This window comes from Sturnus vulgaris, chromosome 19, assembly GCF_052056855.1.
Source record: "Sturnus vulgaris isolate bStuVul1 chromosome 19, bStuVul1.hap1, whole genome shotgun sequence".
In the NCBI taxonomy this organism is placed as follows: domain Eukaryota; kingdom Metazoa; phylum Chordata; class Aves; order Passeriformes; family Sturnidae; genus Sturnus; species Sturnus vulgaris.
This window is the reverse complement of record NC_142261.1, coordinates 9,722,032-9,932,334: the sequence shown is the minus strand read 5'-3', so window position 1 is coordinate 9,932,334 and position 210,303 is coordinate 9,722,032. Positions and strand designations below refer to the sequence as shown.

At 50.0% G+C, this 210,303-nt stretch overlaps 13 protein-coding genes and 1 long non-coding RNA gene across 27 annotated transcripts; 9 read left to right on the top strand and 5 right to left on the bottom strand.

Moving 5' to 3' along the window:
• Nucleotides 1-2,289: 2,289 nt before the first annotated feature.
• Nucleotides 2,290-19,373, bottom strand: SUDS3 (SIN3A corepressor complex component SDS3). The gene is made up of 12 exons (XM_014894607.2): nucleotides 19,144-19,373; nucleotides 17,652-17,721; nucleotides 16,663-16,718; nucleotides 16,263-16,334; nucleotides 14,699-14,718; nucleotides 13,996-14,152; nucleotides 11,991-12,086; nucleotides 10,271-10,332; nucleotides 9,372-9,393; nucleotides 8,661-8,766; nucleotides 4,660-4,744; nucleotides 2,290-3,045 (listed from the first exon to the last, which is right to left on the bottom strand). Exons 1-12 carry the CDS (start codon nucleotides 19,301-19,303, stop codon nucleotides 2,947-2,949), a joined length of 1,005 nt encoding a protein of 334 aa, XP_014750093.1. The 5' UTR covers nucleotides 19,304-19,373; the 3' UTR covers nucleotides 2,290-2,946.
• A 3,561-nt stretch (nucleotides 19,374-22,934) lies between these two features.
• On the top strand, nucleotides 22,935-97,449 carry TAOK3 (TAO kinase 3). Of its 4 annotated transcripts, none has more exons than XM_088176311.1 (22): nucleotides 22,935-23,063; nucleotides 23,701-23,763; nucleotides 55,754-55,838; nucleotides 57,019-57,229; nucleotides 59,393-59,464; nucleotides 60,358-60,459; nucleotides 60,723-60,768; nucleotides 61,446-61,542; nucleotides 63,324-63,437; nucleotides 64,545-64,636; nucleotides 66,535-66,628; nucleotides 68,006-68,087; nucleotides 70,486-70,653; nucleotides 73,439-73,645; nucleotides 81,493-81,627; nucleotides 89,575-89,811; nucleotides 90,537-90,665; nucleotides 91,378-91,581; nucleotides 93,832-94,071; nucleotides 95,105-95,317; nucleotides 95,669-95,851; nucleotides 95,929-97,449. In XM_088176311.1, exons 4-22 carry the CDS (start codon nucleotides 57,110-57,112, stop codon nucleotides 96,088-96,090), a joined length of 2,697 nt encoding a protein of 898 aa, XP_088032437.1. In that variant the 5' UTR covers nucleotides 22,935-23,063; nucleotides 23,701-23,763; nucleotides 55,754-55,838; nucleotides 57,019-57,109; the 3' UTR covers nucleotides 96,091-97,449. The 4 variants fall into 4 exon arrangements, with proteins under 4 accessions (XP_088032437.1, XP_088032439.1, XP_014750090.1 ...); XM_088176313.1 differs by having other exon boundaries at nucleotides 57,016-57,229; XM_014894604.2 differs by having other exon boundaries at nucleotides 55,749-55,838.
• Nucleotides 97,450-98,358: 909 nt separating this feature from the next.
• Nucleotides 98,359-100,717, bottom strand: PEBP1 (phosphatidylethanolamine binding protein 1). Its single transcript, XM_014894608.2, has 4 exons — nucleotides 100,498-100,717; nucleotides 100,111-100,220; nucleotides 99,392-99,492; nucleotides 98,359-99,184 (listed from the first exon to the last, which is right to left on the bottom strand). Exons 1-4 carry the CDS (start codon nucleotides 100,630-100,632, stop codon nucleotides 98,967-98,969), a joined length of 564 nt encoding a protein of 187 aa, XP_014750094.1. The 5' UTR covers nucleotides 100,633-100,717; the 3' UTR covers nucleotides 98,359-98,966.
• Nucleotides 100,718-101,459: 742 nt separating this feature from the next.
• On the top strand, nucleotides 101,460-107,508 carry VSIG10 (V-set and immunoglobulin domain containing 10). The gene is made up of 8 exons (XM_014894606.2): nucleotides 101,460-101,571; nucleotides 101,782-102,066; nucleotides 104,775-105,056; nucleotides 105,828-106,121; nucleotides 106,219-106,329; nucleotides 106,574-106,586; nucleotides 106,699-106,859; nucleotides 106,975-107,508. Exons 1-8 carry the CDS (start codon nucleotides 101,487-101,489, stop codon nucleotides 107,040-107,042), a joined length of 1,299 nt encoding a protein of 432 aa, XP_014750092.2. The 5' UTR covers nucleotides 101,460-101,486; the 3' UTR covers nucleotides 107,043-107,508.
• A 532-nt stretch (nucleotides 107,509-108,040) lies between these two features.
• Nucleotides 108,041-110,444, top strand: CFAP73 (cilia and flagella associated protein 73). The gene is made up of 7 exons (XM_088176258.1): nucleotides 108,041-108,116; nucleotides 108,344-108,732; nucleotides 108,845-108,949; nucleotides 109,046-109,237; nucleotides 109,316-109,537; nucleotides 109,777-109,935; nucleotides 110,052-110,444. Exons 1-7 carry the CDS (start codon nucleotides 108,056-108,058, stop codon nucleotides 110,145-110,147), a joined length of 1,224 nt encoding a protein of 407 aa, XP_088032384.1. The 5' UTR covers nucleotides 108,041-108,055; the 3' UTR covers nucleotides 110,148-110,444.
• Nucleotides 110,445-110,500: 56 nt separating this feature from the next.
• Nucleotides 110,501-115,957, bottom strand: DDX54 (DEAD-box helicase 54). Of its 2 annotated transcripts, XM_088176315.1 has the most exons (20): nucleotides 115,893-115,957; nucleotides 115,330-115,465; nucleotides 115,173-115,243; nucleotides 114,905-115,090; nucleotides 114,768-114,817; nucleotides 114,619-114,660; nucleotides 114,300-114,395; nucleotides 114,068-114,189; nucleotides 113,860-113,921; nucleotides 113,609-113,740; nucleotides 113,161-113,371; nucleotides 112,752-112,886; nucleotides 112,291-112,512; nucleotides 112,128-112,201; nucleotides 111,849-112,046; nucleotides 111,554-111,699; nucleotides 111,366-111,479; nucleotides 111,175-111,279; nucleotides 110,884-110,987; nucleotides 110,501-110,796 (listed from the first exon to the last, which is right to left on the bottom strand). In XM_088176315.1, the coding sequence occupies exons 1-20, from the start codon at nucleotides 115,929-115,931 to the stop codon at nucleotides 110,573-110,575; spliced, it is 2,469 nt and encodes an 822-aa protein (XP_088032441.1). In that variant the 5' UTR covers nucleotides 115,932-115,957; the 3' UTR covers nucleotides 110,501-110,572. The 2 variants fall into 2 exon arrangements, with proteins under 2 accessions (XP_088032441.1, XP_088032440.1); XM_088176314.1 differs by having other exon boundaries at nucleotides 110,501-110,987.
• Nucleotides 115,958-116,008: 51 nt separating this feature from the next.
• On the top strand, nucleotides 116,009-119,597 carry RITA1 (RBPJ interacting and tubulin associated 1). 3 transcript variants are annotated; one of them, XM_088175860.1, is made up of 4 exons: nucleotides 116,009-116,247; nucleotides 116,450-117,336; nucleotides 117,755-117,932; nucleotides 118,828-119,597. In XM_088175860.1, the coding sequence occupies exons 1-2, from the start codon at nucleotides 116,015-116,017 to the stop codon at nucleotides 116,982-116,984; spliced, it is 768 nt and encodes a 255-aa protein (XP_088031986.1). In that variant the 5' UTR covers nucleotides 116,009-116,014; the 3' UTR covers nucleotides 116,985-117,336; nucleotides 117,755-117,932; nucleotides 118,828-119,597. The 3 variants fall into 3 exon arrangements, with proteins under 3 accessions (XP_088031986.1, XP_014749919.2, XP_088031985.1); XM_014894433.2 differs by having other exon boundaries at nucleotides 116,450-117,129; nucleotides 117,755-119,597; XM_088175859.1 differs by having other exon boundaries at nucleotides 117,755-119,597.
• A 1,430-nt stretch (nucleotides 119,598-121,027) lies between these two features.
• On the top strand, nucleotides 121,028-160,660 carry TPCN1 (two pore segment channel 1). Of its 3 annotated transcripts, XM_088176063.1 has the most exons (28): nucleotides 121,028-121,227; nucleotides 126,824-126,841; nucleotides 135,279-135,380; nucleotides 137,987-138,111; nucleotides 140,527-140,703; nucleotides 141,568-141,681; nucleotides 141,891-142,021; nucleotides 142,524-142,612; nucleotides 143,189-143,223; nucleotides 143,763-143,821; nucleotides 144,541-144,640; nucleotides 145,544-145,660; nucleotides 146,517-146,641; nucleotides 147,805-147,853; nucleotides 148,041-148,104; nucleotides 148,892-148,936; nucleotides 149,684-149,740; nucleotides 149,830-149,883; nucleotides 150,231-150,303; nucleotides 150,506-150,613; nucleotides 151,804-151,875; nucleotides 152,689-152,778; nucleotides 153,467-153,582; nucleotides 154,262-154,308; nucleotides 154,726-154,879; nucleotides 156,141-156,277; nucleotides 156,989-157,069; nucleotides 158,104-160,653. In XM_088176063.1, exons 1-28 carry the CDS (start codon nucleotides 121,116-121,118, stop codon nucleotides 158,224-158,226), a joined length of 2,574 nt encoding a protein of 857 aa, XP_088032189.1. In that variant the 5' UTR covers nucleotides 121,028-121,115; the 3' UTR covers nucleotides 158,227-160,653. The 3 variants fall into 3 exon arrangements, with proteins under 3 accessions (XP_088032189.1, XP_014750087.1, XP_014750088.1); XM_014894601.2 differs by lacking the exons at nucleotides 126,824-126,841; nucleotides 135,279-135,380 and having other exon boundaries at nucleotides 121,032-121,227; nucleotides 158,104-160,660; XM_014894602.2 differs by lacking the exons at nucleotides 121,028-121,227; nucleotides 126,824-126,841 and having other exon boundaries at nucleotides 135,173-135,380; nucleotides 158,104-160,660.
• A 940-nt stretch (nucleotides 160,661-161,600) lies between these two features.
• Nucleotides 161,601-166,888, bottom strand: SLC8B1 (solute carrier family 8 member B1). Of its 3 annotated transcripts, none has more exons than XM_014894432.2 (15): nucleotides 166,637-166,886; nucleotides 166,027-166,179; nucleotides 165,877-165,929; nucleotides 165,714-165,771; nucleotides 165,376-165,481; nucleotides 165,117-165,284; nucleotides 164,912-165,019; nucleotides 164,773-164,829; nucleotides 164,442-164,572; nucleotides 164,149-164,290; nucleotides 163,648-163,769; nucleotides 163,304-163,457; nucleotides 163,139-163,219; nucleotides 162,583-162,647; nucleotides 161,601-162,501 (listed from the first exon to the last, which is right to left on the bottom strand). In XM_014894432.2, exons 1-15 carry the CDS (start codon nucleotides 166,772-166,774, stop codon nucleotides 162,304-162,306), a joined length of 1,734 nt encoding a protein of 577 aa, XP_014749918.2. In that variant the 5' UTR covers nucleotides 166,775-166,886; the 3' UTR covers nucleotides 161,601-162,303. The 3 variants fall into 3 exon arrangements, with proteins under 3 accessions (XP_014749918.2, XP_088032191.1, XP_088032190.1); XM_088176065.1 differs by having other exon boundaries at nucleotides 161,610-162,501; nucleotides 165,376-165,480; nucleotides 166,633-166,888; XM_088176064.1 differs by lacking the exons at nucleotides 161,601-162,501; nucleotides 162,583-162,647 and having other exon boundaries at nucleotides 162,654-163,219; nucleotides 166,637-166,872.
• Nucleotides 166,889-168,317: 1,429 nt separating this feature from the next.
• PLBD2 (phospholipase B domain containing 2) lies at nucleotides 168,318-172,310 on the top strand. The gene is made up of 12 exons (XM_014894431.2): nucleotides 168,318-168,564; nucleotides 168,701-168,794; nucleotides 168,884-169,042; nucleotides 169,453-169,553; nucleotides 169,967-170,181; nucleotides 170,251-170,345; nucleotides 170,416-170,576; nucleotides 170,679-170,774; nucleotides 171,079-171,150; nucleotides 171,249-171,401; nucleotides 171,495-171,657; nucleotides 171,783-172,310. Exons 1-12 carry the CDS (start codon nucleotides 168,350-168,352, stop codon nucleotides 171,948-171,950), a joined length of 1,692 nt encoding a protein of 563 aa, XP_014749917.2. The 5' UTR covers nucleotides 168,318-168,349; the 3' UTR covers nucleotides 171,951-172,310.
• A 1,564-nt stretch (nucleotides 172,311-173,874) lies between these two features.
• SDSL (serine dehydratase like) lies at nucleotides 173,875-176,872 on the top strand. The gene is made up of 9 exons (XM_014894600.2): nucleotides 173,875-173,946; nucleotides 174,723-174,768; nucleotides 175,052-175,237; nucleotides 175,341-175,380; nucleotides 175,470-175,609; nucleotides 175,859-175,947; nucleotides 176,044-176,271; nucleotides 176,353-176,477; nucleotides 176,584-176,872. The coding sequence occupies exons 3-9, from the start codon at nucleotides 175,070-175,072 to the stop codon at nucleotides 176,775-176,777; spliced, it is 984 nt and encodes a 327-aa protein (XP_014750086.2). The 5' UTR covers nucleotides 173,875-173,946; nucleotides 174,723-174,768; nucleotides 175,052-175,069; the 3' UTR covers nucleotides 176,778-176,872.
• A 3,268-nt stretch (nucleotides 176,873-180,140) lies between these two features.
• Nucleotides 180,141-187,806, bottom strand: LHX5 (LIM homeobox 5). 3 transcript variants are annotated; one of them, XM_088175915.1, is made up of 6 exons: nucleotides 187,055-187,806; nucleotides 185,152-185,375; nucleotides 184,421-184,606; nucleotides 183,658-183,935; nucleotides 182,355-182,520; nucleotides 180,141-181,385 (listed from the first exon to the last, which is right to left on the bottom strand). In XM_088175915.1, exons 1-6 carry the CDS (start codon nucleotides 187,225-187,227, stop codon nucleotides 181,018-181,020), a joined length of 1,395 nt encoding a protein of 464 aa, XP_088032041.1. In that variant the 5' UTR covers nucleotides 187,228-187,806; the 3' UTR covers nucleotides 180,141-181,017. The 3 variants fall into 3 exon arrangements, with proteins under 3 accessions (XP_088032041.1, XP_088032042.1, XP_014749959.1); XM_088175916.1 differs by having other exon boundaries at nucleotides 184,421-184,474; nucleotides 187,055-187,803; XM_014894473.2 differs by lacking the exon at nucleotides 184,421-184,606 and having other exon boundaries at nucleotides 187,055-187,802.
• A 258-nt stretch (nucleotides 187,807-188,064) lies between these two features.
• Nucleotides 188,065-190,665, top strand: LOC148221652 (uncharacterized). Its single transcript, XR_015807661.1, has 2 exons — nucleotides 188,065-189,971; nucleotides 190,443-190,665. It is a non-coding gene; the product is annotated as an uncharacterized LOC148221652 (long non-coding RNA).
• A 1,966-nt stretch (nucleotides 190,666-192,631) lies between these two features.
• Nucleotides 192,632-197,263, top strand: LOC148221651 (uncharacterized). Of its 2 annotated transcripts, none has more exons than XR_015807669.1 (2): nucleotides 192,632-192,729; nucleotides 196,389-197,263. XR_015807669.1 is itself a non-coding variant. In XM_088176056.1 (2 exons), the coding sequence occupies exon 1, from the start codon at nucleotides 193,694-193,696 to the stop codon at nucleotides 194,627-194,629; it is 936 nt and encodes a 311-aa protein (XP_088032182.1). In that variant the 5' UTR covers nucleotides 193,405-193,693; the 3' UTR covers nucleotides 194,630-194,808; nucleotides 196,389-197,263. The 2 variants fall into 2 exon arrangements, 1 of the variants encoding a protein (XP_088032182.1); XM_088176056.1 differs by lacking the exon at nucleotides 192,632-192,729 and adding an exon at nucleotides 193,405-194,808.
• The last annotated feature ends 13,040 nt before the right edge of the window (nucleotides 197,264-210,303 follow it).

The following is a 210,303-nucleotide window of genomic DNA, read 5'->3' as shown; positions in this document are numbered from 1 at the left end:
CTGGAAGTTGGCTCCTTGATCTGGCTTCCTTCCATTGGAACATCTAATGGCTGGGGGGAAAAATGTCTCTTTTATTTTACACATATCAACATCACAGTCCATTTCTCAAGGCAATAAAAAAAATGCTTAATATGACTCAGCCAACTGCAATTTAACCCTCAATAAAAGTCTATTTTTGGCAGAAGGTTCACCTTTCTTTAAAATTACTCTAATGACGAGTTAAAGCCATTTCCTAAATTTACTTTGAATGCTGTTCATAATGAGGATTAAATTGTTTCATACCTGCAGCAAAGCTGTTTCTGTTCAGAGGGTTGGGATCCTTCAAGACTGATGATAAGCAGGCAAAGAGCTGACAGAAAAGCCAATTTTCTCCTAGAATTCAAGCAAGACCTTGTCCATCTCCTTGAGTAACTTGTCTCTATTTTTCCAGCCCATGGCAGGAAATCTTCAATTCTACATCTGATGTCTCCACTCTTGATCTCCACATGCCTCATCCTCACCACAGAACTACTTGTGCATCCTTTTAGGATTAAAAAAAAAAAATTCACTTGCTTCCCTGAGTGCACAGCAAGGCACTGCACTTTATCTCTTCCAGCCTCACAAATGGCTCAGGCCATTACAGAACAGCCTGCCAGGATAAAAAAAAAAACCTGGATACAATATTCATGTACTCTGTGAGACACATCTACTCTTTATGGTGATCGACAGAGGCAAGGCAGACTTCCATTTCATTAAGAAACTGAGGATGAAGTAGCCTATAAACAAAATTCCTTCAGTGTAGCAGTTAAGTTTGAGCCATTTACAGCAGTACAACCCCTACTAAGGGCTGCCAAAAGCAGAAATTAACAGTTCAAAGGCTGACCCAGGGGCGCTGGGGAAAACTGGCAAGGAATTCTGATGGAAGGAAGTTGTACAAAGCTCACACATCCTCCCTGGAGGCAGTGCCTGGATTCACCATGGGTTCATGGAGCCTCTTTCCCTGTCCAACACACACTGACATCCCAGCCACACTCCTATTAACTCCCAAAATTACCCCAGAACAGGGAACACCACAGCAGCAGATGGCTGCTGGCAAAGGATCTCCCCAACACTGAGCACAAGTCGCCAGCTATTCCCACAAATCCACGGATTGATAAAGTGATACAGACAGGAAATAAATCCTGCTGCTTCCTTAGCACTTTTTATTATTAGCACGATGTTCATTTAAAGACTCGGTGACAAATCCTGTCTGGTACATCATCACCTTATCAAAAACCTGTGACATGTGCAGAGAATGTTAAGTTCTATTAAGTAAGCTGTTAACTTGACAGAATCCAGCCTGCTGCGTTCTGCCTGAGCTGCAGCAGGGGTGGCACATTGTCGAGGGCTGGGAAACACCCTCTCCTTCCCTGCCACAGCTCCACATCCACTCCAAATCCAAACACGGCCAAAAGCAAGTCAGGTGTGTCAGTCACATCAGGAACTCAGCCATCACACTCCACTCCAGACCTAGGCATCAGTTTTTGGGGTGTGACTGCCACCCAACTGCAGGAAAGGAATGGGCACAGCCATTGCAACTCCCCTCCCTGGACTCCATTCATCCAGACACCAAAGATAGGCTGGGGGGATGTTAAGAAGGCAGCTCAAAAGCACAACCCGAAGATGCCTCAAAGTGACAGATACTGAGAAAGACAGAATTTACAACTTTTTTGAGTAGTAATCAAAAGGAGCACAAAGTTGTTCTGCACACAGGGCAGAGATATGACAGCACTGCCAGGGCACCATGTGGCTCCTGCCAAGGCAGTCACACATGGCACTGGTGCTTCCAGCCATCAGCAAATGACTGGGAATAATAAAGCAGTGCCAGAGACATCTTTAAACACCTAGGGAGCATCTTAATGTCATTATTTGGACATTTTCACTGGTGCTGCAGGAAGGCAAGTGTAGAAACCCCATGTTACCTCCAGCAACTAAAACAGCCTTCAGGAGGAGCTCTTTGCAGAACATTTCAGGGAACGAAGGTTGCAGCTAACAACATGTCAAGGCCACTTTCTCCTCTGTACCAGGCTCCTTGGGAGGATACCACAGATCGAGGATCTCCTGTCAGCAGGATCCCACCATAACCTGTGATTCTGAGCATCAGTGGAAAAAGTGAAATTGATCTTTTGTCTCTCTACATCTGTGAGTGATTATAGACACACACAGAACTCATACAGCTTTGCTATCTGCAAAATCTAGGTAATTATTCCTTTAATTTAGTCATCCACCTATCCCAGGTAATTATATCAGCAAACAGACATACTCTGCTTGTTCATTGAAGGGTTTTTTAATGTGAAGAGAAATGGAAGCTTCTGACTAACCACACGTGACTCTGAGCTACATTAAAATCACTGTATTTTCAGCAGTTTCTGAGCTGTTCACACCAACCTAAAAAAGTCTCCAGTCTTTCAACAGTCCATCCAATAAAGCTGGTGTTGTGCACCAGGTATTCTGGAGGCATCTCTCAGCTGCAGCTGAAACCTGGCAGGATTCATCTTCTGCCCAAAACCCTGAGCCTTGCAGGAAAAACAAGGCCAGAAAGCACAAAGAACCTCAGGTCTTGACAAGCAAAGCCTCTTCCACTGGTCTGACTCCCAACAGAAACATGATGATGACGTTTTTGACACACGAGTCCCGTCTGTGCACCACAAAACAACAACGAAAAGGAGGATGATGCAAAGTCGTCTCAAACAGTCACCCAAAATACAAAGAGAGCGTACAGAAGCTTGATGCAAAAATCCAGAAATAGTCCAGGGCAGTGCTTGGGCATCACTAAAGGTTTAAGGACTACTGGGGATTATGTGGCCAGCCACAAAGTGTCTCGTCAGAGGTCAGGACTGTTGCCTGCTGCTGGGAGGAGTGAGCAGCCTGTGAGCCCCTGGCAGAGGTTTGGTGATGTGATAAAACCCAGGGCAGGGCTGGGCAGGCTCAGGTGGCCGAGCGCCGGCGGATCACGAACACGCCCCTCTGCAGCTGCCCCAGGTAGATCCTCATCTTGGTGCTGTCGCTGGTTTTCCTCACCCAGATCTGCAGGAGAGGAAAGGTAAAAAGAATGGGGCGGGGAGATGAATTAGGGGAGAAAAAGGGAAAACTCGAAGCAAGCAATAGACACATTAACTCGGTGTCTCAGTGCCGGAGCTGAACTCCTCAGGGGGCACAGATCAATGAGGTTAATCCCCTTTCCCTTCCCACACCAGGCATTGCAACCTGAGTAGAAAATGAAATAAGGTGTCTAACTTCAGCTCCTTAACTTCCTGCTCAAAACAGACCTCAAGAAAAATGACTCTTTCAAGCACCATCAGGAAAGCAGGTTCCTCCTGTGACAGCTCACAACAGCACCGTGGCACTGAGCTTTGTCTAATCAAGACTAAGTCTCTCTAGATCCACAGATCATAAAATTATCTGTCCTGGGATTTGCCCAGACAAGTAACTATTAGTCAAATGAAAAGCTTATTCTGATTCTGTTCCATGAAGCATTTCCCACAATGTAGCACAGAAATTGTGTCTGGAGATAAAAGGGCCTCTCTTTTAAACACTGGCATGGAAGGATTCACACCATGTGTTCCAGAGGACAAATTGCTGCCACCGAGGCAGCCCCTCCAGACAGCTTTTGAAATCACCTTCAAGGTGTTTAGATCTAAAAATCTGTACTTTAAAAATCAAGTCTGAGCAATTTCCTCTGCATTGTATCCTTCTAATACATTTCAATATATTTATATAAATACATTAAGAACTGTCCACTCCTTAATACTGCAATATTTTAGGATGGAAGTCCAGTATTTCCTGCTGTAAAGGATTATAAAGTTATGTTGGCCTGTGATTTACCCTAAACTTTTTCTGTTTAATATATTAGCTACAGGCCTGGTAAGTAAATTGATTTAACTCTATTACTTTAATTATAAATTGACTTTATTAACAGGACCCCTCAATATAAAATAAATTTAGTATTTGTCTGGATTTCTACTTCAATTATTTCTCCAGAGAAATTAAAATCAACATTCATTGATAATCATCTCCCAACTGCAACATTTCCAAGGATTTGGCATGTCTTGCTTGCCAAAAGAACTCAAAAATCCATAAACTTTGAGCAACTGTAGGAAACAAACATGAACAATTTTATATTCTACCACAGTATGAGGGAATGATGCATTAGTTTAGCTAAATTAAAGTAATAACTTTTAACAAATTTTAATGCATCCATGAGCACACTATCACTGCTTTTATCTGAACAACTGAGTGCCACAACTGCCACTGCAGGGGAACAGCTGTGACACAAACACATCCCACATGCAACTCTGGGGAAAATAAAAGTGTTTTCCCTTAGCTGCCACAACAAATTAAAGTTCCTTTATTGGCTGATTGAGGAGAAGTGCACTCCAATCTATTATTTCTCTCCCTGAAGTGTCTGGAATCTGCAAGCAAAGAACAAAGTGCTCCCTTTGCCCAACTGCTGCAGGAGCTTGCAAAACACAAGATTATCCTTCAGAAATAGAGCAAGTCTCTTCCCATCTCAAAAAGAGTTTTCTCAAGCCAGTTTTATCTTGGCTTCAGCTTCTTTACACACCAGACAGGAATCTATTTTTAGCCCTTACTAGACCCATGTCTTTCCCCCCTCTCCAGACAAATAAAAGCAGCCACAACCTCGTTGGCACCCACAGAACTGATCACACAGCTGATCTTCGTGTTCTCTTTAGACTCCAGGTAAATAGCTTGGCTCTTGTGGTACCTGCAAAAAGAAAAAAAAAAGTAAAAATAAAAAGCAAATGTATGAATCCATTATTGATAAAGCTGGACAGAGTAAATTTGAAGTCTGCCTTTCTTTCCACATCACTTTCTCCATCTTTGCAACATAGTGGGTGATCTGATCACACACACACAGTCTGCATTTAAAGATATTCTGAAATGCAGGAGGATCTTCATTCACATTCAACTCTGTACTAAAGGTTACTGAAAACAGATTTCACAACTGCAAGGGGGAGAGGCAGAGCCCCAGCCACAGCCCAGGGGAGGAGTGACTGACAACACACCCAAGCTCCAAGGGTTAATCCAGGCAGCCTCTCCCACTTCAGACACAGGATGGATTTCAGAAGGCAGCTCCTTAATTTGCTTGACAAAACACGACAGAACAAATCACAGATACTCAGGTTATTTCCCAGTACAGAATTACTGAGCACCACCACCACCAAAAGTGAATTACCCTCAATCAGTGCAGTCTGTGCACTGTTTAATGAGACCTCAAATTTCTAATGCTGTCCTATTTTGTGAAAATACCCAAAATGGTAACTAATGGGTAACTGACTGTAATGAGCTGGAAATATCTGCCATAAGGAGGCCATGACTAAACTATCCATTTCATCCTATTTTAGATAATATTTTAAGCTCTATATTGTTCTTAATGCATTGTTTATAAAACAAAGACTTTGAAATTCATAGCTCTGAATTCTTTCATTTTGTGGACCTGCCTCTTTCACAGCTCACATTTCTCCAAGTGCTACAGTGTGCCAGCCCCAAAACTCCACTTTCTGTTCATTCTGCCTCATTCTGTTCCATAGGCAGAACTAATTACACTGGAACACGTGATTTGTAAGTGTATCATCTTAATCAAGCAAGCACCAAAATACTCTACAGCTCTAAAAGCATGTCTGTATTTCCACCTTTCCCCAATCATGATTTTATCTGGGCAATCCAAGCTGCAGAATCCCTGCACAGATATTCCCTCAGTAGCCACCCAGTGCAATCTCCTGCAGCCTGACTGCCATTTGTAAAATACATGGATTTATTTAAACTTTACAGTTATTTCTACAATAACCATACTGTACACGTGGAAGTCTTCCAATGGTTTATTCCAATCAATCTCTTCCTACTGGCTTATGCACTCAGAATTTTCACTGGAATGAGTGTCAGCTCTGAGCCTTCCAAACATCCTCATTACCCATGGGGAAGGTGAGGGAATAAAGAAATCCCCAAATCCTGCAACCTTTAAAACAATGGTTGGGCACAGGTGTCTTTCTCCTTCGTTTTGACAGAAATAATGTCAGTATGTTCCAGCAACAATGATCTGAGCCTAATAAATCTCAGTTTAGCAAGTTCAGGTGTCATTAAATGATAGAGAGGAACTCAATAAGCTACTACCCACTCCAGGCCTCACTAAGATGAGACAAAAATCTCAGTCCAGCAGTGCCCTACCATGCCATGCTGTGAGTACTCAAGCAAGAGTTTTGATCTCGACACAATCAGCAGCAGTGCAGGAGATACCAGTGCAAACAACAGCTCTCAAGTGTTAGCTGTGCCCATACAAACAAGGAAAGATTTTTTTCCCCCTACTTTTAATTTTTGATTCTCAGTGAATTCCAAAGCTGATGACACATGTGTCAGAGGCTTCACTCAGCCCTTGGATTTCACATCATGAATGACTCTCCATCAGTAAATTAATGCTAATTGTGCCAGAACAGGCAAAGAAGCAAGTCAGCAGTGTTCCACTGAAGAGTTGTCTCAGCTGTCTCAGGCTCCACACTCAGAGACAGGGCAGCTGAAGGCACAGCACCCTGGTGCATCAGTTAGCTGGTGATGTCTCATCCTTTTGCCAAGTTTATTTATCCAGAGAGGGACAGGATTGAGGAAATTACCTCAGATGAAAAGTGCAGTGAGGTTTTAAGTTGGCTTTCAAGAAAGCAAAGAGCCAAACAACTCTTGCTGTTGCAGGAGGCAGAAGGCACCAAGTGAGGCAAGCAGAAGTAATTCCATTTCCTGCTATAAAATATTTTACTGAAAGGCCAAGATTTCCAACTGCAACTCCATCAGAAGACTGAAAGAAATCCCTCTGCATTATTGTATGCAGTAAAACTAAGAGCAAAAAGATGGCTGCTTTACAGTGAACTGTGGTTTATGATTTGATGGGGGAGCACAGAGCTCTGAGGATAAAAATCTGAGCCTTAATTCCACATTCACCTGGAACACTCCACTCTGGAGACACCTGTGAAAGGTCTCTGCAAGACTTCAGGGGGTTCATTACTGGCCTTAAACATTCCCTGTTTTCAGGTAATGGTCATGCAGGGCTGCATCAGGAAACACAAAGTCATTCCTGGGCTGTCAGGTTTAGGGGTTCTGTGCATGCCAGCATTCTTTATGCACCTTAGGAAGAATTACCCTCCCACTACCAAGAGTTGCTTCATTATTTTAAAACACCAGCTACTTTGCACAAGTACTATTACTATCAATCAAAAAAATCTAAGCAGGATTATTACAACCAAAAAAATATAAAATACTGATCTTAAAACAGCATAAGAACAAGGCAGCCAGGAAAGACAAGAAGCTGGAATTCCTGACAACAAGACCCCCATGACAAGTGAATTCAGCCAGATGAAAATATCTGTTAAGTGCTTTATACTCCAGCTAGATACCCTTCAGAGAGAGCTGGTGCTTTGGTGGGATTCTGGGCTCACTGAAGCTCTTCCAGGTTTAAATTTAATGTGAAGGTTTGAGCTTTACTGACAGATTACTTCAGATGCCTTTTTTTTTTTCTTTCTTTTTTTACTCATGAATACTTTTCAAGTACTCCATATGCTTCAAAATTCTGAAGAAGAGTTTATTCATCCAACTATATCCTGAGATAGTCACTTTACACACACAAAAAAAACTATGAAAGGAAAAAAAATAAACTTGATGGATCTGTGGAATAAGTAGCCTGTTCAGTTCTTACCTGTTTTACACTTCATAGGTGTTTAAACTGAAGGAGCAGCTTTGATGAGAGCTGTGTACACTAAACTCTCAAACTTCAGTCAGAAGGAAAAAATTGACCAACAGGCCAAGGGGATTGCTGTGTAAAAAACCAGCTTCACACCTACTTCTGTGATAAAATTACAGCCTCATCACTTGTTACTTTGAGCCACCTGAACACTGAAGTAGGCTACAAATAAGCAGATAACTTTTTGAAAGCAAACTGTTTTCTGCTCAAGGAGTTCAAGATTGCCCCCTTGATTATCCAGGTTTGTAAGTCTCATGGATTAAGTTTAAAATCTACTAGGATTCCTCTGCAGAATTTAATATTTTCCTTGTGTTTTGTGAGGCTTGTACAGATGTATGGCCATAAAACTCAACAGAGATAAATCCAATCAACAATTCCAAAGTTGCCTCTCCCATCTGGGTTTGATCTTTAAAGGTTATTTGGATTTATTAGAAGCATTTTTCATCCTGAGCAGCTGCTGGATGACATTTCTTCTGCCACCTTGTGGAATGCTGGGCTTGTGTTGCACAGAGCTGAACCTCAGGAACGGGAGTGCTGCTGACAGCAAATCATGGAGTGTGTGTATCCAAGCTGGGCAGCTTCAATCACATCCACTGTGGCTGCTGCTGCCTCTCCCACCTCATATTAGGTTTGACTTCTTAAGTGCCACAGTGGGACATGGAAAAGATTCCAGTCTCCTTTTATTGGAGCCACCAGTTATCTCTGAAAGCCTACAGAGTGTGAACACTCCATCATCACCCCTGCTTTACTGGACCCTTGATGAGCTTGTGGAGGGAGCAGCAAACCTCTGCCCAAAAGCATTTTGTCCACCAATCCTTTGATCAAAGCCATTTCTCTGCCTCCTCACTACACACCACACCACACAGACTGATGGGAACAGAAACTGCCCAGGCCTCACCATCTCTTGTCATAGTAGAGTTTGCCATCTTCTATCCGAGCTTCAAACCTCTGAGCTGGAGACTCTGCTGGTGTAGCTGGGAGGTGCTCAGGAGAGGAGGGGGAGGCTGGGGACAGGAGACACACTCAGGTTAAAGAGCAGCACACCTGACTGCAGAACTGCAGTTCATAAGGTTTTGTGTGCAGAAGTAACAAGCAGAGAAAGAACTCAAATAGCCATCAGGAAATTATATATTGTGATGAGTAACTCAACCTCTACAGTGAATTAAAAAATTCATTGAAATACAGCATTTATCTGAAAAAACATTCATGGGTAAGTGAGGGACAATATGTCCTTGATTTTGTTTTAGTTATAATCCACAGTTAATTAGTTAAATATGGTTAAAATTACTGAGGCAAGTTAGTCTCACTCTGTCTTGAAATCAACTGTACAAGCACATCTATAGAGCTGGAGGCATAAAAGCACAAGGGGTCAATCCCTCAGTGGAGCTGACAAGCAGACAAGGTGCCCAGATGCACCTGAATAGAATAGAAAACCTCTTTTCCCAGTTGGATTGTCCCTTGCCCAATCGTTTCAGCCACCAAAGATGTTCATGCCCCTCTTCCCATCCCTGACAAACATCAGCACCACACAAAGAACAGCAATCCCACAGCCAAACACCTACAGTACCATCCTCTGTCCAGAACAAGTTCCACTGCATCTGTAACTCACCTGGTCTCTTGGGTGATTTAAGCTACATGGGAAGAGAGCAAAGCAGTGTTAGAGATCTGACAGGAGCCACAGAAGCTGCAGTGATAACTTCAGGTATCTTACTGTCCATGCTCGGAATGTTTCTATTTTAAATGCTCTGTTAAGTGGCATAACACAACCAGAGCAGTGTGCTCTATGCAGCCTAAGGTGCAGATAATCAGTATAATGATCCAAAAGGCCAAAAAAGTGAACCTGAGAGCATTCAGATAACCCACTGCAATGAGTCAAACCCATCTAACATGCTATTTTTGAATGTGAAACATTTCTCAGGATATACAAAATACAGGAGATAAATCAGTAGAGAAACCTCAACAGCTGGCACAAAACCAGTGTTCCATTACCATCCTTAAAATGCCTTAATGAGCAGCTTATATTCTAAGAAATTAGATAAGCCTGCAAGTGTTCAGCAATATGTTAATCAAAACTAGAAAAACTATAAACATGCACACTGCCCCCTATCCAGCTCGCTGAAATCTTGTGACAGCAGGGAGGAAAAAAATTAATAAAAAATCCTACCCCACACTAAGGCCTGAACCAAAGGCAGCCTGTGATCTACCAGAAAAACACACTGACATCTGTTCAGCCATGAGGAAGAAACTCCTTAACATTGCTCATCCCTTGGTTCACACAAAAGGTAACATTTTTAGATGACAGTCATTCAAATTAGGTTAATTAAGCCTCAATAAAAAAGAGGAGATACCATCTTGCTAAATCCTTTATTGTGCTACTTCAGAAAGCCTACGGGGATGAAATAGTCCCACATCTCCAAAATGAACATTAAAGACAGATCTGTTCTCTTCAGGAGAAACCATTTGCCTTCTCTTTAAAATGAAGAAATACAGTCAAGCAACAATCCCTACCTTATTCAGTGTTCTTAGGTCCTCCATTATTTGCTCATCAGTCAACAAATAATTTAGCTGAGGTATCCAGAATTAAGGTTTCCATAAGCTCTTGAGCAGCAAGGCTAAAAATTAAAGGTCAATGACATTTCACTTGAGTAAATGTAAGCCAGAATGTTTCCAGGATTTTAATAAATGTCTTACTTGAGCTTTTTTTTTTTTGTCAGAGGGATTAATACAAGTCTATCCACACCATCTTAGCAGCAGAGTGCAAAATCATTTTAACTTATTCAGACAGAACCATCAATGAAAAACCTTTAGTGCACTGACATTTACTTCATGGAAGGATCAAGCACCAGCATTTTCAGTGTTTCTCATCTTGTATTTCTGTGGAGAAGAATCTATGAGCTGACTCACTTCAGATTTTCTACAATGAAGCTAAATCCCACCTAAACCTAGTTAAATAAAACTTTGTGTGCCTGGGGATAAATAAGAGCCTACAATGCACCTGAAAACAAATTCAAAACCTTTGAAAATAGAAATTAGTGTGTTACAGCCTTATTAGAGCTCTGCAGTACTTTTGTTTCTTCGTAGCAAGTGTTTAGCCAAAAGTATTCAAAGTATTAAACTAAAGATAACAATTGCTGGCTGCATTTCAAGGGTCTTGGGTCTGATGGACTTTAATCCTCTCCCAGTGAACAAAGGCAGAGAGTTTCATGGTGTGGTTGCTGTATCATGCTCAATTAGCAGGTCATGTTCACTATGAAACTCATTTATTTTGGATGAGATGGGGGCACTAATAAATGACTTTTTTTTTTCCTGAAAGAGTGAACAGAATCTCCAACCAGAAAGAGGTTAATTGAAACTGGAGATGCTCATGACCACCCTGCATGAACTCCCAAAGTTCAAGGTTTGATATTGCCTTCAGAAAATGAGAGTCACTCGGATAAGTTTTTTTAATCTAAGAATGCAAGTTTAGAATCTAATAAGAAGCTCCTGCAAAGCAAATATCCTTGCCTTCCTCTCCAGGTGAATTTAATACACAAATAGAAAAAGTGCCTATCACAGAGGAGCTAAAAACATATTTCCAGAAGCCAAGGAACATTTTAATTCTGAGACATGCAGCAAGGCAGATCCTAAGGATTACACAGACATGTTTTTCTGTCTCTTGTGATACATGAAAACAAGATGAATCTTCATCTTTCCTTATTCAAAGAACAAATCTAGCATCCTTGCTTTTGCTATGCATCTCTGGATTAGAGATCTGAAGCTTTTATCAGAAATGGAAAAACTATTTTGATATGACAAATATGATCTTTCTGGTAAATGCTTTGTCACGTCTTGAAATGAGAAAAGCTCTGGCTCATGTAAAAAGCCATTTACTATCTATGGAATCAATTATCTCAGCATATATATATATAATGACGTTCTTGTAAAGTTTTTCTTTTGTGAAATAAATTGCCTGTAGAATTCAAACCATTCTCATTGACCAAAAAAAAAAGTTATCTCATGATACAGTGAGGATTAAGTTAGGATACCAAGAGATCTCCAAACACTGGTTTCTATATATGTGTTATATAACTGATGTATTGCTTTAGCACATACATGACAATTGTGCTTCAGTATTTCCCAAGCTCAAATCTGATCCTGGCATTTAATTTCCTTTTCCTTGCTGTACAAAACAACAAAGGTGTGGGTAGCACAGGGCTGCAAAGCCAGCAGTGATTCCACAAAAGGATATCAGGGGCAGGTTTCCTCCTCTTGTCTGGGATAGGAACTGGATCATTTGGTCTCCGTCTCAGTTTCCTCGTCATAATAGGCTTCACTTCCATGGAATCTGTAGAGTAATGAAGTTGGAGAGCTGATAAGACCAGAGGGAAAGGAGTAAGCAGCAGCAGCTTTCTACACAAGGCACAAGGAAAATAATCTTTCCTCTTTTATACAGCAAATTGGATTTTTTTTTTCTTTTAATTTTTTTTTTTTTTTTGGTGCTAGCTTCCAGCATGGAAGTGCTGCCAGTGAATCCAAGTTCTCTCTCCTGTCAGGTCACTGTTCAGTGCCAGTGCTGCAATGCCATGGTTACAGCTGCTCCAGGTACAGATAAGCAGCACAATGATGCTACAAGGATTCAAGGTAAATTCCTTTCATGCTTATGCTATCTGCTTGGGAACAGATTTCAAAGGCCAAGCTCATAGAGTTCTTTCCCAACCCAATTTGGATCATTAATAGCATGTAAAACATCAGCTACAAATCAATTGCTCTCTCATCTTCAAGGCAGAAAAGCAGCTTTGTCAAAAGATTAGAGAAAATTTCTGCATTGAAGACTGATACAAGTTTGCTGGAGTGATTTCAAACAAACAGTATTTAAATTCAGATTATCTAAGAATGATTAATGAAATGAGCCTAATTAATAACACACAGAGCAGCAGTTGACAGGAAGTAACTGCAGCATATGCACTGGGGAATAAGAAGAAAGACTGTTAAAAACTTAAACACCAGTCTCATCACCAAGTAATTATCTGAACTTGGTTTGTCCAAATGCCTACAAGTAACCTTTACTGAACAACTCCACTGAAACTCTCACAACTCATTCCTGAATTCATGAAGATATGTTGAACTGGCAGCCAAGAGACCACATCACAAATGCCAAGCACATCAGTCCACCTCCCCTGCTCTGTGCTGAGTTATTTGCTCATTTCTAAGCACCCCTGAATCATCCCCTGGGAAGCACTGCAATCTGGGAAGCCCCTCTGGCTTCCCACTAGAAATGAAAACCTTGAGCAGCTCTGCATGTGCAAAATACACCAATTCCCTTCTCATCTCAAGGGTGAACAAGGATGACCATGAGACCAGGCTTCATAAATAAATAAAAGAAGTTACAAGGAAAACAGCCTAACTCAAGATGCTTCCCAATCCACATCAGCCCTAAGAGTTTGTACTAAGCCAAAAGCACCATTTAATACACCAAAACAGGGTTTAATTCTCACTTCTGAGTATAAATTAAGTTATTAGTTTATATAAAACCTGCAGATTATATGCAAGAAATATATGAAGGGTGTAACTCATGGACAGGCCTCAGCAACAAGACCACACTATCAGTCCATGAAGTGTGGGAGCTGCTCTCAGGAAGAACATCAAATCAGACTTCTGGTTCAGCAACAGAATTCTGCAGGAATAATTAACTCCTGACTTAGCTCCCCTGTGTCCATTACCACAGAGCACTGCAAGGCACCAGGGGTAACAACTGTCTGAAAAAAATATGTCCATTTAATCTAAATTTTCTAGAGCCTTGGCACAAACGTAACCCACAATTTTTATTTTTTTACTGGCTTTAAGAAGCAGATTTCAACCTTTATTGTTTGGCTTTCTTCCACTACTTGACCACTCACTCCTACAGGAAGGAAAGGACAGAGCTTTACAATCTGGCATCACTGGTTAGGTCAATACTGTGACATAACTCAATAGTTTTATTGCTAGGTCAGGGAACCAAAGCCTCTTTCCCAGCATATAAGCAAGTCCATCATCCCCTCTGCTGCTCCACTGGCACTGCCTGATCCACCTGTTAAAAATTCAGTGAATTTTGAGCTGCTTTCTCCATTAAAAGACCACCAATTCATGCTCTGCCCCTGCTGGCATTTCCCACCAGTGCTGTGTAAACCAGCCCTGCCATGTTTACAGCTCTTTCCCTAAGCAGGAGCAGAGTGGATAACACAAATACACAAATGACAGGTGCTTATCTTCTTTACCTCCTGTTAATTCCATGGTTAGCTTTTCATTCTCAATCATCTTCTTCTTCTCTTCCAACTCTGCTATCAGATTTTCCTTAAGCTCAATTTTCTTATCTTCGAACTCCTTTGCTGCTGCTTTCTTTTCCTTCACGTAATTTTTCTCCACCTGATCTGTCTAATGCAAACCCAAGGAGCAAGAAGGTTAATTAAGGACTCAAGTTAATGATATCACAACAGCTTTTCAAATGCTTTATTGATCAGCTTTTCAGTTCACAACTGGTCCAATTTCTAAAGATTATCAATACTCACAATCTACAGAAAAGCATCTAAAAATTACTTAGTGCTATTATATTGGCGAAATAATTATTTGCAAAATGACATTTTAATGTTGCATAACAAATGAAGTCTTTAGCAGAGAGCTCTGCTGATTTATAAACAGCACTTATCACCTTAAACATCCTTTTCTGACCAGCCCAATGCACAGCCAGATACACGAGGCCAATTGCAAATATTTAATTCTATTTTAACAACACAGTGCAGAAGTTACTAGAGGCAATACCAGCAGTAAGCTCTACTACATCTCAAGTGTAAAAGCCAGCTAAAGGAAGAAAATTTCTTTTAAGCCTTCTGGGAAAACAAGTCCAAATGCTGATTGATGAAACAAGGTTTATGCCTCTTCTACCTATTTAATGCATATTTTTGATAAATTAAGAGTACTTACTTCCAGCTGCAGGAACAGTTCTGAAACACAAGAAAGACTTAATTTATTACCTTCAAAGTTGCACCAAATTACTTCCTTGCCATTTAAAGCCATTGAATATTGCAGCCAAGACAGGCAGTGAAGCAAATAGTGCATGTACTTATCCAACCTCTACTCAGACTTCACAGCTTTATGCTGAAAATAAAGTGACTATGAAAAAATTCTACAAAAATACACTGTTACTAGAGGATTTTTACAGATTGTCACCTCACTGAAAAGCTTACACTATTCCACACTGTTCAGTTCAGAGAAGGCTGTAGTAGCAACAATGTACTACTCCATTATGTAAAAAAATTTTAAAACCATAATAATATACACAAAATATAAGAAAGCTGCAATAAAAATCAAGCCTTCTATTTGCAAAGCAATCTACAGCATTATGCAGCTAATCAAATGCAGGTAAATCTAAACTGTTGTTTTAATAAAGCTCAGCATGCCAAGGACAAACATAAAAGACCCTTATTCCTGTACTACAAGGCAGCTGGATTTTTTTTAATCATAAAATTCCAAGTGATCTCCACCTGCCCTCCTGTGGAAGAGCTCTGCTGCTGCAGCACTGCTCGTGGCCAGTCAGAAATACCAGTTTGCACTTAGGCTTAATTTTATCAAAACAGCCCAGGCTTGCCAGGATGCAGATCTAGTGCATATGAAAAGTTTTTTTGGAGGTCTTTTCCAACCTCCATCATTAGTGGAATTCATCTCAGGAGACAGGTTCCTGTTAACAAGAAGTTGCTCAAATCACTTCAGTTCCTCAAGCAAATCCTCTACCTTCCCAAGCACTCTGAGAAATAGAGAATTGCTTTCTTTTGCTAAAGGAGGAGCAGCTGTATTCCCCATATCCACATAATGCCTTCTATAAAAGGCCCCTGCTTTAATGCCTAAGGTAAGAAACTACTTGAAAGGGAATAAGAAAGAGGGAGGGCAAGCACCTGGATCTGATTCCCAAGCCATTCCTCTGCAGCAACACAATAAAAACACCCAGAAGGACGAGCCCTGGGAACTTTAAAGATTAACCTGGGACTTTGCTCCTTGAAACAGAGCAGCACACAAAGTCCAGGCAGCCCATTCAATGTCACTGCCATGCAGAACAACAGTTCCAGCAGTAAATCCTCTGTGTTCATTGATCACAAACAGATCTTTGGGAAAGTATGTGTTCCTAAATTTGCCACTCCTACAAACTGAAGGAGACAGGGCACCCAAGGGCCACAAAACAACAAACCAAAGTGGGACACTGTGAGCCAAGATAAAAATGGAATAATCTTTTTAATTGTGCTGCTTCACACAAGTGAAGACTAAAACTGTTTATCAGTCAGCAAACAATCCAGACTGAGAGAAGAAAATAATCAAGGTAGATCCTGTCATGTTTGGTGAACTCTGAAAAAACCCCTACAAGGTACCCAAAGACCCCTTTGCTCCAGCAAGTTTCTTTTCTTTAAAGGACAGAATTACCTCTTTTTGACTTCAGGTGTTATACAAAACACACGTTTAAGTTATTTGCAGTGTCTTAGAGTGAAATTCCACTTGCCTGCATTTCGTATCCTTTCTTTGTACTGCTGGTCCAACTTTTTCAACCTTTTCTGATATTCCTGAAGAGTACCTAGTGGAAATAAATTATAGATTCCCATTGCATTTTTTCCCCCCAATAATTAAATATCCTCAAGGAGTCATACACCACTCAAAGCACATTCCCTGCTTTTGTAAAAAGTGGATTACTCCTTTTAAGAAGTGTTCTAGCAGAGAGGCTTAACTACAAGTGGAGTTAAGATGGAGAAAAGATGGGAAGCAGCTGACATTTTTAACTCTGCAGCACAGCTGAGAGCCAAGAGGCAGTGAAGGATGCTGCTCCCATCTTTCAGAACTCCCATCCTTCTATGACATTTGAAAAGTGCTGAAAATAAAAACCAAAGCTACTCTTCAAAGCTTACCCTCCTGCAATTGCTGTAGCTGCCTCTTCAGAGATGCCAGTTTGTCCTGATACATCCTGCAAACACAGCAGGAAACTTTAAATACCAAGCACAAATAGTTTATTCCACCATCTCTTGAAGTTATATGTTTACACAGAATCAAAAACTTGTCAGAACTTCAGAGAACAAACGAACTACAAACTAAAAGAACTACAAACTCAAAACTACAACTACAGACTAAAAGATTTTTATCCCAGTGAAAGGTTCTCATTGTGTCTTAAGAATTCTGGCACTTCTTTGGTTCTACAATGGGTTTAAAATCTGGGATAAAATAGGATTTTTTTTAATGTTGAAATCTAAAATAACATTTAGATCTACAAACATCAGAAATTTTACAGCAGAATCACTCTTGCACTATGTCAAGTTTTATTAGCTGTGCATTAGCTCCCCACATTATTTTAAAAACCCATAGAAGTCTATTCCTGGTGCTGCTGCAAACCTGCATGTCTTTTACCACATATCTGTGGTTTAACACTGACCAAATCTTCCTGATCTGTATAAAAACAGATCTCTGCCAGTAAGCAAGAACTCAAAATACTGCAAATTTCAAGTCTCCCAAAAGTCTGTGTCTGGTTCAGGACTAGAATTCAATTGTTTAAGGCACGTGGATAGGCATCTTACTTTTCCTTAGCTTATCTAAAGCAGAGTCTTTATTTTACTTGAAGGATCTGTCTTCAGCAGGATCCATTTGCAGCTGCTCCCAGAACTCATAATTATTTATTTGCCCAAAACAGGAGCAGCCCTTAATTCCTTGAATTTATATAGAACAGAGAAAGTAACTGGGGAGAGCAGAAATACAAGTGGATGGACTCATGAGCTATTTCATTCGGGTAAGCACTTAAAACTCCCAATCTTGGCCTAAAACTTTGCCAAGTTTCAGGCAATAAACACCCCTAAATCCACAAATAAATAGAACATCACCTTACTTGTATTTGGAATGGGTTACTTACTGTTCTTTCATTTCTACAAAGTCCTCCTCCTCGTGCTTTGCCAGGTCTGTTTCACTGGCATCCTCAGTGTCTAAACGAGGCAAAAAACCAATTTGTTAAAATTTTTAGAAAACTATAAAAAATCCCAAACTAAGCAGTAAATTATTTAAAAACGTGGAAACAGGCAAACAAAAAAAGAAATCCCCAAACCTCAGGCAATTTAACATCAAAGACAATCTCAGAGATGAATTCAGGAGAGAAATAAAACATCTTCCTGCAATTCTGAGTTTTGCAGTGCAGCTTTACATGAGCAACTTCAACTTCAGAGAGTCTGGGAATTTCTTCCCGTTTAACACAAGGGGCTCTACATTAATACTCACACACAGGTAAGACACAAACAGCCTAAAGACTCTGAAAGGCATTTCACAAACCTGCTGCTGGAATTCTACCCACTCTGTGCTGCTCAGGTTGACCACAAAGGTCTCACCAAAGATAGCAGGCCGGGAACTTCTCAGCTATACTTCATTTAGTCCTTCAACATTCAAATACCAGCACTGCCATAAAGATAACTGCATTTTATAAACAAACAGTATAAACTGTAAATAAAGTAAATTGCTGTGGGATTGCTAGCTTGCTGCTAAGACTTTTCAAGCTTCTATTTATAACCAAGAATCCATTACCTGTCCAAAAAGGGGTAAGTGCCTCCAGGCTTTACAAGGTACAGCTGAGAAACCCAAACCACAGCTAATTCCCTACACATGGAAGGGGGGCCCAGCCCCTTAAATCAAACCTTCCTCAGATTTTTCTTAAACTACAAACATTTTAAACTTAAGATAAAATTTAACGCACCAAAGATAAACCAGTAAGTTTTTTAACTGCAAGAAATGTACTCAAATGTCTGGGCCATCACAAAAGACTTCTATGCTGTTGGGAGAGCCCTGTCACCCTCTGCATCTTTAACATCATCCCATATAACCAGGCCAGAGGGGATGGAGGGCTCTGCTGCCAGCATCAGCCACTCTCCAAGAGTCCTTCCACATCTCCCTTATCTGGTATTTTATGTCCTCTACGCTCCTGGCAACTCCGGGTTTTACTTAATTTCCTCTTCTTCCTGCCCTCTGGTTCTTGTACGGTCACATTCTCCTGCACTGCTACACTTCTGTCCGCACCTTCTCCTCCCTTAACTGGGTCCTTCCCTCTTCACACCATGGAAACAGAACCAAAACACGGGGTTTCTCCACTGTTTTCACTCTGCTGTGCCACTCGGTCCCCCTGCCTCCTGCTCACCGAGAACCACAACTCCGCCTCTCCAGCACCTTTACTATTTTACTCTCCCGCACGGAACCGCTGCACCCCGGCAGGTCCTTGTTTGCTCGGAGCGTCCTCGCCGCTCCGAACCCTTTAAACCAGCAGCGCTATCCCAAACACCGTGCGGAGCGATCCTCCCCGCCCCACACCCCCCCGAGAGCCCCGGCTCCGTCCCCGGGCACCGACCCGCCCCCTTCCCACACACCCTCGTCGGAGTCGCGGGCCCGGGCGCTCCGCTCGCCGTCCTCCTCCTCGGCGCTCTCCAGCTCCTCCTCCTCGTAGTAGTCGGGCGCGGGGGCCATGGCGGGGGCGGGCGGCCCCGGCGGGGCTGCGGGCGGCGCAGACACGAGCCCGGCCGCGCTCATGGCCGCGGGCGGGACGGGACGGAGCGGCCGCCGCTCGGCAACCGCGGCGGGAACCGCGGCCGCGCTTCCGCTTCCGGGCGGAGCCGGGGCCGCCGCGCCCCCGCCCGGCCAGCGCGGGCCCTGCGGCTCGGAAGGTTGAGGGTTCGAGTCCTGGCCCGCCCAGTGCGTGGCACGGGGTTGGCCTGTGCTGGCCGTGGGGTTTAACTCCTCAGCGGGGTGTGGCCACCTGGGCTCCTGTTCATGGACTAGAGGTGCCGAAAGCTTGGATGCCCATTGCTCTTGTCCTCCGAGAGAGGAGGAAGAGCTTCTTCACTGTACAGTGTCTGAGCAGCGGAACAGAGACCAGAGAGGCTGTGGAGCCTCCCTCTCTGGGGATATTCCAGAACTGTCTGGACACAATCCTGTGCCACGTGCTCTGGGATGACCCTGCTGGAGCAGATGATCCCGCTGTGATCCCTTCCAACCCGATCCATTGTGTGATTCTGTGACACAGACACACAGCAGTACCTTGCCTCGGTAGGGACGGACTCATTAGGATACTTGAATTTTATTATATTTTAATAGAGAAATTACTTCCCTGTTCCTCCATACTCTCAGCAGAGCCCCACCACAGCCAGCACTGTGATCTCACCCAGGTGTATCAGGTGCCTCCTGCCAGTGAACAGCAGCTTTTGTAGAACACGTGGCTGACATCTGCCGGGTACTGGTTATTCTCCTGACTAGGCAGTGCTACAAAATTAAGGATCAAGATACACGGCGAGAGTCATATGCAGGACCCCACTCCCCTCTGAAAATGCCTCACAGTGCTATTTCAGACTAAGTATCTCATGTATCTTATTTCTGCAGCTCTAATTCACCTGGGAAGGACTAATTAATCTCATCACCTCCAGCACAGCCACACTAATCGCTCACCTTCAGCTGTGAGGTGCATTCCTCACATGCACAGCTTATTGACTCACTGAGGCACTACAAACACCTCACCGATGGGAAGGAAATGGGTTTGATCTGAAGCACTGACCTCCAAAACCTGCAGCGCTTCTCCAAACCCGCCGAGCCGGGTACTCGGCGCTCAGAGCAGCACCAGGTCACAGCGTGCTCTGAAAGGAGCAGCAATAATGCAGTGCAGCCACTCGGCTTTCCTGGCCATCACCCCAAAGGTCTGTTTGCCCAGACTGACAATTTTTAACTCGGAACACCCACGCCAAGTATGCTCCATGCCTCCTTCCTTAAGTCAATATTGCCTCCAACAGGGGACGAGGCTGAGGCACGGCCAAAAGTCGGCACCCCCCATCCCCCAAGGCAGCTCGCAGAACTTCTGGGAGCGTTTTTATCTCAGGGGAGAGACACCACCAGAGCTGCTCGCCACTTCTCCTTTCCCAAGGAATGCTATGGGTTGTCAGCACTTTGGAAACCCTTCCTTTTCCCTTCTCCCCACTCAGGCAGCGTGGCTGCCACGGCTGCCCGCGGCCCCGGGGTGAACAGGAAAGGGCGTGGTGGCGGCTGCAACATCGCATGAGCTGCCTGGTGCCCACGGGTCTGTCCTCTCCCCACACTCACACCGGGCTTCAGCTCCTCAAGTCACTCTCCAAAGCCATCCGGTCACTGAGCTGAAAATGGAAATGGAACTGCAGGACTCAAGAACTAACCAGAGCCCCCTCGGAGCTTTACAAACACGAATATTTCCCCTTTCTCCCCCATTTCCTGTCTGTATCTGTTCCATCTGTCCACGTACTCGGCTCACCAGCTGCCCTGCCAGCCGGGTTTGTGCTGTTGGGGATACCAAACCAGTTCCAAGTGTGTCTGAACCACAGCTGCCCTCCCAAGGATCATCTGCCCTGCCTCACTGCTGCCTCAGCACTTTCTATTTGGAGCTGATCTGCCCTCCCAGCACAGCCCTTCACACATCGGGCAGGTGCAGGCACCAACTCGAGGGCACAGGAACCCCCTGAGCAGGAGCCCTGTGCCGCCAGTGGGTAAAAAACCTGCAAACTGCTGCTGTGCAAAGCTTTTTAGCTCATTCTGTGGTCAAAACTGGGATCTCGCTGTTGCTCCCTCCGTGCTAATTCCTTCTGTTTAATAGGAGCCTGCTGGAGACACCCTCTGCTGTCATCTCTCAGGCATTCAGTGGGAACCCGAGGGAGGAGGCTCAGCTTTAAGGAATGCCATGTTTCCCTTACAAACGCAGAAACTTAACTGTCTCCGCCCCAAGGAGCTGTCAGGGAAAGTGTAAAGTTCCCTGTCGAGCTGTTGTTCTTGGCTCGTGCTTCCATCGGAGCTGTTCTCATCACAACTCACTCAGAACTTTATACACGCTCAGTTTGGGGAGAGATCTCTGCCTCCTGCTTGCTCAGCATCAGCTTTTCACAGAGCTGCTGACAGATGAGTCGTGCTCACTGTGCTCTTCTTTCCACTTGTAAGAAACAGAGGGACAAAAAAAAAAAAAGGTTATGGAGCTCAGATTATAAACAGGAAACTGACTGTGTGGAATTACTCGACTACCATGAGAAGTGCTGGTATTGTACTTTGGCCTGTGAGGCACAGGACACACCAACACTCTTCACGTGGGACTCCGGTCTCTCAGGTTTCTGTACCTGTGGTTTCACACAGCTCTCTGAGGACGGTTCTAGAAGCCCAAGAAGGGGGAACAGCTGTCAGGAGCAAGTTGGCAGAATGAGGCTGCACAAGATACTGGCAGATAAAGCTCTGCTCCTTCAGTTTTATTTGGAAAAATGAAGTAATTACCCCCCTGTCAAATACAAATACAACTACGAAGCGTTTAGATTCTTGTGTGGGGAACCACCAAGTCTGGCAGAAAAAGCACGAACTCATTTTATCCTGCCTCTGTTCTGAGCAATTCTTAACCCAGAGTTCTCAATCCCTGCTACAGTTCCTTTTCCTTTGGGGCTTTGCTGCCAAATCACAGCTGCTCCTGTTTGGGTACCAGGGGCCTCTTCACACACACAGTCCCTGTCAGGGCTCCCCCAACACCTGCAGCACGGGACGGAAGACTCAGAGCTGCCTTTTTACTGGGCCCAAACACTGCCCTTTCACTCAGGAGCTGGTTGTGGGCCCCAACTCTCCCCCTCCCACACGAGACCGCTACAGACCCTGCCAATGTAACAAACACACACAACACCTCTGAACTACGGGCCCTGACACCCCTCCACACACACACCTGAGCCTGATATGGGCCTCAACATCCATTCCTCATACGTGAGACCACTGCAGACCGTACGTCCCCGATACACACCTGAGGTTACTATAGCCCTCCCCCTCCTGAAACCACCCTAAGCCCCTCACACACGCACCTGAAGCCGCTGCGAGCCCAACCAGCCCCATACACACCTGAGACCACTATGGACCCTAACACCCCTCACGCACACCTGAGCCCGGACACGAACACCCCCAGCCGAGGCCGCTGCAGCCCCGGCAGCCCCGCAGTCACAGCTGCTCTCGCAGCGTCCCCACACCGCCATCCCGGCGCTCCCCCTCCCTCCCAGCCCGCGGCACCGCGCAGGCGGCTCAATCGAGCGCCGATGGCGCGGGCGGTGCGCTCCGTGAGGCGGCGCCGCTCAGCGGCCCGGCCTGAGCTGCCAGGCGGAGGAGCCGAGCGCCGAGCGGGGCCGGGCAGGAAGCGGCGGTGACGGGCACGGCCCGGCGGACACGCTCCGTCCCTCTCTCCTTCTCCTCCTCCTCCTTCTCCTCGTCCCTCCCCGCCCGGGCCCCGCGGACGTGGCCCGCTGCCGCCGGCCGGCACCAGGTGAGGCACCGGCAGAGGGAGCGGCGCCGCTGACAGGCGGGTCCCGGCGGGGCGCGGAGGGCAGGGGGCAGCGCTGGGGTTGGCAGCGCGCTTGGGGCTGGTAGCGGCACTTTGTGGGTGCTGCGGCGGCGCGGGGCGCTCGGTGCAGGCTGTCCCGGGGTGTCTCATGGCAGGGGTGCTCGGGGTCGGGACAGCGAGTGCGGGGTCTGAGAGAGCCCGGCCGGGGCAGCTGCCCCGCACCTCGTGCTGGGGGAAGAGCCGCTCCTTCCTGCTCGTCGTCCTTCGCTCCCTCGTTCCTTGCCTCTGTCCCAAGTGCCGGGAGCTGTCCCCGGGAGCTCTGTGGAAGTGGGAGCTCCAGCGGAGCAGCCCCGAGCGGACGGGAACGCCCCGGTGGGAGCGAGAGGAGAGGAAGGAGAGCGGCCGCTGCCTGCACCTGGAGCCGGGCACGGCTCGGAGCACGGCGCTGCTCCGCTGGGATTAGCCCGGGATCCGGGAGCTGGAATGTGACCTGCTGGATTCACGGGAGCAGGGAGCGGCGTTTCTGTTAGCTTTGAGCGGAGTTGGAAGCAGTGACGTAGGTCTGGTGCGAGCAGATGTCTCTGTCCTTTTAATGACACGGAGAAATGATTTGCTGTAGGTGCTGGATGCCATCGAGCAGCACTCGTACTTGCGTGGGAAGGAGAAGGAAGGAGGACACGAGGCAAGTACTAAGCCTTCAGAATTTTTATAAATACATCTCCTCGTGTGTCCTCACCCCCCCTTCTCCAGGAACGTGAGTGGAATGAATTCCCTAATCCTACAGCTACGGCAGTTCTAAACTTCAGTAGCCACTGAGTAGCCCTGGTAGCATCTTGGTCACTTGCTGAGCCTGGGCAGGACTGAGCAGCTCGGTGCTGGGTTTGCTGTCCCCAGCTGGGCTCTTCTCCCCAGGGTGGGGAGAAGGCAGCGGGACACTGCTCTGGGAGCTGTGTGGAATGCTGGGCTCGCACACAGTCCAGCAGCAGCTCCGTGTTTGTTTAAAAACAGCAAAGCAGGCAGTGCTGATTCCGGCCCTGGTTGTGCTAGAAAGATTTGGAATCCCCCTGTCCATCTTTGTGGATAGTGATCAATGTAAGAAGGTGGAAGCAGGGTTCTGGATCCATGTGGATGTAGTTCTACAGAACCTAGGATGATTTAAAGTTGCTGGGTACAGCAGGCTGTGGTTTGTGGTGCTTGTGTTGTTTAAGCGGGCTCCAGTCTGTTCCCCAAGGTGTGCTGGCATATTTTAGCAAATGTTTAGAATGCTGCAGTGCTGGCAGTGATGCAGCTTGTTTTGCCAGTGGTCATTACTTTGATGTATCCCATACCAGATTTATGAGAGGACACGTGTTGGGGTTTCTGTGTTGATAGTGGATTGTTCGTGGAGAGAGATAATACACCATGCTCCTCCTCTCTAAGAGCTTAAAATTGGGCTATTTCTGGTTGGCAGCTATTTTTGTGTTTTCAGGGGCTAATATAACAATATAGGGCATGTTTTAAATGTAAACACCTGTCTGTAATGTCTCTTTTAACACTGAGCTTCATACAAATATCTGATGATTCTTTCATGCACCCACAGTGAGGCTGCAGACTGTTCCTATCTACATAAATGTCTCATTTATCAAATCCAGATTTCTTATTTGCTGTCCAACTCATCATATAACTTCCTCTGGCGTCTGATTTGAGGAAACCTTGAGCTCTGGGTTGTTTCCATCCACCCTTCTCTGTACGAGGCCTTTCAGATTGCAAACTTAATTCTTGTTGGTGTGTGTGTATTACTTACAGTGATTCTCTGTAAGTACTTCCCTTTTACATTGTTGCATCATTATCAGTTAAAAAGGATCTTAGCAAGTCAAAGCTTTTAAAGATGAGATATTTCTACTTGTGTGCATTCTAAATGTGGCTCTTGGATCAACAGCGTTTTACTGTTAGATTTATTTTCCATAACGTGTTGCTGGATGGGGAAAACTTTCTGCAGCAATGAGCTCTGTTCCTTGTGAGTAACCTGCTGTCTTATTTTAAAGGAAAAACCCTGTTTGTATGAAGCAGGGCCGGAGTTTATTGGACTGCTGGGGAGCAGAGGAGGAGCAGGGACAGGGCAGTGGTCAGTGAGTTTGGAGCAGGAACACAGACTCGTTGTTTTCTCCTCTTACAGGTTTTTGTTCCAGGTTGTTCTGCAGCCTCGTGAGATGCTGCAGCATCCAGGTTATGAGAAATGCCAGGGAAGGAGGTGTTTGTGGAACACTTTAAATTTAATTTATTTGTTGCTTTTACACAAAAAAAGATGTCTAAGGTTAATGTTTTTAAATAAGAAATGCATCTTTTGTTTTAAGACAGAACTCAGAGTCTTTTAACAGAACCTCTCTACACTTCAGTCACAGCATTTACAGCAAACTGAGTTTGAATAAAAGTGCAGTTTTGTCATCAAAGGTATTCACAAAGTAGATTTCTATAAAATTCTGCTGCAGCACGTGCTCAGCTTTATTAGTAGACGTGCTTTCACACATCAGGGAAAAATTCAAAAAGTGAACCCGAAAGAGTATTTCGTTTTATGCTTATTATTTTCAAACTACTTCCTCATTTGAAGGCCATTGATTAAACCAGAAGGATCTGATCGCCCTTGGCTGTGTAATAAACATGATGCAATTGCCTGGTGCCTGCTTGGTCATCAGTTCTTCCAGGGGCAGCTCAGTCAGTTTCCCTGACAGTCTTTTTGTCACTCCCTGAAGTCACTCTGGCAGCTTTGTTTTAATTTTCTGAGTGAGGTGTGTTTTAGAAGGTATTGATCTGGTAAATTTAGGGCTCCCTCTGAGTAAAAAGAAGGAAATCTCTCCTGTGATTTTTACGTGGGCAGCACAGGTTGTGACTTTGTGATCGTGTGGTGGGCATCACTTAAGAGTCATCATAGGCATTGTGTGCCAGGAACTCTCATCTGTGAGAGCCTCAGCTCCTCATTAATGAGGAGGAAAGTTGAAATAGAAATTAAAGTAAATTAACTGGGCATGGTCATCCATCTCTTGAGCTCCTGAAGGATGTTGGATATCCGAGTTATTAATGGCACTGTGGCATTTCTCAGTTTTCATAAAGACCCGCTTCCAGCATTAAAGAGCAGTGTTCCTAACATGACATGCTGCCTTTATTCTGTAGAACTAAACCATGGGAATTCACTTCTAACATCTTGTGGGAAATATGAAAAAGATATATTTTTAAAGATCAGTAGGTTTTGCTCTAAGATTTGAGAAAATTGGAGTACTGCTAGTATTAGTTTTAAAATTATTTTTTAATTTATTTAAATGAATTAAATACTGAAATTAGATTGGCTAATAACTTTGTTCTTATTCAGGATGGCAAAGAACACATTGGATTTGAGCAGGTTGGAAGATTTCTTGTTTATATACTCACATTTGTGTCACAAATCATTGGTTTAATTTGTAAGGGCAGGGAAATTTCAAATTTAATATAGGGAGCTTACAAAACAAGTTTGTCTGAGTTGCTAATGAACTAGGCACTTATGCCCTTGGACAGGTAATAGCTTGATGTTGATGTAATTACTTTTTTCCCCACCCTGAATATTAGGTCAAACTGGACTCTGGTTGATTTAGAATTTAATGACACCAGTCATTCCGTGGGAGCGTGTGGTCACTCGTGGTCCCTCCTTGGCTACTGAAGGATTTCAAGTAGAGACATTCTCCCAGTCTGGCCTCCATCTGCACCTCTTCCTGCTCTCACTGTTAATTATGATGCTGGGCTACCTGAGAACCCAAGAAATTCCTCAAAAGAAGGGCAGATGATGACCTTGGTGTTCCATGAGTTTGATCCGGGATGAGCTGGTTTTGTGCTGCAGGTGACATCTTTGGGATGAGAGAAAAATCTGTTTGTACTTCCCTAAGAAATTGTCACTGTGAGAGTGGAAGTGCTAACCCAAAATGCAGGATAAACCATTTACACTTCCAGCTGCATTCCCCTGGAGTCTAAAACACACACGGGTTTGCTTTGGGTTTACTTTTCTACAAACTGTGCTCCAGAATCACTGTGGTGCAGAACCTGGCACTGGGAGGAATGAATCTTGAATGCAGTGTGTGTATTTCCACACATATCAAACAGTTTAGGATGAAAGGTGTTGGGACTACCAGATACCATCAAACATTTTGTGAGCAGGATGTCATTATTAGATTGGAACTGATAAATGTGTGCCAAACGTTGTGGTGAGTCTGTTTTTTAAAGAGATGAAGACTGTGCTCGCTTCCTACATTAAACCTCATTTTCCCCTAATTTTTATATGCGAGCTGTGATTCTGTTGCACAGAATCTGGCATAACATTGAGCAGATTTATTTAGGGTTGCCCTTGAACGTTGTGAGTGTTTAAGCCAGATTTACAGGAACACAGTCAGTGATGATTCATGTTGAGATGATGTTTTTCTCCCTTGTAATGGAACATATGGGACTACGTAGCATATGGTACCACTGAAAATTGTTAAACGTGGAGCACTGATTTATTACACAGCAAAAAGGGTTGGGGTTTTCAGTGTAACACTGAGCAGAAAGCTTGTAAACAGCTCTGGCTGTTGGTTTGTATTGGGTGATCTACTGTTGTGTTGTGTGGTAATTTCAAAGGATTCCTTTAAATGGCAACACAACGCTTCCAAAAGTTGTGTGTCTGCCCTTTTACTATGGTACAGCCTTGCTCTGTGGGATGACAGCTTAAAAAACCTGGGGAAAAAAAAAATAAATACTTTCTCAGATGGGAAGCAGAGGTATTGAAATGTGTAAATAGTTTTTTTCCGGTCTTATTTTGCAAAACACCTTCTTTTCTGTGTTTGGGATATTTTTTTGGTGTGTTTTGTTTTGGGGTTTTTTTTGGTCTTTGTGTTACTTCTGGAGTGTTATTTTTTTTTTACTGAGGCAGGGAGAGGAAACAAATACACACCTTGGTCCTTGCAGTGCACAAGGGAAAGTGGACTAAAGTGCAGCTACAAAGAAGAGAAATTCCAGTCACCTATTTCCTTGTGCTCTCCTGTGTTTCTTAATTCATCTTTGGATGATTGTAATCTCTCCAGAGCAGGCATCGCCTCTACTCTGCCTCTGTAGGGTCTTGCTGCAGGGTAACTGAAGCTCTCAGGTGCTGTATTTGTACAGATAATTAATAGCTGGTCATAAATCATAATCGATTAAACTTTTTCAGAAATTATTTAAGCAAGAAACGTCATTTAAACCTTAGAATGGTGCTTGTGTTTGTCTTTTTTTCTAATGACTCGGTTTATTTGTACATCTTAAGGTACTGATTAAAACAGACTGTATGGTAAATTTGCTTTTGTTAGGCCAAAAATACACAATTAAGAAAGAATATATAATGTACATTTTTGGGATAAAAATCAAATGAGCCTTTTTTTCTTCCTTACTTCGGTAGTGACAATCTGCCTTTCAGTTCAGAGTTTCTTGTGTGTCTCTGCTTATTCTGCCTGGTTCAGGTAAAGTTTGAGTATGCTGTGTTCCTTTAAAATGGCAACAGATATTTGACATCATTAAAAACTGCTGTTATTTAATAAAAGGAAGTCATATCTACCCTTGAGGGAATTAACTAATGACCTCTTGTTAACCATCGCCTTCAGGATCTTAGATCCTCCCTTTGCTTGCCTCATCCTTAGTCATAGATTGGAAGAGGAAAACAGGCTTTTTTCCCTCCCTCCCTCCCAACTCTTGAGCAGTTTCTCAACTGGAAATGAACTGATGGTTGACCTAAACCCTGTGAGGAAACTGAAGTGGGCACCACACTCCCTTTCCCCTTGAGGAACATCCTACTGGTATTAAAACTCACAGCATCTCAATTAACTCTAATTCCCAGCCTTAGCCTGCACATTAAGTATTTTTAAAAAAGCATTAGCCTAAGTGAATTTTAATTTCTAGCATTTCTAATCTTGACACTGGCAGTGGTGTCAGTTTTAGCTCTTCAAAAGAGGGGAAAAACATTTCTTATCTGGAAAGTATGCGAGTGGCAGAGCAGATAAGATAATTGAGCCCTAAATGTGAGCTGGGATGGAAAGAGGCTCTGCTGAGAGTCAGGTCTCATCCTCTGTGCCACAGCCCAGTGGTGCTTTAATGCATAATAGTCCAGGGAGTTTGGTCTTCCTGGGCAGGACACTGGGAATTTTCTCTCTGCTGTTTTTTCATTAAGAGACACGAGCCTTTAGTTCCAGTGTGAGATGTTCATGTTCTCAGAGTCAGGAGTTTTCTGTCATTTGGGAAGCAGACAGCCAAAAATAGGATTTTATGGCTCTCTTGCCTGTAACAAGAGTTAGCTGCTAAAGTGAGGAATAGAAATAAAAAAGCCTTCCAACTTGTTGTTCCACTCAGGCAGCTTTTTCTCAAAATTTCTTGTGTGCTTTTTATCTGTGGTGTAGAGGATCCCCACAGAAGATAACAAATTTTCCATTTCCAGCTCTCCCTTGGACTGAGAGCTCCTGCTGTGGTTTAGAGGTTGTGTATTCAGCACTTGGGCATGGCCCACATGGGTGGGAGGGAGAAAGACAGGTACCTAAAACCAGAATAAATGAGTAACTACAGGAATTACTATGTTGTTACACAAAGTCTTATTTTTCTTTTTTTTTTTTTGCTTTAACTCTGCTTTTGTAGTTTTCCACTTGGTATCATCGAGTTGCCTTACTAGAAAGTACATTACTTCAAATGAAGTTAGACTCTTACAGAAGGAAACATAAGAGGGTTTTTGTTGCAAAAATCAGTATTTGGCTTAGTATTTTGCTGCTGGAGTTGTAGCCCAGGAGTTAGACGTGCTGCAGGTATTGAAGCTGTAGTTCAGAAAAAGATCTGCTTCTTTGTAGTGCCATATGGAAATGCCATAAATCAAAATATATCTCACTCAGGCATTCGAGACCTGCAGAAATTACAGATAAATGTGTGATAATGCAGTCTGAGCAGTTTGAATGATTAACTTGGACAAGTGCTCCAGATTTTAGGTGTGCTGGGCACCTTTCTCCATTGCAGGGTTCCAATTCTTGTGTTACAGGGAGATTTCTGCCAGTCTGACTTGGTGCCTGAAAGCGGGAGAAAGTTGCTGACTCAGGCTTGTTGTTAATTTGCTTTTTCCTGCCTACCTGTGTATTTTTATATTTTTAGAGCAGTCTTACATTTTTGGATATGCTGAGCCCAAACCGGGGGTGGTCAGATGAGGCTGTGGTCTGATCTGTTGGACAGTTTGTGCTGGATCCAGGCTCTGGAGACATCCAGGGAGGCAGAGGGATGGGATCCCAGTCCCAGTGCTGTGCAAGCTGGTGCTTGGAGCCCCAGGCTACCAGTGCAGCTCTGCTGGTGTTTAAGGTCAACTCCTTGCAAATATTTTAGCAAGGCTTATATTCAAATGCTATTTATAAGACCAGACTAATTTCTTTCCTCCTAATGATGGCCTTTTGGCTGATGACAGGGCTGGAATCTGGAAGATCTGGATTCTGTATGCCACTAGTCAGCTGTGTATCCACAGGGAAGTTGTTTGCCAGCTTTCTGCCTTGCTTTTTATCTGTACTTAAATGGAAAAAAAAAAAAAAAAAGGCTGACTAATACCTGCCTCACAGGCTGTGAGAGCACAGTTAGGAGCCTCATGCTGTAAGATCTTTGGAAAACACTGTAGGAATGTTCAAGGGGTTTATTATGGTTAAGGTCCTGCAATGAGAGAACTGGTTAAGCCTGGCTTATTGTTAGACCATTCATTAAGGAGCCTTAATAGCCGAAGCTCTGATAGTGGCTGTTCCCTGGCTTCACCTGCAATTACCCCTGGATCCAGGCTGCAATTCCAGGGCTCTGGAGCAGAAGTGGAGCAGAACTGGAGCATATGCAGGGATGCTGGAGCTGCCGGCAGCGCTTCGCTGCGATTTCACGGCTGGCTTTGCATGCAGGTCATGCCGTAGCCTCAGTGAATTTTGGCAGTTCAGCATCGTGATGATGACTTATTCTGCCACTAGTGAGCCCTTAGCACCTTCATGCCAAAAGAAATGCTGTATAATCAGCTGAGTTTCTCCTCTGTGCCCGCCTAACTCGGAATTTGCCCTGCTTTCGCTTTGTAAATTGAACATCAAAAAAACCAAAATCTTAAAAAATGTGTTAGACAACAGAAGTTTTAGTATTAAAAGGTGTAAACCAACTATTAAAAACCTCTTAGATCTGGTGATCTTCAAGCTAAGGTCTTTTGTGTGAATGCTCATGTTGTGGCTTTTTAAATTAATTTGATAGATACTTTCTAAATATACTATCAGAATTTTTTCCCCTCTGACCACATTATAATAACATAAGTATGCAAGGAAAGGCAAAATCTCCATTTTTGGGAAAGCTAGATACCAGTGTTAATTTCCCTAACCAAGTAACCTTGTTAGTCATTAGCAATCATACCTTACTAAACTTTAATAACTTTCTTAAAATTTGCACTCACTTGAAAGTCAAGATGCAACCTTGACAGCTGGAGGTCCAAATCCAGACAGTTTTATTTATCTTTACAGTTTCATCTCTTTATTATTATATACAAAAGTTGTTTTCTTTGTCTTGGCAGATTGGAAGTGTATTGACTGAAAGAAAAATAGAAACTTGGATTCCTACTGAAACACAGGGCTGGAGGAGGTAGGGATCAGGGAGCAGGAAATGGATTGGTTGTGAATTTAAATAGTGAATTTAAAATCATGAGTCTGCAAATTAATATTAATTTTGAGCTGATTTTAGTGCTGAATCAAAACCAAATGTGATTCTACCTCTCCTTTCTCCCACTGAGTTGGGTTGGCACAAATTTTTGTGCTGCCAGAGGATGGTTCAGATTACCAAACCGATCCAGCTGTGAAATTACCAGGGGTAGCAAAACCAGAGATGTGGAGATAGGTACAGACAAAGGATGAGGATGATGGTACAAACTTCTGCTGATTTACACTGCGAATATTTTTCTAAAAAAATATATAAAATAAACCAAACAAAACCTCTCCCATGCCACTGTTGGATTTTAGTTAATGAGTAAATTAATGAGTTTCACTTTCTATTTCTTGGGCATGGCAGCATTTGGGTTGACCTGGAGAAGATTCAAGTCGTTGTTAGCACTCCCTCCTTTCACTGGGTTTTATTTATTTGAAGTACTTTTTTTAGGAATCCAAATTTTGATGCTTTGTATTACTTTCACCTGTTTTTTTTTTAAGGTTTTTTGTATTCAGATTTAACCGAGGAGAGGCTTTTCTGAAAGGCTGGCACAATTTGCTGTATGTTCATTGCTCAGTGTTTTATAATCTACATAGACATGTATCCCTGCCTTAAAAGTGGGGGAAAATCCTGAGCAGAATGTTTGTATTGAGGCACTGGCAGTATTGACTAGATGATGATACAGGTACTCCCAAACATGAAGTTGTATTTCATATTTCAGATATACAATGGCTTATTAAAATGTTAGGCCATGGCCTCATGTGACAGGAATCAGTGAAGATGAAAAGTTACTTTGTAATATTAAATCCTATTTGTTGTTTTAAGTGTGAGAATTACTTGCAGTATGTAACCAAGGTCCTAAAGTTAGAAAAGGAAGCACCAATTTATGTTCATCGTCTGCAAACAGACTATTTCATTAACACAAATGTGGAGAGTTTGTTTTTTTGATTCGGGAAGATCATTATTTTGAGTAAACGGTAAAACAGCACAAGAGAAGCCTTTCTGAGCACTGCTAAGCCCACCTGGCTTCCAAAGCCATGCAGGGAATTTGTGGTGGGTGTTTAAAGAATAAAACATCTCGGTTTAAAGAGCTTTTGGCTCCTGGTGGCAGGGCCTCCCCATCCAGAGAGCGTTCACAGCTGCTGTCAGCGAGGTTGTGGGTGAGAGCCTCGAGGGCGTGGAGAGAGGAAGTCAGAAACTTTCATATTTATCATCTGTGTCTCTGAACAAAGGGGATGCTTAATTGGTGTCATCATCCATAAACGAGGAACTCGGAAAGGCTGAGGAGGGGGGGGGCAGGATGAAACCCCCTCCGTGTGCTGTGTCCTCTGCATTCCAGCAGCCTGCGAGCTGCCAGGGATGGTGGAGGTGAAGAGTTCCCACTCACCCTGGCAGGAGGAACTTGTGAGTGCTGATGTGGCAGAACCACAAGGCTTTGTGCTGCTGTTTGTAGCAGGGGGATGTGGGGCAGAATCTGCCTGCCCAGCTGAGCAGGGAGTGAAGAAACCTCCCAAAGCTTCTTGTCTCAGTGGTGAAGGGACTGCTGGGCCAGGTGTGCTGGGCACCTTGGGTTTTAAAATGCAGGGGATTGAAGCACCAAAGAGCAAAAGGTGGTGGTAAGAGGTGGCCAGGGAGCTGCGTGTGTGTGCACTGGGGAAGGTTTTGGTTCCTGTTTGGGGATGTCCACACCCTGCCAGGCTGCTGTGCCCAGCAGGTATTGTTCCCTCCTGGAGCAGGATGATCCCAGCTCCGGGGACTGGAGCCTTTTCTCCTGGAATGTCTTTGTTGGTCTTTTTGGTGTCAGGGCACCAATAGAACAAAATGTATTCTTTTCGAAGTTTTGTTTCCAGAAACTGTCACATGATCAATTCTGTCTTCTCAGGGGAAAACCTGTATGCAGTGTACAGGGGTTTTCTTGTTCAGGAATTTGTGTGCTGCCTTTTTTTTGGTCACGTCAGGGGAGAACGCTTTGCCTTTTTATTGGGAGTTTGCAAAGGTTTTGGAAGATGTCTTGGACCACCTTTGAGTGGAACATCTGCACAACTGAGTTTTAATTTTACATTATTCTACATTTCCTTTTTTTCCCCTCTCTTCCACTTGCTATTACTATCATCCTTTGTGTTCTATGTACAAAAAGTGAAGATCAAACACAAAATGTCCTTAAGAGGTTGCATGTTCAGGGGTTTGGTCCCTGTATTGGCATAGCATTGAGATAAATGAATGTGCTGATATTCTACAGTGAGATTGGAGGAAAAAAAAGAGTTAATGAGACATCTGGGTGGAGGAAGCAAACCTCAAATGAAAATTGCTTTTCTATTTTACAACAAGTCAAAATATTTTGGAATTAAAACTGAAGCTGAGTAAATAGATTTTTTTTTTTTAACCTCTTGTACTTAGAGCTTATTTTATGTAATTACTGGGGCGTGACTTTAAGTTGTGGGCAGGACTTTGTGGCTTGTTAGCATCGGGTAGAGCCTCTGATGTTGCAATGAAGAAGGAAGTGAGTGTGTGTCTGCTTAGGGAGGTGGACTGCAAAGCACTTCTGCCTGCCTGCATAAGGTGGGATTTGCAGCTGGCTGGGTATTTTTTTAGCTTCAGAATACTTCGTTTTGAATGTGAATTTTGTTTTTTTCTTGTTCATCAGAGTGTTTGGTAAATTAATCTTTCAGTTACTGTTTTAAAGAGTTGTGGGTTTTTTTCATACCAAGAAGCACTAAACACATGAGTTCTTCTCCCCAGTTTCATTCATTAAAGATTTTTAATTTTTTTTTAAACCTCCAAAGCTGCAAGACTGGGTGTAATGCATTTCCCAAGTGTCTCTATCTGCTGTTGGTTTTTGCAGCTGTGCATCTGTGGGTAAGGATAGAGGCATAGTAGGAATTGTAGGGAGAAGTGAGGCTTTTTACATCAGCCTCTGTTTCTCCAGCTTAATTAAAGAAAAAAAAAAAAAAAAAAGGAAAAATAATGGATCTGATTTTGTTCCCTCGTTGTAAAAACATTCAGCAAGGACTTTTTCCTGATTTGGAGGGAGAGGCAGAAGACAGCCTCAGTTTCCATCAGTGTTTTCCAGTCATTTGCTGTAACAGTGATTCAGTTCTGTTCAGTTGTTCATCCTGGCCCGAGGTGAGACATATAGAATGTTTCTATTTTAAGCTCCTCAGCATAATGGATGAATAAACTCACCCTTCTTATGCTGGTTTTTGCCACAGTGGGTGAGCTTTCCTTCCTGGGATCTCTGTTTTGCTGCACTGGCCTAAAATACTCCCCCTCTGAAAGCTCTTGGTGTGCTGTCAACACCGGTGGAAGAAAATGTTCTGACCATTTTGCTTCAGGGTTGCTGATCTTAAACTGCAGTGTTAAAAATAACAAGTTTTCTGAAGGCACACAGTGATGTTTTCCTGGCTCCCTGCCTCTTTTCCCCCCATATTGACGTGATTAAATGCCACCAAAACTCAGCAATCCTTAGGTCAAGTGCATGGCCATGTGCATTTGCTGCAGCATTAATAGTGGTTATTTCAGCTTTCTCAAAGGAAATTAAGGATGCTTTCATAAATGGAAGTCTTTGCCACAGTAAGTACCACACAAGCAGTTTATGTACCAGGGCATAGAGTTTTGAGATTATTTTTGTACTGCTTTAAACTGTCTCATGCTGACTCAGTTTGGCTGTAAAAGGCTGAAGCCTTGTGATCTAGAGCAAGTTTTTTTTCTGCTGGGAGAACAGGTGTATCAATTTTTCTCTGACAAAATAATTTTCTATGTTGATCTTGAAGGATCTGCTTTCCCCAAATACCATTTCACTCTCTGAGCTTTGGGATCAGTCTCTTTGCCAGTGTTGATGGTGGCCCTTTCACGTTTTCTGTTCAAGAAGCTGCAATGAAGTCTCGAGTGTCTGATGTGAAATCAGATAGACCTGGTGGTGAATGTCAATTATGGGTTCAATAAATCCACGCTGGAAGGAAGGACAGGGTGAAAAGGCATTTCCAGGCTGATTGTGGCAGAAATACCTTTAACCATCTGGACTCCTTGTAGCTTTCCCAGGATCCTTCTGTAGTAATCTGGGCATATTCCACTGTTCTCAGAAGCGGCTTTAAAATTTTATCCTCCCTCCTAAATTAGATGCCAAATGATGCATTTACTGAATTGAATCAAGAAACCTCTGATGGTTCAAATGGAACCCTTGAGCCCTTGTGTAAGGCTGCCAAATTTATCTGCTGAGATGTGGAGCTCAGAGCAGGTGGTTAAAGAGCTCTGCTGCCTGTGTTGGGGCTGACTTAAACCCAGATCCCAAACCATACCAGAACACCAATCAGATTTTGCTGTGGAATTTGTTTGAAAAGCTTTTGCTGGCTTGTATTTAATTTTAATGATGATATATTTTAATTGGCTGTCAAAAATGTGTTTCATACGAATACAATGCACTTTTCTTTATGCTCTGGTCATCTTGTTCCTTGTCCTTAAAGTGCTTGGGCTCGGTGTGTCCCTGGCTGGGAAGATAGTGCAGCCTTTAGAAGGACACGTTTTCTGTGCAGCCTTTAAAATCTCTTGGGTTTGTTGAGTGTTTGCCTTAGGTTACCCTTCGAGATTTACAGGGTGGTTTGTGTTTGTTTTGACTGTTACTTTATCTCAGTTTCTCAGTAAGTCCAGTCTCTTCTGGCCATGAGTGATAGGAGGGGAGGATGAGGAAGTTCTGGGAGCCTGTGTTTGGAATGCTGCACTTCAGGGTGCACACTTGGATTCTTTTCCTTAGCCTTTGTGTTGATTCTATGATTGAAAGAGCTGTAAAGGTACTGTGATGATGGAAATGAATTAAATGGTTAAATGTGTTAATCATTCAGATGTGAAATGTCCTTTCTGCTTTTACTTCCCGTGGTGTTTTTGTGTATTGGCTAATCTTTGGTGACAAAACACTCCTTGTGTCCTGCCCTTGCACAGCAAAGGGACTTCCTCAGCTCATTTATTAATTTTTAAGCTTGACATTGACATTTCACTTTCAGGTTTGGGAGCTGTTTTACACTGCAGACACAGAAGTCAGTGGTCATATTTACAGTGTAGTGGTTGGCTCCTATCCCCATGGCAGGCTGGGGGTGTTTGCCTGTGTGTTATTCTGCACATGCTGTGGGAATTGTTGTGTCTTCCTGAGTAACACTCACACAGCAGTAATGGACATGAAATTGATTTTAAAACATGATATAAAAATGGCAGTGCTCACATTCAGCTCTTTCCCAGGGCTATGAATGATGCAGTGCTGAGAGCTGGTGGTCTGTACATTGAAGGATTTGTGCAGATGTATTTCTGGGACGGGTTGCTGTTTTTTTTAAGAAGCATTTTGAAGCTGTACATGTTCTGTGTGTGTGTAATGGGGTACCTGAACCATCCTCTGTGGAAAAGAGCATTTTAAATCTACTTATTCATCCAGTGCCAGCACAGGTAAAATCTTTGGATTCTCCTTTTGTCCAGGCTGGGTGAGAGCTGAGGTGCAGTGTAGGATTGCTGTGAGTGTAATTCAGGCTGAGCAATGCTGTGCTGAGAACTGAGCTCCTTCTGCATCCCATCAGGGCCCCTCAGGGATGCTCTGCTTCCTGGGCACTGGCAGCAAAATTCAAATTGGGGCAGCCAGGTCACTGCACAGATTCTGCAGATGTTCCTGAGGTGGAGCTTCTGGCCATGAGTGGCCTCGTGTGCCCAGCAGCCCTTATTGCTTGGAGGCACTGCTGGATCTTAAACCTTGGTTTGGAAAATGAGTTCTTGCAGTTCTTGGGAGCAGCAGTGCTGTGCTTGTCTCCATTGAACAGTTAAGCTACTTAGAAGGCACAGGTTTAATCTTTATGGAGAAGGAAATGGCAGCATTGCAAGCACACCTTATATAATGCTCATAATTACTGACATCACCCACACTTCTCACACTGGCACCAACTCCTGAGCATGCAGCTTCCCCAGAAAGGTGGCACATGACAAATGTGTCATGACCATTTTGCAGAGCAGGTTTCCTGGAAGAGCTGCCCATGAGCTGCTCTTCAGACTCCCAGAGATCTCTGACAAACCTGCTTTGGTTTGTGTTTCAGTAGTGCTTCCTGTAACATAATTTCAAATGCATAAGGGCAAATGGAGGCCATTGTATGCACAGGCCTGTCTGTGCTCCTTCCTGTTGCTTCAGGGGATTTGGATTTGTGTTTTTGGGAAAGCAGGAGGGACCTGGGAATTGAGTAGACTTGTGAATATAGAAAGTTTTGGTTATAATACTCAGATTTTGTGTCTTCATCTCCTCTTTGTAGCACTGATAGCAGAAACAAGACACTATATTGATATGATTGTGTTGACATCTGTGGATTCTGCTTGGTATTGAATAAGTGCTGCTGTGCAGTTGAAGGCCATGTGACACCTGAAAAGGAAGAAATTCTGACATAATTGATACTCCCCTTCAGAACTAAAACCAGCTATGGATTGCTACAGCCTGGTCTGTGCCTTACTTTATTGCTGCCAACTGTAGTGATTTGATACCTTGGAGCAAACCCTTAATTTAGTGTAAACACTTGCAAAGAGTTCCAGCTTTACTTTACATCAGGTATTTTCTGCAAAGCCCCTGACCAGAAATTTTCTAAAGAAAATTCAATGTCTGTGGAAAAAAATATCATTTTAGGTGATGTTTGATGCTGGCAAGGGGCTTCTGTGAGTGCTTGGGTAAACTGTGTACTAGTTCTCTTTGTCCTTGTTGACATACTACTGCTAATTTATTATAATAACATGGCAGACTATTCAAATGGAGTGCCACATTTAGCTAAACTAGATGGAAATATGTATTTAAGCTCATGCTTGGAGACGTTCATTGTCAGTATAAATGTTGCATATAAGTGGGTGGTCTCACAATTCACCAAACTTTTGTCTTGAGAGCTAAAGACTGGTTTGGGATTGCAAAGGGAGCCTACATGAGCTTGGAGACTTATTCTCAGTAAAACCAAATTCTCACTCCTGGATTTACCCCTTTATTGGGATATCAAATAGTTTTTTCTCCTCAAACCCAGGGCCTGTGACCCTCTTTGCAGTCCCTTCCTTGGTGAAAATTAGTGAATCTTGTTCTGTGTCCATGGTCTTGTGTAAGCAGATATCCTTCTACTTGCTGCTTTGTGGTGGATTTGTTTTAGGCTCTCTCCATTGATGAATGAGGATGTGACTTTCAGGTATTCAAAAGTGAGGTGGAATTTCTCTTTTGTCCTACTGGATTTTTATCAAGAGTCCTGGTAATTCAAGAAGGCCATGGTGTACTCTCTGAAGGTAAGACTGCTGCTGTTTGGTAATTCTAGGAGCCCCAGGCCTTATCTGGAAGGGTTATTAGTTGGCTGCTTGCACACAAATGTCTGAGCTCTCGTCAGATTAGAAGTCAAACCCAAAAGTGTGTCTTTGGTTTGAAATATATAACCAGTGCTCCAAACCTGTGTGACTCTTCATTGCAGTCCTACATCTACTTGCTTTCTTTGCAGCTGTTTTGATCATGGACTAAAAATATTGAAATGGATCAACACAGTATAAGATAACTTCCTAAGTTTGGTTCAGACCTTGAAATTTTTTTTGTCTAACAAAAGACTCAGTACCTGCTAAGCAAGAACTAGTTCTGTGCTGTCCGTGAGATTGTGTTCCTTCCTTAGAGACCACCTGGTAACTTGACCTGACTCTTAAAATCCAAATTATGCTGGCCTCCCTCAAACCTCAGGTAAGTTTAAATTTTGCACATCACAGTGCCTCAGTTACAGTGGTAACTGGTCTGGAAGTGAGAGGTGGACATGACCTGCATGCTTTTATGTTCAGGGTTTACTCCAGGGGCCGGTCTGGAGGCAGCAGCTGCTGTGGATGTGTCCTTGGAGAGGCTTTCGTGGGGCTGTCACACGTCTGAGTGAGGGGACAGTGACACATCCAGCTGTTGGCAGAGTGAACACGAAGCATCTCTGTGATTGGGAACATCTGGGGATGCAGGAAGCAGCGTGGCTGTTGAAAATGAGGCATTTCTAGGCTGGTGTTTTGGAGTGAAGTCAGAAGCTGAGAAAAAATTTCGTCCTCTGTAGTTTTGTCTAAAGCAGAAGGTGCAGGGGGAGAGTGGAGATTATTTAAAGTTTGGGGAGGGACAGATGTGGTAAGAGATTATAGAATTGGTGATGCAGCACTTGAAAATAGAGGCAGGTGCTGTGGGGTGTTGCTTTGTTGAATATTTACTTCCCTTCTTCAGAATGTCCTCAAATTCCTGCAATTTATTTAAATTAGTTTCTCTTCTTCCAGTCTCTTCTGACCTTTAACATTTCTTGGCAAAATTTACATTGCATTCAAATTAAACTGGGGAATATTTTCCCCAAACAATCTTTCTAATTGTAATCTCTTATTAGAAATCTTCAGTGAGTATGTTAAATATAATGTATGTTTATTGGTAGAAGTTATTTCTTCTCATTTGTGTGGGTGTTATATACAGTCACATCACTGTTTCAATCACTGGCTGCCTGACTGGTTCCTAGAAAATACAGGGGAATTTCCTATCATGACTCATCTTGGAAGCAGCAGATGTTACATGCTCTCAAGCTGTGTATGGTAGCTCTGGAGTCTCAATAAATTTAATTGAGTGTTGGGGACACAAAAATATATTGGATTACTGTAATGATTATACACTGCTACTATTTATCCCTTTTCAATGAGGATGCTTAAGTAAAATCTTTATAAAGGTGATGGTGCTTTCTTCCCTTTCTGTCCTGTGGCACTGCAAACATGTTTCTGCTTTGAAATTTCAGTTTTACCCTGCTGTCACTGTGGGGGGGGAGGTGACTATTTTTAGTACTTTATAATTCTGAGAAACCTTCTGCATATTTTTTCTTTTCCTTTTTTTTTTGTTTTTTTTTTTGGTTTTGTTTTTTTTTTTTTTTTTTTTTTTTTTTTTTTGTTTTTATACTCTTGAAGGTGACCCTTGAGCCACATGTCACTCAAAGCAGTTCCAGTCCCTTAGCAGTGGCAGATTGTCACTGGCAGTGGGTCCGTGCTCCTGGGGAGTTCCTGGGTACCTGCTGATCCCAGGCACAGGAATGAGTCTGGGAATGCTGTCCATGGCCAGCAGGCTCACAGGGGCTCTGGAGGGCGTGGTACCGTGCAGGTTTGCATTCACTGGGGTCACACTGGGTGTGCAGCAGCACGGGGAGGGTGGGATTGAACACATCCTGGAGCTGTGCCCTGCTGGGATGTCCATCACGCTGGAATGGAAGAGACAAGGAGGTGCTGGGGGTGCCTGGCAGGGAGGGGGAGGCAGGAGGGTGGAGGAGGAGAGGGCAGAGGTGGTTGGAAGGGATATGGAAGGGAGTGGCTCTCCTGCAAGCTGAACGTGCCAGATGAGATACCCGGCTCTGGCTTGTGGAGTCTTGGGATCAGTTCTCATTTCAACATTATCCAAATAAACTCAACCTGCTGCTTCAGCAGCTGATGTGCCTGTTTGTCCCCGTGTGGAGCCTGGATTCCCACGCAGGGATGGATCTTGCCTGGAGGCACGTGGTGCTCCAGAGGAGCCCCAGAGTGTCAGTGCAGTGCTGTTGTGTCCAGACCCACTTCAAATCCAAGGGATCCTTATGGCTTGCCCTTTCCCATAGCTAAGCGAGGGTTGGCTTGCTGAGAGTCGAATGTAAAGCTTTGGGAAGCAGTGGAATGCCAGGCTGTCAGTGTACAGGGCTCCATGGGATGCCCTTACCCACCTCCTCTGTGTAAGCCTGGAAACACAAGACCATCTCATGCTTGGGGAATATTCCCTGAATTCACTCCTTTGGCTCCAGGATGTGTGGTTTTTATCTTCCTGCTGTGTCTTATGACTGTATTTTACCATGGGGCTTGTCAGGTTGGGAAGGTCCCCATGCTGATGTTGGGGGCTAGAAAAACAGTCTGGGTTTCTCAGCCCTGGATTTTGGGTGGCAGTTCCTTTGTTCAGGAACACAAAATGAGCAATGTGTGCTTTATCTTCTGGTACATGCAGTGAAATATCTGAGGAAGGATGGAATTGCATTGTTACCTGATGTTTTCCTGGGAGGAGGATGAAACCTTAAGTGCTTTTCTTCTTCCAGACCGTGCTGAGCGGTGGAATTGCAGAAATTACAGAAATGGGTTTTTGCTGTAGTGGCACTGGAGCGAGCAGCAGCTCTGAGGCAAATGCAGCATTGCATGGGGCCAAGGAGCCAGTTCTGCAAAGCCAGGCCCAGCCTGGGGTAGGTGGGACAGGGAGGGGAAAAGAGGAAGCCTGGACTGAGCCTTGCTGTGCTGCACTTCCCTAGAGATGAGGAGAGGCAGTTCCTGTGCTGGCCTTCATCTATGATTCATGGACAGGTTAAGCACAGTATAGGCTTGCTCTGTAACCTTGCTGTGCTCCTCATATTCTCTTTTTGCTTCTCACCAAAGATACATGCAGCTGAGTTTTTCCAATAGCATCATCTCAATTGGTTGAAAGCTTCCATGCAAGATAAATTCTATGGTTAATTCTGATATTTATTTTTTTTCCAAAGTCACATAATACTTAAATTCGACTGGGTTAGAAGTATTCAGTTCTGATGTGTGTTGTTTGTATGCAAATACTCAATGTTTTCCCCTGTAGTTACACTTTGAAAGTGTTGATTCTTTTCAGCATTATAAAGGAAAATCTCCCAAATGTATAGTTATTTAATACAAAAAGCTTTAGCAGAAGAGTTCAGTGCAACTTCCCCTGAAGGCTTTCTCTCCTTGGAGGCAACAGCTTTAAAATTATATGTGTAAAACTCAGGGTAGCTCTTCTAACACTATTCTTGTTGTCATATTAGATTTAGTTATACATTTGTACTAGGGATTGATTAGTTAGGAAGACTCATAAAGGAGTTTTTTTCCCCGTTCTTCCTGTCTGGAGTATCCTTTTCTAGGAGCCTAGAAGCTCCTGTACAGTAATGACCCTGATCCAGGTGACATTCTAAAGTCCCCTGAGCTCCTTCAACATTTTGGGCTGACATGACCATAAAATAAAAGACTGAACTATCATGATTTTATTAGTTAATACTAGAATTTTTCATTCCTTTGATTAGTGGCAATATGCCTCATTCTGCAGAAAAACATATTTCATTCATAGAGTGTCTCAGTTGTGCTTAAAATTAAGCAGAACAAAATAATGAGCCCTGCAATTGAGAAACTGTCCCCAACTAAAAATATTCCTCACTTAGACAATGGGATTGGATTCTCTCATAATTTTACTACAAATACCCCCTTAGGTTCATTATGCCCTGGGTGCTGAATCCATAAAATGGGGCTGTTAATTTGTACACGAGGCACCAAATAGTGCTGGAGACTTTCAAAAACTGCAAATTCCTTGATTTATTCATAAAGCAGGGAGCATAACTCTTGAAAATTTGATCAGATGCCAGTTCCTTCAGTAGCCACTCGATCCAGAAACCTTTTTATAGCTGTGCTAACATCTCTGAGGACTGTTAGGCTTAATTAATGTTTAAGACTCTTGTACAGAACATGTCATGGAAAGGGAAACTCTTCTGAGGGAGAATGGGGAGGCAGGAGGGAATTTGGCTTTGGGGAATGGGAAGGCAAAGGATGTACCAGCATTTGAGTTGAGTAAGTTTGTGTCTATTCTCTCACTGAAAAATACCCTTTATACATTTTTTTTAGAGAATTATTGCTATTTGAGGTGTTGAATTGACAGGTGTACATGCAGAATCCTTCACATAGACTTTTTTTGTAGCTATTTAAAAGCAATTTTAGGTTATAAAAACACAGAATGGGCTTATTCAAAGTGTATATCAGTCACAAAAAAGGAGTTTTTTTTCTGAGGTATGAGATGGCTAATCCTGATAAAATGGTTCTGAAAATGTTCACTATCAGGCAAAACGCTTTAATTTCTCCCATCTGCAAAACAAAATAATATTTATATTCTCTGAAGGGTCAAGTGAGGGGACCATTTCTCTGGGAAACTGAACATCTTTTTTTTTGTACACAAACTTGTTATGGATCCAAAAATGAGTATTTTCTCATGAACACTGACATCTCCCTGCACCAATACCTTCAGGGCTATGCAGAATATCATCAAACAGCAGAAAATGTTTATCCTATGGGCATGCCTGGTGCTTCTGGGGCTACATTGGGGTTGGGTGATATTCTTTATCAGGAGAAAATTGGCTTCATCTATTGACATCTTGCTTAACAAAGGTATCAAACCTGATTTCCCTCTTCCTCAAAATCTAACTTAGGAAAAGTAAATGGAAAAGAGACTGTGATTGAGAGGTAGGAGTGGTTGAATAGATGCTTGTATATTTTTAACTGGGGAAAAAAAAATTGGATGTTTTTCAGACTGATTTGCCTTTAATTCTCTGAAGGGTGTATTTTGTGGTTTAGAACCCTGTATCTCACAAAAATACATTTCTTAGAGGAATTTAAGCTGAATATCCACCCCCTAATCAGGTGAGGTTCACATCATGAACTGAGAGGAGAATGAAATGTGGGAAAACAGGAGATTTATCCAGCCCTGCTGCTGGGGAAGGATTTCAGTCTGTTTTAATAGAAAGCAGAGCTGGAATAGACTGACGTAAATGACTGATTTTTTTTCTGATTTAAGTCCAACAACATCGCCTGCAGGGGAGAACACTGTTGGCAGAAACTTTCCTGGTGATGAAAGCTGTAGCAGTTAAGATTAGTTGTCTTTAGACAAAAACCTCATGTTTTATTTAATCTCCATTCAGGCTCTTTTTTTTCCCTTGGTTAAAAAGGTAACAAGTAGGGCATCAGAGATCATATCAGTGAATGAACTATAGATGTTTTATTCAGCAAAAAGACCATTTTGGTTTCTCTTAGAAAAGTTTAATTGCTTAATTGCATGAGATTTAAGATTACAATACTGAAATTCTACTACAGCCTTCAAAGCCATCTTTTGTTTAGCATTGCTCTCTTGCAGGCAAGGTTTGCAGGAAGAAAATGTAGGGGAGGTTTTTTTTTTTGTTTTAATAGAAAATGTGGAGTTTCTGTCAAAAGTCAAGACTGAAAATCAAGGATGCCCAGCCTTATCTGCTGGTCTTGAGCTCTGGGTTTTTTTCCCCTGCAAAAACAGCCTTGCTACAGCAGAGGATGTAAATAACAAAGTCATGGAGGGTTGGAGCTATTTTATCTCAATATCAGTCCAAATAAACAAAGCTTTAAGTGGTCAAGTGATGCCTGAACATCTCTCTCTGGAAAGCACTGGGCTTTAGCTGTTCAAGTGGCTCTGAGAAAGTTGTTTAGATCAAATTAGGAAATTGTGGAACACTGGGATGCTTCATGGCAATATCTGTAATGTTTTAGCTCTGGCCATGGTCAAATGTAGTTGTTTATGAGTGGGGGCCAGTCCTGAGCAGCCTTGGTGGTGACAGGATGCATGGAATGCTGCTTGAGGTTTTGATCAGTGTTTTATCTCCAGTAACCATACTTCAGATGGCTCTGATTCCCAGAACATCCTTGGAAAAAGTTTGACAGTTCCAAAGAACCCTAGAAAGTATAACTGGAATTTGTCTGTTAGATAAAAACAAATCTACAGAGAGGAAAGAGGTTTTTCCTCTCCTTGCTACAGAAATATGAAACAGATCAAGAGTTTTTATTCATTATCTTCAGCTAATACACTGAAGTGCCATATCAAATGGAACGATAATATTTGGCAATACCAGGAACAATAAATGTGGCTTAAAACAGATTTGTTGTTATTTGTCAGGGTAACAGCAGGTTTGGAGTTGGATGGTTTGGGCAGGTGTGTGTGAAGGAATGAAAGGAGGGAAGTGAGGAGGGAACGTGCTGGATTGCTGTGTGCCAGGGATTTACTGTGGAGTTCTGGATGGAGAGAGAACCCCTGAAGTAAATCCATAGGGAAATGGTGTGTGGTGCACTTGTGTGTGATTGAGGGGGTGCTGAGCTGGATCTCCTCAGGGATGGGCACAAACCTGCTGGGATCTGCCTTGGTCCACGTGGGCTCCTCACTGAGGTGACATTTTTGTTTCCCCCTGCAGTTATCAGTTACCTGAGCCTTGCATTCAGTATTGCAAAGGGGTGAACTCATGGATTGAGAAGGTTTTGTTGCTACAGTCAGAATAGAAACATGTAATATTTTTATGTCCATCCATACTTTTGGCCATGGTTTCTTGTCATTGCATTTATCCCAACACTCCTTTTGCCCATTTTTGACTGCCTCTGCCTGCTGAGCAGATGTTTTCAGAGAGCTGTCTGCAGCACCCCCCAGGTCTTTTCCCTGTGTGGTTACAATTAATTTAAAATTCAGCAATGTGTAGAGTAGCTGAAAATATTACTGCTGCTGTCTGTTACCCTATTTTTGTACAGAATGCATTTTATCAGCCCCTGTTCTACTGAGATCTCTCAGGTCTGAGTCACTCAAGGTGGACCTGGCTGTGTATTTAACATTATGATTTCTCACCTCTGCTATGAATTGATGTTATCTATGAGATAAGTGACCAAAACCCTTTTGGTGGTGCTAATTCAATATACATAAATCTGTGTCATTATTCCAGCAGCCCTCTCAAAAATAGAAAACTGCTCAATGGCTTTTTTGGTGGCGATTCAAAATAGTAAATTATCATTAGAGCAAAAACAAAGCTCAGTCATATCTTAGAGCAATCTCCACATGGTTCTTCCTGTGCAGTGTTTGCCAGTAAGCCTGAATTTTTGTTAGCCATTGAACACACATTCCAACATCAGCTGCCAGTTCCTTGACTTCTCATGCAGAAATAGAGATGTTCCTAAATTATGGTGGCTTTTCATTTTGCTTTGCTATCCTTTTCATTGTATTTTCTTGTTTTAATGATGTCTCTGACCTGAATTTCTCTTGCCTGTCCCCCATGCCCTCAAATGCCATAAGTGTCCATCACTGCCACCCACAGAAGCTCCCCTTGTCCCCACAGCACCCCTCCCAAAGGCTGTCACTTGGAATCTTTGTGCAGTGATCTGATGAGATTTGGGGACTTGACACACAAGCTGGGCCAGCAGTGAGGAATTTATCCTCCCCTCCTGATGGTTTCCTTTCCTGGCCTCTCTGAGTCTTCAGGTGTCTCCATCAGAGGCCAGAAAATTGAATTGAAGCTTTGATAAGTTTTTTCTCCAGCTGACATCCGTGGTGTCTTCTGCAGCACCCGTTTTTCGTTTTTTGGGAATTCCAGCAGGCAGAAATGCACTTGGTGTTTGTGCTAAAAGCTTTTCTAGTTGGTTGGAAGGGAACTGCTGCTCCCTGATTATGTTCATATCATAGCAAATTGAACTGCTGAAGTACCTCATAAATACTCAGTTTCCATGGTGATCTACCTTCCACTTTTCCTAAAAGGACGCACTAGGTCCTGGGAGACAAACTCTACTTTCTTTGCCTGTGAGAAGATTAGTCACATCCCTTATTTTCCCCTTAGCACTGCCTTGTTTTCTTTGCACCGAGTAATTTGAGTTTACTGATTTTTTTTTTTTTTTCACTCTGAAATATTAAATCTCAGCACATTAAAGCCCATCTGAGAATGTCCCTGTGCACAAGGATGCAGCTGAAACTTGCATTTGGAATTTCGAGTGGAAAAATGAAATTTAAGCATAGATTATTGAAAATGAGAATTCAAGTCAGTTGAAACTGTGTAGCGATTCTTCAGTGCTGTAATGTTAATTTAAAAAAATAGAGAAGAGAGAATGCAGAGGGGACAGGTACCTGCCAGGTGACTTCCTCCTTGTCCCTGCCTCTGCCACCCTCCCTTTGGTGGAACCAAAACTGCCTTTGCCTGACGAAGGCTCTGGCTCGAGCTCTAAAGTTCATTTTACACATCTAATTCCAGTGCTCAGTGAAGCAAATTTTTGTTTGCCTTCCAGTTCTAATTTAAAATTGTAGTTTTTCTGCATTAAAGCAACATCAAGGGCTTTTTCTGACCTGATAAAATCCAAGATGACAAAACTTAAGGCTGAAATCACAGACCTGGACCTCTGAGTTATCCAGTTATTTAAAGAGTCTCTGGGTGCTGTATATTCTCATATATTGGGAATAATGACATGGTGTGGTAGCTGTCATTTCAGTCTTAACTCAGAATTTATCTACCAAAGCAAAATAGTTGTTGCAGTTTAGAATTCTGCAGGATTTTGGTTTGTTGGGTTTTTTTTTTATTATGGTTGTTTTTTTGTTATTTTGTTTTTGGGGTTGTTTGTTTTTTGTTGGTATTCTTAGCTTTACTCTGGAACTTGTAATTGATATATTTGACAATATATTAAGGTTTTTCTTTCTTATTTTTTTAAATTTTTTTTAAATTTTCTTTTCCCCCCATCACGTGTGACTCCCATTACAGCCTCCTACCTGGAAGGAGCCATTCATTATTCCCAGTTATAGCCCTGCCTGAAAACTGCCATCATTCACTGTGGGTTTTCTTTCCATCTCCACAGTCTCTGCCATGCTGTTTGGAGGTGGTTTGCTGTATTGTGGCAGCAAAAAAAATCTATTTATTGCTTTCTTAACAGTGATACTTTGGTATTTTTATGATAACTGTGATAACTGGTGCATGCACTTAAGGGCTGTAATTGTCATAAGGTGTTAAAATGATCCTGAATAAGAGGAATCCATGAGGGGGCTGTCTTAAAAATACATGTGATGGCTGATAGAGCAAACTTTGAGTTCTTTGTGAATAAAAGCAGCACATGATCTTTGCAGACTTTCAGCTATCCAGTGCTCTTTTCATAGAGGATAAACACTCTCTTCTTGGACATAGTTATTAGATCATAAGAAGGAGATTTTTGGATGTTAGCCACTCAACATTTCACTCTATCTGTGGCTCTTGTTAATGGCCATAAACATTGCAGGTTATAAAAGAACAAACTTAGAAAGCCAGTGGCTAAGTCATATAATATTAATGACTGATATTTCCTTGGCTGGTGTCTGCTACACTATCATCCTTTAATAATAATATTCCCATGTGAAATGGGATTTTTGGGCTTTTCCCAAAGAAGCTTTTTCTCGTTTAACCCCAGTCCTGAAGCAGACTTTGGCACCTGAATGAAACCGGTGTAGCCATTTCTGATGATCCCAGCATGGAACAAATTCCTGTTATTTTTGTTAATGGTTGCAGTTGTGCCTATAAATAGGCCAGGAGGGGAGAGCTGGGTGTGCTGGAGTCACTGGGGGCAGGCACAGCAGAAGGGGTGAAGTGAAGCAGCCCAAAAAGCTGTTTCCTAAACTCTTATCTCTGGCTGGCACAGAGCAGGCAGGAAGGAAGGAGGGCTGCAAAAGGAGAAGTTGTAGCAAGGAGAGATTCAGGGGGCAAAGAAAGGGGGAAGTGTAACACAGTGAAAACGAGGTGTTACATCATGGAATTGTGGAAAACCAGGTTGGGAATGCTGTGGAATTGTCTTGGGGTTCTGTGGCTTTCTGTGCTTGATGAACCAGCAGCAGTATGAGGTCAGGGTGAGAATCCTTCCTCTTTTATCCATGGACAGGAGGAACAGCATCCACAGCTCTGTGCAACTCACCTTCTGGAAAATTGATGTTTGGGGTTGTTTTATTAATGGTCAGTCATGCTGAAGATTCCTGGATTTTCTTTCATGCTTCACACATGTCCCTTCAAAGAGAAGAAAAAAGTTCAAACCTTACAATTTGGTTTGTTGTGAGAGGTGTTCTCACCCTGTGTGACCAGGGAATGTCTTTTTTTTTTTTTTTTTCCCTCCTTCATGCACACAGCCTGTATCTGTTCCCTCTGTGGAAGGAGCTCCTGCAGGATTCCTTCTGGCCACTTTTACTGTGATGCAGCTTCCAAAAAATCAGTACCTGAGTTTACGTTTTCTTTGCACAAAGAGAATAAACAGGATTTTTAAATAGAAAATTCCTTTTTCGAAGTCAGCTAATGTTATGATAAAATCCATGTAGCTCCATCAGGACTGTTACTCACTGCACTTACATAATGAAATCACCTTTTGCCCCAATGGCATCACAGGCTTTTCTTACATAAATATGTTCATGTGCCTCTCCTAAAACACACCTTTTATTTGACTAGCACACAGTAACATAATGATATGTTAACCTCAGGTGCTTAAATCTAACAGTCCCTGCAGTTTCTGGCTTTAAGGGACAAATCAGAAGTCAGGCCATCTAAGTCACGATAAGGAAACTCCTTTTAAAATACAAAGAATTTTGTTGTGTTCAGAGTTATTGTGGCAGTCACTTCCTACACTTGAGGTGGAGATGAGGTTTCAGCCTTGTTTGTTATTTAAATGACCTGGTGGCCACTGTGGTGGCTTCAGTGTCCCCCGTGGGGATCCTACAGCTCTGAGCTGTAATGCAGGTGAGTAGGAGCAGCTCAGATCTCACCCTGGACACTCTGGAAAAAGCTCTGGGAATGGATTTGTCAGTTGCTTGATGGGTTTTTTGTTTTATTTTTCTTGATTATTTGATGGTCAAAATATAAACTCCTTTTTTTTAAAGTACCTAAAAATAGCTTTAAACCACAGAATGCATCCAGCTCTTTGGAAGCCATTACATTAATAGGTAGGAAACTCTGAGTGTGCTGATGTCTCTTGAGGCTTCCACAAACAAATCCAGTGACTTTTTTGTGCCTCTGAGTAGCACACACAGCATAAAACTCATCAATTTATCATGGTCTGGGGTTTTAAGCAACATGATGTAGAGCCTGATAAAAACACTAAAGAGAAGGAAAAAAATGATGAAAATAGGGAGGCAATTTTCTCAATTTCATGACCCATCTGTGATGCTTTTTTGAGATGTTTTGGTGAGAAGATCTGATGAAATTTGTATTTCTGTGTATGATGCTATTTGGGCTTATGTATGTTAGGGTTTAAAATGATTCATGGATCTTTCCTCCCTTCCAGATGTACTGCTGAATTATTTCAAGTGTGCCATGATGAAATATTATGAAATGTTGTTGCTGGGAGCAGGAGGCATTTTTTCTTCCCTTTATTTTTAATTAGGCAAGGTTTATTTCATGACTGAAAGTGTTTAATCTTGTTAAAATAAACGTGAGAAACTCTTAAAAATGCTCTCTAGATTTTATGGTAAAATACATGTTCTAATCCAAGACATTTTAATTACCCTTAAACTAAACAAGGGCATACCTATTTCATTAAATTGTTTTAAATTCAACAGGAAAACTATTGGGAAGCTACACTCAATGCCTCTTACTTTTTCATTACATATCTATTGTGAAAATGATGCTGTTTGACTTCTAAAGTAAAGCCCAGGCTGTATCCCACGATTTTGGGTAGCTGTGATTACACATATTTAGCAAAGCAGTGGAATTCCAGAGCACAACTGGGACTATTCCTTTGGGGAGGGCTGGCCTGTGGCTTGATTTCATACTTGTTGAAACATTCTGGATGACTAAAACTGATTGTTTCTTGACTTGAAGCCCGCTGATTATATTTTTTTTAATTTAATAAGGTTGTCTTATTTTATTTTTTTAATGAGTTTGTCTTTTGCTGCATAAATAGTGGTCATAGGGGATTATAAATTGAATGTTTCCTTTAAAACAATTGCTCCTCACCAGGAAAAAAAGGCTGTTTTAGTGAAGGTATTTATCTCCAACAAGCCCTGCAAGTTATTAGGTGGATTTCATACCCCAGGGGCAGCACGCAGTGATGGCCTGGGTCAGCAGAGTTGTGATTCAGGGTTTTATTAACATGAGTAATGTGTGAACTCCCCATGACCTGATACACAGCCCTGAACCCCGAGCAGTGCTGGGATGGAATTCCAGGTGCTCTCATGTCTTGGGGTGACTTTATGATTTTTGTATCCCCAATCACGTGTTCTGTTGGTGCTGAATATTGAGTTGTGCAGCTTTAAGCCTGGTCCAGGAGTGAAGGGGACAAGAAGAGGTGCAGAGTTTGTCATCAGAGACTGCCCTGGCTCCCCTGCACCCTTCCCAGGGACTGTGCTGTCTGCAGGGCACAGCAGCAGAGCTCTCCTGTGCTCTTGGTTACTTGCTGGCCAGCTGAGACAGACAAGCTCTCTGGACTGTGGTTTTTTGGTTTTTTTTTTTTCCTTTTTCTTGGAATTATTCAAACCTGCTCTGGGCTAAAGACTCAGAAGTGCACTGGGAGCTCACACCTGTATCCTACCAGGCCTGGACTGGGCTGTGACATTTCCCAGCTCTGGAGGGACTGAGAACAGCTGAGTGAGCAGGGCTGCTACTCCCAAAAAGGACTCTTCTGAATCTGTCAGAGAGGCAAGAAATTTTGTTACTTAGTATTGTTCATTCTTGTACTAGAAAGTACTTTACCTGTTAAATAAACTGTGGGGTTTTTTTCCACTTCTCCCCAAAAAATATTTCCCCAACCAGTTAAAAAAAAACCCTGCTTAAGTCTATTTCCTAAAAGAACCCCATTCAAAGGTTTTCTCCCTTAAATTTACCTTAAATCAAAACAGCTGCAGAAGCAGACACTCCAAAGGGAAATTCCTGCTGGAGATGGGGAACAGCTGTGCTTGCACCCAGATGTTCATGGGCACGGTGTGTGGCATTGCCATGGATGTTCTGGGAGGATGTTCCTTGGAAAAGCCAAGCAGTAGAGGTGGTGTTTGAGGATCACTGGTGTGGTTCTGTTCCTGTCCAGCCTTGCTGGCAGTCTGTGTCCCCATTTCCTGAGTGTGCTGCTCCTGCTGTGTGCCCTGGGGACACACACACTGCCCTGGTATCTGCAGAGCCCCAAATGCTCGGTGATGTTTGTGCTTCCTGCTGAAGGTCACTGTGAACCTTCTCTTCTGCTTCCACACCCAGTGTGCTTCAGAGAAATCTGAGGGAAGGACATGAGAACACTTGCTGCTTCTAGAGCAGAGTGAAATCTTTCCTGAGTGTCTTGGAATTGGTGATTAATTTTAATTTAAGCAAAGAAAGGCCGTAGTGAAGGTGCTTTTTGTATGTCCTGTCCGTAGCTTGAGTTTCTGTGCCAGGTATGTGAATCTGACTGGTTTAAGCATTAAAATGAATGAAGTGCCTGGAAAAAACACATCTGTAATGTTCACTTACATCAAGTTAGCTGGGAAAGTAATTCTTATCAATCAAAGAAATGACACTGAACTGCTTAAAATGTGGAGGTTCCAGAGCATTCTCCAACAAGCTTCTGTAAAATAATGGGCTGTTCATCCAAGGCTGTGGTGTTCATGTGAGGAATCAGCCCAGGGTGAAGTGTTTGTGTTTGGTCTGGCCAGCCAGCTATGTGTACCAGTTAAAGGGAAGAGCTCCAGCCTTTTAAAAACAACACAAAAACTGCCCAAATCAAACCAGCAAAATTGTCAGTTTGTGGGTGAGGGCTGCAGGGGAACTTGAGCACCTTCCTTACTTCAAGGTCAAAAAGGTTTCTTACTCAGGACAGTTATCAGCTGAATTTATCTCAGAATTTCCTTCTTTACGTTGTATTGCAGGTTTAGGAGAGACTGAAGTGGTGAAATGGGGCTCTGTGCTTGCCATTCTTGGGAAAATAATTCTGGTGTGAATTTATTCCCCTCAAAATAGGCATCTAAAAATGGGTGCATGAGCCATGTCATGTTGCTCCTCCTCTGAGTGGAATCTGCTGCTGGTCCACCCTATTTCCTGTAGTTTGTTTTTCTGCATGGAGTGGAAAACTTTGTCCTTGTTTTGGGAAGTACCCTGGTGTAGTTAGGAACTAAAATTAATTTTATGTGTTTCTGGGCACATTTGAAACAGCCCTATGGTGCTGTGAGATGCAATTCAAACTGTGTTTTCACAAGCCACACACTTTGAGTTCTTAAGTTTATCTTTTTGGCATAATTTTAGATCCATGGATTATTTGGAATTGTCAGTAGTTTAGCTCCTCTTAAAGGTGCTTCCAGTTGTGTTTTGTTCTTTATATTCAGGTCAAGGTGTTTTCTTTGATTATTAATTCAACACCTGGAAGTTGTAAATGGTAGGAGAGAACCTTTGTGCAAACACCTGTAGCAAAAGCAGTTAATTCATGGTTTTAAAATGGGAGGGTTGTTTAGCATTGAGTGAACTGTGCTGTCTGAATAAAATGCTGATCTCCCAAACCCTCAAAATCTTGAGTCACTTGTCACTCCCCTAAGTCACTGCCAATGTGATTAATGATGTTTCCTTTTGAGGTCTTCAGGACATGCAGAGTCTCTAATGGTGCTTTACAAGGATGAAAAGCAGAAATCAGGCTTCTAATAGAAATTCTTTCTTGGTATATTAATTCATCTCTTTGATAATGAAAAGAACCTGCTCAAATTGACCATACCTTGACTTTAAGTTTTTTCTACTAATGGCACTCGGCTCTTACAGTGCTCTGCCTTGATTTGAACCCTTTTTATTTCAATCTCCACATATCTAGAGGAGAGTTATGATGTGTGATGTTACCTGTGGTGTTTTACCCTGTCCAAGACCCAAAGTGTGGCTCTGGTGCTGTGCTGGGGTCAGTGCAGAGAACTCTCAGTGTTTGTGGGATCCTGTGGATCACTCTGTGATCGTGTTCAATCCACAGGACTCAGGTTGCTGCTGATTCACTTTCCATCCGAAGTTTTTAGATATTCATTTCTGGGCAATACCAGTCCTGCTGAGCAGATTTAGTGGGATTGACTTGCCTCACTACTCGTGTCTGCCCTAATTGGGAAATGACATTATTACTTAGGGCTTAACTCTAAATATTGACATTTAGCCTCCCTTTTTAAATACCTTGAATATTGGAGCTGCACAGGCTTTCTTAATGGCAGAAAGGTTTATTTGACTGGAGATGGATAAATTGTTTTCTCCAGCAGTTTGTTTTCATTTTTTTAAAGCCAGATGGATTTTTCTGTTGGCTGAAGAATGCCAGACCTGAAATACTGCATTCTTTGCCCTGTCTGCAGGGCTGCAGTAAATATAGCACCTTTGGGTGAGGCCAATCAGCTGAAAATGAATAATCATTTCATTCATCTGGCTTTTGCTTATACTTGAGATTATTTTAAAAAGTAGAACATTGCAGAACCTTTTTTTGGTGCTCTTCAAATAGCCTTTTAACAGCTCAATAGTATTGGTCTGTGGTGAGATAAAGTAACAAAAATAACATTTTTGGTAATGTTAGCTATTAGCGGGAAGATTTTTGCTCATTTATTTTTTTCCCTAATAAAGGAGAACATGAGTTAATGTGTCATTAAATCAGGTGCCTAATAATTCAGATTTTGGCAATGTAGCTATTGCAGTGTGCTTAACTTGGAAGCATTTCTGCTGTGCCTGTAGCTACACGATAACATTTTCCATGAGTTCAGGCTGATCCCCAGCTCTCCCTGTGTCCCCCTCCCCTGAGGGGACAGCAGTGGCTCTTTGGGGGTGTCCTACACCCATGGCAGTGGGTGACATCCCTCACTGTGCCCTGATGGCAGCTGGTGGGGCTCACTGGCTGGCACTCCTTTTCCATCTTTTCATTGCTCATACTCTCCCTGGTGGAATTTACTCATTTACTAATGGCCAGGACTTTCCCTGGAATCTTATGTGTCATCAGGTAGAGCACAGAGTCAAGTAATGAACACAACCTTGTTGGCTTCTCACAGAATCATGGAATGGTTTGGGCTGGAAGGGACCTTAAAGCCCATCCAGTGCCACCCCCTGCCATGGCCAGGGACACCTTCCACTACCCCAAGTTGATTCAAGCCCCATCCAGCCTGGCCTTGGATACTTTCAGGGATGAGGGTTTTTTCTTAGCTTTGTCCTTTTTATAGATGATCTAAAAAGCAGGGTCTGAGAGGGAACTTCCTGTGCCCTAGCAAGCTTAAAAGTCTTTATAAAAGCCAAAGAACTTGGCATTTGACCTCTTTGTTCCTGGTTTTCTGTCCTCCAGTGATAAATATTCCAAGGGCTTGGGAGCACAGGAAGTTTTATCCTCACCTAAAGACACACCATTAGCATTCTCAGCCAGTTCTTGTGCTTTCCAGTGGAGCCCTGTAGTCACTGGGTGTGGTGTTTTCGTTGTTAAAATAAAGTGTAAAACTTCAAACTCGTTTTTCTGAATACAGTTCCTTGTTTCTCTTTGCAGAGTAGGAGAGTCTGGAGGGCTGGGAGCACGGGACAATGCTGCTGGAAGGAATGTGAGCCACGGAGCATGGTTGGTGCCACAGTTATCCAGGTGGGCTCCTCTCCCTGCCCCTCTCCTTGCTCCATCACTGCCCCTGAGCCAGGGAGGCTCTCTCAGCACCAGCCCAAAATTCTGCTTTCATCCACAAGTCCAAAACCTTCTAAAGCCTTTCCTATGTGGGTTTTAGTTATAAATTTATCTGATTGTTACATTTCAGCTGGTCTCCCATTAAATGTTGCCCTGGTTTATATCATGGCTTAGGCTGAAGGTTCTGGTGTGTTTGCAGGAGTCTGTTGTGCACAGACAAGACGTGGCCTCAGTAAATGAGGTGCTGAACCACGGATGTGAAAGTAGCTCTGAGACTTGCTCCAGACTGATAGAAACTCCTCCAGGTGACTCAGCTGCAGCTCCTCTGCTGCATTTCACAGGGCAAAAGCAGATGAGTGAAAACTCCCATCAATGCTTTGCATGAAAGTATTTAATGAATCCATGCAGATTTTTCAAGATGTTGTGTTAAGAAATGGAAAACTTCCTAATATTAGGATGTTTCTTCCTTTTTTTTTCCTTCCCACACAAATAAAATTTTGGGGATGAGTACTGAAAGTCTTCATTTAGATGCAGCTCAGTGCTGTGCTAAAAGATGATGTTAAGGAGGCAAAGATCTGCCTTATAGGATGGAGTTTAGGATTTTTCACAAACAATTCCATGTGCTGGCAGTAATCATAACACAGTGGCACTGGCTGTCACGCAGCTCTGAGTAAATAAATAGAGAAATAACAATTACATGGCTGCAAAGTGTTGCTGTAGAATAGCAGCTGACTTTTCCACCAGCACCAGCTGGCAATTGGGAGTAGAGAAACAAAGCAAACAGCCCAGGAAAGTAGGAGGAACAACAGAGAGAGTCTAAAAACTGACACATCGGGAGCCCGCGTGGAGAATAACAAACTCCTGTCACAGGATGTTTTGCATAGCAACAGGACTCTTGAATTCAAGTGGACTTCAGTGTCACTGCAGCACTTGCTTCCTGTGTGAGATAAAGAGCTGTTGTATCCTGAATGCATTTTAATCTCTCTATCTAAATAGGACTAATAATTAAAAAGAATTAGCTGGAGGGAGGAAGCAATGGTGAAGCCTATTGCTGCTGGAAGTGTTTCCTCTCATTTTGCTGTCAGAGAAGTGTGAACAGAAACACGTGCAAGGGAAGCAGATTAAAGATGAACCTTCCCAGCAGGTGCTGAGAGCTGTCTGCACACGGCTTTGTCGATGAAGGAAGAAATTGGCTGGGATTTGAGAGCACAAAGCAGTTCCTAACACGCTTCAACATGCGCAAAGGGGTGCCCAAGGACCCGGAGATTGCTGACCTGTTCTACAAAGATGATCCTGAGGAAATCTTCGTGGGTTTGCATGAAATTGGACATGGAAGTTTTGGAGCAGTTTACTTTGTAAGTAGAGTTCTGTCTTTTTTTTTTTTTTTTTTTTTTTTGAGAACGGAATAGTTTCGAGTGATGTTTTGGAGGCTTTTGAGCATTTGTAAAAGAAAAAAAAAATCTCAAGAAGTTCCTTGAGTTTTTAGTGCTTTGTGTACATTAGTTTTGTGAAATCACATCTCAAAAATTAGTGTTTCCAAACCACTCCTGATCTCTTTAATGTTCCAGCTGTATTTATAGTAGCAGTTTATTATAGTCTTAATAGTTCACCCAACTATCCAGGTCAAGTATATGGTGTTTTGTGCTGTTTCATGCTGAAAGTTGAATTTAAACAGCTGAAAATTCAAACTGTCAAGATGCTTGGAAATCACTGCAAATTCCTTTATGACAAAAGCAAAGAGAGAGTCCTCAGAGGAATGGGAATTCAAGCAGGAAGGATGTGTGGCATTCATTGATATAGGCAAGAGAATTTTATTTGGAAATGAGAAAAATGGTGCTTTTATAGTTGGTATCAAACAAAGCCAAATCCAAAATACTGTAATTGGAAATAATTATAATCCAGTTGGCATTAGTGAGATTGAAACAGAATCAATATTGAACAAATGAGTTAAAGCCAAATTAAAGCTGCTTGGAACCGTGGTCAGCCACTCAGGAGGATCAGGTTCACTGGCAATGGGTTTCTGAATATCAGACTGTAAAGTATTAAGATTAGATCCCTGACACCTCATTGGTAGCATGATTTATTTTAAGCATTCCAATTCACTCTTTGGAGTTGTGTGAAGTGATGGAGGTGTTGGGGGAACTGTTATAAGGAGAGAAGACTTAAATTTTATTTTATATAAATATTTCATGTGTATTTTGAGGGATAACAATATAATTTCTCAAGGTACCATCTCAAAACAGGCCCAAAACTGCTTCAGCAAGTGGCTGTTCCCAGCTGTGCTCATACAGCCCTGGGAGCTGTCTGAGCCAGGAGCATCCCAAAGCTCTGGGTGCAGCCAGAACTTCCCCCACAGCTCTGGGAAGGTGGCAGTGTGTCCTTCAGTGACAAATCCCAGCTGGAAGGACAGACAGCATGGTCAGGGGAATAATTGGAATTAATGTGACAGGCAGAAAGAAAGCATGAATACATCTGAGTAAAACACTCTTGATCTTCTCTGTGCTCAATCAGGGTGGCAAGTGGTGGGGAAGGGCTTTGCCTTATCCCAGAGTTGCTCATTTTCAGCTTTCTCTGCCTCATTTGAGGAGTGTGTGCTGTGAGGGGCCTGTCACCTCCCTTCAGTAATTCCTGCTCTCCACTGGTTTCACTCAACACAGTTTTTCTTTGAAGTCCCCACATGCCTCAAAAAATGTCATTAGTTAATACTTGAAAGGAGGATTTACCACATTTAGCTTCTATTCTAGTTTAAGCTTTTAACTGTCACTAATTTTTTTTTTTTGGTCCCAAAAAATGGTTGGAGGTACAGAGATTTCAGCAACTGTTTTAAGACCAAAAGCTTGATGTTTTTTACCCTTAATGTGTAGAAATGAGGGCAGTGCCAGTCCAGGCAAGGAGAGATCTCTCCAAAGCTGATTTTTTAGCCTCCAGTTACCATCCCTACATCATCCAGGCTGCAGAAAAGTAGAATTTTGATGGCTGCATAATCTTCATTGCAAAACTAAGATCTAGTGCAGTGAGAGGGAAGCTTTTTAATTTAGATCAATTCCAGGTTGAATCATTTTCTTGACACTGGAAATTGAAATAACTATTTAAGAATGTCAGCGTTGTATGGAATTTTTGGATTAAGTCATGGAGATTTTGATACACCTCTTGAATTTTTTTTCTTTGACAAACATTTTGCCAAAGGTTCATCTAAAACTGTTTCTACTGCAATTCCAAAAAAACTGTATTTTGAGGGTTCTCAGTAGGTGCACTGTTGGGCTTTTTACATACTAATAGAGAAGTAGCACAAAGTCTGAGGGAAGAACATGAGTGAATCTGGACAGAAAAAATCAGGGGAAAGTTTCCTAATAGTTGTGTTCTAAATTTTATCCTGAGGAAGATGTCTCTGAGGTGTAGGAGCTTGCAAGGATATGGGAGGAAAAAAAACCTGCATTTGCCACAGGCACAGCTCACTCTGTGGGGAGAGGAGAGAAAAATGAAAATTTTTTTTCAATGTTTCTCTTTCCCTACTCCAGGCTACGAATTCCCACACTAATGAGGTGGTGGCAGTCAAGAAGATGTCCTATAGTGGAAAGCAAACGAATGAGGTAAGAGCAATAAAGGCAATTGTGCATTCAGGAGCTGTGGCAGCTCCAGTGGAAATCTGAGCAGTGAAATGAGCTGCAGCTCTGCTTTGACCCCAGCAGAACAGCTTTTAATGCAGGAGCTGCTGCTCCCTTCCATGGGAATCCTGGAGGTTTGGGCAGAGAAAATGAGTTTATGCAAATTTTGACAAATAGTTCAGTTTAAGGAAGTGAATGGGGATTCAGAATGCCTGGCTGGGGCTTGTTTCAGAAATGATTTTATTAAGAAGTGTGTTAAGGGCACACTGGCCACATCTCTCTGAAACTCTTGAGGATCCATCAAATTGCCAAGACCTGCTAATCTCAGTCTCCTTTCAGTTGTTGCTTATTAATTGTTCCTCTTATTTTTGTGTGGAACTTGGACCCACTGTTCCTTTGGACTGGTGTGTGGATGTGCAGGGTGTGTTTGTTTGTTAAGAGCAAACAGGGGTGGTTTAAACTCATTTTTCCTTGCTTGCTTATTGGTCTCCCAAATGTCAGTGGTTTTGTGCTGTGTTACAGAAGGTGAGCAGCTCACTGCTCCTCTCTCTAGTTCCTTACTAACTTGGAGGCCACTGAACACTTCAGTTTGCAAAGCAACAGCATTTAAGTAAAAGGTATTTGCAGTTAAAATGAGGAAAAAAATATTTTGGCAGTCCTCAAGCTGTTAAATGTATCTTGGGGGTATCTCAGTGCAATAAGGGCCCAGACAACTGATCTACAGCTGTGCTTCTGCAACACTGACTTTCCATCTTCCTCCTGGAAAATGGTTTTATGGTCACTTTTCAGACTGTCCTGCATTGTGTGGTTCATGAAAGGATGTGGAGGATTAAGAAGAGAAATATATTTATACTTTTTTTGCTTTGTTTTTTCATTAGAAATGGCAGGATATCATCAAAGAAGTCAAGTTTCTCCAGCAGCTGAAGCACCCCAACACCATAGAGTACAAGGGCTGTTACCTGAAGGAGCACACAGCATGGGTGAGTGAGCAAATGGACCCTGCAGCACTCAAATCCTCAGCACAGGCAATGAAATAGCTTTGGGGTTGTGGTGAACAGTACTAAAATAAAGTCAAATTTTACATCTTCTCATGGACAGCTAACAAAACCTACCACTTACTTTTTTTTTCCTTTATCAGGGTTTTAAAACCACCATGTGATTTAAATTTGGGATGTAAAGACATTTTCTAATTTCAAAATGCTTCCAGAGATACTTGAAAGCATGATGTACTCTTTTTTTGCAGTTGGTTATGGAGTACTGTTTAGGATCAGCTTCTGATCTGCTAGAAGGTAAGTTTGATATATCTTGGATTTTCTTTTTGCTAGTGCTCCCCCGAGTTTGCTGGGAGGCTGTTTGCTCACAGAGTGGGGTTTTGCAGATGGTACAGGTGGTCTGTCTGTCCTGCTCGTGACAATACATAATTATGACTGTTTTTTAAGTTATTAAGAATTTCCATTCTCTAGGAAGAATTTGAGGCTTTCCCAGTGCTACAGATAGTTGGCCTGCACATTTTAATTTTGTCAAATGAAGGTATAAAATTGAACAGGTATGTTCCTGTAATCTGTGCCTCTTTAGGCTGCCTGTTCTTGGAATATCCATAATAAAATCCTGCAGAGATCACCTTTGTCCTTGCCTTGCAGTGTGCAGGAATAATTACAGATGGGTTTTAGAACAGGAGCTGTATGTGACCTCAGCACTGGAACAGCACCTGCAAAGAAATAGGGGAATCTAAGTCAAAACAGGGAATCAAAGCCGAAGTTTACCAAAATTAGTGTTCCTTGGGGGGCTGAGATCACAGAATGGTTTGGGTTGGGAGGGACCTTAAAACCCTCACAGTGAAGAATTCTTCCCTAATTTCTCTTTGTAGCAGATTGATGAGATTCCTTTCTTTAAGAAACACTTTCTCAGGAAAAGATCCCATTTATTTTCTTCTGGGTTTTTTTTGGTTTTTTTTTTTTCCCTGTAGTTCACAAGAAACCACTCCAGGAAGTGGAGATTGCTGCCATCACCCACGGTGCCTTGCAGGGGCTGGCCTACCTGCACTCCCACTGTAGGATCCACAGGTGAGGCTGGGGCTGCTGCCTGGACTCTCAAAGCTGCTTCACTGGCTTTAAACAGCCTTGGAAAAAGTTTATTTTACCAACATTTTCTCTGCCTTGTTGGCAATTGTTCTGTGCAGACCCTGGTAACAAAGATTACACAGGAATGTTGCACTAAACACTAATAGAATACCACCCTAAATGTGCCAAATAAATTGGAGTTTGCTAAGCTAGACTATTTCTAAGACTAGATATTTTTTCATAATTTACATGTGTATAAGTAAAACTGTACTGGTTTTGCACAGCCTGGTTTTTGGTAGCAGAGGGGCCACAGAGGTGGGATGGAATCACAATGAGGTGATGGAAGTGTAAGTCAAGGGTAAACCTAGCTGAGGAGAAATCAAAGCACTTTTCCATGGAAGGTGGCAGAGCCCTGGAGCAGCTGCCCAGGGAGGGTGTGGATTTTCCCTCTCTGGGGACATTCCAAACCCACCTGGACACATTCCTGTGTCACCTGCTCCAGGGAGGCTGGACTGGTCATCTCCAGCTATCCTGTACTTCTGGATTTCATCCAGGGGTTATTCCACTTTTTACCTGCTCAGGTGTGAGGGCCAATGTGCTCACCCAGAAATGAGGAGCAGGGACACATTCCTGGTTCTGTGGCTGCTGTGGCAGAAGAGGAGAGGCAGGAGGGCGAGTCCTGGCTGTGCTGCTGTTCACAGCTCCAGGGAGAAGTTCCCCTTCCAGTGGGAGCGGCGAGGCTGAGGGAGAAGGAGCCGAATTTTTGGGGTCGGGGACCCAATTTTGGGGTCGGGGACCCAGTTTTGGGTCCTGGCGCGGTGCCGCCACCTGGTGGCGAGGGAGCGGCACTGCAGCCCCCGCGCGGCGCGTCCCGCGTGGCGCTGGGGATGGAAAAGGAGGGAATTCTTGTTAGTTTTGTGATTTAATTTAAATTGTGATTTAATTCCAAGGCTGGAAGATATGTTACTGATAGCTGATGTGGCTGTTGAGCCGTGCTATAGAATCACAGAGTGGTTTGGCTTGGAAGGGACTTGAAAGTTCATCCAGTGCCACCCCTGCCGTGGGCAGGGACACCTTCCACTGGCCCAGGTGGCTCCAAGACCTGTCCAGCCTGGCCTTGGACATTTCCAGGGATCCAGGGGCAGCCACAACTCCCCTGTGCCAAGGCCTCACTACCCTTATGGGGAAGGATTCCTTCCTAATTTCCCATCTAACTCTGCTCTCTGTCAGTGGGAAGCCATTCCCTGTGTCCTGTCCCTCCATCCCTTGTAAATAGGAATAAATCGTTCTCCACTGTTCTTGTAGGCTCCCTTCAGGTACTGGAAGGCCACAGTTAGGTCACCCTGGAGCCTTCTTTTTCCAGGCTAAACAATTCCAGTTCTCTCAGCCTTTCCCTGTGGGACAGGTGTTCCATCCCTTTGGCTGTTGTACAGGGGAGGTGGCAGTGGAGGTGGCAGTGAAGGGGACAGCCTGTGCTGTCTCTCTGGTGCTTTTGAGGTGTTCATTCTTACACACACAGGACTTCAGCACTTGTCCTGCAGCAGAAGTGTGGAGATGTACACGTAGCACTTGTGGTTGAAATATTCCATAATATTCCTTTTGAAGCAGTGCTGTCAGGGAATGGAGGAGTAGAGGTTGCTCTGGGCTTGCTGCTGAAACAACCTCAGTGAATTCCTCTCTGTCTTTCTGTCCCAGCATTACAAATTCCAGATAAAGGCATCTCACCAGAGTTCACATCATGCTAAATACTTCTTCTTTCTTTTTTTTTTTTTTTTCTGTTAAAGGGATATTAAAGCTGGAAATATTCTTCTAACAGAACCAGGTCAAGTGAAACTCGCTGATTTTGGGTCTGCATCCATAGTCTCCCCTGCCAACTCTTTTGTGGGAACGCCTTACTGGTGAGTGAAGCCTGCAGTGCTTTAGTTCTTTATAAAACTGCTCTCTTCCCTTTCCAGTGCTTCACAGTGCAATAATAATACCTGGATAAAATCTTCATTAGCTAAGCAGTTTCCCTGACATCCCTGTGCCCAGATATTCAGGAAGTCTGTCCTTCCTCAGGGTCCATAAGGAGAGGTTTAGGCTGTGCAGTGCTTGGATATGGCTCCACTCTTGCTTTGGCTTGAAAGTAACTCTCACTTGCCACAGGTGATGGGACTGAGACACTTGTGGAGAAAGGGGATCCTGTTAGTCTGGCTGGAAATCACACAGCTACTTAAATCCTGTTGTGAGGGAATTGCTGAAGGGTCACCCGAGTTCCTTGGCATTCCCAGCACTGAGGACCAGCACAGCTCCATGCTCCACTGATTTTGTGGCAGAGGCCCCAGGCAGTGCTGGGAGGTCACCGTGGCCCAGCCTTGGAATGAGGCCGTTTGGCAGGAAGCCTTTTTTTGGAAGAACACAAATTAAGAGGCTGAATCTTTGCAGGCTGGGCCTGCTGCTTCCCTGTCCCCACTTCATCCCTTTATCCTGGACCCCTGTATGTCCCCACTGTTCCCAATTTCCCTGTTCCATTCATAGCTGCACCCACAGGCTGCATTTGTCTGCTGGAAATGCTCCAGGTGTGCCAAGGGGAGGCCTGGGGGAAGGTACAAGTGGTGCCTTTAGAGCTCTCCCAGTCCTTGCTGTTAGCCTGCAGCTACAAGGCCTTTGGAAATAGGGGGTCTCCCATGTGCCAGTGTACTCTGCTAATAGAAAGATATTGGGTTTACCCTTTCGTTCCCCCCTTTCCCCTTTCTTTTTTCTCCCCCTTCCTCTTTATCCCCTCCTTTCTTCTTTTTTTTCCTCCCTCCTTTCCTCTTTTTTTCTCCCTCCCTTCCTCTTTCTTTCTCCCTTTTCTCTTTTGCTTTTCTCCCTTCCTCTGATAAGTTGCTGGTGTGTTCAGTGCCTGTTCCATTCCAGCACACTTTTCCTCAGCTCTCTGCTGTTTCTCCTGGTCCGTGGCTTTGCTAAAGGGGATGAAGGCACCTTGGAGTGACCCTGTGTGTCCCCTTTGCTGTGGTTGGCAGGATGGCACCAGAGGTGATCCTTGCAATGGACGAGGGGCAGTACGATGGCAAGGTGGATGTTTGGTCTCTTGGGATCACATGCATCGAGTTAGGTGAGTGAACACGCAGCAGCTGAGGTGGGTCATTACCTCTGCAGTGTGTTAGGAGCTTCTGCAAGAAGGGAAGATCCTTATTCCTCATCAGCTTTCCCCTTTAAAGTGCCTGACTTGGAAAACTTGCTGGCAAATCAAGAGCCAGCCACTAATGCACTGTGCTTTCATGTTAGTCTGGTGTGATCAGTTATTCCCTGGAGAACAAGAGCATTTTGCTTTTGAGTGAGAGGAAACCATGGTTTGTCACCTGTGTTTTCCAAGCTGCACTCTGAGAAAGTTGTCCCAGCTGTTGTGTCAAGGGAACTGGTATCCTAAGGATTGTGTGTCAGAAGAGAGCTACATTTATTTTTCAATTCTTCTTACTTCCCTGCTGTCTGAATCAAAAATCTTCAGTCTCAGCTGAAAAGTTTATGCCATGAATCATCGTGGACAGGTTCTGTACAGGAAGAGAAGAAAAGGGTTTGCACTGCAAAGGGCAAATGATGCACATCCACAGAGCCTGGAGCAGAGGTGGATGTGATGGCAGGTACACAGAGCAGACTCTGAGTGTGTGTTTCAAGTTTGAATATTGACACTGCATGTGCTGAGTAGATTATTTTCAAAAATCAGTCTTGATATGCGTTCTTCTTAACAGCAGTACACTAATAACTTATTGTGGGGGTGAGTTCATTGAAGATATCATTGGTGAATGTTTAATCAGCAGAAACGTGTGAGATAACAAAGAGGGGGATGTGCAGAAGAAATGTTGTCTCCAGAACTGAGATGGTGTAGATAACCAGTAACTAACATGGCTGTATTTCCTGTGCCAGCATGCTGACACAGTCTGCATTTTGACATGAAGAATGCCAGAATTGGAAGTGTTAGCCTTCTGTTGTTGTGCATGGCCAGTGATTTTTGTTTGTGTGGAGTTCAGGCGTGTCACAGCCTCTCAAGGAGTAAATCACAGCAGCAGGAGAGAGACTGTGCAAGCCTATGGAGACACAGTCTTGGTACCAGAATTTCTGTGGAGCTTTTTACTCAGGAACCTCGAAGCCACTTTACAGAGATGACTGGTTTACTTTCTTTAAAAAAAAATTATTTTGAGAAGCATTAACTTTTTTAAACTTGGAACTTTGCCTTTGCATGATTCCCTGTCTGAACACAAGGTCAGGCAGCAGTGGGAGGAAATCTCTTGTTGAGCAGCACTTGGCTTTCTTTGAATGCTGATGTTTTAATTCCTCATGTGGCTGAAGTAGTGATTAAGAAAAAGCAGATGTGGTGGTTTGCCTGCATGGCAAGGGACTGCTCTGGCCTGAAAGAACTGAGAAATCCTGGCAGCACTGACCTTGGTGAGAACCAACTTCCCCCAGAACTGAGTTCTGCCCTCCTGAGAGGTCAGAGCTGCTGGGCAGGTGCTCTCCTGGTGCAAGGACTGGGAAGGATTGCAGTGAGAGGGAGTTCATGGCATCTGGCAAGTGAATTTGGTAACCTGTCCCACTCGCAGTGACAAATGAGCAGCCACTTTTTCCTGTAATCCACGTGTTCCAGCAGTGCATCAAAGATCTGTGGGGACTGGTACAGCATGTTCTGGCCCTGAACTGTGCCTGAGATTACTTTTACTATGATTTTGCCACAGCAGATCAGGTGTGAGATGTTGCAGTTAAACTAAAATTTACTGCAGACTCTTCCTTAGAATTTGTATCCTGCTTTCTTTGGTTTTTGTCATCCCTCTCCAAGTGAACAACAGCTTTTCTTGAGTGAGTGTCCTGGTCTAACTTGGAACATTAAAATAATTGGCCTAAGTGTGATGACAACAGCACTGAGGATTGATTTAGTAGTGATACCCTGCTCATACTTCCATACATTTCCTTTTTTTCCAGCCAGCCTTATCACACCTTTCTGTTCTTTTCTCTTTCCAGCTGAAAGGAAGCCTCCACTTTTCAACATGAATGCAATGAGTGCCTTATATCACATAGCCCAGAACGACTCCCCTAGGTTACAATCAAATGAATGGTAAGAGAACCATTGACAGCTGAATTTTGTTGTTAATTTCCCTGAAAATGCCCTGTGACACTGCACAGTTCAAGCCTGACAATGAACATATTTGTTGCAGTGCAGTGATTTGTGTGTATTCTCAAATCTTGGCTGGCTTAATTTTGACCTTTTGTCACTCTGGATGTTCCACAATCTAAAAGTGTGGAGGTGTTAATTCTGGGGTGTAGCTGCTGTAGGAATTACAATATTCTCAGATGTGTTAAACCAGCCATGGCTCAGCATCAGCAAAGTTTCCAGCTGCCAAAGATCCCTGTTGGCAGAAGAGTTGTTAGCATTGCTGTGCAGCTGAAATGTGGAGAAAGGGAGGAGGATATGGAGGTAATTGGATATTTTTGTCAGTGGGGGACTCCAAAAGCCCTCAGAGCTCTGTGGCCAGTGAATACTCACTGTGCTCCAGGCTTGTTCCAGAATCTGAGCTTGGATACAAGAACACTTTGTTATTCTGTGGGAGCAAAGGATTGCTGTTCCCTGTACCCAAGATTGGAATGTGGCTGTGGGGTGATGCTTGGCAGAGTCTGCAGAAGGCCTCAAACAAAAGCTCCTGGTGAGCTGTGAAGTTGCTCCATTTCTCTGCTGGCCGTTTGAGCAGCACAACTGTTTAAATGCTGATCATTTTATTAAAACTACTCCAGTTTCTTTATTTCATCCTCTCTCTTTTGCCCATTTTGCAAGGTTCCAGGAGCTTGCTGTGCTCTCTGCAGTGTGGTCCCCACATTTTGTGCAGGATTTGCAGTGCAGACAGCTGTGGATAAACACAGCACCATCTCAGTACTCTTGATTGCAAGTTTACAGTGCTCTGTTTTCTCTCTTGGAGTCACCAAGGTGCCTTTTGTGCTCCTTTTGAGTCCAGGGGCACTGAAAAGATCAGTTTCCTTCTTTCCAGTTGGGATAAAACCTCAAAGCCTCAAGTGTTGAACTGAGCATTGAGGGGCTTTACTGAGGCAGGGTTCCCTCTGTAACCTCCCAGAGATCAGTGAGTGCATTTCTGCAGTTCCCAATAATCCCACTGCCATTTTTTTTTAAGCAGTTGAAGTAAAATCATAAACAGTGACTGGTACACCTGGTCCTAACTTGGTTTTCAGTTTGTGCTTGGGGATAGTTGTGTGTCCATGTTGTTTCAACAGCCTTTACCTGGGAAAGAATTGATGAGATCAATTTGGAATTTGGGAAAAACACAGTCACTTTCACTGCCTGAGAACTTAAGAAAAAATAAGTTAACGTTTTTTTTCTGCTTTGCACTGATAAGTTTGGATATATTGCAGATCCTGAACTTGTTTCTTTCGTTTAGATTTTGTAATTTTTTTTTAATTTTTTTTTTATTATTATTATTTGCAGGTCAGACTCCTTTAGGGGATTTGTTGATTACTGCTTACAGAAAATACCTCAGGAAAGGCCATCATCAACAGATTTGTTACGGGTAATTTATCAAATCTTTTCCAGAAATCTGGAGGGAAATCTTGTTTGTCTACCAAAATAATTGTAAAGATGTTGAACAAATATTTGCCTTTACAAAAATCCACTCTTATTGGTTTTCTTTTTCCCTCTGTTCATACATCACACTTAGCAGTTAAAAGTAGCATTAAGGGGATAGGCCAAGGCTGACTTCCTCCCCTAATCAAACCACCAGACCTAAAAGTTGTTTAAATTCCTTTAATGGTTTCTATACTGAACCCAGTTAATTAAACTTGTTTTGGAAATAACTGGATCATTTTGGAAAGGCTTTTTACAGGTGTATAATTGCCAAGAGCCTGTAGGAGGGGGACCTGGGAGTGATGTGTGTAAGGTTTGCCAAGGTTTTGTCAGTGAATCATAAATCAGTTCCAGTTTAAGTCATTTGGGTTCAGTTTACCTGGGAAATAGAGGAGCTGTTTACAGCTCCAAGGGCTTTGCTTTTGGGAAATTCAGGAGCAGCCTTCCATTAGAAGGTAGGGGGGGTGTGTGAAGTCCTGTCCAGCCCCTTTTCCATCAGGGTTTGGCTTTTCTTTTAAGTGTTGCCTTTCTTTAAAGTTGATTATTAGCCCTGCTCTCCCTCTGGCTGCTGGTGCCAATGACCTCTCCAGGTAAATGATGAAGGAGCTGTTTGTGCTCCCTTTGGCACCAGGTGTATTTTTTTTATTTCCTGTGGTACATTTGTGCTGTGGCAAAAAAATCAGTGTTTTGTTCCCTGGTTCTGCTTGTAGCACCCTGACCAGCTAATAGGTTTATGTTGTGGGTTTTGGAATGATTCATTCCTGGGGTTTGGCAGCCTTGCTGCTCTCTAGGAACAGGCTGAGTTCATTGAAGGATGTGATTTCAGGAGTGCCTTAGCTTGGAGTCTGTACAAACAATTAGAGCTGAGATCTGAGTCTGAAGTCCTATATATTCTGTATTTTATATTTATATTTTATTTCTATTTATGTCTGTCCTACACTTTTCATGTGGTCACATTTTAGTATTTGAGTGCACACATAGAATGGATTTAGGTTCAGGATCATGGTTCCAAATGCTTTGCTGCTTTCTAAAAATGATCTACAGTGAGATAAAAATGGCTTCTTTTTTCTAATCATAAATAAGCTGCAGATTGTTACTGTTCACAGAGAAATAAATGGTGGTTTATCTGCACTGAGGAGCAGAAATGATTCATTTTGTTTCTGTGTGAAATGATGTTTAGAACTTTTAGCTCTGATTCAAAAATAGACACCATCACTACAAGCAAAAAATGGAATGAGTGGCTGTCCCCACTAGCAAAACTCAAATGCACAACAGTTTGAATTCAATTAAAAACGATAGATCAGCTTGTGGCATGATGCTTTCCTTGTTAATTCACAAATCATTAAAAGATGATTAGCTCATCCTTTCAGCTCTTTTGTTGAAGGCTCCTGTTTTAGGGCAGGCTGGGGCTCCATGTGCTGGTCACTCCAGCTCCAGGGGATGAATTCACTCTTGAGCTGAGCCCACAGGAGAGCTGTGAGGCTGAGCAGGCAGGGATGACCCTCCTGAGAATTTCCTTGCAGGTGGGTCCAGCTCTTAAGGCTCTAACAAAAGCCCCTTGTGGCATTTACAATGTGCAGTAGAGAACAACTTTTCTTCCCCCAAATTTCTTCTTTTTTTTTTTTTTTTCCATTGCAAATTCTTCTGTTCTCACTGTAGATTTTTCTACCAGCATGCAGAGGATGTTTGTGCCCTGAAGCCATCCCCCTCGGGAGCTGCTGAGCAGCACACCCAGTTGTAGGGATCCCATACACAGTATTGGCAAGTGTACACTCAGGTTGTCTGCTTTAGCCAAGGTTAAATGGGAGAGCTGGAGACGTTTCTATCCACTGCCAGCTGTACAGTTCAGGAGAATGTATGTGATCAATCACAGAAGGGGCTTTAATCATGTTCCTAAATACCATTAAAGAATTTATTAAGTCTGCACTTAAAACCTGTGCAGGTGTTGGCAAGAGCCTGATTTGATTTCAACTCTGGCTACAACAGCTTTAGGTATAAATAAACTTTATGGTCTCCTTGCTGGTTTTATGTGTGAATTGGAATAGATGGATACAGGATAAATCTTTGCAGGTTGATTCTTCTTGGTTCTGGTTGCATTTTGTTCGTTCCTGTGTCTCCAAGGTTTGAAGTGTCACCTTGTGTGTTTGGAGTGAACCAGCTCAGGAAGGAACAAATTGTCTGTGTAACCTGGAGAGCTCAGAAAACCTGACCCCAGCACAAGCTCGGTGTGTTTGGAGTCTTTGAGAAAGGGTGTTAGCAGTTATTAGATGTGAACAGATAAATTGCAGAATGGCAGCTGTGACCTCAGGGCTCTGAAACGAGGTGTTGTGTTTCCTTTAACCCAGCACGACTTTGTGCGCCGGGAGCGACCGCCCAGGGTGCTCATAGACCTCATCCAGAGGACCAAGGATGCAGTGAGGGAGCTGGACAACCTCCAGTACCGCAAAATGAAGAAAATCCTGTTCCAGGAGACACGAAACGGCCCCCTCAACGAGTCCCAGGAGGAGGAGGAGGTACTCGGGCTTTGTTTCCCCATTCACACTCTTACACGTCATTCAGGGAGATGTTCCTGTCCTTAGGGTGGCAGAACAGGCACAGCCCAGGTGAGGAATGCTGTTGGAATATCACCTGGATCAGCAGAGAGACAGGAGAGGATAATGAGTGAGAGTAGTCCTTGCTCAGTGTTAAAGCTGCCAATTACTCTACATGTGAAACTTTGGATTTTTTCCAGTGCTGCCCTTTCTTCTGGAAGCCTTAGGGAAGAAACTCATTCTGAGGGAGAATGAGTTCTCACTTCTGTGAGAAGTGGCTCCCAGCCTGTGTGGAGGAGGGTCTTTGACAGCCCAAGCTTTTCTTTCTCATCTGCACAGTCAAAACAACTCCATTAATGTTAATATTTTTTCAATTACCATAACTTTACTGTAAAGTAATTGGCCTCTCATGAGCTGAAAAGCAAATTACTGAATTAGTAAGACTTATTTTTTTTTAAATTCTTTAATGTTAAAGAAGAAAAAGGTTAAAGACCTAAAATGCAGCTTCGGTGTAAATCTTGTAATAAACAACCCACTTAATCAGTGTATGATAATTGACCCTGTGGCTCAGAGAAGGAAACCAGTCATTTTTCAATTGATGAGCTTAGATGGAAATTAATGTCACTTGGTGCAGGCACAATGCATAAATAAATCCATGACTGCTTCTCAATGAAAAACACTGACAGACAAATTGATGTCTGTGTTCCTTTTGCTCCAGTGGAATGAGGCAACAGCACACAGCGAGCTGCCCAAGCTCAGAGGATCTTCAGGGGCTTGGGTTGGAGGTTTGGGAGTGTCAGATGCTCCTCTAAAGCTGAACTGGTTGAAGAAATGGGCGTGTGGGTCTCAGGTGGAGCTGCAGGAGGAGGGGACTGTCACTTTGTGCTCCCCCTCCCTGTGAGGATGCCCCAAAGGAGCGAGAACAGCACCTGCTGTGATTAAAGGTCCCCTGCAGCTTCCAGACCTGGAGCTTTGCTGGGGACTGGGGGAGTTTCTCTCCCCTCTTGTGCCAGGCTGTCAGCAGAGGGACAGGGCAGCAAAGTGCCAGGGAAGGGGTTTTCCACATGGCTGCTGAGCACTTCCAAGCTCCACAGGAGACACGTGGTGGTGTTTGGCTCCAAGGTGTGTCCTCTGTTCCTCCTGTCCCCACTCCTGAAGAAAGCAGGGATCAGAGCTGTTGTATCTGCAGGGATGGCAGGGATGCAGCTGACACTCTGCATGTGCACAGCATGCTCTGCACTGACCCCTGAGCCCTGTCCCAGCACAGGAGGTGTCACTGCTCGTGTGTGTCACTAACTGGGCAGGGAGAGCACACCCAGCACGTGCTGAACTGGGGACACAACCTGCCCCGCTGGAAATGCCACCAGGCACTTCCTTCTTCTGCCTTTTAGGCTTTCTAAGGTGGAAGATGAGCCTTAAAAATCTTTAACATGCAAAATATTACTAATGCTTTCCTCAGAGCCCTTCCAAGAAGGAGAAAGTGGTGAAGTCAGGATGCGAGTGCTAAGGTTGCATATGTAATCTCATCTCTGTCCTTCCTGCATAAATATTCATCAATGGCACAGCCTCAGATCCTTCATTATGTGATTTCTTCTGCAACTCTATATAAGCATCCTGAAAATATTTTCATTCCCCTGTGCCTATGTTCTCTGTAAAATAGTATTATTCTGGATTTTAAGTGCTCTCACACAGGCTCTGAATGATCTGCTGATTGCTTAAAAAATAATCACACAATCAAAGGCAAATCTGTCAAGTCTCAATTTTATCTTTCTGTCGGTCTCCAACAAAATGAGCTCCTTGTTAATTGATTTGTAATGGAATTCTCCCCAAGCTCCCTTCAGAGGCCAGGGCAAACTGGATGCAGCAGCAAGCTGCTCATTTTAGTGAGTCAAGGCTGCTTCACCCCAGGAGCTGCTGAAGGATGTTCAGAGTTCTGTCCTCACTGTGAGCTCCTTGCGAGCCTCTTTGGTGCCACTAGTTAATTACAAAGGACTCCATAAATTCTCTAAATCAGTCCGGACTAAGTGCATACTCTGGCATTACTGTACTCCTATGGGTATGGAAGAAGAAAAAAAGGCTGCTAACTCCTGATATTTGTCTGTAGAATCACAAATACCTCTTACATGAGGAATCTTTATTTATATATATCCAAGTTTTAACCCCTATAATAATGCAGGCTGGTCTGAGTCACCTGCTGAGATTCTTCACTCATCTTTATCTTGGATGAAAACATAAGGTTCAAGGTTTGTTTTTTTTAATATAAAATCAAGTTGCTGACTGCTTGAGACATGGAGGTTAAAATCTCTACACCATGTCGAATATATCAAATAATAAATGGGATCATTGTCTTACATATTTTGTGATTCAGGAAATGTATTATAGCAGATCCTGACTTGAAGCATTGTTTTAATTCAAACTTGGATCGTTTCTCTTAATTATGAGACTCCTTCCACCAGCAATCCAGTATTCCTGGATGTTGCCTATCAAGGCAAGAGCCATGCCCAGACTTCAGGATATGTGGAAAAAAGCTGGTTTGAAACCTGATGTAATCAGACTGAGGGGAAAAGGCAGAAGCTGCTTGCCTGATACAGAGCATTCCAGAACCCAAACAGCCCTTTGAGATGTGCAGTTGGCAAAATAATGCCCAGAGACCCCTGAAGTCTGCAGAGTCACCTTTAAAACAAACTGTGGGTGTTGCAGACACTCTGGGTGTTGCTGGGCAGGTGATCTCCTGCGGGATCTGTAACTGATGCCCCTTGTTTTATAGGACAGTGAGCATGGATCAAACCTGCGTAGGAAGATGGACAGTCTGGGCAGCAACCATTCCATTCCCAGCATGTCTGTGAGCACAGGCAGCCAGAGCAGCAGTGTGAGCAGCATGCAGGAGGTCCTGGATGAGAGCAGCCCTGAGCTGGTCATGATGCATAGTGACGAGAGCACCATTAATTCCACCTCCTCCGTTGTTCACAAGAAGGTACGTGTGCCCTGGTGCTCTGTGCTGAGAGCAGGAGCTGCTGCTGGGCTTGCCAGAGTCAACTTCTGTGGGGTTTTTGTCTTTAAAAGCATCTGAACAACTTCTGCCCATGAAAAGAGGTCGCTACTGAAAGAGCTGTCAGTGCCTAGGCAGGGTCACCCCATTCCCCGCATGCCCAGCCCTGCATGTGCCTCCCTTCTCTGTGCTTGTGCCATCCTTGTTTCCTGGGGAATGCCTGCCCTGTGTTCTGTGCTGGTCCTGGCAGCCCAGCTAACCCTCTGCCAGGCACAGTGTGTGATTAAAACCTGCCTGCACTCGGATTTCCCCATGAGGAGTGGAAGTGTGCAGAACTCTGGGCCCTTCCCACGAGGTATGTTTGGAGTCAAGTTCCACTGCATGCTTTCCTCTCCTTTGCTGCATGCTGTGATCTGTTGCTTTTCATTTTCTTAGGCCTGAATATCGAGCTAAGGTTGTCTAACTGTAAGCCAGCATCTCATCTCCACTGTTTGTCTGACTAAAATAGTTTTGGCTTGGCCTTGGCAGTGTCATTTGCTAGTGGGTACCAAAATGTAGGTTGGTTCTGTTGGTTTCATCTGTAAGGAACTTCAAAGTGAACGTTTGCTTTTTGCCAGAGGAGCTAAAACATTGCAGCAGCATGAAAAGTAGGAATTTCTTGTTTGTAAGGTTACAGTAAAGCTTGGTTGTAACTAACTAAATATTTGTAAGCAGTTTTTCCTCCTGAAGTGCAGGGTTTGTGCTGTTGAATATTAAGAACTATTGAAAAATTTTATCTTCAACAAAACATAGCCTTACATATTTAAAGATATTGGTAGACAAGTTGCAAAGGTTTTAGAGATTTGCCTCTGTCCTGAAGATTCTTGGCATCTTTAGAGAAGATTGTTTATTCAGAAAGGTGAAAATAAGGTGTTAGGTACCCAATGCCAGCCCATGGAACTGTCCTGAGTGAAGAGCAGCACCACTGATGGATGTTCTGGGTGGTTATGATTGGAGCTCTTCCTTATTTTGTATAGGTTTTCAAAATGTGTGTTAACTTTAATTTCATGTTGTTAAATAGCCATATTTACTGGTGCATTAAAATGGAAGTTTGAGGGACTGATTTACACAGAGTTCATAGGTTATGATGACTGCTCAGAGTTGTTACAGTTGATAAAAACAAAGCCTGAGCTGCCCTGACCAGACATAAATGGCATTTGTGAAAGGAGTAGAGTTGCTGCTTGTTTTAAGACTAATATTACGGTTTACAGTGGTTGTATGACACTTGTAAAGTACAAATGCAGGATTTCTGATGCTGTGAGCTCAGTCCTCCTAGACTTGTGTGTAGCTGTTCAGTTGAGTAGGGTGCACAAACAGGACACCACATGGAAGTTTTTGTCTGGTTTGAAAAAATCCCAGGGTGTCTTGCACACTTGTAACTGAAGCATTATTAAAAAAAAATCACCTTTAGATGACTTGACACAGGTGTTTTAGGGTAATTTTGGGAGCAGAAAGCTCAGGTCTGCACTGATGGTCTTCACAAAAGAGTTAATGATTGGCTAGGACTGCTGATCCTTGGACTAGATTCCTTCTCCATTGGAAAATGTTCCCTTCTGCTGTATGTAATTCATAAAGCAGATTTGGACTATGTGTAGCAGGGCATATTCCAGTCTGCAAATATATTTTTTTAATTTACTGCACTATTTTTTAAATTCTTTGTTACTTTGAGGAATGCAGTTTTAAATGGAAAACTGCTTCATGTGTGTGTTAATATATGTGAAGAGAATAAAATTGGAGCTGGACATTTCAAGGGGGCTATATCCACATACCTCCCACTTTACCTTAAAGTTCCTTGTTCTGCCAAGATTTCAGTTTGTGCTTTAACTGTGTTTCTGGAAACTGGGATGAAGCTGAGTTTTGGTTATCACTCTGAGCCCCTGATAAACACAATGAGAAGAACCTGGGGTTCCAGTTTAATTTAAGCTCTTGTTTTGCACTTAATCAGCTTTTAAAGGCTAAAAAGAAAATACTGATGAACATAAGCAGCACTCTGTGGGTATAGGGTCACATAGCAGATGATTTTGACATGAGTGAAGTCAGAAGTGTTGTGTAAAATTGTGATATTCCACAAATGTGTTAATTAACACCTTCCAGATTGTGGAAGGGGTCCAAGATGGCAAAATGGCCTGGAGAGTTGGTATTTTCTATGGCTCAAAGGTCTAAAGTGTCAGAGGCCCATTGGTGTTTTGGGCCACAGCCCCAGAATGTCACATGTGAGTAAAATGCAGGATGGATGGAGTGGTGTGAGGTGCAGTTCTCAGCCTTCAGTGCTTCCAGCTGCTGCCAGGTGTGGAGAGCCAGGCTGGGGTGGCCTTGGCCTGGAGGAGATGAGGAGCAGCCCATCCCTGTGTGGTGCTGGGCTGGGAGAAGCCTCAGGCATCTCCAAGGAGCACTCCTGGCATCTGTCCTGTGACCAGCAGCAACCCTGAGGCTTAGGGAGGAGCCTGATGGAGTAAAAGCACTTGTAAACAACTCATTTTCTTTCTTTTTTTTAACAGCTGCTAGTTGGCTGTAACTTCCAAAAATGTTTTGTGGTCACAGGGTAAGTGAAATGACCTGTTCTGATCTGGTTAATTGCCACTGGCTATTTTATGGCAGCCAAGGTGCTTGGGGTTTGCTGCTGTTGGGATGAATCCTCTGTGGAAAACAGGCACAGCATTATCCCTTCCAAAGCACAGCAGAGCTCCATGGTTTTCAACTTGTGCTTAGAACTGAGGTGACTCCCACCTGTCACATGTCTTCAGGTTAGGCTGGAAGAAAAATCACTGAACAGGAATAAAATATTGAAACTAATAACAAGCCATAATTGAATGTGGAGCTTTTCGTGTTATTTAGTTTATAGCTGTGTCCTGAACTCCTGAGAGATAAAAAATGGCAATCATGTGAGCTACTCAGGCAGGAAGCCCATCCTTGGGATCAAACCCTGCTCCCTCAGGAGGACACCTTCATCACCAGCATATTCATTTCAGGAAATTCAGATGTCTGGCTTGGATGAGGAAGTTTTCCTTGCCCTTCTGCAGGTTGGTGAGCTCCTCCATGTACATCTCACTGTGTTCAGTGTAAGAACTCTGGGTCTCTTCTGAACTCAATAAATAACTCTGCTACTCCATGCAGGGATCATGTTGCCTATGGATGCACATTCTCACATCCATCTCCCTTCAGGAGTTCTTCAGCTGCACAGGTTGAGAGCTGAAGAGTAAGTGACAGCTCTGGTACAAACCCAATTGTATCTGAGAGCCCCTAAAAATGATAAAATGGGGCAGGGAGTTAAACTCCAAATACATTGTGCTTCAAAGACATATAACCTAGATTTTAAAATCAGATAAATATCAATTAATTCATCTTAAAAATGAGGATAAAGATTTTTGGCTCCCAGAGTAAGACAATAAAGTGAGTGTAGGCATCAGCTGGTGCATCAGAGATGTTTTGGCACCTGTTTTGTTCAGCTGCTGGTAAATGGCAGTGTGGGCACAGGTGGCTTCCCAGAAATATTATTTCATTGTCCTCAATGAATCTATTACTGTTTTATTTCCACAAAACTGTAATAATATGTTGTAATCTTTTAATCTAAACAAAAAGCCAGTACCATATTGGGGTTTTTCAACTGCAGTACTCAGTTGTTGCTGTTTCTTTCTTCAATCTTAAAATCATCAGTGCTTTCTGAAACTTGGGTAGTAAAATGTCAGGGAAATCTTGTGTGTAAGATCTGGTTTATAACAAAAAAGATGGAAAATAGGATGCTTGTAGTTGATCATCACAAATTCTTGCCCAATGTCTGTAAATAATAAAGTACCTTTGCAGTAACTGCTGCAACTTGAGTGACTTCCCAGATCCTGTAAATTAACCTATGCACATCTCCTATTGTTGTTCCAATTAATTTCACATTTGTGGGGAATTTCGTGCATGGGGAGAGCTTAAAGCTCTGTCAATTATCCAGGCATGTACTGTAGTGTGTTAGGACAAAAATGCCACACTGTTGTTTTCCTTACTCTTTAAATTCCTGAAAAGCAGGAATTTGCTGCAATTCCATAAAAGTCCTTAGTGTGGCTTGGAAATTGTCATTCCTGTTTGTGTAGGACACTGGCAGCCCTGGCAGTTACTGAGTCCTCCTGTGTCTGTGGAGGTTTTATTTGGTGTGCACAGCCAAAAACCTCAGTGTGAAAGGGAGTGCTCCTCCTGAGGAGAAGGTGGAGGTTTCCCAGCTTTGGGCTGGGCAGAATTTGCATGGTAAAGGCCTTTTTTTCAGTGAGGAAAAGGATGGAAAGACAATGTGTGGTAGAACTGGGATGGGACTCAGAGCAAAATCCACTCTGTAGTGGGTTTTGAACTCGTGGTTTGACACAAACTCTTTATGAGGTGCTTGGACAATTCACCAGGAGCAGCCATTCACAGCCAGCTGGAAGCACCACTGGAGGCACTGGAAGCTCCACCAGCTCTGGTCAGATGATGCTGTGAGAATATTTGAGAAAGGTTTTGTCCTGGCAATGTCCCAGCCAAATCCCTCTCTTTGTTTTGATCAACCTATAAAATGTTTATGTGGATGATACAGTCAGGAGAACAAATTATTCCTTGAGTAAGAAGTTGAAGATTCTGGATTGTTGGCCCTGAATAAAAGGATTTTAATGAGTGAGTTGTGAACTGAGCATGCCCAAAGTTGCATCCTTAACACAAATACTGCAAAAAACCACAGAAAATAGGTTTAAAATGAAATGTATACTGAAGATACATTACTTTAAAAACAAACCTGGGTTTGAAATGCAGACTTAGGGCTGAGAGGCACCCTGACCCAAACTTGATGAGTTTCTGGGTGCTTTCAGTCAGATTTTAGTTACTGGGTGCCTGCCTTGAACTGAGGTGCCAATTTTGAGTCTTTGTTTCCCACACATCTGAAGCTAAAAGTTGGAAACAAAATTTCCTGATCTGTGCCAACAGTTGCGACTGCAGTGTCTCTTAGCAATTTTTTGGGGAGAAGAATTTGTTTTAAAATAAAAGTAGCAAAATTCTGTTTTTCTGGGTTTGTAGGGAGATGTCTTTGCCATCAGTCACCTCATCTGAGGAAGGTTGGTGGAGATGTGGCTACTCATAGGTTTATTTCTCTTACCAGCTGTCCCTGGGGCAGTGGAACCTGTTAGATTTGGTAACTCTTCACGCCAAGTGATTTTACTTTTGGAAGTGGGACAGCTTTTCCAAAAAAATATTGTGCCTATGAAGGTTCCCTGGGCTTAGCTGAGAGTTGGTGGGGGCAGAATGCTCAGGTACCAGATTAAGGGGTGCCAAGGAAAACCACTGAAATTGGTCCCTTGGCTTGCTCAGTTGCAAAGGAATTTTCCCATTCCTTGCCCAGCTGAGTTTGAAATACAGAATGTGGTTAATTCACATTCCTGAAGGGCAATTTAATTCTGCTCTGAGCTTCTCATGTGCACTGAGGTAACCAGAGATCCCATAAAACAAGACCAGGGTGACATTCTGCCCTCTAAAAATCCACCTCTTGGATAAGAAAAAGTAAATCACAGATTAATTTCCCAGCATAAAAAGCTACTGCAACTTAAACTTGTTGTTTTGGAGCATTGTGAAAAGTCTGAATGCCCATTTAAAAGTTGGGGTTTTTTACAGTGATTTGTAGCTTCTCTGGATTTAATATTTCCCATTCTCCCTGCCATACCAACATAATGGAGAGAAGGAGATGATGCAGGAATTGAGGAATTGTTTATCAAGCCTTGGGAGCCCTTTGCTCTCTCAGGTGCTGCTGCAGGCTCTGTGTGACCAGGGATGACATTTGTCCTGCCCCCACCTTAATTTCATTGTGGAGTACAGCACTGGTGGCTCCTGTGTGCTTCAGGTGGGTGAGTCTGGTGTAGATTCTCACTACAAGGTTTGAGATCCCTCTGGTCAGACCATGAGTCAGGTTAAACTTGACTGAGGCTGTTGGAGTCCAAATGTTTAATCAGGATTTTTGGGAATGGCTGTTCTAGAGCCTCATATGTGCCTGTGGGCAAGTCCAAGAGTCCTGCCTGTCACACCAAGTTGGAAATCTGAGAGCAACCCAATTCTCAGTGATTTCTCTTGTGGTCTCACTGCCTTTCCTGTTTGACAATGCAACAAATGCCCAGTGTAAGGATGACCAATATAAAATGAAACTGCAGCTTTTTGTGACACCCCATATCTCTATGGAGAACTGTCCTTTTTAGCTGTTTAGGCTCGTTCTGTGTCCCTTGTGTGGGTGTAGAGGAGCTGGTGCAGACTTGGCTCTGTGGTGGCCTTGGGCACTGTGCAAAGGCAAGGCAAAGGTGAGCATGGACTGGGAACACTCAAAAGGAAGGATAAGGAAAGGTTTTGGGGTTAAAGCACTTCCAATCAATGCAGTGTTCAGCTCTTAATATCAGCATTTCTGCACCGCATTGGCTTTTGCTTGAACTCATTTTCAGAATCCTATTGAAAAAGGCTGAGTGTGTGGGTCCAGGTGAGATGCAGCTGGAAATGGAGGCCAGCAGAGGGGAAAACCAGATGTGTGTGGGGTGGGAAAGGAGCATGGGGATGACAGCAGTGTCCTGATGGAGGCACCACCACCATTCCATGGTGGCTGCTTTCTCACTGTGGGGCTCTCTGACCTTCTGGTGTCTGCCAGGGTGGCAGAGCTGCTCCTGCTCATGGGGGCAGCTCTTTCCTGACAGGGTTTTCTAGGCACTGGCAGCCTTTATTTTGCACCCTAGAGAACTGGAAACTTGATTTAATTCACTAAGAATCTCAGCCTTCCTGTGAGGCTTTATGAGCTGGAGGTTGAGGATGGGAGTCATGACACTGTGGTGAGTGACAGAGTGGCCCTGCAGAGCCAAGGCTGCCGGGCTGTGCCGGGTGCCCAAGGGCTGCTCCATTCCTGCAGGTGTGCTGACTTTTGGCAGCCACCATTCCAGATGGGAAAATCGTGGTGGTGTGGTTTTTTGCTGGCCTTTTTGAGGAGGGTTTCTCCTGGAGCTTTGTTCCACTCCCAAATTTGCTTGTCCCATTTGGGAAGGGCACATCCACTCCCAGCAAAGCCTTGCCGGGGAGCAGGAGGGAAGCTGCACTGGGAACCATTCCTGCTAAAACCTGGGAGCTGTTGCTTTAAAAAGGAAAAAAAAAAAAAAAAATCCTTTGTGGGCTGTGGAGAGAAAGTGCTAGAACTGTGCAGGATCATGACTGGAAAGCAGGATCCCTGAGTGGTCACGGAGGCTTTCCTGGTCCTCTCCAGCCTGCTGTGGATTTAGGCAGGATGCTCGTCCCCCACAGCAGATAGCAAACGAGGGACAAAGAAACCCTATCGAGGACACACGGCTCGGCAAAGGGAATGAGGCAGGATGTTGCTGTGGTGTTAAAAGGGAACAGGATCTCCGTGCCTAGACATGGGAATCACGTTTTCACCGGGATCGCTGGCTTGCAGTGCTTGAACCCGACCTTCCCGAGGACTCCGATCGCCCTGCTCTGCTTTCTGCTCCCGACTCGCTATTTTCTGGCACATATGTAATACTGGAGGTTTAAAAAAAAAAAAAAAAAGGAGATTTAAAAAAAAAAAAAAAAAAATAGGCAGCCCGATCCAGGGATTTGGAGGCATCCTGCTAGCGATCAGCTGACACGCCGAGCCGAGCTGCAATGTGTTGCTTATTCATTTTGTACGGTGGGAGCTGCCGGGGCTAAGCAGAGAGCTGAACTATGCCTCTCCTACAGCCGCGCTTGTGCAGACAGAGGGGTGAGAGAGAGGCAGCCGCCGCGGGAAGAGCACAGCCGGACTTTCTCCTTGTTTTTATCCATTTCTGCAGGATCATGTATTTATAAGGGATGAGGTGGGCCACAGGGATCGCAGGCCTGAGGTGCGGCCTACCCAGTCAGTGCAGAATCAGGCCCTCCACTACCGGAACCGAGAGCGCTTTGCCACAATCAAATCAGCATCTTTGGTAAGAGCCCCCATCCCACCCCATCCCCCTCATCCCATCCCATCCCACCTTACCCCATCCCACCCCGCTCGCTGCCCCTCTGCCATCGCCTCCGTGCTGTTGGTGCTGTTGGCATAGCAACTGGATATTGCACTGAAAGAGATTTTACCTCTGTGTGTGTGTGTGTGTGAGATGGAAACGTGAAATATGTTTGATTTCTCTCTGCATTTCCAATGGGAGGTAACCCACCTTCCTGGGTGAAGTTAATAGCATCTCGTTCCCCCCCACCCTCCATTTCCCACCTGTCCCTTTTGTTAATATATTTATCTGCATGTGCATAAAGTGTGTGTGAGGTGTGTGAGAGCTGCTGGAACGCCGTGGAGATGCAGATGCAGATGGGTTTGGGAACAATAAGATCGCTGCTGTCCGCCCTGAGCTGCTGCCTGGGGTTTTTTTTTTTTGGTTTGGTTTTTTTTTTTTTTTTTTCATTCATTCATTTATTTCAAGCAACTGTACCGAGACTGCATTTTCCAGCCTGATCCCTTGGAAGGATTGCTGGGCTGCGATAAGGGAGAGAGAGAGAGAGGGCTTAGAGCGGGCTGTGGGCTTACAAAGGGGAGGGGGATGGGATGAATCCATCAAGATTTGTACTATTGCAAATGTGATTGCTGTGGATGCCTTTGTAGTAGGGAAAGGGGTGTGTGCCGGAAGAGTTAGTTGTGTGCCGCCTCCCCCACCCCGCATCCACCCGGGCTGGGAGCAGCCTTTTCCAGGGAAAGCACTGAAAAATGGCCCTTCAGAGGGAAAATGAATGTCCTGTTCAATATTTCAGCCCGCTGGTATTAGAGGTCAGATGGACGGGAAGCGTTAGAAAGTCCCCACGGTTTGGCCATGGCACTTGCTCAGTGCTATGACATCATCCTGGACCAACCCCGAAATTACACCAGCGAGCCCTCCCCTTCCCGCTCTCTCCTGCCTCCACCATGGGGGTTCTCCTTCCACTCCACCATTTCTGCATCCCCAGAATCGCTTCCCATTCCTGCATGCACGGCGTGTGTGTGTGTGTGTGACCACAGCTAAAGGTTGTGACTGGAGGGAAGCTGCAGCAGCAGTGCCAGCAGCCCACATTTTTCTGTGTGATTGTTGCTGCTGCTGCTGTTAAAATCTAAAACGATGCTGTGGCTTTCAGGTTTTTGCCCAGATGCTTCCTGGGAGCATCTGAATCCCATCTTTTGCAGGTGTGCCCATACCCTGAGTGCCCCCCAGACTGGTGTCCCCTACTCCCCCCAGTTTAGAGTGACCTAGAAATGTGTGTGTTAGAGGACTTCATGCAGCACATCTGACAGGGGCAGGATCCCTGCTCTCCTGGAGACCTGCCTTGGGAATTTTTCCTTATTTTGTGTGTGTGTGTGTGTTTGCACCCAGTGTAGTGCCAGCTCTTCTACTGCCTGCACTGAGCAGATAAAAGTAGGACCCAGTTAGGTTGGCTGGAGGGCAGAAATGATGAATGACTCATGTATCATACTCCAGACATACAATTTCATTGATAAATTGATATGTGTGATGAATATATTCATGTTCTTTTACTCCCTGTGCAAAGCTGCTGCACCTTGTGGCCTGCCTTCAGCAGCAGAGCCCACAACTTCTGTCTTCCTTGAAATGTCACCCCTGGGCTACTTGGGTGGCTTGAAGGGATTGCATGGCCAGGCTCCTTTGGGAGCTGGTGAAAATATGGGCTGTGAGGTATTCCCAAGTCTCTGAGCTCTGGGGAAGACAGCTGATATCCCAAGGTCATTCCTAAATCCCATGGCAGCCTCCTGTGGGGCTGGGATTGTGTCTGCCTTAATTCCTTACTCACTTGGATTTGCTGAATCTCTCTGCTTCAGTGACCAAGAGATGATAAAGGTAAAATTAATTTTGGGTGGGGAAGATGGAGAGCTTTTTGGAGAGCTTCTCTTTTTTGGGTTTTCTGTGGAACATGCTGTGTTGTCCCAAGCATGCACACACATCTCTCTTTCCCAGTGTAGAGGGAAGTTCCCAGCACATCACCTGGGCTCTCCAGGAGGTGTTGGTGTGTCCTCACTTCTGAGGTTGTGTGCTGGGGCACAACTGTCCCTGTGTTAGCCACAGAAATGTTTCATGGTGATGAGCTTTCCCTTTAATAATCTTCCATTCACGTTCCATCACCTCTTCATGTTCCAAAATGGAAATGTAGGTGGGGGAAAAAGAAAAGTTTAAACCCATTGCACAGAATCTGTGCAGTGCTTGTGTTGGAGCACTTTTTATCATTGTCACTGTTCAGTGCCTGGATGATGACAGTGGGGAGAGTGCTGGATGCTGCTGCTCCTCTGGCCAAGGGAGAACATCTCCCTGCTTCCCTGCCCAATATTTGTGGGGAGGGCAAGGTCAGTCATGGAGACCTGAACATGCCTGGAATTTGGAGTGTGAACTCAGAAATTCAGGCTTTTTTCATCTCTCTGTGTTCATTTACTCTTCAATCCAGCTGGGAAAGATTTTTTCCTGTGTGAATGGGTGCTCAGTGGTTGTAAACAAGCAAACCAGCAAGCTTTGATGGTTCCCTACATCCTGCTGCCCATTTCTCAACAGCTGGGAACATCTGCCTGGGCACAGAAGGGTTGTGCAGTTGGGAGCATCAGGTGGCCTGTATTGCAGAGAATCAAAACCAGGAGTTCTGGCCCCAAATTCAATAATATGGATGATATTTGGGTGTAAAAACTTCCTTTTATGGGATTTGCTGAAAACCACCCCTGAACGTGAGACCAGGGCAGTGTTTTTAGAAGAGAATCTCCAAGTCTGGGGCTGGTCATTCCACAGCTTTTCCTGCTGATGCAGTCCAGGGTCTGGGGCCTTCAAATCCTTGCTCTTCTCCCCATAGCTCAGGATATTGCAGATGTGGAGGCAAGACTGGCATTCCTAAAAGTAATCCAACCTACAAGTAGGATCTCTTTCCAAAACCAAGCTGAAGCAGTTTCAGGGAGTGCAGAGGTCACAGAGGAACTTAAATTAGACATCTGAACATTCCAGGTGGCCCAGTGGTTTGAAGAGTGATTCCCTTGCTCTGTTACTCTGCAAAAGCAGCATGTGAATATGAAGGCAACTGGACAGACCTCCAGAGAAAATAGATGAGCTATCCACAAAGACAGAGGCCGTGAATATCCCCTTTTGAGTGTTGCAGTAGTGCTTTAATATTGCTCAGATTAAAGAAAATAATGAAAATGAGCAAATGTAGGTAAGAAAGATGAAGGAACTTAACTCTGGTCATAATTCATTCAGCAATTTTAGTAGTCATTTTTTCCTGGAACACTTCTGTCTTTAATCAGTTCTGTGTGGTAACAGTAACCATCACTCACCTGGAACAGTGGTGGAAAATACTCTGCATATTTCTGCTGTTGGAGTAAAAGTTGCCATCTGAAATGGAGACCAGGCACCTACATCTCCATATGATTTCACATATTATCAGTGATCCATAAGTTAAAAGTTGCATCCAGAAATCTCTTGAAGCTCAGCAAGCTGTTGTTTGAAAAGAAGGGCAGAGGTTCTGCATGTTGATGAGACTACACCTGTCCATGTTTTCAAGGAAAGCTGTTTTTTGACTCTCTCCAGAGATGCATTGATCTGCACTTCTGGGTGTCTTTCAAGCTTGACCCCTTAGGTCCCCCCTGCCTCGTGCATCTCCTCAACAGCTGCTTTTACAGCTTTCAAAGGCAATGATCAAGTAGTGAAAACTTCATAGAATCCCAGAATGGGTTGGGTTGGAAAGGATCTTAAAGCTCATCTGATTCCACTCCTTACCATGGGCAGGGACACCTCCCACTATCCCAGGGTGCTCCAAACCCTGGCCTTGGACACTTGCAGGGATCCAGGGGCAGCCCCAGCTGCTCTGGGCACCCTGTGCCAGGGCCTGCCCACCCTCACAGGGAAGGATTCCTCCCTCACATCTGTGACATCTCGTTTCATAGAAAGATCAGGCACTGAGGACTCTATCAAAGGCCTTGGTGTTCTCTTTGAAATCCAGATGCCAGCAAAAGAATGGTGTGATCTCATGCAGGGCCTGTAGAGCCAAGAGTCCTGTGAGCAGGATTCCCTGGGTGTAGCCAGGAAAATGGCACCAGGGCAGCCTGACTCCAGAAGCAGGTTCCTTCACATGGAGCTGTTCCCTTGCACCCTCTTCTGCTGAAGCATTGATGTTTTATTTGAGGGTTGAGTGGACTCATCTGGCTGCTGCCTTTGTAGAACTTTCCTCTAAAATTTTGGACTTAATTTTGGACTTGTTCTTTCTCATCTCCTCTTGCTATGAGAAGCAGCTGGCAGTGTTTTGCTCAGAGCTCTGCTTCCTCCAGCAGAGGGGCTTGGAATTTTGGTTATTGAGAGGTGAGAATTCCTGTTCTTTAGGAGAGGGTGCTGTATTTTGGATAAACAGTGTAGAAAAGGGAACTCTAAACAGCTGCTGGTTTGGAGGAGAAGCTGTGAGCTCAACTTCCTTACATAAAGCTAAAATCTTGGAGAGGTGAAAGAAAGTTTGGATTTTATGGCAAATGAACTGCCTGTGGGAGTAGGTTGGAAAAGACATCTCTGTTCTCAGTTGTGTGTGTGTGTGCCAAAAATGTAGAGAGATAAAAAACTGAGAAAATGTCATACCTTAAAAGCTGTTCTGGTTTATACAGGTTTTTGGTTCTCCTGATGACCTGGTTGATTGTTGTGAGCTGCAGGGAGAGCTCCAGGAAACTGCAGCTTTCTGGTGTGAAAGATCCTGACATTTCTTGCTTATATGGAGAACAAATTTTGTAGTCATCACCTTTTGCCTCTTGATAATCTGGGGGGTTATGTTTGTGGATTTCTTCCTGAGAGGCAGCTCCAATCTGTGCTGTGTGTCCAGAGACAGGACCCAGGGAAGGGCTGGAGCTGTGTCAGGGGAGGTTTAAGATGGATTTCAGGAAAGGTTCTTGCCCCAGAGGGTGCTGGCACTGCCCAGGCTCCCCAGGGAATGGGGACAGCCCCGAGGCTGCCAGAGCTCCAGGAGCATTGGGACAACACTCCCAGGGATGCACAGGGTGGGATTGTTGGAGTGTCTGTGCAGGGACAGGGTTTGGACTCCATGATCCCTGTGGGGCTTTTCCCACTCAGGATATTCCAAATTGTACATGGAGCTACAGGAGTCTTTGTCTAAGAACCCCAGAACGGTGATTACTGAAACATCCCCAAATTTTCTTGTTAAAATGGTTGCTGGAGCTGTTCATTCATTAGGGGCTTAATCTTTAAAACCATAATCCTTTATTCATTCATAGTCTGAAGGACTTCTCTGGTTCTGAATTGGGCATGTTCAGTCACTGATGTTCATTTCTTCCACATTCTCCCATCCCTGAGATCACCATGTGCAGACTTTGTCTTTGAGGACTGTCCAGAGGAGTGTTGGACTTGACTGGAGATTATGGTGATAAATGAAGTCTTCATCATGAGCTTGCTGAACACAGATATTAAATCCATGAGGTGTCCACCAAGTCTGCTGCTCTCCTCACTCATCTTTAGGATGAGACACTGCTTTTGTTTTCTTCTGACTTTTTAATGTCTCATCTTCTGTTGTGACTGGAAGGCTTTATCAACTAGGCTTGTAATTAGCAATTGCATCCTATTGTTAGGGATAAATATCCTAGATTTCATGGGAAATCTTTCCAAGATGGAATTCTTGTCATGATAGAGCTGAGCAAAATTGGAAATGGGGTACAGAGGAACAGGGGAAAAAAACAAGGATAAAAGTTAATGAGTTTTGCTGTAAAGAAAACAAGTGCACACTCTACATCTCATTAGAGATCAGACCAAAGGAGACTGGCAAAGTTGCTGGAGGATCCTTAGATCCATTTTTTCTTAGGCTCTTGCTGTTTGCTTTGTTCTGCCAAAGTCTGGGAACGGAGTGTGCCGTGCAGAGCATCCCATTGCTCACAAAAGGGCTGGGCCCCAAAAATAGCACATCCAGGAAGATCTTGTGCTGCTGGTGGCTCCCAGATCTCCATTTCTCTTCAAGTGCCTGACCAAGGCTGTTGTCTCCCAGCTGGATGCCACTGAGCATTGTCAATGCCATGACAATGTGTTGTGGGTCTGTTGTGACAAGTGTTGGGGGTCTGCCTCTCTTACCTGGCATCTCTTATCATTAACTTGGATTCTCAGAGAAATCTTCCTTACCTGGAAGCTTCTGGCAGAGATCTTATTCTTGCTGAACTTGACTGAATGTGCAATTTCCTACAAACACTTCCCAATTTCTTCCAAGTGTGGCTGTCCTTGGTACTCTTGGAAAAACCAGAAGCTTTTTGACCTGTAGCAGAGCACAGGGCTCACACAGTGTTTGTGTTTCTGTGGTCATTCCTACAATCCCACACACTCCTGGTGGCTGCCTTAGATCTGGTTGGGTCTTAGGCATTTACAGGCTGCTCTGTTACACCAGTTGCTGAGGTGTGAGTGTATTGAATCCAGCCTACTCCAAAATGACATTCTGAAATTTCTTGTAGGAGGGAAGTGGTTTGTCCATCATCACCTCGTGGTGGATTCTCAGCCTCAGTGAAGTGATCAGCCTAAGTCTGCAGTGCTGTGGTCAGGCTGGATCTTCAGTTCCTTTGCAGTCCTAAGTTCCTGTTCACACTCCCTCCAAGTGTTGGGAGTCACTTGAACCCAGACAGGTGGCACTTGCTGCCTGCCTTGGGCGGCCTCAGGGTGTTCATCTGTTGATTTTGGAGCTCTGACTTGGCCATGGCTTCGTGTCACCTCCCAGCCCTGGAGCCAGCAAGTGCACTGGGATGGCAGCTCCCTAAAGCAGCTGCTCTGCTGTTGAACCTGAACCTTTCCAGGTCTGTAGGTGTATCCCATCCTACATCTGAACTTCAGAAATCTCCACAAAACTGCCTTCAAATCACAGCAGCGCCAAAGTAGGGTCCAGTTTTTTCCATCAGGAAGGCTGGGCTCTTGCAGGCTGCAGGAGGGACTCTTGGTTCATAAATCTTCAGTGATCCCCTTCAAAGGACTGAGCTCTTCACACTTAAGTGTGAAAGCAAAGGTTGCCTTGCACAGAATCAGGGGCTGTAATTCTACATGTACCAAGTTTTTTGTTCTCAGGTTGCATAAATGATCAGCAGATCTTCATAAGCGAAGTTCCTGAGACTGTCTTTAAAAAAATAAAAACCAGTCTTGGACACTTTTCTTCTTTTGAAATGGAAGCATCACCATTTGCATTTTCTTCTGAACATTTTTGGCACAGCCTGTTGGGTTTTTTTTTTTTCTTCCTTTCACATGGATACACTTGGGCATGGAAATGAATGTGGAACTTGTGAGTTTGTTTCAGATGAGCAGGGTTTAAAATCTGCTTAAACCATCTGATCAATCTTGTTAAGAGCACACAGTTCCAGAACAGTGTTCCCTTGTTAGAAAACTTTCAATTCTGGGAAGGAATGAGCTCAGTCTGCCATCATCTTGAATTTTAAGGGGAAATTTTGAAGGAGGCTCCGTGTAGCAGAAAATAGATGTTGAGGGATTGAATTGGCATGGGGGTGACTGGAGGAGGAAGGAAAGAATGGGTGGCTTGGGGGGAGGGGGGTTCTGACTGCATCTTGGGAGTCCATGCCACCCTCAGGATCAGAGTCCTGTGTCCGAATAAGGTTGTCCCCTGTATCTGAAGAACGTTGTCCATCAGCCACCTTTGTTTTCAGATCTCCAGTGTGTTCTGGAGTGATAAGTAACCTGTTCCTTCCTTTATTTTCTGCTGTGTCACTGAAAACACGTAAAAGTCTCAGAAAAAGATGGGGCTAAAAGTTACGAGAGAGATACCTCGTGGCTTTGTGGAATTGAGCAGCAACACTTCCAAAACCCTCAATAATTCCTGAGAGCAGAGCAGGGCCTGCCTTCCAGTGAGCAGCTGGTGTGGAAGGAGGCCATGGAGCACTTCTTGGTCTGTTCCTGACCCAGGTTACAAGACAGATCCATGAGCATGAGCAGGAGAACGAGCTGCGGGAACAGATGTCAGGATATAAGCGGATGCGGCGCCAGCACCAGAAGCAGCTGATCGCCCTGGAGAACAAGTTGAAGGCCGAGATGGACGAGCACCGCCTCAAGCTGCAGAAGGAGGTGGAGACACACGCCAACAACTCGTCCATTGAGCTGGAGAAGCTGGCCAAGAAGCAAGTGGCTGTGATGGAGAAGGAGGTGAGTGCAGGGAGCTGTCCCTGGGGATCTGAGGTCTCTCCAAGGGGGGCTGTGGGAGTTGCTGCTCAAACCCGTGGTCTGAGGTGCAGAACGAGAGGACACAGTCTTAAGCTGTGCCAAGGGAAATTTAGGTTGGATGTTGGGAAAAAGTTTTTTACAGAAAGGGTGATAAAGCACTGGAATGGTCTGCTCAGGAAGGTGGTGGAGTCACCATCCCTGGATGTGATTATAAAAAGATTGGATGTGGTTTAGTTGAGATGTCAGGGCATGAGTTGGACTCAATGAACTTAAAGGTCTCTTCCAGCCCAGTGATTGTGTGACCTTGTGGTCCCTGGTGAAGCAGCCTCAAGTCACCTTCTGACTGCTGGGCACTCTGTGCCACAGCTGCAGAAAAGGGGCTGTGGGGACCTTGGTGGGAGCTTTGCCTTAGCTGAGGGGGTGACAAAGCTGTCACTCAGGCTAAAAACCAGCACGTTAATCCACATAATAAACTGTGTGCTTGTGCCCTCTGGGGTGCTTTTGGTGGGGAGAGTAGAAGCACAAAGAAGCCCTCAGACTTAGGTGAGCATTGTCTGTGTGAGCAGCTTTCTTGTGGCTGAGTGCTCGTGGCTTTGTCACCAGAACGACTGACCAAAAACCACAGCACTGATTTGTGCTGGATTCTGCACCTGCTCACTCACTTTTTTTTATTATTATTATTTTTTTCCCCTCTCTGTACATTGCAGGCAAAGGCAGCAGCAGCAGATGAAAAGAAATTCCAGCAACAGATTTTGGCTCAGCAAAAGAAAGACCTGGCGACCTTTTTAGAAAGTCAGAAGAAACAATACAAGCTTTGCAAGGAAAAGATTAAAGAGGCAAGAAACCCTCATTTTTGGGGCTGAAGGGGTGTGGAACGGACACGAACTAGTCTTTTATTTTGATAAACCTGGGCCAGCCCAGGGGTTTAAGGGACACTGTCAGGCTTGGAAGCAAATTTGGATTCTCAGCAAGTAAATTTTCAGGAACTGGGAGCATCTGGCAGCATTTCCAGAACAATTTGTGAGGGTGGCTACAGGTGCCTTCACAATTTGCTGTAGAGCAGAATCTTTGAAACCAAGGGTGATGAGGGAAAATGGGACTTCACAGAGAGTTCTTCTTTCCCTTTCTCCTCATCTGTTTTTTTTTTCCAAGTAATCAGAGCAGCCATTCAATGTCCCTTGACTAAAAGCCCTGTGATCACTTGCATAAATTAGGAAGAGAAGTAGCTTCATATGTAGCTTATCTGTGCTAAAATGCATTATTTAAGTAGTGTCTACACTACATGGCAAAAAAAAATTTGCTGTTAAGGTAAAGGTGAGAAAATTAATATCAAGGAGCTCAATGTCCACTTTTTCTCCTGCTCTTGGTGTGGTTCTTGCTGTAGGGGCAGCAGGGCTGAGCAAGGCCGGGTGACAAGTCTGGTTCTGTTGGTTTTGTAGTGGGATTTTGGTGTCCTTTCATGAACTGAATTGCAGAGGAGGAGCCAGGAAGGTCCCCCATGTCCTGTGTCACTGTGGTGCTGAGGGAAACCTTGTTTTGACCCTGCAGGAAATGAATGAGGACCACAGCACACCCAAGAAAGAGAAGCAAGAAAGGATATCCAAACACAAAGAGAACCTGCAGCACACACAGGCTGAAGAGGAGGCCCAGCTTCTCAGCCAGCAGAGACTCTACTACGACAAAAACTGCCGTTTCTTCAAGAGAAAAACGATGATCAAGAGGCACGAGATGGAGCAGCAGAACATTCGGGAAGTATGGCACTCCTCACTTCTCTGCCAGCTTTTCTTTAACTGCTTTAGCTTCGTGTCTTGCCTGAACTTAGGTCTTCACGTTTCTACTTGCTAAATAGAACTGAGAAAAAATATAAGAAAAAAGGGTTTGGGGAATGGTTTTCCATGCAGCTGTGGCTGCTTTGGTCAGTTAAGGGATGGCAGCATTGACTGCAGGCAGAAACACCCAGTGGGCCCCTCCTCTGGGCCTGATGCCTCATCCCAGCTCCTCAGTGTTGGGTCTGGGGGTCCTGCCCCAGTCTGGGCTGTGGGGAGAGCTGTGGGATGAGAATATGGGTTGGCAAGGAGCAGCTTCTCACAGCCTGCTTCCCCTCGTTGGTTTTTGCCCCTTGCCTCAAGGCTGCCTGTGAAAGAGTTTCCACTTGGAGATGTTCCTGTGGCCATCACTGTAGTATCTGAATTCTTCATTGGTGTTATTTTTGGATAAAGGCTGTCAGATGAGAGGATGTTTTAGTGAAAACTGAGTGAGGAGTGGTCAAAAATTTCCAATTGTGCTTGGCCTGCTACCCTCAGGTTTTCCAGTGCACTTTTTACTTGTTCAGAGCTTTGCTGCCCTTGGGTTCAGATGTACCTGGGGCTGCTCAGCTGCTTTGCTGAGATCCAGGTATCTCAACCCAGGCACCCTGACAACCAATGACTCCAAAAATTCAGATTTGAGCACTCCTACCACAGCATGTCAGCTCTGTGGCAGGGATGAGAACAGAGTTCAGTTACCTAGCATGGCATTTAACCAGGAACACACCTCTGACCTCCTGCATTTAAGCTCTTATGAGAGACCTAATTTTCAGAAGGATCTGAGTTTTTATTCCCTGAAAATTACATCTCTACCAATTCAAATGTGCCAGTACTGACTACTTGGATCACCTGAAGTAAATAACACTTTCAAAATGTGTTTTCCATATTTTAACTAACCACAGATGTTGTTTTTGTACAAATGGGAAAGTGTTTGAGGGAAATGGAATGACTGTGTGTGTTTATGCTGTGTGAACTGAAATCAGGTGTGGAACGGGCTTGGGAGAGGCTGGCTGAGCTATCCTGGGATGAAGGCACATGTGCCACAGCTCCCTGCCTGCCTGCTCAGTGCCCCACCTGCTTTGTCCCTGTGAGAAGTCATTTTGGCACACCAGTACATGTAATTTTTAATCTTGGCTGTCAGAGGTTGAGTTCTGCTTAAATGTAAACACATGCTGCACCCTTAGGGCCAAGAGGGCAGAGGGAAACCCTGGCCCTGTTTCCTTCCCCATCCTCTCAGCCCAAACCTGTCCTACGTGTAGCAACCACAGGGGTTGAAGTTCACTCCTGTTGAACGTTACAACAGGATTACGTGTGAGCAGCAGCTCAGAATAATTACATATTTTTGCTTCTCCTGCAGAAACTCGTTAGGCTGGGGCAGCACTGGGCTGGGCACAGTGTGGGGTGGGGCAGCCCTGCTGTGCCTGGCTGGAGCACAGCGCTGAGGCTGTAACCTGAGCCTGGATCAGGGATGCACAGGCACTGTCTGGAGTCAGCTCTGCTGCACGGCATGTGGCTGACACCTCGAGACACAAATATTTGCAGTAATCAGGGAGGGAACTGGTGTCTTCCCCTTTCTTGTAGCTTGGGGAAGGTTATCCAGACTGTGGACACCCTGTGCAGCAGCTCTTGGTGAACCTGCAAAACCCTCTGAGCCTTAGGCTCCAGCCTTATTTTAAAAGTGTGCTGCACCTTGGGCCAAATCCCACCTGGACAATTCATTTTCTCACCTGAGGTGGTGTTAGAGCCACTGACCTCTGCTTTGGCCACTCTAGTGCAGGTGCTGGGGAGGAGCTCATTCCCAGTGTGCACCAGGGGCACAGGGGAATTCTGTCACCTGAGCACACTGGGACGTGTTCATGGAAAGCTGCTGCGAGTTCCTGCAGGCACAGAGGGCTTGTGTGGGGTCCTGGTGCCACCTGCTGGGGACTGCTGGGGCCATCCCAGAGCTGCCAGAGGAGCGGGGGATGGATGGATGGATGGATGGATGGATGGATGGATGGATGGATGGATGGATGGATGGATGGATGGATGGTCGGTCACTAGGTGGTCACTTAGCATGCCCATGGTGCTGCTGGGTTGGTGTTTCCCTGTGACACGTGAAGTGCCTGCAGTTGTGCAGAGCAGCGAGCAGGACCCTGAGGCTGGAGAGGTGGAGGCTGCGGGCAGAGCTGTCGCTCAGGGCTGTGTGTGTGTGCAGGAGCTGAACAAGAAGCGGACGCAGAAGGAGATGGAGCACGCGATGCTGATCCGGCACGACGAGTCCACGCGGGAGCTGGAGTACCGGCAGCTGCACACGCTGCAGAAGCTGCGCATGGACCTCATCCGCCTGCAGCACCAGACTGAGCTCGAGAACCAGCTGGAGTACAACAAGCGGCGCGAGCGGGAGCTGCACAGGAAGCATTTCATGGAGCTCCGGCAGCAACCAAAGAACCTGAAGGTGCTGCAAGCTTTTCTTCCTCCTCCTCCAGCCTCTGTCCTCCTGTCTGTGTCTCCTCTATGCAGCTCCCGTGCTGTGGCACCACTGCTCTCCGTGCCCTGTGCTCTCCCTTGCATCCCCTCCCTATGCACAGAGCAGCTCTGCATAAGCGCAGTTGTGGGCTGGGATAGCCCAGAGCTCACAGAGGGTTTTTAAAGTGCTGTGCTAATTGAGGCTGTTGGGTAAAATAGTCCAGTCCTGAGCAAAGTGTTACAGAAGTTGTTTCTGACAAGCTGTGTGTTGTTCAGGCCCTCACTGGTGTCAGTTCAGTGATGAGGAGAGGGGTTGGTGGTGCTTTCAGAGTCCACAGAAAACACTCTGGGGTCTCTGCACACCCCTGTGTGGTTACCGACTTCTTGAGCTGCTCTCTGTTCCTCCTCCCATTGTCACAGAACCATGGAATATCCTGAGTTGGAAGGGTCCCACAGGGATCATCCAGTCCAAATCCCAGCCCTGCACAGACACCCCAGCAATCCCACCCTGTGCCTGGCAGCACTGTCCAAACGCTCCTGGAGCTCTGGCAGCCTCGGGGCCGTGCCCAGCACCCTCTGGGGGAAGAACCTTTCCTGATACCCAACCTCAACCTCATTGACACAGCTCCAGCCATTCCCTGGGGTCTCTGGTCACCAGAGAGAAGGCACATTGCTGTCACTCTGTCACACCCTTGCTAGTTCTCAGATCTGCAACCTTCACTTAGTGCAAGGTTGAGGTGGGAAGGACATGGAAAGGGAATGATGCTGTGAAGGTGGGAGGCAGGTGGTGGGCTGGGTGACCTGCAGGAAGCAGGGGCTGAGGATGGAAGTGCCCTGGGCTGAGTGGGTGCTGCTCCTGGCCGGGCTGCAGCAGGGCCTGAGCTGCTGCTGCTGCTGGTGAATCCCTGTGGGAAGCACACACAGGGGAGCTGTGGTTGCACCACCCCACCCATGTTGGACCTACCACAACCTCTCCATTCCCAAAGCCCTTCGCGCTCTTCACGTCGTTCCTTCCTTGGCAGGCTATGGAAATGCAGATCAAAAAGCAGTTCCAGGACACATGCAAAGTGCAAACTAAGCAGTACAAAGCACTGAAGAATCACCAGCTGGAAGTAACTCCAAAGAGTGAGCACAAGACAATTCTGAAGAGCCTGAAGGACGAGCAGACACGGAAGCTCGCCATCCTGGCCGAGCAGTACGAGCAGAGCATCAACGAGATGATGGCCTCGCAGGCAGTACGTGCAGGGGGCTGGGGGGCTCTGGGGCCTGGCTGCACCCTGAGGGGAACTTCTCCAGCCACTCAATTATAAAAACTGTTTAAATAACACATGAGGTGACACTTTCCCTCTTGGAGTAAGTGTCCTGCAGAACACGCGTCCTTCCCCTCGTGTGCTGGGGTTTAGGATTGGATCTCCTGAGGCTCTGCCTCAGTGTGAGCAGAGAAGCTGCAGCTCCTGAAGCCTTTGCTGCTTTCTCCCTCTGCCACCAACACCAATAGCTTTGGGGAGAAGGAGTGGTGTGATTTGTGTGGGAGCAGAGGAATTCCCAGCGGGGGTTTGAGTGTTGTTCTCCCGATGCTCTCACAGCTCCGGCTGGACGAGGCCCAGGAAGCAGAATGCCAAGCCCTGAGACTGCAACTCCAGCAGGAGATGGAGCTGCTCAATGCGTACCAGAGCAAAATTAAAATGCAGACAGAAGCACAGCACGAAAGGGAACTCCAGAAGCTGGAGCAACGGGTGTCACTGCGCAGGGCACACCTGGAGCAGAAGGTGGGTGTCACAGGGGCTGTGGGGACACGGGGCAGGGCGGGGCTGTGCTGGGGGGCTGCTCACTGTGCTCCTTGCAGATCGAAGAGGAGCTCGCCGCCCTCCAGAAGGAACGCAGCGAGAGGATCAAGTTTCTGTTGGAAAGGCAGGAGCGAGAGATTGAAACGTTTGACATGGAGAGCCTGCGGATGGGCTTTGGGAATTTGGTCACGTTAGAATATCCCAAGGAGGACTATAGATGAGGTTAAATTTCTTTGCCATTTAAAAAAAAAACAAAAAACAAAACAAACCAACAAAAACCACAAAAAGCAGAGTAAGGATGAAACTTGCAAACCCAACATTCCCCATGTTGACGGGCGTGCTCTCTCTCTTTCTGTCTCTCTTACTGACATCGTGTCGGACCAGTGCCTGTATATTCTTATCCATCAGGGGCCCCTTTCCCCCGTCACGTCCCGGTGCAGGACAGCTCCTGGCAGTCTTTTCCATAGTATGTCACAGTATTGATGTCTCTGTGCAATGATTAAAAATGTTTCAGTGAAAACTTTGGAGACAATTTTAATGGAGAAAAAAAAAAAAAAACCAACATAAAAAAACCACCAAGTGGATGTATGTTGCTTCTGAGCAATCACTCATTTTACCACCAATCAATGAAAGTACAAGCAAAAAAATATTAATAATTAAAAGATATCTACGATCCCAGGGGGAGAGAGACTGAATCCGCAGCCTTACCTTAACTAGCTGCTGCATAATTTTATTTTATTTTTATTTTTTTGGTATTTATTCATCAGGAATAATTAAATAATAAAAAAAAATTTTATTAAAGATTGAAAAAAAAATTTGATACATTTTACAGAAAAAAAAAACTTAATCGTGCTGTACATATCAGTGGTGACATATTATTACTTTTTTGGGGGTGGGGAGGGGTGGGTGACGACGTGGTGATTTTTAGGAGAACCATGCCAGGGGCAGCAGGGACGAGCCCTGGCCCCTGGGCATATTCTTGATTGTATCATAAATCATTTTCTGCTGTCGCAGAGAATGTGAATACACTTAAATGAGCCCACAGGATCCCAGTAGCACAAATTGGGCTTTGTCAAATCGTGTATTTTGTGTATAGAAGGAATTTAAGGAGAGCTTTTACTTATTTTCATATTGTATTTTAACTGTTTCTCTGATCAAAAATTTTTTTACTTCTTTCCCTCCCTCCCTTCCTGCTCCAGCCACCCCCCACTCTCCAGTTCTGTTCTGGAGCTCAACACTGTCTGTTAGATCATCCCAGCCCTTTTCAGTTTTAGTTTTATTTGATTTTTTGGGTTTTTTTTTTTTTTTTTTTGTTCCTCCCCCAAGTCCACCCCCAACCCCATGATCTTGGTCATAAATATTGCATTATTCACACTTTCAAACTGTGTATTTTCTTACAATAAAAAGAGAAAAAAAAAAGGCTTTACTTCTTTTGCATGCACTTTAAAAAAAAAAACCAACAAAAAAAAAAGGACAAAAAAACCAACAAAACAACAAAAACATTTTTCAGGTTCCAGGGAAGAGCATGAATAACTGTCAGAGCTTTTAATTATATTTGTAAATAAAAGTGTTCATCACAATGCCTGGCTGTGTCATTGTGGGAGGGGTGGCTCGTGGCCCAGCACAGGTGCAAGGTGGGGATGGGGAGGGGACACATTCCACAGGTGTCACATTCCAGAGGTGTCCCTCAGCCTGGGGCTGCAGGAACCTCGGGGCTTGGTTTCCTGACAGGGGAGGCTTTCAGGTAATGGGTTTTTTATTTTTTTTATGCCCTCTGAGCAGTCCCAGGATGGATCAGTCTTGTGAGCACTGCTCCAACCTTAACTCTGGTGGGCCTTGGAGTAGCTGGGGCTGTTGTCCTGGAAATCCATCGATCCTGTTGAAATGTTTTCATTGCTGGGCTGATAAAACTGACCTGGGGCAGCACCATCCACTTGAGTTCTGGAATCCCCAATTTTCACAGGAATGCTGCTGATTCCTGATTCCTGTTTGTCAGACCATGTCACTGTAGAGCTTTGATACAGCAGCTTGAAAAAAAGGGGGAAGGCTCCTGCTTCAATGGAGTTGAATTGCATTGGCTTCACCTTTTTTACCTTTTTGAGGCCATCAGGCTCTACCAGAGGCTCATTTCTGCTCCAGGCACTTAGGAGAGACCCCCCCAGGCCTCTCTGCAAAGCTGCTGGAGGAGCAGGAAGCACCTGGCACCTGCAGCTGGGCTGGGAAGTGGCTTCAGGTCAGTAAAGCTGGTGGTGCCCAGACTGACTGTCAGATCTGCTGTAGAGGGAAGGAGCCTCCATGGTTTAGGAGTGTGAGGAGATCCCTTGGGAAGGAACTGAAGGCTGGGAATGTTTTTAAGATAGAAAGACATGATGGCTTTGAGCTGTGTCCCTCCAGCAGCAGGAATGGATTCAACCTCACCCCAGGAACACCACCCCCCTACTCCCTGAGCACTGCCCTTATCCCCCAAGAAGACAACCAAGCACACCAAGGGCCTTGGGAAGTTTTTAATTGCACTGTGCACACAGGGCAGGTCACCACAGGACTGAACAAAAAGTGGTCTCAGCTTTGAGTGGCAGCAGAGAACAGAAGGAAGTGCTCTAGGCCAGCTCCTGCCTCCCCCTTGAGCTGCACCTTCACTACTGTAGTGGTGATGTTGAGGCACTGGCTAAATGTAGGAGGAGGAAAGAAAAAAAAAAAAGGGAGGAAGTTTCCCTTCGACTGCCCTCTTCTCTCTTGGAAAAGACAGTCTCCACAGCCAGCACCACTCCAAAGTGGTTGTGTACCCACACCCCTGCCACCTCAAACCACCCCAAGACAGCAGAGACCCCCTGAATTTACACTAATTCACAAAGGCTTTTGATTCCCTTAAGCAGGTCAGTTTGGAGGGAGTGGCCCTTCCAGGGACACCCATCAGCAGCTCTCTAGCTAGGATACCACGAGCATCAGCACAGGCCTGGAGACAGGGACATGGAGCAGGGACAGCAACATTTCCAGCGGTCAGTGCAGGACAATTAGGTTCAACTCATTAACAAAACGGAACTACAGCCCCGTGCCCGGCCTCACCCACGGGTGCTGCAGTGCCCCAGGGGCCCAGGCCCTACTTCCCCGAGAGCTGCTCGTAGAGCTTGGGCACGTAGTCATCCCACTCGGCCTGGTAGCAGGTGCCCGCCACGGGCGCCCCCAGCCCGTACTTGCTGCGGAAAGCGGCCACCTTGAACTTGCCCCTCTTGTCCCCGGAGCGGTTGGACAGGACGGGCTCGCTGCAGGCCAGCCGCTGGGGCTGCTCGTACACCAGCCACACGTAGCGGTGCAGCCCTGCGGGGAGGGACAGCGTCACCACCTGTGCTGCCAGGTGACCCCCAGAGGATGATGGAGCATAGCGAAGATGCACTGGATAGCCCCCAGAAATCCCACAAGGATCGTTTCCACAGGCAGTTCCCTGCAGGTTTCCCCCTCACCCTTCTGCACTGGGTGTGATCCATGTAGCACCGTGTGGGAGCTGTACCTGCTCCAGGTACCAACCTGTTCCCTTGGGAGGCCCGGAGCCAACGTAATCCGACATCACGGTCCCGCTGCCCACATCGTTGCCTTTCATGTTGGTCACCAGGAAGTGATGCCATTCCCTGAAAGGAGAAGGCAAAGAGCAATCAGACTGGCAGAGCTGCAGATAAGAAGACCCTTTGTCACTCCAAGCTGCTGCTTCTCCATGATGCTGTCAGCACGGGGTAAACAAACAGCAGCCACTCCTGCCTTGCCAAACCCGAAGAGCATCAGTCCCAGAGCAGGCAGTGCTTCATTGGGATGCACAGCCTGCCAAAAGCAGCTCCTCGTAGATGCAGGAAACCCACAGCCTGACCTCTGAGAGTGCAAATTCCACACACTGCTGAGATTGACTTGAGAAAGGTGAGCTGGTCCCAGATTTAAGATTCTGCCGCCAGCAAAGACCTAATTCCAACTCACATGTGTGCTAAATTAGAGCAAGCAATTAATGCTGTGCTGTTCCAGCTACAACACACCTTTGAACACTCCTGATAAGAGCAGCTTCTCCTATGCTTACCTGGCTACCATGCTGTCCTTGGCTACAGGAGAGATGCAAGGACACGATTTCAATGTCAAGCCACAGCCCCACAGCTTCATCTCAGGCGGAGCACAGTCCCACCTCCTCCTCAAACCTCTGCTCAGCCCAAGAGAGAAGTTCCTTTTTTCCCGCGAAAGACACGGAGCTGTCCAATCTCCATTACCTGAACTTTGGGTCCTTCCGACTGGGTGCGTCAGGGTCTGTGAGAACCAGGGTGTAAAGTTTCTGGGGATCGCAGCCGTCCCACTCGATGCTGGTGGGGCGATGCTGGACCTGCAGGGATGCCCAGCAGCGTTAACACCATCCCCGCTGTCAGCGCCGGCCGCCTGCCCTGCCGAGGGCCAGCATGACCTGCGCGGGCAGCGACACCCGAGGGGCTCAAGGCCATTCGTGCCAGCTGGCCCTGGGCCTTCTCTCCTGAGGCACGGCCACCCCCGTAGCAAGGCCGCCCCCAAAGCTCAGCTCTGCCGGAGCGACAGCGCCAGAGGCCCGACCGCATCCCGCCATTTTGCCGCGCCGACTCCCCCGCGCAGGGCCGGATGCTGCTCACCTGAGTGGGCGTGAGCACCTTGCCCAGCTCGTCGATCTCCACGGAGCCATACTTGACCCTCAGCGGGTGCGCCGGCTTCTGCTCCACCTCGGCGAGGCTCAGGGGCCCGTCCCACTTCGCCAGATCCACGGGCATGGCGACGTTTGCGGCTGCGGCGGCTCCGGGCTGCCCGAACCCCGTGCCCCTTGGCGGAGGCACCGCCCCTCTCCGCTCCCATTGGTGGAGACGCCGCTATGCTCTTCTCCCATTGGTGGAGACGCCGCTATGCGCCCCTCCCATTGGTGGAGACACACCTGCGCCAGCTCTATGGCGCCCCCAGGCGGAGCCGAGGGGGGCCGGCCAAGCTCCGGTTACCTGAGCCAGCACTGTTACCCCTACCGCTAATTAGGCTAATTAATAATTAATGTGCCAGGGCCCAGTGGGGCAGCCCTGTGGGTCTCAGCGCTCTGCTTCACGCACGCCTTGTGCTTCCAAGCTGCCACGTGTAAGGTGTGCAGGAGAAACCCGAAGATAGTTGCGTAGTTACGGCCCTTGCTGCGGGGTTACACAGAGGAATAACCATTTATTTCTGCTCTTCCCACTACGCTGCCTGTGGGGTGTCTCTAAGCGGGTGGATTAGAGCAGCTCTCGGGACGCGAGGGTCGCTTACCACTCAGCGAACACTACTCTGCGAACTCCACTCCGTGCGGTTCAAACCCTGCCGGCCCATGGGCGGCACCGGGCGGCAGCGCCAGCCCCGCTCTGCTGGGGCCGCCCCAGTGGCCGAGGGGGGAGTGAGGTGACCCCAACATGGCGGGCGGCCCCTGGTGGGAGGGAGGGGGGAGGCCAAGATGGCGGCTCTGAGTCTCATGGACGACCCCAGCACGGGCCCCTCACGGCCCTGGCGGGCGGGTCCCCCCGGCCGGGCACGCCTGCCCTCCCCAGGCCTGTCAGCGGGGCGGTGGCAGGGCGGCACCGCCTCCGCGGGGCTGTGGCAGCGGCACTCGACCATGCAGCTGCTGGGCGCGATGCCGCCGGCGCGGCTGCTGCTCGCCCTGTGCGTCTGGGGGCTGGTGCCGCGCCGGGAGGCCGCAGGTAGCGCGGGCTGAGGGGGGAGCAGGGAGCTGTGTCCCTTTTCCTGACCCTGCTCTGCCTTGGATGTGTGTGGTCACCTCAGAGGTCCCTCAGCAGCCCCCTAACACGCACCTCAGAGGGCTGACACTGACCCGATATCCAGGTCTTTGCTGGAGGAACGTGGCTTTGCCCGTTCCCTCCATCCCTAACGCCGTCCCTTCTCTCTTGCAGGAACAGATGAAGTGGTCTTTGGGCAGGTGGGAGGAAGCATCCTCCTTTTGTGCCGCAACGTGTCCAAGGAAGCCACCGAGGTGGTCTGGTTCCAAGGGGACCCGCACTCCTTCCCACCTCTCTTCTCCTCGAGGGTCTCCTTTCCCCCGGACATTCGCTTTTCCCTGGTGGACAACAGCTCCCTGAGCATCACCGAGCTGCGTGTGCAGGACGAGGGCAACTACACCTGCAGGGAAGTGCTGAACAAGACGGACCATGAGCACAGGGTGCAGCTCCTGGTGGCCAGTAAGTCATCCCCACAGCTGGGCTTCCTCCCCTCCGCCTTCCACATCCCCAAATTCCTCTGGCGCTGGTGGAAAAATAACATTTAGAAAGTGCAAACGGCTTTATTGTGCAGAATTTCTCTCACAAGCACCAAAATGTGTGTCACAGATCTAGCATATGCAGGGGAAATGCCAGCTCTCAAGTCCTCACTGTGTCTCTTCTTCGTTGTTGGTGATAAACGAGTTTTTGGGCACATCGTCCATTCCCTGTAGCTATTCCAGGAGGACTTTCTGCCTCAGAATCTGGCTGACTTGAGTGTCCATAAACCTTGCAGAAAAGGGCTGCTGCTCGCTGTCTGCTGTCCCTTGTTTGAGATAGATGTGCTGTGCCATCCTTTTAGTGGGAGAGCTCTTCCCAGCTGAGGAGTCTTACATTGATGGAAGCAGGAAATTCCTCAGGTTTATGTGGGAGCAGTGTCCCGAGAGCTACCTGTTATCAGCACAGGCCAGTTCTTTCAGCCCTTCTGTGTCTTCTGGTGCTCTCTCCCTTTTCCATCTCTATTTCATCCATTCATTCCCTCAGAAAAGTTCAGAGCACAGGTGGAAGTTCGTGCTGGAAAGCGCTCAAGCCACTTAGTCCTTTCTGCTTCTACCAGGAAACCATTGTTTTGCCCTGATGCCTCATGTATTCCATGGGAACAGCCCCTTCCAGATTAGCAGAGAGCACAGGAGGTCTTGTGCCACTCTTGGTCCCTTTGACTGAGAAGAGGGAAAATCTGGTGCTTTTCCCATTTTGACCGTCTGTATTCCCTTGGCCCCTTCCTTTCTTGCTGCTCTTCCCATGTATGAGACCTGTTTGCCTTCAGGGTGTTCCTTCGTTCTGCCTGAGTGTAAACACTGCGCCTGTTTTGTACAGATTAACCTCTTGAAAGTTTACAGAAATAAAAATTCTCTTCCTGCAGCAAGGAACGTGAAGATGGGGTGTGGAAGGATTGAACCCCAGGCTGCTTCAGGGAATGGATATTTAGGCAGTGGGCTTAGGAGTGAGGACCCCCAAATCTGGAGCACTGGGGCAGAACACTTGGGAACAAAACATATTTATGGGGTGCCAAGTGTCGGTGCTGCAATCTGAACTTCATTTATTAGTCTGGAATTAATTGTGTCAACTAATTTCCAAGTACAACAAAGGTGATGTGGGCCTACCCTTTGATAAGTGAGAAAGAAATTTCTGGAGATGCTTTAGGTCAGCAGGAGGAGCAAGTTAGAAGTTTAACCTCTGGCCTGTAGCAGGGCCCTGTTTTTTCACAATTCCTGTTGGTGGAACATCTTATCCTGGGCTATAGCAAATTTTGGACTTGGCAATGCTGTGGAAGAGCCTCCCAGGATATGTAGAGGTTTTGTGTGGGAATAACCAGCTGACAGTCTTCAACCTGTCCCAAGAGTTCTCTTTTTGTTTAAAACTGCACTTTGAAAACCCCACAAGCAGTATAGTAAACATTCTAGTGACAGGACAAGGGTGCAGCCCTGCCTTGAGCTGTGATTCTGTGTTTATTTTGGATGAAAAGCACCTGTAAAGGAAACATGCAGTCCCACACCTCCAGGGATTCCTTGGCACATCTGTGTGTGGGTTGGTGCAAGCACTTCTGTGGGTCAAACCACAACAGGTCCTTTTTGCTGGTGTTTTGTGAGGTTTGGAGGGTGGAGATTTTTAGGCTTTTGGTTTGTTAACTTTGTGAGAGCAGATTTCTTTAGACAGAGTTGTGCTGGGAGAGCCTGGGAGTTCAGGATGTAAAGCTGATGGCTTCAGGAAACTGCTCCTGAGTCAGCACAGAAAGCACAGCTCTGGCTGGACATCCTGGAGGGGCTGTGTCCACCTGAACATCCTGGAGGGGCTGTGCCCCATTGATGTGGGGCACTTTCTGCTGGTTCAGGCTGACAGGATGCCCTATTCACCACAGCCAGGGTTTGGGAGCAGTTTGATCCTGTGAGGTGGGACACAGGGAGTGTTGCAGAGAATTTTCTTGCCAGAGTTGGGTGGTTTCAAAGATCACCCGAGGTGTGTGTACAGTTCCTGGAGAGCCAAGCCCCAGGAAGGTGTCCTTGCAGCTCCCACGAGGGTTTGCCATGATGTATGTTTTATTAATTGAAGCAATTTCAAAGTCTCCTGAATAAATGTTCCCTAAAATAAGTCTCAGATACCCCTCTGACACCTCTGGTGTGCAGCTTGCTTTGGTTTGATCTCTTGGTGGGGTCTCGTTCAGCACTGCATTAGGCACACTCAGGGGCATGGCCTGTTAATTCTGCCTGGATCAGAGTCCAGAATCCCTCTGGCTGTTAAATCAGCACGTGTGTGGATCTGTGTGTGGCAGGAGCAGCTGGGAGAGAGCCAGAACTGTGCCTTGTTCTCAAGTGATGACTCAGTGCTCCTCCCTGGTAGCTGTGCCATGAGAACCAGGGCAGTGGGATTTCATTCTCCAGCTGTGTTTATCTCATTTCCATTGGATGAAGCTGTGGCAATAATTTTTTCCCTCCCTCAAGACTTGGCTGTGGGGACTCTGACAGCCCCCCTTGGTCCCTGCTGGCTGTCACTTACAGCTGTGCATGCCTGGGGCTGTCCCTCCAGGTCAGGGAGCAAGACTTGCAGGGAAACAGGAAAGATTTTTCAAGGGGAATGGAAAACGAATTCCAGCCCTGCAAGTGTTTCTGACCATGTGCTGTCCTTGCTGATAGATCCACCACAGGCAACCCCAAAGTGCTGGGCTGAGACCTCCTCGTCAGGGCAGATGCTGCAGCTGTTCTGCAGCTGGCCTGGGGGGTACCCACACCCCACCCTGCACTGGAGAGAGGAGGGGCAGGATTTGGAGAACTCCAGCTGGGTCATCAGCTCCACCAGCTCCTCGGACACCCACGTGGAGACACTGAACAGCTCCCACCTCTCCCACCGAAAAGTCTTCAAGTGTGTGGGCAGCCACGTGGTGAAGCAGGAGGAGCCTGCCTGCACTGTGGAGATAAGTGAGTGGATTTTCTGCCTCATTAGCTGGTAATGAAGCTGTGACTGTGGGGCAGGTGGGTACCCTGGTCACTCCCTGCTCTCCAGAGCACTGAGGAGGGCAGAAAAGCCAGGAGGTGGCATGGCAGGGCACCTGTGCAGCAGGAGGCACAGATGTCCTGCAGCTGAGATCCATCATGGCAGAGTTGTAGGTGAGCTGTGTTTTGGGCCCATCTTCAGGGGCCAACAAATTTCACCCCAGCGGTGTTTTCACCTGTGGAAAGCTTCGCACACCTGTGTGAAAGTGAGAGATGGTTTGGGGGCTGTGGGCAGCCTGAGATGAGGATTGCTAGGGTTGGGTTTAAGGATTGTGTGTGCCCTTCAGGCATCTCAGGGATCTGAGTGGCTGATGAGAATCTGGGCTGTGTTTATCCTCCAAGGGTTGCCAAGGCTTCACAAGAGCTCTGCTGATCCCAAGGAAAAAAATGCCTGGGCTACTCTTCTCCTCACTACCTGCTATCTACTGCTGGCTTCCCTCTGACCATTTTTCCCTGCAGATATAGAGACAGGTGTCAGAAGGGACTGAGCACCAGGAAAGCTGCTCAGGTCACTCCTTGGGAGGCTCCTGAGTGAGACAGATGCCAAACCCATAGCACTCAACTTCCAGACTCTTGCCTGCCTCCCTTCTGTTAATGATTATTAATCAGCCAGAAGCTTGATTGCTCGTTAAGTTAATTGCCTCCATTCCCTCCTTGACGCCTGTTTTTGTTTTCTTTTCCCCCGGGGCTGTTCAGAACTCCCTTCCCTGGAATCTGATCCCCCACAGACCTGCTTTGTGGGTGACAATGTGACCCTGACCTGCCGGGTGACCGAGAGCACGCCGGCAGCTCGGCTCAGCTGGCTCAGGGACATCACCCAGCCCGAGGTGGAGATCCAGCCCGGGGGGAGGTTCCTCATCACCCAGGAGGGCAACGTGTCCCGGCTCACCATCCAGAACTGCTCCCAGGGCACTGACGGTGGCTGCTACGTCTGCAAGGCACAGAACCCCGTGGGGCTCAGGGAGCTCTTTGTGTGCCTCACCGTGAAAGGTGAGTGGGGCTGTGGCAGGAGGGCCTGGGGACACAGCACACCTGCTCTTTGGCTTGCACTGAGAATTCCTCACCCATCTGTGTCCCCTCTCTGCAGAGCCAGTGAACGTCGTTGGGGTTGTGGGAGCTGTGGTGGTCCTGTCCCTCCTGACTGTCCTCACTGTCACCGGGGTTGTGTTGTACTACAATCCCCTCCTGTGCCTCAGAGGTAGGGACTGGTTCCTCCCTAACCCACTTGTCCCTCCCCGGGTGCTGGAGTCAGTCAGGGTTGCCTGTGCTGTGTCTGGGCAGGTCACCTCCACATCTGTGCCTCTGCATGGGGCTGCCAGTGACCATCTGGGGGAGGCACAGACGTGGAGGCAGGGTTGGCAGTGGTTGTCCAGTCCAGTAAAACCAGTGGCACTCCCAGAGGGGCAGTTTCTAATGCTGTCTCTCTTTTCTCTCCCGTTCAGGTGCTGCATTCAGGTGAGTTGACATTCCTCAGCCCAGTCCCTCATGGCATCACTCCTCAGCCTTCCTGTAGGGCAGGGAACAGGCTCTCCTCAGCCTTTTATCCAGCTTGCTCTGCTGTTCCCAGGAATGCAGACTCAGGGGATGTCTTAGTGCTGGTGGACTCTGAAGATGACGAGGAGGGGAAGGGGTCTGAGGAGGCCCTGAGCAGCTGCACCGAGCACGAGGCCATGGCGCTGGTCCGTGGGAGCAGGGCCCAGGCTGCTCACCTGAACCACCTCATGGAAGGTGAGCAGCCACCTGCCCCTGCTGAGCTGTGGGCCTTCCCAGAGCAGCTTCCAGGGAGGGAGGAGTTTGTGATGGCTGTTGTAGCTGAGATGCTGCTGCTCTGTGCCCTGTGTAGGTGAAGATGACGAGCCCCATGGCAGGGTGTCTCCACAGGAAGTGAGAGAAGAGACTCGAGGCTCATAGCTTCTATCCCTCCTTGAGGAAGCATATGGAGCTCCAGCTGGAATCCAGCATCAAGCAGGCCCTCACTGGGTGTGGCCGAGCACAGGCTGTCAGTGTCCTGTCCCAGGACACTTCAGGCAGAGCCTTCCCACCTCTCTCCACCTGCCCCTTCCACAATTTCACTCCGTTCTTCCCCAGCCATGTTCCTCCATTTCTTCTCTCCTGTTCCATTTTCCTTCTTATGTCTTGGGTGTCCCTAAAACAAGGCTGACACTCAGCACAGGCAGAACATGGGAACATCCCCTCACTTGGATGCCTGTGATGGACTCGAATTCCTGTGTGGGATTCTGGCTCTGGGATGGAGAAAGTCACCAGGGGGCCAGAGTGGTCCTGGGCCAAGGGAAGAAACAAGGGGTGTGTGGCAGGACATGGGTGACGCTGACTCTGGGGAGGCTGAATTGTTTGTATTATAAATACTTTTCCCCTATTCCTTCTGCAGTGTTGCTCTGTGTCCAAGTGAGGCGTTAATCTGCTCCTTGTCAAGTGTGGGTGTAGGGTAATGGGGACATTAGCACACATATGGGAGGACAAAGGGGACCTGACAGAACACAGGGGATCTGATGGGCTAGGGAAGCACTCCTGGGACACGCAGAGAGAGGCAGGGTCTGCATTGTGTGTGAAGTCAGGGGGTCTGAGCCATCCCTGGGGTGTCAGGACAGTGTGAGCTGGAGCAGGCCAAGGGGGACAGGGAGGAGTGGGGACAGTGGTCTCTGAAAGGCCATGGAGCCTGAACAGAGGGTTCTGAGGGCTGGAGGGAATGGAGTGTGGGTGGGAGGGCTGAGAGCAGGAGCCTCCCTGCAAGCAGCCCTGGTGCATTCCCTGTGCCCAGCACCGCGCCCTCGCAGCTGCGCTCGGAGCCAAGCCAGGAAAATCCCAGGGAGCTGCGGGAGCCTCTGGCTGCCCCTGGCAACTCTGTTGTGCTGCCACCACCTCGGCTGTCCCGGTCCCTGGGCGAGGAGGAGGCACCGGCCGAGATGGACTCGGAGCTGGAGAAGCGGTTGCGAGCGGCTTTCCGGGACAAGCTGCGGCTGCTGTGAGTGACACCCCTCTGCCCTCCCCCTGGCAAATGACCAACCCAAAAGGGTTGGCAAGCAGCCCAGCACATCCTGTGTGCCCTGTGAGCTCGGTTTGTGTTCCCATCTCCGGGCGCCACTGCCAGTGGGCGCAGTGTCCCCAACTGAGGCTCCCAGGGAGGAGAGGACGCTGCAGCCATGGGCTGAGGGAAGGCGAGGGATTCTCCGGGTTCTAACAAGAAAGCTGAGGTTGTGGTGTGGCTTGTCCTTCCCTGGGAACAGCACTGGTGCTGGGATCTCCGGGGGGGGAGTCTGAAGTGGGAGGGGTGGGCAAGAACACGAACACAGGCAAGGCTAACGCTGCGTGGCTCCTGCCAATCCCTGCACGCCCGGGGCAGCGGGCCAGGCTCCCCGCGCTGAGCCCGGGGGCAAGGTGGCCCGAGGGGAGCCCTGTCCGTGCCACGGTGGCAGATGCCCTGCCCAGGCTGTCCCTCCGCAGCCCAGCCGAGCTGCACGCAGCCCGTGGCAGGCCGGTGGCAGCGCAGGACCCCGCCACGCTGCTGCCATCATCCACTCGTGTGCTGCTGAAGAGACGGGAGGTGGCGGAGGTGGAGCGGGAGCTGCAGAACCAGCGGCAGGTGAGGCGGCCCCAGGTGTGCCACGGGGACACGGCGGCTGGCAGCACGTCCCGGGCTACCCACGGGCTGCACAAGCGCGGGCCGATGCTCTCGGAACACTTCAATCCCACAGGAATTTCAGCAGCAGATGCAGCGCCTGGCGCAGCGCCGGCAGCAGCTGGCCCGGAGGCAAGAGCAGCACCGCGACGCCGTGCTCAGATTCGAGTCCTTCCTCAAGGTGCGGGGCTGGGGCTCGGGGCCGGGCTGGCCGGAGGTGGCCAGGCTGGCCGGGGGGCGGTGGCCGGTGGCCGCTGACCCCGTGCCCGTGGTGCAGGCGGCGGAGGCCAGGCGGGAGCGGGCTCTGCGCCGGGCGGACGAGCAGCGGGCGGCCGAGCGGGCTGGGGCTGCCCGGCTGCAGCGGGAGCTGGAGCAGCTGCTCCAGCGCAGGGAGCGCCTGGCCCGGCGCCTGAGGAGCCTCCGGCCCTTCGGGGACTACCTGCGGGACGTGCTGGCCAGCACGGGGCAGGTGAGCGTGGGGTCCCGCGGTGCCACCCAGCCCTGTCCCCTCCAGCCCTTGTCCTCTCAGCCTCCTCCCTCTGCCCAGTTCCAGGACGTGCCGGCCATGCTGGAGTATTTGGAGGTGCTGGTGGGAGTGCGGGCAGCCCTGGCACGGGAGGCAGAAGCCGGGCAGGAGATGCTGGCCCAGGGCAAGGCACAGCTCGAGCAGTACCGGCAGGAGTCCAGCACCCAGCTCCTGGGCACCAGGGACGAGCTGGCCCAGCTCCACACACGCCTGGAGGCTGCCCGCCAAGATGTGCTGCAGTGGGTAAGGGGGATGGGGGATGCCCAAGGACCCCTAGACTTGCTGCTCAAGGGAGATGCCCGATGTGGTGGAGGTGCCAAGTTGGGTTGCACCCTCTGGGCTGAGCTAAGGATCTCCACGTGCCCAAAAAACAACAGCTCTGCATGGGGAGGATACACAGCCAGGACTCCTGGGTCCCCCTGACCTGGCCTGGTGGTGCAGAAGGACAGAGGGCAGTGGCCAGGGTCTCGCTCTGTCCTCAGGAGTCCTGCTGGACCCACATCCAGAGCACAGCCAAGCAGAAGGATCTGCTGCTGGGGCAGATCAAGCTGGCTGTGCTGAACCTCTTCCAGCAAACCTCTGCACAGCTCAGGATCCCCACGGACAGAGCCCAGGAGGACACAAAGGCCCAGCTGGACATGGTCAGCACAACCCTACCCCTGGGGCAGTGGGGCTGGGGACACACAGGGGCATTTACATCCCTGTAAATGGCTGTGATGATGATGATGGCTGTGGCATCAGGCTCCCCTCTCCACAGGTGCTGCTCTGCATGCAGGGCCTGGCTGACATCTGTGCCACAGGCACGCACCCACAGAACCACCGGACTACCAGGCTGCTTCAGGGCCAGGAATAGCCCCTGGGGACACCTGCTGCTTCTGGGGCTGGGGCGAGGCTGCCAAGGCCAGCATGGAGCCACAGGAGCCCTGGAGATGGAGGTAATCCCCTGCAAGTCTGGAAACCCCATGCCAAGAGACAGCATGGATGGCAGTGGCACAGGCACACTGGGGTGTGCTACACTCAGGCAGGGCCAGGGGCACTCCCGAGGTTCCCTCCTGCACAGAGCACCCCAGGCAAGGGGAGGAGGAGGGAGCTGCTGCTGGCATCTCTGAAGGTGTTTCACATCAAAATACATCCAGCTGTGCAGCCACAACACTTGCTTGTTCTTGTATCTCTGGGGAAAGAATTACCTCAGGCACAGAGAGGAGCTGGGATACAAAACCAGCCAATATTTACTGTCCCCTTCCCCAACTCCCAGCCCAGGCATAGGGGACGTGTCCTCTACATCCTCTTCCTCAGCTTGCCCTTCCTGGCAGTGCCTGCCCGGCGCCCGAAGGCCATTTGCCGCAGCTCCTGCACCCGCTGCCGGTTCCGGGCCTTGAGGCGCTTCAAGCCCCCGCTCTGCAGGAAGCGCTGCTTGGCCGCCCTCTTGCGCTGCTTCAGGATCTGCTGCTTGGTTTTCAGCTCCGAGCGCACCCTGCCCTGCGCCGGCGGCTGCGTGGGCCCTGCAGGGGACACGGCTGTGATCAGGGCAGGGACAGAGCCAGGCTGAGGGGAACAATGCAGGGCTGTTGTTTGCTTCAGGTACTCACCGTGCCCACGCCTGTGCTTCCCTCTGAACTGCTCCCTGCTGCGTGGCCCTTCCTCATCCTCATCCCGCTCGTCAACTTTGTACTTCTGCTTCCACTTCTCATAGCTGGGACGGGTGGGTTAAGGGAACAGGTGGTGACTCCTCACTTGAGCCTGTGCTGTGGCCGTCTGACTGTGCTCCCTCCCCTGGCTGCTGCCCTGGCAGGGATGGAGCCCTGACATGTGGGTCCAGCCCTGTCCCCGCAGTGCCCAGTGCCCAGCCCAGGCAGGCAGCAGTGCCCATGGCAGGATACAGGTTGTTCTTGTAGGAGCTGCTGATGTAGTGCCCGCTCTCCGTCCGCACCTTCTTCTTGTCCTCTTGGCCTGTCTGCCCCACAAACCGCTTCTTTTTGCGGTCCCTGCAAGAGACAGAAGCGTGGTGGGACCGAGCAGTGCCACTCCCAGCCCTGATTCTCCCTCCAGCCCATGGGCAAACCCCACTCACCACTTGAGCAGCTGCTTGCTCTTGTTGAGGTTGTGGTTCTCATCGCCCATGAGATCCAGCACGGCTCCAGCTGCCTGCTGCTCGAAGGCGCTGCCCTCACCGCCCACACTCAGCCTGCAAAGGGGGGTGATGAGAGCAGCCCCCGCACAGCTGGGATGGGACAGCAGCAGGAGCCCCCCCAGACTTACCCCCGCTCACTCTCAAAGTCCTTGGGCCGGTATGGGATGTAGAAGTCCTCGTCCTGTTGTGCCGCCTGCTGCGGCTTTTTCCTGGGACCATCTTCTCCTCCTCGGCCCCGTTTTCGCTTCTGGCCCCTCACATTGGAGAACACGTCCTGGATGGGAACAGTGGAGGGGTGTGGGAGCCAACGTCCCTGCAAGTCTCTGCACCAACCCCCAAGCCCCAGCACAATCTGGGGCGTGGTGCTGCCAGCACCGGGACAAGGCAGCTCTGCAGCAGTTCCTGCATCCATGTCCCCGTTACCTGGAGGTCTTCCTGCTCTCCTTCCCCATCCTGGGGCTCAGGAGCAGGCGGGCACAGCCCCTGCCCTTTAAGTGCTGCTGCCTGCTTCTCCTGCTGCCCACGCTGGAACTTCTCAATCAGGGCATGGTCGTGGCGCCGCTTGGATCGCATCACGGTGCTGGCCGGTGTGCGGGATGTGGCGTTGATCTCAAAGATGGTCTGTGCCCAGGGCAGGAGCATGATTCCCAGTGAGCCATGTGGGCATCCCATCCCCATCCCATCCCAGAAGTCTCAACTCACCGCCTTGGACTTGTAGGTTTTAATGCTATCCACCAATTTCAGCCTCTGCAGCTCGGTGTCTTCGAAGCGAGCTCCTGGGGAAGGCAGGCAGGGAGGGGGGCACAGATCAGTTTCCTGGGGAGGGCAATGGGGTCCCCTCCCTCAGCACCTCCTCAGCACTCACGGAAGAGGGGGTGCATGCCCAGCTGGGACACATCCAGGTCCTTGGCCCTCTTGATGGACTCTGGCGAGGGCCCGGGCCGGGAGCGCAGGTACTGCTTGTGGGCGTTGTCTGCGACGCGGCGGAGGCTGCGCAGCTCCAGAGAGCCCTCGTGGTCCGTCAGCAGCAGGCATTCCTCGTCATCCACCAGGCTCTGGGGGACACGGCCTAGGACCCCGCCAGCATCTGCAGCCCAGGGGACACTGTGTCAGCAGCCCAGCACCCACCCTGGATTTATTAGAGCAGAGGTGCCAGCTCCAGGGAGCTCGGCTCTGTACAGTCAGCATCCCCTACATACAGGGTGTATCACAGCCCCCAGCACTCCATTCTCCCCATCACCCCTCTGTGTGAGGGCCCACCACAAGAACACAAACTCCAGCACTGGCCAAGGATAACACCCCAGTGGCCACACAGCCACCCCTCACCAGTAGGCATCTCCTGGGCTCCAGCGAGGATGAGTGGGCGCCCCAGGAAGAGATGGAGGTCGAACACGTAGGGCATCTCATCAGGAGCCACCAGCGAGTAGGCAGTGCCACTCCGGCCAGCTCGGGCCACACGGCCTGGCAAGGCAAGAGGAGAATGGGAAACCACACACAGCCAGCTCAGCCTGGCCCCACCCAGGCAAGGGAACCCCTGGTGTCCCTGGCAGTCTATACATGGCATTTACCATGGGGGATATGGCTGGGGAAGGGGCAAGGGGAAGGCCTACAGGGAAGGTACCAGTCCTGCCCCCAAGAGCCCTCACAGTCCAGCTAGGACATCATGGACACTGACATTGCTTTGTTCCCAGTCTGTCCCTCAGTATCACAGCACAGTGAGGGCACTGGCACCCACCGACACGATGCAGGAACAGCTTGCCCTTGGCAGGGAAGCTGAAGTTGATGACATTGTCCAGCATGGGGATGTCCAGCCCCCGGGCAGCCACGTCGGTGACCAGCAGCACTGGGCACTTGCCCTGGGAGAACTTAGCAATGTTGATCTTGCGGGCAGTCTGGTCCAGAGAGCTGTAGATGTGGGTGCAGCGGATGCCCTGTGCCGTCAGCAGCTGGGAATAGGGGAAAAGAGATTGGATGGATGTGCCCTCAGCAGAGAGACAGGGACAGAGACTCCAGAGTGGCCACTTGGACCTCCAAATCCCACTATGCTCCCTCCTCTCTCTGAGGATGCAGTACCTCCATGACCACATATTCTGGGATTTCTCCTTCAACCCAGTGAAACAGAGGGAGAGATTCCTGCAGCCACAGCTGCAGACCCCACAGGGGCACCCCCAAATACCACTTACCTCCCTCAAATACTCTGTATGGTGCTTGGTGGCCACGAAGACAACTGTCTGGTCCTGGGGCTTCACCACGCTGCGGAGCAGGTGGAGCAGCACGGCCGGTTTGTCGTCCCCACGCACATGGAAGAACACCAGCTGCAGTATGAGGGCAGTGCTCAGCCCTGTGCCACCACTGCCACCCTTGTCCCCTCCTCGGTAGCTTGCAGCGGGTAGGGGTCACAAAGCCTGTCTTGAACTCCCCCAGCCCATCTCACCTTGAGCTGCTCACTCAGCTTGGACTCCACATCCAGGCGGATCAGCATCGGCTCAGTGAGGCCTGTGGTGACACACGGGACACGGGTCAACTCGGGATGTGCTGCTGGGGACACACACTTGGCCCAGCATTAATCCAGCTTGGTTTTCCCAGTACTGGGCTCAGCCTGGCTGCGGGACTGTGCCTTGTCCCTGTCCCCAGCTCCTCACCAGCCCGGGCAAACTCGACGAGCAGCTTGGGCAGTGTGGCAGAGAACAGCACGGTCTGGTGGCAGTCTGGGAGGCGGGCAATGATCTCCTGGAGCTGCTCAGCAAAGCCCATCTCAAAGAGCCTGCAGGGGAGAGAATATGGCACATGGCAGGTCCCTCTCTGCCACTCCCTGGGCCTCTCACCCATGTGGGGACACTGCCAGCCCTGGGGATGCCCCTGAGCCCCACTGACCTGTCGGCCTCGTCAAACACCACGTACTCCACGGTGTGCAGCTTCAGCTTCATCTCCACTGCCACGTGCACCAGGCGCCCAGGGGTGGCTATGATTCTGTGGGGACAGAGGTGGTGACAGGACCAGACCGACAGTGTCCCCACACCATCCTGGGAGCAGGTCTCAAGTCCAACCCAACAGAGACCATGTTGTCCCACAGGAAGTTGCTCCAAGGGACACCAGGAATGCCCATCAGGCACACTGGTTCTAAACGCCAGTGACGTCCCCGGATGGCTGGTGGCCATTTCCCCACTGGATCCCCTCCCTCTGCCCCACTCACATGTCGGGGTTCTCATGCAGGGCAGCAAACTGGTCCTCCATCCTGTGAGAGAGAGGAGAGACTGGGGTGGCACCAGGCAGCTCAGACCCTCACTGGGTTTTGGGGAGGCTCAGGAAGCAGGGATTGGAGGGGACATGGGGACAGCTCACTTGTCTCCTCCCAGGATCAGGGCTGTCTTCAAGCCCGTGAATTTGCCCAGCTGCAGGGTGAGGAAGAAACATATTGGTGGGATGTAAAACCAACCCATTGCTCCCGTTGTTCCCACTCGCCCCCGTGTCCCCTGTACCTCCTTGGTGAACTTGAGGGTCTGCAGGGCCAGCTCCCGGGTGGGCGAGAGGATGAGGGCGCGGGCCCCGGCCTGGCTGGGCGCCTTCAGCCGCTCAAACATGGGGATGAGGAAACAGGCTGTCTTCCCACTGCCCGTCCGTGCCATCGCCACCACGTCCCGGCCACGTAGGATGGCAGGGATGGTCTGTGGGACACCACTGTCACCGTCACCATCACTGTCCCACTGCCACCCCTGGGGGCAGGGACCCACCGCTCGCCATGCTCACCTTCCTCTGGATAGGTGTGGGCACCTTGTAGCCCTTCTTCATGATGCCCTTGAAGACAGGGTAGCTGAGGCCTAGGGAAACAGGGACAAGTGAGGGGGCATGGGCAGGAGGGGACAGTCCCTGTCCCAGGGACAGTCGTCCCCTGCCTCACACGCACCCATGGACTGGAATCCTCCAGATTTCTTCTTCTTCTGATTCTGGGCCCGCACCATGGCCTGAGTGTCCAGCTCAGCATCGGCGCCATCGTCCTCCTCGGTTGTGGTAGGGAAGGCGGGCAGTGGGGTCACAGCGACCTGAGGACAGTGGGGACATGGCTGTGGTGGTGATGGGTGTCGGGATCACTGCAGCTCTGCACTGCTGCCATGGCAGGCAGGGCCACCAGTGCTGGTGACCGTGGGTATTGGGGACATCGGCACTGGGGACACTGATACTGAGTACTGGTACTGGGCACTGGGACACTGGTGCTGAGGACATGGGCATCGGGACACGGTACTGGGGACACTTGCACACTGGTAGTGGGGACACGCGTACCAGGAATGCGGGCACTGGGGATACTGGCACTAAGGATACCGGTACTGTGGACATGGGCACATGGAGACCGGGGCCGCAGTACTGGGCCCAGCGGCACGGGGGGCAGGGACACAGCTCGTTCGGGCCCGCCTCGCTCCCCTCCCGTCCTGTCCCGTCCCGTCCCGTCCCGTCCCGTCCCGTCCCCCGTACCGGCGCTCCGCGGGGCTGGCGGCGGGTGCGCGGCGCCATGTCGGTACCGGCGGCGGATCCACGTGTCAGGGCGGGGCCGGAAGGGGCCGGGCCCTCTCCGTGCCCGCCCCGGGGCCGCGGCCATGCGGGCGGCGGGTCCGGCCCCGGCCCCGGTCCCGGCCGGCGGCTCCGCGGGCACCGCCGCCCGCCCTTCGCGGGGTCCCCGGGGCCGCCGCCGGGTGCGGGCGTCCTTCGTGGACGAGTCGCTGTTCGGCCGCCCCGCCGGGGCCCGCCCGCCGCCGCCCGCCTTCCCTCCGCCCTGGGCGGCTCCGGCGGCTCCCTCAGCCGGCGGCTCCCGGCCCGGCACTCAGTGCAGGTGAGCGGTGGCTCGGGGCGCTGCTCGGATCTCCGCTGTCGCGGGTTTCGGGGCTCGCTCCCCGTCGGTGTCCCTGGGGCGCCCTATGGAGCCCCTTGACTCCCGCAGCCCGGGCTCGGCTGCCCCGCCGGCTCTCGGTCACTCCCGCTCTCATTTCCCCCGCTGTAACCAACACGTGTTTCTTCGCTTGTCGCCCTCCAAGGTCCCGAAGCCACGCTCCGTCCTTCTGTGACGAGTCGCTGTTTGGTGCCAAGCCGCAGGGTCCTGCCTGGGCAGCTCCGCGGATGAGGAAGGAAGATGTGGCCAAGCTCCATTCGCTGCTCTGGAGCCCCCCGCCTGCTCCCCGAAACCAGCCTGCCCTTTCCCCGCACTGCACCGGGACTCCCCTGCGAGCCGTCCACCCACCGGCCTCTGCACCTCCGGCCCCATCTGAGCCCAGCCACAAGGAGAAGCTGTGTGGCTGGAGGCACCCCAGGAGCGATGCTTGCTCCAAAGGCTGGGGTGCTCCTGGCAGAGGGCGTTCTCAGTCTGTCAGCCGGCTGAGCACCCCCCCAGACAGGATTCGCCTGCCTTCCAGCCTCGGCACAGAAAGGTGGAAGAACCAGAGCACTCCAACCACCCCTGCTACCCACCAGGGCCCTCTGGTGAGGGGTCGGTCCAACAGCGTATCCGGATCTCCTGTGCTCCACAATGCCAAGGCAGCAGGTGGCTGCAAAGCCAGACCCCCCTGGAAGTGATGCCAAGTGTCCTTCTGGATGTACATACAGCCTTAGTCTACCTGAGGCCTCCCTGTGACCAAGCCCACAAGGACCCTGGGCTTTTCCATGGCTGGAAGCAAAGGATGGGGCTGTTCCATGCTGGAAGACAAGCCAGGAGCCAAAGGTGACCACAGTGCTGGGGCAGTGCCCTCCTTGTTCAGGGCACAACCCCACAGCGCCAGGGTGGGACAGCCTTGGTGGGAACAGCTGCTCCCCGTGATGTCCAGTGGTTGTCAGAGGAGGGTCCTGCTGTCTGGGAAATCCAGCTGGGAAGTTGGAGCAGCAGGAGACAGGAGTGCCTGCAGTGCAGTACAGTCCCATCCAGGCACAGGTACATGGGCAGTGTAGCTCCATGGGGACACACAGGGGCTGAGCTCCATGGAGCTCCCAGGACAGGGGGTGCTGCTGGGGTGGGGTCCCAGGTGAGTTCGGAGGGCAGTTGAGGTCTGGGGACCCTGACAAGGACCTTGGCTGACCACGTGTGGCGAGAGCAGTCCTGCTCCATCCCACTTGTGGGAATGCAGGACATCCCTGCTCACGGCAGGTCCAGTCAGGTGGTGGAAATCCCTAGGAATAGAGGCTGCACAGCCTCTCCGGCCTCCTTTCCACTATTCCACTGTCCTCAGGGACAATGAAAATTCTCCCTTTATCCAGTCAGAGCTTTCCTAGTTTCATTTTGTGTCTGTTCTCTCATTCTGCACCTGAGCACAAGCCTTAGCCCAACCCTCACGGCCGCCTCCTCTTTGCAGGTATGGAGAGGCTGCTCTGAGGCCCCCCAAAAGGTTCCCTTCTCCAGGAATTGAGCTCCATTCCCTCTGCCTCTATGCACAGGATGTGCCTTGGTGTCTCCCTGCTGTCCTTGCTTTGTGTCACCAACGCCTTATGGACTCCTCTGACAAAGCAGGACCAGGGAGGATGAGCACAGAGGTGAGGAAAGCACTGCCCTGTGTCCTGCTGCCAGTGGGATGGTCCCCGGCTGGATGGGGTTTGTGACAGAGAAGGATCTGCAGCACGGGGGTTTTGGCAGCTCGTGGTGATGAGGAGGTGCTGAGTAGATCCATAATTGTGTGGCTGGTGCTGAGGATTGTGAGGTGCTCACAGCAGTGCCACGGTGTCGCCAAATCTGGGATCTGTGGGATGTTGCTGAGTGATCTGAGCAGCTCCAAAGCTCCTCCACTTCCTTTGCTGAGGTGGGAAAGAGCAGCTCTGTCTGTGTGGAGGTGGATAAAGGACATGGGGTGGGGGACTTGAGTTTGCAGTCACTGCTCCCTGGGGAGGGAGGCTGTGGTGAGGAGCTGCTGAGGTTACTGGGAATTTGGTAACTCCCATGCCAAGGGAAACACTCAAATTCACCCAATGACACCAAGCCATGTTAAGAGCATCATTCTGCCCCCAGAAATGATTTTATTGCACTTTGAGCAAGGGGGATTGGGCCTTGACCCACTCCAGCACGTGGAGCTGGAGCCAGCCAGGAGCCTGCCCTGAGAGGAATTTCTGCTCATTTCTTGGCCTGACAGGAAGCAAGAATAAACTGATGTTATTAAAACCCGAGAAGGTGAGTGAGGATCCTTGTGATTAGCTCCAAGCTCTCAGATCTCTCCCTATGTTTCCCATGGAGACAATCCAGCAGCTCTTCTCCCCCTGGGGTAAAATTGGAGGGACATCAAACAATTGTGGCCTTCTCAAAGGAGGGGTTGGGAGTGCTGGTGTCAATGTGAGCCTGATCAGGTGTGTTTGGGATGTGGGCACAGTGATGGGCAAGCTGTGAAGGCTGCAGGTCTCACTGGGCTGGGAGAGAATCTGGATGTGATTTGGACACTAGGTGGAGACAAGAGGGTTGAGGATTGACACCGGAGCAGGAATGCTGTTCCCCAGCAGCAGCCAGGAGAGATCCAGCCAGGCGAGTCCTCAGCAAACTGGGGGAACTGCCCTGGAATCTAAGCAGAAGAGAAATGAAGCAATCTCGGAGAGCTGGAGTCCTTGGAAGAGGAAGCCTCTTAAAGTAAGGAGAGATTTTTATCTGAAAATCAAGTTGACTGTGGCCTGTGTGGCCGGGATTGGCCACTTTACCCCCACTGCTGTGTGCAGGGTCCAAGGAATCAGTGGGAGAAACTAGAGCTCATCTCATCAGCCACACTTTCCTGTCCCACACTGGCCCAGGTTGTCACCAAGGGCTTCCAGGAGGTCAGAACTGGCACTTTCTTGCTATTTACATATGAAGACAACGTTGCTTAAGTATAAATGGGTTGTTTGCATTTTGTTCCATAATTGTCACTCACATTGGTGCTTTACTGTTGCCCTGTCCTCCTCTTGTTCTGCCAGAGCTGTGCAGCCCAGTATGACAGCAAAAGCTGCTCTGTTACTGCTGGTGTTTGTGTGGATAAAAGCCCACATTAAATCTGAATAAAATGAGGTGGGGGAAATGTTCACTTGTTTCCTACCTCCAGATCCAGCCTATCCGGTGTCACTGGTGCTCAGCTCAGGCTAGAGTTGTTGATGCAGAGGCCTGAATCAACCTGAGAATCCTCCCTGCTGCTGCTCTCGTTTTTCTGCCTGCTCAGCACTGACATAAATCTCACTCTCCACCTTTGACTCCACCCTGACTTGTTGCTTACTTGGGGGTTGAAGTCGAGTTCCTGCAGGGCTGCTTTCCACTGATATCAGCAGAGCGCTGGGATGGAGCGGATACACTCCAAAAACCAGCACAGCTAGCAGGAGCCAGGTGCTAACAGGAGGCAACAGCCTGACCTTAACATGCATCATGTCCTGCAGGGCCTCCCGAGAGCCAGTGCTCCTGGGTGCCCTCACAGCATCTACTGCACTCAGGGCCCGACTCCTACGGCCAGCGGGGCCTGCCAACAGCGACATGTCCATCCGGAGCGGGGACAGGCGGCTGTCCCATCCTGGGAGCGGTTGGGGTCCCGGGCCGGGTCCCCTCAGGCTCCCCGAGGCGCTCCCGCCCGCGTTCCGCCGTTGCCCCGGTGACCGCTCCTCTCCTCCCCGATCCGGGGGCGGGGCCTCGCCGCAGCCAATGGCAGCCCGCGCTTCTCTCCCCCGGAGCCCGGCCCCGCCCTCCCAGGCCAATCAGCACCCCCGTCTGTTTTGAGGGACAGCGCTTCTATCCAATGGCGAGGCGGAGTGCATGAGCTGGGGCGGGGAGGCGGGAATAACGCGGAGCCTCTGGCGGAGGGGTGGGGGCAGGCGCGGTGCGCGGATTGGCGGGAGCGGGGAGGCCCCGCCCCAAGAGGCGGGACCCGCTCTGTAGCAGCCAATGGGAGGCGAGGGGCGGGGCGCGGAGGAGCCGCGTCGCTGCAGGCGCCGGTTCGGCGGGGTCGGTTCGGGCCGGGAGTGCGGGGGGGTCCCGGGCCGGATCGGGTGGTCCCGGGAGGGTTTGGAGGGTCCGGGGAGTCCCGGGGCCGCGGGTACGGGGGGCTGGTGAGGAGAAGGTTCACCCAGGGCCGGGAGGAGGGCGCGGGGAGGGCGCCGGGCCGGGCCTCCCCAGCGCGGTGACAGCGCCGTGCCGGTGTCCCTCTCCCTGGGCAGGGACAGCGGCTGTGAAGTGTCCCCGTGGCGCTGTCCTGGGCCTGCTTCATTTTCCTTTTCCCTCACCTTTCACAGAAACCCGTGACCTTGTGGCATCGCGCAGTTTAAAATAGCCCTGCGGGAACTTGATGTGTGCGGACTCCCGGCGGCCTCCGGCGCTCCCGCCTTCTCTCCCTTAGCTGCGGTGCCGGGGCTGGGGCACGGCGGGGCACGGAGCCATGTGTGACCGGCACGCGTAGCGCCATGCCGGCCCCGGCCGCCGCTCCCGGTGCCGCGGGGTCAGGAGCTGCCCGAGGATCGGTCCCTGCTGCGTCCCCGCCGTGCTGCGAGCCGAGCGCCGGCCGGGATCGGCAGCCCCGCGCTGTGAGTTGAGCTTGGCACGGATCCATCGAGTCCCGAGTCCTGCGCTGCCTTTGGAGATGGGTGCGCGCAGTGCCGTGTCCCGGTGTCCAGCACACAGCCCCGGGCGGGGACTGTGCCGGGACAGCTTCTGACCCTGCGCTGCCCCAGCGAGCTGCAGAACGCGCTGTTGGAAGCTCCGTGAGCAGGAGCCGCACAAGGGACGCCATGGCGGTGAGCATGGACGATGATGTTCCCCTGATCCTCACCCTGGACGACAGCGGGAGCAGCGCCTCAGCCCCTCTGGATGAGCTGGATCGGGAGGAGCTGCCCAACGAAAGTAAGAGCCCTTTGTCATTGCCTGCCCCAGTTGTCGCTTGGGGTGGCCGCTGTGGGACCCCAGAGCTGGCGCTCGGTGCCTGGGGCTGCCCGGTAAAGGCAGGTCAGGGAGTTGTTCGTTGTGCTGTTTGTTGTGCTGTTTGTTATTCTGTTTGTTGTACTGTTTGTTGTGCCGCTTGTTGCTCTCAGCTCCGGCCCGGACAGGTCCCACCAGTGCTGTTTCTAACACACACTTTTGTGGTTTCCGTGTAACAACCTGTGACCTTTATCCTTTTCCTGCACGCTGTCTCAGAGCATCTCCTTCCCTTGGCACTGTCCCACTGCAGTTATCTCGTGTGGCGTTTTCCCATCTGCACTTTGTGAGGCTTCTTTTGTCTGTTTCTAGTTTGCATTCCGATTTTTGCAAGAAGGGAAGTGTTGATAAATCCCTTCCACGTCTTTATTGTGTTCTTATCAAAGAACCTGGAGTACTTTTAGACAATGTATTCATGTTGGCCCCGGCTGTTTAGTGGGGCACAGCCAGGCTGTGAGCACTGAGAGGGGGAAAACATCCCTGAAAACATCCCTGAGCCAGCATCCCTCAGAAGCTTTGCTTTTCTCCTCTGTGTCTTCATTAAAGTCCTCACCCTGCAGGTTGGATGTGGCCAGCAGATGTGTCTTACTGTGTTTAGAGAGTTTCTGGTTGCTGTTTCACCTCACTGGGTGTATCTGCAGTTTTTTCCAGCACATCCCCGTGACTTCCAGTTGCAGGTGCACACACACAGGTCTTGTGATGCTGTTCCAGCCCTTGCTGCCACAGGCTGAACATTTGGAACAAATGCATCATTTCCTGTCCAGGCATCTCTTTTTTTCACATTATCCCTCTGTGCCATACTGCCTCTGAGATTTGATTCCTCTTGCATTAAGATAGGTTCCCTTAAATTTCTCGTTCTTGCTTTCCCAACTCAGGAATTAATTTTGGATAATCAAGATTCTTCCTCCCTCCTCTGCCACCCCACAGTGCAGATCCCTGACTAAATTGCCCAATTGACTTTCTCTAAGCTCTGTTTTATCCTTGCTTCATTCCATCTGCTTGTCTTTTAAAGTTTAGCCCTCTATTTTTAAGTTAAATAGAAGAGAGATTTCTTCCTCCATCCACGGGTGTATTTATAGGATTCCTTGTGACTAATTTTAATCACTCTTCCCTCTTTCTTTCCCCCGCCTCCCATCCCTTCAAAGAAGAAGTTGTGTGAGGCTTAACAATTGCTTGAAGCCAGCATGACTGTGTTAAAGCACAGGCATGAGAATGAATGTATTAATAAATAAAATTCTCCACATTGAAATACAGGGAAGTTCTTTAGGGACCAATTTTGTGCTTCTTACAGGATCGCTCTGTGGTTTTTGAGAACTCATTTCCTGGGATCTTTCAAATGAAATGTCTCTTATTTGTATGTTTTAATCACTGTTAAAGTGGGATTTGCTGCAGCAATATAATGCTTATGCTGTGGAGGTGATAGAGAATGATAGAGAGCCTTCTGAAGTCAGGGTGGGATGAAGGATTAGGAGGGGAAGGCTGGCATCAACAGCTTGAAAGGCAGGTTTATCTCTGGGAAGTGGGAAGCTTAAATCAGGGAGTGAGCCCACTGACACCAGCAGTGGCAAAAGTAAGCTTGTTTAAAAACCAGGATGTGTGGTCCAGCTTTTGCTCTTTGCCTGCACAGAAAATCTGCTGTGAAATGTGGCAAAGTTGTGTCTTGTGGAGGCTGTGAGGAATCAAATGTGTCCCCTCTGCTCTGCCTCCCTCCCCTGGGCTGTTGAGCATTGAAATGGCATTAACAGAACTGTGTGATGTCACCTTTTCATTCAGAAGCTTTTCTTTTCCAGGGGAAAAAGTGTGTGAGAAGTCCTTGTCAGGGGAGAGGGAGCCTGCCAGGGTGAAGATGAGGACATGGGGACAGGGAAGGTCAGGGGGCTCTTTCCTTCTGGCTTTATCTTCCCATTGCCTAAACTCTCATAAGTGAATATTCAGCCAGAATTTGGAGGAACAGCCATCATCAACTCCAAGGGATTCAATGACAGGTTAAACACAAAACTTTTACTGAGGTGTGTCCCCAGAACAGGCTGGGACTGTTTGCAGTGAAGGACCCACCATCCTCTTCCAGGTGACACCTGGGGAAAGACAGAGTGGCTGTGTAGCTGCTCCTTGTTCAATCACATGTTTGAGGTTGATAATAATTAAGTCTCACTCTTGCTTTGTGTTCCCGTGTGCACAAACTCCTCTAAATTTTAGTCCATTCTCCAGCCTGTCACAGCCATGTCACTGAGTGCTGTGTGTGTGGTTCAGTGTATATCAGCTTATGTGTTTTGTAAAGAACTTTTTTGTGCTTTTAAATTAAAAAAAACCCCTATCCACGGTCTGGCTTTGTTCCAGTCAGGTCTTTGGATAAATGAATTTGTAGTTGTGGATTCTTGGTGTTGATTGCCTGGAACTGGAGACAAGTTTCTGGGTTGAAATAAGTAGAAACAAGGTTTTCTGAAAGCAAGCCTGTAGCAAATGTAAAAAGAAAGGATTGAAGTGAATTCCTTTCCAAACCTAGCAGAAGAGTCCTCTCCTGGGTGAGTGTCTTGGGGTTAGAATAAAAGGGAGTTAAAGGAGAAAATTGTGTGGAAAATTGCATTCTTAAAGAAAATGTCCAGCTGCAAAAATTAATCTCCCAAATCCTCCAGCTCTTAAGCATTTAATGAGAGAAAATACTTACATGGGGAGGAATATTAAACTCTGCCTTGCTGGGCTTCCAGGGAGCTCCCAAGTGCAGCCACCACAAAGGGTCAGAATCCTGCAAAGTTGACAGGAATTCAGACCACATCCAGAAAAATGTGGTGCTCCTGGTTTTCTCACTGTGCTCTGTAAGGGCTGGGTAATTTTCCTTTGCAGCTCCAGCAGCTGAAGGAGACAGGGAAAAGCTCTTGCATCACCTGGATCCACAGCTATGAATGTGACACTGCCCTTCCCTAGCACATCTTATCTGAGCATCTCCAAACAAACTCCAGTTCAGCTCCCCAGCCCCTGCCCGAGGGCAGTGACTAATAGGAAACTGAATTTCTGTACAAGGCAAGAAGGGAGATGTGAACCTGGCTGTGGCCTTTCCCAAAATCCTGTCCTGAGAGTGATGAGAACCTGCCAGGGTTTAGTGATTTCCCATCCCTCCTGAACTCCTGGGAAATGTTTGAACAGAGCTCTCAAAACATCTCCTAAGTCTGTTTTCCATCCACAAAGGCAGCGTGGATAGCCTTGAAACTCTAGGACAGTGTCTCTCCTTGAGCTGATGGGAGCTATAAACAATAAATGAGTGCACATTGATTTATCCTGTATTAGATCACATACAAGATTCTCCTTTGCCTCCTGCATGGAAATTGCTGTAGCCTCAAGTAGAGTTTCAGTGTGTTCAGAGCAGAGAGTAAAGCTCAGAGTGTTGTACACAGAACAATGGGATATTGTCTGTTTTCTCACACAATGGGTGATGGCAGGGGGAAAGAAGTCATTTTTCAACTCTGAGTTTTTACAAGAAAGCAACTGCATCTGCTATTGAGGTAAAAACTAATTATTAGGAAGGTGGGGGAACAACTGCAACAGCCAAGAGTGATGTTTTCTAGAAGGATTGTTGGAAAATGGGAAGTTATAACTTTGATGCAGTCTCACTTTCTGCTGCCTGGGGAGTGAATTGTCAGGAAAACCAGAGCCAGCCTGGCCTTTTGGGAAGGTGAATTATTTGGGAAGGTGAATATACACCTGGCAATGCTAGGAATGAGCAGGTGTGTGAAGAAAAGGAGATTTCTGTGTTGGAGAGGTTGGAGGGGCTGCCCCAGGCATCCTGGGGGAGGAATGTGGGTAAGGACAGCCCAGGGCCTGTTGGTTGTGCCTGCAGAGCAGAGTGGGGAGTGCTGGAAGGGACCCTCTGCCCTTGCACTGGGACAGTTCCCTGGTGGAATGTGGGAAGGGGCTTTCAGCAAAGCTGTTCCTTTTCTAAGTGGCTGGTGGAGACTCAGGTGTGGGTTCTGAAAACAGAGTCCAGTTACAGCATTAATGGATGTTGTAGATACCAAACTTGTCTTTAAAAAAAGATCCTTTACTAAGCCTCAGGATAGGGGATTTGGGGCAGTTCATGTTCTTTTTGAGGCCTGTGAATTGTCTGGATTTTGATGTGTTTGGTAGCCAATGCAACCTGAAGTGACAGGAATCTCTTCTGTGTTGGATCTGGTTCCAGAACACATTTGTGTTGGCAGTGAGAGAGTTAAGTCTGTCCATGGAGTCCACAGCTTCAGCCCATCTGGTCATGGAATCATCTCAGAGAATCCTGGAATGATTTAGGTTGGAGGGGCCTCAAAACTCATCCTATTCCACTGTCCTGCCACAGGTCAGATTTCCAGGTGTAAAACAATTGCTGAAGGGCTGAGGAAGCAGAGAATAAACACCTGACCTTTGGGAAAATGCTGCAACCACACCAACTCCTGACACCTGTGCTTCTTGTGGAAGCATTTGAGCTGCTGTGGAGCCATTCTGGCTTTGCCACCTTTGGAGCAATAGAGGCATTACAAATGTCAGCCCCCTGTAGATTTAATAAATCCTTCAGGATCTGTAGGTTTTGGTCCTGGTGTGGAAGCAAGGGTTTCAGACCCTTGTTTGGACTGAGGCACTGGGTATGAAATGCTGTAGCTAATTAAGGTGAAGGAATGAAGGGGATGAGGGAACAAGCAACTGCTTGCATTGGACCTGGCAGGTTCCAAGATTTCTGACAGCCAGGCTCTTAAACAGCCTTTTGGATTATCTGGTGGCTGTCTTGGATGCTATGCAGGATATTTTCTCACATCATGGCCCCCAGTTCTACCAATTTGCCTTTAATTAGTTCCAGCAGCAGCGCTTCTGCTGCTGCCTTTGGAGGTGAAACATGGCCAGAGCACAGGACTGGGATCTCATTTTGGGAAGCAGGCTGGTTCTGGTGCTGGAACAGCTCCTCCTTGCACCTAGGGTAAGTCAGGGAATGCCACTGTGGGTCACAATTCCACCTGGAAAGTGCTGGTTACACCTGGTGTGGGAGTGGACAGGTAAGCTTCACTTCATTCCTTTGTTATGAGGAGGTGCTGTTTTGCATTGCTGTGCATGATTCATTTTTCTTAATATGCACCTACTTAAAATTTATAGAGAGAGGAATTTTTTCCAAAGCACGAGTGGTGGTTTTGTGGTGGATTGTTGGTTATGCCTCTGAAAAGTCTCATTTCTCTGACCTAACAGCCTTGCATTCTGCAACTTCTGCCAGGGCTCCTCTAATCCTTTCCTGGCCTACATGACTTAAAATGAATGTTTTAAGCAAGCAAAGTGAAGCAAAACTGCCTCTGAGATGAGTGAGGAGTGAAAATCTTGGAAAGGGAAACGAACACCCAAAACATAAGGAGATTATTGTTTTCTCCTTCAGTACAATTCGTTTCCCTGGGTGATGAGCTCTGTAAGCTCAGAGGAGGGAGGGAAACGTTGATTTTTAGAAGATGTTGGGGATCTTTTGCTATGACGTTAGAAATAACGAAAAATATGTTTCTGCTCTGAACCATCCTCTGGTTCAGAGAATGTCCTTGTCCTGAGAATTTAGTTTTTAAGGCAGGGCTTTGCTTAAATATTTGGGTAGAGCTGGTGCCTTTCTTCCATGGGAAAGAGCTCTGTGTTGCCCAAAACTCACAAGCATTTGTGTGGAGACATTCTCACCGTGTCTCTGTGAACGTGGTGCCTGTAGAGGAAGAACCCCAAGCACAGTAAAGTACCAGGAGGTATCCAGGGCTGCAGTCATTGTGGGTATTTTTTCCAAGCCTTCCTTGTTTTCTGAGCTCTGCAGGAGAGCAGTTTGCACAATGCACACGTTGTGTGTCTCACAGTAGGATGCTCTGTCAAACAGAATCTCTGCACTGTTGACTCTTTCACGCAGCGAAAAAAAGAAAAATCCCAGTGATTTTTGTCTTGAATGCCCCATGCTGTTCAAATCTGAGCTGGTAACTGCTTCTACAAGGTAGAGAAGACTTGGGTTAGTGTTCCATTATCCTGGAATCAAATGGTTCTTTCTCCTTTGTCATCTCCTGGAGCACTGGGGATGGAGATCATCTGGCACTGTAAATCCAGGGGAATACTGCAGAGTGGGGCAAGGAGTCTGGAAGCTCCACACTCCCTTCCTGAAGACAGCAGTGATGACCTTGATGCTTTGAGGCAGGGAGCCCCTGCCCTTTGTGTCTCTTCTCCAGCACAACTCCCATCTTTTTGGAGTGAGAAGAACAGGGTAGTCTTAGGTGTTTCCTCCCTGAGCCGATTGCTTTCACTGGAAAATGTGGGATAAGGGCATGTGTCGTGTCGTGTCATCACGGGGCTCTGCTTTTTTTGAACAGGTGGTCCTGGAATTATAAAAGATGTTAAGGAGTTTGAAAGTGTTTGAGCTGCAATTTTAAATTGACAACTTTCCAGCTTGAACCGGTCACTCCTCAGCCACCACAGCTGACTTGGAAACATTTGGCTCAGGAAGCGGAACAACAGTTGGAAACAAATAGTGATTAGTTTTTTCATGGCTTCCCAGGGAATGCATCAGTTTGTTCGTTTCCCCCCTCATTTTGTGGCTCCTGTGGATTTTTAAGGCACTGTAGATGCAGGATGTTGAGTTTAGCCAAGCCTGCGTACTGGCAGATTAAAATGAGCAAAGGCTGAGCACGCTGAGTTCACTCATCATAACCAATATGATGCTTCTCAGAACTTCCTTTGCCCTTGGTATCTTCAGTGAGGAATCCTGCCTGCTGCCGTCAGCCCCCCTGCGTTGAAATCCCATTTTACCCATTTCAATGCTGTAAGAAGTGCTGTATAAACTAAACAGGAGCATCTGTGAAGTGGTTAGAGTTGTTGTTGATTGCCTTTTCCTTATTGCCTTCAGGGGATTTAGGCTTGAATTTGCTGGAAGTAGAATTTATGAGCCAGAACGCTCCATTTCTGATCCTTAAGCTGGGAAAAGTGCGGTGAATTAGATCGGGCTTTTCTCCTGCCTCCCGTGTCTCTGGCTTTTGATCTGGACCTCGCAGGGCTCTCCCTGTGTCTTTAGCATAATTGCTTTTTGCATGTGGAGAAGAAGGCTGGTTTTCACATGGCTGCTTTCTTTATGGGGAGCTGCAGGAGCAGCGTTAGGGTTTGGGCCATCTGCTCACGGTGAGCGGTTCTGCAGGAAGCTGGGGCACCTGAGCCTCACCTGGGGGACAGGGACAGGGACAAGGTGAGCTGGTGGTCATCCACAGCAGCACTCTGGCCTTGGGGACGCGGCCTGAGCGTGGCAAGAGGACACTGCTGTGGTTTGAATCGTGCTATGGGGGTTTGGAGCATCCTGTGCTGCTTTTACAGCCACGATCTGGCGATGTCTGTGTGCAACAAAAGGCTTTTCTTCTCCTGCTTATGTGCAGGGATTTAGGATGTTTATATGTTTAGAAAATTGAGGGTGTATCTCTGTGCACAGCTGTGTTATAAACCCCCTGATCCTGTGGGGCTGGACATCTCGGCTACACTTGTGTTTCCCACATAACGTGTGTGTGTTTCTGTGTTGCCACTTGGGAATGCTTGTGTTTTATTCCAGCTATAACCATTTTGCAGAGAGAGAGCATTTTCACTATCCCCCACAGATCTGGGAAAGTTTATGGCACAAAAGCAAAGTGGATTTCACTAGAATGCCCAAATATGTTCCTGGTCTTCATGAACCAAATGAAGAATGTAGAATTAAGACTAAGTGATCAATCCTAGAAGTGGCAGCACTGAGGAAAATTTTGACATTTGGGTCAGGGGGGTGAAGTGTCCAAGTCAAAGCCTTTTCCTTTCAAACACAAGGCTGGTGGCAGGACCTTGTCTCTAGTGGTTGCAAAGGAGAAGACTTAAACATTCAAAATTTTCTATACTTTGAGGCAGCACAAATGCATAGAAAATAGAGATGTTCATGGAAGCTTTAAGGCTGTTGGAGAAGCAGCAAAAGTCACAGTACCAGCATGTCTGGGCTGGCTAACACAAAAGATATACAGATATGTAGATAAATATATATCAAATGAAGGAATGGAGGAAAATCCTGAAGAGAAATGTGGTCAGCAGAATTAAAGGTGCTCTAAAGGACGTGAGAAATAAAAAAGCATATTAAATGATTCCAGCCTGTCAGGAGTTTAGGGTTGAACACTCCAGTAGTGCCACAGGGAAGCTCAAGAAATACTGAATATATTCTATATTTGCTGAAAAGCCAGATGACACAGTCATTGTATGATCTATTCTTCCATCTCCACAGTAAATAGAGATTAAACAGCTGATTCTAAAGGCTGGCATTTAAAAATCAGCAGATGACTTTTGATTTCTAAGGCTGCAGCTGAGGCAGTCTGTACATTGCTGTAAGAATGACTTTCTCCCAGCCCCAGAAGGTGTTTTGCACCAGGCAGGAGATTGCAGGCCAACCAGCCAAGATTTCCAGGCAAAACAATGGGAAACCAGCAGTAGCTCTTCTAAAATACGGATTCAAAGAACATGGGGTTTTTTTTGTGTATGGACCTTTGAAGACAAAGTTGTCCCTTTTCTGAAGATGTGGTTCTGTGTGAGGGCTGTAGGAATTGAAGTAAGGACCAGCTGAGGGAAAATCAGCTGTTCAGCAGATGTCACATTAATGGTTTAACTCCTTCCTTCCTCTCCAGCCATTAAATGCAACCTCCAGTTCCTGCCAGCAGTGGTTTCCACCAAATGTGCAGAAGCTTTTTTTCCTAATGGAGAACAGTTCCCCAGCACTTGGGGCTGGGTTTTCCCTGCTCCTTTACACGTGTTTTCCTCTGAAGTTGGCAGCTTCTCTTCGCTGTCTGAAGGACAAGGCAGAGGAGGTGTGGCAGTGTTGGATTTCAAAGGAATCAGTGTGGTGGAGTCGTGTTCTAACAATACAAAACACTATTACCTCCTTATCATTGCTGCACCACAACAAAAAACTTTAATTGGTCTCAGCCTGTCGTGGTAAGATGTTGAGAATTTGTTATTTAACTTCTAAATTTATGTTGTTTTCCTGCTATCCCTCTTTCCTCAGGGAAAAAAAGGTCAGTAAGGCACATACCTTATTATTGCCTTCTTCATTGTAGTGCTGCTTTGGCCATGCTGGAGGTTTGTAACTCAAATTAATCCTGTTTTCTCCCAAAGGGAAAAGCTTCCTCTGTGCTTCCCACTGCTGACTTTGTGACTTCCCTGGAGAGCCACTGGAGCTGGAGCTGGCAGCCGGTCCTGGCAGCACACTGCTCTCGTTAAAAAGGCCAGATTGCAGCTTAATCAAACATCTTTCCAAACTGCATCAGGGAAATCCAAAGGCTCTGCTTTGGAGAATTGAAATGAGGAACGTGCTCTTAAACTGCTGACATTGTGTTGTTACCAAAGCCAAAGCAGATCTTTAATGTGTTAAAAGCAGGAGACACTGGTTTCCCTTTTTGGAACAAAAAGAGGAAATTCTTCCATGTAACAGGATATGTTAAAGAAATGCTATAGCTGAGGGACTCTGATATTGTCTCTTTCCATTACTTCCTCAAAAATTATGAATTAGAAATGTGTGTGTGTGTATTTCACGTCTGGCCTCTCTCTCTGCCTTAGGCAGAGTTGTCTCTTCTATTTTCCCTTTTTGGTTCGGTTCAGCAAAACCTTAACTGTTTCCAATTGTTTTTTCCATTCATTAGTTGTTGCATAGAGCCCCTCAATGACTCAGATATTTAATTCCAGTTTTGGTATAATTTTATCTCAGCGTGTGTGAAGCCTTTGTTGCCGTGATACGATGGGACTGATGAGGTTATGGAGCATATTGGCTGCTGAAAGGATGGATAATGTGACTTGTAGGTGATCCTTCTCTTGTGGCTTTGGCTTCTCCTTTTTGTGGTGTTGTGGTTCATTTGTTAAGATAAGAAATAAAGGGTATGAAGCTGGCAACAATTTGGCTTGACACAAGTGAGATTCTTAATTATAGCTTCCTAATGCAGCCTTTCATTTTGTGGGACTTTTACTGAATAAAAATGCTTTGGATTGGACTTTGCAGCTCTGTTAAGAAGCAGGAACTCCTGTGTTCCACAGTTCTGTATTGAAGGAGTGCTTGGTTCCAGCTCTCTCTGTGATATTTCATGGGCTCTCAGATGCAGGAGGATTTAATCCCACATCTGTCAGGAGGCAGCTTTGAGGAGCAGGGCTTAGACAGGGGGTGGTTTGCATCTGTCAGTTCATCTTCAGCCACTGAAGTCTTGCAAACCTAATTATGGATCCCAGACATCCCAGAAAGGAGGGATCTGCCCCATTGCCTTTTGCTGTGTATTCAGGAGTGAAAGTTGTTCCAGGATCAAAGAGTTCCTGGCCAAAACTTCCCACATAATATTTCAAGAGGAGAAAAAAAACCAGCCAGAGTGACTCAGGGATGAGATCAGAGGAGAGCAGGTGTCCTGGGGAGACGAGGCAGTGAACTGCACAGATGAGAATCTCCAACCAACCGAGCTTGGCTGCTGTAGATGGGTAAAATTATCCTCATCCTTATTTTCCTGGAAGTCTTTAATTTTATTTTTTCTTTTGATTCTTCTTTCCAAATGTCTGTGTCCCCAGGAGGGTGGTGCAGGAAGTGAATATCCAAGTGAATCACCATGGCTCTTCTCCCGTGCCGCAGAGTGAAGGGTTAACTGGCTGTGCCTCACTCTCAGAGCAAGAACAGGATGGAGCCAGGCTTTCTGCTGGGCCTGAACCATTTCCTACCACGCTTTAGCTCTGCTGGCATCGTGTTCAGCTTGTGCACTGGGGGTTTTACATGTGTGCAGTGCAGATGTTAGCGAGGACACAGCGCTCCCCTAATTAACCAGCGCTGGGCAGAAGCTGTCTTCCAGAGACCGAGGAGAGGCAATGATATATAAAATGTGACTTACCATGCTGGGGGACATCTGCTCCTCCTTCTCCAGGATTCAGCTCCCCGTGGTGATGAAGGCATGATGTGAGCTTGTGTTGGTGCTGGAGGAACTCGCTGCATCCTCGAGTCAAGGCGAGGACGGCCGGCTCGAGTCGCCTTTTACCGCTGACAGGAAGTGGCAGCATCCGTATTTTTTTTAAAAATCTTTCCTGTGTTAAATAGGAAGCTGAAGTGACTTTATTTGTTGAGCTTCACAGCAAGTGATTGCTGTGAGAATACAGTAACACAAAGAGCCCCCAGGCCTTTGCATATGCTTCTGCTGTGCCTTGTCTCCAAGGAAGAGCATGACTCAGTTATGCTGGCTCGAAATATTCCGAAGTAGATTATTTCTCTTGTAGCAGAAGGGCTTGGCACTGCTCTCTGTTGGAGATGCCCTTTTTTCCTAGGCAACAAACTGGCAGCAAATTGTTTAGACTTCCCCATGGCTGTTCTATTCCTTCCCACAACGTCCCCTGGAACAGGACAGGCACAAGGATGTTTTGGGCTGCACAGAGCAGTTGTGCCATGGCTGAGCTGGCCTTCAGGCAGCAAAGGCAGTGATTTCTCTGTCTGTCTGTCTCACCTCTGAGATGTGTGGCCACATGCCAGACCAGCTGTGCTTTCCAGCCAGCTTCCAGCTTTTTTTTCTGCTGGGTAGGTGAGCCTGGCCTTGAAGAGACAAGCACTCGTGTGTTTGTGCCTCAGTGCTTGGAAGGAGCAGTTCCTTATCAGCCTCCTTGGGGGAGGGAGGGAAGGTTCATCCTCTGGAGGTGAAGCTACATGGCCTGTGAGCCCTTGGAAGGGAAAATCCCATCACTGGTGCTGGGACAACTCCAATACTTGACTAAAATCTTGGCTTTGGGACTGAAGATACCTGCACAGATTGTGTTGGGGAAGGGTAGGCATCTACCTTGTTTCCATATTTTTTTATGGATTTGCACCTTCTGTAGTGAGTGTTCCTGTGGTTCTGATGAGGGTTTTCCAGGAGAGAGGAGTTCTCCTTCTCCTTCTCCTTCTCCTTCCTTGTCCATCTTCACCACAGCCGCAGGGAGCAAAGTCACTGAGAGAGCCAGAAACCTCAGCCAGCACAGGGATCCTGCACTGGGACAGCTCTTGGATGTGGGCTCAGAGGATCCAGGAACACCCAGAGAACCTTTGATCCTGCTGGGATCTGCCTTCTTCCACGGGCTCATGTTCAGTACTGTGGGATGCCTGGTTTTGTTTGTATTAAACTGAAAGCTTGGGCTCTGTGATTGAGTTGGGGAATTTCAGATCCAGTGAGGTCGGAGAGTGTGGAAAATAGAGAGTGAGGAATGCAAAGCCTGAAAAAAAATTGCTCCAACTGAACAGTAGAATGGTAAAATCACAGAATGCTTTGGACTGGAAGAATAGACACATTCCAGTAGAACAGGCTGCTCCAAGCCCCATCCAGCCTTAAACACCTGAACACATTGGTGGCTGGAGCTGCCCAGACCATGTGCCCTGGACAGTTTGACCTTTCCCCAGTGCAGGAGGTGATGCCTTCCTTCCTCTTCCCTCTTTTGGTGAATCAGGGACCTTGCAAAGCCACGTGAATGAAAGTGTGTCCTGTCTCCAAAGTTGTGTGTCCTTGGCATTTCTTTTTTTGCCTGTCAAGAGAAATATCACTCACACATGGAACTCACTGGAGCAACTTGCATCTTACATCACATGTGATGTGTGAGCAGTATGAATGACAGAATAAGGATTTTTTTTTTTTTTTCTGACTTGAGTCACTCCTGCCTTCACATGTTCTACAGTGTTCTGTCATCATAGGTGTACTTGCTAAAATAGCAGGATGGGAACTAACATCCAAACCATCCTCAGCCATTTAGGAGAAAGCTCTGGTAAGACCAGCAAAGGCTTTGGAGCCAGGCAGGGAATCTCAGGCTGTTTCAGTGCAAGGCCATAAAAAGTGTGTGCTATCTGCAAAGCAGAACATCTGGCAAACTGGCTAATGAGAACCAGACTGGAGGAGCTCCGAGGCAAATGGAAGAGCTGCCCTGTAGGCTGGTTTATAACTCTTTGTATGAGGTTGTTGGAATTTAAAAAAAAATATTATTCATTTAAAGAAGTGCAGACACCAAAACCTATGGAATTCCAGAGTGAATTCAGTTTGATATATAATAGCTGGCTGGGAAGGATGATTTATCCCAGCCTCCTGTGGATGTTTTCTGTCCCTTATTCTCCTCTCAGCTCTGCCCTGGAGATCCCCCATGGCTGCATGATCTTCTCTGAATGAGAGGAGTTTGTTTGCTCTCAGCCCATGGAGAGTTTTTCCCTCCCCTAAGCAGGGAATTTGTTTTGCAGAGGGAGAGGTTTGTGCTCTGGAAAGTTTATGCTCCTTCTCTTTCTTCCTTGTTTTTTTGTTTTTTATTGTAATGATGACATATGGAAACTATTTACACAGGAGCATGCTCGGCTGCACTGAATGGAAATGCTGGAGTCCCGGCAGTCTCGTTCCGGATGCCTTGTGGAAGCAGCCAGCTGGTTTTGCTTTTCCTTTTTTTTTTTTTTTTTCCCCTCTTTTTTTCTTTTTTTTCCTTGCATCCCTCCCTCTCTCTCTTTTCAGGGAATAAGTTACACAAGTGTAAGGAAGGAAGCTTTGCCATCTGTGACCAGCCCAGTTCACTTCCTTTGCCGTGCCCCTTGCACTGCGAACTTCACAAAATCTCTGCTTGCTTTTTTTTTTTTTTTTTTTTTGTGCTGGAGATTCCTTGCTGTGCCTGCTCAGCACTTTGACTCGTCTCCTGTTAGCTCATCGTGCTTGCTGGTGAGCAAGTTGTGCTAAATGCCAAAACACGAGAGCGCAGCGCACGGATCCGCGCTCCGCCAGCACGCTTGTGCCTGGCAGCTCCTCGTCCTGCGGCTGAACCCTCCAAAATCTCCCCCTCGGAAACACCCAGGGAAGGGATCTCCCTGTGGTCTGAGCCACCTTCCTCAGAGGGGAGGGGAGAAGCTGTTCAGTTCTGCAGGCAGCAGAGAGGAGTCTGGAGTGCGGAGCTTTCCCCTTGAGGGAGCTGCGAAATCCGGGAGCAGCTTTGGGAAGGGAGGGAACACGTCGGGCTGCGAGCACCAGCGGCTGCCATGCAGTGGAGAGAGCTGCCTGCCATCTACTTGGAGGACTCCGGGAGCCCTGTGGAGAGATCCTCCTATCTCATTGAGCTCCATACTGATGGTAAACGCCGTCGGGGATGTTGTGCAGCACGAGCGGAGCCGAGCTTGCATTAGTCTGTGTCATTGTTATCATGGGAGCAGCTGAGGAAATTAGCTCGCTGGAGGGCTGCCAAGCACACAGTCAGAGGGCTGCTCTTCAAATTTATTATTATTTTTATTATTATTTATGACCCAGATGATGCTGTTGCCTCGGGGATGCTAGATCAACCTTCTGGTACCTGATGGGGAAGGAGCTGATCCACGAAACGCAGCTCCCCACCGGAACACTTGAGTGCATTTTCTGTTGTCTGGTTTAGACAGCAGGAAAGCATCTTGATTTCTAGAGCTGTTTTTTTTGGTTCTGATTTGCATCTCTGAGTGGTGTTTTGTATTTGCAAGCTTGGTCTCAGAGCTGGGACAGCTCTTCTGTGGGAAGCACAGAGCAGGGTCCTGTCCTGGGTTTTTGCTGGGGTGTGTCTTTCCCTACTGTGATCCCTTCCAGAGAGGTTAATTTTTGCAAAAGAGCTGCTTCAGGGTTAAAGGTGATTTTGGCACCTTTTGGCAGGGTCCAGCGTGTTGGTGTTTAGGTTAATACTACAAACCTTTGCTGTTTTGATCCTCTTTAATTTTGTATATCCTGTAAGGCAAAGTCCAGGTTCTGATGAGATACGCTCCTCCTGTAACTGTTAAGCATCAAATGTGAAAAGGTTTTGCTGTCAGGCTGCAGTTTGAGGGAGTCTGTCTTTTTGAGACACATCCCCAGCAAAAGCTCTGTAAATAATAACATTTAAGAACTTTTTAGAGCTTGCTATATAACGCTTCTGATTTTTGCATATGGCTGTCATCTCTTAGTTAAAAAGCAGACAAACCAGAAGGCTGCCATTCCAGCTCCATGGATAAATAAAAACTCCATCATTCAGGTTTTTTTTCAAGAACTGTGCTAAATCAAGGGGTGTGGGGGAGGAACCGGCCTCATTCAAACATTTGTCCAGATTTTGAGTGGTATTTTAAGGGTGTGGGGGAAGCAAAGAAGAGAAACAGGCTTCGTGTTTCATGTGCTGCAGAATGCTCAGCAACCTGAGTGTGCAATCTGGAAGGTCTTCACAAACCCCAGAGAAATGTTATCTTAATTTGATTTGGGGGTGGAAGAGGCAGCTGTGGCTGTGCACTGGTGAAGGGGTTCTGATTTCTTCCCACTCTGTGCCTCTGCCAGGAGCACATGGTGCCATTTCTCTTGGCGGGTGCAGAGTTTTTGGCATGGACTCCCTCTCCACTCCAGAGGGTGTTCTGGAGAGACTGAATCAGTAATTCATCGAGGATTATTTTGTCACAGCAAATCTTCAGCAGGCTGTCATGAGAGGGGAAAAGAACCTCGTGCTGCTTTTTGCCCACTCTGAGATAACAACTTGGAACACAGAGAGAAGGAGCTGCCACACCACAGCTCCTGTGCTCATAAAAAAAGGGGGAAATCGGCACTGCTGTGCTGGCAAGCTCAATTTTACATGTACCCACTTTGGGAACATGAGGCACTGGAGGAGGGAAGTCTCTTCTGAGAGCAGGAACAGCCATGTGATGTGGGAAATGTTTGAAACTGGAGAACTGAGAGTGTGGCTAGCTCCACTGCAGGCCTAAGCAGTGGGTTCTCTGCTCAGTGTTCTTTGTCAAAGGTAAAATAAAACCCCCCAGTCCCAGAAGAAACCAAGTGACATTCCCTTTTTGTGCAGTAATTGTCTTCTTGCTTAGTTTTGCATCTGTCTTAATAGCACTGCCAAATGCAAAAATGGCAATTATTTTGGAGTTTACATACATGCCCTGTGTAACTCTCCCATGGGAAGGGCACTGTGTATGTGTAGCTCTGTTTGGGAATTGCTTTTTTGCAATTGAATTGTTCTGGGGTTTTTTTTTTAAACAAAATATTTATTTACAGAATCTGGTTCAAATGTTCAGTATGGCATTGTTCTATAGTTCTTTGCTGGTGAGAAGGACAGGCACTCAGAAATTTCAGAATTAATGTGTGGGGCGTGAACAGAAAATTCATCTTGCAGTTTGTTTGCATCAGAGGGGTGTTGGAACTTAGCAGCACCTCAGAGTGTTGTGAAGATGTGTTATTTTAGTGACTCTGAAGTGCTGTGAGAAATGGGGCTTTCTACTCAAAGTACTGACAGTTCTCTGCTGGCATTGGTGCCCCGTGGCAGGGGCAGTGCTGTGTCCATCCTTCCATGGCCTCTGCTCCAAGGACATGTGCTAAAGCTTCTGCTCCTTCAGCAAACTCTCTTTTCTTCACTGGGCCGGGCATCCTGGGAGGCTGGTGGCTGATAGTTCCTGATGCTGAGAGCAGGCTTCAGGCATGACAGCACACAGCTCTGAGCCAGGAGAGCTGCTTGCTGTACTGAATGGGAAGCTGTCTCTTTTGATGATCTTCCAGGAGCGTTCCCGTGTGGAAGTGCTGGCTTTGAGTGTCTCTTTAAAGCTCCTGCCTGCCAGGAGTCAATTTGTCAGTGTACAGCTGCCACTTTCCCAGCCACTCTGCCTGTGTGTGATCCCAGATCTCCTGCTCCATCCATCCATCCATCCATCCATCCCTCCCTCCCAGCTCCCCTAATGGTCCCTGCCTGTTTCTCTGTGCAGATGGAGGCAGCTATGACGTTGTGAACGATGCCTCCAGCCCCGCAGCCAGGGAGTGCTGTGCCCAGCAGAGCTCTGCCCGCCACAACTGGGAGATGAACTACCAAGAGGCAGCCATCTACCTCCAGGTGAGCCCTGCTGGGGGGGGAGAATGGTCTGCAGGAGCTTCCTGCTTATGGGCAACAAGCAGCTTCCCTTCTGAGGCTGAACATTGGGTGCTTTGCCAAGGGTTCTGCTTCAGGAGAGGGGCAGTGCTGGAGGCACCTCCAGATAGGATTGGGAAGTCATTTGGAGCAACTGAGCCACAAAATAGCCACCCTTTCCCGAGGACTGCAGTGGCTGGGGGATTCAGCACAGGCACAGTTCTGCCACCTTGGCATGGAGCAGGTCATGGATAGATTGTCATTTCATCTCTACAGTCACTGCTCTCCCAGGGACATCTCTCGTTCTGCAAGTGCAGGTCCCAGTCCTGCCTTGGCCATGGGGTGGGTGGGTGACCCGTTTATTGTCAGTCAAGTCATGTGAGGTACTAGAGAAAGCAAAGGTCTCGATTTCTACAGGATTAAACGGTGCTGGGATTAGGATCAGCCCAAGAGTGAAATTTATATTTTAAACAATGAAGAATCAAACCCCACCCATGCTTCAGTTACCAGAAACACCATCCTTATTGCAACCAAGGGTTTGTGTTTTTGAGGCTGCTGGACATCTGATGTGAGGAATTAGCCACCAAAACTGAGCTTCTCTCAGAGCTTCTTCCAGTGTGAAATGGTTGCTGGTTCTGTTATTTTCTGTCCTTCCTTCTCTTCATTCCCTTTCAAAGCTTTGGACCCAGTTAGGGTTTTTTTTTGTTTAAGCCACTGCAAGGTGACAGAAACGATTTGTTCCTCCCTGCTCTGACCCCACTGGACTGAGAAATCTCACTTCTCAGTGAGAAATACTTTAAATTTTATTTAAATAAAAAGTTTAATTTTAATTTTTTTTAAATCAGTGTAGGCTGGACCTTGGCAGCACTTGAGCTCTGTGGTGTGCTGGAGCAGCCCTGACAATGGCAGGGTGGCTCCAGCCTCCCTCTCTCCCAGGCTGTTGTTTAAACTCCTGATTATTGGAGCAGCTCTGCAAAGGGTCATTGAGCTGCTGCAGCTCTGATGGTAATGGGCACAGCAGGCCTGGCCCTTGCATGGGGATGATTGCTGCTGCTGCCTGGACCAATGGCCACGATGGCACTGTCCTTGAAATGAGGTACAATCACTTAAAGAGAGCTTTATAAGCAGTGGCTGCAGGCAGGCTTCATGTCTGGGTGAGAGGGCTTTGCTGTCCAGCCAGGTTTGGAATTGCTTGGCTCCCAAGAGGCAGGATTTAGGCTGTTTGTCATTCCTCAAGTGTGCTCTGCCAGGCGTGGATGGCAATGACCCTGCTGATCTCAGCCTGGGCTCTCTGCAGGGCTGGCTCTGTCCTGCTCCAGCCCAGCTCTCTGACCCAGCAGTGTTTGTTCTGAAACCAGTGTGAGCTGGAGTAAGTGACAAACACTGGGACCCCTCTCCTGGGTGAGTCTGGAGAATGCTTCACTTGCTAAAGGAGAGTTCCCTGACCTCGTTATCCATTTGCAATCACAGCTATTCTGCTTTGATAGCAATAGCTTCACTGTCCTTGCAGTAATTGCTTGCCTGGAAAGATGTTAATTTAAATAAAATCTCACCACTTGTGTACCCATGTGGCCCTGCTGGGGAAAAGTGATCTCTTATGACAGTTCCCAAGAGGCAGCAAGTTTCCTGCGAGTGACAAAAGATCCCTTGCCAAAACTGTTCACTCGAGAAAGAGAAGAAGCTGTTGGGTGGTTCTGCATGAAAACCCTCTAAAATCTCCCCAAACTGTTTCATCCTGGGGGTAAAAATAGTCACGATGTAGCTGTTTGAAAATCAGTTGTAGGCAAAGTGTTAAGATGGAGTATCTGACCTTTTAATTTTAATTAAGCTTTCTAGTTAAGAGGGAGTGACAAATCAGCCCAGAGACTTGTTAATTTTTCGTGGAGTCTGTCTTACATTCCTGAAGCAGAAAACACTGTGTGTGCTCCAATGTTTTCTCCCAGACATTTTGCAAGGCCAAGATAAGGAGGAACAACTGTCAGCCAGGTGCCCTGGAGCTTATCTGAGTGTTTTTGTGTTCTGTCCTGGAGAAGTTTAATCAAATAAGTCTGTAAACATGTGGATGTAGTTGCAAGAAAATGAAGTGCTGTGTTTATGTTGGGATGTTGGCTGAAGTTTCTTTGCCTGCCTTTGTAAACTCTCCCAGTGAAAAGGCTCAGGGGTTTCTGAAGCAGGAGTTTGTTACATTAAAGAGTTTCATTACTGAAATGTGCTTATGAGCACAAGGGCATGTCCCGTGTGTGTAGAGTCCATTCCTCAATAAACACATCAACAGCAGGCTGTAAATGGGAATGGTCTGTTGGGAATTGTGTCTAATCCCTATAAAAGTCTGCATTCTTCCCTCTTTTATAGTACTGAGAGTCACTAATGCTGCTCCCTTCTTCATTCCTGCTGCCCTAGGAAGGAGAAAATAACGACAAGTTCTTCACTCACCCCAAAAATGCCAAAGCACTCGCTGCCTACCTCTTTGCACACAACCACCTTTTCTACCTGATGGAGCTGAGCACAGCCCTGCTGCTCCTGCTGCTGTCCCTGTGCGAGGCTCCAGCAGTCCCCATGCTCCGGCTGGGCATCTTTGTGAGTACCTGGGGCAACATGGGGACGTCTGCTTGCTCTGCAGTGTGGGTGACAGGAAAAACCATGGCCAAACAGAGAGGAAGGAGGAGGAAATAAAAAAAAAAAAAAATCCACCTGGCTTGTTCTGTAAATGGTTGACAGCAGATAGGCCAGACAGCAAAAGTTCCTTTTTCCATCTGATCTAGGCAGACCACAATGAAAGTGACACTAATTTTGTGTTATCAGTTTGTGCAGTTCTTCATTTTGTAACAGAAAGGGGTGGTTTTTCCCTTTTTTTGTGAGATAACTCAGCAGTCTGTGTGCTTTGATGGAGTGATTTCAAAGTTTTTGTCATGGCTGCTGCCATTACCCCAGCACCACTACTGGTTCCTAGAACACAGGTCAGGATCCTCCCTGTGATTGTCCAGAATGTCTGATTCTAGGGAAAACCCTTCTCTGTGTAAAATCTCTCTGTCCAGCAGCTCTCCCTCCTGTGTTTCACTGAAAATATTACAATCTCCATCTTTTTTCAAAGTGTTTCTGCTCAAGTTGTTGATGTCTTGGCCTTTTGTTTCAAATATATCAATAAGTTTTTCTTCTGTGTTGCTCAAGCCCAGAAGGGACATGGATTTCAGGGAACTCTGGCCTGCTATTGCTTAGAGGAAAATTGCACTTTTATAGGCTTTAATAAAAGCACAAAGCAACAGATACAGAAATTTTGAAAAACAGTGCTATGTTAGCTATAAAAGAGTGGCTTGGGGTTTTCCTGCATGCCAGAAGATGATGCTGAGATTGCTGTCAAGCCCACCTGTGCTCCTTGGAAAAGGAGGGGCAGGAGTGTGGCTGTGCTGTGCTGCTCTTCTCAGCAGTCCTGTGCTCTGGCAGGTCCACGCCACCCTGGAGCTGTTTGCATTGATCGTGGTCGTCTTTGAGCTCTCCATGAAGATGAGGTGGCTGGGCTTCCAAACCTTTATCAGGCACAAAAGGACGATGGTCAAGGTGAGTTGTCTGCTTGGGTTTCTCCTTTAGCCCCTCAAAGAGCCGGATTAACTATTGGCCTGCGTGCAGCAGGGATGATGGAACCTCCATGTCCCAGCTGACAGATGTGAGATCCCCAAACTCTCAGTGACACCTCCCACCCCCTTCAAATGTCCAAAGAAGCAGGTGTTGAGGCAGAGCTGTGCCTGTGACTCCCCCCTCTGTTGCAGACGTGTGTGCTGTTGGTGCAGTTCATCGAGGCCATCGTGGTGCTGGTGCGCCAGACCTCGCACGTGCGCATCACCCGCGCCCTGCGCTGCATCTTCCTCGTCGACTGCCGCTACTGTGGGGCTGTCAGAAGGTGATGCTGAGGCTTCTGCCCTCATTCCTGGGCCTGGGCTGGAGGGGAAGCACTCAGACCCTGCAGGCATCCTGGGGAAATCAGTGTTTTTCACTGGTGTTTGTGTTGGAGATGGTTCCACGGTGACCTAAGCGTGGGTGGTGCGCAGGGCTTGGGGTGTGAGCCACCTCAGGGGGACAGCACAGGGCTGTGGCTGCATGGCTCTGCTCCTTGCCTTGCCTGCAGACTGCACAGTCAATCAGGGCTGGTCTTTAGTCTGGAGAAGGAGAGTTGACAGCGTGACTTCAGTGTTGTTTGCAGTACCTGAGAGCTGACAGCAAAGGACAGATGGGAAGCTTGGAAATTATCTTAATTGAGCAAGCTTTCTACTTTTAATTCTTGGAGGGAGTGGGAAGAAAACCCTCAAGTGTGGGGTGGTGCTGGTGGGTTTTTTTCTTTCCCCTGACAACCTGGAGGAGTAAATGTGCAAATTTCAGTTTATTAATGTTTTCTAATTTTTCAGAAATCTGCGACAGATCTTCCAGTCCCTCCCACCATTTATTGACATCCTTCTCCTCCTGCTTTTCTTCATGGTGATTTTTGCTATTCTAGGTGAGTTCTATTTATGGATGGAGAAGTGATGCTCTTAACCAGTGATTGTCCAAAAGCAACATGAACAGCCTGGATGAACATAAAGCTGATCAAATTCAAAGTGTTGCCAGGATCTTCCATTTATCCCGTTTCATATACAGTCACCTGGAAGGCAGAGTTAAAACATCCAAAAAATCTGAAAGCTGGGTATTTGATTTTGAGACAAAAGTCCTTTTGACCTTTTCCAGAGCAGTCAGTGGTGTTTTCAAGCTCTGCTTCCACCAGCTCTTCCTCAGTGTTGTCAGTTTAATCTGCATCCCCACAAGTGCATGTGTCAGGAGTGTACCTGCTACAGCCCAAACCATCCCCAGAAAGTTTATTTTCCAAAAGGAGCAGTGAAATGCCAATGACATCTATTGGCAAATCTCTGTGGAGAAAGTCTTCCACATACTCCCATCTCCAGGGTGTCAGAGAGGATTTACTGTTAGTGGGACCTTCCCTTTGGGAACTGCTCTATTGTTCGACATTGAACTGACTTTATTTTTGTTTGTTCTTTCTCCTTTCCCTCCTCCTCTGTTTTCTCTGCTGCCTCTTTAGGTTTTTACTTGTTTTCTCCTAACCACTCGGATCCAGTGAGTATCTTGATTCCTTCATTAAGAATCCACCATGACAGTGCAGTCATAGTTTATTCCATGTGAGAGCAAAGGCTGCCTGGCAGTGTCACCCTGCTTTACCCTCTGCTGGGGAGGAACACTCTGGAAGGAGCTTCCTCCCAGACAGGATGTCCCAAAGGGAACATTCTCACAGTTGTTCCTTGTTCCTGATGCCTTTGTTCAGCCAAAAAATCCACCTGCCACTGTGCCCAGGGGAAGAGGTGTCTGGGGAAAAGCTCTGCCACTTCACTGCTGTGGTCAGAGTCCAGCAGCCACTGGTTCCTGCTGCTGCCCAGCCTGTGGCTGGCTGGGAGAAAGTACTTCTAAATGTGTGGTTTTGGTTTAACCCTTCACACACCATTTCTCAGGGAACTTTAAAAAGACCAGTGCTGAAGTACTTTTCCCTAGGGAGGTGGGAGTGCCTGTATCCAAAGGGGTAGGGGAACTGGTTGTTTTTTTGAACAAAATGTCCCTATGAATTCCTGTTTGCATTTTATCACGGGAATTTTTTCTTTCAGTACTTCAATACCTTAGAGAACAGCCTGGTGAATCTCTTTGTGCTTTTGACCACTTCAAAGTAAGTTCATGTTCTTCTATCTCAGCCTTTCCCTTTGTCCCAAAGGAGTCTGGCAGAGCCAAGAGTTTATCTGCAGAAATGCTCTGTCTCCAAATATGTGACCCCTTTCCTCTGCCTGAGAGAGAGAGATATCCAGGGTCAGCCTGCATGGGAAGAACTGGTATTTCATTTTCCTTTAGGACACTGTGACCTCAGCTGCAGAGTTATCTCTAAGGACTCAGACATCTTCATCACTGTGAGGGCAATAAGGGGAAAACAGCTTTGTTAGGCCTTGGTCCAAGAAGGGAAAAATTGTGTTTGTGCTCCTTTGTCAGCCAGCAGCTCGCTGTTGAGAAGTAACTTCCTATTCCTGTGCTGTTCACCTGTCTGCTAGGAAATTGGGATAACAGCAGTGAGTAAATATTGATCTGCTGTCAGGGAGAGCCCTGAGGATTAGGAAATTAGCAAAGGATGGAATAAATCTGAGGTTGTAACACCTGCAGTGAGGCTGTACTGCTGTTGTGAAGTATCAAAGCATGGCCCTTAACCACAGCACAAATCCCTTTGGTGTTTGGGGTGTGTGAGGAACGTGCTTGCCATGTTTATATTTTTCCCACGAGTTTTGCACAAATGTGCAAATCTTTAGATGTGAGTTCATACCCACCCTGTGGCTGCTGCCTGTGCAGTGGGATGTGTACCAGGAGTTATTTGGTGTTTCCCTTGTGTCCTTTGGGATGCAGTTTCCCTGATGTGATGATGCCGTCCTATGCCCGGAACCCCTGGTCCTGTGTGTTCTTCATCGTGTACCTCTCCATTGAGCTCTACTTCATCATGAACTTGGTGAGTCCCCAGGGGAGCACTTCACTTCCCTCTGCCTGCTTTTGGAGCTCATTGCTCAGCAGAGTCTTCTCCATTCCCAAAACTGCTCTGCAATCATCTCAGGCCCTTTGGCAGAATACTTCTAGAAATGGCAGCTTGGCTACAGATAGAACTCTTTTAGTGTCTAACCACGAGGAATTGACCTAAATCACAGAAAACCAAATTATATGAGCATCTTTCAACTACTCTCCCATTAATATCGTGCTTGGAGTGACATACTCGGTTGCATGAAATTTATTATCCTTCTCTGTCTTAATTATTTATCATAAAATGGCATTTTATTATCTGGACTTGCCCGAAATACTTTGTAAATCAGTTTGAAGGGGAAGGAATTAGTCAGTATGGCAGGACTGCAGTGCTGATCACTGCAGAGCGAGAGCACGGCTGCCCAGGGGAGGATGTGAGTGCTGGAAACGGGCTTGCCAAAGGAGCTGAGGAATTCTGCAGCCCAAGCTGAGGGATTTGATGCTTGTGGTTGGATTTCAGTGCCTTCCCAGATGGAGGGTTAGCTTTGCTCTGTGTTAGCCCAAGCTCCCAGGAAGGGTGAATGCAGGCAGCAGCCCCCAAACCCTGCTTTCCAGGAGCACATCAGGGCCTTTGAATAAATCTTTTGGTATGGTTTTCTGCTGGCATCTGTGTGGTTTAGCTGCAGCTCTTAAAACCCACTAGCAAGTGTTGAGAGGCCAGAAGCATCTGGACCTCCTCCAAAAAGTGGATCAGAGCTGTGAGCTTGGGGATTCCTAGTGCCAGTGGGACCTCACTGACTCTGTCCTGCCCCCATCAGCATTGCTCTCCTTGCTTCCCTGAAACCCTGCACAGTATAAGGGTCAAACCAGCACTTTTTTTTTTCCCCTGTCTTCTCAGCTTCTGGCTGTTGTGTTTGACACTTTCAATGACATTGAGAAGAGGAAGTTCAAGTCCCTGCTGCTGCACAAGCGCACGGCCATCCAGCACGCGTACCGGCTGCTGGTCACCAAACAGGTACAGCTGTGGCAGCAGCACCCAGGGCTGGGCTGCTCCTCCAAAAAAAGGGCATTTGTCTCTCGTGGTTGTGGTCAGACTCACCACAGGCTGCTGGGGTTTTTTTATGTTCATGTGACTTGTTCACCTGTGTTTGTGGAGAAAAAGCAGAGTGCTCTGAATTTCAGCCCTGCGTGAGGTTATGGCTTGGTAAAATGAGGGAAATGTGCTGGAGTGCATGTGATCATTGATTGATCTCTGAACCACTCTGGGTCACTTGAGGACTTGTTTGGCTTACCAAGCATCACTGCTGAGAGGAGGGATGGGTCATACAATTGAATCCATTTTCTAGATCCTGCACAAATGAACAGTGCAGAAACAGAAGGAATTCATCTGCAAATAACTTTTTACAGGGACAAGCACTGTGGGGAGAAGGTTGATTTCTTGCTTAACTTGTTGGAGCAGCATGAGAAATAAGACCCAAAAACAACTAACCCACTTCTAGAAGATTAGTTCATGTTTAGTGCACATAGCTGATGGTCTTTAAAAAGTGCCATGGTGGGATCTGTTAGGCTGCCTGCTAATTTCCCAAGAAGAGGGGTTGAACTCTGCTTGGGGTGTCTGGTTGGACAATTTTCAGGTGATGGGGCAACAGGGAGCAGTTCTGCATTTGCTGGAGGGACCAATTGCCAGGAAGGCTTTCTGATCTCTGTGCCCTGGGATGAGCTTGGTATGTTAAAGTAATAGCTCAGGGTACTTAGGGGGCTCAGTTATAATGTATGAAATCCTGCTTAAAACAAATCCAGAGTGAGAATTAAAAGCCTCTGTGCGTTCCTGCCTGCTGCTGCTGCTTCTGACAGCATTCCTTTGTTGCCAGAGGCCGTCTGGAATTTCCTTCAAGCACTTCGAAGGGCTGCTGCGGTTCTACAAGCCTCGGATGTGTGCCAGGGAGAGATATCTCACCTTCAAAGCACTGAACCAGAGCAATACCCCTTTAGTCAGGTAGGATGGTCCTGCTGCTGCACTCCCTGCAGCTGGGCTGAGCTCTGGGGAGGATGCCTGGGTTTATGGAATGAGCACTGCCTGCCACGGGAAGGGTTTTTCTGGGAAGGTACCCTGGGAGCTGAGCTTTTCCTTGGGAGGTGCTGGAGTTCCTGCGTGCCCTCTTGTGGCTGCAGCGCCGTGCTGGCACTCACATGCAGGATGTGCTGCTTCCCACTGCCCTGCCAGAGCAGAGCAGGGGCTGGGGAGCAGCGCTGGAGCCTGCGAGGAGCATTTCACACACAGCTCAACCTCGCAGCTTTACAAGTTTCTGCTTTTTTCCAACAGCTGGCTGTCCCCCCCAGGGTTTTGTTAATTAAAATTTGGTTCTGCTGGTGCTTTCGGGGCTGCCATCCTCTGTGTTATGAGGCAGAGAATTGCCATTCTGGTGGGGGGTGGGTGCAGCTAACTACAGCCAGCAAGGGAGCAGAGGGAATTAGAGCAGGAGACCTTCTCTTCCTTTTCCTTTGTTCTGGCCACAGACAGGTTCCAAGTGACTCTCCTACGAAACTGGTGCTGATACTTCTCCTTGAAGTCAAGTGCCACAGAGAAGTATTGAAAATGGCACAGATAGAAAGTCTGACTTGTGAAATTTAGGCACCGATGTGACCAGTAAGAGTCTGAGAAGTTCAACATCCTCACTTTCAGACACATGAAACCTGTTACAGGCCTGACCCTGAGCACCTAGACAGGCACTCATGTTCTATGAGTTTCTTTGCTTTCATGTCCTTTTTCAAACTTCATTTTCACCTTGAAAAGAAAATGTGCAAAGATGTTAGAAAAGGACTGTATGAGTAATTAAGACTTCATGAAGAGCAGTGCAATCTCCATCCCTTGGAATTGGCATCTAAGCCTCAGGTCTTTCCTCTCAGTGTAAAATTCTGGAGTTCAGTGGAGTCAGAGTTTGCCTTAAGGGCTGAAGCATTACAGAAAGGAGATTCTGGCTATTGTCAGTCAGGAACCTTTGGCCAGGCTGGGAGGAGGTCACTGGGGAGTTCTGTCAGCTGTGGCTGCAGTTCTGACATGGAGTTAATAACTTCCAGAAACTCTCCACTGGTGACAAGGACAATTAAGGATCTGGTCACCCTCAAGGCTCTGATCAGATGTTTCTTTCTGTTTTGCAGTCTAAAGGATTTTTACAATTTCTATGAAGTTGTTGGCTTAAAGTGGAAGGTAAGAGTTTGTTGGGTGGAGAAGAAGAGAACTTGGTGTGGGAGGGAGAGAAAGGGAGTGGTTAGAGAGGAGCTGGGTAAGAAACAAAGGCAATGTAAGAGAAGCAGGTGATGGGGGTGAGGTGGGTCTCCATCCCTGCCTTGTTCTTTGCTCTGGCTGTTGCTGACCATGGCTGTTCTGCTTGCAGGCAAAACGGAACCGCGAGCACTGGTTTGATGACCTGCCACGGACTGCCTTCCTTATTTTTAAAGGTGACACTCTTCTCATGGCAGCTTGTGTTCAGCTGACAGGAAGAGTTATTTCTTTACACAGACAGGACACTCTGCAGGGGCTTTCTCTTGTGTCCCTGGCAAACACCTGAGGGAAAGCCTTCTAACCAACTGCTTGTGTATCCAGAGACTTGCATTCAGAGTCTCCAGGGAAGATTGCTGTCCTGTAAACATTCCTGCAGTGACTGTGGAGTGGGATTTGGGTTGTCACAAAAGCTGTTAGGCTGCCTGGGCCCAAGATGTGGTTGCAGCTCCTGTTCAGGTCAAGGACAGCAGTTTGGGGAGGGAGAAGAGGCCTGAAACCCCCATCAGAGTAAAGTCTTGCCAATTTACCTTCTGTGTCCCCAGTTCCCTGGCTGGATGTAGCCATTCAGAATTAAGAACCTGCAGCTCTTCTGGGGTGTTGTGTGTTCCTGGGGAGCAGCTGCCACCCTGTGACCCAAATGCAGCTGCCACAGGAGCCCTCAGAGCTCTGCTGATGCTCCCAACCCTCCTTGTTGTTCCAAGCACGGACAGTGCTTCAGCAGCTGCATTTACCTCTGTCCCCACCCCAGAATTAGCACATAGAGACCGAACAGAGCATCTTGGGGGCTAAGGATAATGACTTCATTGCTGCTAAAATTCTAAAGGCTATTTAAACTTGTTCCCAAAAAGTGAAAGTTAATCATCTGCTGATCTGTTCAGCTGATGTCTCTAAGGAGAAGAGAGAGGAATGTGTGGTGTGGAGGATGGTGTAAACGTTTGTTTTGTCACCCTTTCCTTCACACAGGCATCAACATCCTGGTGAAGTCCCGTGTGTTCCAGTACACTATGTGTGAGTAGGAATAATGAGCTGTCTCTGCTCGGCTCCCTTGCTCATGTGGATCTGGTGTGCTGTGCCTGCCAGCCCTCCAAGGACTTGGTGTGGCCTGAGCCATGGTTCATGGACAAATCTGGGAGTTCTGGTGGAGAGGGAGGGAGCTGCTTCATTGTGCCACCAGCCTGGGCTCTCAGCTCTCGTTCTGGAGAGGCTCCCTGGCTCACTGCACTGCACCCCGGTGGGGCTGGTGCTGGAGGAGCCAGCTTGTTGCATTTAGGTGGGTTGGTGATCAGCTTTCCCAAAGCTTGGGGGTTTATCTTGCAGCTGAAGGATGCTGGATAAGGAGGTGCCTTGCCAGTCAGCCACATTCTGTTTGCTCTTGAGGAGCTGTGAGCTCGTCCTCACTGCTGGAGGGATTGCCTGGCAACTGAGCTGCCTGTGAGAGGGAGTCTGTGCTTCTCTTCTGTAGAGGAGAAAGAGTGCATCCTCCTGGTGCTACCTGCTGGCTTCTAAATAATCTAGTCCTGCTCAGTAATTTGGGGTTTTTCTTTTTAGTTCTGTTTCTTTTTGAACATAAAGGCACTGCATCTGTTAAAGGCCTGGAGAAAGACACAGGGGAAGATTCTCAATTTATGAGCTCAGTTTGTTCATTGAGTTGGAACCAATGACCCTGCCACTTGTCCTAGTTTGTACTCTTTTTGTTTGCCTAAGAAATGGATATTTAGGAGTTGTTTTGCTATGGGTATTTCCTTTGTTTTCCAGACACTGTGGTGGCTGTGAATGGAATTTGGATTCTTGTTGAAACCTTCATGTTGCAAGGTAGGAAACATCACAGCTTTTTCTTTGACTTCGGTTCTGGGGGTTGGAAAAAAGGGAAGACTTGAAAAAACTGTTCTTGTGTCTTGCAGGAGGGAATTTCTTCTCCAGGAATGTCCCGTGGAGCTACATAGTCTTCCTCACGAGTAAGTTGATGCTTCCCAACAGAACTGTGTCATTTCCTGAGGAGCTGGGAAGGGAATTGAAGTTATAACTTAATTATGGATGTAGAGCCTCCATCCAGAACAATGGTGTGCCTGGCAGGGATTGTTTTGTGGGCTTTTCCTGAGAGAAATCTCCATGAACACAGGAAAATTTGTTGATTTGGAGGGGGGAAGTCTCTTTGGCACCTCACTGAGAATGAGGAGGATGAGTGGGGTCTGTTAAACCCCTGTTCAGAAATCCTTTAAAACCACCACACATCCAGGAGGGCAAACCTTGCCATGAGCCTTCCCAGTGATGCTGCTCATTCCTGATCCCCCTTGTCTTGCAGTCTATGGTGTGGAGCTGCTCCTGAAGACCACTGGGCTGGGGCCTGTGGAGTACCTGTCCTCAGGCTGGAATCTGTGAGTGCACGTTCATCTTTTGGGGCTGGAAACACCGACCTCTGAGCCAAGCCTGTAAAGAGAAGGCCAGCAGCCAGCTCTCACAATTCTTCTGCCCCTGGCCTCCTGCATCTTCTCAGGCTGGAGCAGCACCAACCCCTCTCCTCTGCACTACTGATAAATCATTGCCCTTAGGTTTATTTTATTTTCTGTTTCTTTCCAGCTTTGACTTCTCAGTCACCCTGTTTGCATTTTTGGGGCTCATGGCGCTGGCATTTAACATGGAGCCCTTTTACTTCATCGTGGTCCTGCGACCCCTCCAGCTGCTGAGGTGAGGTGGGAAGTGCTGGGAAGGGGGGATTCCAGAGAGCAGGAGGGAGAAAACAGCCTTGTTTTCCATCAGTCCCACTGGGGACTGAGCTCCTTAGCAGGAGAGGGCAAGGATTGCTCTGTGGGAATGTGACCGTGGCCAACAGGAATTGCGTGGGGTAATGAGATTAGCCCGAGTTATCAAAATGAACGGTAACAAAAACTTGGGATGGGATATGAAAACCCCGTGCTTTGGAGCTTAAGCTGATCTCTGAGAGAGATCAAGGGATTTACTGGGGGCAGATTATCCTGTGTCTGCCTTCGTGGGGTTCTTACACCTCCTCTAAATTGTCTGATGCTGTTCAGAGAAAAGCTTTTCTGTCAGGGTGAGATGGTCTGAGCCAGTTTAATAATTTCCATTGAATTACCAGAAATTACAGTTTTCAAAGGATGCTGCTTTCTAGGGTGAAGTACTGCCCTGCTCTCACTGCATCTCACACCTTGAGCAAGACCATGGCCTGTACCCTGTCTGCAGTTCAGGGAGCTGGGGCTGATTAACCCTCTCATGTTGAGGTACAAACACCTCCAGAGCCACGGGGGGAAGGGATTTGAAGCGAAATGTTTCATTAAAAACAAGCTAATGTAATTTAGCTCTTCAGTGAGGATTTTAAGAACACTTCATGGCACTCAAGAAGGGGGAAAAAAAAAAAAGTGTTTTCTCTGTTCCTCCCCTGCCCAAGCCTGTTTGGCAGCTGTGTTTCTCTGTGAAGCCTGATGGGGTTGCCAAATCTTAAATTAGCAGGCACAGTGCAGTTTTCTTTCATCAATTTTTAGTGGGTCATGGGGAAACACAGAAAATCTTGTGTCTGTGGGAAGCAGGAATGAATCCTGACCCTGTACACGGGACTAGTGTAAGTTCTTACAGTTTTTAGGAGTTTTAAATGGCTGCTTATGCATCATGCCATGTAAAAGACAGCTTTTTTTCCCCCTGAGATCCTCAGTCCTGTAACCAGTCGAATGTGTCATAAACATTCAGATGGGACAGCAGGACACTGGCAGGTGAGCAGAGACCTTGGGCAGGAGCAGTGAGGTGTCAGGAAACCTCACTGGCATTGACCTGTGAGGCAGAGAGAGCTGGGATTCTCCTTGGAGCTCTTTCCCCAGCACCAGGAAAGCTGCAGGGTGTGGGTAACTCCTGGCCTCTCCTTTCAGGCTGTTCAAACTGAAGAAACGCTACAGGAACGTCCTGGACACCATGTTTGAGTTGTTCCCTCGCATGGCCAGGTACCAACTCCTGCTCTTTGGGATGGCAGGGAGCGGGGAGTGAAGGTTTGGGGTCAGGATAGGGACCTGTCCAACCTGCTGAAGGGATTATGCTCTGATCAGTCAGTGGGTAGTCACTGATTCTTAACCAGTGCAGAGTTTATCTTCCAATTCCTTCCAATTCCAGCAACACTCCAGCACCCTGGGCCTCCCCCTGCTTTTGTGTTAGGAGGATAACTAAGAGTCCCTGCTTGTTTTAATTTTTCTCCTCATCCCAGCTCTTGCAGAGGGACAAAGCCCATGTGGGAAGAGCATGGCATGAATCCCCTCGGCCCCAGCTGCTCTCCTGTCCCCAGCAGAGCCCCCAGAGAGCATTATTGTGAAATTGTAGGGCAGAGGGAGTTTCTGGTGCTTGAGTGGGGCCCCCTCAGCCCTGCTTCCCTTGCAGGAGGCCTGAGCTGGCTGCAGAGCCCTGCTCTTGGCACAGTCCCTGCATCCAAGGATGTGGAGAGGGCACAAACTGTGTGTGGTGTTCTTTATTAAAGGAGCTGTGGAGAGACGTTTATTTAACAGAAAAGGAGAGACTGGGAGGGAATCCAGGCTGCTCTTTGGTTTCTCTCCTCAGCAAGTGGCAAACTCCTTGTCCAAGGACTCCCTGAATGAGAGCAGCCCAGGAGCTGCAGAGCCACAGCAGCTCAGAGGGTGGGCTTGGGCTTCCCAGTGCTGCTTCCCATGCCTTGGAGATTCCTCCCAGAGCAGCCAGCTTAGCATTCTGTGTTTCCCTGCCTTAGCAACCCTTCAGCAGCACAGAACTCTTTCTGTTTGTGCCTCCAGCCTGGGTTTAACCCTGCTGATCTTCTACTATTGCTTTGCCATCGTTGGCATGGAGTTCTTTGCTGGCGTGGTCTACCCGAACTGCTGCAAGTGAGTACCTCAAATCCAGCCCCCCCCAGCAGTGCTTTTGGTGCTCAGCCAGCAGCAGGGAGCTCTGGCAGCTCCATTTCCCTGTGGAGAAGTGGCCAGAGGATGAGGCTGGATGGGGTTTTGTAGCTAAGGCAACACATGGCAAAAATCCAGGAGATACTTCATTTCTCTTGCCCCATGCCTGGAAGTGTCCAAGGCCAGGTTGGATGGAGCTTGGGATGGTGGAAAGTGTCCCTGGCTATGGGAGGGGTGGAACTGGATGAGCTTTTAGGTCCTTTCCTAAAAAACAATTCTGTTTCTATGATGCCAAAGTTGCTTGTCCAGCAACAAATTCACCCCACATAAACTCACCTGGTCCTGGACTCCAAGCTGTCCTGTGCCCTTTTCACCTTTAATGATGGCAGACCACTTGGAAAAGCCAGGCTTGAAGGTTCTGAGCCAAGGAACTCAAACTCTCAGTTTCTCTGGTATAATATTTGCTGAATGATTAGAAAGACCCCATGGGCTCCCTGGCCTTGTGCTGAGCTGTGAAGGAGAGAGGATTCCTTCAAGTGTTAGCGAGAGGTAGAAATTGCCACCCTTCTTACCACCTTCTAAAAGTGGTGGTATTTATAACTTTTTAGATTTTCCTTGCTTTTCCAGTCTCTGCTGATTTTTTTTTTTTTTTTGTCCTGTTTTCTCCACCCAGCACAAGCACAGTCGCAGATTCCTACCGCTGGGTGAACCACACAGTTGGCAACAAAACAGTTGTGGAAGAAGGTTATTACTATCTCAACAACTTTGACAACATTCTGAACAGCTTTGGTAAGGGCACTTTTGTCCCTGGGAAAGATTATCGTGTGTTCCTGCAGAGCTGGATGGCTCTGTAATGCTGTAATGCTCATGTGAGCCTGGGACTCTCGCAGGGTGTCCTGCTAATGCACCTCACTCAGCATCCTGCTCTTTCTGTCTGGAGAGCTCCAGCTGACTAATTGTGCCAGGACTGCTTTGCAGGGTAAGCAGAGGTCTCTCAGAGCCAGCTGGAAGCCAGCAGATCTGTTCTGGCTGGTGATCAGAGCAGAGGTGTTTAAGGAGGGCATTAAGTCACTGCTCTCCTAAAGAACCAGCAGCAGTGTCTCTCTTTAAACCCTCTGATGAAGAATAATTTGAATTGTGTTGATTACTCTCTGTGATTTTTCTTAATGTGTGAGCAGAATGCTTTTCTCCTGGAGATTTCAGAGGGCTCCATGCTCTCTGGTGAAGAGTCAGGTCTGGTTTCTTTAAGAAACAGAGATGAAACCATGCTGCAGGTTCTGTGGGTCTGACCCCCTTTGAAGTAATTGGGTGGGGAGGGTCTGCATTCTCTCTGGATTTGCTGCCTTTATTCAAACCTTGCTGTCTTGTGTCAGTCTTCCCTGTCTAATATTTTATCCAAAAATGACTGTAAACAGGTGAGGATGGATGACACAGTTACCTGTGTGTGTTCTCTCTCTCTTGTGTGCAGTGACGCTGTTTGAGCTGACAGTGGTCAATGACTGGTACATCATCATGGTGAGTGAGCCCTGCAGGCAGCACACGCTCTGTCAGCTCGGGCACACCTCCCACTCCACCACTGCTTTCTTCCCATGGTGGCTTTTGGTCTTGCTGGGAGGCATTTGACCCTGCCATGCTGCTGGGCACGTTTTCAGGCTTCACAGGCTGGACCAATAAAGTCATCCTGTGCTCCAGTTTGTCACCCTGCTGTCCAAGCCGTGTTCTCGTGGCACAGTGGCACTTACAGCCACCAGCTTTGGGTGTTCTGTGTGTTTACCTGTAGGAACATCTCCTTTTAGCTGCAAGGACCTGTTTGGGCATTCAGCAATGCACAAGCAGTCCCTGGGGCCGGAGTGTTGATGCTGCTTTGTGCTGTTGACACTTAACAGTGCCTCTCCTTTCGTGCACTGCTCACTTCTTCCCTCTCGTCTTCAGGAAGGGGTGACATCCCAAACCACTCACTGGAGCCGTCTGTACTTCATGATCTTCTACATTGTGACCATGGTGGTGATGACAATCATCGTGGCTTTCATCCTGGACGCTTTTGTCTTCCGCATGAACTACACTCGGAAGAACCAGGATTCAGAAGGTCAGAACTGACCTCCAGTGTTGTGTCTCCTCTCCCTGGTGCTTTATGTCTCTAGGAGAGAATGGGGCTGGCCAGGAAAAAAGAGATTTATTTATTTATAGCCTGACATCCTGAGCTAATTCTTTTGTGTGGTATTTCTGTCTGGTCTTTCTGCTCTGCCCCTCATCTCTCCCCCAGAATTCCCCAAAAAGCGTGTGTGAGTATATTTGTGTGGGTTTTATATGTGTCTGTATGTTTGTGTGCACACACACATACAAACTTCAACCACTTGAGCCATTTCAACTAAATTCTTTGAAAATAGGAAGTCTGTGTGCATTTCGTGCAAGGTTTCTAGGAAACATTGCAGCAATGATGTAGCAAAGCTCAACGAGAGACCTTGCAGGAAGGGAAGATTGATAATTTTTTTTAAACCAACTTCCCTTCCTCACTACTACACTCAGTGGTGGCAGGATGTGTCTCCAAGGAGATTTGCCAGGACTTTTTGCCATGACCTGGAGGGCAACAGACACTGCCTGTCCAGTTCTTCCCACATTTTCTGGATGTACTTAGGCTGCTGACTCTGTGCTGGTTTTGAACATGCCTTTCCCTTTATGACCTGGCAGTGACTGGGCTCTCCATCCCCCTCATCACTCACTCACTGTCCTTTTCCTCCTGAGCTGGGGGGTCTGGACTTGCAGGTACTTTCCTGACCTGCTAATTCAGGTGCCAAAGCCACACTAATGGCTTACAGCCCTTCTCCTGCTGTTCCTTCAGGTGAAGGCCTCAGCTCCCCTTTTTTAGGTGCCAGAAGATCAAATTTGTGTGGCCCAGGAGCTGTTAATTAGGAAAACACTTGTGATCCTTCCTGCATCCAGTTTGAAGGGAGCAGTGAAGGACATTGCTTAGCCCTGGACTCCCAAGCTCTCTTAGGCAGGTGAAGGTCAAGAGGCAGCAACTCCTGTGTGATTGTTTGGCTTCTTAATTTACAAGCTAGCAAAAAAGCTACAAGGTTTATTTTTTTTTTAAGATCCCAAGGAGCCTGGTGAAAATTGAGTCAGAAGGTTTGCTGGCCCTACACATCAGTTACCTTTCTCCCTGCCTTGTTGGGGGTGGAGCATATCCATGTTCTAGTCACAAAAGCAGGTGCACACTGCACCTGACCTCTGGCTTGGTCCTGTGTGCTTTAGGCTTTGCTTTCCAGGGTTATCATAGCAGCTGTTGAAGCAATGCTCATCTTGAAGACTTTGTTTTTTTCCCCTCTTTCTGTCTCTTGCCTCTCCAGAAGATAATGGCATTGTGCTGGAGAAGGAGATCTCCAAGGAGGAGGTGATTGGCATAATTGAGCTGTACAAGAGGATTTCAGCTGTCCCTGAAACAGCTCAGCTGCAGAAGATCGTGTTGCAGATGGACAAATATGGGGTAAGAGGAATCACTGGGAGTTCTCCCCTTGAGGAGAGGGAGGTGTGCCAGGACCACTTGGTCTATCTGGAGAGAAAAGATCCACCTGCCTGTGTAGTGTTGAGGGCTCAGCTGCTGGAGGGACTCTGCAGCATCACAAAATTTTGCTGCTCTAGAAAAGCAGCAGCTGCTCCTTGCATAGCCTTGACAAAGGCTTGTCCCTGCTGCTTGCAGACTTCTCTCAGAGCTGTCCTGGCCCTGTGCTGACTGAAAAAAAAAAAAAAAAAAAAGCACATTTTTCCTCTAAGGAAGCCACTATCTTCTAATTCTCCTGCCTCTGTCTCTGTGCCATAACACTCTGAGGCTTGGACAGTCCTGGAGCATGATGCAGCAACATGATGGCATTGATTCCAGGTCCTTCCTTTCTCCATGGCACTGCTTATGCTTCCATTCTAAAACATTCTAAATTGGGAAAATGAGCTCTTGTCTCAGAACTGTTGTCTTATGCATCTGGGAAGAGCTGAAGTGGTTGTTTTAATCCTGGCCATTTTACCCCTGTGTCACCATGACACAGGGCAGGTGCTGCAGGTGACACCAGGAGGAGCCTGGGGTAGTCTGAGCTCATCAGTGGGCGATGGGTGTTCACAGGAAGGATGCCTCAAGCTCCAGGACAGATCCAGCTGCTCAGTGACTGATTAATGTCTTTTTTGGTGTTTTCCTCCAACTCTTTAGCAAATGTCAACAGTGTTTCTGGGACGCAGGTCGAGGACCAAGAGTGATCTGAGTATGAAGATGTATGAGGAGGAGATACAGGTATGTGGGCCTGAGCTGGAGCTGCCACCAAGTCTGTGGTGAGAACATTCCTTGGAATAACAACCCATCCTTTCAAGCACTGGGCACTGCTTTCCTCTGAGACCAGGGGTTTGTTAAACCACAGAGCACAGCAGAGCTCCTCAGTGGTGCAGGTGTGCCAGGTCAGTCACAGTAACCACACTGGAGGTGTGCCCAGGCACTTCTGCTTTGCTGAGCTGCCCTGGTGTGTCTGCTGGGGCTGTGAGCACAGTTTGGTGCTGCCTTTGGCTGCTGAGCACAGAGCTCTTGAACCTCTGGAATGTGTCTGTGTTTGAGCTTAGGCGTGTCTGTGTGACACAGAAATCAAGGCTTGTCCCAGGCAGGGCTGCCTGGTTTGCAGGCTGAGCAAGATGGGAGACAAGTAAATCAGCAGATTCCTTGGATTTTTAGCACCTTCCTGCCAGTGCCATCCGTGGTCAGGAGCTTTCTGCCATGGGCTTGGTCACTGTCCTACCAAAGGTAGTTGAAGGTCATGGGCTAATGTAATGATTAGTGCAGAAAGAATTAATCTTGTAACCATTTTAATATGTTCTTTGTCCCCAGAGCAGACAGATTGAGGATGAGTCTTGAGTCCCCCTAAGGAAAATGTACATTATTTACCATGGGGCTGGGTCATCTGCAGAGAAGCTCCCTGCCCGTTCTGCTTGGTCTGTGACTGAGGGATGTGACATCCTGGGACACCCTGGGTGCTGCCCAGCCAGGAGCAGCTCTGCAAGTCCCAGACATGATGGGAACAGCTGTACTCAAGGCCTGGGTGTTCAGGAGGGACATCCTGAGGGAGGGGAGTTTCCTTGGGCTGTGGGTGGCAGGGTCTCAGTGCCTCCAGCACAGCCGTGCTGCAGTTAGCTGGGCTGTTCCAGGAGCTTAGGCTGTGTCCAGGGCTTTGGAAAGAGCCCTCTGAAAATGTGCCCTCACATGGCAGTGACAGAAGGCTCTGCCCTTTTGGGGTGTGTGGGGCACAGCCTGATCCCTGCCTCTTCACTCCCCTGCTGCAGGAATGGTACGAGGAGCACTCCAGGAAAGAGGAATCTCAGACAGCCCTGCAGGAGCCTGCATCTGCTGCCAGCAGCTCTCTGAAGCCCCTGAGCCTCCGACAGCGCTCCCAGACTGTCATTTAGGCCTAGCTAATGCGAGCCACCTTCTATGCAATAACCTAGAGTATTCCTCCCCAGCCTGTATTTTGGGAGGGTGTATATAGATCTGTCAGTGTACCAGTGTAGGGATCAAACCTCGCCCCCAGCAGTGGTTGCTGAGAAGCCAGAGGCCCAGGGGGCTCTGGGGAAGGCTGCTGCACACAGGCTGAGTGTGATGCTCAGCATGTCTGGGCAGAGCAGAGCCTGCCCCTCTGAGCCCCTTTCCCAGGCTCCAGCTCCTGCTGCTTGTCTTACCACTAACAGACCTTGGGGAAAGGGATGTGTAATCCATTAACAGCAGGGAATTCGCTGAAGTCACCTGCTTAACAGTAAAACTTTTGGAAGATCCCTGTTGCTCAAAGGGTACCATGAACCTAGGGACAAAGATCAGGGAGTGAGTTTTTGTTTCTTCTCCACCTTCCTTAGGCAAAGAAAGGGGAGGTGTTGTAAAATCTCAGCACTTTTGGAAGGGCAGTCTGCCCTCGCCCTCCTTTTTAGCACTCCTAGATGCAGTTCCTGTAGTAGCTCCAGCTCTGATTACTGAATTTTGCTGTCCCTGAGCAGTTCTGAGGCAGAACTGAGGGCCAGCACCTCATCATGTTATGACCTTAGGTGGGACAGGGCTTTGGAGACTCTGTCTCTGCTATATCTGCATCACTGCTGGTCATCCTGCCATGGCACTGCCTGAGCTTGGGTCACCCCTGCAAACCCCAAAGCTCCTGTCTCTGTCCAGGGAGGGAGATTCTGCAGGGTGACGTGGCCTCTGCCACTTGGCCACCTGCTCTGTAAAACCTCTCTGGCTGGTCCTTAGTTCAGATAAATGACTGGGAAGAAGAGTGGAAGGTTTTGCAGCTCCAAGTCTGGCTTTTTCTGCCTGGCTCTGGGCTAAGGAGAGCTCCTAGGCATCACAGTCCTGCTGGTCAGTCCTCACTTTGGCAAGTCCCAGCACGGAGTGGGGCTCCTCCCTTGCAGGAATGTTCTCAGGCTGGAAAATGCCAGCTCAGTCAGATCTTGGGAAGATCCACTGAAGAGCTCTGCTGTTCCCCTGGATTTTGGATGCAGGAGGAATGTGGAAGACAAGGATTCTTCTCACCTGTCTGCTTGACTGCACCTGAGAGTTGGGGCATGAGAAAAGGGATCCCTTCCCAGCTCTGCCCTGTTTGTGGGATTGTGTCATCCATTGTCATAACTTGTCTCTCCAAGTCCCTCCTTTCCCTGTCAGGGCTGGAAGTCCTGGCAGCTGGGAGCTTCCCTCACCCTTCACTGTGTGATCTGTCCTCGGGTTCAGACTAAGAGTGGAGCTTCCTGGGGAGGCTTCCCCCTTCCTCCAGGTGCCCCGGGCAGTGGGAGATCTGTGTCCCCATCCCTTTTGTCCCACATACCTGTCTTCTCCTTGGTGGCCTCACCGCGTGGCACAAGGACAGCAGGAGAGGGCTGATCCTACCCAGGCAGCTCAGGAGCATTTCCTGGGTGGGTGAGACTTTCAGGAAGAGGCAAGACAGAGCTGCTTCTGGAAATCTCTCCCTCCATGGCACGGTGGGAGCACTTGGAAGGAATGGGAGAGCAGCACACACGCACCAGTGGCTGCTCCCAACCCTTGCCAAATTCCCTGGGTGCCTCACAGCAACTCTTTGTTTCCTTTCTGGATGCTTGCAGGTATGAAACTACTTCTGAGCTGACCCGTGAAGGACCTTAAAGGGCTGTTTTCCAAACCATGAATTCAACCACAAATTAACGAGCAGTGCAGTTGTTGCTCTTGCAGTTGCTCTGCGTGGAGTTGCAGCCCAGGAGGTTTATCCAGATTAGTCCTGGGGCTGCAGGAGATGGGGTTTATTGTGCTTTAAGTTGTGGGCAGCATGAACGAGCATTATGAAGGTTAGTGGGGGGAAAAAATGTGGCTGTGTTTAATCTCCACATTCCCCTACAGCTGATTCTCCTGGCAGGGATGTCAGTGACTTTTTTATTTTTGGGGAGGTGTTTTCTGGGTGTGAAAGGAGCTACGGCTTTAGGCTGTGTTGAGGAAGGCACTGACCACTGATCATGCAATAAAGGGCTCCCTGGAGGGCTGGGGGTCAGGGTGCAGCCTCCAAGGTGTTGATCCTCCCCCACATACCCGCTGTATTCATTATTTTTGTAAAACCAAGGAGGGTGGCAGGAGTTTGCTTCTTCCATATGACTTTGGAAGGAAACAAAGTTTGAGTACGGGGCATCCCCTTCTATTTATCCTCCTCTCCCTCCCCCGACACACAGACTGACGATGGAGACAATCATTTTGTAGGGAGCACGGGAGGAAGCACTGCAGGATTTTGTATGCTGGCGTTTTGTTTATAAAAAAAACCCGATTTTATGGACGTGTGTGTCAGATGTTCTCTAGATTTTTTTCAGGCGCACTAATAAAGAGCATCCTCGGCTTCGTAAAGGAGCAGCTTCTTTTCCTCCGTCCCGTGTTATTCCAGAGGTGGGGTTTGGCCAAGCTGGAGCATTTCCAGTGTTTGAAGAGGAGCCTGCCTGCCCTCTCTGGTGGCAAGTGCTTGTATTGGGAATATTTTGTGTGTGTGCCCTGCTGAGCTGCTCCACATTCCTGTTCCAGGACATTACAAAGCCTTCCCTTCCGCCTTCCCCCTTTCTCTAAACATCAAGTTAAGGCTTTCAAAGCTAGGTTTTTTTAAAGCTGCCTCGGTGCAGTGGTGAGGCCAGAAGGGGTGTTTGACCCTGCCCCTGTGTGCTGGGACGGTGGCCAGGGTTTGATTGCTTTAGCCCTGCTTGTGGCAGGAAGTGGGCGTTGTGTCCTGATCATTCCGGCAGCTCGAGCAAGGTCCGGGCAGAGCCAATGGCTGCAGGCACAAGGGAATGTTCTTTTTGTTCCTTTTTGTGAAAACTGCTGGTGTCTGTTAGAAAAAGGAGAAATGGCCCAGGCCCGGGAGGAAAGAAGGAGGAACCAGGACTGACAGTTGTGGTGTTTGCACAACTCCCATGGGGCAGGGATGTGGGTGTCCCTCTGGAGTGATAATTTGCTTTCCAGCCTGTGTCCTGCAGACCCTCGAGCTGGGAGCAGAGCCCCCAGCCCACCCATTCCCCTCTCCTGGCCCTGTGGGGCCTGCAGGATTCCCTGTCCCCAGGGACTGAGCCGTACTGAGCCCGTGTTGTGGTCATTCCCAGTGTGACAGCACGTTACTCTGCTTGGGACATCAGGCTGGAACCCACTTCCCTACTCCCTGGGAAAAACCCCACTGGGATCCCAGGGTCCTGCCCTGGCTGTTCCCTCTCCCCTCCAAAGGCTCTGTGCTGAGTAAGGGCTGTGTCACACCAGCACAGAGCAGGAGGAGTGGCCCTTGCAGCAGGCAAAAGTCAAGGTTGGGTTTATGGTATTTTTTTGTGTTGTTTTTTTTTTATTGCAGTTTCTTTACAGTGCCTAAATCTAGTCCTGCCAGAGGTCAACACTGTGTGTGGAAACCTCCAAGTCCTTTCCTACAGCTCTGCCCACCCCAGGAGGAGGAGAAAAGTAGGATCTGAAACTCAGGTTGAAAAACATTACTAAAAAAAGCAGGGGAAACCAGCCTCCCTTGGTTTGGTGTTTGTTTTTCCCTCAGGCTTTGCTTGCACTGAACCCAGTGCGTCCCTGGAGCACTGTGTCCCCTTAACCCTGTCTGGCTGTGCCCTGTCTGCTGTTCCAGCCCACAGTGCCAACAGGGACAGTCCTTCCCAAGGACAGACGTGTGCCTGGGCCTTTCCCGAGTCACCCTGTGCAGCACAACTGCCCCAGCTCTGTCCCTGAGCAGCACAGGGAGCTGAGGAAGCAAAACCTCTCCTGCTGTGCCCCTGAGCTGAGATTTCCATGTTGCTGCTGCCCAGAGTTCCTTAAATTAGATTAAAGAGAGTGAGGAGAAGTTGTGGGCACTGGCAGCTCCTTCCCCAAAGGGCAGCAGGGGCTGGGCTGGCACCTCTGGCAGCACGGTGAGGTCGAGGTGCCCTTGTCCCCCTGCCAGGGACACGGAGGGGACGGTGAGACCCCGATGTGTGGGGAGGCAGAGCCAGACCCAGGGCTGGATCTGCTGGGGCTGCTCAGGGGGTGGAGAAATGGATCACCCTGAACTCGGTGAGCAGGGCCACGCACAGGAACAGCAGGTAGTAGGAGAGCAGGCAGACCCCATAGGCCCTTCCCAGCTGGAAGCACTGCGCTGGCACCGTCACGAAGGAGAACACCAGGCTCAGCCCCAGCGCCCCGGCCAGCACCCACACCAGGGGACTGTCAGGCTCCAGCTGTGGGGACATGACAGTGATGCGGGGTGACACTGGGGTCCTGCCAGCCTGGGCTGTGTCCCCGTGTCACCACAGCCTTACCTTCACCAGCGGCTGGCTGCTGGTCATCTGCAGCAGGCAGCCCAGGCCCACGCCAACCAGGATGTCTGGAGCACGTTCAGGATGGACACACAGCACAGGAGAGCTCGAGGGAGTTACAGCACTGAGCACAGCCCTCTGCCCCACACCTCCTGCCTAAAGCCTTCTCTCTGTGCTCAGTACAACCCTGAGCCCTCGAGGAGAGGCTTCAACCTGGTCTAGGGACCACCCAAAACCCACTGGAGTGAGAAACAGCCCCATCCCTCCTTCCCTTTGGCAAATCCCAAACCTGTCACACTCCAGCCCAAACTCCCACCCAGCTGGGGCAGCTGTGGGGACAGACAGGTGCTGCTGGCTCTGTCCCTGCCCCTCCCAAATACCTCCCTGTCCCCTAACACTGTGGGCTTTGCCAGCATTGGAAGGACTCTGGGATGGATCCTGCCCAGCTCCTCTCCAGGGATCCCACAGCAAAAGGGGCTCTCTCTGGGCTGTAGGCAGGGACACTTGGGCAGCTCCCGCCCCATGTGCCACCAAGCTGGCCGTGGCAGGCACAGGATACTGAAGATGATGCCCCCGAAGCAGGCGGAGAAGGCCATGCGGGGATAGCCCTGGCGCGCCATGGTGAGGTCGGAGAAGGTGTCTGGAGGGACAAAAGGAGACCTTGAGGATGGCAGGGGGACCCCACGTTGTGCCAGGGGCCACTGGGGAGCAGCAGAGCCCTCACCACCGATGCTGTTGCCCCAGGCCAGCAGTGTCAGGCCCAGCACGGTGTTGCTGAGCTGGAAGATGATGCCCAGGGTCCGCAGGATGTTCACCAGCTCCGTGGCTGCAGCGTTGATCCACATGGCACTGGCCAAAAACCCAAGGAAGGCGAACACCTGACAGGAAGAAGAGCAAGCTGGTCCCTGTGTGCATTCCACAGGATCCCACACCTCCTGGCAGCCCTCCTGGGGACACTGGGAACTGGTAGAGAGGTCCAGCTTCCTGCTCTGCCCCAGGAGCCTCAGCCCAGTCTGGAGCAAGCTGTGCTGGTCCCTGCTGGGTGCCCAGGGCTGGGGGACACCTTACACAGTGATACTTGGGTGGCTCCTCGTTGCTTGTGGTGATGAAGATGATGAGGGCCAGGGCAGAGGCAACCAGTGTGACCAGTCCCCAGACTGGGAAGATGCCCTGGATCTGGTACAGCCCATCTGCACATGGTGGGGAGAGGAGGCATCAGAGAGGCTGGGACAGGATCCCACCAGGCTTGAGGTAGGAGGTAAAGCCTTGTCAGCTAAAGCCACCTCTACCCTACATCCTCACAGAGCTGCTCCCCTCTGTGCCTCAGTTTCCCCAGGCAGGCCAGGTCTGCTCCATTTCCCCCTCAGGACCTGGATGCTGGGAACCCCAACGCCCACCCTTGTAAGGGTGTATCCAGCTGCAAACACAGCTTGGCTCTTCCTGCCCACCCCACCTCCCTCCTCCCCGCAATGGGGAGCCAGCTCTGACAGGCTCCTGCAGCCCCCAGGGCTTTGGTGGCCATCTCAGTCCTGTCCCCTTCTGGAAGCTGGGACTGCCCCAGGCTCTTACAGGTGCCTGACTTCAGGGTGAGGACACAGAGCAGGGGGCTGGTGACGATGTGCAGGCAGTTGAGGGGTCTCCTCCAGTTCAGGTCATCCTTGTCAGGGTCCACAACGGGAACGGTGAGCAGCAGCACCAGCTCCACAGGCACCTGGCACAGGGGACACCTGTGTGGGACACCCTGTGACCTGCTCCCAACCCCACTGCCCCTGTCCCACCAGCCCCACTGCAAAGCCCCAGGGGACAGAGGGATGGGGATGTCCCTTGGGGGGCTCCTCCTGGTTCCTGTCCCCGCTGCTCACCTTGAAGGCCTTGAAGAGCCGCCAGTACCAGGGCTTCCTCCTCCACTTGCGGTAGTCCAGGGGGCTCAGGGCCGTGGTGAGGATGCGCAGGGAGGTCTCCTGGGAGGGCAGCAGGGGCCGGTACTCCTCCCCTGTGAGGGGCCACGGCACTGAGCGGGATGGGGGCTCCCTATCCTCCCCAGCCCTTCCAGCATGGGGCTGCAGTTCCTTGTGTGTCCCCAGGGAGCTCCCCCTGCCCCATGGGCTCAGTCACACCTGCAGCAGCCTGGGGGTCTCTGGGACCCCTGAGGACGGAGCAGAGCCAGCCCTGAGCCCACGAGGAACAACGTACCGTAGTCCCCACTGTTTGTGCCCGAGGGATCCGGCTCTTCCACATCTGTCGGCATCTCTGCAGGGAAGAGGAGTGGGCAGGGGCAGTGGAAGAGGACCCCAACACCTCAGGGGTCCCCTCCCAGCTGAGCAACCCTTACCTGGCTCCCAGGGTCCGGGAGGGGCCAGCCCATCCCCCCGCTGCCGCCGGTGGATCCAGGTGCAGAGCACCACGGTGAGCACATAGAACACGTAGAGCCCCAGGTAACCTGAGATGGGGGAGGGATGGGGGGGTCACAGCACCCCCGGGCTGTCCCCATCACCCCCAGACTGCCCCCCACCATCCCCAACTCCCCCTGTCCTCACCCAGAGCCTCTCCCAGCCTGATCCTGCCCAAGTAGAGGACCACGAAGGTGAGGAAGACGGCCACCATGTAGAAGATGACATCCCTGAGGAAGGGCCTGGAGGCAGCTGTGAAGGGCTTGACCAGGGCAATGCCCCCGGCCACCACCGTGGTCACAAACACACCGGCACCTGCCAACACACAGGGACTCTCTTGGGACATGGGGACATCCCACAGCTCCAAAACATCACCCGTGAGGACATGGCAGCGGGGTCCCCTTACCAAAGATGGCCCCGATGGCCAGCCCCGCTGTCCGAGGGTCAGAGAAGGCCACCACAGCACTGAAGACATCAGGTGCCCCATTCCCAAAGGCCAGGAAGGTGACACCATGGAGAGGGGACGTCAAGGAAAAGACCTGGTGTCCTCCTCCCCGTGGTGACATGGGTGCTGCGTATGCCAGCACATAACCACTTGTTCTGTTGTCACTTCCAGCTCATCCTCAGAACTGGTTTCCCCTGGCATGGTGCCAAGGAAACACAAAGTGACGCTGTCACGGCCACCTCCCCTGCCCTGTCCCCACATCCCTCCTGGCTGAGGCCCCTGTGATTTGCCAAGGATACTGCCACATTGTGGGACAGCTTCAGGTTGGTGGAGATGGCTGATAAATTGGGGCAGAAGCTGGAAGGGCAGAAAAGGAGACAGAGAGAGGTGATGGGACTACTTGGAGACCACGGGGCTCCTGGTCACTCTGGGGACAGTCCCCTCCTCTGCAGGGCCACTCACAACTTCTCTGCTGTCACACCAAGGATGATGAACAGGTACAGGAGCCACAGAGCCTGTGGGGTCAGGGGTGGCACAGAGAGGGGTCAGTGGGGTTCCCACCACACAGCCCCACAGCAGAGCATCCCCAGCACAGCCCTTTCCCGTCCTTACATAGAGGGTGACAGCCAGGGGCAGCAGCCGGGGCGGGAAGACACAGAAGACCCCATCGAGGTAGTTGAGGAAGCCCCCGTCCAGCTGGCAGTCGGGGTTGCTCCGGATGAAGTGGCACCACTCGGAGCTGTTGTGCTCCCGAACCTCCCAGCACTGCGGGGCAGAGGGGAGGGCACTTGGCTGGGCACTCCTGAGCACCCACTGTCCCCCCAGGGATTGCCATGGGGCACCCTGAGGGGACACTGCCCTCACAAGTGCTGCCGTGGGGCTGTTTTTGGCAGGTCACTGTCACCCCTGCCTAGGTTTCCCCAGCTGTGCTCCATGTGCGTGGGCCGAGGGCTGTGCCAGGCTCAGCAGAGCGGGACACCCTTGTCCCCAGCCCATCCTTGTCCCCACGCAGCCCACACCCACCGCGGGCCATGGGAAGGCGCCGGCCTGGCAGGCAGCGAGCTTTGTAGAGGAGAAAGCCAGCAGCGGAGGAAATCCTGAGAGATCCCCGCTGCGATGGCGGGGACAGGGCAGCAGGGACGGGACGGGACGGGACGGGACCCCAGCACCCAAATCCCTTCCGGCGACCCCCCACAAATCCCACCGCAGCCCCCAGACTTACATCCAGGCCCCTTCCGTGGCTCAGAGCATCCTCCCCGGGAGGGAGCGTGTGCCCCACGTCCAGCAGCAGCGGGGTCCCGGCTGGCAGTGCCCCGGCCAGGCTGAGCAGCCCGGCCAGCCCCGTGGTCCCCTGCCCCATGGTGGCCTGTCCCTGGAGGGGACAGCCCCGGGGGACACCTACCACGGGCAGCGATCCCCGGGGACAGAGAACGGGCGCTGCCCCCGGACCCTCATCCCGCGCTGCCCGGGCGGGGCGAGGAGGGGTTAAAAATTAATAACAAAATTGAAAAATATAATTAATGCTAAAAATAGTAAAACGGGTAAAAAGCAGAGCTCCCCGCGGGCAGGCTGAGCCCCCCTGTCGTCCCCGAGCGGAGGGAGGGGAAAGACACCCACACCCCAGAGAAAGACCAGGGGACCCGAGAGCAGAGAGGGGACAGCGAGGCGGCGGTGCGGGTGGGGACGGGGATCCCGGGCGGGGATGCGGGGGTGGATGGGGGTACCCGGGACCCGCGGCCCCACCGTGTCGGCGGCGGCCCCGCTGCCGTGCGCGGGCAGCTGAGCCCTGCCGGCCCCCCCGCCTTAAAGGGGCCGCCACCCTCCGCCCTTAAAGCGACAGCGACACTTTCCACGCGGATGGCCGGTGGCCGCCGACACGGGACACACGGGGCTCGCTGCTCCGTCCCGTCACTCTCAGCAGCACCCTACCTGCTGTGCCCACCGGCAGCCTCCCCTTTGGGGTGACCCTCTGAGAACGGGCGAGCTCAGCGCAGCCGTGGCCCGGGATGGTGTCCCGTGTCCCGGGATGGGATAGCCTCGGCACCGGGGCCGGGCACGAGGGGCTGGGGTCCCACACCCCACACCGGGGCTGTACAGACCCCATGTCGGCGATCCCACGCCGGGGCAGAGTCTGCTGCCGGTGCCCCTCTCCGCACCGGTGTCCCCAGCCCCAGGACACCCCGGCTTCAGCCGCGACCGGTGCAAGCGCCATGTCCTGTTCGTGGGGTGCAGGTTGGCCCCCATAGCCGGAGCCCCAGGATCCTAATGGGAATCAAAGACCCGTTTTCCACCCCGGCCAGTTTCTCCCCGAAGTTGGAGCAGGTGCAAGAAAGAGGTGGAAGGAATTGCACAGGGCCGGAGCTGCCGCGGGTCTGGGGCCCAAGGGAAGCACCAGCACCCTGCGTGTCCCCCCTGCCCCGAACACAGAGACCCGGCTGCTCACGCGGGGGCTCCACGCGTGTCCCCCGAAGGCGGGCACGGCTGGGACCTACGCACATCTCCTGTGGGCGTGCGCTGGGAGAGGCGAGATGGGAGCGTGGATACAAGCGGGAGTCGTGGGGTACCATGGGGGGACAGAGGGTGTTGTGGGGGGGTCTAAGGGGTCCCCCACGGCCTCAGGGTGGGTGGGGGCGTGGCGGCTCCATAAACCCCAGAACCCGCCCCATGAGAAGCATAAATATCGGGCTGCCCTGCAAGGGGCGTGGCCAAACCACGCCCCGCCCCCAAACAGGGCCTAGTCCATTGATGCACGGCACGCCCGGTGGGGGCGTGGCCACAGTGTCGCTCCACCCCCAATCCCACCCCGCCCCATTAATGCAACAGGGCATGGTGGGGGCGTGGTCACACAGAAGCCCCGCCCCAGTCCCGCCATTCGCACGCGCCGGTGCCGCCGGTGCCACCGCCCACTCCCGGCCCCGCCCCTCAGTGTCCCGCCATGGCGGCCCCGCGGGCGCTGCTGCTGTCCCCGCTCTTCTCCCTGCTCCTCTCCCTGCTCCTCTCCGCCGTCCCGGCCGGAGCAGCCCCGTCCCCGGTGCCCCGCAATGTCTCCGTGCTGCTGGAGCCCGGCTCCGAGCGCCTGCGCGTCCTCCCCGGCCGCCACCCCGCCGCCGTAGCCTGGGCCAGCCTCGATGACCGCATCCCGCACGTCGGGTATGGCCCGGGCGGGACGGGACGGGACGGGGCCGCATAGAGCCGAGCTGGGATGGGGTGGCCGCAGGGAACCCATCGTCGGTGGGGTGCCTCGTCCCACCCGTGCCCGTGACCCGCCGTGCCCGTGTCCCCACAGCTGGGCCTTCCTGGAGGTGGCCACCAACGCCTCGTACAATGACAGCCTGCAGGCCTACGCTGCTGGGCTCGCCGAGGCTGCCGTCACCGAGCAGGTAAGGGCGGACCCCTCCAGCAGTGAGTACCGTGGTGGCTCCCCCGGCTGTCCCCGCCGGTGACACCGCCCTGGGGCCCTGTTCCCCAGCTGATGTACATGCACTGGATGAACACCATGGTGGGCTACTGCGGCCCCTTCAAGTACGAGAGCGAGTACTGCCAGAAGCTGCGGAACTACCTGGAGGCCAACCTGGCCTGGATGGAGGAGCAGATGGCGAAAGGGCAAGACACGGAGTACTGGCACCAGGTGAGGATCAGGAACCCCGACCCAGGGGAACCCCTCTGGATCTTCCTGGGCCTTTAATCCAGAGGACAGTACAGGGCAGCGAGCTGTCCTGGCAGAGCTCCAGGTAGGATGGCAGGGATGTGGTCATCCTCCTTGCTGGGGTGAGTAGAGGTGACTCATGACTTTCTCCTGGCCAGAGCCTCGCATGCTGCAGTTAGAGTGTGCACAGGAGGTGGCTTTGTCACCCTTGGCCATGGGTGCTGAGTCATGACCTTGCTGACACTTCCCCCCCCCCCCCCATGCCTCTGCAGCGGCACTGAGACCCAACTGATCTGCTCTGTCCCCTGGGGGAATGAGGGAGCCTGTCCCCCAAAACCTCTCAGCCCCCCTCCTCACAGGAGCCGGGTGCCAGCTCTGTCCCCTGTCCCCAGGTGCGCCTGGCCCTGCTGCAGCTGAAGGGGCTGGAGGACAGCTACAACAGGCGTATGGACTTCCCCAGGGGCAGGATCACCCTGGCACCCTTTGGCTTCCTGTGAGCTGCTACTCAGGGGTGTTGGAGGGTGGGGGTGGACAACCACCCAGGGTTTGGAGTGCTGTGGGGACAATTTCTGCATGTCCAGGAACAGCCAGTTCTACTCCCAGTCCACTTTGTCCACCTTTTCTGGGCACTTGTCTTTTGTTCCTGAGGCAGGACAGAGGCAAGGCAGGTTGTGCTCTTCCCCACCCCATGGGCTGGGTGGTGGGTTCCCCCCACAGTCCCTGTCTCAGTTTCCCCACTGCTCTGCTCCCCCTTTCGTCCCTGCTCATGCTACCAGGGTGCTCCCTGCACAAGTGCCTGTCCTGGGGTGCGGTGGAGATGGACAGACAGGCAGAGAGCTCTGAGCCAGCTCAGCTCCAGGGCTAGGGCATCCCTCACCTGGCATCTTATGCCTTGCTTCCCCCCAGGCTGCTGCAGTTGGGGGGTGACCTGGAGGACCTAGAGTCTGCCCTGAACCGCTCCTCCCCTCAGCGTGTCCTGGGCTCGGGCTCCTGCTCGGCTCTGGTGAAGCTGCTGCCAGGCCACCGAGACCTGCTGGTGGCCCACGACACCTGGACCTCCTACCAGGCCATGCTGCGCATCATCAAGAAGTACACGCTGCCCTTCCGCACCTCGGCCGGCGGTGCGTGGGCTGGGCTGGGGGGGCTGCGCCTCACACTCCCCTTCTGATGCCTCTGCCTCCCCCCTCCAGGCAAGTCTCAGATCCCTGGGAGCGTCCAGGTGTTCTCCTCCTACCCTGGCACCATCTTCTCCGTCGATGACTTCTACATCCTCAGCAGCGGGTTGGTGAGTGGGTCTGGTCCTCAGGGACCTCTCCCCAGTCCTGCCGCCCTCCTCATCACTCCCTGCCCTGCAGGTCGCACTGGAAACCACCATTGGGAACAACAACCCGGCCCTGTGGAAGTACCTGGACCCCCGGGGCAGTGTCCTGGAGTGGCTGAGGAACATCGTGGCCAACAGGCTGGCCCGCAGTGGGCCCGAGTGGGCCACGGTCTTCCGGCGCTTCAACAGCGGCACGTGAGTGGGGTGGGATGGGCCTGGGAATTGGTCCTGGAGGGGTGGGATAGATGGAGGGTGCCCAGGCTGCCAGAGGGATGCATTCCTGGCTCTCCATGCCAGGTACAACAACCAGTGGATGGTGGTGGACTACAATGCCTTCACACCGGGCAGAGCGAGCCCAGCGCCGGGCGTGCTGACAGTGCTGGAGCAGATCCCGTGAGTGGCTCCATTCCTCCCTGAGCCCTTGCTATCTCCTCTCCCATCCCTGTGAGTTTGGAAAAGCCCTAAGGGTGGTGCCTGCCCAGTCCGGTAGGTGGTCACAGGGCACTGGAGAGTGTGTGTGGCAAAAGGCTCTGAGGATGCTGGTACTGAGGTGATGGGTGCCCAGCACCTCTGGCTGAGGTGGGAACCCTGCAGTGGGGACCCCCAGTATGTGTTCCCCCCAGCCCAGCATGTCCCCCACTATCCCCAGTGTCATTTTCCCCCTCTTCTCTGACCAGTGCTCTTCCTCCCAGCACAGGGGCCTGGTGGTGGTGGCTGATCAGACAGAGCTGCTGTACCAGCAGGGCTACTGGGCCAGCTACAATGTGCCGTGAGTGCCACCCCTCCCTGTGGCCTGCCCTGGGAAGAGGGGCAGCAGTGCTCACCTTGCACCCCCTTGGTGCCAACTTGCTGGGTTCCCCCACCCAGGTTCTTTGAGGAGATCTTCAATGCTAGTGGGAACCTGGAGCTGGTGAAGAAATACGGGGACTGGTTCACCTATGACAAGAACCCACGTGCCCAGATCTTCCGGCGGAACCAGACGCAGGTCCAGGACCTGGACTCCATGATCCGCCTGATGCGGTGTGTGCTGGGGACCCCCAGACCCCCTGGATGTTCCGCTCAGGAATTTTCTGTGATCCATGGGCTTTTTCTGTGGCTCTCTCCCTTGTGCAGGTCCAACAACTACCTGCAGGACCCCCTGTCGCGGTGCAGGGGCTGTGACCCCCCCCAGAACGCTGAGAACGCCATCTCAGCCCGCTCCGACCTCAACCCTTCCAACGGCACCTACCCCTTCCCTGCCCTGCGCCAGCGCTGCCACGGCGGCATCGACATGAAGGTGTGCGGGCCAGGCTGCCCTGGAGGGGCTGCCTTTGGGGGTGCACCCCCCCCAGCAGCTCTCCTGGGCTGTGCAGCCCATTCCTGGTGCTGACCCGGTGCCCTGGTTTGTGTCCCCATCTGCAGGTCACCTCCTCGGGCATGGTGCCCACCTTCGGGCTGGTGGCGGTCAGCGGCCCCACCTGGGATGACGTGCCCCCCTTCCGCTGGAGCACATCCCCCTGCAGCTCCCTGCTCCACATGGGCCACCCCGACCTCTGGACCTTCCCCCCAGTCAAGGTCCACTGGGACTGAGCAGGCGCTGGTCCCATCTGTCCGTCCGTCCATCCGTGGGCGTCTGTCCTGTGGGGGATCCCTCTATGGGGGCAGCTGGGTGTGGGGGGTCTCAGCTCTGTAATGCACCCAACCCCCTGCTCTTTCTGCCTCTCAGGGTCCTGGCTGTGCTGCACAAGGGGCTGAGCCCAGCGTGGCCCCTCCCTGCCGTGGGGGTCTCCAATCCAAATCCCAGGACCTTTCCCTGGGTGCTGATGCCTGGTTTGGGGGAGCTCTTCCCGGAAAAGGGGCATCCTGGGGGAGGCTGGGGCTCGCCCTCGGCGCAGACAGGAGGGCAGTGAGCTGGTTTGGCTGTGGCAAATAAAGTGCTCTGTGCTGGTGGCTGTGCTTTGCTCTCTGCTGAGGTTCTCTGGTGGCTTCTGTTAGGGCTGGGCTTGTCCAGGGGTCTTGCCCCCTCCCCATTAACAAGGTGATCTGCTTTGCTGGTGGGAGGTTTTGAAGCCAGTGTGGCTTTTGGGGTGCAGGCTGTGAAGGGTTCTCTGCTGCTGGAGTGGGGGAGCCCCACTGCTCACCCCCCAGGAGTGGGACGCCATCCTCATGCCTTTTGTCTTCCTTTCCTCTGGCACCTGTGTGCCCCGTCCCCAAAACCCGCGGTGCAAAATCCTCTTAGGCAGCTCCCTTGATCCGCTCTGCCTCGTTAGGAATAACGAGGTCATTACTGGGGGATTAATGAGCTGCGGCTCGGCAGCGCTTTGAAGGCGCCAGGTTCCCACCGGGGCTAGGGGCCCCTGGAGCTCCCCGGAGGCTGGGAGGGGTTAGGAGGGAGCAGAGCTGGGATGTTGGGATGCTGGCACCCCAAAAGCTGGGGTGGGTGCCCTGGGGAAGGTGGGGTGTCCATACCCCACTGTGCTGGGACAGATTGCAGGTATGTCAGGGATGGCAGAGCCTGTGTCCCCTTGTGTCCCCATGGTGTGTGGGCTACTGTGGAAAAGGGGGGGCTGCTTTTGGGGTCCCTGTGCCTCAGTTTCCCAGATAACCATCACTGGGTGAGGGAGCAGCAAGGAGGAGCAGGGCATGCTGGAAATGCCGCAGTGCTGCTGATTCCCGTTTTTTGTTTCCTTAAAAGCGGAAAAACAAACAAAAAGTTGTTAAATATCCCAGCTGCTGCCACAGCGTCAGCCAAGGGAAGTGGCCAGGTGACAGCCTGGCATGCTTTCCTCATGGCAGGGATGGAGCCAAAAGGGAGCAGAAGAGGGATAGGGAGGTGGGTATGGGGTGGAAAGGGACCCTGGAGCACCCCAGGGCTGAGCTGAGATGTGGTGTCCTTCCCAAGGGGGTCTCCAGCCTCATCCCTGTGAGCTGGGGGAGGCTTCTTGCCCCTCTTTCCCAGCTCCTGCTACCATCCCACCCTCATAGAAGTGGCTGCAGTATCTGCCTCCTGTAAGGTGATGGGGGTCACTCCAAAGGCCCCCAGAGGTGCTGGAGCTGTGTCCCCCCCGATGCCCCCATTCAAGAAATCCTCTTCATTCCCCTCCTTTCCGGCCCCTGTGTCCCAAAAGTAGCGTGGCTCCATACGCTGTGCTCTATGCTGGTCACTTGGGAGCCCAAGGATGGTATGGGAGGCAGGGATGTTTTGTTGGCACAAAAGAGCAGCTCCAGAGCTCTCCCCTGCCAGCAGTGGTGCTCTGGGGGGTTTTGCAGCTCAGTTGGCGTCAGGGGACCAAAATTCAGTATTCTGGTTTCGCTGCTGTCTGCCTGGCACTGGGGCAGAGCTGGGCACAGTGTGGGGTTCCCAGTGCACCCTGTTTGGTGTGTGTTGGTTCCTGTGCAGTGTCCCCCCCTCGGGACTCCCTGTGCCCTCTGCTTCCAGGCTGCTTCAGCTTGGCCAGAGCAGCAGAGGAACTTTCTGCGGCTGCGGGGCTGCAGGCCAGGGCTGGGCCTTCCTCCAGATCCCACCCTCCTCCTCCTCCTCCTCCTCTTTGCGTGCTGTGGACAGAAGCAGCCCCTCAGAGCAGAGGTAGGACCCATACCCTGGGGGTGTCACCAGGGCTGGGTGACAAGGAGGGGTCCCAGAGGAAAGGAGGGGGCTCTGTTTGCCTTGCCTGGGACCTGCTGGACCTTGGCTTTGGGCCAGCGTCTGGCTGGGTCACTTGGGACAGCCCTCTCCAAGGGATGATCTTTGTCCATGGTGCCTGGCATGGTCAGCTGGAGTGGGGGGAGCTCATCTCAGGGGTCTGCTCCAGCTGGAGGGGCTGAGATCCCCTGGGATGTGGAGCTTGGAGAGGATTCAAGAGCTGCCATGGGGTGGGGGCTTGGCAGGGTGAGCAGAGGGGTGTGATGGCTCATTTGGAGGCAATGAGAAGTGTCTTGGCTGGGGGTTTGGGGCTGGCTTGGCTACACCAGGGGTTCGGGGACAAAATCCTAAAACGTGCCGTTACATGTTTTTGGCCAGACCTGATAATACCCAGTGCAAACTCTTGAGGGCCCCCAAAATAATTTATGAGCTGCCTTTCCTCTTCTCACATCTCCTCTCCCGGGCATGTGAAAGCTGCCGGGATCTGGCTGGCAGGGCCACACGTGTTTGTCACCCGGCAGCGTGTCCGGCCATGGCCAGCCAGCCGCCTTCGGCTCCGGTCCAGCCCCGGGCTGTAAAACCCGCCCAGGGCTGAGCAAACAGCCCCGCCGGGGCAACGTCCGACCCCTGCCCCTTGCCCTGCTGCGTGACTGAGCACGGCGACCTGGGGACACCGGCACGGCCCCTCGGACGTCACCTCTGCCTCTTGTGTCCCGCAGGCTCGGCGGTGGCTGAGGACAGGCAGCGAGCCCCACGGGACACCAGGTATTCCCATCCTTACAGGGTTACAGGACAGGGCGTGCCCGGGGCACCTGGGGACACCGCGGCTCTGGGGACCCGCAGGATGGAGGAGGGGGTGGCCTGTCCTGGGATATTCCAGGGAGAGCCCATCGGTGCTGCTGCATCCTAGGGATGGGAGGGGACACTGGGGACAGCCCTGTCCTTCCCTAGAGCCTCCCGTGCTCCGCACCGAGCCCAGAGTGGGCGCCGGGGCTGCGGGGGGGGACCCGTGGGGAGCAGCTGATGACTCCACAGCCTCTCCTTGCAGACATTCCATTGTCAGGCCATGGCAGCCCAGCCTGTCAGGGGCCAGAAGCCCTTCCACGTCGTTACGCCCGTCCTGGAGAGCCTGCCCCTCTCCAAGGCCGTGGGCACCAAGGTCTTCATGAAGCTGGAGAACACCCAGCCCTCGGGATCCTTCAAGATCCGGGGCATCGGGCACTTGTGCCAGGATGTGAGTGTGGGCGTGGTGTGTTCAGGGGGCTGCTCCTGCCCTGATGGGGGGCACTCTGGGGGGACACAGCCATCCCCTCCCCTCTTTCTGTCCTGCCTTTCAGGCTGCCAAGAAGGGTTGCCACCACTTCGTGTGCTCCTCAGGTAACTCCATCCCGAGCTGGGGGGACGCTCCTGAGGAATCTGGGGATGTGCAGGGGGTCGAGCCCTGCCCGAGCCCTCCCTTTCCCCAGGAGGAAACGCGGGTCTGGCAGCAGCGTACGCAGCTCGGAAGCTGGGGCTGCCCATCACCGTGGTGGTGCCCAGCAGCAGCGGCCCCACCCCCGTGCGCAAACTGGAGGAACTGGGGGCCACAGTCGAGATCCATGGCAAGGTACCCCAAAACGTGGGGTCTGGGGTGTCCAGAGGGGGCTGAGCCTGACCTCAGCTGCTCCTTGGTGCTTGGCAAACCCCATCCCGAAATGTCTCCCTCCTGCATCCCCTGCACCCCAGCATCACAACAGGGTCACCCTGGGAACCCTCGCCCGTTCTGGTGGCCCCCAGCCCCGCAGTGACAAGGGACTCATCCCGGGGTTGTGAGGTCTCTGTGGAGCCCTGCTGAACCCTCCTTTGCCCCACCCAGGTGTGGGATGATGCCAACAGGAGAGCCCAGGAGCTGGCTAAGACAGAGGGATGGATCAACATCCACCCCTTCGACCACCCTTTGGTGTGGTGAGTGCTGCCAGGACTCAGCTCCTGCCCCGGCTCCCGGCTCCTGGGATCCCTGGGGAGCCCCCAGGCTGCATTCTCCTGCCCCCCACCCTGCAGGGAGGGTCACGCCAGCCTGGTCCGGGAGCTGAAGGACTCTCTGGAGGCCAAACCAGGCGCCATCGTGGTGGCAGTGGGTGGCGGGGGGCTGCTGGCCGGTGTGGTGGCCGGCTTGCACCAGGTGGGCTGGCAGGATGTCCCCGTCATCGCCGCCGAGACCCTGGGTGCCCACAGCTTCCACGAGGCGCTCAAAGCCGGCCGGCTCGTCACCCTGCCCGACATCACCAGGTGAGCAGCCACGCGTGCAGCGAGCTGGCAGGGCTCGCTGCGGTGTCCTCGCCTTGACCGCCTTGTCCCCTCCTGTCCCAGCGTGGCCACATGCCTGGGAGCCAAGACGGTGACGGCGCGGGCGCTGGAGTGTGCCCGGGAGTGCCAGGTGATCTCGCAGGTGGTGGAGGACACGGAGGCTGTGCGGGCTGTGGAGCAGTTCCTGGGTGAGCGGGGGTGACGGGGACACCTTGGCGGTCGCTGGGAACAGGGTGCTGGGCCAGCTCTCACTCTGGGGGTGGCCCCGATGTCCCCCTGCTCCGGTCCCCGCAGATGACGAGCGGATGCTGGTGGAGCCGGCGTGCGGGGCGCCCCTGGCCGTGCTGTACTCGGGGCGGCTGCAGCGGCTGCAGCAGGAGGGGCGGCTGCCGAGCCCGCTGGAGCCCGTGGTGCTCGTGGTGTGCGGAGGCAGCAACATCCACACGGCCCAGCTGCGGGCCCTGAAGAGCCAGCTGGGCATGGAGTGACACCGGGCATGTGACACAGCCCGGCTGGCACACTCTGCTTGTTTGCCTTCCGAAATAACCAAAATAAAGCCTCACGTAGCCTTTTCCAGCACAAAGCGCCCTTGCAGGGATGGGGAAACTGAGGCACGGGGGTGACGCTGCAGGTAGGGATGGAGCCAGGATGCGCTGCCCGTGCTGAGGGAGGGACTGGGGTGCGCACATCCCACTTTTCCCCTGGGACATCCCTACAACCCTTCCCCCTCCTCTTCCCTCCCCCTGCTCCTCCCCGGGCTGTTTGGGCTGCAGCTCCCCGCCTCCATTAGCAAACGCTCCCTCTCTGACTAATTACTTTGCTACTGTCTTTATGCGTTATTATTGTAATGATTATTAATTAATACAATCTTCTCCCGTTCCTGCCACATCGGCTGTGGCCAGACGAGAACAACGCTCTTGTTACGGTGATTTATCCACGGGGATCCCCGGCCGGGTTTAACACCTGCAGGCTCGGAGGTGCTCTAACATGTGGAGGGGATATACCCCACCCCAGACCCCCTAAGTTCCCTTTTTCCCTATTTTCCTTTTCTATTTCCCTATTTCCCTTTTCCTATTCTCCCTTTCCCCCAGGCTTTCCTGCTCTCCCACATTTCCACTATGTAGTGCTGTGTTTGCTTTCAGCCCTTTGCTGTGGCGCCTCCTGGGGTTTTTTTTTTGTATCCTCCCAACATTTCTCCCCTCTCCTTCCTCCCATTCCGGGTGAATGCGGGGTTTTGCTCCTGCTGCTGCTCTCCAGCCCCACCTGGTTCCCCTGCTGAGCCCTGTGCGCTGCGATGTTGGGCAGGGAGAGGAGTGTTTTGCTGTCCCCAAACCTCTCTCATCCTCCTCCCTTTTGGAGCAGAAGGGCCAGCTCACCCACATCTCCCCACAAAGCCCTTTCCCGACCTGGCTGCCAACCCCCTGCCCTCAGCCCCTTGCCCGATACCTCCCACCGGCCAGGACACCTCCCCAGGTGCTTCGTGGAGGCCAAACCCCCATAAATCAAAACTCTGCCACTCCATCGTGAGCAATATCTTATGTAAAAAGGTGTTTCCAGGGAGCACCGAAGGCTGGAGAATCCTATTACGAGGCACACTATTAATTATAAAGAGTCAGCCCAACCTACTCCAGCTATTTTTTATCCCAGGTCCAAAACCTGATTACTTTCCACCTTCTGCAGACCTTCCCCTTCCGAAAAAAAAACCAAAACAGGCAAGAAGGTCAGGAAAAGAAAAAAGACAACGAATAGCGTTTGTGTTTGCCCAACAGATTTTAAAAAGGAATTTATTTCCGCGATTCTGCTCGGGGTCGGGTCAGGGAAGTCAGGAGCTCACGGTGGTGATTCCTCAGCACGGTCCCACAGAAGGGTCATTGCTGGTGGTGACATGGGAGTGACTGTGGGGTTTGGGGTGACTCCCCCAAGAGCCCTAACAGGGAGCTTTTCCCCTCCTTGTCTTCATGAGGGGGCACTTGGCCTTTGGGTGCCAGCCAGGGGCATTGGGTTTTTGGATGTCCCTGGCAGGGCTGTGAGGTGCAGGGTGGCCGGGGACACCCCTGTGGGATGGCATGGCCCCAGCTGGTGGCCTGTGCTCACTCTGCAGCCGGAGACAGGCAGGAATCCTGAGTGCTGCTGCCTTCCCGGGACCTCTGGGGTGATGGGGACCCTGGGTTTGGCTCCTGCACCCAGCTCGGAGCTGCAGAGCTCCTCTGGGCCAGGGGATTATTCCTTGGGATCATCCCTGCTTTGCTGGCTGTTCCTGCTGAGTCCCATCCTCCTGCGAGCCTCCAGCCTGGGACGTGGCACCTTGGAGCATCATCCCAGTCCCTCCTGCAGCCTCTTCTGTCCAGGTCTCAGAGACGGGGTGTCCCAGCAGCCTAAAAACAGCCCTCAGCTCTATGCCTTTGCATTTTGAATTACTATAATAACAACAACAACAATAATAATAGCAATAGCAGCAACCAGTGTTCACCCAATGATTGACCATTTCATACTCCCCAAAATGATGCTGCGAGTGGGTTATTTACCAGCACATGGCCCTGTCCAAATAAAAAAATCCCCATTACCTGCTAACGCCGACAACCTGGAAGTGCTGGAGCCCAGGGGGCCAGCCAGCTGTGCTCCTGCCTCAGTTTCCCCATTTGTGAAAAGGGGAGGAGGTGTTTTTCTTGGGGGGCTGAGGGGACACCAGTGTCTGTGCTGGCCCCAGCTCCTGGCTCAGAGCTCCCTCGGGGCTCGGCCTGGCTCGTTGGCCACCCCGTTATTAGTGCCAGTAATGGTACAGGAAGGATAAATTCCACCACTTGGCTGAACAGAGAAAATATGCAGAGAAGTGGCTGGCTTTCCATAAATCATCGGTGCTCCGTGCTACAACCGAGCCAGGACTTAAAATTCAGGTCAGGAGAGAGGGACTCTCGTAAGCCAGCAAGGGAAGGTAATTTATTCTGTTTATATCGTTTTACTGCAAGACAAGGAGCGGGGGAGATGGAGGGGGGGCAAAAAACTCTGCCATGATTTTGCATTTTAAATATTAGTTCAGAGCTGCAGCCTGCCTGGGACCTTTTATTTTTGTATCTCAAGGGATAGAAAGCAGGAGAGAGAAGGGGAGCGAGCTGGGGTGCTGGGGAGGAGACCCCCCCTTCCTACCACCAGTATGCCCAGGGAAAATGGGATTAAAGCTTCTGATGGCATTGCTGAACCCCCACTTGGGGTGTCCCTCCAAAGCTGCCCCTTGGGGCTGCTCTGCCAGCGGGGCTGCAAGTGCCCCTGGGCTGCTCTGGGAGGGTCTTGGGTGCCCCCCAGGAGAAAGAAATTGTGCATTGTGCTGTCTGCTGAGGGGGAAAGGGCTGGGCTGGGTAATGTGCCCCTTCCCAGTGCCAGAGAGCCTTGGGGTTGGGGGGAAATGGGGAGCGCTGGGGTACCGGGGGGGATGCAGCAGCATCACCTTGTGCAGGTGCACATCTCTCACCCAGGGGAGCGCTGGGAGCTGCTCGCCCAGACCCCACGCAGGGCTGGGGGACAGCCCTGCCAGCATTTCTCACGGGCTTGTGTTAAAACAAATTAAAATAAAATAAAATGAAAGGGACCAGGTGACCGAACAGTAGGTAACTAAAAGGTTTTTTATTCACATTGAACAACAAGAGCCATTCACACTAACAGCCTCCGCAAGAGGCAGCGGGGACAGGAAACCCACGACGCTTTCAGAAAACAACTTTTTTTCTTTCCTTTTCCATTCTCCTTCCTTTTATTCCCCCCCCTCTCTCTATGCTCTCACCCCCCTCCCCGGTGCCATCCCCTCCCTGCCTTCAAAATAGAAAAATTCGGAGCCTCCGATGACTAAAGTACAATAAATAATCAGTAAACACAAAAACATACTTTATTTGTTTCTCCTTTATACAAAATAAAGAAACTAGAAGCAAAAACTATAATACATCCTTAAATTGGCGGAGCCTCTGGGAATCGTTGGGGTGGGACTCGGCGTCGAGGCTCGGGTGAAATTTCTGCTGTTGTGTTTGGGTCGGTTTAGTTCTGGGGTTTATTGTTTGTTTGGTGTTTTATTTTGTTGTTGTTGTGTTTTTCCTGTTTCTGCCTCTTTCTGGCGTCTGCTCCACCACGTGGGAGCCCAATCCCAGCCGGTCACTGGGGCAGTCCCGGCCTGGCCCCCGCACAGCCCCCTCCTCCCCACCGCCAAAATCCGGCTCCGAACCCACCTTCTCCTCGGGGGTAAAACGGGAACAATAAAAACGAGGGCAGGGAGGGGCCGCGGGGGGGTTATTCCTGCTATTCCCCATCCCCCCCCGCCCCCATTCCTGTGGTAGGAGATTAATTAAAAAGGATGCTAATTAGCAGGGGCGAGCCCTGCCGCAGCCCCCCTCCCCCGGTGGCGCCGGGGCGGTGGGACCTGTGTCCAGGCGAGTTCAGCTTTGGTCCGAGAGGCGATGGTCCCGACGCCGGCGGGGTCTGCAGGGCTGGGCACCTTTCATTGCCCCCAAAAATCGTGGGGGGAAGGTGCCGGGAGGGGGGAGGTAGCGGGGCGGCCCCAGGATCCCGGGGCGTGCGGGGATGGGGAGGACGGGCGGATGCCGGGATGCGTTTTGGCATCGGGCTAGAGGGGGGGCTCGGTCCGGTCCGCCCTGCTGTGGGGCGAGGGGGGACACGCGTGGGCTGGGGGGGACCAGGGGGGGTTTGTTTCCCCCTGCACACACACACACACGCGTGCCCAGGCCGGGCCTACCAGACCGCAGCCTCGCTGAGCTCCGGGTTGGGGTGCGACAGAGCGCCGCTGTAGCCGCTATTGCTGGACATGGAGAAGGGCGGGCTCGGCCCCCCGCTGAAAACCTCCCCCGGAATGGGGTGCAGAGAGCCGGTCATCCCCGGCTCGGGGCTGGGGGTGTCGGGGTGCGAGATCATATCCGTGTACCTTTGGTTTTCTGAGGAGTGGTGTCCGCTTAGGGGGGGCTCCAAGGGTCCCAGGGGTGTGGAGCCGGGTCCTGAGTTCTGAAGGTAGCTGGAGTCGGCCGGGGACTGGGCTTGGGAGGGCGGCCCGTGGGGGAAAAAGTCATAGTTGCCTCCCGGCCCGTAGTAGTCACCTTGGTAATCTGTGGGGAGGGGGAGGAAAAAAATGGATCTGGTCTCCTGAGGCTAAAAACCTCCCGAAATCTCGCTGAACCCAGCCCTGTGCTGTCCCCTCCAAAACGCTCTGCTGGCTCCCAAAGGGGGCTCAAAGGGTGGGTGGGATTTGAGCCCGACCTGAGAGAAATGAGCCCGTCCTAAGAGCTGCACTGCCCATCACGCTCTCTTTGCCCAGCCTGAAGTGAGAGAGGGCGAGGAATCCGGGCTGGGAGAGGTGAGTGGGACGGGAAAATGGGCTCAGTTTAGTGCTTGATTAATGGGGGGAAAAAAAAAACATGCATCTATTTTTATATATGTATCTATAAAGGAAATGGGGAAAAGATAGATATATAAAGAACAGGCAAAAAGAAATATCGAACGGGAAAAATATATATATTGGGAAAACATATATGTACATTGGGGGAATTATATATAATAGGAAAAAATATATTTTATATATATATATATATATAACGTGAAATTACATACATATGTGTTTAAGCGTCTTGGAAGCGATCTAGAAACTAACTGCAGGGCAACAAGGGGTGCCTGGAAAGCCCCTGATCAGATGGGAGGGAGGCTTTGGAAACGCAGTTTTTGGGGGGGCTCTGCGGGGAGCTGGGGGACAGGGGAGGCGCGGGGCCGCCCCGCTGCGCCCATCCCGTCCCGTCGGGGCAGCGGGGGGCGGCCGGGCCGCCCTGACCTTCCATATGCTGCGGGCCCGGGAGGTAATTGGAACAAATGCGGCCTGAAAGGGGGACAAAAGCCCCGCAGCTGGGGCTTTGTTCGCGGGAGAGGGGCCCCGCAATGCCGGGGGGGGGGGGGCGTGGGGGTGCGTGGAGCTGGCTGCGGGCACGCGTGTGTGCATGGGCGGGGGGAAAGGGGGAAACCCGCGGAGAACGGAACAAAGGAGAAGAGGGGGGGACAGGGCAGGGACCCCGCGGGCCGGCCCTCACCTCCGTAGTACGTGTAGGGCGTGGAGCCGAGCATCTCGGACTCGTCGAGGCGGCCGCCGAGGGGCCGCATCCTGCGGGGGCTGCGGAAGAACGCGTGCCGGCGGGCGCCCAGCGCGCTCAGCTGCTTCATCCGCCGCTCCTTCGACCGACGGTTCTGGAACCACACCTGTGGCCGGGCTGGTGTCAGGGCCCACCGCGGATGGGCGAGCAATGACCCCTCTGGGTCAGCGACATGCCAGCCCTCAGTTTGCGGGGGAAATATCGCACCCACGCGGGTTTTCCAATATCTGGGTATTTCTTTTTAACAATACCGACCCCCCTTCCTGCTGCTGCTACCTCAGAAAGTACGTGGGGATACCGCAACCCACAAATAACTGGGTTATTTAAAATCCTACCCCTCCTTCTCCCAGCAGCATCCCCTCATGCACATCCTCAGCCTCTCTGTCCCTGCAGCTGGAAAATGCAGGAGGAGGAAATTTCCCCTATGGATAGGGGAAAGAAGGGAGGAAAAATGGGAGGGAAAAAGGGGATAGGACTCTGGATCACGGCAGAAGTAGGCAGAAAGCGGGGAGCAGGGGATGAGCACCTGGGGCAGCAGGCAGGGAATCAGAACAGGCGGCGGTGAGGATGGGAATAAAAGGGAAAGGGGAGACGCCTCTCCACGGGCATTGCCTCTTCCGAACCGCACGCCTCAGCAGCCTGGTGGGGCGTCTGGATAATTGTGTCACTCCCCCAGGGATGGGGCGGCTCAGGGGGACGAGCACAGCACTCTCCTGCGGGACTTGTGCTCCCCTCTGCCAGGAGCCGGGAATCACAGCTCCGCTACCGGCAAAGCCACAGAGTCCTCCCCTATTAATGCCTCTATTAAAGCCCATTAATCCCTCAATTTCCGCAGGGATTTTCTTCTCGGGGCAGTGCGGTGAGGAAGTGCCGGCTGCCTGCAGAGCGCGATGGATGCTCCTCGCTTCCGCAAGGCTGGAGCATCCATCTCCGGCCACGCCGGGGATCCCGCTCGGCCCCGCGCAAAACCAGGCTGCCTCACGTTTTGGGAATGGTTTTTATCCCTTCCCGTGGGCTGCGGGATCCCCGCTCACCCACGAGAGCGTGGCGTGGCTGCAGGGCAGGGCCTGAGGTGACGCTGGCAGGGGACAAATGGGGTTCGCCCGTTCCCGTTCCTTTGAGGGACCAAGCTCTGTGTCCCAAACCCTTCCCGGCACCCTGGGGGGACTCTCACAGCCCTGAACTGCCCGGGCTCCTACCGGGACCCCTTCTCCTCCCTGCCGGTGGGCTGCGGCTGTCCTACCTGGATGACTCTCATGTTGAGGCCGGTCTCCTGGGCCAGCTGCTCCCGGATGTGGCGAGTGGGTTTGGGGGTGGCGGCGAAGGCAGCTTTGAGGGTCTCCAGCTGCTTGGCTTTAATGGTGGTGCGGGGCCCCCTCCGCTTGGTGCCCGAGTTCTGCTCCTCGTTCTCGTTGTTGGTGGTCTCCTTGTCCGAGGAGGTCGAGTTGTCCGTTTCCTTGGTGTCGTCCTGCATGGGGTCCTGGAGATCCGGGGACAAACTCCTGTCTGTACATGAGGACACTGTAAAGGAGACCCAGAGAGGAAAGGGGGGGTGGATGACTTAGGGGCGAGATTGACCCCCCTCTCCTGTGTCCTCCCCGGCCCACCCGGCCCGCCTGCTTTCCAGGAGAGGGGTTGGGGGGTGCTGGAGAGCAGCAAGGGGTGCAGACGGCCTCTGCCCCGCTGGTTCCCCTAAAGCATCACCCCCAACACCACGCGGAGCTCCGGGCAAGCGCCGCCCGCTCCAGCCCTGTGCACCGTGTGGTGCCGACGACGGGGGGGGGAGCTGGGGAGGGGGTGATCCCCACCGCTGCCCCCCACGCTCCCCCTCTACCCCCCGTGCCGGGAAGCGGGGTGCGCCACTGGGAAAAATGCAACCGGTCCCTGTCGGGGTTTGGGGAGTCCCCGGTCACTGCCTCGAGCCTGGCTCACCCCCCGCCCCCAGCCACCGTGTTCCCCCCGGGGACCCTGCAGCCAGCACCCCCCCAAGGCCAAGCTCTACTCGCCTCGCTCACAGCAGCGGCCCCACTGACTGGCGTGGCAGGATCCGGCCCCGGGTGCTGGACGGAGAGAGAGCCCACGGAAGGGGGTGAGCAGGGGCGCCCGGCATGGCTGGGACAGCAGGAGGGGGCCTGGCCCTGCTCTCCTGACGCAGAGACAGCTTCCAAGGAAGTCAAATGGGAGCTTTGCCTCTGGGTGAAAGGAGGCGAAGGATCAGGCCCACGGCGCGGGGGGACCGGGCACACTCGCAGGGGGGGCTCTGGGGAGTGAGGGGCTCCCGAGCCAGCCTTGGGGGGATCCTGGCTCCCCCCGCCCCGCATCCCCGCTGCCGGAGGGGCCGTGTGTGAGGCAGGAGCCGAGGCTGGAGCGGGGAGCTCATCCCACGCGTGTCCGTAGGCTTCCACCCCGTTCGAAACCTTTCACCCCAAATCACTCCCTCCCCCGACGGATCAACTGGCTGCGGGCTGCAGCCCCTCGCCCCACAAATCCAAACCTCCTGCCCGGCCGGGAGGTGCCTCCACCGGGAGGTAGCGGCAGCTCGGGGCTTGTGCCCGGCGCTCTCGGCGCTGCCCGCTCCTGCCGGAGCCGCTGGCAGGGATTCCCGGGGGGGTCGGGCTGGCTGGGGGGTGCAGCCCCTCATCCCCAAAAAAATCCAAACCTGCTGCCCGGCCGGGAGGCGCCGCCGGGAGGAACCCACGGCGGGGACGGAGCGGTGGGCGGGCTGAGCCGCTCGTACCTGAGTTGAGGCTGCCTTCCTTCAAACTGGGAGAGTTCAAATAATCCTCTTTGCAAACAAATTTGTTTTCGTCGATGATATAGAGTTCCTCGCCCGTGGAGAGCTGCTTGTTGCAGACCATGCAGGTGAAACAGTTCAGGTGAAAGACTTTATTCCGGGCTTTCCGGACGAGGTCACTGGGAGAGATCCCTTGGGAGCAGCCGGCGCATTTGGTACCAAACCTCCTGGGAAGGGGGAGAAAAGCAAGAGCTGGAGCCCCGGCAAAGATGGGCTGTGTGTGTGTGCTGTACCGATCCCCTCCTCAAATCCCACCGCGGGAGCCCTGATTCTCCAGCACCTCCCGACGGGAAGATTCGAGGGAACAGGAGAACCGCACCTTCGGGGCGAGGATGAGGAGAGCCTTCATCCCCGCGCAGCCCTGGCGCTGGGCTGCGGGCAAAGCGCGAGTTTGGGGATGTCCCCACCCGCGGGGGACACACACGAGCATCCTCGCCCGGATTTGGCCCCAGAAGGGAAGCGCGGGAGGGGAGAGCGGGGCAGGATTTCATTCCAACCTCCCGGGAGGGGAGCGCGCAGCTCCGGCCTGAAAATCCCGCGGGGAAAACGGGGCCGATCACGGCCAGAGAGACGGAAAAAGGGAGCGGCGGGTGCGGGGACCAGAACAACGAGCGGCAGAGGAGGGGACTGCGCTCCCCAAAGCGTCCCATGGCCCCAAGCCCGGCATCCGGTCCCCAGCCCGTCCCGCTGTCCCGAGGGGGAATTTTTCCAGGTCGGGAAGAGTGCTTTGTAAATCTCCAGGTTTCCTTTCCTTCTCAGAGCAGGTCTGGGATTAGGTGTGTTTTTGGCTTTTTTCCCCAGGATGTTAAAAAAAAAAAATTAAAAAAATTCAGGGAATCCGAATCAGGTGGGAACGATCTCCCAAGAGAAAAAAAAAAAAAAAAGAAAAAGAAAAATAAACAAAACCAAACGACCAAAACCTGCCACAAACCCCACAAAACAGAACCCAAATCCCCACCAAAAAAAAAGCAACAAGAAGAACAAAACATAAAACCCACAGCAAAAGAAAATAACACCAAAAAATTCCAACAACCCCCCCCCCAAACCAACAGAACAAACAAAAAAGAAAATGATACAAGAAAAAAAAAACCAGAAACAAACAAAAATAAAACCAAACCACTCAACCCTCAAAACAAACAAAAAACCACCCCCTACAGAAACAAAAAACCTGCCCCCAGAGCAGGGAGCAGGGACTGTCGCTCCGGGTCCCCGAGGTCCCCAGGGGCTGCCAGGCCCCGGGGTGCCCACGCAGGGTCCCCCCTTTTTCTCCTCTGGCCGCGGCACAACTCGTGCCTCCCTGGCTGCTGCCCTGACGTTGATGTAGTGCGAGCATTAGGAGTCATAAGTCACGGCCCCCCCTTTGCCACGCCGGCCCCTAATTTCCTCCCGGCACCTTATCGCGGTCATTAGGGGCGTTTAAGGTGCGGGGGCGGGGGGGAGGTTTTGGATACTGATTTTAACCCGGGCCTGCGGTCCCGGGAAGGGAACCGGGGGCGCCAGGCCGGGCCCGGAGCGGGGCACACAGAGGGTCCCCGATGGCCACCGAGGCCTGACCCGACGGGGCGGGCGGTGGCAGCGGCGGAGCGGGGCCCGGGGCTGGCGGGGGAAGGTCGTGGGGAGATGGGGAGGGGGCACAGCCTCGCCTGATCCACCTCAGGATCCCCGCGGAGTCTCCCCCGGCCTCTCCGGGCCGGGGGCTGCTCCCGTTGGGCACGGGCGGTGCAGGGAGCGACGGGAGGGGACCCCCCTAAGCTCCCCAAAGCTCCGGGGGACTCCCCAGCGAGGCCGGGCACGGTGAGGAGCTCCGCAGCCTCCGCTCCCCGCTGCGGTGGGGGTGAGGACTCACCTGAAAAAGTCATTTTTGCAGTAGAGTTTCCCTTCCCTGGAGAAGCATTTCTCGGTCAGGTTGCACTTGCACTCGCAGCACTGGACGCATTTGATGTGCCATGCCCTGTCCAAGACGTTCAGTAGGAAGCGGTCCAAAATCGGCCTCTCGCAGCCCGCACAATGCACCATCATAACCTCCGCCGGGGGATGGAGACGCTCAGAAGGAGAAGCCAGCCCCGCGCCGGCACACGGCGGCGGCAAAAAAAAAAGGATAAAAAACCCCCCGAAATCAAAACAAACAAACAAAAAAACCCCACTACTATCCCAAGACAAACAAACAAAGAAACAAAAAAAAAGCAGGGAAAAGAATGCAAAAATAAAATAAAATAGGAAAAAAAAAAAGAAGAAGAAGAAAAGAAGGCAGGAAAAAAAATAATAAAATCAAATGGAAAGAAATCAAATAAATTAAAAAGGAATAAAATAAAGGAGAATAAAATTAAAATAAAAATAAAAAACGCCAAAGAAAATGAAACCGAACGAAATAAAATAAAAACTAACAAAATATAGAAGACGGAATAACCAAAAATTCAGGGGAGGGCAGCGGGGCTGCTGTCAAGTTCTTCCCCCTCTTCTCTCCGGAGCCTCGACGACGGGAGGGAAAAAACGATGCCCCCCCCCAAAATAATCCGAACCACCCCCGAGAAATAATAACAACAATAATAGTAAGCACCCCCCGCAATGGCCGTGCGGAGCGGCCCGGGAGCCGGCGGAGCGGCGGCCGCGCTGCTGGCGGGCTCTGCGGCAGCGGGCGCGGCGGGAGGGGTGCATGAACCCCCCCCTGCAGCCGGCAGCCCCGGTGCCTCGCTGTGCTCCGCCGCCGCCGCGCCGCCACTCTCATGCTGTCCCCATCGCCAGCTTTGTCCCCCGCCTTAGTAATTCGCGCATCCTTATTCAGATTTGGTGACGCCGAGCGCCGCGTCAGCCGGGATGCGGCCAATGGGAGGGCGGTAACCATGGCAACCTCTTAATTTATAGCATATCTAAATTGGCTCCAGCCTTGTGCTTGGCACAGAGGGAAAAAAACAACGCGCCTCTATTGTTGAGGGTGGCTTGTACCTGGGCCGCGAAGTGAGTACGCACCTGGCTGGGGGGCCGGGGGGGCACGGCCGAAAAAGCCGCTGGCCCACCGTTATTCCTTTAATTTTTTATTTTAATTGGCATATATTTCTTTTCAAGGGATACTCGGGGAGGAGTTGGGGGGGCCCGAGTTGCTCTGGGCGAGAGCATCACCTGGTTTTTGGGGGTTTATATCTGTTCTGCACAAGGGGAAGAGGTGCTTTTGTCTGGAAGAGCAACAAGTGGGATAAAGAAGAGGGGGGATGTATTTGGGAGGGGGGAGGGGTTGGTGGGGATGGGGAGGAGGCCGGGGGCTCCTTCCCGCAGCGGAGCGGGATGAAAAGTTCCCCCGGAGGTATGCGGCCCCCCCGAACCCCCCGGCCTTTGTCCCCCGGGCCCGCCGCCCCCTCGGCCCTTCCCTCCCGGCGGGGGCAGCGGGCCCGGGGGTCCCGGGGGGCGGCGGCCGCTCCCCCTCCCCACTCTGAGTTTTCTCTTTAATTCCAGGTGCGGCGGAGCTGAGACCCCGCGGGAGGGACCGGCCCCGGCCTGGGGTCAGGGAGGGTTTTGGGGAGGAAGATCCAGCCTGGGGCCGGGGGCTGCTGCAGGGTCCCTGTGTTTTCTGGGGATTTCGGGAGGGGATGAGGCAGCCCGGCCGTGCCGGGGAGGAGGAAAGCGGCGGGGCAGGTGAAGGCCGAACCTTCCTTCCCATTCCCCCATCGTTTCCTTAAGCCAAAATCCCTGAATTTTTATACTAAAAATACACTTTTTTTTTTTTTATTTAATTTTCCCTCGCCAAAATAACCCGTAGCTGTGGAGCATCCTGGTGCTGGGAAATGCTCCTGATAGCGGCAAAAAATGAACAAAAAATCGCCCCAAAAAACCCACCTCAAAATCTCAACAAATCTGCCACGGCATGAGGGCATCGGTGGGAAGTGGAGCAGGTTTTGTGTGTAGGGATGTCTGTGGAAAGAGGGAGAATCGAAATAAGAAAATACACAGACAGAAGAGATTGAGGGAGGAAAAATAAAAGAGAAGGAAAGGGGAAATAAAAAATGAAAAAACGCAGGAGGAAAAGAAGAAAATGTATGCAGGAAAAAAGATATAGAGAAAGGGAGAGGAAGAGAGAGAGAGGAAAAATAAATTAACGGAAACGAAAAAGGAAATAAATAAGAAGAGACGAAAAACACAAAAATGAAGAAAAAATAAGAAAGGCAAAGAAGCAAAGAAAGAAGAAATAAATGAACGAAAGAAAAAATTACACAGAAATAAAGAAAGCAAGGAAGAAGATGGGGGAAAAAATGAAGGAAAAAGAAGGGAAAATGAAAAATAAACGGAGGGAAGAAATAAAAAGACAAAAAGAACGGCGAGAATAGAAAAGAATGGAAACCAAGAGGGAAGAGCGAAGGAAAAGCGCCAGAGCGAGGGGGCAAGGAAGAGGAGGAGGAAGAAAAGAAAACAAAGACAGAAGGAAAAAAACCCCAACAAAACAGGGAAGAGAGAAGAAAGGAAACGAAAACTGCAGCGAGTTAAAAAGGGGAGAAATAGGCGAAGGCACGGGAAGGAGAAGGAGCAGGGAGCGGACCCACGGCCGATCGCGGCCGCGCTCCCGCCCGGCTCTGCCCGAGTTTGCGGGATCCCCTGGATTCCAGAGGAATTTGGGAGCCGCGGGGATGTGCGGGGATGTGCGGGGACCGCTCCCAGCGCAGCCTCCGCGGATTTCGGGGCAGGATCCAGCGCAGCGGGAGCAGCGGGCAGGCCCCGCTCCCCGCACGGCGGAGGAAAGGCGGGATCTGGAGCGGCTGCAGATCCGCGTGTCCCGGGTGAGGGATGCGCGCTCGCACGGCACCGGCTCCACGCGGGGCCGGAGCCACCTCAGGGCTGTCCCCCGAGGGACCCCCGCGCCCTATGGATAAACCCATGGATAATCTGGGCCGCACGGATAGTCTGTGCTGGCTGCGGGAGCGGCACCCGCGCTGCTGTTTGTGCCCACGCACTCGCTCTGCTCTCCCGCGGCCCCGCACACCCCCGTGGGTCCCTCCCGGCCACCCCCCACCCAGCCGGGACCCCAGCTGGGGACCCCAGCCTGTCCCCTGCTCCCCGCCGCCGCCCTAGGCTCCTTTTTCGTTTGAAAGTCAAGGAATAAATAAATTCAAGAGGAAAGGGAGGAGGGGAAAAACCACCCCGAGCCCCAAGAAACTCCCCCCAGCCACATTCCCCTATGGTAACAGATGGTAATTCAGGGCCCATAAGACCGCCTATATGTAACTAATAAACCTTTTGTGTTTTAACAGGGTAATGCGTGGAGAAGCAGCGTCACTTATACAAGATGTTGATGGAATTTACTATATTATTAAAGGCAAAAAAAAAAAATCCCCTTTCAAGAATAAAGTGTATCAACTTACAACACAACAGACGGCAGAGGGATAAGTGAAACAGACAAAAGACAAACAAGATAATAATCTGTTTCCAATCAGTTAAGCCCTGTAGAATTTGTAATACGCGGTTTGCATATTCCCCCTGTGTTTTGTAATTAATTATCTATCTGTTCGGATGCTCCGCCGCCGACTTTGTAGATATTACCAACTATTTTTGGGGTTGTAGGCGGTGATCACGCCGGGGAAGGAGCGCGGAGCGGGGCCGGGCTGGGCCGAGGATGCCGAGCCCGGGCTCGGTGGGAGGCGGCGGCTCCGCGCTGCTCCGCGCTCCCCCCGCGCTCCCCTCCTTTCCCCGGGTAAGAGGGGGGACGGGGCAGGTTTTAACATTAAACAAACCCAGCAAGCATCTCCTCGCCGGGCCATAGGCGTTTCTGAGTGACTGCGTTACAAATTGTAAATTTAAATAGCTCACAGGATTCATTACCTCCCGCGTCTGATTTCACCCAGCCGTGAAAAATTGTCCTGGTGTACCACTGAGAAAGGGTTTGCTGCAAAGAGCCACAGTCTAATCACCAGCTTTCTCTCGCCAACAAAAGTGTAATTATTTTGTTTTGGGTGTAAATATAACCCACGGTACAAAAAAAAAAAAAAAAAAAAAAAAAAAAAAAGATTAAAAAAAAGGAAAAAAAAGATAAACCTCCAGCAGCGTCTGAATGCATTATAGGGCTGTTTAAAAAGATCCGTCCTAAATTAATACCAAGGTTAAAAGGGGAAGGCAGCTGGGACATGGAAATTTCCGTATTATTGGGGCGGGGGGGGACACGAAGTGAGTGTGAGTGTGAGTGCGAGCGCGCACAGCGCCGGGGAACAATGCGGGCCCCCCGCCCCGCACAAAGCCCCACGCAGCCCCCGCGCCGCCAGCCGGGCCCCCACCCACGGCTCCTTCTCCTCCTCCTCATCCCGCAAAAGGGGCCCGAGGAAGGTGCCGGGGGGAGAGGGGATGCCCCAGCTCTTCGCTCCCCACGGGTGTTGCTGGAATCGCCAGGGGGTGTGAAAAAGAAAAAGAAAACAAACAAACCAAGCGCTTCAGTCGCACCGCAGCCCAAATACAAACGAACAACCGGGGGATTTTTAATTCGGCTTTTTACCCCTTTTACTTCATTTTAACGAATTTTTGTTGCCTTCCCTCCGAGCTCCGGCACGGGGTTTCGGTGGAAGAAAAGGCACAAAACGAGCGGCGATGCCGGCGGCAGGGAGAAGCCCCGGGAGAGGCGGAGCGGCCGCGGGACCGGGCTCTGTTGAGGCGGTTTAACGGGAAAAAAAGCGAAACAAAACCACACCACCAGAAAAAAAAAAAAAAAAAAAAAAAAAAAGAAAAAAAAAAAGAAAAAAAGAAAAAGTAAAATAAATCCCAAACCGAAGTGAAGACAAAAAAATCTCGAGCAGGGGCAGAGAAGCGGGTGCCGCCGGCAGTCGCGGAGCTCGGAGAGCCGTCGGTGCGGTCCCCGGAGCGCCCCGAGACCCTGCGCGATCCCGGCCGGGGCTGCCGCTGCCGGGTCTGGGGGCAGCCAGCTCCGAACGAGGGGCCGCTTCTCCCTGCTCCCCTCAACCTTTCCACAGGCACCCCCACCTTCTCCACAGCCATTTTAAACAGTCCTTTTTTTTTTTTTTTTCTCCCGCTGGTTGCGGTAATTGGCGAAGCTTTAATTGCACCCTCAGCCCTTCCTGGCTCCAGCACGATCCCGAACCCTCATTCCCAGCTCCCCGACGGTTCCCCGGGGCTAAGCCGACCCTGGCTCGGGGTCCCGCGGCTGCCGCTCCCCGCGCTGCCGAACCGCGGGTGGGCAAAGCCCGGCTGCCAGCAGCGCGTGTTGACAGGAAGGAGCCGGAGACGGGCAAACCCAGACCTTCGCAAACTTAGTGACTTGAGGGGGATGCGGCAAAGAGCTCGCTCCAAATTTCCTCGGGTGATCCCCGGCCCGCTGCAGCCTCCCGTCGATGCGACCGCCCCCCCGGAGGGGCTGCTCGAGCCGTTCCCACCCGCTCCCCCCGCCGCCTCCCCGCTAATGAGCGTGTGTGTTGACACGGCGAGGCGATGCCCCCGTTTGCTTTTGTTTGGGAGGTGTGAAAGAGGGAATCTGCATGAGAAAAGCCGGCGGCAACCGCGGAGCTCCGCATGGCAGCGGCGGGACGGAGCGAGCCGGTGCGTGGGGAGCCCGCCCTGGCGGGGCAGAAGCCCCCGGAGCGGGGGGGCTCGGGGGGCACACGGGGGGCACACGGGGCTGGCGCTGGGGCTGTGGGGCTGGTGGCCAGGCGGGGAGGGGAAGAGAAAGGAGCTCGGCGAGCTGCTCCCGTCGGGGGTCGTGGCTGAGCAGGGGTCTCACCTGCACACGGGACCCCCAAAGTTGTCGGGGTGCGCCCCTCCGGGTGCTCCTCCCTCCCTGGGGTTTGTTTGGGAATTAGGGAGGGGGGAGCGCTCGGCCCGCACCTGCGGGCGGGGTGAGGGGAGCGCAGCGCTCAGAGCTCGCTGCCAGCGGGCACCGCGGGGGGACACGGGGGGACACGGAGGGACACACGGGGGGGGCTGAGCACGCCCCGAAGCCACGCAGAGCCAAGGGGACGGCAAGAGAGGGCGGGGAGCTCACGGGAGGGCGAGGGGGCGGTTTTCAGGTTTTCAGGGGGAAAGTGGAGCAGGAACGCCGCTCCTTCCCTTCCACGTCCCGAGTGGAAGCAGCCAGGACGGATCTGCCAGCGATGCCTTCGGCAGGGCTGAGCCCCGGGGTGCAGGAACCCTGCTGGGATGGCGGCCCCGAGCCCATCCCGGCCCCGCCGTGTCCCCCTCGGTGTCCCCGCTGTCCCTCCGGAGCCCCGGAGCTCTCCAGGGTGCTGAACAGCGCGGCCCCGCCTCGTCCTGCGAGCACCGGGCACGGCTGCCCCTGCCACCCTGCCCTATTCTCCATCGCCTTCGTCCCCTCCACTTCGATCTTCCTGTATTTTTTATTTTTTCTTTTTTTTTTTTTTCGTTTCCCGTTTTGTTTTCTTCCTTTCCCCCCCCCTGATTTTCTATATTTCTCTGCTTTTCACTGCCTTTCCCCGTTTTTCTCTTGTATTTATTTTTTGTTGGTTTTTTTCTCTTTTTCCGACTTATTTCTCTCATATTTTTTCCTATGCTTTCGTCATTTAATTTTTTTTGTTTCTCTCCATTTTTTTTTCCGCCCGTTTTCCCTAATTTTCTTTTTTGTATCCTTTTCTTTTCCCTCCCTCAATTCTTTCTCTTTTCCTCTCTCGAGTCTTTCTCCCTTTCTCTCTCTCCCCACAACCTCTGCTGCTCTATTTTTCGTTTTCATACGTACCCCACACATTCCCTTCCGTTCTCTCTGTCCCTCTCTGCTTTTCTTTCACTTCCCGTTTCCCTTCTCCCACAGAAAGCCGGCTCGGCCAGAAAGACTGGAAATTTTACCAACAGGACGATAAAATTATCAGACACCCTCTGTGCCCCCTCAGTGCCCCCCAGTCCTGCATCCCGAGGGGAGGGGGCTGCGCTGCCCAGGACCCCTCTGCCTGCGGGCACAGGCGGGATCTCAGAGCGGGGTTTTTTTCGCTTTACATCGGCTGATATTAAAAACGACCCCCAAAAAGCCGGGGAGCCCGCTCCGAGGGGGGAGCCCCATGGGGAAAACGAAGCGGCGAACCCCGAGTGTCACGGAGAGGCGACGCTTGTGCAAACGCTCCTGTCCTTACACACTCACACACCCAAAGCACCCCCGGACAGCGAGCAGGGGCCGCCTGCGGGCTGTCCCCACCAGGGCTGCCGGGACCCCCCCGGAGAAGGGTTTGGGGTGTCCCCAAGTGTCCCCCTGCCCGCCCGCAGAGCTCTTTGTCTGCCTCGTCCTCTCCCGCATCTCCCTTCCCTGCGCTCGCCGCCCGCCCCGCACATTCCCCGCATTCCTTCACGCGTGTCCACGCGTGTGCACGGCCCCTGCTCACACCCCCGCTCCCAAATCCTCGGAAGCACATCCCTGTGCCACGCTACACACAAAACCAGCCCCTGCACACGCACATTCCCCCTGCAACACCCCTCTCCGTGGCCCTGCCTTCTCTGACGTACCCAGGCTCCGGGGGAGCTGAACCATCCCTCAGCCCCATCTTTTTCTGTCAGGGGATGAGGTTTTACGCTCTCTGTGCGGGTCAGAGGAGAGAGCCCTTTCTGGGGTTGTCCTGGGACCGGGAATGGGGCTGAGAGTTCGGCCTGGATCGCTCCAACATCGCTTTCACAGCCCGGGTGAGAAGCCGGGGCAGGAGCGCCTGGTGTTGGGCAGCGATGGGATAATTCCTCCATTGCCTCAGGGAATGGGGAGGCTGCACGGGACCTCTCTAACCTCATCAGCTGCCTAACGTGCGCTTGTGCTGGGTGTGCTCGGACTGCCACTGTCACCTGGGCACAGGGCCACGCTGCTTTCTCTCTCCTGCATTCCCCTCTCTGCCATCCCCGCTCCCTTCTGCTGACAGGTCCTCGCTGGAAATGCACACCTACCTCCCTTAATCACAACCAGGACACGAAAACAGCTCCACCTCTGATTGAGGGGGTATCCCAATGATATCTGGATATCTTGGACTTCCCAGGGTGTCTGGAAGACAGGAGAGAAGATCCAGGAGCAGGGTACTCTGTGGGGCTGTGCAGGGTTTAAAGAGGATCAGAGTCCCTGGGGATTTGGGAAGCTGTTTGTTTCTTTTTGTTTTTCTTTTAATATTTCTGCTAAGTTTAATTGGGGTTTTTTTTGTTTTTTTTTTTTTTTTTTTGTTTTTTTTTTTTTTTTGTTTTTTTTTTTTTTTTTTTAATAGCAAGAGAAAAAAATAGCAGGAGAAGGACATAGGTTTAGCTTTTCCATTGGAAGTAACTCCTCACAAAGGAAGATAGGGATGGCCAAGGATCAGTCCAACCTGGGTGAGCCCCAAGGCAGGGTCACCCTTAACCCTTGCAGTGCCTGGGTGATGACAAAATCCCCTTGTCCCAAGCACTGGGACTGACTGGACAACTGGAATAATGAGCAAACAGTTGAGGGCTTGCTGGGTGCTGTGCTGCTGTCCTGAATTCCCGTGAAGAAATGGGCAGCTTCCCGTGTGGGCTCATATCAGCAGGACAAGGGAGCCTGGGCAGGGATTTTAGGCCAGGCTGATGATAAGAAGATGAGGAATCTGTGTGTATATATTTGGATGTGTGTATATATATATATCTGTATATATATATATCTGTGTGTATCTACATGGATGTGTGTGTATATATTTATCTGTGTGTATATATGGATATGAAGGTGTTCCACACATGCTCTAAATCCCCACAAAGCACCCAGGGCAGGTCTGGGCTGCAAACCCTCCCCTGACACCCCACACCCGGAGTGTTTCTCTCCACTTGCACACCACACACGGTTTGTGGCTGTGGAGGGAGTGGGGCTGGAGGGGGAGCCTGCTCCTCCTGTGCCCCCACAGTGCCAAAGCACCAACTGCAGAGGCCATTCTCCCTTTGCAGGGTCTGAGCCTGAGCCTGCACTGGAAAGCTGGGGGTTAAACCCGGCAGAGGCAGCCTCAGGTCTTTGTACGACTTCTCCAGACTTCAGCAGGGACAGAGCTGGGAGCAGCCCCAGCCCTGGCTCTGAATTTCTTTGCGTTGGTGCATGAGAGGAGATTCCCAGCGAGAGCAGAAAGCTGCACCTCTGAACTCCCTGGGCACACCTCGTAGAGCTCCTCTCCTTGTTTTCCCCCCATCCCAAACCCCGTGAGAGCCTTTGGCTGGCTGCAGACACCAATCCTGCCCTGGGCCTGATACAATTCCTTTACAATTTTTATTTTTTTTTTCCCCTACAGAAACAAAAGGGATAAACACAATAATTTCCAAGAAGCGAAAGCTTCCCCCTGGAGAAGCCAACAGGGACCTGGGGCAGAGTCCTGGTACGGTGTGGCAGTGACACTGATTCCATCTGACACCTGGGTGTCTCCAAAGCCTTCACATTGTGTGCTGCAAATGTATATTAACATTAGTATGCATTGGCACAATATGGATCCATTATTCCAAATGCTTATGAGAACTAGGTGCTGCGTAGGAGCAGCTGCTGCTTTTTAAGCCTCAGAGCCTCAATAGATTCATAGATTTTAGGGCCAGAAGGGACCCTGGCGAGCGTGGAGTCTGACCTCCCACGGAGTGTGAGCTGGGGGTGATTTTTGCATCCTGCCCCACAACCTGTGGGCAGGCAGCAGGGCTCCCCTGCGGCCGGCTGCCAGCTGAGGGTTGATATCTCCCTCTGTAAATTTGTTCCCTTGTTTTATCACTCTCCTCGTTAATCCGAAAAGGACAGATTTTAATTTCAAAGCCCTGCTTGTGTAGGTCCAGCTTTCCACCTCTTGGATTGCCTCCTCTGTATGAGAAAACCCATTTTCCCCCTTTTGTTGAAGTAGCAGCGATGTTGGAGAAAAGAAAAGAAAAAAATCAATGTCCTGGAATGTCATCTGGAAAAAGGATTGATACTTCTTAAGGGTGGAAATGGTACCTGGCAAGTGTTCAAATTTGGGGTGATTCCCTGACTGTAAGCACTTCAGCTTTAGTCTTTGTTTAAAAAAAAATAAATCTGCATTTTGCAGAGAGGGGTGATGCTGGAGGACTTTGGGTTTATAGTGCTTCCAGAAAATAAAAGAGAGAATGAAAATCCACTAAATCAATGAAATAAAAAGAGCTGAAAGTCCTATATTATGGTCACAACAATTCTTCACATAAACACCTCCTGGTGACAGCTGAAGATGGGTAATTATCATTCAAACCACCTCTGATCCCCAAATCCCTGGCAAAACCTCACTGAAAAGTGTGCCAGGATCAGATGCTGAGTTTGCCTTCCTGCAGGGGTTTGTCCCTTTTGTTGTCCCCTCTGCCCCTCATTTTGGGGACAGCAGCTCTGTCCCCATTCCCTCCCATCCTGGTGCCATTGGATTAATCAGATTAATGATGGCACCCCACTTCAAGTGATGTGCCAACCCCCAAAACCAGCGGCTCCCCAGCCTTTCTGCAAGTCACCTGATGTGAGCCTGTGTCCAATTTCATACTCCAATTTTAAAGCAGAAACCAGTTGAAATTAGATGTTTTCCAGGAACATCACCCTGTGTCTACTGCTGAACTTGTGGGAAAGGAATTAATTCATGGGTTGGATTGAAAGGCATTATCCAACGGAAAAATAGGAATAATTTGGTGATCTTCAGTTTGTCCCTCATGAGAAGGGAGTCACCTGAGAGCCATGGGAGAAGAGACAACTCAGAAATCCGGAGAGCAGAGGGATACAGGGATACAGGGATACAGGGATACAGGGATACAGGGATACAGGGATGGGTTGTACAGGACTAGGGGAGTCTCAGGGACTGCGATGGGGCTGAGGAGTGGCCTGGTGGCCACAAACCAAGGGATCTTTCCCATGCCCTTGCTTGGGGCAGTTCCCAGTTCCCTCTCCATTCAGGGCTGCTGTGGGATGGAAAGATGCACTTGTGCATTCCCAGGGGGATGTCGTGGCTGACCTCGGGAGTTTTGTGCTTCCTTCCTGAGGTTATGTGATGTCTTTGGCAGCATTTCCAAAGAGACACTGGGGGACCAAACCCCATTTCATGTCGTCAGATGAAGGTGACAAAAGCAAGATTTAAGACAAACTGTGCTTCTTGCAAGCAGTTATCTCCAGACTCCTGAATGGATGGAGAGGAAACTGGGCAAGCTCTTAGGAGAGAATTTCCTGAAGAATGTTCAGAATGCTGAGCCCACAGCTGATTCCCAAGAGCATCCCGAGGAAGGGGAGCTGTGATTTTGTCTCCTGGGAGAAGCAGTCTCAGGGATGTCCTGTCCTCACTTGTGGCCGTTCCCCCACCCGTGGGAGATGGCTGCTGCTCTCCAGCTCAGTGTTTTCTCCCAGTCTGAGACACTGAGGCTCCTGGGAAGGACGTCTCCAGCACAACTCCTCCTACCCCACCTGCCACGAGCAGCTCCCTCCTCGGCTGCTAAGCTGAATCCTGGTTTGCCTTTTCTCTTCCGCTGCTCGGTTCATGTGGGAGCAGCCACATCCCTCACCTCTCCCAGGCTCTGACAATGAGGAGAGGAAATGAAAAAAAGATTATTTAGTATAATGTTTTTCCCTCTGACAAGACGTTTCATGTAGGAAACACTTTCAAAGAAGAGGGATGAATCATGCAACCACAGAAATTAGAGATGGAAAAGACCTTTTAGGTCAGCCAGTCCATTTTCCTGTGAATGCAGAGAAGCTTCTGAGCTAGATTTTTTCAGTAACTTTGTCCAGTCTAAACCAAATTTAGCAAGAAAGCTTCAACTTAAATCCATTCCAAAGCAGCTGTAGCAGGAAGAGGGATGGTCTTCAGCTGAGTGTCATTTGAATGCTCCCAGACTTTCAGGGGAGGTTTGAAGCTCTGCAGAGCTTTCCTGAGGAGAAGTCACAGAGCTGAGTGCCTGGAGCAGCCAGAAGGTCTTTGACTGGAAACCAGCCCCTTCCCACCCCACAGAGATGTGGGGGATTGCATGGGGAGATTCCAGCAGCCTGAGAGCGAGGGAGGGGCTGTGGGAGTGTGGCTACAGGGTGATGGGCAGAGATCTGCTGTGGCCACCACGGGTGGGAAGCCAAGGGCCCAAGCTGGGGTCACCACAGAGTCACAGGGTCAGGCTGGAAGGGACCACGGTCAGGTCATTTGGTCCCAGCTCTCTGCTGCAGCAGACTCATCCCAGAGCACAGGATTGTGTCCAGGTGTTTCTGGAATATCTCCAGTGAGGGACACTCCACAGCCTCCCTGGGCAACCTGTTCCAGTGCTTGGTCACAGGAAAGAAACTTTTCCTCATGTTCAGGTGGAACTTCCTGGACATCGGTCCCTGCCCGTTCCTCTTGTCCTCTTGCTTGGCGCTTCCAAGAGGAGCCTGGTCCATGTTCAGACCCCTCCCTGCAAATATTTAACTGCTCCTCCATTTCCCGACGCCTTTTCGGGAGCTGGGGCTCTGCCCTCCTCAGGGCTCTGTGCATCGCGCTGGCACAATCCCCGCTATGAATGGCAAAGCAACCATTCCCACCCCAGGCTCTGAATTCAGTATCCCAGGCCACCTTCTGAGCCGTGGAAAACCTCCCTGGAGGTCAAACTACAATTAACTAACAATACAGGCGGAATTAAAAGGGAAAAGATCCGCTCAGACATTTCATCTCTGACTGGAGTCACTCCACACACAGCCCGGGGGCTGAGCACTCCCAGCCAGCTCCTCCTGCTTCCAGCCTAGGTGGGAGCGACGCGGGGACGGCTGTGCCCCGTCCAGGCTCCACAGCAAACTCCTTCCTTCTTCCCAGGGTAGGAAGAGGGTGACAGAGAAGTAAGGATGGGGAGGTGAAATCATAATGATGTTGATGTTCAAAGGAAACTCCCCAGGCCGGGGATTTGCTGTTGAATACAGACTTTTGGCCACGTGAACTTTCCCTCAGTGACTCTGCAAATCCTTATACTTACCTTTTTTGGGGGTCGTTTTCAAAAGACATCTCGCCTCTGAGCGTGGGATGCAGGCAGGAAGGGCCTTTCTAATTAACCCAGGAGGGAGAGCATCCCTCTCGCCTGCTCTGACCCTTCGCCGTTAGGGAAGGAGCAGGATTGCCAGAGCTCCCCTAGAAATGGAACCTTAATCCGCCTCCCCAAAATCCCCGACCCCTGATCCGCACGGAGACAACCGTTTTAAAGAGACAGTGTCACGATGTGCCACCTCCTTCTCATAAGTGGTCACCTGCCAGCTTCGACTGAAGGCGTAATTACCATCCTCGAGGCCTGATCCATCTTATTCCCCTTGAAGTCGATGAGGAAACCTCCCCGACTCTGCTGGAAGCGGTATTAAGATGCCTCCCCCCCCCCCCATCTCTTTTCCCAGGATTTATCTCCTTGTGAGGCTGGAGGATCTCCCCAGCATCGAGGCTGGAGTGGCCGGGGATGGAAGGATCTGCAGGGAGGCAGTGCCTCCGGGAGGGAGTGGGTGAGAGGGGGAGAGAAAGAAGAGCAAACACAGGTCCATTAATCCGCAGTTAGTCTGCCTTTTTTGTTAGGAAGATGAACTTGATGAGTTAATTAAGCCACAGCCTGTAAAACCAGTTTATTTGCATAGCAAACTCCTGGGCCAGTGTGCTGTGAGCGGGCATAGACGTGCAGACAATTCCGGGGAAATTACAGCCTCATTAATATGCTAATCTGGTTGCAGGCCTGGAACGAGTTTTGGGTTTGCGGTGCTTTGTGGGGGGGTCGGGGGGGAGGGGTTGCTTAGCAACCCTTTCCTCCAGGTAACCCTTCTCTTCCTTGCCCTTGATATCCCCCAAGGATCGCCAGGGGAGGGGGGCTCGGCGGCCACGCAACACTGAGCAAAGCGAGAGGCGAACGGGGCGGGGGCTGCGGGGCGGGGGGCTGCCCTGGCACAGCATCCAGCCCCGCACCCCCAAAGGGCGGGGGCAGCTCCCCCTCCCCGGCTCGGGGTTCGCGGCGCTGGATGCGGATGCGCAGCCGTGGCTGCCGAGCGGAGAGCGCAAATGCGGAGGGTGGGCAGCGCCCGCAGCCCCCCGGCCCCACCTCCCCCGGCCACCGCTGCTCCCGGCCGAGCTCTTCCAGGGGCTGCTCCCTGCTGAGGGTCCCAGGGACCCGCAGCGGTCACCCCGACACCCTCCTGGCTCCCCTGTTCCATCCAGCAGGGCTCCCCTGGCCTGCCCTTCCAGTGTCCCCTGCCCTACTGTCCTCCCCCAGCCCAGTGCTCTCTGCCTATCCCAGATTCCTACGGTATTGGTGGGGATGGGAGCAGCAGGGATGTGATTGAGGGATGCAGCACCTCTGCCCCAGCAGCCCCTGCCCAGTGCTCCCCGTCTATTCCAGATTCCTGCGGCCCTGCCAGGGATGGGAGCAGCAGGGATTTGAGCAGCATCTCTGCCCCAGCAGCCCCTGCAGCTCCTGCACTGCCCGGCCAGGGCAGCACGGGCATCTCATCCCTGCACCGCGTTTGTTGCACAGCCAGGACCTTCCTCCTGCAGCCTCACCTCTGGTGACACATCTGACAGCCGTGCCAGCACTGCTACCAGGGCAAGGGTTGTGTCCTGGCTGTCCCAGCGTCCCACAGCGCTCGTGCCCACCTGCCTGGGACCATAGTGACAGGGAGTGACAGTAGCATTTCTGCTGGAATATCAAGGTTTTCCCAGTGAGATGGCTGGGTCACACATGGTCAGACATGGCACCTCAGGCGTTTTCTGTGCCATGAGGGTCAAGAAGACAAAGCTGCAAGAGCAGATGGAATCTGGGAAAGCCCCACATCCTCCATCCCAAGGGGTCACACTCCTCTTCATCCTCATCTCTTTTGTCCCAGCAAGTATCATCTCTGTTGATAGATAAGAAATGGGAATTCTCATGTTCCAGTGTTTGCTCTCTAAGCACAGGTTTCAAACTCTTCCCTGGGTCACCAGACTTATCCTTTCTCTCCTGACATGGTCCTTGTTTGGGATTAGGAGATTTTCCTCATCCATTCTCATCTGCTTCCCTGGAAGCTCACACATTGGCTCTAGGATGAGCTGGGGCACTCCTGTGGCACCTGACTGGGTGCCAAAGCAGTGAGACTTCCTCCCAGAGCCCTGCTCTCCACGTTTTTGTAAACCAGAGGTGATATGCAGAGCTGTGCCAGCTTCAACACAGCTTTTCACCCAGCTGCTCTCCTTAGGGTGTTGTGTGGCTGTGGCCTGACAGACACCAAAGCCTTGCAATTTAGACCCAGGACCTGCAAAACAAGGCCAGGCCAGGAGCCTTGGGGCCGATGGTGACATCTGGGTCAGGTCCATGCAGTGCTCTGCCTTTAGGACTTTCCCTCAGCTGAGTTTAAAGCTCTCGGGGTGCAAGCTCAGCTCCCTTGCTCTGCCACCAAGCCTCAGGCCAGGTGAATCCACACCTGGCTGCATGAGGAATTAGATGCCTGAACAGCTTTGAGTGCCCTTGGCTGACCAAATCTGGCCCTTGTTCAATGGGAACAGAGCTTGTGCTGGAATGGAGAAGGTTTCCTTCTCTCCATAGATTTGCTCTGTGATGCTTAGAAATATCCACCTCTACTCATTCCCCAGCCCAAACATTTGAAGTGTGCACAAGTGTGCCAGGCAACAAGTTTTAATGTCAAACACTTCCCTGCCAAGAAGAAACTCTGACTTCTCAGGAGGAGGCAAATTCTCTGGGTCGCTGCTGGAGACACTGACATGTGGAAAGGAACTGCTGCCTTCCTACCTGGGGAGTCCCAGTCTCCAGGGTTATCCATCCGTTAACCTTCATGAGCTCAAATATTTATTATTCATATTACCCTGAAATGTGCTAAAAAGATGAAAAAAGGAATTAATGTGCCAGATCTTGCATCCACCTTTTAGCTTATTACAGTGCTAAAGCAGTATTAACATTTACAGTGTGTGAGCTCTGCTTTGCTTGTGCCTGAGGCCACGGGGTTTAAGCCAGTGCTGAAGTTAATAGCAAGCACTGGTTAGAAAAAGCCCATTATGTCATAAAGTTGGAATTTTACTTGGGCAGTGGCCACTGGCTCTTTCCAATTGGGATGCAGTGCCATCCCCTCTATCTCTTTCTGCTCCGCTGCCCGCTCCCTCTTGCTCTTCCTCTCACAAACAAAAACAGAATGGGAAAAACGGTGTTTTTCTTTTCACTGCTGGTGAGTTGAAGGGCAGCACGTTTGCCAGAAGATAATTGTTTCCAACTCTGGCCAAGGAGCTTCTTGGATTGATGCTGGAGGTGCCATGTGGTCAGAGGTGTTCCTGGGCCCCGTTCCCTCTGCTGGGTTCCTTGCCACCTCCTCTTTTACAGCTTGAACATATTTATACATCCAACATTCACGTGTTCTGCTGGGGGGACCTTATGAGCATCTCCTGCCTCCCCTTAGGAAGGATCTTTATAATTGTGTGAGGAGCAGCTCTGCTTTTTCAGGCTCTCCCTCAAAGCTGACAGCCCCAGCAGGAGGCAGGGTCTGTCCAGGTGCCCGTTCCGTGGTGGTGGTGACCAGGTCTGTCCCCACCTGGCAGGCACCTGCTCTCCCCTCTCCCCTCTCCCACACCCCTTGTACCCTGCAGAGCCCTGGCTCTTGTGGGCACTCCATGCCCTCCAAGAGGGTTCCTGTGGCTGCCAGGGCTCTCTTGGCTCTGCCACCACCAGGAGCTGCTGAGGACAAGGCTTCAACCCCACCAAAAGCACTCACATTTCTCGGAGAGGTTGGAATGGGGTTTGCTGTGCCCTGCTGTGCCCAGTGCTCATGTTGGGCATGGGGAGAGTGCTCCATGAAGAGCCCTTTGCTGAGGTGAATGCGAGCTTGGTACAATCCAGTTTGGTTTTGCTGTACTCGAGGCTCAGATGATTTTCTTCTGAGCACAGGATGTGTTAAGGTTTTTGCTATTTTTATAACTCAGTTCTCCTCCTGTGTTCCTGTGCACAGGGTAGCTCTTCCAGTGATGGCATCAGGGAAGAGTTTATTTAGAGGAGAGGGCCTCACCCTTCAGGAAATCAATATTCCTTCCAGCTCTCCTTGTCCTTGGTGTGTGTGACCCAGCAGTCACAAGCTGGGGGTACTGAGTGTCCAGCAGGACGAGTGACAAATTCACAGCCTTGTGTGCTGAAGAACTGCTTTTCTGGAGGTTTTGCCATCGGATTTTTTAGCAGATGGCTGGTTTGGGATGCAAACAGAGGTGTGGGAAGGCTTGGAGAGCTTGGTGGCATCGGGTCACGTCAGCACACCGGAGCTCACACTTACCTGAGCACCTCTCACCTCCACTTAGCCCCTGCGACTTGTTGTCTTCTGCAGTTCCCACTCTGGTGATGGCAAGGCTTTGGAGCTCTCTCTCGGGCTGATATCCAGCTGAAGACCTCTGTGACCATGGGACACCTGAGTTCCATCCCTTGCAAGGGACCAGCACTACACTGAGCCCACTTGGCAGGATCCAGGGATTGCACAGAGCCCTGGGAAATGGGGAGCAATGTTCCCTTTGTAAATGAGGCTTGTTGGGCTCCTTCCCCTGTCTGCTCTCCAGCAGAGCCACCCAGACTATCAAAACAGAGCCGAGTCCTATTTGGAATTCAGAGGGCACCATCAGTCCATGTCATTGGCAGGGAATAAATAAATAAATACCTCTTTTGAGCACGTCAGGAGTGATGTGTGGCTGGGCTCATTCAAGGTCACATCCGTAAACACGGAATGGAGAGGCATGGAGCGAATCCAAGCTGGATCCAATCCCAGCCCTGGCTTTCCTGCAGGACAAACATCCTCCCTGATGGCAGGAGCAGCACCTGGGGGAGAGGGCAGTGCTGGGGTGTGTGTGTGCTCTGTCCTTGGAGGGGTGCTGGGGGTGACTGGGAAGGGTCACTGTGCCACTGGGCAGGGTGGGCAAGGCTCTGAGGGTGTGGCCTCGTGTGTGACATCCAGCACGGGAGATTTTTTCATATGAGTGCCTGATCCTGGTGCAGAGGCTGCCCAGCACCCCTGGTACCTGGTGGATCCCAGAAGGTTTATCAGCATCTGGAAGAAAACTTCCCCGGGGAAGGAGCTCTGCTCCCGAGGTAAGGCCCTGCAGCTCTGTGGTTGATCCAGCCTCTTGCTGAGGGTTGATCCCATTTCCCCTCTCCAGGCACTACAGGGCCCCTTGCTCTGGGCAGTGTCTTTGCTGTAATGCTGTTCCAGGCCCGTGCTCATCCCCACGCTCCCTTCCACCATCCCTTCTGCTTAACCTATGGAAGAAGCAACCAAAGAGGGAGAATCCAACAAAACCCCACCCTCGTTCTGCCAAGAGCCCCCTTCCTCCCATGGCAGGGCTCAGACCCCAAGTCCGAGGCTGCTCAGCTCTGTGTTGCTCCTCACCCTTTGACAAATCCTGGCATTTGCAAAATTATTATACCTCATTATGAATTGGATTTTAATCTAGTGTAAATAGTCCTACCATTATAGTGTCATAAGAAGCAATTAGCCCCCCTGCCTGCTTCTATGCATGAGGGGAAAGCTTTAATATCACAGAGCTGTGAGGGCTTGATGGGGCTTCAGCCTCCGAGCACACGTGCAGGCAGAGGCTCTGCTCTCCTGGCACTGACCTGGCCGGTGTGTGCTGCAGGTGTCCCCTCTGTGTCCTGGGACGTCCCCACAGTGACCATCTCCTCAGCTCCGGGGTTGATTTTGGCCTGGGATCTCTGCCTGCCGTTGGGTTTGCTCAGCAGCAGGACTGGAAATCATCTTCCAGAGGATGGATGTGGTTCAAGCAGATGATAAATCGTGGTTTCCTCGCCTTGCCCTTAGCCCAGTCACAAAGGGGATTATCCTCCGCAGGGTGAGAGGCGTCTGCAGCCCGGTCCCTGCCTTGCCTGGGGGTGATTATTTCCAATCTCAGCGCAGCTTTGCTGCCCTGCCTCGTGCAGGAAATTCATTATGTGGAGCACGGTTATAAACCAAGCCCACCTTCTCCTGTGTCACCTGGAGCCGGGCCGGGGGAGCTGGCGGAGCCCGGGCACTCACACGTCAGGGCTGTCCCCACTGGGTAATGCTGCATGATTAACAACAACCCCAGGTTAATGGGGTTTTAATGTTCCTCCAGCAGCGGCGGGAGGGGGTGGCATCCTCAGCTCCGAGCAGGGCTTTGATCTTTGTTTTAGGGAGGGACCGAGGTGTCTTTGTGCTGGCTGCTGGCTGTGAGGCTGGGGACACCGTGGGCAGAGCCAGGTGCGCTCCAGGGTTGGGAATTTGGGTGTTTGTGGCGTGGGTGTGTGATGGATGTGAGTTAAATGCTGGCCTCAGCGATCTTGGGGGTATTCCAGTAGAGGGTGGGGGATTGCTCAGAGTGTGGCACAGCAGAAAGATCCATCCTTGTGCCATTTTATCAAACAGGGGCTCCCTGCACCGTGGGTTTAGCAGAGGAAAAGCTTTAACTCTCCCAAGGATGGGAAAGGACCCAGTTTGTGCATGAAGGGAAATCAGGGGCCTGTGGTGCATCCCTCCCTGGCCCTGGGATGCTGCTCACAGGCTGTGCTCTGCTCCCTGCTCCTGTGAACAGTCCTGCTGGAACTTGCTCTCAGGGGATGGGCACAGAAAAATACCCCCCAGCCCTCCCCATCCTTTCTTTGTCACATGAAAGAAAAGCTGGCTGCCTGTTAATTACATGAACCTTCTCATGGGCAATTGAGCTGGCCCTGTGTGTGTGTATTCATGCTGCCTGCGAGTTCTTGTCTGATTCATGCTCACAGGTGACTGAAAGGAAGCCAAATTTCACAACAAAGCAGAGCCCTGCTGGCTGTGTCCAGCTGCATCCAGGCCCTGTCCACACAGCAAGGCAGGGCTCTCTCCCCCAGGCCACCTCCATCCCAAACCATCCAAAATCACTTCAGGAGTCCTGTGATATCTCATCCCCGTGGCCAAGAGGTTACAGAGCCCCAGGGGTGTGGGCATCCCTCTGCCTGTCCCTTCACCTCCCCAAACTTTCCCAGGGAAGTCTCCCAGCCAGAGTTTTGGTCCTTCCCTGGGTAGGATGTGGCCCCTTACCCTTGCTGGAGCCCAGAGTTTTGGGGAGGCTCCAAAGGGGGGCCGGGGGAGAAGGTACCTGGTGTGGGGATCCTGCTGATGCTCCGTGTGTCCTGGATGTCCCAGTGGGGCCCAGTGACCCTGCTGGCTGGGGACAGTCCTCTGGTGGCCCTGCCAGCCCTGGGACTCGAGTCCCCATGGCTGTCTGTCCTGTGTGCACAGAGGAAGCCCGGGGAGATGCTGGTTCTTGGCTCTGCATCTGAGGTGCTCCTCAAGGATCCTTCCCTCCTGCTGGAATTTGCTGGGAATGTTGGCCAGCAGGGCTCCCAAAGCCTCTCTGCACTTCCACAGGGCATAGATGGGAGCTCTGGACATCTCAGTGTCTGTCCTGGCACCATTTTGGCCCATTCCCACCAGGACCTTCCCAGCCAGTCCCTGGGAGCAGCTGAGGGTCGGCCCAGGACACACGAGGGGATGTGCCACAGCCTTCCATGACTCTGCAGCTCAGCTCCTTCCTGCCAGCCTGACTCCAACCTCTCCGAGGCTGAGTTTCCAGGCCTTCATTTCCAGTTCTCATTGCTATTCATTGGTGCATCTGAATATTTTAATCCTTGGGGAGGGGGGACTGGAGAGCAGCATCCTCCCCCTGCTTTCCCAGCCACCTTCCCTGGCTTATCTGCTGAAAGCAGGGCCAAGCTGTCCCCGGCCTCAGTGGGTGAGACAAATCGTGGAAGAAGCTTAAAGCAAGACCAGCATCTCCCACCTTGTGCTGGGAGGGGGCTGGGGAAGGAGAGGAGGGAGGGGGTGAGGGAAGCAGCTTGTAATTACAGAGTAAGAGGCAGCGATAAAATGATAATGGAAGAGTTCTGACCCGGCTGAGCCAGTTCTGCAAAGCTGTGAAATAAATTTAGCAAAAGAGCGAGGGCACAGGGGGCTTCCAGGCTGGGTTACAGCTGAAATGCTGGTTTCACAAACAAGACGTAAATTGGATTGCAAACATCTAATTAACCTCCTTGCTTATTTTTTTTTTTTTTGGTGGGAAAGGCGACAGATTCCAGCTAAAGCTGATACCGTGACTTGATATCCCTTTGCAGGAGAGGATCTGGAGGAGAGGAGAGGCAAATCATGTGGTGGCTTCACCTGCTGACTCCTTCCTTGCTATCCAGGCACCAGGGAGAGGAGAATTTTGAGCTCTTCTGACCCTTTTGCCTTGCTGTAGAAGCTGTGTGTGCTGTTTTTATAACCTCACCTTGGAAGGAGAAGGTGCAGGTGGAGCTTCTCCCCTCGTCTCTTTGTTCTTCATCTCACCTGGAGTTCCTCATTTCCATGGGGACAGGAATGGGGATCTCCCATGGCCTGAGCTGCCTCCCCTTGGCTGCTGCTTTGCCCTGGCCCAGAGCTGCTGACTTACTTTTGGGCTTGACCCAACCTCTTTGGAGAGCTGGAAAGCAATCCTCTCCTCCCTTCCCTGGGCTCCAAGGGTTGCTGTTTATTTTTCTGGAGGGCAACCATTCCGTGTGGATTTCGGGAGCTCCGTGGCCCCCCCTGCCTCCCTCCCCAGCCCTTCACCGCCTCTTGCCTCCCCCTCACCCCAACCTCTTCTCTTTTTCACCCCACCTTCCCCCAGGGGCATCCAGCCAGTGCAAATGGTCCCTTGGCAGCAATGATGAAGATGGATGTCTGATTGATTCTCTCTCCTCTGTGCAACCCCCTCTCCAGCCCCCCCTTTTCCCTCTCCCCCCCTCTCCATGCCCTTCTGGCAGAAAATTAAAAGGCTATTTGTTAAAGGGCGAAAGCCCTCAGGTGCAGCCCCCGGCTGGACAATTTGTCTCCATGAAAAGGATGCTATTATGAGAGCGGCTGGATCCAGGAGGAGGGGGAGAATTTGCCAGGAAGAGAAGGGAGAGGTGGGGAGGGGGAAGGAGGCATCTCCCGGGGACAATGAGGTTGGGCTGGGGGGGACGGGAGATTGTCGGGGCTTGCCGGCTGGGCTGCGGTTCAACGGGAGCGCGGAGGGGCGGGAGAGCCATGTGCTGGAGGGAGGGAAGCCAATCCTCTTGTTCTGAGGCTGCCGCAGAGCAGAAGTGCCGACCTGCCAAATCCTCTCCGGCGGCGCCTCCGCCAGCCCCACTTCAAAGGGAACAGACGCTCGGGCCGGCCGGGCACCCCACGGAGGGCTGGGGCACCCCACGGAGGGCTGGGACCCCCGCCCGTCCTGCCCCTGCTGCTGCCTCGTGGCCCTGGATGCTGCTGGGCTCCCCTGCCTGGCCCCAGGGCTGGCTGTCCTCTCCTCTGCTCCAGGGAGGAGGAAAAGGAGGAGATAATGCACTGATGTGCCTCTTGTCTGCTGAATCCATCAGTCAAGTGTCTGCTGCACCTCCTGCCTGCATCCCTCCCTCCATCCCCGTGCCTATCCTGCCATTCCATCCTTCCCTTCGTCTTCTCTCTGTCGCCAACACCCCATTCCCTGCACACTCACCTGCTGGTCTCTGATTTTAGGGTTTGATGTGAACATCTGGCTGTGTGCTCCCTGAGGATCTGCAGTGCCAGCCTGGAGGAAGGTCCCCATGGGAGCTCAGGGAGCCTCCAGCTCCTTCCCTCTGAAACACTGCAAAAACTTCTACAAAATCACTGCTCTGAGGAAACAACTGCAGGAGAGGGATCTCCTCATCCAGGTTTGAACTGAGCTCTGAACTGGAAGAGTCTGAACATCACCGAGCTCCCCTGGGAGGCACCAGGGCAGGGCTGAGGCTTCTGCTTCACCACGGATTCCTTGGAGCTGCCAAGAGCCTGGTGAGGTGACAGCAGCGGGAATGGGCCTGGAACAGGGTCCTGTGGAAGCTGGGGAGATGCCTTGGCTGTGCTCTGTGCCCAGCAGGATCCTTCCACCACGAGGATGAGGCTGGGTGCTTTGTGTCCTGGAGCTTCTGCCCTTCGCCCTCTGCCTTGCTGCCCCAAAAATGAGGGAATCAAACGGTCCCTTCACCTGGGAGCATGCAGGAAAGCAAGAAACAGCCTGATCTGGGATAGAAATGGCTCTGCTGGAGCAGTTTTCCAAGGAGGATTGCTGCTTTCCAGCCTCTGGGAGGGGGATGCTGTCCCTCCCCACCTCGTGAGGCTGCTCTGCAAAGCAGCAGCAGGGCTGGGTGGGTTTGGAGGGAAAGGGAAAATCTGGGGAGGGTTGGATGCTCTGCACTCTGGGAGAAAGAATTTCTGCA

Excerpts from the sequence above, each read along its gene's own strand:
- SUDS3 (XM_014894607.2), bottom strand. The coding sequence starts at position 19,303 with ATGAGCGCGGCCGGGCTCGTGTCTGCGCCGCCCGCAGCCCCGCCGGGG. Across the intron at positions 16,335-16,662 it reads GCTACAGCAATTGCAGGAGG|GTACTCTTCAGGAATATCAG; the intron begins GTAAGCTTTGAA and ends TATTTCCACTAG. Across the intron at positions 10,333-11,990 it reads GAGGAGGAAACCTGCCCCTG|CTCAGCTAAATTATTTGTTG; the intron begins ATATCCTTTTGT and ends AATTCTGGATAC.
- PEBP1 (XM_014894608.2), bottom strand. The coding sequence starts at position 100,632 with ATGCCCGTGGATCTGGCGAAGTGGGACGGGCCCCTGAGCCTCGCCGAG. Across the intron at positions 99,493-100,110 it reads CGGAAGGACCCAAAGTTCAG|GGAATGGCATCACTTCCTGG; the intron begins GTAATGGAGATT and ends TTCTCCTTTCAG. Across the intron at positions 99,185-99,391 it reads CGGGCCTCCCAAGGGAACAG|GGCTGCACCGCTACGTGTGG; the intron begins GTTGGTACCTGG and ends CCCTCCCCGCAG.
- LHX5 (XM_088175915.1), bottom strand. The coding sequence starts at position 187,227 with ATGATGGTGCATTGTGCGGGCTGCGAGAGGCCGATTTTGGACCGCTTC. Across the intron at positions 185,376-187,054 it reads TGCAAAAATGACTTTTTCAG|GAGGTTTGGTACCAAATGCG; the intron begins GTGAGTCCTCAC and ends CCCCCTTCCCAG. Across the intron at positions 184,607-185,151 it reads GGAAGGCAGCCTCAACTCAG|AGGCAAAGCTCCCATTTGAC; the intron begins GTACGAGCGGCT and ends CCTTTCACCCAG.
- RITA1 (XM_014894433.2), top strand. The coding sequence starts at position 116,015 with ATGCGGGCGGCGGGTCCGGCCCCGGCCCCGGTCCCGGCCGGCGGCTCC. Across the intron at positions 116,248-116,449 it reads CGGCCCGGCACTCAGTGCAG|GTCCCGAAGCCACGCTCCGT; the intron begins GTGAGCGGTGGC and ends TCGCCCTCCAAG.
- TPCN1 (XM_088176063.1), top strand. The coding sequence starts at position 121,116 with ATGGCGGTGAGCATGGACGATGATGTTCCCCTGATCCTCACCCTGGAC. Across the intron at positions 148,105-148,891 it reads TGCCTTCCTTATTTTTAAAG|GCATCAACATCCTGGTGAAG; the intron begins GTGACACTCTTC and ends TCCTTCACACAG. Across the intron at positions 150,304-150,505 it reads CTGTCCTCAGGCTGGAATCT|CTTTGACTTCTCAGTCACCC; the intron begins GTGAGTGCACGT and ends GTTTCTTTCCAG.
- TAOK3 (XM_088176311.1), top strand. The coding sequence starts at position 57,110 with ATGCGCAAAGGGGTGCCCAAGGACCCGGAGATTGCTGACCTGTTCTAC. Across the intron at positions 60,769-61,445 it reads AGCTTCTGATCTGCTAGAAG|TTCACAAGAAACCACTCCAG; the intron begins GTAAGTTTGATA and ends TTTTCCCTGTAG. Across the intron at positions 89,812-90,536 it reads TGGCTGTGATGGAGAAGGAG|GCAAAGGCAGCAGCAGCAGA; the intron begins GTGAGTGCAGGG and ends TGTACATTGCAG.
- CFAP73 (XM_088176258.1), top strand. The coding sequence starts at position 108,056 with ATGGACTCGGAGCTGGAGAAGCGGTTGCGAGCGGCTTTCCGGGACAAG. Across the intron at positions 108,117-108,343 it reads GGACAAGCTGCGGCTGCTGT|GTTGTGGTGTGGCTTGTCCT; the intron begins GAGTGACACCCC and ends AAGAAAGCTGAG. Across the intron at positions 108,950-109,045 it reads GATTCGAGTCCTTCCTCAAG|GCGGCGGAGGCCAGGCGGGA; the intron begins GTGCGGGGCTGG and ends CCCGTGGTGCAG.
- SDSL (XM_014894600.2), top strand. The coding sequence starts at position 175,070 with ATGGCAGCCCAGCCTGTCAGGGGCCAGAAGCCCTTCCACGTCGTTACG. Across the intron at positions 175,381-175,469 it reads CCACTTCGTGTGCTCCTCAG|GAGGAAACGCGGGTCTGGCA; the intron begins GTAACTCCATCC and ends CCCTTTCCCCAG. Across the intron at positions 176,272-176,352 it reads ACCCTGCCCGACATCACCAG|CGTGGCCACATGCCTGGGAG; the intron begins GTGAGCAGCCAC and ends CTCCTGTCCCAG.
- PLBD2 (XM_014894431.2), top strand. The coding sequence starts at position 168,350 with ATGGCGGCCCCGCGGGCGCTGCTGCTGTCCCCGCTCTTCTCCCTGCTC. Across the intron at positions 168,795-168,883 it reads AGGCTGCCGTCACCGAGCAG|CTGATGTACATGCACTGGAT; the intron begins GTAAGGGCGGAC and ends CCTGTTCCCCAG. Across the intron at positions 170,346-170,415 it reads ACATCCTCAGCAGCGGGTTG|GTCGCACTGGAAACCACCAT; the intron begins GTGAGTGGGTCT and ends CCTGCCCTGCAG.
- DDX54 (XM_088176314.1), bottom strand. The coding sequence starts at position 115,931 with ATGGCGCCGCGCACCCGCCGCCAGCCCCGCGGAGCGCCG. Across the intron at positions 114,818-114,904 it reads CCCTCAAGTTCACCAAGGAG|CTGGGCAAATTCACGGGCTT; the intron begins GTACAGGGGACA and ends CTCACCCTGCAG. Across the intron at positions 112,513-112,751 it reads AGCCCAGGAGATGCCTACTG|ATGCTGGCGGGGTCCTAGGC; the intron begins GTGAGGGGTGGC and ends CCTGGGCTGCAG.
- VSIG10 (XM_014894606.2), top strand. The coding sequence starts at position 101,487 with ATGCAGCTGCTGGGCGCGATGCCGCCGGCGCGGCTGCTGCTCGCCCTG. Across the intron at positions 106,122-106,218 it reads TGTGTGCCTCACCGTGAAAG|AGCCAGTGAACGTCGTTGGG; the intron begins GTGAGTGGGGCT and ends CCCTCTCTGCAG. Across the intron at positions 106,860-106,974 it reads CCTGAACCACCTCATGGAAG|GTGAAGATGACGAGCCCCAT; the intron begins GTGAGCAGCCAC and ends TGCCCTGTGTAG.
- LOC148221651 (XM_088176056.1), top strand. The coding sequence starts at position 193,694 with ATGCTTTCGTCATTTAATTTTTTTTGTTTCTCTCCATTTTTTTTTCCG.
- SLC8B1 (XM_088176064.1), bottom strand. The coding sequence starts at position 166,774 with ATGGGGCAGGGGACCACGGGGCTGGCCGGGCTGCTCAGCCTGGCCGGG. Across the intron at positions 165,772-165,876 it reads GGTGTGACAGCAGAGAAGTT|CTTCTGCCCCAATTTATCAG; the intron begins GTGAGTGGCCCT and ends CTGCCCTTCCAG. Across the intron at positions 165,482-165,713 it reads AGCTGTCCCACAATGTGGCA|GGTGTCACCTTCCTGGCCTT; the intron begins GTATCCTTGGCA and ends TCCCCTCTCCAT.